Source organism: Bombyx mandarina, chromosome 13 (genome assembly GCF_030267445.1).
Source record: "Bombyx mandarina strain Sakado chromosome 13, ASM3026744v2".
Taxonomy (NCBI): Eukaryota; Metazoa; Arthropoda; class Insecta; order Lepidoptera; family Bombycidae; genus Bombyx; species Bombyx mandarina.
This window is the reverse complement of record NC_143220.1, coordinates 9,127,578-9,408,295: the sequence shown is the minus strand read 5'-3', so window position 1 is coordinate 9,408,295 and position 280,718 is coordinate 9,127,578. Positions and strand designations below refer to the sequence as shown.

Sequence of the window (280,718 nt, the reverse complement as noted above, 5' to 3'; positions counted from 1 at the left end):
GTTTCTATTTTAAACCATGTTGTATTTAGTAAAACAACTCTAGTAACATAGTTAAATTAATCGCATCAGCACAATAGAGTAAAACTTAGAGCTTTTAAGGAATAATCAATTGACTAATATTTTCTTGAATAAACGAACCTTTTAGTCTACAAGCCTATTATGTATTTCGTAAGAAAAGTTTAACTAGGATTTTGAGATTTTAATGTAAGTGAAATCTCACTGGCAAACGGTATGTTACTCGAAGTGAAACTGCTTTGATAAATATATATCCGATTAAGACGAGTGGGTAGGTAAAATTTAGAAGTTAAGCTTTGAGGAATATGAATATCTGCATAATTAAAATGTCACAAATTCGAATTCTATTCGAGTAAGCTGGAACACTGGTCACGCAAGCCTAGTGCCTAAAAATATATCTAGCACAGTTTTAAGAGAACCGCCATTGTGTCATGCAGTCACACCGTCTCTGGCGATCTAAGGCTAATTTAGATTTTTCTTTAAAACAATGTCTAAAAAGTTTTTATTTTTTTATTGCTTATTTGGATGGACGAGCTCACGGCCGGTCTGTTCAGTGGTTACCGGAGCCCATAGAGATCTACAACGTAAATGACGCCACCTACCAGCAAGAGGGGTCGTCGTACCCCCTGACGGGGGCACGGAACGGGCTTCGGGGCAAACCCCATTGCCCGGGCAGACGCTCCCTGCCACTCAGGGCAGGGGTGAAGTTGATGCAGGGAGAAGCTGGGAGAGGTACTGCTGTTCGCAGTGTGCACGGCTGGACTACATCCACAAAATGATATGTACATAAACATAATACGATGGGCTGGTCTGGTGACGGCTCGATGCCCGCGGAGGAGTCACCCCGGCGCCGGCTGCTGTCCTCTCTTTCCTAAATGCTAATTTTTTTTTCCCTTGCATCTAAGCCACCCTCCTCGACACCCGAGTTAAGGGTCTCCGTTTTTTAGTACAACGGCTACCCCATCCTCCAAAGCGAAATAGGTACCTACGTTGTCCCTCTACTCTACGGGCTCAGACTATCAACAGTTAGTACCTACGCTTATTAACATTTTCGTGGTTTTTAATTTTATTCTTTCATTGTGGAAGTGATTCATGGATATCTGCTACCATGTCAGGTTCAATATTTGTACGTAATTGAAATGATAAATTTTTATTAGCTTTTTATGAAGCATTACTTACTAAGTAATGCTAATACCTAAGTAATACTTAGGTGGTTGTCCAATTACAGCACTAGAGTGCATTATGCGGCATAATGCTCAACGTTGAATGTTCCAACTACAGCAACGCTTCGCACAATCGAGCACTCAAAACTACTGCCTGTCATCAGATATTTTATTAATGGCTCAATGAACTCATCTGTTTCATTATCATATATATTTTCAATAAATATATCACTTGATAATGAAATGATTGGTTTAAACTCTGAGCACTCGATAAATCATCGTCATCACTATCATCTGGATAAGATGATTCAATTAAAAAGTATATAATTTTCTTACTACTCATTTAAAAAAAATTACTCAAAACGTAAAAATTTTTTAATGAAATAATCAAAATCCAAATTACTTAAAATAACCGTAAATAGTTTTCACCAATTATTATTGTTTACCACATTATTTATACCACAGAACACTATTACTTCTAGCGAAGATTTATACATTAATGAGGTTGCTAACTCCATGTTTTTTTTTTTCAACACTGTACTTAGCACACTGCTGATGCATTTGAAAACTAATTCACGTTCCAATTAAGCTTCAACATAATTCGCCATTGTGTGCCACTGAGTCGCATTATGCTCTGTAATTGGAAAACTACCTTATGGCTCCTCTTCACCATCGGCCATGATGGGCCAACAAATGATCGTCCAGCATCGCCGCCATGATCGGGCAACTCTCCACACAATCGTGAACGGTCATTTACTGACTGTCTACTGATGCGTTAAGACGTCTAGGTATCGATGATGGAAATCGAGGAGATCGCGGCTGCGGCAATATTTTTAGTTAGCTCATATAGTCATTTAATTAATGTGCGCGAAAAAAGAATCAGTTCAAGATCGTTTTTGACAATTATATATTTTTCTGGATTTCTCCAGGATCCCGTCATCAGATCTTTATGATTACAGGAAGTCTACCCTTTCGAACAAAAAAAAGAAAAAAGAATTATCAGAATCGGTTCAAACATTTTCGAGAAATCGGTGAACATACTACATAGATAAAAAAATTATGATAGAATCGATAACTTCCTCTTTTGAGGTCGGTTAAAAAGCGTGATTTTGGTACCTTAAATAGCTCCCTAACATTCTTTTATTCAAAAATATTTTCAGTTTTTACGTAAATGAAGAGGCGGGGAAAATTTAGCATTATGCCAAAGTAGCTAATCCACGCGGACGAAGTCGCGGGCAAAAGTTAGTTTAATATAAATATATAAATTTAGTAATACCATATTAGCTTAATAGTGGAGATTATAATGCTTAATTTTTTTTTAGATAAATTCATAATTCATTCATAGCAATTCATTATGTGGTGCAAGATAATTTTACATTACATCTTACATTAAACAACTACAGCCGCTCGGCATTATTTGGCTGTCAGTTGGCTTATTCAAAGAGAGGAAATCATTGGCGTTTGAGGCGTTTTTTGTATCTTATGTGCAGTCGTCGTGGCCTAAAGGATAAGACGTCCGGTGCATTCGTATGTAGCGATGCACCGGTGTTCGAATCCCGCAGGCGGGTATCAATTTTTCTAATGAAATACGTACTCAACAAATGTTCACGATTGACTTCCACGGTGAAGGAATAACATCGTGTAATAAAAATGAAACCCGAAAAATTATAATTTGCGTAATTACTGGTGGTAGCACCTCTTGTGAGTCCGCACGGGTAGGTACCACCTCCCTGCCTATTTCTGCCGTGAAGCAGTAATGCGTTTCGGTTTGAAGGGTGGAGCAGCCGTTGTAACTATACTGGGACCTTAGAACTTACCTTAGAACTTATATCTCAAGGTGCGTGGCGCATTTACGTTTGTAGATGTCTATGGGCTCCAGTAGGTAACCACTTAACACCAGGTGGGCTGCGAGCTCGTCCACTCATTTAAGCAATAAAAAAAAAGATCACTGAGTCTCCAAATTGAGAAATCGTAGTGATTACTTGCTCAGAGGAAGAAATTACATTTTGTAGTGGTGATGCAATGAAATATCTATGAGCATCCCAACAGGTACTTATTAACTCCATGATCCCAACACATTTTTGAGAACACTAGATTGTTAGTTTTTCGAGTTATGCCCAGTATCGGAGTTAATTGGAACTAATGTCAAATTTGAGAAATTTTAATTTTATGCCTATTCAATGTTCATTAAACACAATGTTGTGTATTGTTCCAACCTCCGGATAGGGGTCAACGTGGACTGGAAGAATAAAATTGTACCTTGTACCGTAGGTTCCATGTAGAATGCTCTGCGGAATTGAGTGATTGAGGTTTATGAATTAGCATTCCCTGTGGTTTCGGAATAAAGATATGATACTGGGAACTTGCCCACTGAGTTTCTCGCCGGAACTTCTCAGTGAGTCGCGTCTCCGATCTGGTAGTAGATTCTGCGAAGCACTGCTCTTGGGCTAGGGCTAGTGTTAGCAACGCCCCCAGGCTTGGGCCCGAGAGTTCACCTACACGTTAGGTAGCGATGGCATAGCTCTCATGACTACCAGCTTAAGTAAGAAAAAAAGGGAGCAAATTTTACCCGATCTGTTTTGTTCGCTTAGAGATTTTTATGTTGTTGATGTGGTATTATTTGTGTTTGACGTTTCTTATTTTCGTTTTGAGTTGGCAAATGTCAATTTATCGGTGATACGTACCTACATTAAGAAATCCATTTAATTTAACTTTTTGAGTTGATTCTAGTACTTAGTAGGAATCATTCATAAGTTAAACATGAATTTAAAAGTATTATTGTTACTAACAATAACTACAACATACTATGAAGGAGCTGCGCAACCTCGAGCTAAAGGGGTAAATAAATCGAAATCTACAGGCCGCACCGGTTCTTGAGGTTTTATTAACAGTAGACGAGCTTACGCCCATCACTGCCGATAGAAACACACAAAAGGCATTTGCCTCCCCTGAGACACGAGGAAAGTCAATTATTTAGGATCTTACCTGTAACGTAGTGTAAAATTTCAGATTGAGGAGAAAGTGCAGCAGTTGACTGATATTACAGCAAAGAAGTCTGTAATTCCATTAAACATAAATAAGTTTAAGGAATATGTGAAGTCTCCTCCAAGGGATTATTCATTTGTAGTGATGTTCACTGCAATGGCACCTGCAAGAAGGTGTGCTATCTGTCAGCATGTTAACGACGAATATTTGTTGGTGGCCAACTCATTTAGATTCTCAGCTGCTTACAATAATAAATTATTCTTTGGTATTGTTGATTTTGATGAAGGCTCAGATATCTTCCAAATGGTAAGTTTAAAATTTATTACCTACACTTGAAATATGACAAGGGAATCAATTTGTTGTCTACTGGCTAACTAAAATCTTTTACTGTTCCAGTTACGGCTTAATACTGCACCTGTGATAATGCACTTCCCAGCTAAAGGCAAACCTAAGCCCGCTGACACAATGGACTTTGAGAGAGCTGGCATCCATGCTGAGGCCATTGCTAAGTGGATACAGGACAGAACTGATGTACAGGTTGGTGTAAAGATTACAAATTAATGTAATAAAAATAAAGCAAACACTATGACTATCTACAGTATATTATTTCTTTATTGAAGAACGATATATCATAGTGCTCAGGAAACACCAAGCAGGAATGTTTATTGGTATTTTGTTTTATCTATTGATATGTCAAATGGAACATGCAAACAAATTTCAGAATGCACTTGATGAATTTTTGAGCATAGTATTTCTAGATAGTATGGATGTAATTGGTACTGGTGGCTGGTGGTGCAATGGTAAAAGGAATGAAAGGATTATCTCAAACGTTTCTTCAGAGTAGTCCCTATATAAAACATGGTTGATGGGATGAAGATATTTAAATTAAACTATATATTGTCATAAACAAAATTTTGTAGATTTACACAAAAACTATAGTATGTACATATGTTTATTTCCAGATTCGAGTCTTCCGATCACCAAATTACTCAGCGGCTGTAGCTTTTTCAACTCTCTTCATCATATTGGCTGGTTTTCTTTATATCCGTAGAAACAACCTCGAGTTCCTCTACAATAAACAGTTATGGGCAGTCTGTGCTGTGTTCTTCTGCTTTGCAATGGTGTCTGGGCAGATGTGGAATCAAATTAGAGGCCCACCATTTTTCCATAGAACAAAAACTGGCCCGGTCTATATAAACGGGGGATCACACGGACAGTTTGTATTGGAGAGTTACATTGTTGCTATACTGAGTATCCTTTCAAAATTCTATAGTTTTATTATGTTCCTTTCAATATCAATGATTATGTGCACTCACAATTTTAAGCACTTCATCCTTCTGCATGATTCATAATTTAGTAGTACAAAGCAAGTGAGTCTAATAGTTTGGACGATTTCATCATTTCATAGAAAATGAAACAATCCAATATTGTCACTTGTGGAAAACTAGTTTCTAGTCTCAAATAGTTCACAAGCTCATATAAATCTTATTATAAATTTAGTCATCGACGAGATTGTAGGTCGAATTTCCAAGGCAGAAATGACCAGGACAGCAGTAACACCCCATGCACATACGCCATACCGACTTTTAAGATTTGAAATATTGACATGACAGTGTCTGTCTAGTCACTAAGTTATTTATCATTAACAATAGAGCTGTAATCTGTAATTCAATAATCAATCAATCAATCTGTAATAAATAAATATTCCTTAGCAAAATTATTAAGATGGGGCTGTGGTTGTGGGTATGATCCTAATGATTGAAGCAGCAGGTGGAGTTAAAAACCATGACCCAACACGAACCCTGGCCGAAGGGAAGCGTCGAAGGTTCCAGTCAGTTGTTGGTCTAATATTAGTCTGCGTGTTCTTCTCACTGCTTTTATCAGTATTCAGAGCAAAGACGCAAGGATATCCATATAGGTAAGTTATAGCTTTTGTATATTATTCGAAAGATTCAAGAGAGCAGTCGTATCCCTAGTAGCCTATCAATTAGGCAAGTTCTGCTCTATGTGGCTCAATCAGATATTCTAGTTGTACTTCAAATATATGCTGTAATGGGTATACACTACAATCTTTCCATTACGTATTCTATTACGTTTATAGAGTTAAATAGCAATTAAATAAGTAAGCATTTCATTTTTGTAAACGATTTTAGCTCTTCTTCTTTTTCTCCACCTAATCCCACTAGGTGGGGTCGACGCCCCAGCAGCTGCGGGACATCGTTTCGGCGTTGTTCCCGCAGGAGCGGGAGGGTTTTGTCCCTCCCGCTATGGGCGGGCCGTCTGACACCGTCGACGGCCAAGCTCCTGCTGAGGTGCCCCGTATTACCGAGGCAGACCTCCGGGTGGCCGTTGTCAAGATGACTGCGAAAGACACGGCCCCCGGCCCGGACGGAGTCCACGGCCGGGTATTGGCCTTGGCCCTCGGTGCCCTGAGGGACCGGCTCCTTGAGCTATATAATGGCTGCTTGGAGTCGGGACGGTTTCCGTCGCTCTGGCGGACGGGTAGACTTGTGTTGTTGAGGAAGGAGGGGCGCCCGGTGGATACAGCCGCCGGGTATCGTCCTATCGTGCTGCTGGACGAGGCGGGAAAATTGCTGGAACGTATTCTGGCTGCCCGCATCGTTCGGCACCTGGTCGGGGTGGGGCCTGACCTGTCGGCGGAGCAGTACGGCTTCCGGGAGGGCCGTTCGACCGTGGATGCAATTCTTCGCGTGCGGTCCCTCTCGGACGAGGCCGTTTCTCGGGGTGGGGTGGCGCTGGCGGTGTCTCTTGACATCGCCAACGCATTTAACACTCTGCCCTGGACCGTGATAGGGGGGGCACTGGAGAGGCATGGAGTGCCCCTCTACCTCCGCCGGCTGGTTGGGTCCTATTTGGGGGCCAGGTCGGTCGTATGTACCGGGTACGGTGGGACCCTTCATCGTTTTCCGGTCGTGCGTGGTGTTCCGCAGGGGTCGGTCCCGGCCCCCTCTTGTGGAATATCGGGTACGACTGGGTGCTGAGGGGCGCCCTCCTCCCGGGCCTCCGCGTTATTTGTTACGCGGACGACACGTTGGTCGTGGCCCGGGGGGATGATTTTAGGGAGTCTGCCCGTCTCGCCACAGCGGGAGTGGCCCTCGTCGTCGGAAGGATAAGGAGGCTGGGTCTCGACGTGGCGCTCAGTAAATCCGAGGCTCTGTGGTTTCACGGGCCGCGGAGGGCGCCACCAGTTGACACCCACATCGTGGTTGGAGGCGTCCGGATAGGGGTCGGGGTGCAGTTGAAGTACCTCGGCCTCGTGTTGGACAGCCGGTGGGCTTTTCGTGCTCACTTTGCGGAGCTGGTCCCCCGATTGATGGGGACGGCCGGTTCTTTGAGCCGGCTGCTCCCGAATATTGGGGGACCGGATCAGGTTGTGCGCCGTCTCTACGCGGGGGTGGTGCGATCGATGGCCCTGTACGGTGCACCTGTGTGGGCTGAGCCGCGCAACCGGGCCACTATGGCTCGGTTCCTGCGCCGGCCGCAGCGCACCGTTGCCATCAGGGTCATCCGCGGATATCGCACCGTCTCCTTCGAGGCGGCGTGTGTCTTGGCGGGGACGCCGCCATGGGAGCTGGAGGCGGAGTCGCTCGCTGCCGACTATCGGTGGCGCAGCGAGCTTCGTGCTCGGGGCGTGGCGCGTCTCCCCGAAAGTGAGCTGCGGGCGCGGAAGGCCCATTCTCGGCGGTCCGTGCTCGAGTCGTGGTCGAGGCGATTGGCCAACCCCACGTGGGGGCTACGGACCGTCGAGGCGGTTTACCCGGTCTTTGATGACTGGGTGAATCGTGGCGAAGGACGTCTCACCTTTCGTCTGGTGCAGGTGCTGACCGGGCACGGATGCTTCGGGAAGTACCTGCGCCGGATAGGGGCTGAGCCGACGACGAGGTGTCACCATTGTGGACACGACCTGGACACGGCGGAGCATACGCTCGCTGTCTGCCCCGCTTGGGAGGTGCAGCGCCGTGTCCTGGTCGCAAAGATAGGACCTGACTTGTCGCTGCCTGGCGTCGTGGCGTCGATGCTTGGCAGCGATGAGTCATGGAAGGCTATGCTCGACTTCTGCGAGTGCACCATCTCGCAGAAGGAGGCGGCGGGGCGAGTGAGGGAAAGCTCTCCTCACTACGCAGAAACCCGCCGCCGCCGAGCAGGGGGTCGGGACCGGGGTCGTATCCGTGACCTGGCCCCCTAAGAGCTAGGGGTCCCACCCGTTTTGTGCGGGGAGGGACCCAGACGTGGAGTGGCGTGCTCTGCACGCTCACCCGCAATAGGAAGCCGGGTGATGGTAGACCGCGTTCCCCCGACCGCTCTGGGGGAAGGTGTAACGCGGCGCCATCAAAGCGGGCTCTCGGCCCGCTGAACGAGGGAACCGGTGGTCGTGTCGCTGGCGGCCACCGGTCCGGCGTCCGTGGGACGGTGGGATGGATGTAATGTGCTCTGCGTCAACCCTGTCCTGCCGTTTCAATAGCCCCGACTGGGCTCCGGCCCGGTCCGAGGTAGGGCGCCGGTTGTGAGCGGCAGGAGTTTTTAGTGAGGTTCAACTCCCACATACCCCACCTGCCGCGCGGGTGGGGATCCGGCGATTTTCTCCTGTGGAAAAAAAAAAAAAAAAAAGGTGGGGTCGACACAATTATTTTTTCTTCTATTATTTTTCTCTTCTATCAGCCGTCATCAGAACACTCACTCCTCTCTCATATCGTCATTCACACACTCCATCCATGTCTTCTTCGGTCGACCTTTTTAAGCTATTGCATAGATTTTATCGCAGGCCTTGAGCGCGGCTTGAGAGCGGAATCATGAAATTCCGTAACGAAAAAAACCTTACACCCCTCACTCCGCCTACCATGTAGCTCGCGTTCAACACATTCACACGTTGCGCTTGTGTAGTGTTTGTGAATAAGCGCGTGGCGTGACGTCACACTGCATGCGCAGCATAAAAAGTCTGCCCATCTCTCTCTCGCGCGGTCTAGCTTATGAGTGTGAAGGGGACAGTTAAGGTTTTGCTTTTATTAATGTTTAATATAGCGTGGTCTTGTTTTATTATTGTTTTAATATTAAATTATCATTGTCTAATTATAATTGCATAAGTTGATAAAAAATGCTATGCAATAGCTTTACCGCGGCAGTTCCCGAGTGCCACACGTTTTTTTTCTTTTGTTATTGCTTAGATGGGTGGACGAACCCATACCCCACCTGATACTGGAGCCCATAGACATCCACAACGTAAATACGTCACCCACCTTGAGATATAAGTTCTAAGGTCTCAAGTATACTTACAGTTACAACGGCTTCCCCACCCTTCAAACCGAAACGCATTACTTCCCCCTCTACCTTGCACTACCATTTCCATACATCTCCTAGTCACATGCATCTTCTCTCTACGCATCACAAGTCCATACCGCGCTAACCGAATAAACGATTTAAGCTAAAGCTATTAATATTCATTTCATATTCACACAAGTGTTTTTAATTTAATATTTTGTTTCAGTTTCTTGTTCAAGTGAGTAAATTACTACGCAAGAGACCAACGTCGTCCCCTATTTATACTTTTAAAATATATCTCACAAGTAAATTTAATAAATGGAAGAGAACCTTTTTGATCTGAGTCATTGAGTTTAATGGCTATAGATTTTTTCAAGTGTGTGATTTTTGAAACTTATATTAATTACGTTGGTCAATAAAGTTATAAAGAAAAAGTTATTTGTTGTTTTTTTTGATGCTTTACTACCATCACAATGCAATCATGATTTCTGGTACAGAGGATTAATATGAATTCGAAATTTCAAGGTGAGCTAGGCAATCTACGGCGGCGTGACATTAACATAGGTGCTGCAGTAACCGTGTGTCATCTACCTGTTTACTTTAGTAAATATGCAACCCTATATTTAAAGCCGCTTTCAGACTACGCTATAATATAATAGCATATAGTATATAGCTCATAGCACAACAATATCGCACACCATACATTGATAAGGACACGTTCACACAGTACTGTACTATATATTATTGGCTAAGTATAGGCTGCTATACTTTATGGGATTATAGTATAGCATAGTCTGACAGCAAATTAAGACGCAAAGCTCTTATTTTATGATGGGTAGTGGCATTCACGGATTTCTATCAAACACAAACCCAAATATCGGAGCGAGTCCGCGCGAAGTTGGTATAGCCCCTCTAGGCTACCAACGATTAGGTAAGAGGAAAAAAATGTGAGAAAATGGTCCTTAACTTTTCCGTGTTATGGAAAATAAATACAAAGTAATTAAAAAAAAAAAAACATTGATTACACCAAAGTTTATCAGCCACATAAGGAAACTAAGTTTACTTATATTTATATCAAGGCCAGATTAAGTATCTATCTATGTACTTAATTTTGAAATGTACATATAAACATCCAACTTATATCATATTATAAATGTATATACACCATGTTAAAATACAAACAGCTAGGAAAATAGATTTAACAACATTTAGAAAACTTAAATTATAGATTTGTAGCTAAAGCCTCTGAAACGAATACTGTTTCACAAATTTGCTGAAAAAATGCATGTTTGTAACTTAGTGTTTACTTTACAGTACATAAGGGCAGACTGCAGTTCTCTTCCCTGGATAGTTCTTGAATGTTTTCTTATACCATTCATGGGCATGGATGCCTGTTTGTATCTAAAACAAATAGTATTATTATTAACAAAACTATAAAACAGTCTAAAATCAGCCAATTCTGCACGCAAACATCTCACAAAATGTGTCTACTGTGTTTGGTAAGCACTCTTCCAATTCACTTCTTGATAGGCATCTTTCAGATTTTTTTAAATAATTTCAAAATAAGTGTGCCACGGTTTTGAGTATTACTATTATGGGTAGCAACCCAATCAGGATTGGAAGGTGGGAAAACATTTATACAATTTAATTGTAACATTGTTCTTGTTTTTCACCTGCAGACATTAAAATAATAAAATACCCAATATCTAAAATCAATATCTTACCTGATTAGACAAAACCCATAAATAAATGCACACAAAAGTCTTTGTTGTTATTAAAAATACTAAAACAGTGTACATTATTATCTCACACATTCTATGGGGACTCGAAACATATTTAAACATTCTCCCATTAGGCACACCATGGTCTTCTGTAACAATTTTATTTGATTTTTTGTCTTTTCTGAGATATGCAAATATGATGTTTGTTTGATACTGTTCATACCAACACCAAAGGAAGATTAAGGTACAGGGTACAAATAAAATTGTAGTTTTTGTATCAATCCATGTCACTTTTTCTCTATTTTGACTTCCTGAAATAGAATATATTTTATTAAATTTTAGTTACTATTAAGGTCATAATATAATAGTGTTTTTTGTTTATTCTGTGTAAAGCCATCTTTATAAATTAAGTAGCATATATATTGAATATTTAACAACTCACTAGTTACTTATACATTTTTTTTTTATTGCCCTTGTAGGCAGACGACCATACGGCCCACCTGATGGTGAGTGGTTACCGTCGCCCATGGACTTCAGTAATGCCAGGGGCAGAGCCAAGCCGCTGCCTACCGCTAGATACATATAATACTATAAAAAAATATTTAAATTTTTTGTACAAAATTAACTATGCAAAATAAAATAAACTAAAATGGTTAAATAGAAAGATTTATATCAAATAATATTGCCATCCATACCACAAAACAGTGGTGCTTGTCCAACACACACAACTATACATGCAAAATAGTGTATGATTCCAGCAAAATAGTGGCTAATGTTCATTTTGCTGGACTTTGCAAATACTTGTAAATAATATGTCTCATATAGTCTCCGTAGGCATTGCAAGGTGAGAAGAGAGAGTGCCAAAAGAGCTGCTGTGACTGATACTGAAATAGAATACATTACATATTTAGTATGTAAATTTATTAAAAAAATCTTCTAGGAATATATTTCAGATCTAATTGAGAATTTATCCAGACAGTGCTATCCAAAATTTACTTTATTATCAAGCCATGAAACTTAAATACACTGTTTTAAATTAAAAAAATTTAAGTATAGATAATTGTGATTTTTACTTAAGTTCTGGGTATCCGAAAGTTTTAGTCAAATCCTGTGGTAGGATTTGTGTCAATTTTGAATCTTTGTGAATCTGCACCTAACGTAAACATTAAAATAAAAATAACTTACCAGGGGGTTGATCTTCGAGTAGAATGTAATTCAATACGGTAAAGAGATATTCGTTTACACTAAAGCCGAGAAAATAAACGAATATCATATAAAATAATGATAAAACACTGAAAATTGACGAAAATAAATAAAAATGTCTGTAGTAAGCTTTAGGTATTTCAATTATTTGTAAAAAGTTCGCTTCCGATCCTTGATAAGCGAAGGAACCATAGGAGAAACTTTTTTTTATGAAGGCAGGAACATAATCTCCGAATTTTTTTATTAAAACACCGGTACAAGTAACCGAGATAGCGAGATTGAGGAACACGAAGTCTAAAATGTTGGGCATTTCTACGGCTTAATATAAATTCACGCACTAACAAAAGACCAAGCGATTTCAATAAAAATGGAATATAACGGTATATGGAATCATTGCCTACTTTCTAATTACATCTAACTTGTTTGAAAACATTCAACTTTCAAGTTTCAACACAACAAACTCATATTTTTTGAAAGGCATTTTATGACATGGTAACGAAGACCTTTAGGTCAAGTCTTATTTTAAAATGATAATATGAAGTGAAATGAAGTTGATTATTATGAAAAATGGCATGAAATTAAATGAAATGAGACAAGGTGAGATGATATGAGATAAAATAAATGGGTTAAAATGGTGGCCATTTACTGAAACTTTTTCAAAAAGTCCACAACAAACAATTTTTTTAAAAGGGATTTTATGACCTGGTGACTAAGACCTTTAAGTCATGTCGTATTTTAATTTATATTCTTATTTTTATGAAAAATGATAATAATATGGAGTGAAATGAAATGAAGATGATTAATTTGAGACATATTAATAATTACAACTGGGATGAAATTAAGTCATCATCTCATGGTATGGGATGAAATATAGTCTTAGTAAAATGGTGGTCATTTACTGAGATTTTTTCAGTGGACTTTTTGGAGGATCCCAAGAAGTTACGTCCAGCGCTTTGTTTCATTTTTCCACATATGTACACTTTCACAAATATTAAACATTTAATAAACCATCGTTATTACACCTTTAAACCTGAAGAAACACTAAATAGACAAATTAAAACAAATCACACAACTTCAGTCCTTGCGTTTCCGCCAAAAAGTCCACAACAAGCTCATTTTTTTTTATGACCTGGTAACAGAGATCTTTAGGTCATATCTTATTTGGAAAATATTCATTACTTTGGGGACAACAAACTCAAGAGTACCACCTCCACAGACTACTTAGTGTATTATTATGCAGGCTACTAAGAAAAACCAATTCTCACTCATATATTGATCACTGAATTTGGCCCCTTTTTTTTGATTTATGGATTTTTTTTTAAATTAAATGTTCGTCGTTTGGTCGTTAATGTTCGAATGTAAAAATTGTTTGTTCGTCTTATATTTATTTATAATTAATTAAACAAATGTTCACCCTTAAGTTGGCCGACCTTACTAGATATCTTTATTTTTATCGCTCAGATTAATTAATTTTGATCAATTATCGTTTGTTCGACAACTGTTGGTGATTGCTCGATCATAAAAACAATTAAATTCCTAATTATTAATTATTTTATATTTAATAAGCAAACCATTACCTCACGCCTACGATTCTGAATAAAAACTAAGCCTTGTAATATATATCAATCAAGATACTTCTTGATAATAATAATTAAGTTAATATAGACGTAAATAAATATTTTTTTTAAATAAAATCCTGTTTATAGAGTACCTATTATATACTAAGTTTATTCTTCCATATTAAATGAATTTCTACTAAATGTCCCTGCAATATAATTCTTGAACTTATAAATAATTATGGTGGTATATATTATTGGTATATATTATTATTAAAGATGGTGGCTATTCGTTGTCTGAATTGCACTATCTAGAAGGCCGTTGGTCGGTTGCTTCAATGGTCACAGGCCGGCTAGCCGCCTGGACTATGCCTTTAGTCTAGATTGAACCATCCGTGCTTGTATGACATTGTGTCTAGGATAGGTAACACCATTAGTAATCAGTAACTCGCTTTGACGATGCCTTCGCTGTCCGATTACTATCCCCTTCCTTCTTAGCAGTTGATACCTTTTCTGCTAACAACAAGCAATAGCAACCTTTCTTCGGCCAATTGGGATTATCGGTTAGCAAACGAATTACCAAACCACTCGCAGACCCGCTTGCAACAATTACCACATAGCCACGCCGGCGCCGGTAAACATTTTTATTTAGTAGCAACGTACCTTACGTAAGGTTATTTTAGATTTCTTGCGTCCTCGTAAAGTTGCTAAGGCGTCGGGCTACTAGCGATTCCGCCATTTTAATACTTTGAGATTCTTGACGCAACAATTTCTCCGAACAATGTTAGTAAAACATAAAACGGTCTGCACGTAAAAATCACCTGGAAAACCTGCAAAGCGAAAGTCCAGTGAACTGTAAATAAATTTAGAGCTTCTTTGAGTCTACTTAAGAGAAGTTGCTTCTTGTTTATCTGAACCTGTCATAGGCAGTCTCCATTATACAGTTCAACGGCGCGGAAGAGACTTTTAACAAATGAAGTGTGCCAGCGTGCGCGTCGTTTGAAGGGTGTGTCGCATCGAATGTTCCACGCGGTTTCATCTTATTTGACGGCTTAAGTGCGACCCAGATTGGAGATCGCGTCACCGTGACGCTTGGGTATGAGTTTGAGGGGTTCGGTGTTTTTTAACACGCTTCTAGTTTGACCTGTATCTATTTAAAGTTTTATCATAATCTTTCAACGTAATCTTCATTTAAAACATTGCTGGAAAAGTGCGCCTGAAAGAAGGTATAAGTAATATTAATGATTGAAAACTTTAGATCTATTAATGAGATGCTCATGCTTTTTCTTTGTTTCTTTCTATCAGCCCACAGATGTCCACTGAAGGTGTGTCCTCCCCAAGCCTCGCCACAAAGATCGGTCCTGCGCTGCTTGCATCCAACAGATCCCCGCGAACCTCATTAGTTCGTCAGTTCATCTTGTGGGAGGCCTACCCACGCTACCTCTTCCGTCATGTTTTATTACTTGAAAATATTCGATCTCGAATTATTTAATATTAATTAAGAATACATAATATTTCCCTTGAAGATATAAAATAAGACAAATTGTCAATCGTTTCACATAACTAAAGGCGTGTTGAAAGTCTCCGAGAACAATGTAGGTATTCTTTTTTAGGTACTTCTCTCAAGAAACTTTTACGTGTGGACAGACACTATAATGCAATTCAATATTATATTTATATACATATGTTATATATTTGAAGGTATATAATTATGTATGTCAGTCTCTGGTACCTATAACACAGGGAATCCTGTTTTGGGGCGGGATGAACGTGCGTGATTTGTTCCCAGTTATTTATTGTTATTCATTCAATCGCCTGTTATTAGATTACGATGCTGATAATTGTCTTGTAATAATAAATAAACTGGACCAGTCCTGGTGTTCTGGACTGGAGACCGCGTACCGGTAAGCGCAGCGTTGGGCGTCACCTTGCCCGTTGGACCGATGACTTGCGGCGATATGCTGGGAAAGATTGGATGCGGAAGACGGAGGATCGTTCATTGTGGCGGACTATGGGAGAGGCCTACATTCAGTAGTGGAGAGATACAGGCTGATGATGCATAATAAATAAACAGTCTTGATATTTAGCGGCATGGTTATAACTATTTCAACCAATCTTGAGTTTGTTAATCAACCAGTCAAACCCAACTTTCTCTGCTGGTCGATGTTTGATTTTATTTTGATCCGACCGCTACCAAACCTTAGAGAATCACCCGCTAGACTAATCTGAAGATTTCCTAAAAAAAACATCGAATTGATTTGACCATTTCGAAGTCTATAAGAAACACACACAAACGCACATGATTAAACCTATAATTACATCTATGATATTACTTAATATGATATTACATAATATTGTCGTTGTCAAACCAAAATCAGCTATGTGCAAAAACTCTATTTTGAATTAACGATTAAAAACATTTTCGTATAAATAAAATTTTATATGAAAGTGAATTTTTAAGAACTATATCAAATGAAAGCTATAGATAAATATTAAAGCTATAGACATATAACAGATTTTTTTATACGGTAAACAGATAGGGCTGTGAACTATACAAAAAGGGCAAAAGGTAAAAATTTCAAAAAGTCAGATTTTGGTTTGACAATTACGATATATGATTTACATAAATAAGATGATTAAATTTATTAAATTGTTTCAAATATGTCCTATTTACGACTCCAAACAAAATACTATAATATTTTACGTCATAGTTTGTATATAGGTCACTTAAAATGTATGTGATTTCAGAACTACTTAGCAGATAACGATTCACTAAGATTCCCTAAAAAGAATTTAAATACATTCGATTGATTGATTTCATTTAAAAACTTAAATATTTCATATACATATAACTGTCTTACATTGTTTTATTGATGTATAGAGATTCCGGTGCTAGCTATAAAGCTGGCGATAGCCTCTTCTTCAAAAGGACTTACAAAATTATGGATAAGGTAATTAAGGTGGATCTTAGGACTTAAAGGCCCCTAATACCATTGCGTGGATTTCACACGTCGAACGTTCAAAACATTTTTGATCATCTCGTTGATTTATCTTTAAAGAGATCCTGATTTGATTGCTGTGGTACTTTTAGTAAGTTGAGATTACTAGTGGTTCGTTGGCTTCATGAGGATACTCATCCTACAGGGCTACTGGATAAGTTCAGATTCAGGTAGGAGAGGTAATGTTTGCTCAAGAGCAGTTGCTTCGCTAGTGAATCTGCCATCGAATCAGAATCGCGACCTGTTGAGAAAATATAGCAGTGAACTAAGCGGGTTCAAGGACAGGTACATCCAGACTTTGAAAACAGAAAGTATTTTTTATTTATTGCTTAGATGGGTGGACGAGCTCACTTCCCACAAGCCCATAGATATCTACAACGTAAATGCGCAACCCACCTTGAGATATAAGTTCTAAGGTCTCAGTATAGTTACAACGGCTGCCTCACCCCTCAAACCAACACGCATTTCTGTTTCACGGCAGAAATAGGCAGGGCGGTGGTACCTACCCGTGCGGTACCAGTAAAGATATTTAAACAGATCAGCAATTGTATCTGGATACTCTGGTACTGAAGTCTAATTGACTATTAAACCAATGCGATGTTTAAATTTTAAGCGGCCTACGTGTATTTTTATTCGCTAAAAGGTATTAAATTTAAATTTCCTAAAAAAATACCACATCCCAAATTAGCACAGCCACGTATTCGTTCGTAGATAGGCAAATTCAATTGGAGTGTCTTCGCCCATCGGCCACTTAGGTTCGGTCGTGTTCTATCTCCTCTATAGATCACTATCAAATGCTTGAATCGGGTGCCTTCATACGCCTAAGTTAATTTTAAGTCGCCCGGTACATTACTTAAGTGGAAACGGTGTGTACCAATTTGTAAAGTTGGTTAACTTATACAGAATTATTCAACTTTAAAAAATGCTTGAATTACTTAATTCAATTTTCGTTTATCACCTCTAAAAATCTTGGGCAGTGCTCTGAGGAATTGTTTGATGTAATCCCGTCATTACCTCTTTAGCATACCACAGAGTAGGTTTTGTTGTCACGTACCAATCAGCTTTGGCATGAGATTTCCTCCACAGTGTTTTTTGAGCGCTCTGACAGTTCCTTCTTTTCTTCTTCAAACGATGTTTGCGGAGAATACTCTGTGGTAGGTAGTGGCTTGGCTGTATCCATTTGCTGACATTAATGAGCGACGGTGACCACTCACCATCAGGTGAGCCGTATGCTCGTCATTCTACAATGGAATAAAAAAAAGATAGATACGCAACAGTTCATAAATTGGTATTAATTATAGTTATACCAATATTTATTTCAAAAGTAATATGTAAATTATAGAAGATTCAAGGGTTGTTTTAAAACATTAAAATCCAAATACAGTTTGTGATTTCATAGTTACCGACTTCCTTACGTGCATCTTCTTTAACAAAATAAAAAACCTAAAATCATCTTTTATGCCTTTCGGTATTTTTTAATTTCAAATGTATCAAAGCTTTATTTTTAAATCAATACAAACGAATAACGTGTTCTAGAAATTCTAATAACAACTACACAAACAAAGGAGCATTGTAAAATTGTATCACGAAATATGTAAAATGGCGGTAAGCCAGTGAAATGAATCCAGGACATTTTGTATTCAATCTTGATACATCGCCGTGTATTCAGATGCGTTATGCTTCAATAGAAACTGTAATCTGAATCTAGACGACATTCAATACGTTCGATACGAAATTCGCATTTGATTTTTCAACGGCGATTTTGAATGTAAATCAAACAGGAATAGGAATCATGAGAGGATGAAGATTCGATTAAAATTTGGCTTACAAAGTCCTGTCTTTTTGTTGTAGAAAAATTATTTTTCATTTTGCTTAAAGATGTTTTAAATTTAATATAGGATAGCAATGAATATTTTCTAATAACTCTTCCGTGTAGCTGAAGGCTACAAATAATAAATAGGTAACTCTATTATGCGGGACTCTGTGTGCATCTTGACAATGAGATCTATATCACTACCTGTTTTATAGCTTTAAGAGTTTCAGTAGTTTTGTTTTTATTGCTTTTTAATAAGACTCATTATAAGTTAATGATAATAGAAAGAACGTTGAGATAATGTGGTGCTCGCTCCAAGCGATTTAATTCTATTAGTGTTCTTCTATTTTGAAATATTGTTTTGTTCCGTTAAGAAAGCCAAAAAATACTATGTGTAATAAAACATTATACAATAATATTATATAACAGGTAAATCTGTTGAGCTTATACACAGATGTATTTTCTATTTTTACTAGAATTGCTGTTTTTCTGCTTTTTAAAAATATTTTATTTTTTATTTTTTTTATAACTAATTTGACGGCTTAATCTCACTTTTAATATTTATCATTAATTCATTTACATAACAGTTATTGTGGTTACAGACGAACAAGGATGCATGAACAATGCTTTGACATTTTAATTTCGTGCTAGTTACCGTGAAATTTTTTATAAAAAATATTTTTTACATAGGTATAAGTTTCTTGGCGCACAGAAAGAACTAATACAATTTTGAGGTCTGGCAGTTTGTTTGACTTGCGTTTTCATCCTCACGACAAGAGGATCGCAGGTGTTAGATAAGCGTCAATCAGCTTCTTTATTAAAGCTGGGGTAATTTTTTTTTTCAATGGCTTTGCGTAACTTGAATAGAATTTACTTCTTTTCTAAAGAAAGCTAATGTTTGAATTTTACAAAAATTATAAAAAAAATGGTGGACTTATTTATGTTGCCACAAATAAACTCATAAAATCAAAAGTGGTTTTAATTATATTTGCGGCTCGCGAAAAAGCAAGGAAATGCAAAAAAAAAAATTGATTTAGATTTTTTTCGTTCAATCAGTAAGACATAATGAAACGTGCAAGCTCCCATCGCTCATGTCATTAGTCAAACTTTACGAACGAGATGCCAACTATGAGCACTCTTAAACACACTTCACCTTATCTCAGCCTTCAAGGAAACCGAGAACACAAGCGTACGAAATCAATCTCATGTCCTTTGATCTCTCGCATGCGAGACGGGTTCCATTGCTCGTTTGATAGTTTGGTTTTAGTTACATTATTTTGTTTAGAGTACCATTATAGATATTATTAGTTTTATATCAACTCTAGAACGAGTAGATTAACGATTACTGTGTCAGCTTGTTGTGGCTTGAAGCGGCTTGTTTTCATGCAACGGAGCTAAGCTTTTTATAGTTAGTCACCTGGATTCTATACTAGTCTATATTAATATATAAATCTACAGTGGCTTTCCGGATGTTCCGTTATAACTACTGAACCATGCATCCGATTGACTTGAAACTTGGCATCCATGTAGAAAGTACATGTACTTAATGGATAGGATAATCTATACTAATATATAAATCTACAGTGGTTTTTACGGATGTATTGCTGTGTGTGTGTGTGTGCTTAATAAATAAATAAATAAATGAAACTCAGTGGGTTGTGTCTGTGGGTTAAGTTTCACGTCAAAATCATCGTCGCATTCGATGAATTCGTCCAGAATGGTGACGCTAATACTACCTTGCGGGTGACAGTGCCCTTGATCTCTACGGTGTCTAGTTACCATTTAGCTTATGTGATTTGAAATTATTTTGAAATTTTGACGTACCGATCCTATATAATGTCGGGAATTTTCTTTTCCTAAATATGGCAACACAGTAAATCATACTCTCTTTGACACGGTTTCTGCTTCAGGATAGTTCTGGATTTATTCTTGCAGTGATTGGATTACTCGGGATCGGCGGACCCAAGTAACTGTCTGGGTCCAGGACATAACATTTCCTTTTGAAAACTTTTGTAATTTGTTAGGAATTACCTGAGTTCGTACTGCTAGGAGCCGTGTGTGTTATTCGAACAAATATCAGAGTTTAATGTTTCTTAGAGAAGTAGGAAATATGTTGACAAAAACAATAAGAACTTGTTTCCGGAACATGTTTCTTATTTTTGTTTGTAATGTAGTTTGGTGGCTGGAAAATGATGTTATATAATTGAATTTGGTATTTCATGTCATGGACAGTTAATTTATTATTAAGACAATGTCGATCTGTTTTTATGCGTTGTGGACTAGGGCTTTTTTTATTTAAATTTCTTATAGGGTGGACGAGCTCACAGCCCACCTGGTGCTAAGTGGTTACTGGAGCCCATAGACATCTACAACGTAAATGTGCCACCCATCTTGAGATATAAGTTCTAAGGTCTCAGTATAGTTACAACGGCTGCCCCACCCTTCAAACCGAAACACATTACTGCTTCACGGCAGAAATAGGCGGGGTGGTGGTACCTACCCATGCGGACTCACAAGAGGACCTACCACCAGTAAAAATGGATACAGAATAAATGTTTATTCTTAATTCTTATTCTTAATTCTTATTCTATGTTATTATGTTAATTAAATGAAAATAAATTTCATTACAATTGAGGTGTTCAATTCAATCAATATATTAATTACCGTGCATTTTTAATGAATACATTTTAGATAGCGAAGTTTTATCCAATTTTATATTTTAAGACGTAGGTATAGATAGTTTGAAATAAAGCTCTTAATGAACAAGCAAGAACGAAACATTTTCGACCAGTTCTTGTTCCGCGGTTTCCCTTTCCTATTTTTTCCCAGTCCACCCCATAAATCATTGTCAGCGAGGCTCAGTTGCAGCGTTGTTCGTCTTCCCTAATACTGTACCCTTTTTTCCAGAAGGAACAGCCACGTAACTTAATTAATTTGACTGAAATGAACGTGGAATTACCTTGACGTTACGCCTAAATGAGGCTCTTTTTGTTCGGAATGGTATTTTAAACAGAAATGTTTTGTGTATTATCAGTTGAGTAGACGTTCTTACTGACGTATTCTTTGAGAACAAAAGGTCGTTTGAAATAGTCGTTTTTTCGGTATAAAATTTCTATTTTTTACATTACACCCCTGATTTTATAATTACGCTGAGTTAAAAATTACGTAGTTGAAATTTCAAATCATTTTGTATGTTTAATGTTTAAGCTAATACTGTATATTATTATATTATCCTAGTCTACCCTATTTAATTTACCTTTTAACATCTCCTACTATACGCTTTTTAGTTCGAAAATATCTTTTTTTTTAATCTTTTATATATATTTTCTTTCTTTCTTTTCGATTTCGATATCTTTCGTTCTCGATATGGTATTATTATTCTTGTCGGTTATTATCTATATATTAATACGTGAAGCAAAAACTTTGTATCCCTTTTTACGAAAATTGCGCGGACGGAGGAGTATGAAATTTTCCACACTAAATCATAATTACACATTACATTATTTCTACATATTACATAACATCAATACACATACATTAAATCAATAAAGAAAACATTACACACACTACATACCATGTATTTCACGCACACACGCATGCATACTATTTATTGTCAAACTTCTGTTCTTGACGTCTGTGGTCAAATTGAGAATAGATTAAATATTGTTTGTCTTTATTAATATTTTATAGTGTAGTCTTGGCGAAATTTGTGATTATAGAAGTATACAATACAATTTCGACTACTGCGGGACCTCTAGTTTCAATAATTTTCTGTTGTCGAAATTTAATTCAGTTGAACTCTTTCCGTTTATCCAAAGGGAAGAGGATTGACGAGTGCTTACGGTTGATTCAATGGACGTTTGCCCGCGTAAACTCAATGTTGATTATCAACTTAGAGAAAAACCGAAATTCATTTATTTAAAATCCCAATATTTTACCGCATTGGACACTCCAAATAAAGTTAGCAATTTTAATTTAAAAAAAAGCGGTTAACTACTTTTCTTCTGAGTCGAAGAATGCATTTTGATTTTCTTGTGTCATTAAAAAAAAACTCCAGTCTAATAAAATACACACGTCATCTGCAACCCTAAAACTTGGCACGACCGCAGAGGCGCAGTACCTTCAAAAAACGGCCCATATTTATATGCTCTTCAAAATTCCGCGCAGTATTTGTGTAGAACAGGGTGCCCGTATGGTGAGGTGTCTAAATTGAATATTTATACAGGAACCTGTCTGTTGCCAGGGCTGTCAGTTTTTAGTTTTTTAAATAGTTTTATTTGTTACTCACTAAATAACTAGTCAGGTCATAAGTATTGTCACACAATAAAAACTTTTCTTTTAGAATGCTGGCCACAAAAAAGTTTATTGAATTCGAATTTCGAATTGTTCATGAAAATAAAAATGTATAATTTTAGAATTTTACTCATTTTTAAATATGGAGTGGACGCTTAAAGAAGACCGTGTTGCAGTTATTGCGTTGCATCGTTGCGGTTACGCGCCAATTCAAATTTTCAACATACTGAAAATTTTGAATATAACCAAAAGATTCGTTTATCGTACCATCAAACGATACAATAAAGACTAGTGTAGATGACAGGTCAAGAAGTGGTCACCCGCGGTCTGTTAGGACTCCAGCAGTGATAAAAGCTGTGAAGGCGCGAATTCAAAGAAATCCCAAACGTAAGCAGAATCTGTTGGCCCTTCAGATGGGATTAAGCAGAACCACGGTGAAAAGGGTGTTAAATGAAGACTTAGGGCTCCGGGCATATCGAAGAAAAACAGGACATCGTCTGAATGCTCGTCTAATGGACCTGAGACTGAAGAGATACCGCGCTTTGTTGAAGCGGTACGCGGGAAAAAAATATCGGGAAATTCTTTTTTCGGATGAAAAAATTTTTACCGTAGAAGAGAGCTACAACAAACAAAATGATAAGGTGTACGCACACAGTAGTGAAGAAGCGAGCAACCGTATTCCGCGTGTCCAACGAGGTCATTTTCCATCCTCGCTCATGGTATGGTTGGGAGTTTCTTATTGGGGCTTAACAGAGGTACATTTTTGTGAGAAAGGTGTAAAAACGAATGCAGTTGTGTATCAAAATACAGTCCTGACGAACCTTGTGGAACCTGTTTCTCATACCATGTTCAATAACAGGCACTGGGTATTCCAACAAGATTTGGCGCCAGCTCATAGAGCGAAGAGCACACAAGACTGGCTGGCGGTGCGTGAAATCGACTTCATCCGGCACGAAGACTGGCCCTCCTCCAGTCCAGATTTGAATCCGTTAGATTACAAGATATGGCAACACTTGGAGGAAAAGGCGTGCTCAAAGCCTCATCCCAATTTGGAGTCACTCAAGACATCCTTGATTAAGGCAGCCGCCGATATTGACATGGACCTCGTTCGTGCTGCGATAGACGACTGGCCGCGCAGATTGAAGGCCTGTATTCAAAATCACGGAGGTCATTTTGAATAAACTTTAGTGTCATAAGAATCTATGTTTTGTTAAGTTCATTTTGGTATATGAATGGTTACATAATGAATAAACTTGTTTCAATTATTTTACATTAAACATGTGACAGAATTTATGACCTGACTAGGTAGAAAGAAAAAATTGAATGGTATCTTAAAATTAATAATTTGTTTTAATAAGTTATTATTGATAATATACTGTATTGTTTTGAATATATTTTTTAATACTAAGTGATTTTACGTCGTAATTGAGAAGGTAACTCCAATTTTTTCAATAGAACTGTCATTAGAATAAGGTAGTAAGTAACGTAATTGGATTGTAATTTTGAAAAGTTTTAAGGTAGGTTCGTAGGCGACTTAGACCTTCGCCCACTGGAATAAGAGCCATTTTAAACACCGCGGAATTTAAATAAATAAATGATTTCGTAAGTGCGTGTCCATTCAGCAAGATTTGTAACCGGTAGCCCTGTACGGGACCAAATGGAAATCTGCCAGGTGTTGCCATATTGTTTTGGCCAATATTGAATTTCGCTCAACTTATTTTACATTCGGAATTAGATGGGGCGCGTTATTCGCGCTACCGTCTGTATACATTTAAATTGAATAACTTTATCATCTAGCGGTAAACTGTTCCTAAACTATTCAGCTTAAATAATTTATGTTAACCATGCCGTGATTTTTTAATACGCTTTTATTAGTTTCAGACAATATAATTATGTATATAGGTATATAACGGAATCTTTGGACATGATTTTGACCCCCTTCAAAACGTCGGATTAACTCGAATTTTGGTATACTTATTAAGGACCGACGACAATTCAATTTAAAAATAAAATTGAAAACATTGAAATTCAATTAAAAAATGGAAAATAAATAATTGTTTAAAAAAACGAACAAAATACGCTTTTATAGAAAATCCAACAAAATAAAAAAATTGTGTGTGTGCAAGTTAGACATGTGTAAGTAATGCGAGTGATATTACTCCGGTAATATTACTCTACGATGTAATGCAACATCACACATTACGCGAAGAAAACAAACATCACACTATCACCCACAGAACACTATTACTTCTAGCGAAGCTATCACCCAACATGTTTCTTTCTTTGTCGTGTAATGTTGCTTGATACACGAACGGAACCGAGCGAGCGAGACAGACCGATCTACGCAAAATAAATGAGCAAGCGACACGGAATTATTCCTAGTGATTTTGAACCGTATGCCCTGGCCGCTAGGTACATTTTTATACCTATGGTACGTCTGAATTTTAATGTTTATATTTTTCATGCGGCCAGCCGGTAGTTCCCCGCAAGTAGTTACTTAATTTTTTATTCGCAACTTTTGTAAAATCGCTAGTCGCTCGTAATTTTTTAGTAATATTTCATATTAATTTTTGTGTTTGAATTACTTAAGCACTTGTTTGAAGATAGTTTTATTATTTATTTTAAAGCGTGTTTAATAAGTGAAAGAAATAATGGCGTCTAAATGAAAGTACAGTCCTCTTTGGATGCATTTTGAGGAGATCACGCCGAAACAATGCGTCTACTGCTCTCGTATATTAATTAACATTATCGTCGAGCTCAATTTGCAGTCTAAGTCGCCATATGAAAACCGTTCATCCCGCATAAATTATATTAAGTAAAAAATAAAATTACTATTATATTATTTATTAAGTAAGTCAATCTCTGTCAAGTAATATAACAGTGTATTACAATACAAAGTATGAACACATCACTTAGGTAATGATTCGGGTCTATAGATACAATGTATTCGTCACAGTATCTATTGAACGCACCGAGTAATGTTAAGAGTGATGTGTAATGTTTTCGAGTAATATCACCTGTCTGTAAAAGTGATGTCATATCACATTACATTGGGAAGTGATGTTTTGCGCAAGTCTAGTGCAAGTCACACACGGTAGAAGTGAAATTTATAAGAGATATAAAAGTAATCTCAAGGGTCAACCACTCCGCAGTGCAATGGAGCAGCCGCACCCGGGGAAACCGCCTGCATGATCTCGGTATTCCGACGCCAGGTAGGATGATTTAGCAAGAGAAATACGAGAACGTCTAATAACTGTGTAACATATCGTCACCGCGATTCAGGAATTGTTGAATTTACGTGCAGCGACATCTGTTGATAACAAACTAAATAGAAATAAAATAAACATAGCGCATAACGGAAGAAATTAAGATGGCGCGTAACCGAAAAACGTTACATACGTTTTTTCCTCCCTACGTCGATAAAGAAGTTTCACTTCAATAAAAGTGGGCGGTCACAGACTCAGCCAGAAGGGGTGGAATTTGCTAAGAGCTGCTCGAACGCTTCCAAAAAAGACCTAACAACTCAAGGGCAACTGCTTCACGAATGTATCTACGACCGGATCGGAATCGTGACTCTAAGATGTAATGGCTGCCCCACGCTTCAAGCCGAAACGCATTATTGCTTCACGGCAGAAATAGGCAGGGTGGTGGTACCTTCCCGTGCGGACTCACAAGAGGTCCTGCCACCAGTAAAAGCTTGTCCTAATGAAACTGAAAAAATAAATCTAATAGAAGAATGCCAATTTCAAAATTAATAGAACAACCAAAAATAGTGTATAAAATGTTGACTTGCAAAAAAGTATTAGAATAAATTTTGTGTCATCAAATTTGTCTGCGATTTTTATACGTGAGCTTTTTCACGTGACCTGAACTCACCTCGTCTTTTTTCTCATTCTGAATAATTGACAGTTTCAAATAAACTTTTTTGATTTATTTATTAGTTAAGTGTATTGACGAGTTCATGGCCCACCTGGTGTTAAGTGGTTACCGGAGCCCACAGACATCTACAACGTAAATGCGCCACCCACCTTGAGATATGAGTTCTAAGCTTAGTATAGTCATAGCGGCTGCCCCACCCTTCAAACCGAAACCCATTACTGCTTCACGGCAGAAATAGGCAGGGTACTTACCCGTGCGAGCTCACAAGAGGTCCTACCAGTAATTACGCAAATTATATTTTTGCGGGTTTGATTTTTATTACACGATGTTATTCCTTCACCGTGGAAGTCAATCGTGAACATTTGTTAAGTACGTATTTTATTACAAAAATTGGTATATGTCGGGGGGATTCGAACACCGGTGCATCGCTACATACGAATGCACCGGACGTCTTATCCTTTAGGCCACGACGACTTCAACGTAAATGCCGCCACCTACCTTGAGATATGAGTTCTAAGGTAATAAGGAAACAGTAAGTTTGAACTAAAACCGTTCGACTGTGCAGTCTTAAGCCCAGAATGTACATACATCACGTAAATTGTTTTTAGTATGCGAAACTTTGCACTTCCAGTACGTTTGGTGCGGTCAGTGTTGAAACTTCTCTGTGTTTAGGCTCACCAGGGCCGTCCTCTAGTGTACTAACTTCTAGTTTTTTAATCACATTATTTTTTTATCACACAATAATAAAAAAATATTTATTGCTTAGATGGGTGGACGAGCTCACAGCCTACCTAGTGTTAAGTGGCTACTGGAGCCCATAGATATCTGCAACGTAAATGCGCCACCCACCATGAGATATAAGTTCTAAGGTCTCAAGTATATAAGTAGTTACAAAGGCTGCCCCGCCCTTCAAACCGAAACGCATTACTGCTTTACGGCAGAAATAGGCAGGGATAGAGACACATATAGATAGGTAGGGTTACCTGCGTGGACTCACAAGAGGTTCTGCCACCAGTAAAAATTAATAAACTGAAGTACTTCATTTAGTAGACGTTGCCTGGTTTATTGCGTCTACGTAATCGCCGCATTGAGTAAAGAAGTATGTACAATTGATTGATTGAATGATTTCATTCTTACCGTCCATTAAGAAAACTGTTAAAGAACATCTGTGCAATAAAGCTTACTATAAAGTCAATGATTATCTAGAAGATTGCACAAAGTGGGAATGAGTTGCTCGCTCCGGGCATTTCAATATTGTAGTAATTGTTACGTTATAATAATCATTGAAAAAATTTCATATTAAAAAAATCTAATATTAAAAAAAAAAAAACATATTTAAAAAAAAGACATGCCCGCTGAGTTTCTTGCCAATTCTTCTCAGGACGGAGGCTAGTTCTTGTGAATTGGCGGTAGTTCTTTTGACGTTCAACAAGTATGTACTTTCATTTATGTTGAATAAAAAAATTTTTGATTTTGATTTTGATTAAAATAATTTTTTTATCGCCCTTGTAGGCAGACGAGCAAACGGCCCACCTGAAGGTGAGTGGTTATCGTCACCCATGGACTTTAGCGATGTCAGGGGCACAGCCATGCCACTGCCTACCGTAAAATTCGATTATATTGGTTCCGATTAAATTTAATATAATTAAGAGTTGTTGAGAGTGTAATACTGAATTTAATTTCCAAAAATACGAAAACAGATCATATTTTCATCCACCGCAGTTAATTAGCCTCCGGTAAGAGTCCGTATAATGCACAAGTTGAATACTAGCCAGTTATAGGTCCGCAGATTTGATTGAATGAAAATACCTATTGGGATTCCAAGTTACGAATAGAAAACTAAGAGGCTGATGCAGAAAACTGGAAACATAAACATCTGCGCGCCCAAATCCATCTCCCCATGTCAAAAACTCGACAATAATTTCCAACAGTTTCGTATGCTTTTATGTTTTGCGGCTTTTGTTTTACTTATTATTATAACCTGAGGTCGTTCGGTATTTGTACCGAGTTCCCTCCGAAAGCTGTTTGTTTTGAATTTCGATACGGGCGCTGGGATAGAAGATATTTTAGAGATATTTGTAATGGGAACTTTGCATGTTTAGGTAGGTTATAGTGTAAGTTTATAAGTAATTTCGTCACTTAATCTTTGCTAGTTGTTACAAATGACACCAAATGATTACTGTTCAGAAACTATCTATTTTCTTTTTTTTAGAGTGAAGGATTATTGCTTCATTTCCAGTTTCACCAGGACAGGTGGGCGAGCAAACGCTCAGCTAAGAGGGAAAAGATTTGCTAACAGCTGCCTAAGCGCCTTCGGAGGAGACCTAACCATTCAAGGACAGCTGCTTCGCTAATGAATCTACTACCGAAAACAATGTATAAAATAATTCAGAATTACATACACTCGTACTAAGAGAATCTCTCTCTAGATAATCTTGTCACCGTGAGTGAGTTAATTTTAAATTACCAACTTTATTAACTATTGACACCTTTAGAAACTTTAGATTTGTACAGTATATGTAGTGGTAGACTTTGTGTGTAATGTAGAGGATGACGGTAGAAAATATCATTCCATTATAAGTATGTAATTAAAAATATTAGTACCAGAGTTATCGATCGGTGACCGGGTGAACGAAGTAAGCGAATAAGTTGGGTCGATCGTTCTCAGAACAATTAAGGCAACAGGAAATAAAAATTGTTTCATGACATAGTCGCACTCTCAATCAGTTTTTAAATGGGGGTAGGACATATTATTAGTCCGCATGGGTAGGTACCATCACCCTGCCTATTTCTGCCGTGAAGCAGTAATTCGTTTCGGTTTGAAAGGTAGGGCAGCCGTTGTACTGTAAACCCTGAGGCCTTAGAACATATCTCAAGGTGGGTGGCGTATTTACGTTATAGATGTATATGGGCTCCAGTAACCACTTAACACCAGGTGGGCTGTGAGCTCGTCCACCCATCTAAGCAATAATTTTGAGTGAAAATTTCCCGTTAACACGGAGAGTATATAACAAACCACAGATTCTTAAAGTTGCTATTCAGTTCGAGTGCCTTCGTCAACTTTAGTTTTAAGTAAACATAATTAATCAATGGACTGGGGTTCGAGACTAGTGTTGCGAGTTGGTCGGCTGTTTGTGGACTGTCTCTTGAATTCTGAACTTAGGTCGTCAATCATGACTTGTCCCCTCTTTCTTTGTTCACAAGACCCCACCATGACGATTTTAACATGTTTAGTTTTAATTACTTTTAATTTTTAATAACAGAACGCGAAGGTCGCCATTAATTTTGAGATAGACAGAGTCTTATCACTATCATCACTACATAGTATAAAACAAAGTCAATTTCTCTGTCCCTATATCCCTATGTATGCTTAAATCTTTAAAGCTACACATCAGATTTTGATGCGGTTTTTTTTAATAGATAGAGTGATTGAAGAGAATGGTTTATATGTATAATAACATCCATTAAATAGTGGAGAAATCAATAATAAATTACAGTTTCCGAAGCGAAGAGAGGGCGGGTCGCTGGTCAAATTATATAACAATATAGCAATATTCCACCAACCAAAATTAAATGCATAATTTGATCATATCACAAATAGATACGACTGTGGTACTTAATCTCGTGGACTGATGACACGTCCTACAACCAGTGAATACGCAAATTTATAAATTTTGGCGACTGATTGATTTTCAAGATTTTCTTCTTAGTTTACTATCTAGTATACTAAGCTTTTTTGACTGAACATACGTGACTTTTCGTTGACTATATTTTTCTTTAGATGAATTAATACCTGCAGGATTTGAATGCTGGTAGGGTCTTATCATTCAATACGAGTATACTTAGCGTCTTGTGCTTTTAACGCTACAGTGACATCTGAATTTTTTGTTAACAACATATTTAATATAAGTAAAGAGCAGACGGTTAGCGTGGTATAGACATGTGATGCGTAGAGAGAAAATGCATATGACTAGGAGATGTACGGAAATGGTAGTGCAAGGTAGAGGGGGAAGAGATCGACCGAAGAAAACATGGATGGAGTGTGTGAATGGCGACCTGAGAGAGAGAGGAGTGAGTGTTGAGATGACGGCTGATAGAAGAGAATGAAAGAGAAAGATTAGCTGTGCCGACCTCACTTAGTGGGATAAGGTGGAGAAAAAGAAGAAGACATTTAATATAAGTATTTACACTGACGTTTATTTTTGCAGTGATATAGTTTGATGGATTTATTTATATTTGTAGGCAGATCAGGTTATATGTTGTACTGGTTGTTTGTTTGCATACAATTCGGGCTGAGGGCTGTTCGCTCTAGAACGTTTTTATGATTGTTTAGAGTACAATTTGGAGATACGTGGGTATATATCCGAATTCTATGAGTTATTAGTTTTCATTTCTTTATTAGCAATAATAAAACTTAAAAGGTTTAGTGAGGCCGCGACTTGGCTGTGCTCCTGATATTACTGACGTGAATGACCCACAGTGGACACTCACCATTAGGCTAACTGAAGCTCGTCTATCTCCTTTAAAAAATGTAGACAAAATCAGCTACTTGATTCTTGTAAGAAATACTAACTTATTACTTATAATATGTAACCTAATCTTTTCAACGCTATCAAACTCTATCAAAGAGAATATACGCATCTGTCTCGTCTTTGTGCAGTTAACTTAGTCTGGTTGGATTTGATTAATCTCGGACACCAAACAAAGCAGCCGTTTAGGCTTGTTTCCATCAACAGCTACATTTTAATAGAATATTTATTAAAAAACTAAAAGGCTATGATCTGTCACCAAATCAAAGGGATTTTTTATGGAACAAACGTTCAGTGTGCTTAATGCGAGTTTTTTAACGTTCTCGATAGCGTAAAAGTTAACTCAAATTTGCATGGAGTTGGAACGTTTGCTTACGTTTGCCGCTAGGGGCGCTGTTCCAACTGCATACAAATATGAGTTAACTTATACGCTATAGAGAACGTTAAAAAACTCGCACTAAGGTGGAATAATGGTAAAATAGGTGTTAAACCATTATCTTAAGCCATGTACAAACACTCACCTAATGTCCCAAGTCCCAAGGTCGATACGACATACACTTTGTGTTTTTTTATGTATAAATTTCGGTACTCACTCAAACTAAGGTGCAGAGTGACCCGACGGCACATCTTTAGCAAAAAATATATTATGTATGCGTGCCACTCCGACCTGCGCCTATTTAAAATGTATTATTGCCATTGAACATATGATAGACAAAAAGGGCAAATAAAATTAACTTCCAACCTTCCTTGCTTTCTAATACTTCAATCGTTTTGCAGATATTAAAAAATTAGACAATTGACGTACCACAACTTACGGTAAAGTAAGTGGTTTATTGTTATCTAACACCACTATCGAGTACCATACAGTGTTGTTTAACACACCTCTGTTAAATTGAACACTGAAAATAACTGACTTAACAATTATTTTCAACTTTTAGTTTGTTGTTCACGTAAGTCTTTAATGACTCTCTCTCTCTCTCTCTCGTCTCTGCTAAATTTTGGTACATTAACTTAATATGCAATAAAATTTAAATATATCAAGTAGACATTTTAAAATTATTTCATTAGATGTCACAATTAAATGTTATAAACTTTGATGTTAAGTGTTATTTCTAGTATATCTATTTGTTTTAGATACAGCGCCTTTTTGTTAACTCTTTACTTTATATCTCATCTAATTGTATTGGGTTCTTGAAGTATATTCTAATAAACCCAATAAAAAAAATGTAACAGTATAAATTTAACTGGATCACGAACCCAACTGTCTGGACTGCATTGTTTCACAAAGCTGATTTATCATTCGTTACTCGCTAACTACACGTTGACAATTAGAAGCATAAGGTTTTATGTACATCGAAAACTAAAGCTCAGTCAATCCGAAAGCGAAAAGACCATTTTTGCTTAACAAAATTTTTGAACATGTCACCTTTTAGATTTGATTTTGAGATCATTAATTCGAGCTAGTTTTGATGTTAATCTTTCGTTAAGAAATTAACAAGTCATGTTTCGTCTAAGATATTAACTGGAACGTTGTTTATGAATTATAGTTGTTAACAGTCAATTAATCGTCAGAACTTGTTGATAATCAATGGTTTATTAATCCGTCTGTCTCTGTTAAAAAGATATACAATAACAGAAGATTATCTCTCTAGTCTAAATCAATTATTTAAAACCTTTTTTATTTGTTGTTTGTTTTTATTTAATTTCAAATACACATTCAAATTAAATCAAATCAAATCAAAAAAGTTTTATTCAACATAAATGAAAGTACATACTTGTTGAACGTCAAAAGAACTACCGCCAATTCACAAGAACTAGCCTCCGTCCTGAGAAGAATTGGCAAGAAACTCAGCGGGCATGTCTTTTTTTTTTTGCTTGTAATATTAGATTTTTATTTTATTTTAAATATTAGTTTTTTTTAAATATTCATTTTTACAATAAGTAATTATAACATAACAATTATTTACAATATTGAAATGACTGATTGTGAATGACTGATGATGATTATTTTTTAATATTTAGAAAAGAAGCTCTTTATAAAGGTACGACGACATCATTAATTATATTAAAGATGTCAATCCTTACATTATTGTGAGTGTTTTCTTAGATAAATGTCTTAAATAAATCGTCATGTCATCAGCAAACTTGGCTTTCTTCAAACATCTTAAGTTACAGACGTACCGAGTTTTCTTTGTAAAACACAAACTGTAATGAATTGAACGTCTAAGGTACCCATGATGAACATCCGACATTAGGTAGAGGGTACATGGAAGGGGCGTGGCTGAAGGTATCCGATAGCTTGTAACTGCGTCCTTACTTCGAGTTACAACTATCGACATGATGGTGACTAAGCTCATCTTAATGTACGATTTTAAGTCATTATTATTCAATTGACATTATTTATGTCGTGAAACTGTAATGCATTTTTTTTTATTGCTGAGATGGGTGGACGACGGGCACACAGCCCACCTGGTGGGAAGTGGTTTCTGGAGCCCATAGACATCTACAACGTAAATGCGCCACTTACCTTGAGATATAAGTTCTAAGGTCTCTAGTATAGTTACAACGGCTGCCCCACCCTTCAAACCGAAACGCATTATTGCTTCACGGCAGAAATAGGCAGGATGGTGGTACCTACCCGCGCGGACTCACAAGAGGTCCTACCACCAGCATTTCGGTTTGAATGGTGTTATTGACTGTTGCGTTGAGGGTTGTGGGTTCGAACCCTGTGTGATGAACAGGTTTGCTTGTTCTTTATTTGGGTGTTTATTATCTATATTTGTATATATGGATGTATGTCAGTCTCTGGGTACCCATTACACAGGGATCTTGATTTAGAACCCGATGACTGTGCGTGGTTTGTTCCCAGTTATTGATTTTTATTATTCTTTTTTTTAATGAAAAGGCTTTTTTCTACCTCGACGCCAACGTGCTTATTAACAGGTTTTTATTAGCTTGACCTGTATCTATTTTTATGTAACCCATCTTTCGAAATAATTTTCACCCACTTCAATACGTCTGATTTTGATGAATTATAATTTGCATCTAGAATCGATTAAATTACAATAATTTTTAGACTTTGACCTAATATTGTGAAGAAGATCACAAAGTTAAATAAATAATTAGTTTAGGATTGCTACTGAAGCGTGTTTTTTAGTTTTTACAATTTAAATTTTTTTATTATTATGTAATGTATATTTTATTTGAACAACATTTTAGATGAAAATGTTGTTTACTCCTCTAAAATTAAAGTGCATTTTTAATACACGATACTTAAAAAATGTATGTGTAATGTTTAGATGTCTTGTCGTAAATATTGTACATGTATCTCTATAGTAAAGTACATGCTGCTCCGACGCTCAATGTACCATGGCTGACTGATGGCTCGATCGAATAACGAAATGGTATCCTCTATCACACGAAACCAGGGTTAGAGAATATTATCACGTACGATACGATAAATCGTGTACGGTGGAACAATTTTATCATATACTGTAAACGAAAATGACCCTACGTTATGTAGTTACTTTTTATTATAGTGAGGTCTCGTACTATTGTTGAAGTCGTTGCAACGATGATGACAGTTTTTATATATTTATGAAAAATATATTTTTTAAGTAGACTTTTGTTAATTTCGTTAATATTGTGAACGAATTCATGATCCGTTTAGTATTAAAGTTACCAGAGTTCAAAGACATCCCCACCGCTAAAAGGACGGTGATTTGGAAAGATGACTAATAAATAATAGACTTCAGCCCTGCAAATTTACCAAATTTAAAATTTTTAAGAATTTGGCATGGGTGCCGTCACAATAGCTAACGCTATGAAAGTTTCCGTGTTTTCATTGTGAGTTGGCATGTATCATAGTACCTATTATGTTACACTACTAGCATATCTATATATATAAAAATGAAACCCGTTTTCCGTTGTCACGACATAACATGAAAACGGCTTGACCGATTTGGCTAATTTTGGTCTTGAATTATTTGTTGAAGTCCAGAGAAGGTTTAAAAGGTTAGATAAATATAAAAATATTCGGAATTAAATAAAAATAACAATTTTGTTTTTCCATTGATGTGTCCCCCGTCGGACGGATTCCTTTTGTTTGTTTTAAGTTTATCTTAAACAAAAGTTTAGGTCTTTTATTTATCGATTGAGGCACTACGAAGTCTGCCGGGTCAGCTAGTTGTTCATAAAAGTAGAACGCATAATGGTTTCGTAGTGGAAGTAGTTGGGTGTGAACTCGCCTGAGGTCACAGTACACGCTGCCACTATGTGATAAAGCGAGTTTTTTAACGTTCTCTATACCGTAAAGGTTAACTCAAATTTGTATGCAGTAGGAACTTTTACCTATTTTTGCCGCTGGGGGGCGCTGTTTCAACTGCATACAAATTTCAGTTAACTTTTACGCTATGGAGAACGTTAAAAAACTCGCACTAAGCACACAGTACGAATATCGTTGGTACTCATACAGATCCGCTCTAACCCCACAAGTTACATAGAGTGCGTGGCGGAGGTATCTCCTTCGTAAGTGTAACGTTTTGTCATTTGACTATTGGAATTTTATTGGTAGTCTTGCTTAGTGAGAAAAACTTCGCTGGCTGGTTCTCATTTCGAATACATGACGCGTGTTATTGAGGGCTCATGATATTTTGGTACATTGACGTATTGGTATCGAATTCCCCCTTAAGACGTTTTTTGGTATTAAGTGATGATGACTTGTAGACTCAACGTGCATTTTTTTTTGCTTAGATGGGTGGAAGTGCTCATGGCCCACCTGGTGCTGAGTGGTTACCGGAGCCCATAGACATCTAAAACGTAAATGCCGCCACCCATCTTGAGACATGAGTTCTAATTTCTCACTTGTAACAGTACAACGGCTGTCCCGCCCTTCAAACCGAAACGCATTACTGCTTGATGGCAGAAATAGGCGGGGTGGTGGTACCTACCCGCGCGGACTCACAAGACGTCCTGCCACCAGTAATGCATGCATGCTGTATTTATTTTAAGACGATCCAGATTTAAAGAGTTGGGATCCTCATCAAAGTAACATTAATATTATAACTTAAGGGCCCAGTAATTCAGTTGATGAATAGAACATTTTTTTTTTTTTTTCCACAAGAGAAAATCGCCGGATGTGGGAGTTGAACCTCACTAAAAACTCCTGCCGCTCACAGCCGGCGCCCTACCCCGGACCGGGTGGGAACCCAGTCGGAGCTATTGAGACGGCGGGACAGGGTTTACACAGAGCATATTACATCCATCCCGCCGTCCCCCAGACGCCGGACCGGCGGCCGCCAGCGACACGACCGCCGGTTCCCTCGGTCGACGGGCCAAGAGCCCGCATTGATGGCGCCGCGCTACACCTTCCCCCGGAGCGGTCGGGGGAACGCGGCTTACCACGCTGCCCCACGCCTAGGCTCCTTCCCGCACAAAACGGGTGGAGCCCGAAGCTCTTAGGGGGCCGGGTTACGGACGAGACCCCGGTCCCGACCCCCTGCTCGGCGGCAGCGGATTTCTGCGTAGTGAGGAGAGCTTTGCCTCACTCGCCCCGCCGCCTCCTTCTGCGAGATGGTGCACTCACAGAAGTCGAGCATAGCCTTCCAGGACTCGTCACCGCCAAGCATCGACGCCACGACGCCAGGCAGCGACAAGTCCGGTCCTATCTTTGCGACCAGGACACGGCGCTGCACCTCCCAAGCGGGGCAGACAGCGAGCGTATGCTCCGCCGTGTCCAGGTCGTGTCCACAATGGTGGCACTCGACCACGATGATGAATAGAACATAAACATTTTTTTTTTCTATGGATGGACAGAGAAACTGTTATTCCATTGTAATAAAAAATTTCGAAGTAAGATATCTAAGATTTTAGCAAAACCACCTGACATTAGATGGGGCGTGACTAGTTTGTCCACATAAATAATACTATTTAAAAAAACGGAATTGTTTCTATGATTGTAATGAAAAATCCGTGACATTATAAATAAGATGCTCAGCGTATATAGACCAATTCAAAAGTCAAACTCTATTTCTGTTTCCTCTTTTTAAGTATGGTATTGGATTCTTGCGTTAACATTGTTGCTAGTATCAAGATTAAAAATATAATAATATTAAATACACTTATGTATGTATTTATTGCCCGTGTAGGCAGACGAGCATACGGCCCACTTGATGGTGAGTGTTTATTGTCGCCCATTGACTTCAGCAATGCCAGGGGCAGAGCCAAGCCGCTGCCTACCGTTAAGTGCTCTCCACAAGTCTCGTTTGAAGAAGGATATGTGATAGCGCTCGGGAAATACCGTGGAGGGGAGCTCATGCCAAAGCCGGATGGTACATGGCAAAAAGATCTCTGGAAGTGCACTGTGGATGAGCGCAGTGGCTCCAGGTGGTATAAAAAATGAGAATGCAATGAAGATGATGGAGTGAAATGAGATGTGTTTGTTTTATTTGAGACTGCTATCAATTTTGTGGAAAAAAAATGAAAAAAAAATAAGATGAAACAAAATCAATGCTCATTAAAATGGTGATTATTTACCGAGGCCTCAGTTGGCTTTTGAATGAAACCACGTCCGGAAGCTCTGTTTTATTTTCTTACTTTTGCGCACTTTCACAGATTCTAAACAGTTAATAAACTTCCGTTATTAGGTACATGTTTAAAACTGGTTAAACATCGAATTAACAATACTAGAGGTCCCGCAGTAGTCGAAATTCGACTATAATTAATTGGAATTGTAAGTTTGTACACTATTATGATTGTATTTTATACTTCTATAATCACAAATTTCGCCAAGACTACACTATATAAAATATTAACAAAGACAAACAATATTTAATCTATTCTCAATTTGACAACAGATGTCAAATACAAAAGTTTGACAATAAATAGTATGCATGCGTGTGTGTGTCAAATACATGGTATGTAGTGTGTGTAATGTTTTCTTTATTGATTTAATGTATCTTTTATGCATTATTTAAAAAAAATATTAGCATTGTGCACTTCTTCTCTATATTCACTATAAGTGTAAAAAATTTCATACTCCTCCGTCCGCGCAATTTTCGTAAAAAGGGATACAAAGTTTTTGCTTCACGTATTAATATATAGATAAAACAATTTATACAGCTTTGCTCATCGCGTTCCGCTTGAAAATTAAAAAAAAATTTTGTCTTTAAAATAATCGTACGTACAGCCAAGCGACTTCATGTAAGCGATGATTGTATATGTCCCATATGAGTAGTAAGTCAGCCGCTGGGAAGCGTCAGACGCGCCGACAAGGACAACGACATGACTTTCTCAATTAAGCACTCGTCCACCGCGCAATTTCATTTTTTCGCACTAATTTTACACCGACAGTTTAAATTTCATCACGGACTCCGACCTAAAAAACGATAAATTGAATAAAATTATTTTGAGCGGGAAACAAACAAAACATACGCCTACTTACCTATTATTTCAACTACTTTTTTTCTTAGATTTAGGCAAATTAATTAAGACTTTTTTGGCGGGAATGCGAACAAAATATATTTTTTAATCCCACTGTTTTACGGGGCCATTGTTTCATTAGAGTCGTACAATCTAATCCCATTGTATTGCGTTTTATTACAGCTACACATTAATAAACTAAATTTAATTAAGCTCCATTTAAGTTTTTATTTACTTAATTAGTTGTATGTACCAACGTAATGATCACTAATTCAGAACATTGGTGAAAGAGAAGAATAAGAATGATAAATATAACCTCAAATACAGAAAGGACAATGACATCTTAAAATAAAAATAAATAAAAATTTCAAGATAAAATAATGAGAAACTATAAAATTCAGATTATAATAACATAAATTAATATAAGTAACAACGTTATGAAAAAACTGAGAAAATTTGAGAAATATAAGTCAATCGATAAAATTTGACTTAATCAGATAATAATACGATACAGATAAAACAACTTAAAGATTGTCAATTAAAAAATGAAACTTTAAAAATGGAACGAACGAAACGAAAACCTCATACTATTCAGGAACCCACAATTCCAAACAGATATCTATAGTCTGATTAAAATAATCTAAATTCTATGGAAACTCGTATAGCCGTAGATGCTACCGGTAACCGAAATGCGGTAACAATGAACCCTCAGTTGAAATTTAATTAGTTCCAACATGACGAGAGTTCATGGAGAGTTTCTATTACATTCGCGAAAATCAATCTTGTACTGTTTGATTTAAGGATAATTTCCCTATGAACATAATTTTGGATGTAGACAAGACCACACCAATATCGTATAATAAGGTGCTAATAATAGTTTAGTCTTCGAGAAGATTGAAATCCGCTATTTGTTTCCGTGTCTTCAACATTGTGGTTTATGGGGTACCCTTTTTCAATTAATTAAGTTTGTTTCTCCACCTTATCCCACTAGGTACCGTATCCCACTCGGCACAGCGAATTTTTCTACTCCATTATCTTCTATCAGCCGTCATCTCAACAGACACTCCTCTCTCTCTCATATCGTCATTCACACACTCCGTCCATGTTTTCTTCGGTAGACCTCTTCCCCCTCTACCTTGCACTACCATTTCCATACGTCTCCTAGTCACATGTATATAGACATAATATGTAAATGCCTATAGACATCAAAACTTTTTTTTCTACCTATTCCATAGTAGATGAAGGGGCAATTCCAGCTAAGCCCGGAAGGGTAGGTGAGCTCACGGGCTCAACCTGAGAGAATTTGCTAACACTAGCCCTAGCAAGAGCAGTGCTTCGCAGAATTTACCACCCGATCGATATCGTGACCATCTGAGAAGATCCGGCGAGAAACTCAGCGGGCCGTGTCTTTGGGTTATGCCCTCTGCCAACACGCTTAATATTTATCGCTGAATATTTTAAATCTGTTATCTCTCTTGTATTTCATCAATAGCATTAAACCAATTCTACCAGAGTCCTCCAAGTAAGTACATATATTTAAACAAAATTAAATCTAAAATGCAAATTCTAGTTCTATGTTGCATTGGTACAACCAATTGCATAAATCCTTTCGTTAGTGATAGACAACATAGATGTGTTTTAATGGAATAGATTTGCCAATCGAAAATCCCAGTCAACAAAATGAGAATCACTAACAACCTTTGAGGTCATAGTCTCGATAATTGCAACGTATAGCGTTGGTTTCGGCCATTAAATCCGAATGTTTGGTTCCTTTAATGCAAAATATGCCTTCCTGTAACCATGCGGGTTTATAAAATAGAGCAATTTATTGAAATTTCTGCGAACATAACATTGCGTGCTTGTACGAGTGTCGTGGGTGTGACAATTTAAATCTCGTTCGTCAAAGGAAATCATTATCATGAAATTAACAATAGCAGATATTTTTAATGTCTGTTGTCAGCATCGTGCGTAGCTTTGGTATTGCGAATCTGTTGGAGTATTATTCAGGGGTCTTAGAAGCAAACATGTACTTTTTTATTGCTTAGATGGGTGGACGAGCTCACAACCCACCTGGTGTTAAGTGGTTACTGGAGCCCATAGACATCTACAATGTAAATGCGCCACCCACCTTGAGATATAAGTTCTAAGGTCTCAGTATAGTTACAACGGTTACCCCACCCTTCAAACCGAAACGCATTACTGCTTCACGGCAGAAATAGGCGGGGTGGTGGTACATACCCGTGCGGACTCACAAGAGGTCCTACCACCAGTGACCATTTAGTCCACTTTAATATTCATTCGATTAAAATTAACCCCATTATTTAAGGTTTCCATTAATTTCAAAACTTGCCCATGGAATTAAGATTATAGAAAAATGTAATTTAGCGATTATTTATTCTTACAATATAAAAAGTAGTTATTTTTATTCAATAGTAAATTAAATCTAATTCTTATAATTAATAATAGAGCTCCTGGTACGAAATTCCTTGTAAAATTGAAATAATTTTACAGTTTTAACTTTTAGGCCACGACTACTTTAGTTGAGATTATAGCACTATTTTTTTATGTTTGGGAGATTACTGGTGGCCCAGAGGTCTTTCCAGTTTCACCAGGGTAGATGTGCGAGCAAGGGCTCAGCCTAGAGGGGTGGGATTTGCTATTGCAGTTCATTTAAACTTGTTCAGGATAAAAAAGCGGGTGACATATATTGTTAGTCTCACTCTAACATAAACAATAGCTTTTCCAGTAACTATAAATCATTGTTAGTGGTTCCCGTTTATACGACGCGAGTAATCTACTAATGTGTTACTTGTCGGCTCTTCTACGACTCCCTTCTCTGCTATCGACGGATTAATGGGTTTCGACTATTCCTAGCTTCGTTTCTGGCTGGGCCGATCGCAATCGGACTATGGTAGAAACGCAAGGCCATTGAACTTTTGTGTACGGAGATAGGTGAAACATGTGTTTTGGTGCATTTTTCAGCGGTATTTGATTGGTAAAAGTTAAGAACATTCGAGATATTAGTTAATTAACAATAATGTATTTCAACCAAAATGCCACAAGTGTCGCAATTTTTTTATATTTTAATTTTCTAAGGGATAGAATTCATCTTCTTACTTCTCACTGCTGTAGGATATTGTCATTTATGAAGTCTATGAGAAGCGATGACCTTCAACATTAGGGGTCACATACACTCGCATTCAAATCGCATGACGGGAGAAAGCGGAAATGTTGTAACATGCATTTTAAACTTAAATCGCTTTTTACCATGTTATCTATATATTAATACGTGAAACTTTGTACCCCTTTTTATGAAAATTGCGGGCACGGAGAAGTATGAAATTTCCTATACTTATAGAGAATAGAGAGAAAATGTGCTGAATGCTAATATTTTTTTAAATTATGCATAAAAAACCCATTAAATCAATAAAAAAAGCATTACACACACTACTATGTATTTGACACTACATATATATAAAAATATACTCTTTGTTTACCTACTGTCAATTGTGAAACTTTTGTTATTGTTCAAAGTCTGTGGTCGAATTGAGAATAGATTAATATTGTTTGTCTTTAATATTATTTATCTATAGTGCAGTTTTGGCGAAATCTGTGATTATATTATCGAATTATAATGGTGTTTGATAATAGAATCATATTAATGTTTAAACTTACATTTTCAATTAATTATAGTCGAATTTCGACTACTACGGGATCACTAGTATTACTTAAATATGGCTGACGTGTAAAGTTGGGTTTTCAAGTTAAGACAATACCGCTTTCTTCCGTCGGTCGGTAAACCTACTGAAGAATTGTGCGGAAACTAAGAAGACTATCAACAACTGTTTATTGGACCAAAATATGTTGTTCCATTCACTGTATCCGGGTAGATATTCCCTGATTCTCACGCTAGCCGCTCAAACTGAACGGTGAGTGACGTGGAACCATAAAAATAAAAGTCACTAGACCTAGTATTCAATACGTGTCTAGACGTTTTTATTCGGTCGTATTTATACTTACAGAGCCCGAGTACTCAAAGCTATTAAATTAGATGTTATCTTATTACCCTGCTCTTGGTAATAGATGTTTTTATATGTTTATGACTCGCATTTTATTTATTGTATAGTATCCATCAGACAGACATCACAACTTCAAGACATGAGGCTTAAGTCTCGATTATGTAGTATAATGCCTGGCCCATAGTTCAAATCGGATTCATAATTGCATCCCGATTGCAATAGGCAGGGTGGTGGTACCCGTGCGGACTCACTGAACGTCCTACCACCAGTAATTACGCAAATTATAATTTTGCGGGTTTCATTTTTAGGAAGTCAATCGTGAACGTTTGTTAACTGCGTATTTTATTAGAAAAATTGGTACCCGCCGGCGGGATTCGAACACCGGTGCATCGCTACATACGAATGTACCGGACGTCTTATCCTTTAGGCCACGACAATTTCGAAAACACGACTAAGGCTTAACTGATGCCACTGACCATGGAAACCACGATGCGATGTACACGACCACCTCCAGATCTGTCCGTTGCTTCAGTCAATCGCTTTGAAATGAGAAACCTGTAGGGATGCATTGTTGTCTGCTATTTATATCACTCTGAAACAGAAGATCCTTCACTTTTTTTATTGCCCTTGTAGGCAGACGGGCGTACGGCCCACCTGATGGTAAGTGGTTACCGTCGCCATTGACTAGCAATGCCAGGGACAGAGCCAAGCCGCTGCCTACCCTTAAAAGTATTTTATCTGTTGTTTTTTTTTCTTTTTATTTATTGACTGTTTTTAAATAGATATCAACACGATATCTTAAATTTAGTTTCTAGTAAGGTTGTTTACATGATTTGTTTATTCTTATTATAGATATGAAATTTAAATTATGGCATCGCGGTTAAATCTATAGTAGGCTTACAAAGTTGAAGTACCAAAGACAAACGTATGTGCTTAAAAAGTATATTTACATGACAATAGTTCAGGAAGCTGAATGTACATCTTGATGTTAATCTACAAGTAAAATTCTGTGGATGTTTAAAATGAATTGAACTTCAGCGAGTATCAGAGACATTTTCTTTTTGTTTCAAGTAGAAGTTTCCTAACACCGCATAGCTAACAACTATCGAAGAGCATTCTTGTTGACGCATACAGAAAATATAATATGTACTAGTATTGCACAGCATCGCAAATTCTGAGCACGCGTTCGCAATCTATTCGACTACGTGTAGAATGCCGTCATAAAGCACAGGTGTTTACTAATAATGTCCTGATCGAGATCGTCTTGCCAAGCAAATAAGAATATACGGAAAAATATAACAGTTTTTGGAACGAAGTTCCCGATGCGGAGGGGTACCCTAACCGGGAAAAAACGTCCGTAACGTAAGATTTTTCTTAGTAATGCACACAGTGTACGACTTAACTTTGTAATAACGTACAAAAAATAACATATTTTTTTATCATTCATTGACCACGATCTCAGAGCGTTCGTTCGCGCAATACACTAACTGTTATGCAAACAACCATGAATGAAGTGTACCACAATAAGTTCGCACGCTACCGAATTACCGTGGGTTGTTGCGAAACCGCCAGTTTTATTTTCTTTATGCCTCGAATAGAACTTTAAATTAATATTTAATAATTAAGGAACTTCGTTCCTATCCGCCGTCCCACATTACACATCTTTTTAATATTTAACCTTAAAGCTTACTGATGGTAGGACCTCTTGTGAGTCCGCACGGGTAAGTACCACCGCTCTGCCTATTTCTACCGTGAAGCAGTAATGCGTTTCGGTTTGAAGGGTGGGGCAGCCGCTATAACTATACTGAGACCGAACTCATATCTTAAGGTGGGTAGCGGCATTTAGATTGTAGATGTCTATTAGATCCCGTAATCACTTAACACCAGTTGGGCTGAGAGCTCGGCCATCCATTTATGCAATAAAAAGTGAAACACTTAATTTAATGAAACTAACATAAATAAGGTAGTTTGAATATTACTATGTATTAGGTGAGACGTATTTTTTCTCATTAAAATTTAAGTATTATGCTAATTAAGTAGGGCGGTGGTACCAACCCGTGCCGGCTTACAAGACGTCCTACCACCAGTAATTACGCAAATTATAATATTTGCGGCTTTGATTTTTATTGCACGATATTATTCCTTCAATCGTGAACATTTGTCAAGTACTTATGTATTTCATTAGAAAAATTAGTACATTATACTACACAATTTGAATCTCTCTTTTTTTTTATTGCTTAGATGGGTGGACGAGCTCACAGCCCACCTGGTGTTAAGTGGTTACTGGAGCCCATAGACATCTACAACGTAAATGTGCCACCCACCTTGAGATATTAGTTCTAAGTTCTCAGTATAGTTACTAGGCAGCAGAAATAGGCGGGGTGGTGGTACCTACCCGTGCTTACTCACAAGAGGTCCTATCACCAGTAAGAATCGTCTTATCGTTTAGGCCACGACGACTTCAAAAATTTGGTGCTATACACCCCTTGTAAATCTGAAGCGCGTAACAAATGCATAATCATTAAGAATTAAAAACGCAACTCGACAATGCAAAGGGTTATTTACGCGCAGGTCGGTCTATCGTGTACTAGGCTCTCAGAAGCTGCAGGCGTTTAACAATTCAAGCTCTGTCCTCGACGCCTTTGTACGGACACAACGGACAACGAAGCCCGGCCGAGCCGTGTTTACTTTCAATTAGACGCTGCGCTTGTATCCTCCGCGTCATGATTTCCTGATACCGCTCTAAACGGATTTGCATATTGAAAGGGATTTTGAATTTAATATTTCCTGGTAATTTTTAAAGTTTATTTTTAACGTAGTTTATTTGATGGCGAATTAAAAATCTGGATTCAGGTTCAGAGTGATGCTAAAAATTTGAAATTCTTTTGACAGTTTTTGGAACTCACAGGCGTAGATTTTGATTACTACACTGCGTTATCAAACTACACGTTATATTGCATATTATTATATCCTTTCTTTTGGGGTACCCAGTGATAAAAGAGCGACTATGCTAGGGATTTTTTGCGGAAATAAAACGGTTTTTTTTGTTAATGAATTACCGTTGTAGTAATATTCATTACCCCAAAGAACCTATTTTTATAGATTAAGATGGGTGGAAGAGCTTACGGCCACCTGGTGTTAAGTGGTTACCGGAGCCCATAGACATCTACTACGTACATGCGCCACCCACCTTGAGATATAAGTTCTAAGTTCTCAGTATAGTTACAACGGCTGCCCCGCCCTTCAAACCGAAACGCATTACTGCTTCACGGCAGAAATAAGCAGGGTGGTGGTACCTACCCGTGCAGGCTCACAAGACGATCTAGCTACCACCACTAAATTTTGAATATTTCCACTGATACTTAAAACTACTTTAAAGCTTGACCATTTTTATAGTTTGACTATTTTATTATATTGATATGAGATTTTGTTTGTTTTTTTAAATTATATTATTTATGAAATTTCGAATATTTTTATAGCTACTTTTAATACAAAACAAGTATAGACTAGATGATAAAGCTAGTATAGGCCCTCGAGGTTGCTAGAATAGGTAGGAAAAAGTACTACTTATCTATACTAATATTATAAAGAGAAAAGATTTGTTTGTTTGTTTGTATTGAAAAGGCTCCAAAACTACTGAACCGATTTGAAAATTTCTTTCACTGTTTGGAAACTACAGTATTCCCGAGTGACATAGGCTATAATCTTTTTAATAACATCGCGCAGAAATATTCTTTACATCACGTGCCCTGCGAAAACTATTGATGATAGAATAAAATAACGTACTACGACTTAGTAAAATACATTATTATTTACAAAAAGTGTCGCTGCAGCATATGTCTACCTATTATAGTTATGCCGCAATAAGTGTTCTTTTATTTAAAAAAATAAAACAACGTCAAATATCGTTGAACTTTTTGTTAAAGACCCGAGCGGAGCCGGGGCGGGCCGCTTGTATATGATAATGATATTTGCAAAAATCCATGAAAATATTTAAAAAAGATAGTTTACTAGAACCTCTCTCATTTTCGAAATAGGTTAAAGCAGCAGGGAAAGATGCTGAAATTGTAGCAACCGAACTGACAAAGCGATTTTAATTAAAAAACGCGAAAAGGAAGGAAGAGAAAAAAAGCGGGAAACGAAATAAAGGCTATCTTCGATTGTAATGAATAGCACCGCTATTATTAAAATTAACGGATACGGTTTTCCTGGAGATGAATTAAAAAATGCAGATCCAAGGATAATTGGAACAGTTCATGGTTCGTAATTTGTCTTTCGTAAAAGTCCCTTTGATATGTCTTGGCCACGAATTTCTATATTAATTAAAACATACTAAAATATTAATGTTCGTCTCGCCGTGACGAAGCACGGGGGATACCTATGTCCACCCACCATGGACGTCTGTGGGCTGAACAATAGAAAATAGATAGACAATCTGAATTTATTAATAAGCAAAACTCGGCATTTTAAGCATGTAAAAACATATACTTTTCGTGGAATAAAGTTATATTTTTTTTATTGCTTAGATGGATATACGAGCTCACAGCCCGCCTGGTGTTAAGTGATTACTGGAGCCCATAGACATCTACAACGTAAATGCGCTACCCACCTTGAGATATAAGTTCTAAGATCTCAGTATAGTTACAACGGCTGCCCTACCCTTCAGACCGAAATGCATTACTGCTTCACGGTAGAAATAGGCAGGGCGGTGGTACCTACCCGTGCGGACTCAAGAGGTCCTACCACCAGTGAACTATAACTATTAAGTTCAGTATAGGTTCGAAAAAAAAAAAATACAATCTGTAAAATAGTATTTTTTGTTTGGCTGAGGCTTCGCTCAATGTAGGTGTCCGATATTAGCTGGTTAAAATAATAACAACTTCATTTTTAACGTATTGGATGGTTTGCGGTCAGTTCTATACATCCGTAAGTACTTTATAATAATATAATACAAGAAAAAAAAATACTTGTCATACTTACATCTATTACAGTAAACTATATTGTTATCTTCACGAAAACAATATTTTTTTGTACAGAAAACCACAGAGAGAACGCAATAAAATAAGTTTTCAAAGTTTTAATTTCTCCTTAAGCACTGTTATTCTTTTTTAAATGGCCGTGTTCTTTGCTTTTACATTTTGAAGATAATCTTTCGAACAATGTTTAGGAAGCTATTTTATTTCGCCCTACGAGGGTCAAGCTATGCGATAGTAGCGATAGGTTTTGCTCGATTTTTAGTAGACAAACGAAGTTAAGGCCTATCTTATGGGAAGTGCTGACGGACTCATGGACTTCATCAGTGCAAAGGGCATAAAGCTGGTGCGTATCATACATTATCCCCTTTTGAGGAACCTTGATAGCGATTTATATTATTGTGATCGAAGTGAGTCGATTTTTTATTTATTTATTGCTTAGATGGATGGACAAGCTCACAGCCCACCAGGTGTTAAGTGGTTACTGGAGCCCATAGACATCTATGACGTAAATGCGCCACACACCTCGAGATATAAGTTCTAAGGTCTCAGTATAGTTACAACGGCTGCTCCACCCTTCAAACCGAAACGCATTACTGCTTCACGGCAGAAATAGGCGGGGTGGTAGTACCTACCCGTGCGGACTCCCAAGAGGTCCTATCACCAGTAAGTCTTTCTGAATTACATAACTCTAGTCTAGTAATTGTAATTCATTAGTTGCACTTAGTAAATTTGAAAGTTCTAGTTAGTAAGGTAACTTGAAGGATGCACTGATTTCAAACTTATGATGAAAGTAACGAAAAATCATATTTTTTACCCTTATTTATTGGTGGAGTCTGAAGTTTAACTTGTATAGTATCAGTTTATTGCTATCTTCCACGTAAGACATAACTGTGAGTAAGTTTTGAAGGGTGCTCTCTAAGTACCTTTTCTAAAGAACATTTCGGTACAAGTTTTAATTGCGTTTTTGTGTTGTTTAATTTCAAACTGTTTTATTGTGGCATAAGTACCACATTATTTTTCTTTCGGATGCGTACAAGGATAAGATAGCTATAATAATTCATGGGTGCGTTTTGTTAATATTTGGTTTGTGTGTTCAAGCTTATGTTCACGATTGACTTTCACGGTGAAGGAACCGGCCATTAAATTGTTTCAAAAAATCCAGTATTACGAATCATGAAATCCGCTACAAAATTTAGAGAGGGAGAGATTCAAAGATAGAGAGAGAGAGAGAAATATTTTTTACTTTTCATTGCTTAAATCTGTGTCACAGCCTACTCGAAATAATATTTATGAAGTAGTGTCTATATTTGAACCTAGATTACCGCTTCGAGCGAAGTCCGCTTCCGTAACAGAAAGATTGACCTTTTTTTTAAACATATGCACTGAGCCATAAAACATACCCAGAAAATCTATAAATCAAACATTTTATCGTATTTTTTAAGACTCAAAAGCTTACTAAAATACTTGCAAAAAGTACTACCCGTCTTTATTTACTTTCGATTTTCTCGCATATACGAAATTGATACAGCAGATAAGTACATATCACGAGAGCAAACAAATAACAAACCGCTTACCGTTACAAGGGAACGCCATCAAAAAATAAAAGTGTGCGAAAGTGTTCGACAACACGTAAGGTAATGTAAGTTGAAGTAGTGAAACTGAAGATTATTTATTTAGTACACCCTGTATATAGTACAGGATCCCTGGTACACTTTTCATCATTTATTACTAACAAGCTGATTTTTCTTTTTTTTTTTATTGCTTAGATGTGTGGACGAGCTCACAGCCCACCTGGTGTTAAGTGGTTACTGGAGGCCATAGACATCTACAACGTGAATGCGCCACACACCTTGAGATATAGTTCTAAGTTCTCAGTATAGTCACAACGGCTGCCCCGCCCTTCAAACCGAAACGCATTACTGCTTCACGGCAGAAATAGGCGGGGCGGTGGTACCTACTCGTGCGGACTCACAAGAGGTCCTACCACCAGTAAGTAGCTTCCTTTTGATTAGACGCCCAACTTTTTTCCTTACAGTAACGTTGGCAAATTGTAGCTTACTAGGGGTAGCAAGGATAAAATAATAATATGTTGATTTCACGAATTTTAAAAATTTATTAATAACCGAATTTTTCTTTGTTAATTATCGAGATCATTATCTAAATAACGTGAAAAAATATTTGTCCTACAAAATATAAGGTTTTGTTAGGGAGTCCCCCCTCTCCAACAAGGGCGGATCCAGCTTTGGCGCCAGGAGGGGGTCACATAGTCGCGGGAAAGTTAAGAACTTATAATTTAATTTTGATAACAATAGATAATAAATAAATCATGATGTTCTTCAATTAGTCCAAGTTAGTTCAAGTCCTGGAACTAGCTCAGGGGGGGTCATGACCTCCATGACCCCCCCTGGATCCGCCGTTGTTCTCCAATATGTATCATAAACAAGGTCATGAAAAATAATTACTAATACAGCGGTTTCACTCACGTTAGATTCGTTTTGTAAATCACACTACATAGGTCTTTGGTCTGGAAGATATATCATTTTCAAATATGGCAGTAACTTTTTTAACTTAAATTTTACAAAATGATTATACCATTGCGGGTTTATAAAATAAGGATTGTGAGTCAACTGGGAGAGAGTAATGTAATTGTTGTTACAATGTTTCTTAAAAGGTAATTTATATTTTAGGTTTATTGTCAATCGGACAACGAAGGCCTAGCAGATCATATTAAAAAATGTGGTCGAGTCCTATTAAAAAAGGTGTTTCAGGTCGAACCCGTCGCTTGCGACGAAGGGCTCGACGAGCGAATTAACCCATAAACACAGCCCACAGAATTTCTCGCCGGATCTTCTCAGTGGGTCGTGTTTTCGATCCGGTTGTAGATTCTGCGAAGCACTGCTCTTACTAGGGCCAGTGTTAGCAACACTCCGGTTTGAGCCCCGTGACCTCACCTACACGTTAGGGCAAAGCTGATATAGCCTCTCAAGGCCATCAGCATAGGTAGGGAAAAAAAGTAAATATGATACTTATCTTGCAAATATCGTTAGCGAGATTCAGACATCAATCAACACTCATGTTTCAAATCAAATCTCTGGAATTCGTTGCCATCAGCGGTCTTCCCCAACAACTGCGACATTGGGTTATTCAAGAAAAGAGCATATTCTTACCTGAAGGGTAGGCAACGCACTGGCGTTGCTGGTGACCATGGGCGGCGGTGAGTCACTTACCATCAGGTGACCCGTCTTGCTCGTTTGCCTCTTAGCTGTTATAAAAAAAAAAATGTTTTCTATGATACCTACCCGTTACGTCACCGATTTAAAGTTTTAGCGTCACGCTTTTCAATCTCAAAACGGAGCTCCGCCTTTTCGAAGTCAGCAAACGTAGCTGGACGATCAGGTAAGCCGGTTTTGTTGACATTCGATTACAAACACACCGGGCCCTTTAACTGGAGCTTGAATAATTCACTACTCAATTGTGCTAGAAGCTGTTTTATTCAGCTTACGAAGCGGCTGTAATCGCTTTGTATATTCAAGCGGTGCGCTGGAAGCCCCTCATAGAATTTGCGTATTGTTTTTTTATTTTATTTTTATTGCGATGACAAATCGAAAGGGTTCATGTAACAAGATCATTTGGTTACGCTGAGAATTATTTACAGTGCTGTGTGGATTTCGATTGTAATCTACATCAATTTTTCTGAAAAAGCAAATAGAGACGTATTTAAAATCGATTATTTATTATTCGCTATAGGGTGGACTCCAAATAATCTATACATATGAATTGGAGTGTCTGTTTGTAATATTGAAATAACCGTTTTTTACTACATGCTATGAATATATATGCGGTACATACATCAATATAACATTTTTTACATTTTTGTCTGTCTGTCTGTTTTTTTTTTTTTTTTTATTGATTAGATGGGTGGACGAGCTCACAGCCCACCTGGTGTTAAGTGGTTACTGGAGCCCATAGACATCCACAACGTAAATGCGCCACCCACCTTGAGATATAAGTTCTAAGGTCTCAAGTAAGTTACAACGGCTGCCCCACCCTTCAAACCGAAACGCATTACTGCTTCACGGCAGAAATAGGCAGGGTGGTGGTACCCACCCGCACGGACTCAGAAGAGGTCCTACCACCAGTGATTACGCAAACTATAATTTTGCGGGTTTTGACTTTTATTACACGATGTTATTCCTTCACCGTGGAAATCAATCGTGAACATTTGTTGAGTACGTATTTCATTAGAAAAATTGGTACCCGCCTGAGATTCGAACACCGGGTGCATCGCTCAACACGAATGCACCGGACGTCTTATTCCTTAGGCCACGACGACTTCAAACGACTTAGGCTTGACTTTTTTTAGACTAGCTTCGCCCCGCGGCGTCACCCGCCGTACGACGGAACATAACATCGCGGGACTCAGCTATCTTTAATAAAATTTAATGTTTCCGAAGCAAAGCGAGGGCGGGTCGCTAGTACGAAATATAATCGTAACCGTAAAAATAATAATTTTGTATTAAATTTTTCGCATTTTCAGATATACTCATCATCTATCATTTCAAGATATTTAAATTTAAAATATATTACATTTTGGTTCTCTCTGAGAAATAGCTTAAAGCAAATCCAACATCATTTGTCTTGGCAACTCTTTTAACGAAACATTCTGTATGACATATAATATGGTAGTGTGTATTTGTGATGTAGGATTTCGAAATATATAAAGTATTTTGTTGTGTTAAGGCTTATTGAGTGCCCGCACAACTAGAAGCTATCAATCGACTTCAGACGCGAAGCGTGTTAGCTTGACTGTAAGTTATTAATTATAATTGACATTTCGACCTCATCTCTCAAAGTGGTGGTGGTATTATCACTCTTTTTAGACGTTAACACATCTTGTAAGCCCGTATGGGTAGGCAACACCACCCAGTATGAAGGGTGGGGCAGCCGTTGTACTATAAAACTCAGACTTAGATAGATCTCGTGTCTTAAAGTGGGTGGCCACATTTACGCTGTTGATGCCTATGTGTTCCGGTAGCCACTTAATACTTTAGTAGTCGTTGATGGTGGTGGTAAGGTCACCAGTGCCGGGCGGCACAATAACGAGTCCGTAATTGGATGGACAGTTTATTTCCAATCACAGATAGTATAGCAATATTTAGAAGGAGAAATTACGGAGTACAGAAGGCACAGATAAAGCGGTAGCAAGTTCAAACACAATAATACAAAATAGGTGAAAGCAATAAATCGTAACGAAGCAAAAGAGTACGCGTAAGTCGAGGAGTGACACAGTCTTAGCGTAGCGTTGATCAAACCCGACTGGCCGCGAGCGGCGGCCGAGTCTTGGCGCAGGCGACGACCAGTACGTACGCAGTTATACATAGTCGGGGTCTTTGCCGCATACTAGCGGTTGCGCCCGACTATGCTTGTGTAAATAATATAATTTTGAGTAGTGTTGTGAATGTATGATTGTTTAGCGTATTTGTGTACTGTATGAGAGTGTGTTATAGAATACGTAATTAAATATGATATAATATTAAATATTGCGTAGGTGTACAATGTAAATTAATAAATAATATGAACTAATATACATAAATATAGTAGAAACACCTACAAATACCAGGTGGAGCGTGAGCTCGTCTACCCATCGATAAGCAATAAAAAAAAGGTTGTTAGTTGTGACCAATCGAAAAGTAATGAAATTTTGTGAATCCAATAAATTCGTGATAAGAATCCAGAACAAATCCAATTGAGGTACTCATAGTTAAAATGCTTAGTGCTCAATTATTATTCCATAAGCAAATAATTAAATTAATGAGCAGTCATAAGGCTTCTTATTTGTGGATACCGTATAAACACGATCAAATCGGTTATAGATTTCGTAAAAGGATATTGTGCGTTGCCTAATTAATACTGTTATTATGAAACAAAGCCCGTCTAAATTCAAGGTACGAACTAAAACACTATAATAGAGCACAAAATGCACAAGGTGTTTCGGGAATCGGAATGTTCCGTGGTCGCTATTTGCATATTTGAGTTGGTCGGTTGATTCCGAACACAGCTGAGCCATTAGACGCTCGGATAACTACGAAATGTACGAATATATATATATACAATAGGGTATTCTGTTATTATTCCATGGAAAATTTAATTGATTCTAATATTCTGATGAGTTACAAAGCGAAGTAAATTATATCGTAACAACTATGGTTTCCGTCGCAGAGATATTTTCAATAATCATGTTCTAACGAATCGTTCGGGATTTATGGAGAGTCTATTGAGGTACTTCGGTTTTCTCTATATTTTGTACCGTACGCTCCATGCGTTCTGAGGAATTATTCGAGATGATCTCTTTATTTCCTTTTATTATCGCACCTCCCGCCAACGAAGAAAAGTTCATCCATACTATCTAGAACCACTGCGTTCAACCACGTTGGGTTTCCAGTGATATTTTTTGCTCCGCACCACTCGGCTCTGTAGGCACCAGCTTGCCTGTGGCCCTGAAATTGTTGATGTCCAAGAGCGACGGTAAGTACATATCATCAGGCAGGCCATATGCTGGCTGCAAAGGCAATTAAAACAATCGTTTTTAATTCGATTTTTTGGAACGAAATTCCTTATAGGACGATGCGGAGGGATACCCTAATCGGGAAAAAACATCCGTAACTTAAGATTTTTATTGTTTATGTATAGTTTTAGTATGATGGGTATACAGTGCTTAATGTATAGTCTACGTGATGACGGTTATTATTATTATTATTCATATAAATAGCTGTTTCTTTGTATATTATTATTATATATTTTTTATAAATCATTGTGAATAAAATAAGATTGATAACTTTGTAAGCTATTTTTTTTTTTTATCGATAAAAAAATAAAATGTATACCCGAATAATTATTTTCTTTATAACTCGATTAGAACTTAAAATTAATATTTTTATAATAAGGAACTTCGTTCCTATCCGGTATCCCACGACACCACACATTTTTATTTTTTGTTGAAGAATTCATAGGCAGATTTGTTTAACGACTTCGGTGATCATTTCACATCAGGTATAATCTCTAGCTTGTCTATATTTTGAGGAATACCTAATAAATACAGACACGTGATGGCTCTAATATGATATGATCGAACTAACGATTCAAAATATAAGCTAAATATTTATAGAATACCACTCCGTACTGTGGACAGAATGCAATACGTCAACGCTATGCATTTAATAAATCATGAAAATCGTACGTCGTTCTGTCATCGGGGGCCATGACAAATTGCGAGCGGCCCGCTCCCTCGATTGATGACGCCGCCCTATTGCCTCTTGATTGCTTTGTTATATGGTAAGCTTTATAAATTTGTAACTAATATTTTTGTATTACAGGAAAGTTAGAAAGAGAACGCACGGGAAGACAGTACCTACCAAATTAAGTTGTTAATGACAGTTAAAACTGTAAAGATAATGCGGTTTTTTTCACTTACTTATTCACTGGTAGCATAAGGGGCTACGCGAGGACAGGTAGGTGAGCTCACGGGTACAACCTGAGCAAAATTTGTTAAGACTAGCCCTAGCAAGAACAGTTCTTCTTAATCTACCACCGATTCAGAATCACGTTCCTCCGAAGAAGATCCGGTGAGAAACTCAGTGAGTTGTGTCTATGGGCTCTTTTTATTTTTTTATTCTATGCTGAGATTTTTATTCTATCTTGAGAGGCTATTTCAGTTTCTCCTTGATGTGTAGGTGAACTCACGGGGCTCGAACCGCAGTGTTGCTAACACTGGCCCTAGGAAGAGCAGTGCTTCGCAGAATCTGCCACCGGATCGGAAACGCGACCCACTGAAAAGATCCGGCGAGAAACTCAATAGGTTGTGTGTATGGGCTAGTTCACTCGTCGAGCTCTTCCTCATGATCGACAGGTTTGAAGAGGACGGTGACCGCAATGTGACAAAGTCGCATTACCTTCAGCTCTGTTCTCCGCATTCCTCTCCTTGTCTAGCCAAATTCGATGGAAGGATCTGCTAGTGCAGCTTTGGATGTTCGTTCAATCTACAATTCTACAAAATTTCTTGACAAACCAATGCCTTTTAGGTTATAGAGACTTTTCGTTGGCTTACCTCTCGCTTTTAATGCAACCGTGCATGGACTCACGAAAAGCGATAAAAGTACCATAACCAGTGGTTGTTAGTCGAGAATATTTATATGCTTGTTTTGCATAGTACCGATTGGTCCAAGAGCCGGTATCAAGATTAAATGTGTTGTTGTTTACAAGTCATGGCTTTGATATATGTATCAACTTGATTTAGTTGGAGATTCTAAGCATTAATAAATAAAATCGGTCTAAAATCAAATATCAATGCACAATGTTCAGTATATAGGGTACATAGGTAAGCGGTCGAAGTTGTATTAAATCAATGTTTGTTTTCAGATTCGAACAAATAAATTTGACAAATAAAAAATAATCGAATACTTGTTTTTGCTTCAATTCCATCAAAAATAGATGTAAAAGATTTCAATTATAAATCCCTATGAATTGTGTTACTAAAATTAATAGAATAAATACGTTTATCATCTAAGGACTTGAATTCAGTACAGCTAAATGGAAATTGTAATTCGTGGTCATCCGTGATCACGAAAACTGTACAGAATTCAAAACTGATTCTGTCAACAAATACTATCGGACTTTTTTTTTTTTTTTTTTATTGCTTAGATGGGTGGACGAGCTCACAGCCCACCTGTTGTTAAGTGGTTACTGGAGCCCATAGACATCTACAACGTAAATGCGCCACCCACCTTGAGATATAAGTTGTAAGGTCTCAGTATAGTTACAACGGCTGCCCCACCCTTCAAACCGAAACGCATTACTGCTTCACGGCAGAAATAGGCAAGGCGGTGGTACCTACCCGTGCGGACTCACAAGAGGTCCTACCACCAGTAATTACGCAAATTATAATTTTGCGGGTTTCAATTTTATTACACGATGTTATTCCTTCACCGTGGAAGTCAATCGTGAACATTTGCCGAGTACATATTTCATTAGAAAAATTGGTACCCGCCTGAGATTCGAACACCGGCGCATCGCTCAACACGAATGCACCGGACGTCTTATCCCTTAGGCCACGACGACTTCAAAGACTTCAAGGACTGGTAGCCGAGCTCACGGATTCAATCTGAGGGAATTTGCTAACACTAGCCCTAGCAAGAGCAGTGCTTCGCAGAATCTACTAACGGATCGGAATCGCGACCCACTGCGGAGATCCACTGGCGAGAAATTTAGTAGGCTGTGTCTATGGGTTAGGAGGTTGCTCGTGGAAATCTTGGTCGTGTTCGGTGAGTTTGACGAGGACGGTAACCGGTGCTTGTATAGCCTAAAAGCACCTAGGGTGTATTCTGCTAGAAATGTGTAGATAGGGTCAACGGCACCAAATCATACAAGGCCTTTCGCTTTCCCAGTAATCAAGCTAGTTTTGAAATTCCTTCTTGATCATGGAAATAGTTCTTGGATAAAAGTTTTGTATTCAATAATACAGTCAATCTCACTGATCTCAAAACCAAAGTTCTAAATTCTTGTCTTCTGTCTTGCTTATTATACGGGTGCCAAACATGGAAGTTCAGTAACAATATTAAAAAAACAAAATAGACACATGCCAAAAAGGAATAGGGCGTAGTATGCTATATTTAAAGAAAATACAGAAAATCCGTCACTTAAAAATCAGAAAAATTAGCAAAACAACTGATGTATTCGTTCAAGCCTTAACTTTAAAATGAAAATGGGCTAGACGTGTAGCACGCCTTCAGGACCAGAGATGGACAAAAAAGTAATACTATGGAAGGGCCCACTAGGAAAAAGAAAGAGGGGAAGACTATATACTAGATAGGAAGACGATTTAAAGAAAGTATCAACTATAAACTGGTTTAAAATTGCCCAATCTAGAGAAGATTGGCTATCCTTGGAGGAGGCCTCTACCCGAAGAAGGGTTCTTGCAAGTGAGAAATAATACCTAATATTATTCAACAAACATATTTATTAGTTAATTAATAGCATAGATCACATTGCGTTAATTTTTGTTTTTATTTCACTTGTATGAAGTAAAAGGCTTTTTTATTTTTTTAATACATTATAATATGTACTAAAGATTAGATCGATGATAATTTTACTTGCTTTATGTCGTAAGAATTTTCTACATTATCCCTTACGCGTAACACTAACTCATCGTCGCTCACACAGTAAACATAGATAGGAAACAATTACTGTAATGCGTCACACATCGAGCGAATCGAGAGGCAATGTATCAAGCAGGCACACTGCGTAAATCACCCGCCGATATCGAGTGCCATCCGACAGTGGAGTTCAAAGTTTTATACGTAAAGGGGCGTTTGGAAGTCACTTTTAAATGAGCTTGATTGAAGTTCATTGTATGTAACAGTCGGAATAATATTTTTTATATTTATAAATACGAGAATACTGTCTACTAACAAACCATTTTAAACATACTAAAATGATATTTATATGAATGAAATTATAGAAGTTTATGTGAGTAATTATTATTTCCTGAAATTATTATTAGACCTGTTTTGATTGTAAGCTACGTAATAAATGTAAGATAATTTTTTTTACCGCATTAGAGTTATAACCCTGTTGGTCGAACAATATAGATGTTTTTTTCCAAAATGAATGGTCCCGATTGCTGGCTAATGTTTTTTTTAATGTTTGATTTTTAACTTTTACCTAAGTCAGTCTTGTGACTGTCAAGTACTCAGGCTTAGTACTGTAAGTCCACTTAAAATATTAACAATGTGAAAGTGAATTTTTTTAGAGCCTTACGCTGTAGAAATAAATAACTGAAACAACTGATGTATACGCAGCACCAAAGATCTGTACGATGATTTAATGGAAACTATTTATTTTATTTGCCGCTTTTTAAATGCTAATATCAGGTGTTTCCCTTTTATTACGATTTAAAAAAATCATATTGTAAATCGTCTTTAAATTAGCACGAAACCGAAGCCCTCTTTTTAATCTTACCAAATGAACACCGAAAAGCTTTTTTACATTTTACATACATATGATTGAAAAAGGAGCTTCGTAAAATAATTTGAGAGCCATTGCCTTCAGAACAGCCGTTCGATCCGAGATAAAACATATCAATACGGTTTATTACATATCTAAATTTATTTATTTCTGTGAATTTTAAGCGTTCGGTTTTGTGGGGGCCGTAATTGTGCAATTATTCTTTTGTCGTATTTGTATTACGCGGTGTAGGTTTATGTGAAATCCAAAACGAAAATCACCTAGGGAAACTTGTTATATAAACCGTGATTGTTACGTTTGTACGTTACTACTAACATAAAGTAACATTGATGCGGTTATATTATTTCTTACCACCATAAATTAGACAGATAGTTTAACTAATGTTAAGCGGATTCCTAAGCCCAGAGATACCAGATTACAAATGCGTAATTATCTTGAGATAGGAGGTGAAATTCCTAACAGCATAAGGATAAGAGTCATTAATTTTTAATTTAGAATTCTTGATGGCCTCACGACAGAAAAGGGCAGATTAGTGTCATCAAACTGCCCAGTTACGGTACCTCAATATGCGTGAGTCAAACGGAGCCAAATTCAAATGGTGTCAAAATTAGCAGCGCACTCTTTAAATGATTGATTCAAATGTGTTTTATCTTCTTCTATGTTTCGTCGAAATCACCGCTTCAGAGCAACAGCTTCAGTGGTACTTTTTTTAAGTTTACTGTAATAATGAATGTTTTTTATATTTGATTGTGTACATTATTTTATTCGCATTAACAAATACTAACACAGACGAAATCGTTATCAATGTTAGTTGTCATGAAGATCCCCTCGTTGATGATAATACATATTTTATAATAGTGGTCTGCTTCTAAAACGGTTTTATCTCGCTTGAATATGGAACGGCTTTTTAAATTATTATTTTACAGAAGGTATACGAAGAGTACTTGTGGTATTAGCACTACGCTATCTCTTTCGCACTCCAATAAAGTGATGACGTCATCAATCATTATGTCCTTTATTAATTCATGTTATTTCTAAACGCTTCTAATCTTTCCTTAGCGACTTCTGAACGGACTCATAAAATTCTTTCTAATGAACTAATCAATTTTTTTTTTAATAAAACATGTATCTAGGCCGTCCCTCTTGTTAAATAAAGCAATCAACTTTAACGTTAAAAAACTTAATTCAAATTGTTTAAGCAATCAACGAAATAAGAGCAAACTATACTGAAAGAAATATTGTAAGTCAACTTTTATATCCTATAAAGACCACGACCCTCCAGAGGGAGTCCACCTTGTAAATCTGGTAGATATGTTGACTTAAAACAATTTCCTGCTATCAAAGTTGAACGGCTAGTTTTCGGTGTGCGTCACGTTCTTTAGCTCCCCAGAGTTGTTTGCTGTTAGTGAAGCTATAAGCGAATTTACTGCTAGTTTTTCTGGGTGATAAAATGACGCTTTTGAATTGTGTTCGATTTTGGAACGAAGTTCCTTATGAGACGATGCGGAGGGGTAGCTTTACTGGGAAAAGACGTCCGTAACGTAAGATTTTTATTAGTAACTAGCGACCCGCCCTCGCTTCGCTTCGGAAACACGAAAACACACATGAAACCAAAAATAAAAAATTAAAAAAAAAATTAAAAAAAGTAGCCTATGTTCATCAGGGACAATGTCGGCTTCGAATGGAAAAAGAATTTTTCAAATCGGTCCAGTAGTTTCGGAGCCTATTCGAAACAAACAAACAAACAAATCTTTCCTCTTTATAATATTAGTATAGATGCACATAGTGTACGACTTAACTTTGTAATAACGTACAAAAAATAACATATTTTTTTATTATTCATTGACCACGATCTCAGAGCGTTCGTTTGCGCAATACACTAACTCTTATGCAAACAACCGTGAATGAAGTGTACCACAATAAGTTCGCACGCTACCGAATGACCGTGGGTTGTTGCGAAACCTCCAGTTCTATTCTCTTTATACCTCGAATAGAACTTAAAATTAATATTTTTATACTAACGAACATCGTTCCTATCCGGTGTCCCACGACACCACACATCTTTTTTTTTTGTTTAACAATTTGAAATACGCTTTCTAGAGACTTTTGTGAATACAAACGGATAAGTTTGACTGGCCCTTTGAACATCACACAAAACTACATGTTCACTTTGTGGAGTCCATGGGCTATATTAAAACTGGGTGGTGTCCTCGTCTCAAAATATACTGCAATGCAACAGACAGTAATAGTGGTTTTTTTTCATTGAAATATGTGGCCCAACTGAAAACATGTGTGGTGCTCTGAGGAATTGTTTGAGATGATACCATCATCTCGCTTTTACCATCGCAACGCCTGCCACCGGAGTAGACTCCTTCCATACTACCTGGAGCCACTGCGTTTATCCACAGTGCGTTTTCAGAGATCTTTTTTACCACATACCATCCGGCTTTGAAATGAGCTCCTCTCCACGGTGTTTCCCGAGCGCTATGACATGTCTTTCTTCAAACGAGACTTGTGGAGAGTACCTAACGGTAGGCAGCAGCTTGGCTCTGCCCCTGGCATTGCTGAAGTCCATGAGCGACGGTAACCCTTACTATCGGGTGGGCCGTGTGCTAGTCTGCCTACAAGTTCAATAAAAAATCATCAGTGACTTCACTTTTATATTTTACAAGCACGAGGTACATTTTAGTGGCCCGCCAGTTCGGGACGTGCGGTCCCGGGGGACAGCGACTTCGGTGATCACGTCCCGGGTCCACATCCTACAGTTCTTGTTGCTTATCACTAAATAACACTTCAGTTAGTGTTATGTAATTCTAATACCAAACGCGATTCGAATATAGCTTACACAGAAGCAGACGTTGACTGAAAATTGAATGACACTTAAATCAGAAGTCATGCTGTTCGCGATCTGATTCAGATGTAATACGCTCACGCTCACGCTGACAACCTCGGTATTAAGTGAACACAAGAGTCCATCGCGACGTGAACGCCGACTTTGTAACGTGTTAATAATAGTGCTACGCGCTGGGATTCGAGATAAATAAAAATTCTACCGAAATACAAATTAACACTGTATTAACACTTAGAGCACTTACAGAACATTTTAAAATTCTTAATTCACTTCTTCCACTTCGCTTCAGGTGATCCGTTCGGTGTTTCGCTTCGAGTAGATCCGATTACTAATTGCCTTCGTGTCATCTCAGCAACGCTTTTAGGCGATACGACATCCCTAGAATTATCCAGAACATTCCTGAAAAGTCGTTTAGTTTCGATATGTGATTTTACTAGTTCTTTTCTGCTATTCGATGATAGATGGCGTTCCTCTTACCGACGTAACAATAGAGGAACTAGTAATAGGGGAACGCCATCTATTGTCAAATAGCGGATTCCACTAAACATAACCGTTCAACCGGTTGAAGTATACAAAGCGAAACTTTCAAAATTATATGGTTAACGATATATGTAAACAGGGCGACTGGTGGTACTACTATAATCCATTCCTATGATTTTCGTGTATACGAATGAGATTGAGATCAAATCACATATTGTATTTGACGAATATTGTCGACAGGTTGTGTTTTCTAAGCACGTGTATCAATATCTATCACACACATGCAAACATGCATATTACATTCGGCGCTGCTCTCCGTCTTTCGTCGTCACACACGAAAATCCAATTTCCGATGAGGACGTGAATATTTTCCGATAGTCTCCTTTGAATTTCTCACTACAATGTGTTATACATACGTAAATATGGGAACACGTTGAAGACGCGTGTACTGATGATGCGTTATATGCGTATTCGACTGGACCTCATGGTCATGCAACGCGTAATGCTGCGTGTTGTGACATAAGCCCAACGACAGGACGTAATGTAAAACCATCAACCGAACCATTAACGTATTTGTCACGAAGTTGTCTAATATGTGCTTCCCTTCTTTTGCCGCTAGGGGCGCTATTTCAACTCGATACAAATTTGAGTAAACTTTTTCACGATCGAGAAGTTAAAAAACTCGCACTAAGCACGCTGTTCTGATTTGAAAGGTTGAAGGATACGTTAGCCGTTGTAGAATAGACAGTAAAACTCACCGGATCTGCTCCGTGGGTCGCGAATTCGATCCGGTGGTGGATTCTGCGAAGCACTGCTATTGTTAGGGCTAGTGTTAGTATATTTTCTCAGGTTGAACCTGTGAGATCACCTACCTGTCCAGGCGTAGCTGCATTAGCCCCCTAGGTTACCAGCGAATAGGTAGGAAAAAATACAATAAATTTACATTATAAGTGTACCATATACATTGTAGAATTGACAAAATATTATGTACGTTATTTCCAAACAATATAAGATATACGATAGACTGCCCATAGCACTTACTATAATTGTTATGTCTCATATCAGTGATTGTAGTATTATATATACATAACAGTATGTAGAACGAAGCGTAAATAAATAAACTACATTGCGGCTTTGACTTTATGACCAAAGATGAGTAGTGCTACTTATATTGTAATGTTCCCTATACCCCCTGCGCGCTTAGCATGATAGTAATGAACACTATTCAACCAACACCAGGAGTAAATGTTAAATGAAAAAGAAAAAAAAAAAAATTAATCTAGAACCAGCGAAGTCATTTCAAGACAAGAAGAAATCTGCGAAAAATAAATTATTGCACCAATAGTTTGAAGTTCTGAGAATTCCTCAGATGTCACTTACATTAGAATTATGTAAAGTATTCTTATTCGCAAAAGAACATAAACATAATAATTTTCCCATTTCAAATTAATATATTATTATCTTTTATCATGAAACATTGCGATTTCATTATAAACTGAATTGCGGAATTTTAGCATGTAAAGCAGTTATAATAATAGAGACCCTTTAATTTAACCCAATGCGGATCGCACATACATTATTTAAAATTTATTACGACCAGATAATTAGGGACAAGGTAAGGTGAATATGGGTTGATGAGGTAAATATTCCTATTGTAGCTGTGAGCATTTGAAACTCCAACCTCACACGTCTCAGTTTGAGTGCGTTCACGTTTTGACGTCAATGAGCCTAACGGGAGCATTAAAAATGAATAGTAACGCGCTGGGGCTCGGGATAAATAAATGTTCCACTAAAATACCACTTAAAATTGTATTTATCACTTAGAACACTCGAAGAACACTTTAAAATTCTTAATTAACTCCTTCCGCTTTGCTTCAGGTGATCCGTTCGCTGTTTAGCTACGAGAAGTTCCCATTAGTAACTGTCGGATGTCACGAAGGCGTGACATCCCTGCAACGCTTTTATAGTCGATACGACATCCCTAGATCTATCGAGTACATTCTGGACAAGTCGAGTATTTTCGATGTGTGTTTCCGCTATCTGACAATGGATGGCGTTGTACTTCTCGAATTTACTAGTACCTTTCCGTTATTCGGCGATAGATAGCGTTACTATTACCGGCATTATTAATTGAAATCATAATTTTCTGTGTTAGTAATAATTAAAAATAAAAGGAAAGCTAAAAAGATAAGCTAAAAAAATTAAGGTATTCTATGGTACGTGTATTAAATTTCCCTTTCGGTTGAATTCCTAGAAATTGCTTTAGTTCAAAAATGTCTGCAAACGAACTACATGCGAAGATGATCGCTTTTTCAATTTAACTTATCTGTGCTTAGCTCTTCTCGGTGTGTTCTAAGCCTTTCTCATATATATTTTTTTATTATAATCAAAATAGTCTGTATTCTATTGTATTTTAATTTAAATGATAAATTTTTTTTATTTTTCTTAATGCAGGACACATATTTTTGATGTTGTTTATCAATAGTATAATAAGGATTTATCTTTTATATAATGGTTGAAGATCATGAAAATATAGTTGTATTTTCAAGGGATATGAAGATAAGGGCTCCTTTTTTTATATTGTAGGCAGAAGCGATACAACCTCTCTGGTGCTAAGTGGTTGCCGCCAGTCATGAACAGTCAAGCTGTCTATAAAATGTATTTTTATTTTATTATAAAAGGATAATGAACTCACTGTCCGCCTAGCGTTAAGTATAATAGTTATAGTAGTCCATAGACACTGGTGGTAGGACCTCTTGTGAGTCCGCGCGGGTAGGTACCACCACCTCGCCTATTTCTGCCGTGAAGCAGTAATGCGTTTCGGTTTGAAGGGTGGGGCAGCCGTTGTAACCATACTGAGACCTTAGAACTTACATCTCAAGGCGTGTGGCGGATTTACGTTGAAGATGTCTATGGGCTCCAGTAACCACTTAACACCAGGTGGACTGTGAGCTCGTCCACCCATCTAAGCAATAACAAAACATTGCAGCGAGAACGCCGTCACTAGTTATTGTTTTCTCTTTCTTTTAGTTACATATACAAAATTTTACAACAATAAAACCAACTTCAACAAAATAAATTGAGATTATCACAAAATTAAATGTTGTCGAACTCAATTAAATATGCATTAAGTACTAAGGAGAATTTAAAAACAGCTAGTTAAGTTTTTGATAAAATTTAATTAGGACTACAGGAGAAGCGCTAGTTTTCAAATAACAAAAAATAAATAAATCAAAATTACTTTAGCCAAGAAAAAAGTTTTGAGGATACACATAAAAATATTTATATAGTTGATTAATAAAATAAATATGGCTTATTAATTTGAAACATTGAATTTGTACTTGATAATCTAATTACCGAAATCGTTAAAGCAACTAAGTTAATATTGAATTCGATATCTATTTGTTTAATTATCAATCACATCGCTCGCTCTCATATTTATGTTTAAAGAAGCAAAATTGTTAAGAATTATTATTATATTACGTTGTGTACATAGTATTTATTATTATTTATATTATATATGATATTTGTCTATGTACATATATATATTTCACTGGATTGGTACACAGCACGTAATTCGTTTCCAAATGATTCTTGTCCACCTGATTGTTGTCTGGAAGAGATCGCTCTTATCGATAAGACCGCCAATTGTATTTTTTTTTTTTTTAATGTATCGTATTGTTTATTTATTTTTTTGGTGTACAATAAAAAATACTCTCTCTCTCTTTCTCTCTCTCTCTCTTTAATTTTGAAACGGTTACGGAATAAGTACAAATTCATTTCCGTTTGACGGTCGGATGATGTCGCCTGTTAGGGCCACTGCACACAGTCGGGTCACGTCGCTTTATCAAAGTAATTCACACCGCTCCATGGCTAACTCCATCTAACTTAAGGCGAAGTTGCTTGATTACGCGCGTGACACGACTGCATCACGCGTCCTTACATTGACGTTACAGAAATATCGAGATTATAGTCTAGCGGTATGACTCTTAACATCCAGGATCAAAACTGTATCTATAAATATGTTCACGGTTGAAATATTTGTTTGTTTGCTAGCAGGTATATGGTTAAGAATGATTGCATAATGGTGGGATTATGGTTTATATGGTGATATATCTAGCTTGACCCAAAGCGAATATCCTGAATTATATTGACAAGGTAAAGGGTTATTAGGATTGAAATATGACTGATGTACTCTTGAGGTGAGCAGTGAGAATGTTTCATGGTAGTAATAGGTAAGGAGTTAGCTTCATGTACTCTCTGTAAGAAGAGCATCGTGATATTATCGATGAGTTGAGGCAACGGGTAACAGGAGTACAGATGGCTGGAGTTAAGAAAATATGTTTATATTAATATCTGGAGTAGCTATAGATAAATGTAGGATCATTTGACAAAAACTGTAAAAAAAATCTTCCGTTTGAAGGGTATGTGATATATTCTTGGACTTAAGACGCAATATATAAGCATAGCGTGTTCTGCTTAAAATATAACTTTTTTTTTCCCTTGTAGGCAGACGAGCATACGGCCCACCTGATGGTGAGTGGTCACCGTCGCCCATGGACTTCAGCAATTCCAGGGGCAGAGCTAAGGCGCTGCCTACCGCTTAATACTCTCCACAAGCCTCGTTTGAAGAAGGACATGTCATAGCGCTCGGGAAACATCGTGGAGGGGAGCTCATTCCATAGCCGGATGGTACGTGGCAAAAAAGATCTCTGGAAACGCACTGTGGATGACCGCAGTGGCTTCAGGTAGTATGGATGAACTCTACTCCGGTGGCGGGCGGTGCGCTGGTAAAAACGAGATGCCGGTATCATCTCGAACAATTCCTCAGAGCACTCCCCATGGAACATACGATACAAAATACAGAGGGAACCGAAGTCTCTCCGCAGACTCAGGGGTTCCAAACTTAATTTACTATACCGTCAATGCAAATCGCTAATTATTTCAGCCGCACTTGTGGACTTGCCCTTAGTTTTAGATTCGTTTAACGCAGGTGAGTTTTTATTGATGTTAGCCGATACCATGCCACGAGGAAGCATATTTGATTAACTACGGTTGAAATCGTAGCCCGTCTTATCTGGCGATAAGTTGTTATTGGATTGTATAGACACCGTGATATGAATGACATCATTAGAGAAAAAAAAATAGTTTTGAAGAAGAGTTTTTTAATATTTCAAATCATGACACGTGTTGCTTTGTAGCATTTCAAGAGTTTTAGATTTTATTTTTGTTTTTATTGTCAGCGGGATTCGAACACCGGTGCATCGCTACATACGAATGCACTAGACATCTTATTATCCTTTAGGCCACGACGACTTCAGAGTTATGATGACATTACCCAGCATAATTATATTGTTTTATATGAATGCCACCATACCATTTAGAATAAAATATCATTGGAGAATCAATACGATTTAAATATAAAAATTAAATATCAGAAAGTCTCATAAATCTTTACTTTAAATGGTATTTTTAATAGGCAGCGACTTTGCTGTGCCAATTCTAAAGAAATCTGGCAACTGGGTCTTTGGTTTTTCCTTAGTTTTTTAACCTGCGAGACCTTATAGTTAAACCTGTTGTCTGTCTTTCAATATTAATTAAAATAGAAATGAAACTATTTGTTTTGCTGAAAAAAAAGTTATTAACACTGGCACTTGCTTAGTCTATGCGAAAATATATAATTTTAAAATATAGTAAATAATGAACCTTTCGTTTTTTTTATTGCTTAGATGGGTGGACGAGCTTACAGCCCACCTGGTGTTAAGTAGTTACTGGAGCCCATAGATATCTACAACGTAAATGCGCCACCCACCTTGAGATATGAGTTTTAAGGTCTCAGTATAGTTACAATGGTTGCCCCACCCTTCAAACCGAAACGCATTACTGCTTCACGGCTGAAATAGGGTGGTGGTATCTACTCGTGCGGACTCACAAAAGGTCTACCATCAGTCATTACGCAAATTATAATTTTGCGGGTTTAATTTTTATTACACGATGTTATTTTCCTTCACCGTGGAAGTCAAGTTAATAGAATATTTGTTAAGTACGTATTTCATTAGAAAAATTGGTACACGCCGGCGGGATTCGTACACCGGTGCACCGCTACATACGAATGCACCGGACGTCTTATCCTTTAGGCCACGACGACTTATAAAAACCTTAAAAAGGTACCTTTTTGTTTTAATATACTTTTATAACAAAATAAAAAATCGATTGTCTGTAAAGTCGGTTTACTGACGATAGTTGAACGTGACAACGTCATAAGAAAATACAGATGGAATGGTTTCATTTTTCAAAAAAAAATTTTAATTTTATTGTTTGATAGATATTTTGTACGGATATAGAGCAGGAGGTAAATGGAAATCACTATTGAATTGATCAAGTTACATTTATTTGTACGCATAAATACAATTATATCAATTTTTTTTTACAATGTACATAGTTTTTTTACAAGTATGAATGTGCTTTGAATTGTATTATCGTGTAGCAGCTGTCCACGCGGATGCATCGCTCACTCAAGTAGGAGAGAGACAGATGTCGAACGCTGCCGAACGCGGAGGCCGATTGTGCCTCTTTGTCGCTCGTTGCGCGCTCTCGCCTGCACTTCAAGCCTTAAATGGGATGCCTCAGAGCGAGGTAACGCCGCATGAGTCATGTTTTTTCGTGCGTGCAGCCAGCTCCATCGAATTATAAGACGTTGTCACGTCAAACTGCCCTAAATACTTTTGTAAGCCTTTGATTCGTAGATTAAATAAGACACAAACAAACAAGGATGATGTAACGAATGGCAATCAGGACTTACTTGCATTAATTACTTACAATGTATTTGCTCTACAACTCCCAATTGGATTGCGATTGAGCCATGTGAGTGTTTAATCGTAAACGCATGTGTGGTTTTAATTGACACATAAACACGTCTGGTATTAAGCAGTCACCGGAATCTATAGACACTACCTAAGTTTGACAGAATAACGATAGCTATTTGAATTGGATGAGCGAATGATTGCTTCTCGGTCAATGCAAAGCCAACTCACTGATTGATTCGGATCGCTAATCTATACTAATATATAAATCTACAGTGGTTTTAACGGATGTTCCGTTATAACTACTGAACCGTGCGTCCGATTAACTTGAAACTTGGTATCCATGTAGAAAATATATGTACTCAATGGATAGGCTAATATTTATATGAGTGTTGGACTCCCTACACCAGTTGCGGGGGCGTTAATTATGAGAATATTTGTAGTGTGTTTGAGAAATAATAATGTTAATTTTAAATGTCCAGCGAAGCGGACGGGTACAGCTAGTGTGGTATAATTACGGTTTAATGTCCCGTCTTTTTTGTTTTCATTATTATACTATTTTTGACCATGTGTTGTTGACCAATGACCACGGACACGAACGGTCAGTGTACGCGTTGTACGCGAATGTTAAAGTGGTTTTCATTTTGTCTAAGACTCGTGAAAACCGAAGATAATGATAGTAATAGTAATTTGCGGCTCATCCGACGTGTGTCAAAAAAAAGGAAAAAGTAGCGCCATACTGTCTCATCGTTTACTTGTTAATTCGTCGAACGCTGATATTGTCAGGTTTAATTAAAAGTTAATTTCGTGAACCTTTATGAAGTGCCAGCACCCATTTCACCTCAAGGAAAAGTCCCGCAATTAACTTTGTTTCGTAAGAATTAATGCATTTCTAAGGAGCATTATTTTTAATTACCCAAAAACACTTTATGGCGTAATCTCGTGTTTACATTATATTTATTTTTCAATGTCACGAATGTTACTTGTAGCTTTAAAGCTATGTGCTTTTACGGCTTACTTGCGAGAAGACCATTTCAAGAAATACCAAGAATAATCGAGACATGGAATGAGAGATATTTCCTCTAAAGGTCGTGTCTATTTTTAATTAGATTTGTGTGCAATTTATTATCTTGTGGTTCCGTTTTCAAGACTAAAATTAAATTATTGAAGAAAAGCGTATCTTCAAGACGGACGTATCTATTATATATTGTTACTAATTACAATGAGAAATGAAACGTTTCTGGGATCAGGGTATTGTGGGCCCGCAAGGGTGGTCGACACCCTTGTGCTTATCTTTATGGCTGTAGTCCCATTATCGACGTTTATAGACTCCGGGAACCAGTAGACATTATGCTGAGCTTGTTCAACCAAAAATTGTACAAGTACAGCCGATCGCACATATTATTCAGTTCCAATAATCTATATATTAATACGTAAAGCAAAAACTTTGTGCTCCTTTTTATGAAAATGGTGCTGACTGATGAGTATAAAAATTCCCACACTTATAGTTTGTATAGAGAACGAATGCAGTATGCTAATATTTATTTTAAATTATGCATAAAAAATACATTGAATCCATAAATAAAACATTACACACACTACCATGTATTTGACACAACACATACACATTATTATGATAATATATTATATAGATCGATTCATTATTATAATACTATGCTTTTATAATACATTTACATATTCATAATTCAAAGTTACATTTCCACTAGCATTTTAAAATTTGAACTCCAATAAGAAATTTGTAACTTTGTGCTCTGCTAGTGTAAAAAATGTTGAAAACTTCTGGTTCAAGCCAGTCCTGAGTTACCGGAGAGTAAATTTAAAAATGAAACTTCTTCAAAGCGAAGTCTTGGAAAGGATTGTAAATTAAACTAGGTAACGAAGAAAACAACGTAATTATGTATTAACGGGAGGTTTTCATTTTAAGGTAACGTCGCACTGAGTCATGTAAGATAATGAAGAGCGGGATGAGGCATTTGTTTTAAATCTTACAGTTGATCATAGCGGTCATTGGTTACGGGGGCGGCCTCATGCAACTTTTTGAAAACCACCCCAGTTTTAATATTTTTTCGCCCTTATCCGACATTATGTGTGATCGGCGCATGTCTTATCATTCTGCATAAGGATTGGGCATGAGTTTTACGATCAGTCGCCTGCTTGACGTCAACCCTTCTTGGGTTATATCTTGAGTAAGATATCCAATGCAACGTGCCGCGGAGAGAGATTTTTTCTATTTCTCTTTTAGGTGTCGTTTTTATTTCATTCGGCTCTATGATTTTCATTTAATTATTATAAGAATTTCCTCTAAATTTAAATTTTAAAATATCCAAAAGATAAAAAAAAATGCAATTACTTTTTAACCCAATCGAATTACGTAGTATGGATTTTTATACAGCTTTTTGTTCGTGTAAGATGCATAAGCGGTCTCCCAGACGTGGATTAGAGAAGCTCATAATTTCAGGTCGCATAGTGGGCAAGCGCGCCATGGGCAGAACACTAGCCAGATGGTCAGATCTAGTAAGAGAAGCAATTGGTGGTAGTCTGTACCATACGGTTCATGCCACCCATGATCGAACACAGTGGAGGAAAGTCACATGTGGTTGCGATCCTCAGCAGTCAGGGAACGATAGAAGAAGAAGATGCATTTGCGTTAGATTAGCAGTTTTTTTTCACGGAGAAAGTGTGTTTATTAATCGATCACTGGCCACAAATGGTTTGCATGAAGGATAATAGAGATCATTTTGAATATACTTCAGTTTGGTAGGACCTCTTGTGAGTACTGGTGGTAGGACCTCTTGTGAGTCCGCGCAGGTAGGTACCACCACCCTACCTATTTCTACCGTGAAGCAGTAATGCGTTTCGGTTTGAAGGGTGGGGCAGCCGTTGTAACTATACTGGAGACCTTAGAACTTATATCTCAAGGTGGGTGGCTCATTTATATTGTAGATGTCTATGGGTTCTAGTAACCACTTAACACCAGGTAGACTGTGAGCTCGTCCACCCATTTAAGCAACAAAAAAAAAGTTTATTAAAATGCTTTTATATTTGTTTAAAATTTTACGCATTCTGTATTGGTAAATGCTTCATGCAATCGATCTACTTGAAAAAGTTTATTATCTACGTTTTATTAAGACCACGTATTATTTTATTCATCGCATAGCTTAGCGTTTGATATTTATTGTTACAGTCTCCCATGACTAAGTAACAAGAACTTCCCGCATTAAGATAACACAAATTATTCTTTAGTAATTAGCTATCGGTTTTTAAAGTGTAGATGCTTTGTAGGAGCAGTTTCAGAAGAAAACTTTTGACCTGATGAATGTTAAGCTATTCTTACCATGTTTCTGTTTTCGTTATGTTAAAAAAAATCCATAGATGTAACAACGTTGGTCATGTTGTCCGTTATTGTATCTGGTACTTAAAATTAGACTTTACATTCATGAAAACTCTTTCTTCTTCTTCTTCTTTTTCTCCACCTTATCACACTAGGTGGGGTCGGCACAGCTAATTTTTCTCTTCCATTCTCTTCTATCAGCCGTCATCTCAACACTCATTCCTCTCTCTCTCATGTCGTCATTCACACAATCCAATCATGTCTTCTTCAGTCGACCTCTTCCCCATCTACCTTGCACTACCATTTCCATACATCTTCTAGTCACATGCATCTTCTCTCTACGCATCACATGTCCATACCACGCTAACCGTCCGCTCTTTAGTTTGTTGATTACCGGGGCTACTTTCATACTTCCTCTGATATTCTCATTCATGAAAGCTCTTTCTTATGCGTATATGTTCTACATATTGCAAATATTTTTAGGTACAAATTTTTTACTTTAATAATTTAAAAGCTTAGTTAGCAGAAATTATTACAGCTTATAATAAAATTAAGCAACTCGGAGCAATGAATATTTCAAATGTTTGAAAATTAAACACGAAATAACAATGTTCGTCAAATGTTCGTCAAAGTTATTCATGTTAATCGAAGCTCGACAGAGTGAGTGCACCGTAAAACAATTTAAGCCGTTCGCTTTAAGCTCAAATCTGTTTACTTTTGTCTTTTGTTAACAGTTTGTTTACACTTCACCTCTACGCGGTGTACCTTCGCTTTACACCGTCGCCCTTAGTTTAAGGTAAAGCCCTGGGTTGTATTGCAAGCGGATTAAAGTAAAAATAAAAAAAAAGTTAAAATAAAAAGTAAGTACTGTTACGAAAAATCTCAGTAAAATTAGTTTTTTTAATCTAAACTTTTATCTAATTTAGACTTAGATTCTTTATCAAGACATAGAATCGTTTTTAATTGGCCTAATTAAAGTTTGATATTAGGTCATAGCTCACACTTAAAATTATGCTTTTGTGCTTTCTTTATGGTTTGTGGCAATTCTTTTGTCAAAGTCTTGTAAGAGATGTTTGAGAAATAAAAAAGTTTTTTTTTTATTGCCCTTGTAGGCAGACGAGCGTACGGCTCACCTGGTGGTGAGTGGTTACCAGCGCCCATGGACTTCAGCAATGCCAGGGGTAGAGTGTAGCCACTGCCTACCGTTACGTACTCTCTACAAGCATCGTTTGAAGAAGGACACGTCATAGCGCTCGGTAAACACCGTGGAGGGGAACTCATTCCAAAGCCGGATTATATCTATGTTTCTCAAATTTGGTGTAGTTTTTTTGAAACTTCGTTATCTAAGTCAAATTATTCTGGAATTTATAATTCATAATAATAATAATAATAATTCATTTATTTGTATAGAATGCAGGTACAAGTATGGTCTTAGTATAAAATATATTCAATCGTACAACATTTTGCCTGTTGGCCTACAAATTTAAAGGAGAAACTTACAGCTTATTTAAACTAGGTATTAAGATAAATTTAAGAATGAGATCACAAAAAGTTTATTATAAAATTGAGATCTTAATAAGGAGAGTGTTATAATTCATTATTTAGGAAATCGGTAACAGAGTAATAACACTTCTTTAATAAAAGCGAAGACAGGAGTTGTTTAAATTTCCTTAAGGGCTGATCCTTTATGCTATTCGGCAAATTGTTGAATATAATAGGAGCCATACCAATAACGTTTTTTTTCAACAATGCCGTGTTAAATTGACCTGTATACAATAAATTCTTATATTTTGATCTCATTGCAGTGGTGCATGTCCTTGTATCATTCAATGTAGGAAATAAATGAATATTAGTTTCATCAACTATTATTTTTTTAATTTCAAGATGATGTTACCTGTTTTACTGTCGTTTGTATCAATTATTAAATATAATGTGACATTTATCATTTGCCGTGTTGGTACAACTATTTAAATAAAAAATAAAATAAAGCACATAAAAAAAAATGGCTTATTCAGTCCGCCGTCAATGAAGCCTCATCCGTATCGTTCGCCCAAACACCGAACTAAGTTAATTAGTGCCTTTGTTCGGCATTTGAATCGAGCTGACTTGTTTGAAGTTATTTTATAAAATTTTCTTTGAGTAATTCTTAAAATTAAATAAACCCGGAGATTTAAATCAGTTAACAACACAAAAGGAATTGCCCCCCGGCGGGATTGAAGTCTCGACTTACAGTTTACATGAAATTGAATTAATTTTGTGGTTCGTTCTACGAGAAATTGTTTTTAATGAAAATCGCGATAAAATTCGTGGGGAACATCGTAACACGGAAAAATAACAAGAAATAAAATGTTAGACGTAAAATAAAATGTTACCGCCGAAATACGCTAACCCTTTTAAGATTTCAACAGCATTCAGAATGCAATAGAAACATGCTATTCCGAATACAGCACTTTCAGCTCGGGATCGTATATAAATATTTACAAAAACCGATTCACAAGCACTACTATTGTTCATAAAATTGTTCTTGTCTTAGTTTGTTTAGGTAACGTGAACAAAAAAAAACCTTTATTAATAAGTATATTTATTTACTGGTGGTAGGAACTCTTGTGAGTCCGCCCGGGTAGGCTCCCCCAACCTGCCTATTTTTGCCGTGAAGCAATAATGCGTTTCGGTTTGAAGGTTGGGGCAGGCGTTGTAACTATACTTGAGACCTTAGAACTCATATCTCAAGGTGGGTAGCGCATTTACGTTGTAGATGTCTATGGGCTCCAGTAACCACTTAACACCAGGTGGGCTGTGAGCTCGTCGGCCCATCTGAGCAATAAAAAAAAAAGAAGTATGGCTTTTCTTAAGAACGATTAATTAGCGAAATGTATCATTTTCAAGTTACGACATAATATTTCTTTAATGGCTTCGTACATCTATACTAATCTATACTTATCTATACTAATATTATAAAGAGGAAAGTTTTGTTTGTTTGTTTGTTTCGAATAGGCTCCGAAACTACTGGACCGATTTGAAAAATTCTTTTTCCATTAGAAGCCGACGTTGTCCCTGATGAACATAGGCTACTTTTTTTTTTTTTTTTTGTTTCCTGTGTTTTTTAATGTTTCCGAAGCGAAGCGAGGGCGGGTCGCTAGTAATATTATAAAGAGGAAAGATTTGTTTGTTTGTTTGTTTCGAATAGGCTCCGAAACTCCGAAAAATTCTTTTTCCATTAGAAGCCGACATTGTCCCTGATGAACATAGGCTACTTTTTTTAATTATTTTTTTATTTTATTTTTTTGTTTCATGTTTGTTTTAATGTTTCCGAAGCGAAGCGAGGGCGGGTCGCTAGTATGAGATATATTCAAGACTCGTCAAGACTGGTCTTCAAAACTGGAAAATAAAATACATAAAATACAAGAACATACATTAAAACTGTTAAAATTACGTTAAGACTGTTGCGCCGACGGTCGTGGGTTAAATTTCCACAACGGGCAAATATTCGTGTGATGAACAGATTTATTTGCCCTTTGTATGGGTGTTTATTATCGAAATATGTATATACATACGTATACATATATCGGGGCAACCCTGCTATTTAGTAAACTAAGATGGTTAGAGGTAGATGTTAACTGTTATAAGTCCAACGCAAGTCAGCAAATGTTTATGACGGTATTCAGGAAAATTAATGACCTCACTATTCTACTATAAACAAGAGTTACTCTTGCCCCACAACATATTCCGACTCGAGCAGCCGAACGGAGCGGAGCTGCCTGTTGTTATCGCTGTACACTTGAAATGTAATAAATTGAATTTATTGGAAAAGTGAGTCTTAATTACTGTCACTATTGAAGGCAATTATTATGATGAAGAGAATGGCGTCAGCAGCGTTGACGTCATCATTTTAAAAACACCAGCCTATCCGTCATATAAAATATATTCGTGTATAAGTATGTATGTCAGTCTCTGGTGCCCGTAGCACATGGAATCTTAATTTGAGGTCGGATGACCGTGTGTGATTCCTTGTTAGTTTAAAAAAAAATGTACTACTTCTATGATGTATGAATAAAATCATGTGGTATCGCGTATTACATATACCGCTGTACAGCATAGTAGCACCTTCCTCATCTGTGGTAGGACGTGTTGTAAGCTAATTTCTCTTGGGAAGTAATGATGAAATCCAGTTTGAAGATTGGGATTAGAGGTCAATCTAATTGAGACTTTGATGTTGATATCTCAAGGTGTGTAGGGGCATTCTCATTGTGATATAGATTGCCGATCTTGCAAAAATTAAGACTTAACAAGATGAGATGCCGATCTTATTAAGAGTTAAGACCGAACCAAATTAATATCACATAGGACCCTTAAGCCAATTGGACATATCACTGGTCGTATTTATCGTATTTACTGGTGGTAGGACCTCTTGTGAGTCCGCACGGGTAGGTACCACCGCCCCGCCTATTTCTGCCGTGAAGCAATAATGCGTTTCGGTTTGAAGGGTAGGGCAGGCGTTGTAACTAAACTTGAGACCTTAGAACTTATATCTCAAGGTGGGTGGCGTATTTACGTCGTAGATATCTATGGGCTCCAGTAACCACTTAACACCAGGTGGGCTGTGAGCTCGTCTACACATCTAAGCAATAAAAAAAAAATTTTGAAATATTGTAAATTCTTGTTTCCATCGAGAACTACTAGTAGTCGCTCGTTCTATCTGAACGCATTACTACAAACGACTGCCTCGACGTTCAAATGCAATTGTTTATTTAAAACCGATTCAACCTCACTCGAATCTGATCGAATTAAACTTAAAATTCTTTGGGCTTTCTTAAGCATTGTGCAAGCTCAGAATTTGTAATTAAGACATGTGTGAAGAGATGTTTATGGGCTCCGGTGACCATTTAATACCAGGTGGGCCGTGAGCTCGTTCACCCACTTTAGAAATAAATCTATACTAATATTATAAAGAGGAAAGATTTGTTTGTTTGTTTCTATTGAATAGGCTCCGAAACTACTGAACCGATTTTAAAAATTCTTTCACTGTTTGGAAGCTACACTATCCCTCAGTGACATAGGTTATAATTATTATTTTTAATTAGGGATCCTTACTAAAACTCTAATAATGTAATGCAAGGTGTAAAAAAATTAACTTAAAATATTTTTTAGATCGCGTGCGCTGCGAAAACTATTGACGATATAATAAAGTCATCTATACTCTATACTAATATGTCGGCGCAAATATGACTATTTACCTACCTATTATAAAAATAATAATGATTCAATGTGATAATATTTTATAAAACTACAAGTTGAAATCGAACTTATGGTTAGCGTTCAAAGCGTGTATGTGAAAGTTATTGTGAACTATTTAAGCCTTCGTCAAACAGAACGCGTACTTAGCGCCGCGTACTCAAAGTCGCGCTCTTTTCATGTCACACCAATTGACTAGATGAGTCTAACGCTCCTTGACGCAACGCATTCGCCAAATCATAGTGCCTTTCGATAGCGGTGTGAAAATTTAAAAGTATTAAGAAATCGAGTGATTCAGATGTGGCATTGTATAAGCATGGGTATTTTCTAACTATTTATATCATTTTTTCGGGCATTATCTAGTATTTTAATACACATTCACTCGGACGCTAAAATAAAATTTGTAAAAAATTACAACGCCTGACGTCAAAGCGTGCTAACGCCGCGACAGAGCGCCGCGTACTTGTAGCGCTGGGTCTCTGTTTGACGGTATGTTACTATAGTAGTACAACACATCTCGGCGTCATAGCGCGGCGTCAGTTTACGCGTTCTGTTTGACGAAGGCTTTAATGCTGTTTGTTTAGAATTTGCGTTTGAAATCAACAAAAACGATCTAAGTTAGTACTGAAATGCTTGCAATTAATACAGGATGGTAAGATTGGAACGTGTGAAAAGAGTGTGGGACAGAACCTTAAGATGTGAGTGACAGAATACGGTAAGAAAGAGAAAAAAGAATGACAGAGGAAACGAAGATGGCGAAGGCGATTGAATCAGCAAGGCGTAAAAAATGTGTCAGTCAATTTTTATAATAGAGAAGATTTGAGAAGTGATTAATAAAAGTGTAACAATGGGATAAATTGATTTTATGCGCCAAAATTCCAATTCTACGTGAATTATTAAAATTTAAAATTATTTTATTAATATAAAATTAATATAAAAACATTAAAATTAAAGTAATTAGTATCCATGAATACGATTTGATCCAAGTTCTTTGATCGGGGTTTCATTTTGAACGATGGGCGTCAGTAATTACTTAGCATCAGATGCCTTGTGAGCCATCTAAGAGCTACTTATTTTTACTCCAGGTCAATGTAACACATTAAAAAATAAATGACGCGCAAGGTGAATGTTGGTATCTTTTTTGGGTCAGCGTGGGACCTCTGTGTTAGCTTTGCGTTACTGTTTTACAAAATACATAATTAGTTACAATAAAATAAACGATAAACAAGTATGTATGCTCAATTGATGATTTATTTCCATCAGCTTATGTATGCTCAACGTATGTTTTTTTTTTTCAGTCTGTTGACATTACGTAAAACGAATTATTTTCTTTGCGACTCTGAAATGATTCTGTAAAATAACGTCGGCTGATTTGAGCATAGCGACTCCCGCAACTCGAATGAAAGATAAAAAAAACCCCACATTTCCGTAACAAGTTCATAAATTTTAATGCCCATCACAGTCGGCGATCATACACGTCATATCCTTGCAACGTTGAGCGCATGAATAAAAGAGAGAAACCGTAAAGATACACACTCTCGCACTTGCCCATTTTTTCATTTGTACTCATAAAATAAAATGGACCTTAAAATATTGAACAGCCGTGGAATGCTCACGGGACGAAAAAAATGACTTTCATACTTAACGATTATCGTATCGCGTCGTATTGTTAAGAAAATAGTAATTATGAAATTTTATATTGTTTAATATAAAACATTTCCCTGCTGTAACTCGGCGAAAAATTCGTTCGTCTTTAATGCATGAGGTTATCTTCTCATTTTTATTGAAAATAAAATTAACAGTCGCAAAAAGTCGAATCATACCAAGAATTGCTTTTCGCAGACGTAAGTGTCGCCACCCACCTCGAGACATGAGCTGTAAAGCCTCAGTTTTAATAGTACAACAGCTGCCTCACTCTTCAAACCGAATCGCATTACTGCTTTACGGCAGAAATAGGCGGGGTGGTGGTACCTATCCTTGTGGACTCACATGACGTCTTACCACCAGTAATTACAAATTATAATTTTGCGGGTTTAATTTTTATTACCTGATGTTATTCCTTCAGCGTGGAAGTTAATCGTGAATAATTGTTAAGTACGTATTTCATTAGAAAAATTGGTACCCGCCTGGAAGATTCAAACACCGTTGCATCGCTCAACACGAATGCACCGGGCGTCTTATCCTTTAGGCCACGATGACTTAATAGGGCTTAGTAGGAATATATTGAATAGAGCAAGACTTTATATAATACTTGATATAAATTTATAATCTCGTATTATCCAGGGAAAAAATATAATAATATGTTGACTTTAAGTTAAACTACAAGATATTTTAGTTTGATTTTTCTATAACAGGCGATTTAAATTAATTTCCATTGACCTCGTCTAAAAAGTGAACATATAAACAAAAAATTACATAATACTTATAAAAAATCGTATCGTACGTTATAAATTGTACTTGTACTGCAGTAGAGGCCCGCTGCGTCTGGGATCTCAGAGCCAATTTGCTCGAATCGCGCTTCGCTAATGATCACCAACATTACACCAGCGTGACCCTGATAGCACACGAACGCTACTGCCAATATGTTTGTAAATGTATACGAGGCCTGAGAAAGTATTATTTAGACAGGCCTTTTTTATTGAGCATTATGAAGATCCCAGATAAGTTTTCAATATTTTCTTATGGCAGGGTTTAACTTGAGCACTGCTTGAAAAGGTTTGACCTATTTGTAATATGGAGCAAAGCAGTGATTCATTCCGTTTACAAGAGAAATATATCCTTTATTCTAATGAAAATTAAGCGCCTTAATCTATACTAATGTATAAATCTACAGTGGTTTTTACGGATGTTCCGTTATAACTACTGATCCATGCATCCGATTGACTTGTAACTTGGTATCCATGTAGAAAATACATGTACTTAATAGATAGGCTAATATTTTTAAGAGTGTTGGACTCCCTAATAATAATGAAAATAAATAATAATGTTAATTTTAAATGCCCAGCGAAGCGGGCGAGTCCGGCGAGTAACTAATGTAGCTGTGAGCTCTTTATGCAATTACTTCAGTGAAAAGTGAAAGCACCAGTAGTGGAAGTCTTTGATCATGCGTTGTTGAATAAAAAAAAAGAAAAAAGAAAGCCCTTTATTCCATGCAATTACATTTTTTTTAGTGTATTTAGTATATATATTATATGCATGGACCCCTCTCAGGCAAAGGCCTCCTCCAAAGATTTCCCTTTTGTTTTGTCTCTGGCCACATAAATCCAGTGTGGTCCAGCAACTTTTCTAATGTCGTCCTTCCAACGCGTGTACGGTCTTTCGACGCGCCGCTTGCCCTGTGGACCGTCCCATGCAGTTACTTTAGATGTCCATCTCCCATCCCCGAGTCGTGCTACGTCGCCAGCCCAGTTAAATTTCAATCTTTGAGCTTTTCGAGCAAGCGTTGTTGAATAAATATCTGTAATTTTAATACAAATGATGAAAGTTAACACCCCAAGCCTTTATTCAGACGATGTTAAAAATAAGAGATAATCTAATACGACGCTGGAAGTTTCAGCGAGAAGTCGGGCGCGAACTTCAAAGGAACCCGCTTCATTTACTTTACGTTTTTGAATAAATTGCATTCGAGCGTCTGCGGGAAGTTTCGTTGGCGTACGTTAGTTTGTATTGTGTTTATTTTAAGATAATTTTCTTTGAGAGGAACCGCGCGTATAAGCATCATAGTAGTAGGCTAACTGAATATGTAACTCAGTTAGTTTCTAAGGTTTTGGTGAGTCATGGACATAATTTAAAAAAAAAGACGTGTGGTGTCGTGGGACACCGGATAGGAACGAAGCTCCTTATTATAAAAATATTAGTTTTAAGTTCTATTCGAGGTATAAAGAAAATAATTATTCGGGTATACATTTTTCATTATGATTTTTTTATTGATAAAAATAAAATAAAACTACTTTACAAAGCTATCAACTTTATTTTAATCACAATGTTTTATAAAAAATATATACAGGGTGGCCCATAAGTCCTTTGATATGAAAAAAAAAAAATTAAAATAAAACTAATTACATTATGAATTAAATTTTTATTTACATAAAAAGCTTAAAAAACGGGAATTATTTTTTGAAAATAACATCTCCTAAATGTAATCCGTTGCGATCACGGCACTCTTGCAAACGACGTCTAAAATTGTCGATGACTGCGCGGCACGTCACTGCTGAAATGCTTGTCATTTCTCTGCGGATGTTTTCTTTTAGGGCCTCAATTGACCGCGGGTTTGTGTCGTATACTTTAGCCTTAAGGTAGCCCCACAAAAAAAAATCCATCGGGGTCAGATCTGGACTACGTGGAGGCCAGGAAATGTCTCCTCTCTTAGAGATAACTTTGCCAGGAAAAAGTTGACGGATAACGGGCATAGCAGTGTTAGAGGTGTGAGAAGTGGCCCCATCCTGTTGAAAGCACGTCCTGGCATTAAAGCCTGAAAAGTTTTGCAATTCTGGTATGAAAAACTCTTCGATCATAGCCACATATCGCTCCGACGTAACAGTAACTGCGCGCCCTCTGCCATCCTCAAAGAAGTAAGGCCCTAGGATACCATGGGCTGACATAGCGGCCCAAACAGTCACTTTCGGACTATGTAAGGGCTTCTGATGATTAAGTTTTGGATTGATGGGGCTCCAATAGCAGCAATTTTGTTTACTAACATGCCCGTTAAGATGGAAATGAGCCTCGTCAGAGAACATTATGTTATTGAAGGAAGTAAACCGATTCAACATTTCATTCGCATAATTTTGTCTTTGAATACCGTCAGTTTCCTTTAATTCTTGAACCAACTGAATTTTGTAAGGGTGCATATGTAAATCTTTCTTCAAAATCCGTTGTAACGATGTCCTGGATACGTTTAATGCTCTGGCGCGCTTACGAGTTGACTGTGTCGGATTTTCGCGAATAGACTGTGTCACTGTGTCTATGTTTTGTTCCGTACGTGACGTCCTTGGGCGACCCAACCGCGGTTTATCTAACGTCGAACCGGTCTCCTCGAACTTAGCAACCCAGTTCTTAATCGTTTGAAGAGTTGGAGTGTCGTCAAAGTTGTGTAAACCTTTGTGTTCTCGAAATTTACGCCGCGCAACGGTTGCCGAATTGTCGTTTTTATAAAACTCGCGCACACAAAACGCACGGTCCGCTCCGGTAAAACGCTCCATCGCGACTAAATTCCCAGAAACCGAAGTTACTCCCCCCGCTTCCCCTGCACCGCTCACGCGCGCCCTGTTCGTTTTATTCAAATTTTACTTTTCAAAGGACTTATGGGCCACCCTGTATAATGATAATGTACAAAGAAACAGCTACTTATATGAATATTAATTATAGCCGCCATCACGTAGACTATACATTAGACACTGTATAGCCATCATACTAAGACTATACATAAATAATAAAAATCTTACGTTACGGACGTTTTTTCCTGGTATGGGTACCCCTCCGCATCGTCCCATAAGGAACTTCGTTCCAAAAGTATTTTAAAACAAAGACATAGATAGCTCCTACCTCGTGAACTATTGCCACATTGAACATTGTGTAATAAAATAAAAATCGCATAACTAACAAATATTCATAATCACTATAGATAGGACGTATTGTGAGTCCTCCGTCAGAGCCAAAGCCTTCATAAAATTGTCGAACTGAATTGGTCATTTTAATCGTATCATTTACGTGAAGCACAAGATAGCTTTTCGTTCGACGTTCCGTAGTAGGTACATTACGCTGTTTACTTCGTTATCGAGTTAATGCTTTAGTAATTACAGCATGATTGATTAGTACGAGGCGAAGTTGTAATTAAATTAATTTTAATCTCGATTATCGTTAATTCAAAACGTTTGTTTGAAATTGTCGTGGGTTGTAGTGATAATTTTATTTTACAATTCAAACTTGTATCTCAAAACTCACATTGTAATTATTGGCTCTAGATATTTTGGTCACGTCTCCAGAACAGAGGACTGGATGGAGAAACTGATAGTTCAAGACCAGGTGGAAAGCAAGAGACCACGCGGCCGATCACCAACCCGCTGGCCTGTTTAATCAAGAAAGCAACTGAACCACCAGATCTGGAAGCGCATCGTCAGGAAGGACCCTCGAGAAGGTAGGCGACCTAATGAATGCTTCTATGTGTTCTTCGCCAGCGCCAACACGACCACTCTGACAAGAATGTCAGATTAAGAAGAAAAACCGCTTAGGATCAAGTGGATTATAAGTTCGATTTTATACTTCACTAATAACATTAAGGCCAGTGGTAGGGAAGCGGTCATGAGATTGATCTTCTACGTATTGGACAGAACTCTTCAAATCTTTGGTTCCAGAGACGCTGAAAACCGAAACAAGTGGAGGTGGATCGCGGAGGCTGCTTTGTGCATCATAAATCACGACCACTCCATTACGAGTGAACAACTAAGAAATATAATAATAAAACATTTCTAAAAAACCTCAATTATATTTCCAATTATGTTCCTCATGAATTATGAATCGATTTTCAATCATTCATTTGCATGCATTTAAATATGGATGCTAAGGCACGTAACGATAGGATCCATTTAGGAATTAGCATTCAGACCGACCGCATGTGAAAGAATGAAAACATTAGCGTCATTATTCATGTAAGGCTGGCAAACATTACTTTTAAAGCTCGTCATTAGTAACAATGAGATAGTGGTTGAAATATGCGTAATTCTGTTTATTCATGGCACAAAATAAATAAACAAATTTTGTTTGTTTTTTTAATTTAATGTTATTGATGAGTCTACGTCGTAGACTCCCTACTCCATATACTACGGCGTAGCGTAGTTGCGTCTGCATACCGCTACGTCATAAGCAAATACACGGCTGCATAGTCGATTACATACTGCATAATTATTATGATACTACATCGTAGCGTAATCTCCTTACCGCTACGCCATAAGCAAACACTGTTGTATAGTACTACGTCGTAGATTAGATAGGATCGTATGGTGCTACGACGTTGGTTACATTTAACCACCAATTACCGTTAATCGTGGACACCACCATTGGCAAGCATAAACCTGGCCACTGTCTACCACTTTAGATGGGCACTTCAGTACAATTACCGGCCTACATTATTTTATAGTTTGTTTACTCACTGCTTTCACATTCAAAATGGCCGATTTATTCTGTTCATTTATCGAAAATTTTTATCATGATTATCTATGTGTCTGTTAATCTGCGACTTTTTGGCGGAAACGCGAGAGTGAAGTTGTGTGATTTGTTTTATTTGGTCTATTTAGTGTTTCTTCAGGTTTATATGTGTAATAACGGTGGTTTATTAACTGTTTAATATCTGTGAAAGTGCACAAATATGGGAAAATGAAACAAAGCCGCTGGACGTAACTTCTCGGGATCCTCCAAAAAGCCCACTGAAAAAATCTCAGTAAATGACCACAATTTTACTAAGATTATATTTCATCCCATATCATCTCATCTCATTTCATTTAATTTCATCCCGGTTGATTAATGTCTCAAATTAATCATCTTCATTTCATTTTATTTTATTTTATTTCACTCCATATTATCATTTTTCATAACAATAAGATTAAATACTAAAATAAGACTTGACCTAAAGGTCTTAGTTACCAGGTCATAAAATTTCTTAAAAAAACTGTTAATCCCAAAAAACAAACATAAAATTCAAGTTGCATTATTATCATTCAAGAAATATAAATTTCTATGATAAATGTTCTCTTGTGACAGGTGTTATTCTCGGTCATATAGTGATTTATTGTTACAATCCACAGTACAATTATTTAAGAGTATAACAAGTTTTTTTCGACCTAATGATACATTATTAAAGTTTGCCAATGTTGTTTATTGATGACTGGCTGACCCGGCAGACTTCGTAGTGCCTCAATCGATAAATAAAAGACCTAAACTTTTGTATAAGATAAGCTTAAAACAAACAAAAGGAATTCGTCCGACGGGGGATACATCAAAGGAAAAACAAAATTGCTATTTTTATTTAATTCCGAGCATTTTCATATTTATCTACCTATTAAACCTTCTCTGGTAATTTCACAGTAATTCAAGACCAAAATTAACCAAATCGGTCCAGCCGTTCTCGAGTTTTAGTGAGACTAACGAACAGCAATACATTTACATAGTCAGGTCATAAATTCTGTCACATGTTTAATGTAAAATAATTGAAACAATTTTATTCATTATGTAACCATTCATATACCAAAATGAATTTAATAAAACATAGATTCTTATGACACTAAAGTTTATTCAAAACGACCTCCATGATTTTGAATACAGGCCTTCAATCTGCGCGGCCAGTCGTCTATCGCAGCACGAACGAGGTCTATGTCAATATCGGCGGCTGCCTTAATCAAGGATGTCTTGAGTGACTCCAAATTGGGATGAGGCTTTGAGCACGCCTATTCCTCTAAGTGTTGCCATATCTTGTAATCTAACGGATTCAAATCTGGACTGGAGGAGGGCCAGTCTTCGTGCCGGATGAAGTCGATTTCACGCGCCGCCAGCCAGTCTTGTGTGCTCTTCGCTCTATGAGCTGGCGCCGAATCTTGTTGGAATACCCAGTGCCTGTTATTGAACATGGTATGAGAAACAGGTTCCACAAGGTTCGTCAGGACTGTATTTTGATACACAACTGCATTCGTTTTTACACCTTTCTCACAAAAATGTACCTCTGTTAAGCCCCAATAAGAAACTCCCAACCATACCATGAGCGAGGATGGAAAGGACCTCGTTGGACACGCGGAATACGGTTGCTCGCTTCTTCACTACTGTGTGCGTACACCTTATCATTTTGTTTGTTGTAGCTCTCTTCTACGGTAAAAATTTTTTCATCCGAAAAAAGAATTTCCCGATATTTTTTTCCTGCGTACCGCTTCAACAAAGCGCGGCATCTCTTCAGTCTCAGGTCCATTAGACGAGCATTCAAACGATGTCCTGTTTTTCTTCGATATGCCCGAAGCCCTAAGTCTTCATTTAACACCCTTTTCACCGTGGTTCTGCTTAACCCCATCTGAAGGGCCAACAGTTTCTGCTTACGTTTGGGATTTCTTTGAATTCGCGCCTTCACAGCTTTTATCACTGCTGGAGTCCTAACAGACCGAGGGCGACCACTTCTTGACCTGTCATCTACACTAGAGTCTTCATTGTATCGTTTGATGGTACGATAAACGAATCTTTTGGTTATATTCAAATTTTTCAGTATGTTAAAAATTTCAATTGGTGCGTAACCGCAACGATGCAACGCAATAACTGCAACACGGTCTTCTTTAAGCGTCCACTCCATATTTAAAAATGAGTAAAATTCTAAAAGTATACATTTTTATTTTCATGAACAATTGGAAATTCGAATTCAATAAACGTTTTTGTGACCAGCATTCTAAAAGAAAAGTTTTTACTGTGTGACAATACTTATGACCTGACTAGTTATATAGATAGATTTTCGGTAAGGAATGAAGGCAGGAAGGTTGGAAAAGATCAAATATAATCTCAAACTTGATGTAAGGATCTATTAATTGGTCATAGTTACAGACATTTCGGAAATATAGTAAGACAATTGCATCGTGTTTTTACTGTATCTAACATGGTAGAAAACGATTTATATTTTAATAAAAAAAAAAATGCTTTGAAACTAATACATTAGATCGGTATATGTTTATTATGTAGCATAAAAATACCAGCAAAGCTTTATTTATTATTAGTAAAGCAAGTTCATTCTCTTTATGAACCCCTGGGCAATAATGTGAGTGTTGCCAAACACATAGTGTCAGTACTGTTTCCGAAGTAGAAACGGCAAAAGCTTCTACATGTTAGCTTTGTATACGACAACACTTTAGTTTCTATGATTCATTCATTTTGTCCTTTTCTCACACTTATGATCATATCATATGTTTCTAAACTTTTAAATTCAAAAGTCCAATAATTAACACTCAGGAGATAATAACGAGTTTCTGAAGGGTGTTTGTTTTAATATAATTAATAATAAAATGCAAATATTATTTTATTCGAAGGTCAGGTGGGAGGAATAATAAAATCAATACGATTTTTTTGTTATTCCTTCGAAGCTCTTATTTTCGGAATGGGTAAAATATCCTGATGCGAACAGAACCTTATCTTACCTTTATCGTAGATGGGCTTTGAGCTTGTCTACTGATCTAAGCAACACTGAACACCAGGTGATCCGTGAACTCATCTACCGACCTAAGCAATAAAAAAAATGGACTGATGCCTGAATGGATTTAACCATATTTTCAAGGGAAACTCACAAACATTCAAGCTCCGAAGAGCAACCTTCAAATCGTCGGTCCACCGAGAAGTATCGCCTGATCGCTGGAAGGTCTTCCCTTTGTCGATTGCCTTCAAACATTTTACATAAACTATCACTTTAACCAATAAATAAACGGAAGCCATAAATTGTTAATGTGAATTTCCATATTTTGGATATTTCGGTTGTGACGTAAGCAACTGTTTGCCATCCACTCGGTCCACTTCCCGAACGGGCGTGCTCGGATAATGGCGCGGTTATTTTGCAAGCTAACGAGCTCCGATGGTCAGGTATAGACAAATATTTACTCACTACAAGTCATAGAGCTACTAAGTGAACTCGATTCGAAATTAGATCGCGTAACATTTAGTATGTAATTTTTGGAACATCCGTTGCCGGATTATTGTATCACTTCAGTGGTCGTGAAGTTAGTGACGCTTACTATAATAACAAGAGTTCTGGGTTATTGGACCATGTTAGTATCTTTGTAAAAGTAATTTGGTACAGGTCGTACTTGCTTCGGCAGTACATATACTAAAATTGGAACGATACAGAGAAGATTAGCATGGCCCCTGCGCAAGGATGACACGCAAAATCGTGAAGCGTTCCACATTTTTCCATTATGAGGATGCAGAGGCTTTTGGATTTACTGCCCCAGTGGCTGGACCGTTGGAGAGTCTCATCCAACGCTCTCAATCCTGCTCAACTCCAGCCTGCAGTACTCCACCCCTGCCCTATTAGACAGGGAGATTCAGCCCGGGCAGAGGGGTTTCCTCGAGTCACGCTCCGCGCCCTCGGGGCGCGACGACCCCCACGGACGGTACATGTCTACTTTTAATTTGTGTTGTCTCATATTATTATGTATAGTACAGGAGAGAATCCTAGTTTGATAACCTTGAACGAAGTGTATTTTTTATTGATTTATATGTTTTAGTTTGGTACATTTTAGTTCTGCGATTTAGTCGGAGTACAAATCATTTGGCAACAAAAAATATCATTATGTTGTGAAGAATAGTAAATAAGGATCATGTAGTAAAAATTTAATAGTCAATCCTGATGGTGGGTGCATTGTGACTTTGAACAACTATGTGCCACCGTTCTGCCTATTTATCTAGATAGTTAGACAGTCATGGGTTCTGTTCAAAGGGTAGAAGAGCGGTTAGTTATATATAACAATCACTCCTCTTCTTCGACTTGCCCTACCCCACCATGTAGGGTCGGCGAAACATCTTCATATGTCATCTCTGTACTCAGACCCTTCTTTTACATTTCCTTTTTCACACAGTTCACCGAAGTCTTTTTAAGACACTCCCTTCTCTCTCATCGACTATCAACAATTACTACGATTTCCCTGGATATTTGTAACAGTTTGTCAGCTGTCGTGATCCTGTGTGCTGCTACCGCATTATCTGAGTTCACCTGTAATTGAAGTTTTCTATTCACAATTATCAGCTCTTTTCTGATATTCAATTAAGCGAACAAGCGGCAAGTTCAAATAAATATCTCGGTGAATTAAGTTCAAGATAAATAATATATGTATATTATTAAATTTTAAACAACAAACGTTACTTTGGTAGGGGTCTCCCGCGAATACCTGTATAATTATAACCACAAAACACGACGACAGATATTCTGTGTTAATAAATGTAAAACCTGTAATAGCGAAAATTTTGAATTAATTAATAATTTTAACAGGGAAATACGCTAAGTGTGCACTTAAAATTCTATTTTTGATTATTCGTTTAGTTTCATTCAGATACGCTAATTGGTTCTGACTGAGAGCCATGTAATTTGAACCATTGACGTTTGAGCTATTGACGAACCGAAATGAACGAATACTTCGCGGCCGGGTTGAGGGTTGTATAATTATTTTTTTTATTGCCTAGATGGGTGGAAGAGCTCACAACCCACCTTGTGTTAAGTGGTTACCGGAGCCTATAGACATCTACGACGTAAACGCCGCTACCCACCTTTAAATATGAGTTCTAAGGTTTCAGTATAGTTACAACGACTGCCCCACCCTTAGAAATAGGCAAAGTGCTGTGAACTCACATGAAATCGTTCAAAAAAGTTAAAATTTTTTAGGTCAGTGTTTAGAAATGTTGGTGCTCACTATGAGATAACGACCATTTGTAATTAAGCACGCATCGAATTTAATATTAAATATATTATGGCTGTTGCAAATGGCTGTTAAGCATTGATGAGCACGGTATTACGGTAAGCAGCAATTTGGCTGGGCATTAGGCACGTCCATGAGCGACGGTGACCACTCATTGTTAGGTGGACTGTATGCTCATCTCCCTGTATTGGTAATAATAAAACAAAAATACGCGGACATTATTAAAACCAGCCAAAGGGTATATGAAATTCAGATCTTAACTTAAGAAGATATGATCGTTCATAAATATATTTGAATGTGGAAGACTAATGAGTTTCCGAGATTTTCATTAGAAACGTTGATGTTAGCGAATCTGGCGGTGCTAATGTCGCATCGTCGTCGTCTCTTTCCTCCCAGACTGATGAGTTCGACGTACGAATGTAGGATTTACTTTTGAAAGACAAAGAGCCACAAATATCTGGATGTAATTTCAGATTACATAGATTGAAAGATAGGCACAAGTTTGACTAGTTAACTAATCGAACAAAAAAAAGTCATTATTAAACGAGTATTTATTGTGATTATTAGTCTACACTAATATTATAAAGAGGAAAGATTTGTTTGTTTGTTTGTTTCGAATAGGCTCCGAAACTACTGGACCGATTTGAAAAATTCTTTTTCCATTAGAAGCCGACATTGTCCCTGATGAACATAGGCTACTTTTTTTAAAAAAAAATTATTTTATTTTTTTGGTTTCATGTGTGTTTTAATGTTTCCGAAGCGAAGCGAGGGCGGGTCGCTAGTTTTAATAATAAAAGTCGTCAAAATTTCAAAATCGTATTTTTCAAATAAAAAATTCGTGTGATAAGCTTATTGGTTATCAAATTTGATTAGTGTACTATTTGAACAACAAAAAAAAAAAAACGTTATTATTAAAGAGTTTTTAATGTGATTATTAGTTTTAATAATAAAAGTCGTCAAAATTCCAAAATCGTATCTTTCAGATCGAAAATTTGTGTAATAAACTCATTGGCTATCAAATTAAATTCGACCGAAAGTCTTGGGAATAACAAACGAATAATTATAGCGGGCTTCTAGCTATACTAATATCATAAAGAGGAAATATTTGTTTGTTTGTTTGTATTGAATAGGCTCCGAAAGTACTGAACCGATTTGAAAAATTATTTCACTGTTTGAAAGTTACTCTATTCCCGAGTGACATAGGGTATAATCGTTTTTGAAAAAAAATAGGGATCCTTACTAAAACTCCAATAATGTAACCCAAGGTGTAAAAATATTACATTAAATATTCTTTACATCGCAGCATCGCGTGCCCTGCGAAATCTATTGATGATAGAATAAAATAATGTACTACGACTTTGTAGAACACATTATTGTTTACAAAAAGTGTTGAAACAGCATATGTCTAACTATTATAGTTATGGCGCAATAGGTGTTCTTATTTAAAAAAAAATTAAACAACGGTAAGTATTGTTGAAATTTTTGTTAAAGACCCGAGCGGAGCCGGAGCGGCCCTCTAGTATTTAGATAAAGATATGGTACATCTAAATAAACAAAGACAACTGTTTTAGCTAAGTACCATTTTTTAATAGGTTTAATGAGCAAATTTTTTGTTGTTGCTAGTGATGTTCTGAAGTTCTGTCAGATTATTTTCATAATAACTGTTTCACAAATGCAATAAAATGAATCTAAGTCAGTGTCAAGTGTCAGTTATTTGGGTTGAATTTTGATAATTGGGTTTTAAGAATTCTAAATTTGTTTGGTGTTGTAATTCTTTGTAGTAGTTTTTATTAGCTCTAGTTTTACTAATTTCATATTATTGTCTCTCAACTACTATTTTAATTTTTCTCTTCCATTCTCTTCTATCAGCCGTCATCTCAACACTTACTCCTCTCTCTCTCATATCGTCATTCACACATTCCATCCATGTCTTCTTCGGTCGACCTCTTCCCACTCTATAGCGAGCGGGCACTACAATTCAAATTGATTGCCCTTGTTTGGATCATTAAGTTTAAAGTTACTGCAGTTACGGTAAGCAGCGACTTAGCTGTCCCTCTAGTATTGCTGACGCCCATGGGCGCGGTAACCAATCTCCATCAGGTGGGCTGTATGCTCGTCTGCCTACAAAGGCAATTTAAGCATGTTTAAATATTACATTAAACATGCCATATCAATTCCTTCATGGCTTCATGTAAAAAGATGCTGAGCGAACATTGATTCGATTTTATTAAAGCGACATCTGCATGTCATTCGCGGATTTGAATCGTTAAGCGGTGGTTAGGTTTGTGCACCAACCAAACTTATTTCATTACGCCCTGGGTAATCACTGACAGATGCTGTTTCAATTACGATATTAGGAACTACTAGAATCCTAAATTTTACGACCCACGCCTACGCTGGTAGTCCATCGCTCATTTTGGTCAATGGACGAGTTTAAAGTATCGATTTGTTGTATCTATATATTAATACGTGAAGCAAAAACTTTGTATCCCTTTTTACGAAAATTGCGCGGACAGAGGAGTATGAAATTTACCACACTTATAGAGAATATAGAGAAGAAGTGCACAATGCTATTTTTTTTTTTAAATAATGCATAAAAGATACATTAAATCAATAATGAAAACATTACACACACTACATACCATGTATTTGACGCACACACGCATGCATCCCATTTATGGTCAAAGTTTTGTTCTTGACGTCTATTGTCAAATTGAGATTAAATATTGTTTGTCTTTGTTAATATTTTTTATAGTGTAATCTTGGCGAAATTTGTGATTATAGAAGTATAAAATACAATCATAATAGTGTACAAACTTACAATTCCAATTAATTCCAGTCGAATTTCGACTACTGCAGGACCTCTAGTGTAATTAATTTACATTTGTACAATGCTACAATTTTTACGATTTAAATGTGGTCAGATTTAAAAAAAACACAAGATTTTAGGTTAAAATTTCTCAAAATTAGCGTATGCCTTCTTTTCTGTCTCTGGAACTAGCTATAAAAAAAAAACATTGAATGTTTCGAATTGCTTTTCCTTTCAGAATGGAATCCCTCATTTCGTTCGCGTCTGAAGCATTCCCTTAACTAATTTATCCGGCTGTTCGGGCCGACGATTTTAGTGGTCCTATCAACTTTCCACCCCATAAACGTCCTACGGGACGCATTGATTGCCAGATCTCGACGAATTTGCATTTTATAATTAAAGAATCAGTCCTTTGGTGTTGCTAGACCTATCATTTTTTTAAGTAATCTAATATTTATTAAAAATTAAATTATTAATTGAATTTACTAAATTGTTTTCATAAAGTATGTTCTTCAAATTTGAATTATATTGTATATTTTTAAAACGTTACAACTTTGAAATATTCTTATATGTTCGAAAGTTGAACATTCACTAGAAATGATGAGTATTTTATCAGGTTTCATGTTATCATTACAACCACCAAAAGTATAGGATTACACGTCTCTTCCAATCAATCAGTCATCTTGGAAATTAATTTGGGCGACTATATTTAGTAGTGAACGTATGGTGGAAGCAGGTCAATATTCTTTTTTTTCATAGAATATTACGGAAATCATAGTAAACATAAAAATATTAACCATAACATTCCGCGAATCCATTAGTGAACATGTAAGAATATTTGACGTGTAAGAAAGTATATTTTTAGACAAATATTTTTCACGGTGTTTTCCGACTACTACATTTCCTTTTTCGGATAAACTTGGAAAGAGTCTTTGGAAGACAGCGGTATGGCAGTGTCCTGCCACATTCGTGTTTTAGTGAAGAAAATATTTCTGGCTCACTTATTTTATTTGAAACTTTTAGTTTGGACCTGTGATTTTTACGTTACTACAAATTACTGGGGATCTTTTTGAATTAAACTCAAAAACATATTTATATAACACTAGCTGACCCGGTAGATTTCGTAGTGCCTCAATCGATAAATAAAAGACTTAAACTTTTGTATAAAATAAACTTAAAACAAACAAAAGAATTCCGTTCGACGGGGGACACCTCAAAGGAAAAACAATATTGTTATTTTCATTTAATTCCGAGCGTTTTCATATTTATCTACCTTTTAAACCTTCTCTGGAGTTCCATAAATAATTCAAAACCAAAATTAACCAAATCGCTCTAGCCGTTCTCGAGTTTTAGCGAGACTAACGAACAGCAATTTATTTTTATATATATAGATACAGATAGATAAAATCTGTTAAAGTGCTTTGGCAGCCAGTGCCTGAGCTTAAACGAGTAATTCAACTCGAAGGGCAGTTAAGAGAAAAAAAAAACAAAATGTGTCACACGTGGTAGAAGTGAAACCTTCCAAAATTAAAATTATCCTAAACGTCTTAAGTATATGTAAAATTTTGTCATTAGTAAATAATTGTAAGGTAGCGCCCTCTGTGAATTGATATTTTAATTTCACGTATAATCCTAAATTAAAATTCACTACAAGAGCTTTCATACACATGTTAGTATTAAAAAATCTCACAGATGGCGCTGTATTAAATAGTATGTATATTTCTGTCTCATTCTTTGCTGGCTTCATCCTACACATTTTTGTATTTATGTCTCTTACCTGTCGTTTTTTCCGTTGCATCCGGTTTGAAATCGCAACGATTCTAAAGAAGTTTTCACTTCAAAAACCCGAATATATCTCCCAATGCGTGTTGGTGCTTTAAATTTTGAGACCAAAAATATTGAATGACTTTTTTTTTTATTTCTCGGTATTTAAAAGTTTCCGATCTGACAGCCCTTTTAGGTCCGTACAAGGAAACGGCCCGCGCACCGCCGTTTTTATTTACATCGCCGCGCGTCCTCTTACATTTTAATGGGCTTTTAGTGTTACTACTTCGTGACAGTGTTAACGATTTTGGGCTCAGCCTGCCGGGCGTTCGTTTTATTTTAAATGAAAATGAACTTTATTGACTGTTATCTTAAATTTGGTTGCGAATATTTTGATATTGATTTTGAAAATTATATTTTACAGTTCGAAAGATATGATTCGACTTCAAACAATAACAAGAGGCAGCATGGTGGTATCTTATATAAAATCAAAAGTTTGAATCTTTAAATATTCAACTAATGTTCTTTATTGTTTTGTTAACAAAAGCGAAAAACAATTGCGAAACTATATTTTTTACACCTTTCTTGACACCACAGATATATATCTCAATTGAATATTTAAACTTCGATACAGAATGGCCATATCGTAGGTAAGCTTCTCACGTTGCTTATAATTGTACAGAAAAAAGTTAAATGAATTAAGAACTATTGTTTCAATTGTTTTTCATTTACAATCGCTGTTCGTTCTGAGTGTATTGTAATATTTCATTGCCTGTACTTCTGAAGGCTTTCCTCTTTTGCCTTTTTCAAAACAATTGTTATTATTGCCACCTAATTTACACGGGTTCCAGTTTCAATGATAGGAATCAATACCAGAAATCACCGTGGCGTAAAAATACAATAATTACATTAAGAATCTTATTTGTTACTAGCGACCCGCCCTCGCTTCGCTTCGGAAACATAAAAACACACTAGAAACAAAACAAAAAAAAAAGTATCCTATGTTCATCAGGGACAATGTCGGCTTCTAATGGAAAAAGAATTTTTCAAATCGGTCCAGTAGTTTCGGAGCCTATTCGAAACAAACAAACAAATCTTTCCTTTTTATAATATTAGTATAGATTGGTAAAATTGTACGAAATGGCAATATTAGTACTTTCTTTACTGGCGGTAGGACGTCTTGTGAGTCCGCGGGTCGGTAGGTACGCCTATTTCTGCCGTGAAGCAGTAGTGCGTTTCGGTTCAAAGGTCAGGGAAGCCGTTGTAACTATACTGAGACCTTAGAACTCACATCTGAAGATGGGTGGCGGCATTTAAATTGTAGATGTATATGAGCTCCAGTAACCACTTAACACCAGGTGGGCTGTGAGCTCATCTAACCACTTAGGCAAAAAAAAATTGTCTACTGAAAACGCTATAGATGAATTGCATCAAATTAGTAAATGAAAAGTTTTGTTTTATTTACTTTGTGATGGCTATCGACTTCGATTACCACTTAGCATTAGATGGGGAGATCGCTTGTTCATCTTTCACACGGACAGTAAAACAAAACTTTTCCGTGCAACAAGACCTGTGTTGAATGCTTAGTATTTATCATTTGTTCAAATAAACGTCAAATGTCAAATTAGACATGGTATGGTCTGCGATTTCATCTGAATTTAATTCAGAATTAAATAACAGAAGACGTTGTTTGATTTGCAGCTAAACTAACATTCTTGTAAAAGCCGAGGGTATCTGACTGGGCGAAGGTTTTTTTATTGCCCTTGTAGGGAGATGAGCGTACGGCCCACCTGATGGTGAGTGGTTACCGTCGTGCATGGACTTCAGCAATGCCAGGGGCAGAGCCAAGCCGCTGCCTACCGGTAGCGCAGGGCTCATCGTTGTTGTCAACCCTGGCAGTATCTCCAGCCAGCGTTGCAGATTTTTCGATTGTGGATGATGGAAATTATAAATGACTTATGTCGTCGTGGCTTAAAGGATATGGCGCAGGCTGTACACGCGCTTAAGATGAAAATATGTAATTTTTATACTCACTACACTTAAAATACGCACTTAACAAACAGGTGCTTTCATACTATTTTCACAGTAACATCATTAAAATCCTAACCATAAATATCGAATCATAGGTTTCTTTAAGCTTTAAGCCCGAGATCGAACTTTAAAATTTATTAAACATAAAATTCTACGATTGAACACCAAAGGAGACTTATCGAGAATTAAAATAATAAAAATTCATGCGTATTGCACAATAAAACCCGCAAAATACATAATAAATCTTTGAAGTATTTCGCCAATGCATTATTCAAGTTAAGAGAATTTATCGCGACGTTCCGTGTGAACCGTCCTATATAATATTAAAAGAAGCACGGCCAGCGGTCTATCTTTACGTTGCACGAAACTCGACCCGCGGGAACACCGCAGTCTATTCATATGCATTCGTTTTAAATAATATACAATGATGTATGGTGCCGAATGTGGACGTTAGTGAACCTTTGACTCTCACAGCTCTCTGCTGCACGCTATAATAATTTTACGCCGGTAAGAGTAACGCCATCTATCGCCGAAAAGTTGAACGAATATCAAAGGATCTAGTAGCATCTAGAACGCTTGAGAAGTACAACGCCATCTATTGGCGGGAATAGCGGGAACACAATACTCGAAATTTGTGGAATATTCTCGACGATTCTCGGGATTTCGTCTCGACTATAAAAGCGTTACAGAGATGGCACGCAGTTAGTGAGTAATCGGAACTACTCGAAGCGAAACAGCGAAAGCGGAAGAAGCAGATTGAGAATTTTAAAGTGTTTGGTGAAGTGTTTTAAGTGTTCTAAGTGCTAATACAGTTTTAATTTATACTTCGGTGGAATTTTATTTATCCCGAACCCCAGCGCGTAACAATAATGTAGTTAGTATCTTTTAGTCTGTTGATGCACAGTAGAATTATCTTCTTATCCCTCCGAAATGTTTCCTATTTTCCCTCTTGTTTGACATGTGCAAATTAAATAATACAAAATTAAAAAAAAGAAACACTATTTATAAGTCAATTTTAAGTTACTTTTAATAGTAAATTCAATATTTAACGACATGAATTTTTTTTTAATTATATCATTTTTTTTAATATGCATTTTCTTATTTTATAAATCTCAAGAGATTTAATTTCATTAAATGTGTATTAGAAAATCTTGGTAATTAGTGACGTACTATATTTCTGTCAGGAAATACTGGTGGTAGGACCGCTTGGGAGTCCGCGCAGATAGGTACCACTACCCTGCCTATTTCTGCCGTGAAGCAGTAATGCGTTTCGGGTTGAAGGGTGGTGCAGCCGTTGTAACTATATTTGAGACCTTAGAACTTATATCTCAAGGTGGGTGGCGCATTTACGTCGTAGATGTCTATGGGCTCCAGTGACCACTTAACACCAGGTGGGCTGCAAGCTCGTTAATCCATCTATGCAATAAATAAATAAATCTTGGAATGGCAACACAGCTTTATTAAATTCATATAGAGACTCTGTTCTTAGCTTTTAAAGTCGATTGTGGCATTTTCTTCGATGATTACTTCAGGGCTTTGATAGCTTTTTAACTCAGCCAGACCACGAATTCGTTTAGCTATGTAATGTAGAAAATATGTTGGCAACTTCAGTCTGCTCAAGTTACGATGTACATTACGGTATTATGAACAATAATAATACCACCCAAATTATTCTTTTTCAGTCTTAATAACATACCGATAACTATTATAGTTGACGGAAAATAAATATCTCCTTCCTAGTTATTATTGATTAAACAAGTGCATTCATTCATACATTTTAATTTTATTATCTCCGTTTAATCTTGTAATAAATTCGGATCCCCCATGAAAGTCACCCTCGCTGCGGGTTAATGAGGTGGTGACTCGGTCATAGGGTCCTAATGGGGCCCATAAGGGAACTATAGATCAGACCGCGCTTGATTTAAACTGATAGCGTGATGCAGGGGCGTGAATTTGAACCCCGCGGATGGTATAACAGCGCTAGGGAATATTTTTAGGGTTACGAGACTCAAAAACTTTAGTTTTGGTTAGTTGTTTTTTTTTTATTGCTTAGGTTGGTGGACGAGCTCACAGCCCACCTGGTGTTAAGTGGTTACTGGAGCCCATAGACATTTACGACGTAAATGCGCCACCAACCTTGAGATATAAGTTCTAAGGTCTCAAGTATAGTTACAACAGCTACCCCATCCTTCAAACCGAAACGCATTGCTGCTTCACGGCAGGAATAGACGGGGTGGCGGTACCCGTGCGGCCTCACAAGTCACTATAAATTCAGATTACTCCTTATTTAGTTTTAAATTGTTGTCCTAAATATAGTTGTGGGATGCAGTTCGAAAGGAAATGGGTACGGAACTCAATTTTATTTTAACTTTTCGCACTTGCTTTCTTCAATAGTAAATAGGGTTGCGTTGATTAAATTTTGTGCGAACGAAAAAGAATTATGCTCTAAATTTATTGTTATTTGCATAGAACTTTAATAGTTTTTCGGAGTTATACTGACAGGCGAGCGAACGACTTAAGAGAAGTCATTGTGAATACAGTTTTTATGGTGCGATGTATTGTGAGTTCACACATGCAGCCATGCGTTTCAGTTTGAAAACTGAGACAGTCGTTAAAAATGCAATTGAGATTTCGTCCTCAGGTCTCAAGGGGTGGTTTTAGAATTCTCTCTGTTGTGTCTATAGTCTCCGATATCGCTTAAAACCAGATGTACCATGAGCTCGTCCGCTCATCTTAGCTCAAAACATCAAAAAAGCTAATAATAATTTCATAAAAGCAATTTTCATATTTCATTCTAACAATACTAGATGGTTTCAACTTAAATGCGCTTGAAGTTGCATCTCAATAGCTCTTTCGAAACTTTGTAGTTTCGGGGCTGAAAAGACGAAACTTTTCGCATTCCGAAAATCACGAAAAACAAATAAAGTTGACATGGAAATATCGACTTTATAGTTTCGGAAATAAGGCGCTTACTTGAATTCTATGAAACCCACTTAGCTTTGCCGTGCAGCCAAAAATTATTGTCGACGATTGTAGAGGCGTAGCGCCTGCTACGGCGTAGTCACTGCAGCGTAGCTAAGACGTAAACATCAGAACTATATGAACTTTCTTCGACAGTTTAGTTTGACTATTCCTAATTTAATAAGTAGTATTTAGTCTAGCGGTATTGCACGAATATTTTAATTAGTATTTAAGGGTTGAAAGCAGTCTTGAGACGTACGTAGGTTGAAGTTTCAAGTATCTTGAATGATGGTAATTCAAGACGGAACACATTACGGATTCGCAGTGAAAACTTCTAGGATGGCGATCATCATCATTATTCTTTCCTATTACCCTCTGCTGGGGTGTAGGGCTCGAATCAAATTTTTTCATTTATATCGGTCTTGGGCAGTCTGTTCTAAGTCCTCCCACGTCATGCCCAAGACCCCTAGCTCCTGCTCCACTGAGCGATACTAGAACCATTTTCGTGCCGTATAAAAATATATTGATTGGGTCGATTCAACTTGATAGTTTGCCAATGTTAACTTCCTAGTTAATTCTAAGACATGACTTAAATTGTATGACATTTAAAAATAACATAACTAAATTCGTATTGTTGAAATTTTATTTCGAACCTCCAAAATTAACCATGTACTCAGAGAAATAAGCCCGCATTTCAACCCAAGCCACTATAGTGCATCATTCACAGCTTATTCATTCATTAAACTCCCTCAAACTGAGTTTCCTATGACATGTGTTTCCCAACTTTCTTTAAACGTTTATCAGGAGGTTTACCGTCTAAATAAGCCTTATACTGACGATTTAAAGTTTAAATTCCAAAATCGAACAACGTTTGAAGCTTCAGCTTTCGGTGTTACGCGATAGTCCATATTACAGAGGGTTAAGGTTGTAAATTGGTGTGTTTTTGGGGGAAAATTGTATTTCGCGTCTGCGCTGTAGTGACTGCAGTTTGGGAGCACGCTGTGTTTAGAATAAGTCGTGTTGTGTGACAGTCGATAAGCGACCGTGAGAGAGGACGGTCGTGTCCAGCCCTCCGGTCCCGCGGCCACCGTCGTGTGTAGTTACGTTTCTAATATTTTAGTGACGATGTGTTAATGAAGTTTGTTTTAAAGGTAAGTTTTGATTTTAGAACCCATATTAATTTAGCATCCGATCACTTGGCACGTGTATAATACAGTTTATTTTAGAAATATTATGTTGATTTAATGAATTTTTTTTTCACGTGTAAATTATGTGATTGCTGATCAATTAAATAGGGCATAATGTTCTTTTGATTTCGTATTTTTAAATTAATATAGTTTATTTGGAATTATTTTAATAAGTCTTTCATGAGAATACAATTCTGTGACCATAAGCATTGTCAAATTTACTGTAAAAAATTTTTTTCACTCATGTTAATTTGATTGAAATTGATTGAAAATAGCGTATACGATTGCTATTTAGTTATTTTGAAGAAAAAAAAGTGTCCATCCATCCATTCCATCTCCATCCATCCATTCCTTTTTTGTGATACTTATCTTCTTTATGGCCGAATTCGGATAGATGTGGTCAAGGTTTGCTGGTTATCAAGCAGTTAGAAGGACCCGCTCAAGCCCCAAAAAACTTGCATCTTGAGACATGAGGTCGAAATTTCAATAAATATAATGTATGTACTCACCTGTAAGAGCATAATAAATCCTACCAATGTGTAGTTATAGACATATAAAATAACCATTAAAATGTTTAAAAAATTTAAATTCGACAACATAATCATTGGAAATACAGCGTATTTTAGTTGAAGTTCACGAAGACAGACTTCAAGAGGACAGACTTCTTTATTTTTAACAGATTGTGCACACGAAAAGTTATCCAAAAATCTTATCACCTTTAGCGACACGTTCGCACATAATACTTTTATATAAGTCGTTTGTCATGTATTATTTTGAAGCACAATTATGTATACAATATACTTCATCGTTTTTCCTGAACATAATAAATAAGAAAACTTTAAGATTAGACTAGAAGGAACCGGGAAAACAGGTTTGCTATAGTAAATGTTAAGTAATTAGTCATAGGAACGTATTTAACAAGTTGGAAATTTTGTTCTAAAAATCATGATTTCATTTCTAAGAAGCAATTATATTTTACAGTTCGAAAGATAAGATAATCGACTTCAAACAATAACAAGAGGCAGCATGGTGGTATCTTAAATAAAATCAAAAGTTTGAATCTTTAAATATTCAACTAATATTCTTTTCTGTTTAATTCACAAAAACGAAAAACAATCGCGAACTGTATTATTCTTTACACCTTTCTTGTCACCATAGATAGATAGCTCAATTGAATATTTAAACTTAGATACAGAATGGCAATTTCGTAGGTAAGCTTCTGATGTTGCTTATAATTGTACAGAAAAAAGTTAACTGAAGTAAGAAATATTATTTCAATTGTTTTTCATTTACAATCGCAGTTCGCTCTGAGTGAATTGTAAGATTTCATTGCCTGTACTTCTGAAGGCTTTCTCCTTTTGTCTTTTTCAAAACAATCGTTATTATTGCCACGTAACTTACACGTGTTCTGGTTTCAGGAATCAGTACCAAAAATTGAACACCGTGGCGTAAAAGTGAACAATAATTTCTTATTTGTTATTGTTGAATTGTACGAAATGGCAATACTAGTACTTTCTTTACTGGTGGTAGGACGTCTTGTGGATCTGCAGGTGTAGGTACTACCACCCTGCCTATTTCTGCCGTGAAGCAGTAATGCGTTTCGGTTTGAAGGGCGGGCCAGCCGTTGTACTGTTAAAAGTGAGACCTTGCAACTCATGTCTACAGTTGGATGGCGGCATTTACGTTGTAGATGTCCACGGGTTCCAGTAACAACTTAACATTAGGTGAGCCGTAAATTCGTCCACCCAAACAAGCAATAAAAAAATGTAACTGACTTTGTCGAAGTCTACATTTTCATTTATTTATTCCAAATAATTATCATATACAGTTTTTCAGTTACACCTTAATATGTATGTATGGAGTCGAAGCAATACTTCTTGTACGTCTTAGACACATAAACCACACGGCAGAAATAAGCAAAGCTACTTCTGAATCAGAGCTAAAAGTCGGAAATACGATTTTTCAAATAAAGCGTCTTCATTTGGCTCTATTTTATGAAATACATAATAATCTCTATACGACGGTGGTATGACATACTCTTATAGAGGCCAACGTCCAATTGTAAAGAAAACCCAATTTGTTTTTTGCAAAAACGAGTTCCGACCTTTCGCCTTTGACGTTGTATATTCTAAACAAATTTCCTTAACAAATAACGTATAATTCTTCATTGTCATCGAGAGTGGAATCTTACAAGTGTCAGGTTGCCGAGACGTGTTTTATCTCACACGCATTTGCGCTTTGTAAGGAAAATTTTACACGAAACGCGAATGGTGAAACTGCTTAACCGGATACACGTATTATTTTGGTTATAACATATTATTATAATATGTATAATGGAGTCGAAAATAGGGCTCAGAAAGTAAAAAAAAAAGAGACAGTATGTTCTTCGGATTTTCCACTAATACTTCTTTATACTTACCAACTTAAAGGATACTTTATATAGTGAAATTTCTTTGGGAGCAACATAAGGCATATTTCGAGGTCCACTTAGATTCTTTTACTGGTGATGATTGGAAGATAAATCCCGGATCCCATCAAAAAATCATTGTAGATGCCGCAGCCAAATTTTATGACATAAGGTTATTGTATCATTAATGTTTTAATTTGTTAAGTAATCTCAGAGAGACCCAAAAATACTATCAAAATTTTATACAGTGCATTTTTAGATTAGTAATTGTCACAAACGAAAGAAATATAATAGATAAAGTGTCTAGTAGATATTATAATAAATAGAATAATCAGATATAATAGAAAAATAGATAAAATATAAAATGATGAGATATGCTCTGAATCCGTACGGGCACTACCCTACTTATTGATACCGCTAAAGTGTGATAAGAAAACTTTGCGTATCTCAAGATGTGTGCCGCTTGTAATGCTCTCGTGTAAAAGAACACTGGTAACTACTTCGTATCAACTGGATTGTGAACTCGTCTACCCTATTCGAAGACGGTTAACAGAATAAAAAATATATTTTCACGAGAATATTCTAGAATTCAGGCTAAGTACAGTACCGCTTAAGATGGGAGCGTAGATAGGTCTGATTTTCAGCCATAGATAGGACTTGTTCAGGATCCGTGCCAAACTAGATCGGTGGACCTGTCGCTGTGTTGATGACACACGGTCATTTGAAATCTCTTAGGGTGGGAAACTTGATGTAGGTATTTTTAGAATTTTTAACTTTTTTTTGTTACATGTATTTTTGTATTGCTCAGCTGGATAGACGAGGTCGCGGCTTACCTGGTGTTAAGCAATTACTGGAGTCCATAGACGTCAATATTTATGCCATCTTGAGATGTGGTTCTAAATTCCAGTTTTACAGTACAGCGCGTTACTGCTTCACGACAGAAATGCGCAGGGTTACCTTAACTAATTCACTGTGGAAATAATTCGTGAACATTTGTTAAAAACGTATTTCATTAGAAAAATTAGTACCTGCCGGCGGGATTCGAACACCGGCTCAGTCGCATCGCTAGATACGCAGCGGCTTATCTTTTAGGCCACGATGACTTCGAATTCTATGACAGAATTACAATTTCTCCGTGGACATGCACGAAAAAATTGAAAGCCGATTTTGAAATATATTGACACCAATTTCCAATAGACTCATGGACCATTCAGAACGTTGTATAATTCGCGAATCATAACCAGGTGCTTACTTTAATCACATTCAATAAAGATTGAAATCCGTCTAGATTTTAAAGCTGAAATTAATAAAAGGCCTTTAGGGGCTTAGTGCACCATTACTTTTGATATACAACTGTATAATGATCACGCGATTATAATAAACATTAGATTTTCCAATTCCGCTATTAGTTCGCACGACCTGAATCGTGAATTAGTATTATGACGTTTATTGCAATAAATTTAGGTTTCATTTCTGGTAAATCGTGAACCGGAGTTAATTGACCTCATTACTAAATAATGTTTACTCGCGATTTAAGTCCGTATCGGTCGTTAGTTTAGTATATATAGGTCGAAGACGCATTTAATGGCATCTTATTTGAATAAAAAAAAAGGGTATTTTAGTACCTGATCTAGAGACCACTCCCGATGAAGGTCAAGGGGCGACCTGAGGGGGTAGAGGCCGCGTGGCGCGCTACGGAAAGAGTAACCGGTTGGCGGTGTATCGCGTCCCGACCCGGCAGGCTGGTTCTGATCCAGCGGGGTATTCCGGGACACCAGCGGCACCGTCTGGGCGGCCCGACGGGCTGCCGTACCGAGACGGCCGACGTTTCAGAGCCTTCGATTCGCCTCGAAGGCTCCGTCAGCCGGGCGTCCTTGGGGTGAGCTGCGCTGTCTGATTGCAGTGTTGACTGCGGTAACCCTCCTACCTCATCCGATTTTTGACCTCGGAGGGGATCGGATGCTTGGGCGAAGAGTGCAGGGTAGTTGTTTAGTGGGTAGGGCCCTAAAGTTCCTTGGGCCCGCGGTCTGCTCCCAACACCTTCCAGATCGTCAAGTCCCACATACCCCGCGCGCTCCCTAGGCACGGGGACCTCGTAGGAGGTTCGGCCCCTGGCCCGAAAAAAGAAGTAGCTGATCTAGACAGACGTGATTGATGTGAATTGATGTGAAGCGGTTACTGGGTAGCTATGAACATCGTGAATGCCATTGTCTACCGTTTCTTCACAACAGATATTGGTAGGATGATAGTATATATTTTATTAAATCACATCTTAATCTTTTTTACCACGTACCGTCCGACTTTTGAATGAGCTTTCCCTCTACGGTGTTTCCCGAGCGCTATGACATGTCCTTCTTCAAACGAGGCGTGTGGAGAGTACTTAACGGTTAGTAGCGGCTTGGTTCTGCCCCTGGAATTGCTGAGTTCCATGAGCGACGGTGACCACTCACCATCAGGAGGGCCCCGCAAGCTCGTCTACCTACAAATCAAATCAAAATTTTTTTATTCAACACTAGCTGACCCGGCAGACTTTGTAGTAGTGCCTCAATCGATAAATAAAAGACCTAAACTTTTGTATAAAATAAACTTGAAACAAACAAAAGGAATCCGTCCGACGGGGGACACATCAAAGGAAAAACAAAATTGTTATTTTTATTTAATTCTGAGCATTTTCATATTTATCTACCTTTTTAAACCTTCTCTGGACTTCCACAAATAATTCAAGACCAAAATTAACCAAACCGGTCCAGCCGTTCTCCAGTTTTAGCGAGACTAACGAACAGTAATTCATTTATATATTTATATAGATAAGGGCAATACACAAAAGAACGCTAGGTGAGAGGAATAAGTAGTATAGGTTTCATTGAGAGGCCACAATAAATTAGCAGTTACGTAAACTTCAAAAGATTTTCGCTCAATACCTTGCAGTGGGTGTATGAGCTCACAGCCTGAACTGCTCGAGAATGAGTCAACGCTAAGTCGTTTACGGAGTCTATTGTCGTGAAAACATGAATGACACCCACTTTGGTAGGTACATTAGATGTTTAGACAAGAGGATTTGAGGCTCGACACAAATACGTCCTACACGAGAACATCAGTTGCTTTCTATCGTTGGGCCACAAACGCTTCTGAATCTAACAATTCATTTAACATTACTCCATTAAATAATACGCGGTTAGTACTGAATTAGACAAAATCTTTAAATATTTATTTTCGAACTAGAATAATTAACTTAACATTTGTGACGTAATTAGTTCGATCTAGCGCCAAATATACGTATATGTGGGTGTTACGCCAGGGTTTTCACACATAAGGTATCTTACAATGAAAATACAATACAACTCTATAAAACTTTAACATTACTTGTTTTTTATAAAAAGCCACGTCTTAGTTCTTAGACGAATAGCCATTTTGTGATGGTTATAGCAACTACAACTACTACAATTTTATACAAACAAATGTAATTACTGCGAAACAATTCATAAAATAAAGCTTAATATTCACAATACATATTTTAGTGATTTTTACATGACTCTGACATTAATTTATTTTACATGAATTACTTTTAACTAATATAAACTATCATTATTATTATCCAGCCTAATAATAGATGGCACCAACAACATCATTTGCATAACAATAGTTACAATACTTAATTAAATTATTACTGTTAATTAAAATAAGAAGTTAACGAGCTCACAGCCCACCTGGTATTAAGTGGTTACTCCAGCCCATAGCGTAAATGTGCCACCCACATTGAGATATAAGTTCCAAGGTTTCAAGTATAGTAACAACGGCTGCCCCACCCTTCAAACCGGAACACATTACTGCTTCACGGCAGAAATAGGCAGGGCGGTGGTACTCGTACCTACCCGAGCGGACTTACAAGAGGTCCTACCACCAGTGAATATAGGGAAAAATTGATTTTTTGGAATAGGCTTTTACCCTGAGGCGGTCCACATTAGAAGATTAAATTGCACGAATTGTAGATTTATTATGTTTACTTAGTAATCTTATTAAATTCTATCTAATTATTGTGGAATCAAATAAATGAAATCGAGTAAAGGAATCAATTATTATTATTATATATCTGCCGTGTGTGTAGATAGGTGAATGTGAGTGGTGATTGGGGTGGGTTATAATCTCTTAACGCTTATTTAATCATTACAATAATATATTATGTTAATTTTATGCATAGTAACTAAAGTTTGCTTAAAAAAAGTTTACGATATGAAGTTTAAAATTTTTCTGCTAAACGTCATCATACAATAGGTGTTACACTTGTCGTTTCAATTAATGAGTATCTTCTAGCACCAAGTATCGAATAAAATGATTCTCAATCAGTACGAAAAGATAACGCCGGGCTATGGGAACTAATAAAGATTGAAAAGAATTCTAAAGCAGTTAGCGAGTGCCAAGGAGCTCGGTATAATCTCTGCTATGGGAATGCCGGCACGTTCAATTGTTTGACAGTCGAGTCTACTGACTACAAACAGTGGATTACGTAAAACGTTGGATTACAGATGGCTTAGCGGGGCGGTTTTGATGGTCTAGAATCCAAAACACATTCCATTTTGAAGGCATGATTTATTTTTATTTTTATTGATTCGGTGGGTGGACGAGCTCACGGCCTACCTGGTGTTAAGTGGTTATCGGAGCCCATAGACATTAACAAAGTAAATGCCGCCGCCCACCTTGAGACATGAGTTCAAGTCTCAGTTTTTACAGTACAACAGCTGCCCCACCCTTCAAACCGAAACGCATTACTGCTTCACGGCAGAAATAGGCGGGGCGGTGGTACCTACCCATGCGGACTCACAAGCGGTCCTACCACCAGTAATTATGCAAATTATAATTTTGCGGGTTTGATTTTTATTGCACGATGTTATTCCTTCACCGTGGAAGTCAATCGTGAACATTTGCTGAGTACGTATTTCATTAGAAAAATTGGTACCCGCCTGCGGGATTCGAACACCGGTGCATCGCTCGACACGAATGCACCGGACGTCTTATCCTTTAGGCCACGACGACTTCTAAACGTTATCCCTTACGTTTAGTTATCAATGTTTTGAAAAATATAAGCCTGATTTTTTCGCATTACTGTTTCGCGGCAGAAATGAGTTTCATAATAATTCCCGCCCGTACTACTTAAATCACGTTCCTTAATTACCCGTAGCAACAATTTCCCCACCACATACTCATCTTTTGTATTCACTCTGCCCCTTCTTAATTTCAAGAATGGTGGACATTATAGAAGCCAACACGGGTATATACCACCATTCTACATATTTCTTCTATGAAGCTGTGTTAGAAAGCTATTCATCATATCTCATGTCTGAAGGTGATATTCAGATTATGACGCCTGTGTGCTTCCTTAGAATTTTTAGAATATCACATAGCACGAATTTCATCAAACAAAATATGTACAGCAACTTATTATGTTAATCAAAGCGTCAATACGATAGATTTGTAAATCTACCTTCGATATGTTTGCGTTCGGAGACGAAACGATCGGACAAAGTTATTGATTAACATCCCGTTGGAGATAAAAAACAGTCTTGGTCCATTATTCGGAAGCTCCCGGCGGACTAAAGTAAATTAGAGAGCCAAACACAATACAAAAGATTTTCCTCTTTACAGCGGAAAAAAGACGCACTTAAAGGTATAAAAGCGTTGGATGAATTAAAAACAGAATTAACCTCTAAAAAGGTGGATTCGCAGTTCCCCTAGTTCATTGTTGGATATAAACAGGGTCGCCGGAGGATCTTAGTTACTGTTTATTTTTTTATTGCTTAGATGGGTGGACGAGCTCACAGCCCGCCTGGTGTTAAGTGGTTAATGGAGCCCATAGACATTTACAACGTAAATGCGCTACCCACCTTGAGATATAAGTTCTAAGGTCTCAAGTATAGTTACAACGGCTGCCCCATCCTTAAAACCGAAACGCATTACTGTTTCACGGCGGAAATAGGCAGGCTGGTGGTACCTACCTGCGCGGACTCTCAAGAGGTCCTACCACCAGTAATTATGCAAATATAATTTTGCCGGTTTGATTTTTATTACACGATGTTATTCCTTTACCGTGGAAGTCAATCGTGAACTTGGGCTGCCTTTACTGAAAATTTTTAGTTCATACTTAATAGCTACTTTTTTGGTGGCTTCTCCGCAGCCAGATACACAGGTGACGTGAATATTATCAATTTGCACAATTCTCTTGAACTTGTATCAGTAGTACGATTCTTTTCCGTGAATCACTGTTGCGTTTTATTTTAAAACTAGTGGACCCAGCGAACTTTGTTCCGCCACACGGTTTGTTTCAAACACATCAACCGGTCAACTTCAAAATTCTACTATAATTAACCATAGAATATATTATGTTTAGCTGTCAGTTGTCAGCCGTTCTTGAGTTATAAATAGTGTAACTAACACGACTTTCTTTTATATATATAGATGTAGCGTGTACAAAAAAAACGATCAAGTATTAGGTTTCTTCTTATCTCAAAGCGGATCTCTGCAACAATTCACTGGCTTGAGCACGATGATAATCTCTTGAATTTAGCATTCAGAAAAAAATATCCACGAATGCCCAATCAAATAAAAATCTAAATGGACAAACGGCTCCTGCAATATCCCGTATAATAGAACATCGGGCGATTCGAAAAGGCCCTTTGAAGAATAACTCCCCCATAATATTTGTTAGCGCTCGGCGTGTAACGACCCCTATTGTTAGGCTAATGCAAGGTATTGTTAGAAGCGACCGCTTAAAGTAATCTATACAATTTCCATTATCACGCCACGACGGACCTGCTGTGGAGCGTGTTCGAATACTAGGAGACCGTTGAAAATACAGCATATGCTTTATATCTCATGCTCTGTCGTGGATATTTTTGGGTACGGAGCCTATAGTCTAGAATGCGGTTTTACCTCGAGACCTGGTATCGAGATATTAAGTTACCGGACTGTTTTTACTGGTGGTAGGACCTCTTGTGAGTCCGCACGAGTATGTACCAACGCTCTGCCTGTTTCTGCCATGAAGCTGTAATGCGTTTCGGTTTGAAGGGTGGGGCAGCCGTTGTAACTATAATGAGACCCTAGAACTCATATCTCAAGGTGGGTGGCGCATTTACGTTGTGGATGTCTATGGGCTCCAGTAACCACTTAACACCAGGTGGGCTGTGAGCTGGTCCACCCATCTAAGCAATAAAAAATAAAAACTTAGCCAATAATATATAGTACAGTACAGTGTGAACATGTCCGTAACAATGTATGGTGTGCGATATTGTTGTTCTATGAGCTATGTACTATATGCTATTGTGTTATAGCGTAGTCTAAAAGCAGCTTTAGTTTCCTTTAGTTTTTGTACCACACCGGAAGTGCCTTGGAGAATTGTTTGAGATTACCTCGTCAGCTACTATGGCACTGCTATGCACCGAAGCAGAGTTTAATCGAGCGAAATGAACCCCCTTCTGATGCTTTCTGAATACTGTGATAGTAATAAGTTCTACCTTAAGCGAGGTTTGAAAATAGCAAATTTCCCTGCCACACATTGCTTATGAATGTCGATAGCCATTTATCATTAGATAGACAATCAAATCGGTGATACGCGGCTATAAAAGACATGTACTGTATGATAACTTGAAAGAAATATCTGAGAATAATAAAAACCTCAAATAATTTCGGCGATGAACGATCACACAACACGGTTTTTTATATATTATGTATTTCGTTCACATTCACTCATTCAACGCATGGACGGATCACTCAGATAAGGAAAATGATTGTTGTCGTAAATAATCAGATCTTTTTGTTCTTTTATGCTTTTTGATGTGTATTTTTACTAAGCGATCGGAATAATAATAACAATAAGTTTGTACAATATCAACTGGCACTGTCATGATACTTCTAAGGGATCATTTGTAAGAAAAGCTTTAAGAGCGAGTGTGTAGTCATCGTGGCCTGAAGAATAAAATGCACGGTGTATTCTATGTCAGACTACGCGAGGGCACAATCTCACGAGCAAGTACCAGTTACAAAGAGAAATACGTACTATCTTACGAGTCCATGTAAGACTTCCTCATGTGGGAAGGTTTGTTCAAAAGTAAAATCTGGTATATTCATGAATTTCAGTAATTACTAACGATAGGACAAAGTTGGACCCCGCACGTGTTGGTACTAGCCTACTTCTATCATAACGCAGTAATGAATTTTATTTATTTTTATATGCTGCTATACCATATGGCACTATAGTATAGCGTAGTCTGAAATCAGCTTCACACCTTTTTTTAGAAGGGATCACAAGCTATTTGTATAAAGAAAATACCACACCTATAACTTGAAGACTGATACATATTTTAGATTTACATGATCTTATCTTATATTTTCGACTAATTACTACAAATTTTCAATACTCTCAGCTGTATCCTGATCCATTAACGGTGCTTTTAGGCACCAACAGGCACCGGTCACCGTCCTCGTCGAACCCGTCGCTTGCGACGAAGGACTCGACGAGCGAATTAACCCATAGACACAGCCCACTGAGTTTCTCGCCGGATCTTCTCAGTGGGTCGCGTTTCCGATCTGGTGGTAGATTCTGCAAAGCACTGCTCTTGCTAGGGTCAGTGTTAGCAGCACTCCGGTTTGAGCCCCGTGAGCTCACCTACACACGCTAGGGTGAAGCTGAAATAGCCTCTCAAAGCTATCAGCATAGGTTAAAAAAATATGTATCCAGTATTTTTCCCATTTAATACAGTACTAGTTAAAGAATCAACGGTAAAAGTCCGGCCCTCTGTTTTAGAAAACACAATCACGATCCCCCTTTTACGTCATCAGAAACAAATATTATAGTAAATTTAGTTTGTGCCGTATAAAACTATTGTCCCTTTTTGTAATTTCGGTTAAAATTAACCCTTCGACAACCGCAACACGCGGCACGTGCAGCAGAAACACGATTTCTATATCAGGGTTAACCGTATAGTCGCGGTCTATCGCCACGGAGCAACGGCAAAATTCTAAGCCCCTACTAACGGTTTTTGTTTATACAAAACAATTCGAAATATTCTGACTGAACAGTTAGTTGTCATATATCACATATTATTTGTAAATTACTGAATCGTGCAAAAAAAAAAACGTTCGATTTGCTCTCCTATACATTCACTACATTTATTAATGGGTGTTGTTAATATCTGGTAGTGGCTAAGAGCAAATCGTAAATCGTAATATTTGATAATCTCTAATGACTACTAACTAATACTTTTCATGGTATCGATGTTACTAGTTCAGCGATAGAGTATCGTCAGCTTTCTTTAATTCGTCGTTGTCGTCTTTAGTTTCCGGATGACCATGTGGTTCATTTTTTAGATTAAAATCGGAAAGTCGACAGCGCTCAAACCGTTAGTGAGTCGTGCTTTCGTTCGTTTGTAGTTTTCACTTTTTTAACGTCATTAATGTTGTGAGCAGTTTGTGCGGTACCTTTGTTGAATTGCGGTGAAACTCGCTTTTTATAATCCGAATTTTATTATTTTTTACTACTTTTTATAATTTTATTATTTTTAATTTTTTGATTCGTCTCCATATCTACTAATCTACTAATATTATAAAGAGGAAAGATTTGTTTGTTTGTTTGTATTGAATAGGCTCCGAAACTACTGAACCGATTTGAAAAATTCTTTCACTGTTTGGAAGCTACACTATTCCCAAGTGATATAGGTCATAATCTTTTTTGAAAAAAATTAAGGATTCTTACTAAAAATCCAATAATGTAACCCAAGGTCTAACAAAATTACCTAAAATATTCTTTACATCGCGTGCCCTGCGAAAACGATTGATGATAGAATAAAATAATGTACTACGACTTTGTAGAACACATTATTATTTACAAATAGTGTCGCGACAGCATATGTCTAACTATTATAGTTATGTCGCAATACGTGCTCTTTTATTTAAAAAATAAAACAGCGTCAAATATCGTTGAAATTTTTGTTAAAGACCCGAGCGGAGCCGAAGCGGGCCGCTAGTTGATGATAAAGACACAAATGTAGTGGAAACAAAGTACTAATCAATAAATAATAAATAAATATTTATAATAAAGATTTTAGAATTCATTGTCAGCCATATATATGAATTAATGTGAAAAAAGGATTCCACATTTTTAAAATAAAATTTATTTGAAAGTAAAACTAATTGTCAGTCATACATAAATTACGTTTCAAATGGCTTATAGTCTAAAAGGGCAACTTCACCTGTAATTAATCAACAACTATAATTAAATTTAACTCTCTCTGTACTCCCTATCTAGTAAAACAATAAATATTTCTATTAAATTTTTTAATTATGCAAATTTATTTATTAAAGCGATGCAGTTAACAACAATATGCAAAGCAGCAGTTAAACGAAACTGCTAACTTTTAATTGTATTAACACAACGTACCTTAGTAGGGGTTATACGGTCTCTCGCAACGAATTTCAATTGTAATCAAATATGTCGACACGAGGGTTGCCACCGTCTGAGTAAACAAGATAAAGCGCCCAGAATGTGCGCGTGTAAGCCTGCTATACTTGTTCCTTTGACAACCTTAGCTGAACGTAAATGAGAAGTGAAATATTTTGGTCCACAAAGCGATAGGATGAGAAGTGAAGGCTTTTTGGTTTTAATTTTAATATTAGATTCGCCGTTTTCGAGTTATGTTTGATAGAAGTACTAGATGCGCATTTAATATCAATTTATCTATGATTTCGTTCTCTTTTATTGATATGTGTAAGCTAAAGGGCGGTAAGTATCGGAGAATAACAGATATTGTGATGTAAAAGTTACGCGTATTTATATTATTGTACAAATGTCAATATTGCGGCCACATTTAACGCTCACCACAGACTTTAACGCTCACCAACAAGAGTGGTTGGGGTCCAGAACCACTGACCTCCCGGGTCGGACTGCCTACGATTTCGCCTTGGCCTACGGCTTCTCCCAGCTGGTGACACAGCCCACCCGTGTCCAAGATATCGAGGGGCACGAGCCTTCTTTGTTGGACCTTCTGCTGACCACCGATCCAGCCGGATACAGTGTGGTGGTCGACGCTCCACTTGGATCGTCTGATCACTGCCTTATTCGTGCTGCCATACCACTCTCTCGTCCTGATCGTCGAACGACGACCGGGTATCTAAGAGTTTGGCGATATATGTCAGCAGATTGGGATGGATTGCGTGAATTTTACGCATCCTACCCATGGGGGCGGTTCTGCTTTTCCTCTGCTGATCCTGACGTCTGTGCGGACCGTCTTAAAGACGTGGTGCTCCAGCTGATGGAATTATTTATTCCCTCCTCTGAAGTTCCCGTTGGGGGTCGCGGCAGACCTTGGTATAACAATGCCAGCAGGGATGCTGCACACCTCGAGCGGTCCGCATACGTGGCATGGGATAATGCCAGGAGACGTCGGGATCCTAACATCTCAGGGGAAAGGCGGAAATATAACGCCGCTTCCAGGTCCTACAAGAAGGTAATTTCCAAGGCGAAGTCGGAGCACGTTGCTAGAGTTGGCGAGCGATTGAAGAGCTATCCCTCCGGGAGCCGTGCTTTTTGGTCGCTCGCCAAAGCTGCAGAAGGGAACTTTTGCAGGTTTAGTCTCCCACCACTGCGCAAGTCCGATGACAATCTGGCCCACAGCGCGAAAGAGAAGGCTGGTCAAACTCTTCGCCTCGAACTCGACTGTGGACGACGGGGGTGCCACACCACCGAACATCCCCCGGTGTGATAGCTCCCTGCCGGATATCTGCTTCACACAGTGTGCAGTCAGGCGGGACCTCCGACTCCTGGACGTCCATAAGTCGAGTGGGCCAGACGGCATCCCCGCAGTGGTTCTGAAAACGTGCGCCCCTGAGCTGACACCTGCGCTAACGCGTTTGTATCGTCTCTCTTATTGCACTAACAGGGTTCCGTCTTCATGGAAGACCGCCCACGTCCACCCTATCCCCAAGAAGGGTGACCGGTCGGACCCATCGAGCTACAGGCCTATCGCGATAACTTCCTTGCTTTCCAAGGTGATGGAGCGAATAATAAATACACAACTCCTGAAGTATATTGAAGATCGCCAGCTGATCAGTGACCGACAGTACGGTTTCCGTCACGGTCGCTCAGCCAGCGATCTTCTTGTATACCTTACTCACAGGTGGGCTGAAGCCTTGGAGAGCAAGGGCGAGGCTCTTGCTGTGAGCCTCGATATCGCGAAGGCCTTCGACAGGGTCTGGCATAGGGCACTTCTATCGAAGTTACCATCTTACGGAATCCCCGAGGGTCTCTGCAAGTAGATTGCTAGCTGTTTGGATGGGCGGAGCATCACGGTCGTTGTAGACGGTGACTGTTCTGATACCATGACCATTAACGCTGGCGTTCCACAAGGTTCGGTGCTCTCCCCCACGCTTTTCATCCTGTGTATCAATGACATGCTGTCTATTGATGGCATGCATTGCTATGCGGATGACAGCACGGGGGATGCGCGATATATCGGCCATCAGAGTCTCTCTCGAAGCGTGGTGCAAGAGAGACGATCAAAACTTGTGTCTGAAGTGGAGAACTCTCTGGGGCGAGTCTCCGAATGGGGTGAATTGAACTTGGTTCAATTCAACCCGATAAAGACACAAGTTTGCGCGTTCACTGCGAAGAAGGAACCCTTTGTCATGGCGCCGCAATTCCAAGGAGTATCCCTGCGACCTTCCGAGAGTATCGGGATACTTGGGGTCGACATTTCGAGCGATGTCCAGTTTCGGAGTCATTTGGAAGGCAAAGCTAAGTTGGCGTCCAAAATGCTGGGAGTCCTCAACAGAAGGAAGCGGTACTTCACGCCTGGACAAAGACTTTTGCTGTATAAAGCACAAGTCCGGCCTCGCATGGAGTACTGCTCCCATCTCTGGGCCGGGGCTCCCAAATACCAGCTTCTTCCATTTGACTCCATACAGAGGAGGGCCGTTCGGATTGTCGATAATCCCATTCTCTCGGATCGTTTGGAACCTCTGGGTCTGCGGAGGGACTTCGGTTCCCTCTGTATTTTGTACCGTATGTTCTATGGGGAGTGCTCTGAGGAATTGTTCGAGATGATACCAGCATCTCGTTTTTACCATCGCACCGCCCGCCACCGGAGTAGAGTTCATCCATACTACCTGGAGCCACTGCGGTCATCCACAGTGCGTTTCCAGAGGTCTTTTTTGCCACGTACCATCCGGCTATGGAATGAGCTCCCCTCCACGGTGTTTCCCAAGCGCTATGACATGTCCTTCTTCAAACGAGGCTTGTGGAGAGTATTAAGCGGTAGGCAGCGGCTTGGCTCTGCCCCTGACATTGCTGAAGTCCATAGGCGACGGTAACCACTCACCATCAGGTGGGCCGTATGCCCGTCTGCCTACAAAGGCAATTAAAAAAAAACATGAGTTCTGGTTCGAAGGGAGATTGCGTCTCGAGTTTTTTTTCCCTGCCTATGCTTATAGCCTTGAGAGGCTATTTTAGCTTCTCCTTGACGTGTAGGTAAGCCCACGGGGCTCAAACAGGGACTGTTGTTAACACTGGCTCTAGCAAGAGCAGTGCTTCGCAAAATCTACCACCGGATTGGAAACGCGACCCACTGAGAAGATCCGGCGAGAAACTCAGTGGGCTGTGTCTATGGGTTAATTTACTCATCGAGCCCTTCATGGCCAGTGACGGTTTTGAAGTGAACCGTGACCAGTGCTTGAGGTACCTAAAAGCACCGTTAATGGATCGGGAGGATCCGTAATGACGTGAGTGGAGTTAGGTGGAAGAACTCATGCTGTATGATGTTTCCGGGTGAGTCAGTATTCGATTTTGTAGAAGTCAGTTTTATAATCTTGTTTTTTTTTATTGCTCAGATAGGTGGACGAGCTCACAGCCCTCCTGGTGTTAAGTGGTTACTGGAGCCCATAGACATCCACAACGTAAATGCGCCACCCACCTTGAGATATAAGTTCTAAGGTCTCCAGTATAGTTACAACGGCTACCCCACCCTTCAAACCGAAACGCATTACTGCTTCACGGCAGAAATAGGCAGGGTGGTGGTACCCACCCGCGCGGACTCACAAGAGGTCCTACCACCAGTAATTACGCAAATTATAAATTATAATCGATGCACGGGCTCTGAATTTCATCGAACCTGTTTCTTATGTGTTTCTGGCAGCCGTAACACAAGAGAAAATCCTCGCTTGGACGCGTTAAATGCGGAAGTCAATTTATTTATCGGCTCCGGTAACCGCGGAAACAATTTGGATCGTTACGGAGGTAGAGTAGGGCGACATCTTTTCATTCAAATTTCCTGTTCGAATCCGAATTTTTTGTTTAAAATCATCGGCTTAGAATCCTTGAAAGGAAGGCGTTGGGTATATTCGTATCAAGGGAACGACTATATCTTTAAACTATATTCGGCGTTCGTAATGACAGACATATACTACTTTTCCAAGGACGTGATTAATAACGATTTGACTAATCGATAAAGGAATTATATATAGGAATATCGATCGATATCGATATACGAAGTAATCTCTATATATAAAAATGAATTGCTGTTCGTTAGTCTCGCTAAAACTCGAGAACGGCTGGACCGGTTTGGCTAATTTTGGTCTTGAATTATTTGTGGAGGTCCAGAGAAGGTTTAAAAGGTTAGATAAATATGAAAATGTGCGGAATAAAATAAAAATAACAATTTTGCTTTTCCTTTGATGTGTCCTCCGTCGGACGGATTCCTTTTGTTTGTTTTAAGTTTATTTTATACATTATCGATTGAGGCACTACCAAGTCTGCCGGGTCAGCTAGTTATAATAATAATAATAAATAACTGCTAACAACCAATCACGGTCAATCGGCCCCAAATTATGATTTCCTTTTTTATGGGTACAATAGATACTTATATACGTTTAAATATATACATAATAAACTCCCAGACAGAGAGCAAACAAATCTATTAATCACTCGAATGTTTGCTGTATATGGGAAGCGAACCCACGACCATGGTCGCAACAGTCAGGGCCGCTAAATACTGCAACACCGTCAGTCAGTCAGTAAATAGTGATGGTAGGGGAATAGGACGCGCGAATGAGTATCACCTGCCAAGTTTTAGCGCGCACTAGTCGAGTTTTCTGGTTTGAAGAGTGCGACAGCTGCTATACCACATAACTGGGCCTTTAATCTGGTAACCACTTAACACCATTTACTGGTGGTAGGACCTCTTGTGAGTCCGCGCAGGTAGGTACCACCACCCCGCCTATTTCTGCCGTGAAGCAGTAATGCGTTTCGGTTTGAAGGGTGGGGTAGCCGTTGTAACTATACTGAGACCGTAGAACTTATATCTCAAGGTGGGTGGCGCATTTACGTTGTAGATGTCTATGGGCTCCAGTAACTATTTAACACCAGGTGGGCTGTGAGCTCGTCCATCCATTTAAGCAATAAAAAAAAAACAACTCAATTCCAAATAGAATCTATACGAAAGCGTGCAATGAAAGCCCTCACACATGGCTGTTAGCGTTTCGTCTTGTTTCCAGTCGACGTCCATGAATATTAACAAGCGAACTATTTATAAGACATATCGACCTTCAGACAGCTGTCTAACTTAAGAGCACCGAATAAATAAATTAACTATCTCTATTGACAAGTCGATACACAGGGTGGTGTTCTTTCTGTTTTTTTTAATTATAATCTATAATTTTTTAACAAAGTTACTCATCAATGATAATACAAGATGGTGGTTTTTACCACCCTGCCTATTTCTGCCGCTAAGCTGTAATGCGTTTCGGTTTGAAGGGCGGTGCAGCCGTTGTATTGTTAAAAGTGAGACCTTACAACTGATGTCTCAAGACGGATGGCGGCTTTTACGTTGTAGATGTCTATGGGCTCCAGTTATCACTTAAAATCAGGTGAGCTCTGAGCTCCTAAAAACATCTAACCAATAAAAAAATAAAGAATTTAAAACAAATAAAACCTTACATGTGTAAGATAGTTTTGAATTTATCTGTGAAAAATTGTATGGTATATTTATTGGTATCATGTTTAAATAATACGTCATTAAACTAAATGTCAGAGCATGCATCTGTAAAACCGAAAATATATCCGGGCCTAAGCTACATACGGAGTATATTTGAGTATTTTTGGCGGCACACATTTGAACTGATTTAAGATGTCGTCCGACCTAGTATTGTGATCATTGAAAATATCTTTGTATTGTTACGCGCTGGGGTTCGGGATAAATAAAACTTCCACCAAAGTACAAATTAAAACTATATTAAATACTTATAACTTATATTGAGAACGCTTCACAATTTGTAATTCACTTCTTCCGCTTCGCTTCTGGTGATCCGTTGGCTGTTTCACTTCGAGTAGAGTCGATTACTAATTACTTCCGTGTCATCTCTGCAACGCTTTTTTAGTCGATACAACAACCTAGAATTATCGAGAACATTCTCGGGAAGGTCAGTCGTTTCGATATGTGTTTCTGCTATTTGATAATAGATGGCGTTGCGCTTCTCGGCCGTTCTCAATTTTATTAGTTCTTTTGATATTCGTTTCTGCTATTCGACGATAGACGGCGCTACTGTTACCCGCGTTACAGTATCTAAGGTTACTTTTTTTTAAGAAATCGGTAAACGACAAACACGTCAAAACATAAATACATTTGGATACAAATTACTTTGCAAATGCGAAAATAAGAACATTTCGAGGCCAGATGTTAGCGACGTGTTCTAATATACTAATGTTTCTTGTTGAACGAGAAATATTTTGCATTAAGAACTTGGTGTAAGGAATAAAATTGGAAACTCTGAGAAAACAACATTCGAGTTGATGTTTTAAGGTCGTTTGCGTAATTTTGATTGAGCATCCTTATTCCTTATTTTATCCTTATTTTATAGAGAAGCACAAATAAATGATTTAAAAAAAAATTGTTAACTAGAAATAAACCGCCAATCACATACGATTATCAAGCCACGCCAAGATTTTCACAGGATTGTACTAGGGAGAGAATCAGATAATATACAACTAAACGCGTTTTTACATGTACACGCTTATATAGAAGAAGAGTCAGTCAATAAAATCGTTCATCAGACAAATGTTTGCACGATGTGGCAATCGAACCCACGATTCGGGCATTAGTTAGGGGTTAGCGTCACCATCATCACCATCACCACTTCACCATCGAGTCAATCAAATAATCAGCCTACCCAATTATCTGTGGCTCTGCTCACGGTTAGCTGTAAGAAAACTTGGTAAGAAACTAAGCTTTTATTTATTTATTCCTTTATTGCAAATATGGATGTACGAGCTCACAGCACACCTGGTATTAAGTGGTTACCGGAGCCCCTAGACATCTACGACGTAAATGTCGCCAGCCACCTTGAGATACGAGTTCTAAGGCCTAAGTATAGTTACAACGGCTGTCCCAGCCTTCAAACCGAAACGCATTACTGCTTCACGGCAGAAATAGGCAGGGCCCTACCCGCGCGGACTCACAAGAGGTCCTACCACCAGTAAATAATAATAAGCTTGTCATTGTGGGTATAATATTTTATGTAAAACATATGTTTTATTTAGGCTGTTCTTGCTGTTCTAATTGAGGAGTAAAATGAAATTTATCTTCTTCTTCTTTTTCTCCACCTTATCCCACTAGGTGGGGTCGGCATAGCTAATTTATCTCTTCCATTCTCTTTTATCAGGCGTCATCTCAACACTCACTTCTCTCTCTCTCTCATATCGTCATTCACACACTCCATCCATGTCTTCTACGGTCGACCTCTTCCCTCTCTACCTTGCACTACCATTTCCATACATCTCCTAGTCACATGCGTGATAAGATAAAATGAAATTTATCTTATCTTTATATATTATCCTGTACCTTTCTACTACTGATAATAACACATTTACCTGTTTCATTTACTTCAAAAAGTATCCCTTTCTTATTATATCTTTATATATTATCCTGTACCTTTCTACTACTTATAATAATACACGTTTCATTTTTGGGTTTTCAAAACAATATTAATAGTTAATTACGATCCTAGCTATAGCGTAAGTTGAAGCTAAAGAATCGAATTTATAATAACGAGCGTATTGAACAGCAAACAAAACAATAAATCGAAGTACGGATCCGAAAGAAAATGCACATTAAAATTTTTCACGGTCCTAGGATTCTCACATACTTCACGAAGGAAATAAACCTTAATTGAGCAATCCCGTTGAAACGATACACGGTTTGCCTTCGAAACGGCGGAATGTACAATTGACACGCTATAACTTTAGTGTGTATATAAGCTTAAATATTTAGAGAACGGACTCGGAATATTTTCCTTCGAACGTAATAAAATAACTTAGGCTTAATACGGGCAAAGGTTAACATAGTTTCTCGAATATATTTTTGTTGTTTATAAAGTACTAGCGGCCCGCTCCGGCTCCGCTCGGGTCTTTAACAAAAATTTCAACGATATGTGACGTTGTTTTATTTTTTTAAATAAAATAACACTTATTGCAGCATAACTATAATAGTTAGACATATGCTGTCTGGACATTTTTTGTAAATAATAATGTGTTCTACAAAGTCGTAGTACATTATTTTATTCTATCATCAATAGTTTTCACAGGGCACGCGATGTAAAGAATGTTTTAGGTAATTTTTTTACATCTTGGGTTACATTATTGGAGTTTTAGTAAGGACATCTAATTTTTTCAAAAAAAAATTTTAGCCTATATCACTCGGGAATAGTGTAGCCTCCAAACAGTGAAAGAATTTTTCAAATCGGTTCAGTAATTTCGGAGCCTATTCAATACAAACAAACAAACAAATCTTTCCTCTTTATAATATTAGTAAAGATTCTACTAGCTAAATGCAAATGTCGAAATAATTTATTTGGTATTACAGTTCAGTATGTTTTGCGCTTTTCAGAACTCTTTGAAGAGCTAGGTTATTGTAGAGAAGGGAAAATAATTGCCGCTGGTCAAGTATTTATAGTTAATAAAAAATGATATTAAAGAAAATTAAATAAAAATTACTTACCCTTGATAAAAAATCCAATGCAAAAATAAAAAAACTTGTCAGGCATATATCACACACGGTTATCATGCACCAATTAGGATTTATATATACATACATTTAAAGAAAAACCTTTATTATTTAAAACCTTTAGTTTTTAAAAAATGATTTTTCTTCAGTGTCATCCTTGCGCGGGGGCCATTTTAATCTTCTATGTTTTTTTTAGGTTTTTCTTTAAATGCATACATATACGAGTACATATGCACTTCTAGTCGTTTAAATATATACACATAAACATACCTAATACGCTTTCTACTGGTGGTAGAACCTCTTGTGAGTCTTGTAAGTACCACCACTACCTATTTCTGCCGAGACTTGAAGCGTGGGGCAGCCGTTGTAACTATACTTGAGACCTTAGAACCTATATCTCAAGGTTGGAGGCGCATTTACGTTGTAGATGTCTATGAGCTCCAGTAACCACTTAACACCAGGTGGGCTGTGAGCTCGTCCACCCATCTAAGCAATAATAAAAATAAAGAGCATAAAAATCTGTTCGACACGGGAACGATTGCCCAAAGTAGAAATTGAACCGACTACTAGGGTAGTCTAGCAGTCAGGGATGCTGACTACGGCGCTACCACAGCCGCCCAGTTTTCATATTTTTTTCCACTAAAACTATGACACTCATACCGCTACATGACAAAATATATAGCTAATCTTTGTTTGAACGTCGGCTTCTATACGCAATTCAAACTAGGACCGTTAACACAAAATTCAACTCACATACCGAATAGAGTTCAACAGACCAATTAAAAGCACATATAACAAACTTGGAGGCATTGTCAACACACCGTTTACCTTAAATCGAAATAACTTATAAATACAAAACACTCACACACACATTGCTCTGAGCAAACGCGAGGTTGGAGGCGCATTTACGTTGTAGATGTCTATGGGCTTCAGTAACGACTTAACACCAGGTGGACTGTGAGCTCGTCCACCCATCTAAGCAATAAAAAAATAAAAAAATAAAGAGCATAAAAATCTCATCGACACGGGAACCAAAGTAGAAATCGAACCGACTACTAGGGTAGTCTAGCAGTCAGGGATGCTGACTACGGCGCTACCACAACCGCCCAGTTTTCATATTTTTTCCACTAAAACTATGGCACTCATACATGACAAAATATATAGCTAATCTTTGTTTGAACGTCGGCTTCTATACACTATTCAAACTACGACCACCGTTAATACAAAATTCAACTCACGTACCGAATAGAGTTCAACAGACCAATTAAAAGCACATATAACAAACTTAGAGGCATTGTCAACACACCGTTTACCCTTAATCGAAATAACTTATGAATACAAAACACTCACACACACATTGCTCTGAGCAAACGCGCCTCGTAACTTACAATACACAAACACGAACATTGTTATTTTACTCGGCAATGTACATTTAAAACTGTAAGTACATTCGCGTATCTCTCGAAAGCCTTGTACGTAATTCGGTGGATTATAAACGTCTACAAAAGTTATTATGAATCCAAACGTCATAATCCTGTAAGCCAATTTTGAATGACTAGACGCTGGATGTGTGAGCATCGTGAAACAACGCTTTGTACGGTGATTGTCAGCGTAGCGTGGATGAGCAAGTTGTAACTTAATGTGATATTTAAATGATAAATTCAAATTGCTGTCGGAATATCTATGGTGGTTAGATCGACTGTTAATTTTTAATGCGGGAAAAAAGGTAAGTATACACTTGTTAAAAAATCATCCCTTTGAATAGATTTCGTTATTCATCTTATTCAATGTCATATCAAAAATAATTTATTGTATAAACCATTAATGGTTAATTTTATTATTTTTATTTAAGCTAGTATAACTGGTACACATTTTTTTAGATAAACTTGTGAACTACTTGAATGTGGGATCCTCTTATCATGAAGATGAGAACCTAAGTCAAACAAACTGCCAAACCTCAAGATGCTCTTAGTTCGGTCTGTGTGAAATAAAGCATAAAAGTTTAGCAATCATTTTTATTGAAAAATACATAAGAAATTAGTTGTCGGTGACTACGAAAATTATAAAGAATTCGAAATATCGGAAATGATATAATAATGATAATAAGAACGCTAGATTAAACGCATTTACTTTTAATTATATCACCTATTGACTTCAGAGATCTCAAAGGCACAGCTTAACTGTTGTATACCCTTTAAGATACCCTTTAAGCGCTCGCTCCTGGCCTTTTCATTTTTCATTATTATTATTATTTTTTTAATTGTATTTTTTTGACTTGTTTTTCTTTTATTGTGAATATTTCTATTTATTTAAAAAAAAAGAAAATATTTGAGAAAAAACAAAAAAAGCCCGCTGAGTTTGTTTCGCCGGTTCCTCTCAGGACTGTGGCTTTTTTTTGGAACCGGTGGTAGAGTTAACATTGTTATTTGTATTTTGACATTCAACAAGTGTGTCATACTGACATCTAAGTTGAAATAAATGATTTTGAATTTTTGAATTTGAATTTATCTTTCCATTTTTTCAACTCCACAATTACTGTTCTTCGCTTTTTGTCTCTCTCTCAATAAACATTAGATCGAGAGTCATCTTTTCAAACTACCCTCCTGGGAACGAGTCATGTCACTCTTCTTGCCTCACAACCATTTGTAAGTTGGTTATTGTTGTGTTATATCTATATATTAATACGTGAAGCAAAAACTTTGTATCCCTTTTTACGAAAATTGCGCGGACGGAGGAGTATTTTCCACACTTATAGAGAATATAGAGAAGAAGTGCACAATGCTAATATTTTTTCAAAATAATGCATAAAAGATACATTAAATCAATAAAGAAAACATTACACAGACTACATGCCATGTATTTGACGCACACACGCATGCATACTATTTATTGTCAAACTTTTGTTCTTGGCGTCTGTTGTCAAATTGAGAATAGATTTAATATTGTTTGTCTTTGTTAATATTTTTATAGTGTAGTCTTGGCGAAATTTGTGATTATAGAAGTATAAAATACAATCATAGTAGTGTATAAACTTACAATTCCAATTAATTATAGTCGAATTTCGACTACTGCGGGACCTCTAGTATCTCGTAATTGCATATTGACAGAATAATATTTCTGTTAGCAAGCGTCGTGGTCTAAAGGATAAGACGCCCGGTGCATTCGTATTTAGCGATGCGAATGTGCCGGTGTTCGAATCCAGCAAGCACACAACAAGGTTTCTGATGAAACACGCACTTAACAAATGCTCACGAATGCCTTTTACGGTGAAGGAATAGTGTTGGAATTGAATAGTGAAATAATAACCGCTCTACTCATATCTGTTCATAAAATATTTATAACTGCTGATACCAAGCACCCCACGCTTTTTTTTTACAATAAAATCATTTTTTCTTGCACTATTTTTAATTCAAATTTATCAAAACTTATTTTCAATTTTTTAGTTGAATTTCAATTCTTTCTATAATTTTTTTAAATATTGAATTGTCATCTGTCCTTCATAAGTATGTCGAATTTCGAGTTAATCCGACGTTTTAAAGGGGTAACGTCTGAAGCTAATAAAAGCGTATTAAAAATCAAGCCCGCAAAATTTTTTATTTGTTTAATTACTGGTGGTGGGCGTCTCGTGAGCCTGCACGGGTAGGTAGCACCACCCTGCCTGTTCCTGCCCTGAAGCTCTGGTGACGATTTCATACCAGGTGGGCCGTGAGCACTATAGCAATAACAAAAGCCCTTTTTATTTTTGCCTTTGCCTTGAATTTTTTTTTTCTGATGCAACCTTTTTTGTGTATTCGAAAAACTCTGATCGCAACGGTTACGACGGTCAAACATCTGCGTTTCACCTGAACGTGCATGTCGAGCCTAATCGCGATTCATTAATTATTCATTCTGCAGCGACGAACGCCAAACGACGTTGGCTCTAGCATAGGGATGGCCAATGAAATGGCGAATTTTATCTTGCACTTCATGCTTAGAGTTCCGCCCGTCTATTATTAAGTGGTTACTGGATGTATGGACATCACAGCCTGACTTTCATTTACCATGAAAAAGTAAAAAATATCACACATTAAGGATCACAATCCACTGGATTCAAAAGGCGGTTAAAATAGTCTAGCACTATAACTGCCAACCTTAATCTAGACGTTATAATAAGGAAATCGGTGCCATTATATCAGAAATCGAATAGACTGTTATGTCAGAATTATTTACACGCTATGGGTGATTTTTAGTGAATTATCGTTCATTACGTGACTTGTAACAGGATAGATTTTGAATTGTTTTTTTTTAATATTCGAATTCCTTGTGATTTGTATTATGTATTATCCGAACTTACTGGTAGTAGGACTCTTGTACGGGTGGTAGGACCTTTTGTGAGTCTGCACGGGTAGGTACCACCGCCCTGCCTATTTCTGCCGTGCAGCAGTGATGCGTTTGGGTTTGAAGGGTAGGGCAGCCGTTGTAACTATACTGAGATTTTAGAACTTATATCTCAAGGTGGGTGGCGCATTAACGTTATAGATGTCTATGGGCTCCAGTAACCATTTAACACCACCACCCATCTAAGCTATAAAAAAAAAAGAATACTATTGCATATTTCCCGCAAAACAAGAACTAGTGTAGTAGTTATAGAAGAGAATTGCGACATCAATCTCATGCAATGGGGTTGACAGCACCAAATGGTTTAGGAGCTCTGGCACGAGAAGACATCGCTGTTCTGCCTATTCTATAACTATTTAAGCCGAAAGCTTGTTTGTTCATAAAAAGAAAGCTATGTGTACATATTTTTACGAAATCGAAAGTTTGATATTTGCATAATTTCTCTCAACTCCATGTAGAAGAAAACCGGTCGGATACTAGATAACCGCATTCTCACGGATCTTTTGGAAACTGGGTCTACACAGGGGCTTCGGGTATCTCTTGTACCGTATGTTCTATGAAAAGAGCTTTGAGGAATTGTTCTAAACGATCCCTCCATCTTCTTTTTATCATTGTACCTCCTACCACCAAAGAGGAGTCTCCTCCTCATGTCATTTCCTCGTTGCCGAGGGTCGTGACAATCATATTTCTACAGGATTTTACTCCTTCTAATGTCTCTCCAGAGTAGATCAGTACATCATAGATTAGTACATCTCTATAATCTGGAAGCTCTGGTAACATCCACAGTACTTCCCCTTCTTCAAGCGAGGCTTGGGGATAGTACTCTACGGTGGGCAACGGCTTGGTCGTGTACTTTAGCCTTGCTGACAGCCATGAGTGATGGTAACTATTCACGACGTGGTGGGCTGTATACTCTTATGCCTACGAAGACAAAAATAAAAGAAATAGACATTGAAATCATTCGCTTATTTCCTATAACTACAGGTACCGCAGTAGTCGAAATTCGACTGTAATTAATTGGAATTGTATAATAAGTTTTTACACTGTTATGATTGTATTTGATACTTCTATAATCACAAATTTCGCCAAGGCTACACTATAAAAAAATATTAATAAAGACAAACAATATTTATTCTATTCTCAATTTGACCACAGACGTCAAGAACAAAAGTTTGACAATAAATAGTAAGCGTGCGTGTGTGCGTCAAATACATGGCATGTAGTGTGTGTAATGTTTTCTTTATTGATTTAATGTATCTTTTATGCATTATTTTAAAAAAATATTAGCATTGTGCACTTCTTCTCTATACTCTATAAGTGTGGAAAAATTGATACTCCTCCGTCCGCGCAATTTTCGTAAAAAGGGATACAAAGTTTTTGCTTCACGTATTAATATATAGATGAGGTAAAACTATAAAGAAGTTCACATAGCAAAGACAGCCGACACCAACATGCGTGCAAATGGATTGTTCGACAAACATTTGCTCATCGATTATCGTGAATCCTACCTCGGTAACGTCAACACTTCACCCGATACGTTTTGTAATTTAACTAATGGACGTGTTTGTGCTGATGAAATTCTTCGAAACGATCATTCGTGGTAGGTGTCGCCTGTAAACATCACAAACCTTATTTTTATTGCTTAGATGGGTGGACGAGCTCACGACCCACCTGGTGTTAAAGTTACCGGAGTCCATAGACATCTACGACGTAAATTCCGCCACCCACCTCGAGGTATGAGTTCTTAGGTCCCAGTTTTTATAGTACAACGGCTCCCCGCCCTTTAAACCGAAACGCATTACTGCTTCACGGCAGAACATGCAGGGTGGTGGTATCTACCCGGGCGGACTCACAAGATGTGCTACCACTATTTTACAACTTACACCTAGTATACATCTTCTTCTTCTTCTCGCTTCTATTTCTTCAATACTGAGGGTCGTGACGACTTCCTCGCAATAAGAGTTTATTCCATTATCTCTATAATCCATCATCATCATCATATTCCATCATTCCACGCCATTTGATATATATAGAGCTATAATTTTCTACAACAACGTTATGTATTATTTTTCCATCGGTATGGCCCAGAATTTGTTTAAAAACAAACAAAAAATATTCCAAAAAATCTCCATTAGTGATTAAGAGCCACCTCTAAGCACAATAAGGCGTCGATAAGGCAAAACAATCTTTGAATATTATAGACGTTTAATCCGAGCCAGCGAAAGTAATCTAAAGAAAAATAACATTAGCAATTCAGATTACTCTCTATAGCGCCTTTATTAACTGTCAAACTGGAGTGGGCCAGTGCAAATTGACTTTTCAGAAGGGTCTCCAAACTCGATTTCAGTGATGAAGTTTCGTGTCATATTTTAGAAGGGACATTCAGGTGCCCTCAGGATCTAAGGTTGCGTACGAATTTCACATTTCTTATCCGATAATTATAATTGCAGTGTTTGTTGCGTTAATAGAGGGAACCTAAATAATTTTGAATAGTTCTTGATGTGAATGCCGCCTTCAGGAACTACGGATCAAATTGAAAAATATATACTAATAATTATTTTCAATTGCGAAGCAGCCATGCGTTTGGTTTATGGGGTGGGATAGACATAATAAAATACAAAGGAGACATGTACATGTCTCAAGGTGATTATGGTATTCACGTTGTGATGTCCAAGTGCTTTGGGAACTACTCATCAGCTATCTACGGAGTAAATATGCAGTAAAATTCACAGGTCTGCGTTTGGAGATCATCGATGCTGTTCAAGTGAAACTTGGAGGGTATTTTACGAAAAATAATTGGAATCACACTGGATTCGTCACGGACGGAGGTGTGAATAATACTAGTGAATCGAAATGTGTGAGAAACACAGTTAAAAATCAGCTGAGTCGTGGGATTCATGTTCCCAAGCAAACTATGCGTCCGCACCTGATTTCGGATAACATTGACTGTTCAAACACTCAAAACGTATTTATGATGTTTTACATTCAGTTTCCATCATAATTTTTAAGCTATTGCATAGGTTTTATCGCGAGCTTCGAGCGCGGCGACCGAATCAAGAAATTCCGTAACGAAAATAAAACCTAGCACTCTCCGCTCCACCTGCCATGTAGCTCGCGTTTAACACATTCACACGTTGCGCTTGTGTAGTGTTTGTGAATAAGCACGCGGCGTGACGTCGCACTGCATGCGCATCATGAACAGTCCACCCATCTCTCTCTCGCGCGGTCTAGCTTATGAGTGTGAAGGGAACAGTTAATGTTTTGCTTTTGCTCATGTTTATAAATATAGCGTGGTCTTATTTTTTATTGTTTTAATATTAAATTATTATTGTCTAATTATACTACGCAATAGCTTTACCGCGGCAGTCTCCGAGTGCCACACATATTTTTTTTATTGAGAAATACAGGTATCCTTACAACTTAAAGGTTGTAAGTGTTATAAAAAAACAAATATAGAATGTCTATAAGTTTCTAATTTCGACAAATTCAAGCCTTAAACAGGAGTATGTTAATAAAGCAGGGCTGAGTTAATTGGAACTCCTCGGATAATGGTGTGTTGTGAGTGAGATTGCGGTCTTATGTGCTCGTAAATTAAGAGAATGCGGTACACGAGTCTCAGGTTTGATGGTACGTTTTGTAATTTAAATGGCTCTAGATTTTAATTTAGCTTGTTTATTTGTTTTGTTTTATTTAAGTGGTTTCTTATCGGCGTGTTAAAATATATTTTTTTTTATTGCTTAGATTGGTGGACGAGCTCACAGCTCACCTGGTGTTAAGTGCTTACTGGAGCCCATAGACAACCACAACGTAAATGCGGCACCCACCTTGAGATATAAGTCCTAAGGTCTCAGTATTGGGTATTATTTGGGTAGGCTTAAACGACGGAGGAAAGATCTTCCACCGAGCGGGTGATATTTGCTCGGTAGACTGGTCCCAATGTTGTTATTCGGAACTTGTATATATGCAAACTTATCTTGAAAATGTCGTAAGCGAGATTCAGGCATCTGTCAAATATCTTGCGTTGTATGATGGCTACCCGCCACAGTTACAACGGCTGCCCCGCCCTTCAAACCGAAACACATTCCTGCTTGACGGCAGAAATAGGCAGAGCGGTGGTACCTACCCGTGTGGACTCACAAGAGTTCCTACCACCCGTAAAAATATTTTACACAACTGCAGTATTTTGAAGGTTAATTTAACAATGTATGAACAGACAAGTTTTTTTATTACCGTTATAGGCATACGGCCCACCTTATGATAAGTAGGTACCGTCACTCGTAGATGCAAATTTGACTTTTCAATAAATTATACTATCCTTTAGTTCTATTATAGTAAAGTATTCATTTTTTTATTGCTTAAACAGGTAAACGTGTTCACTGCCCCCACGATGTTAAGTTACTGGAGCCCATAGACATGGACAACATAATATCGCCATCTACATTGCGACATGAATTCTAAGACTCAGTTTCCTAGTACAACAATTGCCTTATCCTTCCAACCGAAACGCATTACTGCTTTGCGGTAGAAATAGGCAGGGTGGTGGTAACTACCCGAGCAGTCTAAAATATACATCACATATGTCAATTTAACGTTATTTCTTGAAATCAATACAAATCACTTCAAGTTTTAATGGTGGTAACCCTTGATGACGTCATTAGGGACGCCCCAAAATAGTGATCGATCGATTGATAGATAAGATACATTAATATGTACATTTTTGTTTAATGACTTCAGATGAGTGATGGATAAAATACTATCAGAACCGTCGTACCTACTCGAGAATATTAAAATAATGTTATATGTGTGATAATAATATAATTTCTAAAGTCTCAGTATAGTTACAACGGCTGCCCCACCCGACCAAGCTGAAACGCATTACTGCTTCACGGCAGAAACAGGCACAAGAGGTCCTACCATAAGAATAAATAAGACAACGCTATATTTATAAACATTAACAAAATCAAAACATTAACTGTCCCCTTCACACTCTAAGCTAGATCGCGCGAGAGAGAGATGGGCAGACTTTTCATGATGCGCATGCAGTGCGACGTCAGTGCGCTTATTCACAGACACTACAAAAGCGCAACGTGTGAATGTGTCGAACGCGAGCTACATGGGAGGCGGAGTGGGTGTGTTAGGTTTTATTTTCGTTACGAAATTTCTTGATCCGGTCGCCGCGCTCAAAGCCCGCGATAAAAGCTATGCAATAGCTTAAAAAAGCTTATAACAATGTATGGATGTATTTTTGGTACACTTTCACGCAAAAACTATTGTATGGATTTTGATGAAACTTTACAAGAATATAGCTTACTCATCAGAATAACATATGCTATAATTTACAAAGATATAGTGTAAATTACTCAAAATATAACGATAAGTGTCAAGGAATTAGGAAAAAGTCTGCCATCTGCGAGCTATATTTGCGTGCGCCGCAAAAACCGTTCGAGTTACACGTATGTAATGTAAAATGGAAATGTTTATCTCAAATAGTCTTACAAAAAAGCCCGTGACAGCATATATCTATCTTTTACTTGTAAGCCATTATCGCGAAAACAGTGAACCATGAATATAAGAAAAGAAAAGATTAGATTTTTTGTATGTTAAGTTCTTTTTTATTGTGTTTGTAACTGTCAGAATCAGATTTGTATAAAAGAAAGAATTGTATATGCATATAAGTATGTATGTCACTCTCTGGTACCCATTACATAGGGATCTTAATTTAGGACCGCATGATCGTGCGAAATTTATTCACAATTATTTATTATCTTTTTTCGGGTCCTAATCGGTCTAATATATATCTTTTATGTATCTATGTCTAGACACATTTTTTAAATTAATAATTCTGAAAAGTTTTCTCGTAAAAGTGGTAGTACTATATTCAATATCAACTTCAGAGCCAATTTCAATTTGAAAAGTTCTAAGGCGACGTGACACATTTAGTCTTTCATATCCTTATATAACATCTGTCAGAATATATTATAGTTAATTGTTTCAATGAAATATATTGAGGACTGTATCCCTTCAAGCTTACTTTATGGATCTTCAATAAAAAAGACACAACAGCTGGCTGCAAGAATACATACAGTTGATTTATTAAACTTCGGGTTGAAGCTATGAAGCCATCCGATCGTGCTTATAAATCATCTCGGGACAAAATGCAATTCGCCACAGTATGTACTGGGTCGGAGTTTTTGCATCATCTAGTTGAATTGCTGGCTTAGTTGAATTGTGAAGCTTAAATTTTAGAGATATTTTCCAAAATAATTTCTTTTTGTTTTTCCCGGCCGAGATTGTAAAGTTGGTCATTTTTTGTCTGACAGTACACATGACGTAAATCGTCATAGGAAATAAATGTCGACCTAAAATTGCAAATATCCATATTTTTCTTGTTGAATTTGACAAACTAATTTTGGGAATTGTTCTAATGTTATTAAAATCTACGCAACGATAAAAACAATATATATTATTAAATTTATTATTAAAACTTTAGTTGAGAGTCGGGAGACCAATAAAAGATTACATCCCATCTGCTTAACTTCAATCCGTGAAACAGTCACGTGATCGTGTCTATATGATAACCAATACTGTACTAAAGGTAGGTAATTGAAAGTTTAACTTTTAACGAATTTCTTAACGCAGTTGGTGACATTTACGTTTTGATATTTTGAATTGATGCCACCTTAGCTGATAGATCGATCCACTCGATTAGCTGAATATAATAATATGATTTATGGTAAATAAATGTTACTTTCTTTGGACAGTATGGTTCAACGGACATCAACGTACTTATTTTTGATACTAGTATGTGTTTATTATATACGGAATCGGGTATAAGACCTGAAATATTTATTTATATCATTCAAACACTAAATCCACTTATTTTCACTAAAGCTATTTTCTGTCTAACAAATACAATAATACTATACTACCTATATACTCGTAATGGGGACTCCATTGAGCGGTTGGTGTTGCAAGGGAAAGTCGAGGGCAAAAGATCTCGCGAACGATCTCCAACACGATGGACTGACCTCACTCATAAATAAACGATTGCTCTCACACTGCGAAACATCGTGCCACATGGCGTCGCATCGCGAGAGCATCGGTATCGCAGGATCCGACTGATGCATGACCACGACCACTCTGTCCAGAGTGTACGACTAGGAAGAAGAACATAGGTTCTTCTTCCTAGTATATAGTATATATAGAGTATATAGATACTCGATTTTAGGATAAATATTTGAACATAACATTTTTTTTTCATTATGATTCTTTAAAAAAATATAATCAAAAGTGACATTACATTATTTTACAATTTTAGAAGAAACAAAAAGTTCCTTACGTGTACTTTTCAATCGAATTGAAGGACAGGTTCTCAATTGCTTAATTGTACATGATATATTATGCTTTAATCCAAGTTTTTTTTAAAGTTTCGTATTTAGCTTTTTCTCTTTAGATGTATGTAGCCTCTAAAACTTAGATCAAAATTACCAAAAATATAAAAGATTCAATATGAAAACTTACATGTATACTTTTTGGGCCGTATAGGTTTTTCCTATTTCCATTATGTTATTGAGAGATTCATTTATGTCTACAAACTTACCTACTTAGCGTTTCAGGAGGATTTTTATCAATTCGGGGAAGGAATTTATTTATTTTTCAGAAAAAAATATTGGTGTCAATGGGCATCAACTGTTTCGTGGCACTGAACCTTCTTATCTACTTACCCCGTAGTCTACTATAATAACAATTTTATTGGTGTCCATGGGCATCAAGTATTTCATGGCACTGAACCTTCTTAGCTACTTACCCCGTAGTCTACTGTAATCATAGTCAGGTTCACGGGCGATTCGAATAGGATAAGTTCTTCAAATCGTTACGAATCTTCAATGCATATAAAGTTAGGGCCGTAATCCTGCGTGTTCCGCCCTTGAGTGCTTGTAATGACGTGGCGAAGGGTCCACGGTCATTTTACGTCCACAGATAAATGACTACGATCTGTTTTAGTGTAACATCACGGCTAGTGATGGGCTCGACATCCGGTTTATCATTAGGCGTTTTGAGTCGCATTTGTACACGTTTACGAGTTGTTTTTGAGCATGTACATAAGCTTGTATTTAAAAAAGTATTTGAGGTTCACATAATTTAACGGTTTTTTTTAGTTTGTTTTTATTTGTGTTGCTTTGTTGTTTAATTTTACGCGGGTGAAGAAGTTTAAGCCCGCTTCTTAATTTTTAGATGGGTGGACGAGCTCACGGCCCATTCGGGGTAAAGTGGTTACCGGTGTCCTTGAGGCATGAGTTCCACAGTAGAAATAGGCAAAGGTGGTGTTACTTACCTGTGCGATTACACACACTACCATGTATTTGACTCACACACATCTATATGCCCTTTACTTATTGTCAAACTGTTGTTATTGTTTAAAGTCTGCGGTCATATTGAGAATGGGTTAATATTGTTTATCTTTAATATTATTTGTCTATAGTGCAGTTTTAGCGAAATCTGTGATTACAGAAGTATATTGAAGTATTGACAGAGAAGTCTTTGACAATAGAACCTTAAAAATGTTCAAACTTATAATTTCAAATTAATTATAGTCGAATTTAGACTACTGCGGGACCACTAGTATTGTTTGATTCCCAATCAATTTCCAAATTTACAAACCATAATTAGCAAGGAAACTACAATCAAATTTCTATTCCGTTACCGTTTTTAGTGCGCTACGAGACGTAGCTAAACTGAATTAATCGTAGCGTATGACAACTATTTTCGTAGCATTGTCGTAGCGCTATCAGTTATACCCAGTACCATCAGCACGAAAAGCATACTAATATGTTACGAGCGTGTTCATCAAAATAATTACTACGAAAACCAATGCTCCAAATAACTTCTCCACTCGGGACATGTTAAGACAACATTTCCACGGATGCTCCCATCAAACTCGAAACACGGAATATTATTGTGTCGTACAAATATTTGTCGAGACAAACTGTATATAAGTGTGCCGTGTTGCCTTCGGGTTTGAACTTAGTTTCCGAATTATAATTTTAGATAAATATTAACGTGGAAAGGAGCGTGTGTGTGTTAAAACTATGTAATATATAATTGTTTTTGAAGTTATACTTCTTTAGGCGCGTTATGAAAAATTGATGAGAGTGAAAGTTTACGATGCGCGCGCACCGTGACACAAAATTAATAGAATGAAGTTGCCCACTAAATCGCTCATTACAATACGACCGACGTAACTTGGCGAGTCTGAATATAGCCACAGATGAACTTTCCGAACCGTACCGAGAATTACCGAATTTATACGATGTCAAGAAAAAGGATGTCCAATATGCGTGTTTGAGGATGTTGTTTAATCGATTTTTTTTCAAATTGATTAAAATTGAAATTAAAAAAAAGAAATAAATTTAATAAAAATAAAGTATAACTTCTTACGCGCGTACACCTTTTTTTGTATAATCGAAGCCATAGAAAAGCTACAGGCGCAATTACAGTCACTAGAAGTCTGACAACTGTGTTGCGTCTTTAGAAGTGACACTTCTAGCATCCACCTAAAGTCTTTCACCAAGTCTCTTACTGATTAGGTAATGTACGAGCGTTCAAATCCGTTCGATACTCGTTTGATTTTGCACAATCAAATGTACTAAGGTTGGCTGGATTATCAAAATTCAACCCTATTCACTGATACCATAAAGTTCAGATTCTTTTGTGTATTACCTTTTCTCTTCTTCTGTTTGGGTACTGATATACATTTTCTGGTCAATAAGGAGATAATACTGGTTGTAAAATTATTGTATTAATACAACAAAAGCTTCTGTAGCTATTAAATTAAGGAGGAAAATCGGTTGACAAACCACACAGAACTAGATTGAACTGTTTTTGTTTTCTCCTATTTCAATAAACAGGTATAGCTAAACGAAAAAATGTCATACTTAAATTTAATTTAAATTTTAGGTGTCAAAGACGATGTCCACAATTGGGCGCATAATAATTTAATATTGAGGGATGGAAAGCTATTTGGTTAATTCGAATTTTCGCTTAGTACCCGACTTTTATATTTTTAACTAGCTCACCCGGCAGACTTCGTAGTGCCTCAATCGATAAATAAAAGACCTTAAACTATTGTATAAATTAAACTTTAAAAAAAACAAACAAAATCCGCCCAACGGGGGACACATTAAAGGAAAAACAAAATTGTTATTTTTATTTAATTCCGAGCATTTTCATATTTATCTACGTTTTAAACCTTTTCTAGACTTCCACAAATAATTCAAGACCAAAATTAGAGAAATCGGTCCAGCCGTTCTCGAGTTTCTCGATATATAGATTAAAGGAGCGTTTTATTTGGTATCAACATCAGCAGTTATTGTTGAATCAAATATTTTTAATTGAAATTCAATTAATTTTACTCCATTGAACTAGCTGAAGAAGGTTTTTTGTTATGATATTTTTTCTAAATTTAAATGGCTCTCCTCTAAATTTACACCTCGTTATATTACTACCTAGTACACGCCAGCATACTAATATACGTCCCCTCACTTAACCATCCCGGAATAGTCCCAGTGGCTTCAACTAGAAGGAAGGCTCAAGTGATGTGCCGGTTTTTTCCGGTCCACACGGGAGGGGAAGCGTGGTCGCTACATGACAAGGCTGAAATACCGTATTTAAAGGGGGTTCAGTGTTTGAGACGTGACTTGTTTGAAATGAGAAATGAGAGTAAATTTTATTGTTTCTAGCTGCGTGCGAGAGTGCTCAAGGGACACTGTGCAGTCAAATTTCGACCAACAATACGAAACTGGCTTTTTTTATTGCTTATATGGGTGGACGAGCTCACAGCCCACCTGGTGTTAAGTGGTTACTGGAGCCCATGGACATCTACAACGTAAATGCGCCACCCACCTTGAGATATAAGTTCTAAGATCTCAGTATATGTAGTTACAACGGCTGCCCCACCCTTCAAGGCGAAAGGCATTACTGCTTCACGGCAGAAATAGGCAGGGCGGTGGTACCTACCCGCGCGGACTCACAAGAGGTCCTACCACCAGTAAGCTACGGCTTAATTCGTTTCGAATAATTAATTGTTTTACATATTTGTTTGATCCTTTATTAACCAAACTTATACTACAATGGTACAATAGACGAATCTAAAACATATTTAATACGGATATATAGTTATAAATGACTAGCGGCCCGCTCCGGCTCCGCTCGGGTCTTTAACAAACATGTCAAAGATATTTGACGTTGTTTTATTTTTTTTAAATAAAAGAACACTTATTGCGGCCTAACTATAATAGTTAGACATATGCTGTTGCGACACTTTTTGTAAACAATAATGTGTTCGTGTGTGTAATAGTACGTTATTTTATTCTATCATGAATAGTTTCCGCAGGGCACGCGATGTTAAAAATATTTTAGGTAATTTTTTTACATCTTGCGTTACATTATTGGAGTTTTAGCAAGGATCCCTAATTTTTTTCAAAAAAGATTATAGCCTATGTCACTTGGGATTAGGTTAGCTTCCAAACAATGAAAGATTTTTTAAATTCGGTTCAGTAGTTTCGGTGCCTTTTCAATACAAACAAATAAATCTTTCTTCTTTATAATATTGGTATAGATAATAACTAAACAGAGAATAAGTTAATAGAAGGCAGGGGAAAGTGAAGATATCTTTGACAGTTTTAAAATTGATAATTCTTAAATCGCACTGAGAACTACGAATAAATAATAATAGAGAATTATTTATTTTCTAAGAGAATTGCATTGGGCTATTCACTGACCCGCCGACCGGTAATTCTCGACTAAACGTCCAAGAGAAATAGTGACAAAAAGTTATAACTTGATCGTCGGATTCGTGTGTGAATGGAGAGTTTTATTAACACCTCTAAAGGTTTGTGTAGTTTGGTCTTATTTAATACTAGACGTGCTATAAGATTTCTTTCTGATCACATTTCAATTTATTTTTTTCAATGTTTCTTTTTACAATTACGACACAAAGACTGTGTCATCAAATCTACGTAAAGTGTTTCTTGTTACAAGCTTACAGTTTTAAACTTTTACATTCCGATGCCTCATTTTCAAAGAGTAACGAGTTTGATATCCGCTGATAATAAATTAAGTTAAGATTTTCATTCAAAAATCATTATTATCTATAATTTCTGAAGAAGAAAAATACATATCAAAGAATTACGACACCCGTTTTTTATGAGTAAAAAATATTTCTGTTCCATACAGGTTCAAAACAAGGAAAGATGTCTTTGTAGTCCTGAAGAAACCGACTTTGATGAGGAATGGCCTTGGATAAAGGAATGATGTCTTTTTTAAACCAAACCCTCAAATCTAAAACTTTTAATTAATCGGAGGTCAGTACATTGCGCGCCCTATGGTTGATTATTGAGTGTCAACTATTGTCATTACTTACAGACTACAAAATCTATGTCGATCTGAAAATGACTAGGTATCAACTTTACATAAAACAAAACGGCAAACTGTGATTGAAATGAACAAGTAATTCGCCTAAATACGATGTCACCCCAAATCCTTTTTTATTCTCATAAATTATTATACCTTCGGGAATAAAAGTCCTCGTTATTATTCCAAAGCAACATAGGAAGTAATCAGACGAGAATGAAATTGTCATCGCAAATAACATCAGCCGAATCTAATTTAAACATCTTCGTGTAGTCCCCGAATTCCCTTACTAATGTTTCATAAAACGTAACAGAATGTTTTTCGTTGGTAAAAAGAAATAAAAATATATCTCATTGCTGTATTTTATGTGACTAGTATTTAATCATTGTTTTTGAGCTCTTTACGTTTCTTTAACAATGGTAATCGTATTAATTTTTTATAGTTAAATTTGCAAAGGCTTACACATATATAAATTTAAAGAATGTAATGCACCAAAACTTTTGATTCGAAATTAATTATTACTGGAATGTATTTTAAGATCTAAGTACATTGTCTATTAAACGATTGAAATAGATTTTTAAATCAAGAGAGATGAAACTGAATTTTAAATTAAGTTTTACGAATGACTATAACCTTTCAGACAAGAAGGCACTATCGAAGCTATGAGGGCTATGAGGCCAAGACGATCCAGTTATAGCTTATTGTTCTATGACCATTTCCCACATCTGTGCGAAGCGTTCATTTAAAACTGTTCTGCAAGTGAATACCAACAAAAATATTTTGAAGATAAAAAAAAATACAAAAATATTTATTTAATGTAAAAAATAATAGTTTAGAATTATATAATGAGATATTTGTTCGTCTTCCTTTAGTACAGTAGATCAGGGGGAATATAAGCTAGTTAGAATAGGGACAAATCTGGAATGTCACAGTAATTTTGTTGAGCTGTTAGATTTAACTTTATTGAACTGAAAACTGACTTTTATTTAATTGAGGAATATTAAATAGGGAGTTTCATTTAGTCATCAAAGTTTTGTAACTCATTAAAGATATTAAAAAATTAATTACCTAAAGTTACCTACCTAACTAATAGCACCTAGCTAAATAGTAAATAGTGCCAGCCCTATCGAATAACTCTATTGTACCCATACGTAACTTGATTCACCCCAAAGCCAAGGAAAATCGGGTTTCTAGCTAGTTTTTTCAGTTTAAACCACCAGAACCATTGTAATCTCAATTTTACTGGTATTTTCCTAAGAAAAACCATTGAAAATTTGTATTGGATTTGGAAAGGGTCCCAATTTCCCCCAATCTAAGGTATAAAGCAACGTTCCAAAAACGCAAAACAGCCTGATTCAATTCAACCCTCAAACAGAGCACGCATTGAACGAAGTGTATTTTTTTAATTCAAAAAATATCACAAAATCCGATCCGAACCGGCTCCGTCTATGCAAATTTTATAATCTCATTTATTTTTCGGTGTACGTGTACCGTAGGCCGCTCACCCAGTCTTGGATCGAGTGTTCTACACGTGAATAAATTATGAAAACGCAACGTCACGAGATGATGTATTTAATGAAATATTACACAAACCGTAACATTTTGTTTGCGACTATTTAAGGTGGGCTTTTGTGAGGTGAATATAGGAATATTTATCATTTGGGCGACTGTAGATTGTCGTTTATTTTCTGAAGTTCGCAATTAGTCATCATTCTCCTGTCCTTCTCCCAGTCACCTGGGTTCGGCGCAACATGTTTTCTCCTTCCATACTTCTCTATCATATACCATTTCTTCGCTCACTCCCCTCCTACACTTATCGTCTTTCGCGCAATCCATCCATTTCTTCTTAGGTCTACCTCTTCCTCTATATCCTTCCACATTCATAGTTAACACTCTCTTATCAACCTCATTTTCATCTCGTCTCATCAAATGTCCATACCATCCCAAACGCGCAGTTCTCAGCTTCTCTGTTACAGGTGCCACTTTCAGACTTCGTCTAACATATTCATTCCGTATTCTATCCATTCTCGTTACTCCACACATCCATCGCAAGATTCGCATCTCTGCTGCATGCAATCGCCAAGTTCGCAATTAGTAGTAAATGGAATTCATTGTAGTTATTCTATGATGATCCGGTTCCGGTTGTCTTGTACACTAGACGTTTGCTAAACACTCCCGATAAACAAGTGAAAATCAGTGAGAAATAATAAGCCCACCTTTCAATAGTGCAACACCAAATATTTATGGAACGTGTGTTCATCGTTATGAATCATAGTGAACTTAAAAACACATTTAAAAAGTGATAAATCCTGTACTCAAAATCTAGTTAACATTGTTCGAGATCTGTCAAAGCGATAAATTGTGCTGCTACCCGCAACAGCGATACCAATTTTAAAAAAGAAAAAAAAAAAAAAAAACTTTACGTTCAGAAACTAGTTTCAAATTCCGCTCAACTTTACGTTTCGTTTCACATAAAAATGTCGTTGTCACCCGAGATGTCACTGCTTTTATCTAAAATGACGGAGCAATTGAACTTGCAAACTGCTACAATTACGGAAAATATAACTGCAGTCATATTACACCAAGTCGACGAAAAAATAAAACCGATCATAGAGGAGAACGAAAAACTGAAGCAGGAAGTTGAGACATTAAACAAAAAGATTCTTACCCTCGCGTCTATTACCAGGAAAAACAATATATTAATTCATGGCTTACCTGAAGAGAATGATGAAAAATTCGAAGATCTAAGTAACCTTGTAAAATCAACATTGCGCGGAATCGAAGTGGAAATTAAAACAGAAGATATTAACTTACTTCAGAGACTAGGGAAAAAAGGATCCAGAGATGGCAAAACTAGACCAATTTTGCTTGCTACCACGAGCCTACAGAAGAAAATCCAGATTTTGAAAAATAAAAAGAAATTGAAAGCTGACATATACATCACGCATGATCTACCAAAGGAAGTACTTCTAGCCAAGAAAGGAAATAAAAATAAAAATTCCGGCGACAGCAAAAAAGACACAGAAAAAAGGAAAAGATCTGAAACTCCAAGTCCTGGCAACCCAATTGCAACAAATACGAAGATGCACAAGATAGATGCTTTTCAATACTTACGACAGAGATCACACTCCTTTTCAGAAAAAAACACAAACAAAAACTAATACTCCATCAAGAACCGGAGGATTACAACCGACAACAACAAACAATCCAAGTCAACATTTATTTGAACTACAACTAAATATGTCACAGCTAAAACAACAAAATCAAATACTCCCAAGACGGCTGGTCACCGAGGGAGGATTAGACCATCACCCTCTAACAATAAAACAAAAATTAGATACTGCAACCCCAAATATTAGATCTACCCCAAGCCGATTGGTGGGGGATAGGAACCACAACCCCCCAATAACACAAGAAATCAATTGCGAAAACAGCTACACGAAATCAAAAATTTATATTGCATCCCTCAATGTACTTACACTGAAAAACGATGAAAGCCTTACAGAACTAGTATATGCGTTGAAACAGATTAAATGGGACATAGTCGGCCTGAGTGAGGTAAGGCGAATGGGAGAAAGAATTATTTCCCATCCAGACTTCCTTCTATATCATATAGGAACGACCCCAGGTCAGTATGGAGTTGGTTTTATTATAAAAAAATACCTCACAAACTATGTTGAGAGCTTTATAGGAGTATCAGAACGCATAGCACTGATGAATCTTAAGCTACCTGGGTACAAAGATCCATGGACCATCATACAAGTATACTCACCCACGGAACAATCCGATACAGTATCAATAGAGTCATTCTACCTAGACCTAAATAAAACAATCCAAGACTATGCTTACAAAAACCTTGTTGTGATAGGAGACTTCAATGGCCAAATTGGAGAACGACAACCAGAAGAAGACACAGTCTTGGGACCATTTGTGTATGGAAAAAAGGCCAGAAGCAGAAACGGAGAAAGACTTGTAAACTTTGCACAGGAGAATGGCTTGAGAATCTTAAACACAGTGTTCAAGAAGAAAGAAAGTAAGATGTGGACCTGGTCATCACCAGACGGGAAAACAAAAAACCAAATAGATTTTATAATGTCTAATAAAAGTAGATACTTCTCTAACATGAAAGTTATAAGCAATTTCAACTTCAATACAAACCATCGAATTATTCGAGCAGAACTAACGACAACCCCGCCAAAAAACTCAAGACCAAGAAACAATATGATGAACACAAAACCTACCAAATACCAAATATCCCAAATAGCCAACTCTGTAATGACAAAACTTATAGATTACAAAAAAGAGACAACAAACATGGAGGTGCAAGAAAAATACGACTGGTTAGAAGGAGCAATCAAAGCAGCTATTCAACAAGGGACTAATAACAAAGACCTATCTAACAAGTGGATGACTACCAAAACAATCAACCTTCTCAAACAAAGAGCTAACTTAATTAAAGAAAAAAATAGTAACGATAATCGAAAGCAAATAGCAAAACTCAGCAAAGAAATTAAAGAAAGTATTAGAAAAGATAGAACTCAAAAAAGAATGGAAACAATAGAGAGACACATTTTACAAACAGGAGGTATAAAAAAGGCACATAAGGAATTATCAAACAAAAAGGACTGGATCGTACAGATGAAAGATAGTAATAGCTTGAAGGAAAATCGAAGGCAAGGAATATTAGGAATTGCTAGATCTTACTACAAGAAATTATATGAAAACAACATAGAGGAAAAAGAAATAGAGTTGTTGGAAATCTCATCCGTGCCCAGCATCATACAGGATGAAATAGAATTCGCTATAGAAACTCAAAGAGACAATAAAGCTCCAGGACCCGACAGAATATTAACGAAGTACTAAAACAAGCGAAACAAACAATAACACCTATTCTCAAAGAAATCTTCAACGATATCATCAATACAGAAACGATTCCCCAGCAATGGACTAAATCCAATATAATCCTTCTGTACAAAAAAGGTGATCAGTACGATATTGGAAACTACCGACCCATAAGTTTAATGTCCAACCTGTACAAAATATTTGCAAAGATCTTGCTCAAGCGAATGGAGGGCAAACTCGACGAGCAACAGCCAATAGAACAAGCAGGTTTTAGAAGAAACTACTCAGTACTTGATCATATCCATGCTGTTAGGCAAATCATTGAAAAATATACAGAATATCAACTCATATACTATCTAGCATTTGTCGATTACACCAAAGCATTTGACTCATTAATACATGCAAACATCTGGGAGGCGTTAAGAGAACAAGGAATAGAACAAAAATATATAAGATTGATTAGAAATGTTTACAAAAACAGCTCGGCGTGCATTCAGCTAGAAAAGAAAGGAGATTCGTTTAAGATACAAAAAGGAGTAAGACAAGGAGATCCTCTCTCTCCAAAACTTTTCTCCTCTGTTTTGGAAATGATCTTCAGGAGCCTTGATTGGGAGAATCTGGGTTTAAATATAGACGGCCGCACACTAACACACTTAAGATTTGCCGATGACATTGTGTTATTCGCAAAAACACCGGGAGACCTAAATAGAATGTTAAACGAACTAGCCTCGGAGAATGAAAAAGTAGGACTAAAATTAAATCCCGAAAAAACAAAAGTAATGACCAACGGAACCAAAAGCAGCATAAATGTAGGCAAGTCAGAAATTACCTATGTCGAAGAATATATATACCTCGGACAGCTGATATCACCTAAAGATAATATAAACAAAGAGATCAAAAGAAGAATTGCAAACAGTTGGAAGAGGTATTGGGATCTAAGAGAAATAATGAAAGATAAAAACCTTCATATAGGAACAAAAGGCAAACTATTCAATGTTTGCATTCTACCAATTTTAATGTATGGAAGCCAAACATGGGCCTTAACAAAAAACATAACCAATAGAATTGCTATTTGCCAACGAGCAATGGAAAGAAGCATGATAGGAGTAAAAAGGAAGGATAAAATAAGAAACACTAACATTAGGAAAAATACTAAGACACAAGACGTAACTCTAAAAATAAAAAGGCTATAATGGAAGTGGGCGGGACACATGGTCAGAGGAAAAGAAAAATGGAGCAAAATAACTACACATTGGTACCCAAGGGAAGGCAAGAGGAAAAGAGGCAGGCAACAAAAAAGATGGGACGATGATATCAGGCAGGTTGCGGGCATAACATGGAGTAGAGTAGCCAGAGAGAGATCAGAATGGAGTAGGTTAGAGGAGGCCTTTGCCAACTGGCAAACGGACTTACAGAGAGTAAACAAGCACCAAATACACCAATTTTAATTTTCTAAAATACATATATATATACATATATCAGTATAAGTGCAGTAATATAAGAAACTTAATTTTATATCTGTTTTCCGAATAAAGGGCTCTATTATTATTATTATTATTTATATTCTATGATAACGAGAATGGAATCCGAAATGTCTGAATATCTCTTAGCAAATACCTCATTATCAAATACTATATCTATAGTACGAGTCGCTGAAGACAAAGCTTGTCCTAGTCTATTGGTAAATATTTATCATTATGATAAGGATTAATTATTTTTTTAATGCAAAGATCAAAAAGGTCAAAAATTTATACCGATCTGCGGGATTTGAACGTAGGCACAGTCGCTCGATACGAATGAACCGGGCGTCTTATCCTTTTGTCTACGATTACTTCAAATATAATTTAATACCATACAGAAAACTTAAATTCATTAGATACTTAACGAATATTAATGTTAACGGCTATGGTCTGTTTGAAGTGGTTTTTCAGGTTAACAATATTATTAAAAGTTTTTTTTTGAATTAGTTAAGCTCTTCTCTCTGTTTGATTAGTAAAACTGTATTTTAATGTAGTCTTAAGTTCTTCGATGTATTGTTCTAATAAGAAAATGTTAAGTAACAAAAAAAGGGGAATTCATTAAATTCTTTGTTTCATAATATTAAAACCTATTTTCAGTCTATTGAGCTTCATTTTATGTACTGATAAATTTTTTGTAATTATTTTATGTAATTTAATAAAAGCATATTTATTGTCATGTTTCGCTTCGGAATTATAATAAAGAATATCATGTCAAAGTTTCAACGGTAGGGGATTTTGTTGCAGCTTAAATTGCGAGAGTGAAATTTTAACAATAATGAATAAGTGGATTAGTAAGTGAAAATTCGATAGCACACAGCATATTCAAACAATATGTGATTTTGTAGAGTTTTATGGCTTCTATAGATTTTTTTAAAATTAGAACAGAATGATTTTGCTAGATCGTGATAAATAGGGTTCCGGGTAAGGTTGTGTGGGATTTTATTAGTGAACTATTTTTTTTTTTTTATTGCTTAGATGTGTGGACGAGCTCACAGCCCACCTGGTGTTAAGTGGTTACTGGAGCCCATAGACATCTACAACGTAAATGCGCCACACACCTTGAGTATAGTTCTATGGTCTCAGTATAGTCACAACGGCTGCCCCACCCTTCAAACCGAAACGCATTACTGCTTCGAGGCAGAATTAGGCAGGGCGGAGATACATACCCGTGCGGACTCACAAGAGGTTCTACCACCAGTCCTATAAGGACTGTAATTTTTATAAATCTGTCTTCAAATCAGGTCTCTAGGTGGTGGGTGCAGATTATGTCAATGGGCTGGCTTATTATGGAAGCTAATCTGTATTGATACGATATCTCAGTTCCGTATGTAGAGGTTTTTTTTGTCATTTATCCCATTTATTATTTCCATTGATCTTCAGTTTCAGTTTGTGGTAAGTATACATTCACTTATGACCATCATCATCATCATCATGAGCATCACCCTATAGCAGTCCACTGCTGAACATAGGGCTCTCCAATTGCCGCTACTAAGCACGACCCTCGGCTTCTCTCAACCAGCTCCTACCAGCCACCCCGCATATATCATCACTCCACCGAGCCTGATGAGGTCCTACATTGCGTTTGCCAATTTGCAGTTTCCACTCAAGAACACGTTTACTCCAAGGACTATCGGTTGTCTGGCTATTATGGCCAGTCCCTTGCCACTTCAGCTTACTAATCCGCTGTGCTATGTCGATATCTTTGATTGTCTGTCGGATCACTTCGTTCCAGATTCGATATTTATCACTGGTGATAGGACCTCTTGTGAGTCCGCACGGGTAGGTATCACCACCCTGCCTATTTCTGCCCTGAAGCAGTAATGCGTTTCGGTTTGAAGGGTGGAGCAGCCGTTGTAACTATACTTGAGACCTTAGAACTTATATCTCAAGGTGGGTGGCGCATTTAGGTTGTAGATGTCTATGGGCTCCAGTAACCACTTAACATCAGGTGGGTTGTGAGCTCGTCCACTCACTCATCTAAGCAATAAAAAAAAACAGAGAAACTCCCAGTATGAGCTCTCTCTCTCTCTTTCTCTCTGTAGCTTGCTGAGCGACTTTAAGCTTGTGGACCAGCCCAACCGTGAGTTAATAATTAAGTAGCACAAAACAAAACGAATAGTAAAAAATATCTAACTTTAACCAAAATTGAAAGCTACATATAATAATAAATCCAGAGAAATAGACATAGATAAAAGTTTGACAGATTTCACAGACAAAAATCTACTCCGTTTTAATAGCTATAAACGAAAATAATAAACTGTTTACAAATGTAAGCCCTTTTACTCAAATAAAATCCGTGTGAGGGCGATGTAAAAGCAAATAAACCTATCTAATAAAGTTGCAACACGTCTAAACGGCGTCCTTATCGCTAAATACATTCATTTAATCACATCAAAACCCCGACGAGTGTCATAAAACCGGGGACCGGTCAGTAAACTGATGTGACCAGACATTTTCGGTTCTCATGGAAAATACTGGAATTTGGCTTTCACTTCGCTCGTATAATTTACACATAAACGGGACTGTGATATGAGATTCAGGGGCATATTCCAGTTAGGTCTTGGCACCTAGGTTAGGTTGGTTACCGATTAAAAAAGCTTAGACTATATGGGGCTTACGTTTAAGGGTCTAAAAACGGTATAAATATAGTATTAAATATGAAACTTTTTATGTCCACCCTCGGAGTGTCGTAAAACATGGGAAAGGTGAATGAACTCTTGAATGCGAGAAATGTTGTTTACGAATCCATACATTTCTAGTTTTCTGTTATTTATGCTTGCTATTTTTAATTGTCTTAAATTTTGTCTTTCCTTGGATATTCACTCAATTATGTAAAATATAAGTCTTATAAGGTATAATAAAGATCACTAGTTAATGGAATTATGAGATGCAGAGACTACGCTGATCGTTCATCCACAAGTATATGACGGAGTAGGGACGTCCGCATTGTTTGTAAAAAGTGTGACGTCAGCACCGCTGACGTCGCGGTCATCACTTTCTTGACGAATGACTCGTTTGGGTTTCCGAAACAAAACTTCACGAGAACTTCACGAGAACTTCGTATATTGCACGAAAAGCATAACAACGTTACAGAGATATCCGTACAGTACAACGGCTCGGACACGAATCAATCAGTGCTAGACAGCACGGCCGTATTTATGGGGCTTCGTACCCGTGAGCGTGTTGACACGTTTTAAACACGTGAGCGTGTTTACACGTTTTTCAAACACGTGAGCGGGTTTACACGTTTTTCAAACACGTTTTAAAGTATTGAAATTACAATAAAAGGAACTGTTTAACATCAATTTCTTATCACAGAGTAATTAGTTGATGATCAGTAGGTAAATAGTCATATTTGCGCCGACACGGCCATACTGACAGGCGGTGCGCGCTCTGCACCAGCCGCCCATGTATGGTGTATCACCAGAGAGTTCTTGGAGTCCATCTGAAACAATGGAATGTCTGTTTCTGAGATTGGTATCTGTGTACCTTTTTATGTTACTTTGAAAGTAACTTATTTTGTGTAGTTTTATATTGTGACGTACACTGTGGTACTTATGTAGTGAACGTACACTGTGGTACTATGTAGTGGACGTACACTGTGGTACTTATGTAGTGGACGTACACCGTGGTACTTATGTAGTGGACGTACACCGTGGTACTTATGTAGTGGACGTATACCGTGGTACTTATGTAGTGGACGTACACCGTGGTACTTATGTAGTGGACGTACACCGTGGTACTTATGTAGTGGACGTACACCGTGGTACTTATGTAGTGGACGTACACCGTGGTACTTATGTAGTGGACGTACACCGTGGTACTTATGTAGTGGACGTACACCGTGGTACTTATGTAGTGGACGTACACCGTGGTACTTATGTAGTGGACGTACACCGTGGTACTTATGTAGTGGACGTACACCGTGGTACTTATGTAGTGGGCGTACACCGTGGTACTTATGTAGTGGGCGTACACTGTGGTATTTATGTAGTGGGCGTAATATTATTAATCAAAAATAAAAACTTATCCTTATGCCGATTGTTGATTTTGTTGTTCGACCATCCTGGTTTGTGAAGTAGATCGTAGAGGTTCATCGGCTGATGCTGGTGGGTAGTCTTCTTTCGCCGATACGGTTATCTTGTCTCCAGGTTGTTGCTCAGCGGAGGCGGCATGTGATCCCACTTGGGCGGTGCGCGCTCTGCACCAGCCTGGTTGATTCTCGTAGGTTTTCTTTGATTCCCATTGATCTGCAGGAATAAAAAGTTTCTCCGAGTAGCGCATCTGTTATACTTGCGTTACTTGTAACTATGTAAGTTTGAGACTATTAATGCGATTTTATTGTAGGGTTCTCGGAGGTTTTCGTAGATTTCTCGGAGGTTCTCGTAGATTTCTCGGAGGTTCTCGTAGATTTATTGAAGGTGGGATAAGAATGTGTAAGGTGTTGTTCGTTGTGTAAGGATATCATGGTCTTCAGATGAATTTTGTGGTGAAATTTTAGTAATCAAAAATAAAAACTTATCTTTTGTATTCATTGATCAGTTGATTGTTGATTCCGTCGCTCGACCATGCTGGTTTGTGAAGCAGACGGTACAGGCTTATCGGCTGATGCTGGAGGGTAGTCATTATCCGCCGATATGGTTATCTGGTCACCAGGTTGTTGCTGAGCGGAGGCGGCGTGTGATCCCGCTTCTGATGACGGAGTAGGGACGTCCGCATTGTTTGTAAAAAGTGTGACGTCAGCACCGCTGACGTCGCGGTCATCACTTTCTTGACGAATGACTCGTTTGGGTTTCCGAAACAAAACTTCACGAGAACTTCACGAGAACTTCGTATATTGCACGAAAAGCATAACAACGTTACAGAGATATCCGTACAGTACAACGGCTCGGACACGAATCAATCAGTGCTAGACAGCACGGCCGTATTTATGGGGCTTCGTACCCGTGAGCGTGTTGACACGTTTTAAACACGTGAGCGTGTTTACACGTTTTTCAAACACGTGAGCGGGTTTACACGTTTTTCAAACACGTTTTAAAGTATTGAAATTACAATAAAAGGAACTGTTTAACATCAATTTCTTATCACAGAGTAATTAGTTGATGATCAGTAGGTAAATAGTCATATTTGCGCCGACATATACATATATATTGATTTAAAGTTTTTTCTTGTTATTTATGTGTTCTAACCTACGTTCTAACACGTTCATAGTTGGCATTCCGTTTTAATAAGTACATTTTAGATGGTTTTTATCTTTTTTCTATACTGAATTTAAAAAAATTCAATCGATTTATTAGAGGTCCTAGGTTTGTCTTAGCCCACAACTCGTTTCACAATTAAACTAGAATGTTCTTCAAGATTGAGTTTACATTTAATTGTTATATGGTATTAATTTAAGTAAGCGGTCTGTATTAAATGTTTCAATTTCCTATTATTCTAATGTTAAAGACACAAAGTATTAGCGGAGAGTATTAAGCGGTAGTGCGCTGCCGGTCATGACATATGGCGCTGAAACGTGGACATTAACCGTAGGTTTGGTCCATAAGCTCAAAGTCGCTCAGCGTGCTATGGAAAGGTGTATGCTCGGAGTTTCTTTGATGGATCGAGTGAGAAATGATGAAATTCGTCAAAGAACCAAAGTAACCGACATAGTCCTAAAGGTTAGCAAGCTGAAGTGGCAATGGGCCGGACATACGTGTCGCAGAACCGATGGCCGATGGAGCAGACGTGTTCTGGACTGGAGACCGCGTACCGGTAAATGCAGCGTTGGGCGTGCCCCTGCCCGTTGTTCCGATTACTTGCGGCGATATGCTGGGAGAGATTGGATGCGGAAGGCGGAGGATCGTTCATTGTGGCGGACTATGGGAGAGGCCTACATCCAGCAGTGGAGAGATACAGGCTGATGATGATGATTAAGCGATAGGCAGCGGCTTGACTCTGCCCCTGGCATTGCTGAAGTCCATGGGCGACGGTAACCACTCACCATCAGGTGGGCCGTATGCTCGTCTGCCTACAAGGGCAATAAAAAAAAAGAAGTAAAGCAGTACCGTCAAAGCCCTTAATATCTTTTAAAATTAATATTAACAATTAAACAGTAAACAGTATTAATAAATTATATAAAACTAAACTCTCTTTTTACTGATTAATAGACTTCACTCCGTGGCACTGAATGACATTGAAGATATTTTTTTTAAACTTAATAATTTTAAGTAATTAATGGTTTTCTTTACATATGTACGTACACATAAGATACTGTTACGCGCTGAGATTCGAGATAAATAAAAATTCTATCGAACTACAAGTTAACACTGTATTTCACTTAGAACACTTAAAACACTTCACAAACACTAAAACTCTCAATTCGCCTCTTCCGCTTCGCTTCAGGTGATCCGTTCGCTGTTTCGCTTAGAGTAGATCCGATTACTAACTAACTGCGTGCCATCTCTGCAACGCCTTTTTAGTCGATGCGACATCCCTAGAATTGTCGAGAACATTCCTCACAAGTCGAGTGTTTTGTGTGTTTCCGCTATTTGACAATACATGGCGTTGTAGTTCTCGACACTTCTAGATGTAACTAGGTCCTTTGACATTCGTTTCGACTATTCGGCGATAGATGGCGTTACTCTTACCGGCATAACAACACTATTGCGAAAGAGACTTACAGTTCATGTCTCATGTTGGGTAATGGAAGTAATTTTAAGACATCTATGGGTTGCTTTAATATCGTTTAACACTAATCCATCGTGAGCTCATTGGTTAAGTAGGTACGGAAACTTAAATTTAAGTAAATAAAAATGTATCATTAAAGTTTTTCTCGACAATATCTTTGTCGCTTTCCGAGTGCCGACAAGTACAACTACAAAGATGCATAGCCGTGTCTGTAGATCGGCCAGGATGCGTTTGACAAGCTATTGTGGTTTGCCACAGTGGACTGCAGTCCATTGAAAATGTTTTACATTTTTTTAAATGAAGCAGTATCTCTATGATTTTAAGATTACATTGTTACAATTGTTATGTCATGAACCTTCTGCATTTACGTTGTAGATGTCTATGGGCTCCGTTAAGCACTTAACATCAGGTGGGCTGTGAGCTCGTCCACTCACTTAAGCAATAAAAAAAAACATATTGCATGATACACACAAGAAAGAATTTTGATATTTTTATGCTAGCAAATTGTTTGCTTACACTGAGGTCTATCAGTAGATAGCTTTATAGCTCACTTGATGTCAATAGACACACAAGAAGCCTATCATTTTCCTGTCGGACGAGTATTCAGATGCATTGGGTTTTCTGCCTGCAAACTGAACTAAACCGGTTCAAGACAGAAAAAGTCAAGTGGCCAAACCATGGAGGCAACACTAATAATGCTATAAGTTTTTCGTTTTCCATTTTCCTACACAATATTATTCTTACAGCATGGGGGAATTGCCCGAGGAGGAGACAGGGGAGTTGTTCGAGATGATTCCTACATCTCTTTTTTACCATTACATCGCTCACCATCGGAGCAGGGGTCTTCCATTTTTTCTGGATCAGCTGCTTTCAGACACAATACGTTTCCAGATCTTCCTCTACGATCTCTCTCGAGTACTAAGATCTAATTTTCTCTAAGCGAGGTTTGTCAAGAGTCCTCAGCAGCTTGGATATGATCCTGGCATCGCTGATGTCCATGAGCAACGGTGAATACTTACCATCAGATAGGCTATGCTCGTTCGCCTATAGTGGCAATAAAATCGGTACAGACGAGAGAATTTGAACCACGGACGGTTCATAATTAATAAATTATTTATACGTAACTAAATATTATGTCAGCTTGAATTAATTATTTGTAATTAGTTCAGCTCCGAAACTGAAACACCGATTATTTCAGATAATGTGTTACCGAACCCATATTGGTTTAATTCATTATTATTATTAGCATTAGTCAGTATCAAATGTTATGGTTAATGATTCGCCCTCTGGCAATATGTGTTCATTATACGGTGAATACAAGTGGAATTTTATCATTTTAATGTAAGTTATACGGACAAATGCTGTTTTTGATGGTAGATCTTGTTTCAAATACAATTTGAAACAAGTTGAACGGCCGTCTGGTGTAGTGGTAAGTGACATGGTCACTACACAAGGGGGTCGCGGGTTCGAATCCCGCCAAGGGAAGATATTTGTATGATAAATATAAATGTCTTTTCCAGGGTTATGGATGTATATGAAATATATGTATGTGTATAATAAAAATCTTACATTTATATCCGTTATCTGGTACCTGTAACACAAGTTCTTTACGAACTTATAACGGGACCAGTTAACATGGCGTGATTGTTAGTAAATATTTATTATATTATATTTATATTATTATTAAAAAAAAATACAATTCAGGTACCAGACTTCTACATATTAAAATTTGTGTTACTAAGCAGTCGTTTCGATTAATAGTAATCTATTCAACTTTATGATAACGGGTGAGTAGCGGTCGTGTGAATGCGAACCCTAAACATATGTGTGCATGTATTTAAGTAATGCACACTCTTCGTTCTGATGGCAGAATGTTTCTTTGACAATACAATAATAATAATAAGCCAAATTCCTATTATTTCTGTATGATTGGTAAGAACGGAACGTATGAAAAGAGTGTGGAACGGAGCGTTAAGAATTGAGTGAGAGAAATCGGAAAGAAAGTGAGAAGAGAATGACAGAGAAAAGAAAGATGTGAAGACAGTTAAAAAATGAGCAAGGCGTAAGAAAAATGTAAATTAATTTCTACAATATTATTATATTATAACAGAAGATTTTGGAACAGTGGAAGTTTTATTTTATGCCTTACGATCCTTATTCTATATTACCAAAAAAAAAAGGAAATACGTTATCAAATAAAAAATTACAAATATAAACTTATGTTATTGGAACGCCATTCGGGTATAGGCCTCCTCAAGCTTACCTCACTCTTCTCTATTCTTGGCTTTGTTTCTCCATTATTTTCCAGTTGTTGCTATTATTTCGTCGATCCATCTGCTCCTTAGCCAGCCTCTTTTTCTTTTTCCCATTGCCTCTTCCCATGTTGTGGTTTCTTTGACAATATAATCCTCCCTAAACTTCAATACAAAGATGAATTGTGATTGTCTTTCTTCAAACGAGGTCTGCGGCTTATACTGTGCGGTAGGCAACGCCTTGGCCAGGGTACGCATTGATGACGGCAATAATGATGAGCGACGCTAACCATTCACCATCAGACAGACCACATTGCAGTGCTGGCACAAGAATAATAATAAAAAAGTAGCAAGCACAAAATCCAATATGAAAAGCTTAATATTTATAATCCCATGATGTCTACGGTTACAGGTCATGTTTCGATCTAATATATCTAGTCCGCGCACGGAACACATCTCATCGGCACGAGTCTAATAAGATTTCAACGCCACAGTATAAAAATAATAGAGTAACCTCAGCGTGACTTTTGTACATAGAACGTGCTGCTCGTATACTGTGAGAATATTTCATTAGCCATACCAATACATATACTAGCTTTTGCCCGCGACTTCGTCCTCGTGGAATAGTTACTTTGGCATAACGCTAAATTTTACCCCCCACTTCATTTATGTAGAAAGTGAAAATATTTTGAAGCATTCTTTATTGGTGCTCCACTTGTATTGGTCTTACCGTGATGTTATATATTATATATAGCCTATCTGCTGCTAGTCAATAAATGGGCTATTTAACACTGAAAGAATTTTTCAAATCGGACCAGTATAGATCCTGAGATTAGCGCGTTCAAACAAACAAACTCTTCTGCTTTATAATATTAAGAATAGATGTACACGGAAGGTATATTGAAATTGTAAAATTAGGTGTTAAAGTAACTATTTAATAGTTTAAAAAAGGATCCTTCGCATCCAATCTATGTCCATTAGTTGTTTCAGATTATCATTTCTACGATGAACAGGTGGTCATGCAAACTACAATATTGGTATGTGGTCTTTATTTGAGAGTTCTTGTGCTTATCCAGACATCGGTTCTCCGATCATTCAAACATGCTTATTGCCACTTTAGATACTTATCTTTCGGTTAATTTGGTCTTTCGCGGTTTTTATATTTATAGCTTGGAATACAACAGCTACAGAATCAACAGTGAACTGTAAATAAATATAAATTTGAATACTGTTCCTCTTGTCTCTGACATTGTGAAATGATTACTTCAGTCTCCATTTTCAATCTATATAATTTTAAACAAAACACTAAAGAAGAAAAAAGGAGGCAATAAAAACGTTTTTCTCCAAATACAAAATATTTCAAAACATTTTTAGCAGAAATATTGTCTATAAATAAACTTAATATATCTGTCATAATCTCTGACGTGGACGAGATTAGTTTCTGAGTGCCTTACATAAAATATAATTCAGTTGAATCCGTTTATTTTATATTTAAATCATTGTAAATATTGAAATTTGAATATTTTAGACTTTGATTTATTATTTCTGTTATATTGGGTTCTATTTTCAAATATAAAGATTTGATGAAGATATAAATATTAGGTTGATTGATTGTCTATCACATTAGGTTTTTTTTAAAGTAAATAGAAAGTTAAAATTTTAAAAATTCAATGGAGGCTCAAAGTTAATTTTCGACATATTGTATAAATTTCTGTTATTAACATCACGAACTTTATAGGACCAGTGTTTAGTGTGTTTGACCATATTTATACACGTCGTACATATGCAACCGATTTCCGGTCGGAGTCAAATTTTCAAAAAAATGTTTAGTATTCCGATCTGGGCATCTCTTTTGAATATTGAATCGGCAGCTGCGAAGTGAAGATCATTTACTCAAAAATATTATAGATAATACAAAAATTAATAATGTATACAACACCGCAGTGATAAATAAATCGTCAACAGATTACGTGGGTGGTAACTAATTTATATTTTGCGGGGGCGTTAGTGGCATTTTCCCCCTGAATATATTGTTAGAAACTGAACTATCGATTATGACGTCAATGACAAAATATTTCCAATAATTATTACGTAAGTTTGGGCTTACACAATTTCAGCAGCATACATTTCGCTTGGTTCTGTCAAATCTCTAATGATATTAACTCTTTCATGTACCCTGCATTGGAAGGAATTCATCTCATAACTTAGTTATTTGATCACCCACCTTTAATATAGCTGATAAAAAATATATCTCCGAAGGTAACTTTATTAGGTTGAAAAAGACGTGTGCTAAAGTTATCCGGCTTCTAATAAGGCAGATGTCTTTCTCGTTTCGTGTTGATGAGAAAATGGTGTTAGATTGTGAAGCGGTACGAGAAAGGAAAGAAATGAACTGAGGGAAAAAAAATACAGAAATTTGCCTCTAATTTAATTATTCAATGGAAATACTTTCGTAATTTGTCTTTTTCTTATGTTTTATGAGTTTTTCTGGGGCTACACTAAGTGTTGAGTTTGGTAGGAGAGTTACTTTTATTCATTTGTCTATATCATAGACCTAGGTTTCATACTTCAGTGGTTTGTATCTTCCCTCATTACCCCTTCATACGTCATGTTCTTCCTGCAAAAATTTTACTTGTTTGATCCGCTCTCTCTAAACATACCTTCGGCCAGATCTATATAATTGCTGTAGATTGCATGTAATTGGAGGTAACAACGGTTAATAGAGACGTTAAAAATTACTTTAAACAAAGAAAGCTCGTAATTTTTTCAGTAAATAGTAAAGATTCCCCGACAGCAATCTTCAGGCGTAAGACACAATTATTATTTAGAAGCAGCCTCATTATTTCTTGGCCGAGAATTTCATCTCAGCGCCGTAGTTAGTTTGCGTCATTTTTCCAAGGTATTAGATGGAATTACTAGAGCTAGCTTCATGAGTCGAGGATGAAGGAGCTCATTAGTTTATTGGACCATTAAATATGTTAACTAGTTTTAACTTAAGTCAACTGTTGTGCAAGTTGCCGAACAATTTCAAAGATACTCCATAAGCATTAATATTATCATCCTTGATATTATGATGACTAAGCGTGATAGCGTGATATTGAAAAATACATATAGGGATGGTAGTTAGTGTTGTGATTTGCGCTGAGTTTAGTAAAGCATGTACGCGGAAAAAAAAGACGTTATTTCAATGTAATTAAGATATATTTACTACGTTAATAAGCAAAACAAAATGTACAGTTACATTTAATATTATTTCATACACTTACATGAGTTACTTATTAATATATGTGTATATAGCAATAACGTATAATATCCCCTAGCGCACATTGGTTTAACAAGAATTCAGCTTTATATCGGTGGTATTCTCACTGTCTCATAAAGCTTTCGCTCACAATGAAAAAAGCTCTCCACAGCTCCTGTCGATTAAAAAAATCTCTAATACAAAAGTAATGTCATTTCAACAATCATATAATATTTCAGCTGAACAAAATGATTTCTCAAAAATTTTCGAATGGACCGCAAAAATATTTTAGTCCGGAAATTACATTGTTGTGGTATTCGATTCCCGGGAAGCTTATTTCGTTACTCTTTACCAAATCAAACGGAGGTAGGACGCGGTCGGTGGAAAGGCATGCGGGATACTGATCGTCTTATCACATGTTGTTAATGACTTGGATTTTCTAATAACGTTTATAGATTTGAAGTCAACGTGGCCTAAAGGATAAGACGTCCAGTGCATTCGTGTTGAGCGATGCACCGATGTTCGGATCCCAGGCGGGTACCAATTCCAATACCAATTTTTATAATTAAATACGTATTTAACAAATGTTCACAATTGACTTCCACGGTGAAGGACTAACATCGTGTAATAAAAATCAAACCCGCAAAATTATAATTTGCATAATTACTGGTGGTCGGACCTCTTGTGAGTCCGCGCGGGTAGGTACTACCACCCTGCCCATTTCTGCCGTGAAGCAGTAATGCGTTTTGGTTTGAAGGGTGGGGCAGCCGTTGTAACTATACTGAGACTTTAGAACTCATATCTCAAGGTAAGTGGCGCATTTACGTTGTAGATGTCTATGGGCTCCGGTAACCACTTATCACCAGGTGGGCTGTGAGCTCGTCCACCCATCTATGCAATAAAAAAATATAATAATAGTGGTGTTATACGCGATGTCGCGGGTGTCCAACTGTGCGGCCCACCTGGTCAACAGACATGACGATTGAATTTCCACCCTGAAACATGACAGGGCCTCACCCTTTAAAGTGAAATGAAGCAACTTTTTGCAGCAGCTGTATTATACCAACCCGTGTATGTTAAAATTATTCTCAACTACAAGTTTTTTTTTCTACGACATTTTTTGCTCGCTGTGAATTCATTGTGAACTCACTGTCAACTGACTGTGAACTCACTGTCAACTCACTGTGAAGCCTGAATTATAGATTATACCGATGTTAAACACTGTGATGTTACAGTACTTTGAAGATATCAAGATAGGATCTTATGCCTACCTACCTTTTCCTACCTAATCTTCAGTAGCCTCGAAGAGTTATTCCGTCGTCTCCGGGCTCAGCCTAAAAGGGCTTACATCATCTGCCAAAACAAGAACAGTGCTTCGCTGAATCTACCACCGAATCGGAACCGCGATCCACTGAGAAAATCCGGCGAGAAACTCAGTGGGTTGGGTCTTTATCTCGACAATTTGTTATCTTGTTAAGTCTTCTCACTTTTCAGTGTCGACTTTGAATTCATAGCAACGAAACAACTCAAATATAAATATTTTGGTGAACATTCTATCTATCCAAGAAAAGGAAATTTATAAATTTGTTTACGTTGTAAAATTCAATGATTTACAGCAATAGCTGTAATACGAAGCGAGGCCACGTACAACGTACATTGGGTGCCGCAAATTCGAGATATTTATATTTAGTGCTTGCCGAATAACGCTATGAGAATTTTTGGAGTTCCGTTTTATCTATTATGAAACCTTCAAAGGCGAGTTTAAAAAAAAATTGCGTGTCATAAATATGATTCTAAACTCTTCTTCGATTTAATTTTTTGTTAATATAATTCATAATCTCTACCGTTAATCACTGTTCAAAGTCTTGGAAATATCGGGAACTTTAAAATGTAAACAAAAAAAATCGGTTGTCTGTAAAGTCAGCTTTCTGACGATAGTTGAACGTGACAACGTCATAAGAAAATACTGATGGAATGGTTTCATTTTTCAATTATCGCAATTATCGTTGCTATAAACAATTGACATCACATTCACTTTTCATTGAACTTCATACTTGACGATAACATGTAAATGTGTTATTGTATAGCAGCTGTCCACGCGGATGCATCGCTCACATCGCCTCAGAGCGAGGTAACGCCGCATGAGTCATGTTTTTTCGTGCGTGCAGCCAGCTCCATCGAACTATAAGACGTTGTCACGTCAAAATGAATGACTTTAATGACCTTGTTAATGACTTGAAAGAATACATCAATACTATTATATTATTGTGAACAGGCAATTACTTATTGATAATTCAATCAAATTGTTCAGTTTTCTTTGTCCGTTAAAAAGGGATATTAGTTAATTGTTTCCAGCGTGTACAGTATCGGTCTCGCAAAATACGGCCGATAAAATTGCGTAATACGTACGCAACGCAACTATATTGCTATAATAGTGATAATGTATCAATTGGCTAGATTGAATTGCGTGATTAATGACATAAGGATACTTTTATAATAGTCAAATTATAATAATTACCAGTCGTTGTTTTATTTACGACAACGAATTCATCACTGTCGTTTTTTGCTATAATAATCCATTAGTTATGTGAGCTTGACATATTTGGTAATATTGTAATATTGATACGAGTAATACCAGCTGTTCTCAGATAGCAAAACGAATATCGAAATAACTAGAAAGTCTTTAGAATGGTTCTAGAACATCGTTTTGTCGAGAATGTTCTGGAAAATTGTAGAGATAGTCGAAAAGACGTGACGTAGGCGAAGTGAAGGCAGTTTTATTCGAATAAAAACTACGAGCGGAACACCACAAGAGAGCGAAAAATTGAATGATTAAAACAGCAGTTTATAATAAATATCTTAATAATTGAATTGGGTTTTAATTTGTATTTCGGTGAAGCCTTTTATTTATGTTGAGCCCCAGTTCATACCGGCATGAGTATATCACTGAAAGTTTTAATATTACATACTTTATTTGTTCTACATATTTAATATTAATAAATAAATTAACTTAATGAAAACTACAGAGCCCACGTAGCAAGCGACCGGAGCCGAATTCCGTCGTATTTTTTTCCGCTCCTCGATATTATATTTGCGGCACGTACTGAGCTCTGAGTAGGCCCGACGAAAAATTCATAACGCAGTTATATTGCCTGCAGGGTTTATTGAAAAATAGTTACTTAGATTAACGTCTCGGCATCACGGTGGGAACAAAGTGATGGAATTCCGTAGGTCTTGTTTATTGGGCCGGTCGCTTCCAAAATGTAATTTCGAATGTGGAACTTATTAAAAATTGTTCCTCAATTCCTAAACGGATCTACGACGGGGAGTGAGCCAAAAAAAAATACGCTTTCGCTACAAAAGACAAAAACGTTGGAAGCGTCTGCTCTAAACGTTCCGTGTACTCAGTTTTTGTTCATTCCTGTAGACATCACGCTCCAGGCTTAAGCGATATGATGCGTATATAATTGAAACTTTATCTGCAATAAGGCATATACTGTTTTTCGTTTATTTCCGAACTTATTGCCATTTCTATAGCTTCTTTACTCACTATTTCTAATGAGAAAATTCATAAATTTTAGTTTAAAGACTAGCCTACCGGTTATTCCAAAATCTCTAAATTATCGAGCCTGATTTCTTGAAACTAATAGACCTCGATTAAATACAATTGAAACAGTTATTTAAAATTATAGATAGTTTCGTTACAAATCCAATAAATCTCATTGAGTTATTGGATCGTGAAATATGCGAAACATTACGAGATTCCGAGAAATCCATTCTGTGAGTTAATACAAAAAAGTTATGAATTAAGAAATTTTTAAAACATTTATGATTTCCTTGCTAATGGATAATCTAACAGGGATCCGTGGTTAAAGGACAGAAAGGAACCTTTAGTCCTGTCTAACCGTTTGTCACAAAAAAGTTCTTTAGGGTCTTCTTGTAAGAACTTCTCAATAGTCAGTCCATGAGTGATGAAATCCGAGAAGCCGTCTGCCAAAACTGGTGATGAAATTATACGTAATATGTTTGAAATTGGAGTACGCTTAAAATTTAATAAACTGTTATAAATTAGGGGTGCACACCATCAATGTAACTGTGGGGTGAAAAAAAATGAAGAGATCAAAGGCGTACGTGATTGCGCTGTACATCAATAATAAAAATAACGAATGATGGTCGGTGACCTGAATACATCGTTTGGAGAAATATTATGCCCTTCTAAAGTCAAAAGCAATTTTTTTTATTGCTCCTTTGGTATACGAGTATACAGCCCACCTGATAGTGAGTGGCTACCGTCGCCCATGGACGTCAGCAATGCCAGGGGCAGAGGTAAGCCGCTGCCTACCGTTAAGATCTCTCCACAAGCCTCGTTCGAAGAAGGACATGTCATAACGCTCGGGAAGCACCCTGTAGGGGAGCCCAATCCAAAGCCGGATGGTACGTGGCAAAAAAGATCGCTGGAAACACTCTGTAAATGACCGCAGTGACTCCAGGTAGTATGGATGAACTCTACTCTAGTGGTGAACGGTGTGATGGCAAAATGAGATGATGGTACATCTCAAACAATTCTCTAGACCACTCCCCATGGAACACACGGTACATAATACAGAGAGAATCAAAGTCTCTCCGGAGACCTAGAGATATCCAACGAGGCCACCTTAGAAGATAAACATTCTTGAGATTAATTTACACGAACTGAAAAGTGTGTTTTCATTTTAATAAGTATGTATGTAGATCTTTGAACGAGTTCACGATCTGGTACAGAGTAGAGATGGGACATCGTGATTTCAAGCCACCATCAACCTTGAGGAATGGGGACGTTCAATCGTTTTAAATAAAGGCTGACTCGTTCTTCAAACTGACACCTTTGCGGCAGAAATAGACAGAGCAATGGAACTACCCGCAATGTCTTACAAGACAGAGTAATCATACAGTATGCTTCCACGACTGCCTTCGTCCGGTTCCAGTACGTGAAAATTAATTGCAATCCGTTGCATTGTAACTATACTGAGATCTTAGAACTTATATCTCAAGGTGGGTGGCGCATTTACGTTGTAGATGTCTATGGGCTCCAGTTACCACTTAACATCAGGTGGGCTGTGAGCTCGTCCACCCATCTAAACAATAAAAAAATAATATAAATGACACAAAATATTAATAAATATATGTATACCTACGGAACCGTCATTTGTGTCAAGTCTGACACACATATCTTACTTTTTCTAATCTGTTTTCTCTTAAAAATGTTTTGACATTTTTTTGCTTTTGCATCACATCATATTAAATGAGAAATTGAATTATCTTGTTGTTCGGTTGAGGAATCTGTCTTTGAATGAGTAGTTCAGGTTTTTAGCGTAAATAATTAAATAAGCTTACGGAGCATTTGACGTTAAACGCCTATAGCAGCTTTAAAGCAGCTTTAGAACCGAAAGCCGCCTATACATTAGGACATCAAGTAGAGGTACTTACTATTCTTAAGCCAGAACGAAGGGTATCTTTGAATCGAGAATAAGCAGAAGACTAATCTGTGCTAGCTGATTTGCTCAGATTAATAATCCATTACGACTAATTCAAATTAAGCTTACTCAAAACTTTTATTTATTTTTATTTTATTTATTTAATATATTTTGTACACACAGCTGTTAGAAGAAACACGGCAATAAGGGTACAGAGTACAAGGGTACTACTTATTTCATGTTGAAATCTCTTCCAGTATTTTGAATAATTTTTTTATTGTTCCTATTTTCTTTGTTTCAGATAAAAACTTTCAAATGTGCAAGTGTAGAAATGTGACCATAAAACCGCGAACCAGCCCCAAGATGAAGCGGCGATCTCTGACGGCCCTCCGCGATGAGCACCCACCTAAGAAGTCCCGCAGCGACTTAGCGATCTACGCCATGGTCACCGCCACAGCTGTTCTCAGCTACGTCAACAGTTTACATGGCGACTTCGTGCATGACGACATCCCGGCTGTGGTCACGAATGGTGACGTCGTGGGCACGAACTCTTTGAAGCAGCTGTTTCTGGATGACTTCTGGGGCACGCCTATGGCTGACGTGAACAGTCATAAGTCATACAGGCCTTTGACTACTTTATCATTCAGGTGAGTCGTTTCTTTGTCTTTAATTCTTTTACGCAATTTTACTATTGCTAGTGGTCCCTCGGTATAATTAATTGAAATTATAAGTTTGAACATTATTATGGCTCTATTGTGAGTCCGCGCGGGTGGGTACCACCACTCTGCCTATGTCTGCCGTGAAGCAGTAATGCGTTTCGGTTTGAAGGGTGGGGCAGCCGTTGTAACTATACTGAGACCTTAGAACTTATATCTCAAGGTGGGTGGTGCATTTACGTTGTAGATGTCTATGGGCTCCAGTAACCACTTAAAACCAGGTGGGCCGTGAGCTCGTCCACCCATCTAAGCAATAAAAAAACTCAACAACAACGCAAACAAATAACAACAACAAAAATAAACAAGCTAATGATCATTTACTTTTACTCCAGTAACAGAAGGCTTTGCGAATGTTTACGCCGCAGAACACCTTCAAAAGTACAATTGAATTCCATAATTGCATCAATGCAATGTCTTTTTTAATTGACGTGTGGTAAAAGAGGGTAGAATGTTCGATTAAAGTGTGCTTAAAGTATGAAGGCTTCTAAAATAAGCTGAATAAATCGCACACGAAAAATAACGTTCGTGATTTTTACACGCGATGATTCAAAACGTAATAAATACACATCGTGGAAGTGCGAATTCGGCAATTCACGAGATAAGGGCTGTTCGGGCGGGGGAGGCTCACGTTATCGTAATTTATGGGCGGGCCTGCAGGTGGCGTCAGCTACGACCGTGCAACTATGTTTTAATGTTATACATACGTAATTTTTGCTTTGTCCGATTTTTTATTTAATGTAGTTTGGGCCGTGAGCTCGTTCACCCAAAGCAATTCCCAAGCAATAAAAAAAAAGTACATGTGTTATAAAAAAAATTTTACATTGTCGTAGACGGGACAGTAGATTACCTGGGTACTAAGTGGTTTTCGAAGCCCAAAAGTAACAAGCGCCATCATCTTGAGGTTGAAATTGAAGAAGTCGTACCCTTCTAGCCTTTAAACCAGAAATCGTGGTTATTCCATACCAGAAATCGAGATGATAACATTACCCGTACTCACGATATGCCCTACTGTCAGTAAAAGTAAATGGCTACCTAGACATTTCAAACATTTACATTCAAACAAAAATAAATCGTACATTATCAGTACATTCCGAAATGTTTATTATTTATAATGAGGGTGGTCGGACAAACGAGCGGGCTCCACGCATTGTGTCCAATCAATCATACAATGGAATGCTAATCTGCGGCGGAATCGATTCGGGGCCAAACACCGGCGCTTTGTTCTTTTGTCATAAGCACAATGGAGGGTAGCTGGATGTGAAATTATTAAAGGATATTGAGGGTATTCATCTGTTTTGTAGATTCGGAAGAAGTTCGGAGGAATTCTTTTTAATTTCGTGCCGTGCAGATTTTAGAAATATTCGAAGGCTATATGCGACGGGGTATGGCCACAGTTGGTCTTGGATCAGAAATGTTAGAGGTAGCACACTACGTGTAAAGAAGCACATCTATAAGGTAGTAGGATATCTTGTGAACTGTTACGGGTCGGTACCACCGCCCTGCCTTTTTCTGCCACGAAGCCGTAATGCATTCCAGCTTGAAGCACGAGAAAGCCGTTATACTATAGAACTGAGACTTAGAACTGTCTCAAGGTTGATGGCGGTCTATAAGTTCCGGTAACAGCTTAACCTCAGACGACACGAGAGCTCGTAAACTTGTATAAGCAATAAATATAACCGATAAAGGTAATAATAAAATGGCGATAGGTGTTTTACGTTAAGCATTCTGGCATCCTTACGGTACCCGTGAACCCTCACGACATATTTTCCGAAAAGGATCCTATTTTAAATCGCATAAGTACTTTGTGTTCAAACTGGAAACTTGTTTAAAGTTCCAGACGGCCCGCAGAACGAGCGTAACGTGTAAAGTTCAAGTTGAGACTGAAGACAAACATAGAAGCTCACCGCAAGCAATAATAGTCTTTAGAGTACTTTCTGTTTGAGGTTTAGTTTGGTGCTTAAAATAATGCTTATGAAATATAATGATACTAAACGTTATCTTTGAAGTTAATTATTATTACTGTAATTAAAAATTGTACTTACTTACACAAGCTCTTTCTGCCACTAATTGTACTAGTAAGACTGCAGTAGTAGATTTGTGTTGTATACTGTTGTGTACTGGTGGAAGGACCTCTTGTGATTCCGCACGGGTAGGTACCACCACCCTGCCTATTTTTGCCGTGAAGCAGTAATGCGTTTCGGTTTGAACGGTGCGGCAGTCGTTGTAACTATACCTTAGAACTTATATCTCAAGGTGGGTGGCGCATTTAAGTTGTAGATGTCTAAAGGCTTCAGTAACCTCTTAACACCAGGTGTTCTGCGTAGCATTTGTGCTTTCTAAAGGACAGAACGCATCGAATACTATTGAAATTACCATCTCATGTATCAAAATAGGTGGTTGGTCTTCACTATGGGATATTAATAGGCGCCCACACGTCGTTTTGGATCCTCCTGATCCAATAACGGTGCTTTTAGGTAACTCAAGGACCGGTTGTCGTTCTCGTCGAACCCGTCGTTTACGACGAAGAGCTCGGCGAATAAATTAACCCACAGACACAGCCCACTGAGTTTCTCGCCGGATCTTCTCAGTGGCTCGCGATTCCAATTTGATGGTAGATTCTGCGAAGCACTGCTCTTGCTAGGGTTAGTGTTAGCAACATCGTTAGATTTGAACCCCGTGATCTCACCTACTAATTCTGTGAATTTAATATAAACCCTCGAGGCTACAAGAATAGGTAGGAAAAAAAATAAGCGTCGGAACTATTTATCATCACATGTACTTTGAATAGCTGTATTCATAAGCTGTGTGCTTCCAGAGATCATTTAAGTCAGGCACCATCAAATCCTATATTGAGTGTCCATGGAGTTCTTCAAACTAGTTTTTACTGGTGGTAGGACCTATTGTGAGTCCACGCGGGTGGGTACCACCACCCTGTCTATTTCTGCCGTGAAGCAGTAATGCGTTTCGGTTTGAAGGGTGGGCCGTTGTAACTATACTTGACACCTTAGAATTTATATCTCAAGGTGGGTGGCGCATTTATATTGTGGATGTCTATGGGCTCCAGTAACCACGTGAGCTGTGAGCTCATCCACCCATCTAAGCAATAAAAAAAAAAAAACTATTATATAATTTCATATCTTGAAAATGTACGACCGTTACCACTTACTATCAGGCTGGCTATAAGCTAGTCTGATTTTTGTATGCAAAAAATGTCGTCTTTATATTTCGAAGTCGGCTAGAGAAGGCTTACCGACCTTTGATAGTTTCTTCGGAAATATAACACAAAATGTTAAACTCATCATTTCGGAACTAAAGCACCCGCTCCATAAAAAGCTAGTGTAAAGCTAAATCTTAACGATGCTATGACACTTTTCCACGTTGTAAACGAGTATTACTAGTTTAAAAACATATAAAGGAAGTGATTTGAACAGCCACGTTACACAGAATCCAGTGGGACATGGTCGTAAAACGAAATATTGAAGTTGTGATGAAGTTCGTATTGGCTCTTTGCGTGTGGGGTTGTTTTTACTTATTGCTTTTGAAATATCGTTTTAAATCTGCAGAGTATGTTTTTAATTTTTGCGAAGTTCGGTGAATGACCTGGGTTTTGTAAGTAATAATAGTTATTGAAGTAATTTAAAAGAAAAAGTTGTTCTTAAGGATGATTAATAAATGAGTACAATATTTTAGTTTTAAATTTTACTTAAGACGACTAATCTAAACTTATCTAGTGTGATTTGGGTTAAATATGAAGTAAGTGCCATTTTAATGGTTATTAGAGTACGCTAAACGTTATCTTAACATGACATAACAACATTTTATGAATTTTAGTATATAACAAAATATACATGTTGTAGTACAGTAGGCGGCGACTTGGCTCTGCCCCTGACATTGCTGAAGTCCATTGGCGACGGTAGCCACTCACCATCAGGTGAGCCGTATGCTCGTCTGTCCACAAGGGCTATAAAATGTTTAAAAAGAGTATATGTAACCTACAAAACCTTGATCTGTAATCTAGTTTTTACCATCGCACCGCCCGCCACCGGAGTAGAGTTCATCCATACTACCTGAAGCCACTGCGGTCATCCACAGTGCGTTTCCAGAGGTCTTTCTTGCCACGTACCATCCGGCTATGGAATGAGCTCCCCTCCATGGTGTTTCCCGAGCGCTATGACATGTCTTTCTTCAAACGAGGCTTGTGGATAGTATTAAGCGGTAGGCAGCGGCTTGGCTCTGCCCCTGGCATTGCTGAAGTCCATGGGCGACGGTAACCACTCACCATCAGGGGCCGTATGCTCGTCTGCCTAAAAGGGCAATAAAAAAAAATATACTTGAAGCTGTTCAAAGTTCATACATAAATGATATGGAGTACTTCAGAATGAATAAACAATAAAAAGCTTAATTGCGTTTCCTGTTAAATTTATAATAACATAAGATAATTTAAAGCCCCTAATGTTTTTTAAAAATAATATTAAAAATTCAACAGTAAACAATACTTTATAATGAACTAAATTGAACTCTCTTTTTACTCAATGACAGACTTCACTGAATTACTAATGATATTATGAACTAAAGAGCTTTAAATAATAAAGGTATAAAGGTTTTTATTTACATTCATATAAACAAGTAGTAGACACTATACGGAAATCTCAAAATTAAAACCAATTTTATGGTTTAGTCTCGCATTTATTATTGACTATAACCATATCATTATTTTCGCAATGTCGAAAATCATAATACATAATCTTTTGAGACAGTTTAAAATTCTGTAATAATCTGAATTGAACCTGTCATTATCATGTTTTTTTTTCTTAGATGGGTGTGCGAGCTCACAGCCCACCTGGTGTTAAGTGGTTACTGGATCCCATAGACATCTACTATTTCTGCCATAAATCAGTAATGCGTTTCGGTTTGAAGGGTGGGACAACCTTTGTAATATAATGAGACTTAGAACTCATGTCTCAAAGTGAATGGCGGCATTTACGTTATGTCTATGGAAACCCTGTCTATGGAATTGTCAAATAGCATTTTATTCTCACGGATGACGTTAAAAACTCGATTGCGTTCATCTAATAACTCAGCTAACCTTTGATTAAATAATCAAAGCCACTTTCGCACTACTGGAGGCTAGCTATACATAACGATGCATCGTTATAGCTACGCGCCACCACGCCTGATGTATCCCACTGCGCGATGCCAACACAACTAGTAATTCACATGTATTAATCGAATTGCTATATTAGTATCGATGTGACGGCGGGAACAATCGGGGATCAATTGGCCGGCTCCACGCTCGAGCAGTGCGTAATTACAGGGTTCAGTATCGTGTACGTCGTAGTAAAAGCGATGAGCTTTTAATATTTAATTTCGTTGTTCTTAGCTTCTGTGTGCGGACTAATGTTCTATGTATAATAGTGCATTTATTTATGACGTCATCTGAAGATTTGTAGTAATGGAACTACTATGCAAGTGTAGGATATTTTATAAAATGTTTTTCATATTTTTGAAGTTATAGTTCTTTAGGCGCGTTATGAAAAATAGATGAGAGTGAAATTTTACGAAGCGCGCGCACCGTGACACAAAATTAACAGAAATGAAGTTGCCCACTAAATCGCTCATTACAATACGACCGACGCAGTACGACCGACGTAACTTGGCGAGTCTGAATATAGCCGCAGGTGAACTTTCCGAACCGTACCGAGAACTACCGAATTTATACGATGTCAAGAAAAGGGATGTCCAATACGCGTGTTTGAGGATGTTGTTTAATCGATTTTTTTTTCAAATTGATTAAAATTGAAAAAAAAAAAAGAAATAAATTTAATAAAAATAAAGTATAAATTCTTACGCGCGTACATAAGTACATGCACCCTTTCTTTTCGCTATATGTCATAAAGTGTATGTTTATTATAAATATCCCCACGGACTTCCGCTGAGAAAAAATCGCATAGCAGGATATATAATATGTATATCGATGCTTGGAAGTTTAAGTTAAATGAAAAAAAAATGAAACGATTTCAATGAAATCGACCGATTACAGAATATTACAATTTTACGGATGAAATTTAATTACAAATTAACCTTTGCAATAAGATCTAGAACAAATAGCTAACATGTGTTTGAGTCAAACTTCAAGATTGCTAATGATATAAAAAAAAAACAGATATTTTCTTAGCTTTATACTGTCTGCATTCAGTACTTATGCTTTATGCAGGTGAGGGGAAAATAAAATGGCTTGCAGAGGCCCTTTCCAGTGACACAGTCTCTCTGTTGAGCCGAATGCAAATTTCATTTAGATTTAAAACAGATAGATAAAATAGGCAGATACTGGTGGCTTTACTGGTGGTAGGATCTCTTGTGAGTCCACACGGGTACCACCACCCTGCCTACTTCTGCCGTGAAGCAGTAATGCGTTTTGATATTAAGCGTGGGGCAGCCATTGTACTGCAAAAACGGAGACCTAAGAACTCATATCTCAAGGTAGGTGGCGGCATTTACGTTGTAGATGTCTATGGGCTCCAGTGACAACTTAGCACCAGGTCGGCTGTGAGCTCGTCCACCCATCTAAGCAATAAATCTCTATATATAAAAATGAATTGCTGTTCGTTAGTCTCATTAAAACTCGAGAACGGCTGAACCGATTTGGCTAATTTTGATCTTGAATTATAGGTGGAAGTACAGAGAAAGTTTAAAAGGTAGATAAATATGAAGATGCTCGGAATTAAATATAAATAACAATTTTGTTTTTCCTTTGATGTGTCCCCCGTCGGTCCGATTCCTTTTGTTTGTTTTAAGTTTATTTTAAACAAAAGTTTAGGTATTTTATTTATCGATTGAGGCACTACGAAGTCTGCCGGGTCAGCTAGTAAAAAAATAAAAAAGACACAAAACCGTAAAATAGCTGTAGGTGTAGCTTTGTGTGTGTTCGAACCCTAAGTCCAGTAACGAGGTAATAAAAGCAGTCAGCGATGCGTCTCATGAGGCTTAGCTACAACCCGCGCGGTCACCGTTAATTACTCCGGGACGCTTGTACTGGTTCTGCTCAGACAGCTATGTCTTTAGCGTCGTATGGCCAAGTTGAAATTTGTTACATCCATTTTGTTATAATATAATAAAATAATTACTAGAGGTAGGACGTCTTGTGAGTCCGCACGGGTAGGTACCACTACCCTGCCTATTTTTGCCGTGAAGCAGTAGTGCGTTTCGGTTTGAATGGTGGAGCAGCCGTTGGAATGTTAAAAGTGAGACCTTATAACTCATGTCTCGAGGTGGGTGGTGCATTTACGTTGTAAATTTTATGGGCTCCAGTAACCACTTAACACCAGGTGGGCTGTGAGCTCGGCCACCGATCTAAGCAATAAAAAAAGTCACCATGGCAACTTTGGTTAATCATATTACTGTTTTGAGAAACCTGTGTATCGACACCGAAATTATTATTGGAACGAAGTTCCTTATCGCGCGTTGTGAAAGGGGGCTAGACGGAAAAAATTCTTACGAAAAGTTGTCACGACACTTTTTGCTATAAATTCTTACGAAAAGTTGTCACGACACTTTTTAGATCCGTCATTCAACGTGTAGGCGCTTATCGCGTGACATTGCTCATATCCGATTGGTCCGCGTAATGAGTACAGTTTCTCGAGATAGCGTTTCAACAATAGTAATTTAGTTCATAGTATTGTCTTTTTCTTTTTCATAATACCGTAATTTATTATTATATCTTTAAAAAAAATTACAATTCCTTCACTAATTAATCGAAAGGAACTTCGTTTCATCCGGGTGTCCCTTGACACCTCTGAAGTTATTATAATTGATTATTTCTGATCCTGATCTCTTAATGATCGATCTTTGAAAATTAATTCTAATGCAATTGAGACATCTAATTGTAGGTCGAATTGAAGTACTGTTTTTTGAACTCGAACAACTACCTATCAACAGACAGAGTTCAGTTCTTTTTGTTAACGACGATACTAGAAGCGAAAAATACAAAAATGCACTCAGCAGTAAAATGTAATATGTTCACGAACAAAATTCTATAATTAAGTTAAAAAAATCGTAGTCCACAGAATTACAGTGAAAATAGTAACAGTGTCGCATTCAGTCGAAACATTTTAACGAAAACTCTAGCTTTCGCGATATAGGTCTTATATAACTTGGACTACATCCAGGACACTGAAATACACATTTTATCCTTGTAAATCCTTGAATAAAGCACGGTAGTTTGTTGTTCTCCATATTTGTATTTGAATACGAAAATGCTGGGAAAATTAAACGAACATACGATTTCTCTTATATACCTACTTGGGATTGAAATGCTAACCTATCTGAGTACTCGGAGGTTATTCCATAAATTATATTTTTTTTTTATTTTTTTTAAACCGGGTTTATTAGCGATTGCTCAGTAGCATCTGCCCACAACAATGATACTGAATGACAACCACAACCCGTCTGATAAGAGTGATACGACAAGGACGGAAGAACAAGCGCCACCTGGGCTGGAAAAATCCCTATACTCTTTACTGACACTTACTGTCTTATCAAACTCTATAAATATTAGTCTCCTCTTTACAGTGATGATTATGAGTATCACAATCTAATCTGCTTAGTTTCGGCTTAGAATATCCGTAAATCCAATGAAATTTAGAACGTGTGTTTTAATATCTGTGGTTTTAGGTCACTTCTTAGTATGATTTCTAAATCGGACTTTATGCCCTTTTTACAACAACAAGGAAGAATCGTGAGTAAATTTTGCTTTAAACAAACATTGTGGAAACAAAGGAAAGAGATTTATAAAAATAATTTGTAAGAACGCCAAATTCCAAAGAAAAACGAAATTAAACCATAAAAGACAATACAATTATATTAACTTGCACAATCCTCGGTGTAACGAGAGATTCACTGAAAATATCTCGTGAAAAAGGGACGAGGCGGTTTCTTGTTATTCGTCTCACGTCTAACTGTAACACAGAAAATTCCTCGACACGAAATCTGTGCGTCAAAAGCCGCAATGAAAACCGCTCTACAAGCGGAGCAAACGAAACCGCATTGTGTGACTTTACTGGGCTAAACATAACTTAGGACTGTCACGGACTCAGTAGGGGTCACGTGGGATGGAAATTAAAAAGTCATATTGAATTTAAGGAGTACCTAAATACACCTTTTTACGTTAAACGAAAATCAATCGGTCAAGGTAAGGGAGGTTAAAGTGTTTTATTATTTTTTATTGCGCCAGATCTCCCAGTTCACTTTATGTTCAGTGGTTAGGGAATCCTCTGGATATCACAAAGTCAATGCCGCCAACAACCTTCAGACGTAAGCTTGAAGTTTCAAAAGTATCATCAATCACCTGTCCCGCTCTTCAAATCGGAATGCATTGGTGCTTCTCAGAAATAGACGGGATAGTGGTGCCTACTTTGAGGCGTGGTTTTAATTACAGTATTGTTTTAATAACATAAAAAACAACGTCGGTTTTATACACATTTGTCACATTGCTGGTGAAATTCCCAACAAAGGCGTATTATTTTAGTTTCATTAACGAGTTTTATTGAATTAAGCTGTAGGTGCATCAATGCAGTTGCTCTCTCAGTTCAGATACCTTGGCCGTTGACTACTACAAATTAAGATACTACATACTGGTGGTAGGACCTCTTGTCAGTCCGCACGGATAGGTACCACCACCCCGCCTATTTCTGCCGTAAAGCATTAATGCGTTTCGGTTTGAAGGGTGGGGCAGCCGTTGTAACTATATTGAGACCTTATAACTTATATCTCAAGGTGGGTGGCGCATTTACGTTGTAGATGTCTATGGGCTCCAGTAACCACTTAACAACCAGGTGGGATGTGAGCTCGTCCACCCATCTAAAAAATTAAAAAAAAGATCATAGATAAGCTCAAATCCGTATAGAACTAATTTATCAAGAAATTCACGTACGACCAATTATAATTTATATTTTTTAAATTCATCTCCTGTTCCTAATACGACACTCTCAGTGGTATAACGCAAACGTTCTTGGGGGAAAATATTTTATTTAGTGGATCTCGTTGCCATCTGAGCGGGTCGGGCAGCCATAAAAATATTATAAACGTAAGTGCTACGCAGTCGGTCCTAGCAATGGCTAACTCTCCTACACCAGCAAAGAGAAATTTGGATCTAAACAAAACGGCTATAAGGTTTTATTTTGAGGAACATTATTTACTTTATTGGATTAGTAGTACCGGTCATTCTTTAACTTTGAGAAAACGCATGCTGCAATTACCGTTTCTTGGTATATTTTCGTAAGTGCTGGTTTTGTTCCGATCTAAAACAGTGCCAAATGCTTTTTGTAACAGAGTATGTTGCCACGGTTGCGTTTTCAAAGCATGACCAAAATTCTGGTCACTATGTGTTCAAGAGTCAAGCAAAAACTTCGTTTAGTCGAGAACATGCAATAGTCAGTACTGACGCCAAGATGTGTTTCACTAGAAATATAATACTTTATTGCTTTTTTTGTTTTTGATTTACTTATTGTTGCTACCATTACCTCCGTACAGTGTTACAGCTCGGATATTAAAGCAGCAGCAAGGTCGGTGAACATGGGCAGCCACGGCGAAAACCATATGGATTTTAATGACATTTTAGCTTTAATGTGTGTAACCATTTCTGTTTTTATTTCTCTTATACATAATATAATGGAAGCAGCAAATTCCAAATCGTAGTAGCAATGTTTTAACGTTCAAATTCTTTCGTACCAAGATAGAGTTCTTTGTTATTATTTAGAATTTTTCATCAAAACTGGGACATTACCAATAAATGACAACTATTTTCGTTTAACTCGTAATAATAAATTAAAATGTGAACATAATTTTTATCACAATTTATTCAAATTATTTAGTCAAAGGCGTTTGAAGAACGTGTGTTTCACGTATAAATTTCAGTCATGGTAACAAGTAATAAATATTTAATTGACAGTAATGTCATACACGAGCGATTGTGGTTCGCATGTTTCGTTGCAATTAGCATTGTGTTGCGTTTGCCCAAATATTTGAACGTCTCAGATATATAGTTTATGGAAGTGACTATTGTGAGAGCGAACCACAGGGCAAGAGTTAACACGTCATACATTACATGCGATAGAACCAATTGTAACCGTTACCATCAAATATATTAATATTATACTGGTTTTTGGAATAGAAGGATCGCGATTGGTTCAGAGGTTTTGTCGCTTGGCGAACTCAAGGGCTAAGCTCAGAGATGGTTTGCTACAGCGCGACTCCTTAGAAGATCAAGCGGCTCAAACGCAGCCTGACACCTACCTGGCATCTCACTTCTGCCACCGGATCAGAATCGCGACCTATTGAGAAGATCCGGCGTGAAGCTCACGGACTGATGCTATGGGCTACGGTCGACGAGTATGTCATCTATTTATGATGAAGAGTATCGTGTTTAAGAGTACATTGCATCATGAAGAAGCATTCCGAAGTCTCCCTATACCTACAGATGGGAGTTGATAGCGAGTGCCTATCTGCGTAACCGAAATCGAAGATAATGCGCTGGTAACTTAAGAACCTATTTACCGATTTAATTCCAAAATGTCTTTCCATAGTAAAAGCACGCGATCGAAAAATTATCTTTCATAATGGTTTTCTGATTCACGTATAAAAGACAATTAGTTATCACCTGACGCCTGTGATATTTGGTGTTGAAATAAAACTGGGGTCGGTCAGTGGCCACGGCCTCACAATGCAGATTAACGAAATACCACGGAAACTAAATAAAAATGTATTTTTTTCTAAACTTAAATTCTAAAATTATATGTTTTAAATGTGTTGAAGCCAATAGTTCCTGTTTCTATAGCGGAGACTATCCTTTATGCTTTCCACAGCCTCATCTAGTTTCAATAATTCCGTCTTAAAGATTTACGTCTTCAAATTCCGGTACCGCCTGGTACGACGGTAAATTATAATAAAATAAGAGAAATGTAATCACAGTCATTATGCTTTACAATGTTATTGCTTTGTTTATTTTTAGATGTTTCTTTTTCGTTTCGTTCGGGAGACTTTATGACTTATATTTTTTATTAGTATGTTATTTGAGATCAAAATAATGTGTTCTTTTGATCTGTTGGGTAACTTTTATTAACGCTTTTACAATTGTCTGGAATGGTATACGGAAGTAAGCTTAATAAGTAGCGAGGGGCTCCCACCAGAGACCCTTCTTTATTTCAAGTGAAAGTCGTGTTTTCTGATCTACTTTTAATTATCACCACAATCGAAGTAATAGCAGCTTCATTTTTGCAGCATTTTATTCGGATAAAGTTTTTTCATCTTTTGGTCTTTTGGCGGTAATATTAATAACGTCACAGATTATATCCCTACCAACATGTCGTGCGTTCCGGATCACGAATCGTAAAAAAGCACGTTCTTAAAGCCACAGTTGTGTAGTAAAATATAAGCAGTATTCGTTTCGGTTTGAAGGGTGGGGCAGCCATTGTAACTATACTGAGATCTTAGAACTTATATCTCAAGGTGGGTGGCGCATTTACGTTGTAGATGTCCATGGGCTCCAGTAACCACTTAGCACCAGGTGGGCTGTGAGGTCGTCCACCCATCTAAGCAATAAATAAAAAAAATTATATTAAAACTAGAGACTACTTTAGTATTTACGTAATCAGCACTTTTAATACTTTTGATGTCAGCCGTGATGTCAGTTTCAGAGATTTTTTATTGGGGAAACTTTCTTTTCTCTCCAAATGATCTATGATGTTTAGAATTTGATCCACAAAATGTACTAAGGTTGCTGTGTGAAAATCGAAAAACTTTAGGTTGGAGGTATATTTACAAGAGCATGCGTAACAGAAATAAAAAAATACTAGTATTTCTAAAACATTTAAATTGAATACATCAAATGAATAAAAGAACACAAATGGTCCCACACAATAACATATTCGCATCATAAATAAAATACCTAAACACATCCGTTAATTTATTATCCGAATTTATTTGCAAAACAATAATATTTATCACACACCCATCGTTATAATATTCATGTCGCGGCCACTTAACGTAATCCGCCATTAAGACAAATGCCCGGACATAACTCTCGGACGCTCGTAAAAGATGTCCGGAGGATAAAGAGCCGCAATTCGACCGGTCCGTTTGTGTTTTGAATAAATAATACACTTCTTACTGAACGTGGACGTCGTGGAACTGAAAAAAATATGATAGTGTAAACTTTATGCGGAAATTATATTTATGAGGTTGAGGTATTTCCGTTTAGGCCAATGCTTTTTTCTTTTTTTTTCCTACCTTAGCTGATAGCCTTGAGAGGCTATTTCAGCGGAACCTTAACTAGTAGGTGAGCTCACGGGGCTCAAACCTGACGACGTTGCTAACACGAACCCTAGCAAGACCCGTGCTTCGTAGTATCTACCACCGGATCGGAAACGCGACCCACTGAGAAGATCCGGCGAGAAACTCAGTGGGCGGTGTCTGAAGGTTAATTTACTCGTCGAGCCCTTCGTCGCAAGCGACGGGTTCGACGAGAACGGTGACCGGTGCATGAAGTACCTAAAAGAACCGTTAGTGGATCGGGAGGATCCGAAATGACGTGTTTGTGGCGACGTCGACTGCTTTCCATTCTTTCCGCCACGATTAAAGGGTTCTCGTGTCGTGCCGCTTTATCGAAGTGGGTCCAATGCATGAAAGGATACCTAATATTGTAGGTTCTTTCTTGTAACTGTTTAATTAAATTAATTAAAGTTGCTTAGAGCGTGTTCGAAACACTGGAAACATTTTAATTGGAACTTCCATACGAGCTCAAATCAGAAATAACTGGTGGTAGAACCTCTTGTGAGTCCGTACGGGTAGGTACCACCACCCTGCCTATTTCTGCAGTGAAGCAAGCGTATGAAGGGCGGGGCAGCCGTTGTAACTATACTGAGACCTTAGTACTCGTGTCTCAAGGTGGGTGGCGGCATTTACGTTGTAGATATCTTAGAGCTCCGGTAACCACTTAATACCAGGTAGCCTGTGAGCTCGTCCACCCATCTATGCAATAAAAAAAAGAGGAGATTCGCAGGAAAACTATGGTAACCGACATAGGCCAAAGGATTGTGACGTTGAAGTGGCAGTGGGTAGGACACATTGCTCGTTTCTACGATGGATGGCCGTTGGGGCCATAAAGTTCTTGAGTGGCGAAGCGTGCTGGAAGACGTAGCGTGGGTAGGCCTCCCACGAGATGGACCGACGAGCTATTAAGGCTCGCGGGGATCCGCTGAATGCAGGCAGGGTAGGACCAATCTTTGTGGCGAGGCTTGCGGGAGGCCTATGTCCAGCAGTGGACGCCTGTGGGCTGATAAGAGCGTGGACTGTATTTTTGTGCTAGCTTCAATAAAAAACTTGCTTTAGAGCGAAGGATTTATATTTCTTGATGTAAAGCACGTGCACCTACGACCAGAGTTTTTTGTACAACTGCAACTGACTGTGTTTCCATACTTATTAGTGCTTAGTGTGTTCCCACCTTTAAAATACAATTATATAAAATTTTATGCTTAGGATTGCCCTAAACAAAATTCACGTCCACATTTAATTGTTATATTTACAATATTGTTACGCGCTTGGGTTCGAGATAAGTAAATGTTCCAATAAAGTACAACTAAAAGCTGTATCCAACAATTATAGCACTCACAAACACTTTAAAATTCTCAGTTCGCTTCTTCCACTTCGCTTCGGGTGATTCGTTTGCTGTTTCGCTTCGAGTAGTTCCGATTACTGACTGACTGCGTGCCATCTCTGCAACACTTTTGTAGCCGAGACCACATCCTTAGAATTATCGAGAATATTCCACAAAAGTCGAGTATTGTGTATTTCCGCTATGTGATAATAGATGGCGTTGTAATTCTCTCGTTCTAGATGCTACTAGATCCTTCGATATTCGTTCGGCTATTCGGCGATAGATGGCACTACTCTTACCGGCGTAACAATATCAAATTATAAAAATGTGTGTGATTTTGTTGGAATTACAATAATATGATACCTACAAGCTATTTGTTCTCTTTTGGTCTACATGACAGCAGTCATATTGAGATACGAGAATGAATACTTAATAAGTTTATAATTATTTGTTGAAATAAACGTATATGTCGGCGATACGCCAGGGTTTTCACACGTAAGATTAATTACAACGAAAATATAATACAATTCTGTGATACCTTTTCGGTAGGCAGCGGCTCAGCTCTGCCCCTGGCATTGCTGAAGTCCATGGGCGACGGTAACCACTCACCATCAGGTGGGCCGTATGCTCGTCTGCCTAAAAGGCAATAAAAAAAAACGTTTTTAATTAGTGAAAACTACAAAAGGTCTTGTTTTTTACATAGTTAGCCATTAAATTTTTTATGATGTTTACAGCAACTACAACTTCTTTTATACAAAAAAATGAAATTACTGCGAAATAGTTCATGAAATGTAGCTTAATATTCCGAGTAAACATTTTACTGAATTTTACATGAATCGCAAATAATTTATTTTACATAAATTACATTTAACTAATATAAACAAACATTGTCATTATCCGGTCTGGTAATGGATGGCGCCAACAACATGATTTGCATAAATAATTACAATATTTGCTCAAATAATTCATGTTAATTTGTTACAGAATGTATTTTTAATATTTACTAGTAGTCCCCCAGTAGTCGAAATTCGACTATAATTAATTGAAATTATAAGTTTCAACATTATGAAGGTTCTATTGTCAAGGACTGTTATACTTCTATAATTACAGATTTCGCTAAGACTGCACTATAGACAAATTATAATATTAAAGACAAACAGTGTTAACCTATTTTCAATTTGACCACAGACTTTAAGCAATAACAAAAGTTTAACAATAAACAAAGAATATATAATATGTAAATGTGTGTGTGTCAAATGCATGGTAGCGTGTGTAATGATTTTTTATTGATAATAGACTACATTATTAAAGATTAATTTAAAAAAAAGTTAGCGTTCTACACTCCTCTATATTCTCTATAAGTGTAGGAAATTTCATACTCCTCCGTCCTTGCAATTTTCGTAAAAAAGGGGTACAGTAGAGTACAGTAGAGTTTTTGCTTCACGTATCATGTAGTACTTTGACAGTCATTTTTGTTTTTAAACAATAAACCAAAATCTTCTGAACATTTTCTCATCAAAACAGTGTCTGCTAAATATTAAGTATACTAGAACAACAGTTTCTTGTTACTAATCTATATATATATATAAAAGAAAGTCGTGTTAGTTACACTATTTATAACTCAAGAACGGCTGAACTGATTTGGCTGAAAATTTATCACGTTCCCGTGGGACGTGACATAAAACGTGGTATAAGAAAACGCAACTGATATGGAATAACAAAACGCAACTGACAGCTAAACGTAATGTCTAGTCTCGTAATCGTAGTCTATGGTTAATAAAGTAGAATTTTGAAATTGACCGGCTGATGTGTTTGTTTCGAGTTTCTATTAGCTTATTGGGCCGAGATAGGCAATCATTAAGAAAGCCATGCCGCGACCAACACGATCAAATCTTTCCCGAAGAAGCTGTAATGCAACTAGGATTCGAAACATTGCGAGTGAAAGGACTGAAGAAGAACAAGAAAATATAATAATAATAACAACTCAAATACATGGCCAATGAAGAATTATTAAAATATTGCTTTTTTTAATATACATTAAAATTATCCAAAAAAAAAATTGACTTAATTTTGTAATAACGTATAAATTAGTAATGCATACAATGTATGACTTAACTTTGTAATAACGTACAAAAAATAACATAAATTTTTATCATTCATTGACCACAATCTCAGGGCGTTCGTTTGCGCAATACACTAATTCTGCAAACAACCGTGAATGAAGTGTACCACAATAAGTTCGCACGTTACCGAATGACTGTGGGTTGTTGCGAAACCTTCAGTTTTATTTTCTTTATACCTCGAATAGAACTTAAAATTAATATTTTTATAATAAGCAACTTCGTTCCTATCCGGTGTCCCACGACACCACACATATTTTTTTTTGTTCTAAGCGAGGCTGTGCTGTGTGTGTTACTTCAAAAGCTAATAAGCTTAAACAAGTTTCATTTTTTTAATTATTTTATTGCCCCAGTAGGCAGACGAGCATACGGCCCACAGACGTAAGGAATTCCAAGGGCAGAACTAAGTCGCTGCCTACCGTTAAGAACTGTCCACAAGCCTCGTTTGACGAAGAACATGTCATAGCGCTTAGGAAACATTGTAGAGAGGAGCTCATTCCATAGCCAAAATTTTCGGAAAGAAATATTAATTAATGAAAATCTCGAGACCATATGCGTGTAACTTACAAATAGCCTTAAGGTTAATTTCAATAAATATTTCCTCTGCAACATCAAAGGCCGTACTTGACCAATATTCTTTGTGGTCACGTTAACGAGACCAAGGCAACGGAGGCCTGGGGGAGGGGGGTTGGGGAACACTTGTCATTATTTTAATGGAACCCGTCCCGCACCACCTTATTACTCTAATGACCTTTTCAAATATTCATAGTTGAACAGACCGTAAATTAATTAAAAAGTTTTTTTTTTAAATACGACATTACACATTTTGTCGTTTTTGCCACAAATCGGGTGTTATTATGAAACTTTGAAATTACAGGGTTTTTTTTAATCAACAAGTTAGACAATTTTTAATGACAACCTAATTTTTTTTAATACGTTAGCCAATATAAGGCGTGGGGATCGTGTAACTGATTGTTGAGTCTATTCTGTTGTTCTGAATGTCGTAATATGTACTCACGACCAAACCCTTCTGTTCTTAGCTATACAAATATCATTTTTGAAACTTTGACATTCAGATATTTGGCGACACTAAGAATTTGTAAGCTGCACGCTCCTATGGACTATAAATTAAATTAAAATAATATCAGAATAAGAAATCGAAAACAAGAAATCCAATTGAAATGTCCGCTGTAAGCTTTAAAAGCGACCAAAACACATGCGGCACCGTTGCCAAGCATTAGTACGACATTGCTTGATATACAGTCGGCGGGTCGGTTTTGCCAAGACGCTGTAGCTGGAAACATAAAACCGTTAAATGGGACTTCCCATTTTGCATCCGAAATAAAACGTATCAGGCGTTCTCTTAAATGAACTAGTGCTGTCGCAGCGGGAAATCCGCCTTGCATTTTATTTGGCAAGCCATTTGACGGTAATTTTTCAATGACGTTCTCGTGCGTAGCTGGTGGTATATGGAAGACTCGTGGTCGGATTTAACAATAGGTAATATAGGCTCTGAGTCTAGAGCGATTATATAATGTGGATGCCGAAACTCGGTCTCAGGCATAAGGTCCAAATCTGGTTAACTGTTCATCAATAAATACGCTATTAAATAAAACTGCCGTGAAGCAATAATGCGTTTCGGTTTGAAGGGTGGGGCAGCCGTTGTAAATATACTGAGACCTTAGAACTTATACCGCAAGGTCCAAGGTGTGTGGTGCATTGAAGATGTCTATGGGCTCCAGTAACCACTAAACACCAGGTGGACTGTGAGCTCGTCCACACACTAAGCAATAAAAAATAAAAAAATGCTGAAATTTTGTTTTTTACTAAACGATATTTGTGCATCTGCATAGTTGCTTCAGTTAAAACGCGGCGTCTCTCATCCTTTAGGTCAGGACAACTAGAACCCTCTGATATTTACCTAGCTTCTGAATTACTAACCTAATAGTGAATATCTTAAAGAGATACTCAAGTTAGTGCAGGTAGTGCAAGGTAGTGATTACTGTGGAAGTCGGTACTACCATTTTGTGTGTTGTCGTTTCTGTTTTTAAGTAATCTTACGTACCAGATTGAATGAGTGAGTTAAAGAGCTTATAATCACCAAAATGCCTAAATCAAGCGCCCATAACTGATATTAAAGTCTCATTGGAAACGCAACTTACTGGTGGTAGGACCTCTTGTGAGTCCGCGCGGGTAGGTACCACCACCCTGCCTATTTCTGCCGTGAAGCAGTAATGCGTTTCGGTTTGAAGGGCGGGGTAGCCGTTGTAACTATACTGAGACCTTAGAACTTACATCTCAAGGTGGGTGGCGCATTTACGTTATAGCTGTCTATGGGCTTCAGTAACCACTTAACACCAGGTGGGCTGTGAGCTCGTCCAACCATGTAAGCGATAAAAAAAAACGAAATGTCTTCACGTCGCGTTTGAAGAGTAGAAAAGGCGTCTACCGATGATTCGCACTCCGACGACCATCCATTATCAGTGAAAGGGAATCCGTGACGGTGTCGTGACGGAGTCGTTACCACGTCGTCTGCGTTCTTTTCACGCGCTTAATTAATGGTGGAGAAGCTCACGCGAAGGGTTTTTTAGATGCGTGGTTTAAGATATGAGAAATAGCGGTAAAGTGGATTGTAAAAGGTTATAGAAAGGTACGATTTTTTTTATTTTTTTTTTATTGACTTTGTATGCAGACGAGTATACGGCCCACTTGATGGTAAGTGGTTATCGTCGCCCATGAACTTCAGCAATGCCAGGAGCAGAGCCAAGCCGTTGCCTACCGCTTAATACTCTCCACAAGCCTCGTTTGAAGAAGAACATGTCATAGCGCTCGGGAAACACCGTAGAGGGGAGCTCATTCCATAGCTCATTCTATATTGGGCACGGACTAGTTATGATTTCAGATGTTTCCTAATATACGAGGTCAATTCCGCATAAAGTACTGGTGGTGAGATGTTTTGCGCATTTGCAAGATTAGGTAGTAAATAATATGTACTACTACTTTCTTACCGCTGCTGCCAGTAGACATTTGTTCGGGCTTGAAGAGTCAGATAGCTATCACGCAAGAGAAATGAGACCTCATGTCTCAAGTTAGACGACAACACTCAATACATATCGTACATAATACATATAGCATTCATATATGGGCTTTAGTGTCCACTGATTTGAACCGTGGGATAGTTCTAATTATCTAAGTATCCATCTATAAAAAAAAAGAAAATTCGATGTTTAAAAAATGTTGTTGGAATAGATAAATAGACAAATACAAAGAAAGGATGCAATATTTATCTAAAATGAGTTGAGGTATAAGTGAGATTGGTCGTTTTAGAAAATAGGCCAGAAAATATGATTTTGATGATATGCACATTCTGTTATGCATATCCGTATGCACATTTTCTGCCGTGAAGCAGTAATGCGTTTCGGTTTGAAGGGTGGGGCAGCCGTTGTAACTATACCTGAGACCTTGGAACTTGTGTTTCAAGGTGGGTGGGCATTTACGTCGTAGATGTCTATGGGCTCCAGTAACCACTTAATACCAGGTGGCCTGTGAGGTCGTTCACCTATCTAAACAATAAAAAAAAGTTATTTATACCTCGCTTGTTAATAACATAAAACATAATAGCATGGTTTCACTTCTGTACAAGGCAAACAAGTCAAACAAGATCCTCCGATAACTTAGACCGAATACTAAAAGACGCAGGATTTCCTTCGAGAAGGCATTTGTGTCATTCGGCGGCAGTCATAGCGAGTGTGCTTTGAATTTTGATACCGAACATTAGCCCCGATAATTGACTGGATTAAAATTCGTTTGGCGTGAATACTTGGATCGTTTGATGGTCTGAAGATCCATTCCATTCGTCGATGAGTCTTCATTACAGGGTTTATATGAGTAAGTACGTAAGCCATATTGTTTAGTACAGTGTGCTTAGTGCGAGTTTCTTAACGTTCTCGATAGCGTAAAAGTTACCTGTATGCAGCTGGAACAGTGCCTCTAGTGGCAAACATAGGCAAACGTTCCAAATCCATACAAACTTGAGTTAACTTTTACGCTATCGAAAACGTTAAAAAACTCGCACTAAGCACACAGTTGTCAAACCTTGCTTTGCGCATTTCCCAACAATTTTAATGGCTATTGATTTTATTAAAGTGACAAACGGTTCACACCTTAGGTGCCAATTTATGAGTCAATTCATTATGAAATATGTATATGTTGGCACACGTCAGGGATGGCTGAGCGGTAGGTTCCGTCATCACTCGTATTTGGTTGAACTCAGTTTATAAAAAGTCAATAAAACCTTTTGAATAATAATCATTGAAACTCAACACACACAACTTTCACAATGACAGGGTAAACCGACAGTTTCGTTCCACATACCGACAGACCGACTGACTGACTGACTGACTGTCAGAGACTCACTGACTGAGACGGACGGAATGACTGTCTGACACGGAATGCCACGACTCTGTCCACGTACCGCCATTTTATACTGTGGCGTTACGGAGTCTACCCTTCATTTTGTGATATTTATCAAAACAACATTTCATCATTTAAAATAATAATCAAAACCACCGTCTTAATATTACTAAAAGTCGTTATCCACGACATATATATTAAGCTTGTAAATATTAATTGGTTCAATTAAATGTTAGTAAGACGCTAAAGGTGTTTTTTTTTTCAAAGTCGAAACGACTACGTAAATCATTTATATATTTATTTATTTTCTTAGCATGAAATCTCCCTAAACCATTTCGCATAGCATGAAAAATACACACCGCTTCATTACAAACTTTTGCTTTGACATTCGCCGTTAATTAAAAACCAGTTTTAATGCGCACAATTTTAGATTTGAATTCGTTTGAAGGCAGCAATATAAATAGTTTCTCAAGTGCTGCTCTTCTAGCTGAAGCATAGAGAGAAATTTTTATGTAATGACCCCGGGGTCATTTCAGGCCTTCCTCATTATTTGAGGTTTCGCATCAAAGACTGTTTAAAAATTGTAGTGTGCGACTTCAAGGGTGCGCTCGTTAGTGGAGACATTACAAGAAAGAAAAACATTTTTGAGGAGAGTAAATTGTCAAGTCGTCAATGTGTTGTAGACTCCTAAATTTTTCAAGGTTCGTTAACCTATAAGGACTTGGTTTTTTACCCAGTATCCTAAATGAGTAGAAGCTTTCGGTCCATCTTATTAGAGCCAGTTGATATCACGAATTTACGCTATCACACACTTTAACATATTAATCAATTGGAAAAAACGTCTCTAAACGTCTAGAGGGTCTCTTCTTCGAGATATTGGTATTGAGGTGTACTATACACGTCATGTGTGGGACTACTGAAGCGATCCACTAAATAGGTCTTTTTTATTGCTTTAAATGGGTTAACCAGCTCACGGCCCACCTGGTATTAAGTGGTTACCTTAGCCCATAGACATCTACAACGTAAATGTCATCACACATATTGAGTTTTTTTTTTATGGCTTAGATGGGTGGACGAGCTCACAGCCCACCCGGTGTTAAGTGGTTACTGGAGCCCATAGACATCCACAACGTAAATGCGCCACCCACCTTGAGATATAAGTTCTAAGGTCTCAATTATAGTTATGATATGAGATATAAGTTCTTAGGTCTCAGTTTTTACAGTACAACGGCTGCTCCACCTTTGAAACCGAAACGCATTATGCGTCACGTCAGAAAAAGGCATACGACTTCTCGATAGCTTGCATTTTCGCCGGAGCATTCGAACAATATCCATTGCAATACCCGGAATAGATAGGAACGGTGACCGCGGTAAATAGATTTCCCGAAATGGGTGCTAGCTACTCTCTATCTAAAGATTTCAGGTGGAAATTGAGAAGCTTCGTAATTCGGCTGTCTCGCGCCTTAATCCGGGGCGCATGACTGCTTCGTGGAAGTAACATGTATACTCTATCCAAGTGGGCACCAGTAAGATCACGAGGAGATTAGAAGATGCGAAGAAGAGAGGGAGGGCACTTACTATAAATTTACTGGTTGGAGTTCGATCGAATTGCGATCAGCCATGTACAGTAAAAATATGTGCGGCACGCTACCAGCACTCTAGCGCGCCGCCAAGATGAAATATCTTCGAGATAAAAAAGAGCAATCAGTTGGCAGTGTATCGCGTCTCGACCCGGCAGGCTGGTTCTGGTCCAGCGGGGTATTCCAGGACACTAGTGGCCCCGTCTGGGCGGCCTGACGGGCTGCCGTACAGAGACGGCCGACGTTTCAGAGCCTTCGGTTTACCTCGAAGGCTCCGTCGGCCGGGCGTCCTTGGGGTGAGCTGCGCCGTCTGGTTGTAGTGTTGACCGCGGTAGCCCCCTTACTTCATTCGGGTTCTGACCTCGGAGGGGATCGGACGCTTGGGTGAAGAGTGCAGGGGAGTCGTTTAGTGGGTAGGAAAACATCCTTGAATAAAAAATTTATGAACTGCCATACTTCTTCCATAACACACTTTATCTATAGGATTCAGAAAATAAACGGGTAGCCCATGAGTAGTGGTTAACATTTATCAATATTACATTTCATTATTTTTGTTCGCGTGCCTCAAGCGTTATGAATATCCATATTTTTTCATAATAAACAGAGTTCATCGTGTCTTCTTCGTTGAAAGTGTCACACGCAGTACCGGTCGGTGCCGTCCTGTTGTTACGTTCGAACAGAGGCGGACTGAAGGAAGGGTTCGGTGAGAGGCGACCCCCCAAATAAATTTAATTAACTAAAACTACTTTTGCTTTGAACTCGCGTTTTTATTGTCGTATTATAATTCTCAATAAATTAAAACCAAAAGTCTGATCTTTTAGGTCAGGGTGGTTGAAATACAATCACACATCAGCTAATAACGAAAGCTTAGCTTGGCTGTCTTCCAGGCAACTGTTTTCCGGTTTTCTACAAAATAATTAAATTCATATGAATACCTGTACTATATTTGTGAGAGCGTATTAATTAATTAAATAATAATATATTATTATCATTGATTGAGTTAGTCGTAGCTTAAGTTTCAAATGTTATTTAGTTTTGTGCTTTTGGTGCAAACGGACAGATGGCTTGTAACATCTCTACGTCCATAAGGTACGGTAAACATTTACCATCAGGTGGGCTGTATGCTTATCTGCCTACAAGGTCAATAATAAGGTCACAACATTCAGGCGATTTACAACATACAACGAATACAACGTAGTATTTCAAATTACACAGATCTAGGTACGTGATCAAATTGCAAAGTGAAAAAAATGCTGAGGAGAAAATAAAGTAGGTCATCATATTTCGCGAATGAAACAAGTTTTTCAAATATTCAGTTGTTGGCAAAAAAATAAAATTGTATATAGAAAAAAAGTTATTCCAGACTTAGGGTTTTCCAACTACTCAATGATACGTTCTTTTTAACTACATAGTCTGGTCATAAATACTGTTACAATTAAAAATAAACAAAATATTACATTTGAATTTGGAATCTGTCATTTTTAATTGATTGCAGATTGAGTTTTCTCATTTTGGCGCCAATACATTGTACAATATTTTGCGATATTAAAATGGAGTGGGGTGATAAAGAGAACCGAATCCACTGTTTATTTTTAATTGTAACAGTATTTATGGCCAGACTAAGTATATTGTGAAAGTGATCGACTCATAAAAATTTCCAAAAGTCATATTATACCCTTTAGTTATTAATTTGCCTCCACATAAAGTGCACTATAAAATATCCTATATGATTTTCAGCTTTAAGTTAAGGCCGGTAGACGAAAACAAAAGTAATTTTCAGTTATTGTTATCTAAAAATATTATATTTTCCCTCTACGAATTAACTCCATAATTGACCTATAATCCCACCCTGGCGCCTGCATTTAACTGACATCTCTTGATTATGTGAGAGCACGCGAGTCTTAGAAACTCACGAATGCGAACCGAAATACACAATTTCCCTTTAGGTATTCTATTTAACTTAAATATTAATACGTGAAGCGAAAACTTTGTACCCCTTTTTACGAAAATTGCGCGGACGAAGGACTATGAAATTTCCCACACTAATAGACAATATAGCGAAGGAGTGCAGAATACTAATATTTTATTTAAATTAAAAATAATAATAAAAAACATTACACACACTACCATGTTTTTGACACACACACATATAAATACTCTTTGTTTACTGTCAAATTTTTGTTATTGCTTAGAGTCTGTGTGTCAAATTGAGAATAGGTTATTATAGTTTATCTTTAATATTATTTGTCTGTATTGTAGTCTTGGCGAAATCTGTGATAATAGAAGTAAAATCTTTGACAACAGAACCATAATAATGTTCAAAACTATAATTTACAATTAATTATAGTCGAATTTCGACTACTGCGGGACCACTAGGTTAACTTAAATACGTCAAACTACATTTTTGTTTCTGTCAAAGTATTGAGACATCATAGCGTTTCAATTTATTGATGTTTTCGAGCGAAGAATTACGTATAACATTTTGTGGACACGGTGGTTCGTCACAATATTAGTTTTTCGTCTGCTTGTTTACTTTGAAAGCGTTAGGGGATTGCTATGAGAGGTTGTGTGTACTGCAGTGTGTTTTTTTCGTGTTTTAAGATAATATTATGTTTAGTTTTTATTCCGATGTGTTATTTTAACGTGTCCGTGTAGTTGGTTCGAATTGCATGTAAATAAAGCCTGGTATGTTTTTTCGAGTGTTTTTTTTTTATTTCTTTATAAGTATAAGTGCGCCGCGGTCACGCAAGTAAATATAATTTTATAGACAATAAAGTACAGTTATGTATAGATTTTATAAACCATTTTTTTTCCGACAAGGGCCGAACCTCATGGATGAGATTTCCGTGCCTAAGTGGCTTAAGTGGAGCTATGTGGATCTTTACGATCCGCACGTGTGGCAGAGGACCGCGGACGCAAGGATGTTTTTAGTATCCTACTCACTAAACAAACCTTGCACTCTCTCATCCAACCTCAGATATCCATTCGGGGTCAGAGCCCGGTATTAGAGTAGGGAGTTTCTCGTGATCAAACTCGCGGCGATTATCGACAACCAATGACGCCGGTCTCCATGGTACGACAGCTTATCGGGTCCCCTGAGAGGCGCCGCTGGTGTTCCGGGATACGCCGCTGAGTCCGAACCATCCTACCGGCCTACCTAACGTTGAAAAAAGAAGGCTATTGTTCATGCAACATTTAATCTGTATATGTATGTGATATACATGATTATATATATGATCGATATTTAATTTTCGTTTATGTATGAGCGGTTTTATTAACTTAAAACTTCGTTCTGTTATAGATGGATATTGATGACAATTTGGCATAAATTATGTCGTGAGCTCCTTTACCTATCTTAAAACAATAAAATCACATTGAAAACTGGTGACTTACAGACGGCCAACCGCCAAAACCTATAGATATGAGCCATTTAAAATAAAATGAATGGTTCCTTTCACGGCTGCGCTTATCAATAAGCTTTGAATCTCGCAGCGTATAAACGTCTGAGTAAATTTAGTCTTTTTGGTGCCAAGGGAGGATGGGAAATAGAGTTCTAACCTCCGAGGGACTAACTGAAAGGATTCTTGTAGGGGACGTACTCAGTGGGGGTCGAGAGGGGTATTAAACTAAGGAGACGCGGTTTTGATATTAGATTTTCTAAAATACATTCTAATGCTACCAATAACTTTAACGATATTAATAAATCGCTAATAGGCAACCAACTGTGGATATGTAACGTTACTTACATGAAAATTTTAAATACCAAAACTCAAAATTTTGATCTCGGACTGTTGGCTTCTTCATTTAGATATTGTAACTATACTGAGACCTTAGAACTCATAACTCAAGGTGGGTGGCGGCATTTTCGTTGTAGATGTCTATGGACTCTGGTAACCATTTAACACAATGGGGGTTGTGAGTTGGTCCATTCATATATGCAATAAATAAAAACTAAGCCTTAATAGCATAACAAAATCAGTCCTTAGTTTGTGGAATCATCGCTGAACAAATACACAGGCCAAAAGTTATTGGTAATGTATCGTGAATCTGTCTTTTTTGAAGCTGCGTTACAATATCTCTGGTAATGATTACTTGCTGAGTACGTTCGGATTGTCGAATATTTACCAGGCAGCGGTCTCGAGCATAATAAATGGCATAAGTTGGCAAAGTGGGTTCTGATTCAACGATAGAAGCTTTGTTTTGAGACCCGCCGCTGTACAGGGGATCTATTATATTTATGTTTCGAGGGTCAAATTAATACGCTTTTATCAATAAAACACTTCAAATTTATTTGTTTTCATTGTACACTTGGGATCCGTTTAATACGCTAAAGTCGTTTTAAAGGTTTTAAATTCTAAATTTGTTTCTAGCTCATTTTAATTTAGAGGATTTTGTATTGTATATCATTTGTCATTGATATTCGGAGCCGTAGCCATTATTAAAATTACTTTTAAGGCTTCATCTCGGATTTTATATTGTTACTATGTTATTTCCGACGTTCCTAGAAAAAATGACGGTAGTCAATAATATTCACACACCGACGAATAGCACCTTTGTCGTCCGTGACCTCAACAACTTTTTTTTATTTTTATGCATAGATGGGTGGAAGAGCTCACAGTCCACCTGATGTTAAGTGGTAACCGGGGCCTATAGACATCTACAACGTAAATGCCACCACCCATCTTGAGATATGAGTTCTAAGGTCTCAGTATAGTTACAACGGCTGCCCCACCCTTCAAACCGAAACGCATTATTGCTTCACGGCAGAAATAGGTGGGTGGTGGTACCTACATGTGCGGACTCACAAGAGGTCCTACCACCAGTCGAAATTATTATATAATTTTGCAGATTTGATTTTTACTACAAAATGTTATTCCTTCACCGTAAAAGTCAATCCTGAACATTTGTTAAGTATGTATTTCATAAAAAAAAATGGTAACCCGCCTGCGAGATTCGAACATCGTTGCATCGTTAGATACGAATCCACCGGATGTCTTATCCTTTAGGCACGACTACTTATTATTCGAAAGATCGGGAATAAATAATGTAATGACAATAAATCATAGAAGTACGATCGTAGATTTAATTAATATTGCACACATATTTTTTTAAATTAAATGCATTAACCCCAATTTAGAACGAATAACAAAAACATGTCTCTCTCTTTATAATAAGTTATGGGTCATGGTTTCTTAATCTTTATATAAAAAAGTCATAGTAAATACAGTTAAGTAGAATTTTTATCTGTTTTTTTTACCGACCTATAATAATTATTTTTTAATTGGTTAGCTTATGACGATCTTTAGTATTATCAATAAATAATTTTGAAAATAGACCATTCTAAATATAATAATATTATAGATAATAAAATAAAAAAGATAATCGAGCTTGTTCATAAATCTATGCCAAAAATATAAAAAAAGTTGTTATTATACATAATGCTAATATTTTTTTCTATGCACGTAATGTAGTACAAAAATGACAACTAGCCGCACGGGGTCAACGGCCTTGAGGCAGCGCGGGGGTGTTAGGTACATTGCTAATGCAACGCTAGTGCTTGGGGGATCAAGAAATCTATGCTATATTGGCAATTATCTTGCAATTTATTCATACATTACTCAATAAGCTTATTGATTTCTTGTGTTTCAAGTTATTTTCCTTTGTGGCTTAGGGAGCGCAACGCTTAATTATATTTACAGCACAATACTGAATTAGTGGTCCCTTGATAGTCGAAATTCGACTATAATTAATTGAAATTATAGGTTTGTACACTATTATGATTCTATTATCAAAGACTTTTACTTCTTTAATCACAGATTTCGCCAAGATTAAACTTTAGACAAATATTATTAAAGACAAACAATATTTAATCTATTCTCAATTTGACCACAGACTATAAGCAATAAGAAAAGTTTGACAATAAACAAATAGTATGCATGCGTGTGTGTTTCAAGTACATGGTAGTGTGTGTAATGTTTGTTTTTAAATTGATTTAATGTATTTTTTATGCATAATTTAAAACCATATTATAATAACATTCTGCACTCCTTCTCTATATTCTCTATAAGAGTATAAAGTTTCATACTCCTCCGTCCGCGCAATTTTCGTAAAAAGGGATACAAAGTTTTTGCTTCACGTATTAATATTTCGTTATCAAAAATTCACAGTAAATTTATAAACAGAGGAATGAATGAATTCCGTTGGATGAATTTCGAACAAGAGAAACGAACCCAGGAATCCTATAATTATCGGAGCTATTGTTTCACTGTTCTATTGTGGCCCGATAATGTGAAATGAAATCATTTACAATGTTACGACGGGTATTTGATTGTTACGTGTAAGTGGAAATTTATTGGTTAATTAATACTTATCATCGTACTACGAGTATTCTCTTGTTTTGATGAAAATTAAATTTTGATTTGCTAGCAAAATCTGAAGCGTCAATGGCCTAATAGTTACGTTTAGTTTATTTTAGTTTAGTTACCTAGTATACGGTGTTGTTATGGTGACAGAAAGACGTATTAAGTAGATTTATAAATATACTATTTAGTAATATATAAATTTAATAAAATATATAAATAAGTCCTATTTTTTCTCATTCAGTCTTTACGAGTCGTATACATTATTAAAATGACTTTTATGGCTTAATATGGCGTTTAGACGGAAGTTAGAACAATTTTCCTCGTAGTCATCCGTGGCCATGAAAACTATGAAGTATTTGAAATGTCAAAAATCATAAAATAATAATTAAAACAGCAAGACAAAACCATAAAAATAATTTTAATTAACCTAATATCATTTTTCTTTTTTTATTTATCAACTGATATTCGTTTTTATTTATTTTGTGAAGTTTCCATTGATGAACCTTAGTGTTGTTACGAAAGTAAAAATGATATAAACCTTATTGTTTCAAAATTTACAATTTCGAAAAAATAATGAATATGCTATAGATAAAATGTTGTCGTAACAGTGAGAATGGTTGGACTCCGATCATTAGGCGAACATTAAGATATTTAGTACTGAGACTAACCAAGTGAAAGGCAATGAACATTCTAAATTGATTTATGGAAAAAAAAATTAGCAGTAAATATCCTTTGAGTAATCTAGAACAAAATTTTCAGTCAAATACTTTTTTTTTTTTTGGTCAGGAGGAAATCGCCGGACTTCCGCCCTCCACTGGGGACGGCGGGCGGAGCATGTCGGAGTCGAACCGACTAAAACCTCCTGTCGCTCAACAACCAACGTCCAAACCTCACATGAGACAGAACTCATGAAAAGGCAAAGGGGGGAAAGTGAAGTGTTTAGTGCGGAGCACATCTCTCCCATCACCCTCCCCCTCGGGACGCCGGACTGGCGGTCGTCGGCGCAACGACCACCAGCCCTCTCGGTCGGCAGGCTATCCGGAGCCCGCCTAGATGGCGCCGGTTAGAGTGAGCTATCCTACGGAATACCCCGCTGGGTCAGAACCAGCGTGGGTCGAGGATAGCCGGCCTTCCATCACCCGGATGCTCTTGCGTAAAACGCGTGCAGAGCAGCTTGCACGACGTCTTCTTAGGTCCCCCTCGCCGGTCCCCAGACCGACATATGAGGGGGACCCGAAACACTTAGAGGGCCAGGGCTTGGGCGAGATCCGCCTCCCTGGCCCCCGCTCGACGGCGGCGGGCTTGCGCGTCTCTAACGCGCCCCGCCGCCTCCTTCTGCGAGATGGTGCACTCGCAGAAGTCGAGCATCGCCTTCCACGACTCGTCGTCGCCGAGCATCGATGCCACAACACTCAGCAACGACAAGTCGTTTCCTATTTTTGCGACGAGGACACGGCGCCACCCCTCCCATGCGGGGCAGGCGACGAGCGTATGCTCTGCCGTGTCCAAGTCGCAATCACAATGGTGGCACTCTGCCGTCGGCTCGGCTCTGATCCGGTGCAGGAACTCACCGAAGCAACCATGCCCAGTGAGAACCTGCGTGAGCCGGAAAGTGAGGCGTCCTCTGTCACGATTCACCCAATCCACAAGGACTGGGCGAATCGCCTCGACGGTCCTACGACCAGCCGAAGGATCGGCCAGCCGCCTGGACCATGATTCCAGCACGGACCGCCGAGATTGGGCCCTCCGCGCTCTGACCACACTGGGGCTGGGACGCGCCACGCCCCGGGCACGAAGGTCAGCCCGCCACTGATAGTCAGCGGCGAGCGCCTCCGCTTCCAGAACCCAAGGCGGCGTCCCAGCCAGTACACACGCCGCCTCGAAGGAGATGGTGCGATAACCACGAATGACCCTGACCGCGATGCTGCGTTGCGGCTTTTGCAGCAGCCTCGCCACCCCCACGGCCAGGGACTGGCCCCACACGGGCGCCCCATATAGGGCCATTGATCGCACCACTCCTGTATAGAGACGGCGCGTCACCTGGTCAGGCCCCCCGATGTTGGGCAGAAGCCGGCTTAACGCGCCGGCCACCCCCAACAACCAGGTTCTGAAAGTGAGCACGGAAGGTCCAACGACTGTCCAGAATGAGGCCAAGATACTTCAGCTGCACCCCGACCCCAATACGGACGCCTCCAACCACGATATGGGCATCGACAGGTGGCACTCTCCGGGGCCTGTGAAACCACATGGCCTCGGATTTACTGAGCGCCACGTCGAGGCCCAATCTCCTGATTTTGCCGACGACATGCGCCACCCCAGCGGTGGCAAGATGGGCAGACTCAGCAAAACTCCCTCCCCGGGCCACGACCAACGTGTCGTCTGCGTAACAGATTACGCTTAGGCCCGGGAGGAGGGCACCCCTCAGCACCCAGTCATACCCGATATTCCACAAAAGAGGGCCGAGCACCGACCCCTGTGGAACACCGCGCACGACCGGGAACCGGTGCACGATCCCACCGTGTCCGGTACATGTGACCGATCTGTCTTCCAAGTAGGAACCCATCAGCCGGCGAAGGTAGGGGGGCACTCCGTGTCTTTCTAGCGCCGCCCCTATCACGGACCAGGGCAGGGTGTTAAATGCATTGGCGATATCGAGTGACACCGCCAAAGCCACCCCGCCCCTGGAGACGGCCTCCTCCGAGAGGGCCCGCACGCGAAGGATCGCGTCCACCGTTGAGTGGCCCTCTCGGAAGCCATACTGTTCCGCCGACAGATCGGGTCCCACCCCGACCAGATGCTGGATGATGCGGGCCGCCAGAATGCGTTCCAGTAGCTTGCCCACCTCATCCAGCAACACGATGGGACGGTACCCGGCGGCAGTATCCGCCGGGCGCCCCTCCTTTCTCAACAGCACGAGTCTGCCCGTCCTCCACGATGAAGGAAACCGTCCCGACTCGAGGCAAGAGTTGTAAAGCCTCAAGAGTCGGTCCCCTAGGGCACCAAGAGCCAAGGCCCAAACCCGGCCATGGACGCCGTCCGGGCCGGGTGCAGTGTCCTTCGCGCACATTTTGCGCACGGCCACACGGAGCTCCGCCCCCGTTATATGGGGCACCTCAGCAGGGACTTCACCGTCGTATTCCGGCGGCGCGTCCATAGCGGGAGCGACAAATCCCTCCCGCTCCTGCGGGAACAGCGCCGAGACGATGTCTCGCAGCTGCTGAGGCTGGAGACGCTCCGTGATCGGGGGGGCCCATGGGCGCATTTTATTGCGCACCATATGATAGGGCCGCCCCCACGGATCCTCATTCAGCGTCTCCAAGAGACCCTCCATGTGTCGGTCCTTGGCTCTTCTGATGGCCAGCTGCAGCGCTCTCTGCGCGACGCGAAATGCGCCGTGCAGCCGAGCCTCCACTGCCGCGAACGCAACCGGATCGTTGCGCCGTGGCAGGTGGCGGCGGCGATGCCTGGCGCACTCGCGCCTCGCCCGAACGCACTCCACGCGGAGTTGCGCGATTTCAGGCGACCACCAGTGCGCCTGGCGATTGGGAAGTCGAGGGCCGATCCGGGGCATCGACACATCACAGATGCGACGCATCGTGTCCCGGAACCACCCCGCCTCTCCCTCGACCTCGACTGGGTGTGGACGCATGGGCGCCCACGCCGCCACTGTAGAGGCTTCCATCAGGAGCTCCTTATTCAGGCGCTTCAATGCCCACCTAGGGAATGATCGAGACGCGTCACGGGGATGGCCCCCGCGGGCGTCCGCGACTGTGGAGCGGGCGGAGAGATCGAACCGAATATATCGGTGATCTCAGTCAAATACTTAATTCAATATTTCTTTTAAAGTCATTCCAGAAAACTAATCACTTTTCGTGAAACTTCATTCATGAACTAAAAATTAACGTCGATTTAATCCCAGGATAGGCTTTGAATAAGATGGCATGATACTCAACCACGAATCAGTATACCAGTCAAAGGGTAGGATAGAGTAGTCTTCTTCAAGACCTAAGGCTAAGTCTCTTCCATTCATACCTATATATCTTGCAGCTTTGGGCAATAGACACCCGTAGCTGTGACCAGACTACTTCGTAAACAAGGATGAAATTCCAATGTAGTTTCTACTTCTATTTTAAGGGGCGGGATGGGTGGTGCTTTGTTCTCCGTTTAACACGTGAACGGTAGGCAGTGGATTGGCTCTGCTCATGACATTGCTGATGTACATGACGTATGCTCGTCTGTCTACAGAGGGCAATAAAAAAAGAAAAAGTGCCGCGATTCTGGCTATTTCTGCCGCGAAATAGTCCAGATCCGTTCTGCCTCAAGAACTCGACAGCCGCTACAAAATACAGTTGACACTTCATATCAGGTGGACCATGATCTCGTTCGCCTATCTAAATAACAAAAAAATATGTTTCAATGTGTGGAGCATTACAATAGCTATAAATATTTTTTTTATTTTTTATTGTTTAGATGGGTAGAAGAGCTCACAGCCCACCTGGTGTTAAGTGGTTACTGGAGCCCATAGACATCGACAACCTAAATGCGCCACCCCACCCACCTTGAGATATAAGTTCTAAGGTCTCAAGTATAGTTACAAATATTACTATTCTGAGAATACTGGTTAGTGTTCGTTAATAACCACTCTCATTGACACCCTACTAACTTGACTATGGTGTATTTGCATAATATTCCTATGCATACTCGCTGGCGGGGACCAGGCTAATACGAATTGAGTGCTAAAACTATGCATAAATTAGTTGTACGTTTCTGTAAGATTAATGCCGGTAGTGATTGACTCCTGGTAAGACTACATAAGTAAAACTGACTTATCGTTCGAATTACAATCTTATAATCAGTACCATTAATATCAAAATAGTATTTTGATGTGGGTTTATGACGAAATAAAAGAACTTCCACCGAGCTGGTTAAATATTACTCGGTAGACTGACGTTGTGACGTTTTTTTTTTTCCTTTTTTTTCCTACCTATGCTGATAGCTTTGAGAGGCTATTTCAGCTTCGCCTTAACGTGTGTAGGTGAGTTCACGGGGCTCAAACCGGGAGTGTTGCTAACACTGGCCCTAGCAAGAGCAGTGCTTCGCAGAATCTACCGCCGGATCGGAAGCGCGACCCACTGAGAAGATTCGGCGAGAAACTCAGTGGAACGTTTTGTTCGGAACTTGTATCTATATATGCAAGCTTATATTGAAAATGTCGTGAGCGAGATTCAGGCATCTGTCAAATATCTTGTGTATTAAGATAGCTACCCACTCGCCACATTGTAATTTTTTCTTTACGTTGGTGGACAAGCTCCCGGCCCACCTGATTTTAAGTGGTTACCGGAGCCCATAGATATTTATAATTTAAATGCCGCCACCTTGAGATATAAATTATAAGGTCTCAGTTTTTACAGTACAACAGCTACCCCCCATCAAACCGAAACGCATTACTGCTGCATTCTTATTGAAAAATCGGAAACAATAAAGTTTAACATATTGACAGCGTATTATCTATGGCGCTTCGGTTTTAGACTGACTTTTTCATGCTATTAATGAATACCATAGATTCTTTTTTAACGCATAGACAAATGAGCAAGGTTACGGCCAACCTACTTATCAATGCCTATGGACATCAGAACCTAAATTCTGCTTTAGTTCGATGTGTTAATTAATGTATTATCCACTAAGCTTTTTTTTCCCTACCTAGATGAGGAGAGCCTTGAGAGGCTATTTCAGCGTAACCTTAACTAGTAGGTGAGCTCACGGGGCTCAAACCTGACGACGTTGCTCACACGAACCCTAGCAAGAGCCGTGCTTTGCTGAATCTACCACCGGATCGGAAACGCGACCCACTGAGAAGATCCGGCGAGAGACTCAGTGGGCTGTGTCTATGGGTTAATTTACTCGTCGAGCCCGTCGCTGGCGACGAAGGGTGACCGGTCCACTAAGCCACTAACTTGTCTAATATGAGCTCATCATAATTTACGTACACGTTTATAATGTACGCGCGATTTGCCCAGATTTATTTTAAAAAGTTACATACAGCGAGAACAAATTACTCCGACGCTTTTAGGAGCGAACGATTTCATTACAGCGTGTAATAGAGACGACCGCGACGCTACAGCTATTCCCGTAATAAATCATTGGAACAGCGCCGGTGATAGTTGCAAAGGGGCGTAATCCAGTGACTTTGTATTTTATGTATTTTATACGACATTACACCTCGTGACAAGAGGTCCAAGTGCTTTTTTTTTTTTTTTTTTTTTTTTTTTTTTTTATGTGCCTATCTGCGATCAGTCCTGGACTATGAGCAGATCCGTTGCGTGTGCCATCGCGTCGAAGAGGCTCCTCACCAGGAGACTCCTCATCAATCACCATCTGTCACCAACTCCCTGTATATCATGACGTTTCAGTCGTTTGATGTAACTGACTTTTGTCAACGCATTAGCTAGGGTATTTGGGTGGTTTTCCAGCCGAGTTCTGTACTTAGTCCCTGTCAACCTTATCTCTTCCTTAACAGTTCTCATGTTCATGGCTTCATGGATCTCAGTGTTTGTCACAAACCATGGTACGTTTGCTATGGTTCTTAAGATGCCATTCTGCATTCTTTGCATTATATTTAAACTGGAGTCGCATGCACTTCCCCACAGTTGTAATCCATACGTCCATATTGGCTTCAGGATCATTTTGTAGATTAGGAGCTTATTGTCAGTGGAAAGCTTCGAGTTACGTGCCATCAGCCAGTAAATGTTTTTGAACCGCATGTTTAGCTCATCTCGTTTTGATTGGATGTGTTTTTTCCATGTCAGTCTTTTGTCCAGGTGCATACCGAGGTATCTGACTGTATCACATTGTGGCAGGGTGATATCACACATTTTTACCGATGCGCAGCTTCCTTTCCTAAGCGTAAATGTTATGTGGACGGATTTTGTAGTATTAGCCTTTATTCGCCATTTCTGGAGCCATTCAGTCACTTTGTCAAGGTTGTTCTGCAAGGTAGCAGAGGCAACAGCTGGGTCCGTGCTGCTTGCAAGTAGTGCTGTGTCGTCCGCAAATGTAGCTGTGGTAACGCCTTGTGTTTCAGGAAGGTCAGCAGTATATATGGTGTACAAGACGGGTCCCAGCACAGTACCCTGTGGGACTCCCGCCATTATATCGTGAATATTTGATAGCTCTCCGTCTTCTCTCACCCGGAAAATTCTATCTATCAGGTATGATTTCATCAGTGGATAATAACTATGGGGTAGGAATGCCTTTATTTTGTATAGTAGGCCTTTATGCCACACCTTATCGAACGCAGCCTGGATGTCCAGAAACACGGCAGAGCAGTATTCTTTGTTTTCAAGGGATGATCGAATTTTTTCACAGACCCTATGCACTTGTTCTATGGTAGAGTGCTGTTGTCGAAAACCGAATTGATGTCTGGGTACAATTTTGTTTTCATTGAGTATGGGTAATATTCTACTCAAGAGAATCCTCTCAAACATCTTGGACAGCACAGGCAACAGGCTTATGGGTCTGTATGATGTGGGTTCTTCCGGGGGCTTTCCAGGCTTGTGAACCATTGTCACTATGGATACTTTCCATAATCTGGGAAAATGTTGCACTCTAAGCACACTATTGAAGAGAGTCACCAGGAAGACCAATGCCTTTTTGGGAAGCTCTGTGACAATTTCTTTGGTGATGAGGTCGAATCCAGGGGCTTTTTTATTTTGTAATTTAATTATGGTCCTTTTCAGCTCCTGTATCGTAACTGGCCTTGGTGGGGTGGAGAGTTGCAGGTCTTGCTGCAGTGTACTTTCAACTGCATTTTCAAACTCCACATTATTGCTATCATTCGGCTTGAAGATGTTGGCTAGATGTTTTCCAAACATGTTCGCTTTCTCTGTACTTGTCCTAGCCCATCCAGAAACAGTTTTAATGGGACATTTGTATTGTTGTGGTCTGACCAGTGCCTTTGTAAATTTCCAGAGTGAATGGTCCGTTGATTTTGTGGCCGTTAGGTTTTCCAGATTATTTTGTAGCGTGGCATTATTCACATCGTCTATTAGGGTTTTCAGTTCTCTAATAGCTCTGTTAAGTGCAGTCTTGTCGCTTTTGTTTCTAGTTTGATGCCATATTCTACGCAGTTTTCTTTTTTCTAAAATTTTGTGTTTTACTTCGAGAGGTACATTTCCAACCACTTGAGAATTTTTCCTTGGAATGGGTGTGTTAGTCCAGCAAGCCTTTTGGATGAGGTTAGTAATATATTGAGTTGCTTCATCTATTTCATCAGGTGTCTTCAACGATACTTTCAATTCGATATTGTTTTCAATATAATCTTTGAAGCCTTCCCAATCAGTGCGGTTGTTGTAGAGGGTATCAGGCTTGTCATAATGAATAATCGTCGTACTAATAGTTAAGAGAACAGGTGTGTGGTCAGAATTACTGTCTAGACAAGTCTCTGCCTTGAGATAATTTCTTGAGAGTCCCTTTACTATGAAGAAGTCTAATAAATCTGGTTTTTTATTTGTATCCGTAGGCCAGTAAGTTGGTTCTCCAGACGAGACAGTGCTGAGGCCGTTTTCTTCGAGACTTAGCTTTAGTTGTCTGCCTCTAGTTGTTGTTAGCCTTGAGCCCCAATATGTATTTTTGGCGTTCCAGTCTCCACCAGCCACAAATTTCCTCTCCAGTGTAGCGAAGTAATCTGTAAACTTTGTTGCGCTAATTGTATGTCTCGGTGGGCAGTATACCGCTGACAAATTCAATTGTCCACAGCGGGTTTCGACTGCAACCGTGGTAGCTTGGATATGGTTTGTCCTAAATTCTGGCAGCAGTTGATGTTTAATTGATTTTCTTATCACAACGGCTGTTCCCGCGTGGCCAGTTCCATCAGGATGATTAGTCACATAGATGTGGCATCCTTTGATGCTAATTTTGCTTTTACTTGTACAGTGAGCTTCAGAGACAAGTACAACATCAAGCTGGTTATTGTTCATCAACAGTTCCAATTCGGTCTTGCTCGATGAAAGACCATTAATATTCCAGGTACCCACCCTCAGTGCGGTCATTTTGATATTCTTTCGACTAGAGTAGCTATGAGACTCATGAGAGTGCTCATCTGTTGTAGGATTAATTCGAATTTCTCCGATTGTTTGATGAGTAATTCTTCTAATTTGTTATTCACGCTAATTGTAGTAGTTGGCTGGGTTTCTTCCTTTTTAAGTACATCCGAGTAGAGAAGTTTTTCTTGTGTTTTTTCGAGAGGTTGTGGTCGAATGTCTATTGGGACAGTCCTGATTGTCACTTGTGTTTTAGTTCTGGAGGTCCGATTCCTAGCCTGTTTAGAATTTCTTTGTAAACTTCACAACCTTTATAATTAGCCGGATGTGCGCCTTGGCAAAGGGCGCATTTTGCTGGTGTATTGCGGTCCTTCTTTGGGCAATCCGCGGTTTTATGCCCTTGGCCACACTTCACGCATCGGTATGGTCTCATGCAATAATTTTTAGAGTGACCATATTGCTGGCACCTTTGACATTGTGGCAACGTGGTTCTTTTTTTTGGATCTTCGATTATAACTGACTGATGGTATATATATTTAATGTCTTTCACTGCTTCGTTGTTCGCTCCTGGTTCGATATTAATAAAGAAAGTGGAGGTTGGTTTTTTGTCTGGTCCAAACTTAGAGTTTATAATTTCACCTTGGACTTTGTTTCCCGTCTTTTCAATTTCTTCTTTGATTGCACTGTGTGGAGTTGTATGGTGCAGGTGTTTGATGACTATTCTATAGCAGCGTTGGTCTTTTAAGTTGAAAGTATGCCCTATAAGGCCTTTTTTCCGGACTAAGGTGATGACGTTTTTGTATATTTCTGTGTCCACGCAGACTACTCTCAGTTGATTTCTATTGACAATCTTTAATGTAAAACAGTCTTTGTCTACTGTAGATTCCAACAATTCCACGAGTTTGTTGACATCTTCTACTCCATATAATATTATAGGAGGTGGCTTACTAGGTCGTTTCTCCATTGGCTCCTTCGTGTGTTCTTTGGAATCAAGGGGTAATTCGCTAAATCTATTGCTAGTTGTGATTTTTTCTGGTGAGGGTGACTGTAGTTTTTGTCTTTTTCTCTTTTGGTTTCTAATTCCAGGGATCCTTTGCCAGTCTGGTGGTTTTGGTACAAAAGTATCAGAACTACTGTCTTCTAATGCTGTGGTAGTTTCTAGCGGGGGAGTATTTCCCAGTGACGAGCATCTAGTTCTTGTGAACAGACTAGGATGAAAGGCCTGTTGAATATATCGTTTTCCAGTAGCATTCACTGGTACGGGAGCCTGGTTACCCACTCCTGCACAGTCTTCGGTAGCAGATTTCACACCATAAGGCCCGGGTACCTCATGGCGCCGGGGGTTAGCCGGATCGCATGACAAATCACATATTTCTTTTTCCATTATTCCATTAAAAAAAGGTGGGAGAGTAGTAGCAGGTGTTCCCCATGTACCTGCCCTCGGTTTTTTTTGAGGGTATTTAGTCACTCATGGCCTCCGATGGCCACATTGATGGGTTAATTGACCGCCGCCCATTACTCGGCGTTGACAAGTTTTATGGCCGACCTATTTAGATGTCCTGCATGTTTCGTCGTTTACGGCCAACCCTCCTCTTTTCTCATCCGGGCTTGGGACCGGCAATGGCAGAGTTAGGTCCAAGTGCTAACTGTATTATTTAAAGACCACACCCTTGAAACTGGAGCAAAATTTTACTTCATGGTAGAAATTTTTACTGGTGGTAGGACCTCTTATGAGTCAACACGGGTTGGTACCACTGCCTTACCTATTTCTGCCGTGAAGCGGTTAAAGCAATTATGCGTTTCGGTTTAAAGGGTGGGGCAGCCGTTGTAACTGTTTAGAACTAATAGCTCAAGGTGTGTGGCGCATTTACGTTGTAGATGTCTATGGGCTCTGGTAGTCACTTAACATCAGGTGGACTGTGAGCTCGTCCACCCATCTATGCAATAAAAAAATAAATAGGCAGAATTGTGGTACAATGTGATCCACTACCAATCTCTTTGGTTCATTAGGCTTTATATTAAATACAAATAATCTAGCAAATTTCGGAACTTTTTTAGGTCTTGATATGAATATTGGAAATGAGTTTCTTTCTTATGAATTTTAAATGATGATCTAAAAAAAAATTAGATGAAAATAGATCAGAATTAGAATGTTGTTTTCAAACGCTGTTTAAAATGAGTCCTAAATAATTAGCATCACACTTGGCTGTCTTTTGAGATTACTTATCCCGTAGTGTGTGTGATTTTTTTTGCAAGCGTATTTTCGCTTGATGATCTGAATTCCATCATTCGCCCTGCTACTTACGGTCGAAGTTTCAATTATTTTATAGTTAAACACTGAGCCAGAGCGGAGGATATCTTCGTGGTCCAAGAAAAAGATATGTGGTGTCGTGGGACACCGGATAGGAATGAAGTTCCTTGTTATAAAAATATTAATTTAAAGTTCTATTCGAGGTATAAAGAAAATAAAACTGGAAGTTTCGCAAGAACCCATGGTCATTCGGTAATGTGCGAACTTATTGTGGTACACTTCATTGACGGTTGTTTGCATAAGAGTTAGTGTATTGCGCAAACGAACGCTCTGAGTTTGTGGTCAATGAATGATAAAGAAATAAGTTATTTTTTGTACATTATTACAAAGTTGAGTCGTACACTGTGTGCATTAATAATAAAAATCTTACGTTACGGACGTTTTTTCCCGGTTAGGGTACACCTCCGCATCGGATAAGGAACTTCGTTCCAAAAATCTATAAAATGAAATAATGTGTTCCTGCAATCCGTCCCTGTAGCAGCCTCTCCACTTACATATTGCAGTGTTCTAGACGCAATAGATACACGCTAGATACAATTTCTCGGTCGATCGGCTGCAGCTCGCTTAGATTCAACGAGCTCTGTTCAGAGACTTCTAAAGTGTACCTCTGGGATTACTTTAGTAATTTTTTTTTTGATAGTGCAATTAATTAAGATTTATCGTAAATACTGGGTGCTTTAAGGGTATATAAAAAAATTGAAGTGTGTTTATTAAACACATTGATATTTGTGTAAATGAGAATACAAAAAAAATGGCTTCAAACTCAACAGTCGGTGGAGAGAAAGCTGTTGTCACTTTTTACATTTATCAAATATATAAAGCAGTTTATCTTTGATCAAAAACGTTTTAACAGGTCTACGGGCTTCGGTAAACAGGCCAGCTGTGAATTTAATGCAAAAAGGCAGGATCTTAGTGAGAACACGAACCTACTACTGCGTGCTTGCATTAATAGCACTAATAAATATATTCGAAGCTACAAATAAGAACTTTTTTTTTCACAACATCACGAGCCATCGGAGTTTCTTGCATTGTATATAAAAATTGATAATTTATTCACAGTGAGCTTATAACGAAAAAAGTACAATGTCATGTTTTAAATGTCGCCGAAGGAGTTTTGTATTTTAAATTAGGTATCCCCCTAATTTAAAATACCGTTCTAAAAAGTTTGTTTTTAAATTTATAGTGTACTCCTAAATAATTTCTTAGGCCACGACCATGTATTCATTTTTTTAAAGTATAAAATATGCATTAGCTATGAAAATTGTCTTCATATCCTCATCTGCATCGTAAAGGGATCCTAACAGAGTGTATGAAGGAGCTTTCCTTTTACATTCGAGGAAGCTACGTAAGTTTGATCTCTGACCTCTCTTTAATTACTCCACACACCTACTTAATTGCGAAGGTCCAATTTAAATAAAGAGACATTTACAAGATTTTTTTTTTTTGAAAAAATGAAACTAAAAGATGCTGCTACTGTTTTTTTTTTAAATAAATTTAAAAGCTGCCTTTGGTCACCGGTGACTTTGGTTACTGTTGCTAATGGACCTCAACATTGACAATGGTAAAGCAAAGTCAATACCTACCGATAAAGCTTCTGTTTATGCCTGATTTAAAAAACAAGGAGGTATTTAATGGAAATAGTCTGCCTATTCAATTGCCAATCAAAAAAGAATAAGTAAAGATTCAAAATTTTCAAGCTATTAGTTCCATCCGATTTCATATGGTCTGAGACGGAATATCCCAAGGGTCCGATTATCAAGCAATTATTTGCCCATCATCGAATGTCTTACCACGTTGATAGCCTGCACGGGTGGGTAGTCATTGCCTGTTTTTTTTTTCGCGTACTAATCATACGTTCCGATTTGTATAATGGTAAGTCAGGCATTGTGCTAATGGTTTGCTTTTCCACGGCTAGTTCACGTTAAGATGTCTATGGACGGCTTTTTTTTCTTCTTTTTTTTTCCTACCTAAGCTGATAGCCTTGAGAGGCTATGTCAGCGTAACCGGACGAGTAGGTGAGCTCACGGGGCTCAAACCAGGAATGTTGCTAACACTTGCCCCAGCGAGAGCAGTGCTTTACAGAATCTACCACCGGATCGGGAACGCTACCCATTGAGAAGATCCGGCGAGAAGCTCAGTGGGCTTATGGACGGTGCCTATATGGTAAACGCTTAAAATCAAATGAAGCGTGACCAAAATTGGGTTGATCAAAGCTGTAGAAAATCATCTAGATTTCTTATATTATATCCCAAATATAACTATGTTCCAACGGTTAAATTTACGTACACAAAACTATAAAACGTTCATCTGTTTTATCACCCGAGCGGTCGGCTAGAAGCGTTGCGGTGCAATTCCCCGACCGCAAATGGACCACAAAATTGTACTAGAGTTTGAACAATAGACGCTATTCTCGGTAGCCGAAGGCTTAATACCGCTTAATAGCCAATCGCAGACTGTTGACTTATTAAGCTATTTACTGTCACGACTTCAGCGCTGCATTGAGAGCTAAATGGAATTTAGTTTTCGTCTTCCAAGAAAATGTTTTACTAGGAAATGTTAGACTTGACAGGTCGGGATAGGACAGAGTACCTCGAGTGAAATCGATAATGTTTGTGGTTAAACCGGTAAATCGAAAGCTACTGACAATTTAGTTAGAGAATTTAGTTAGTTTTTTACTGCTCTTGCAAGGCTGACTAGCTCGCTGTTCGCTCGGATCAAGAGATAAGTGTAGCGTTAGGTACAACGCGAATACCACCATCCGTTTTGTGACGTGGAGTTCAAGTATTAATAATTGTAATGTAATTTTTTTTAAAACATTCCGAAGGTTATTTAATTCGTATGTTTGCAGATTACGATATCCTAAACTAACCGGTACTTATAGTAGCTTCAGAACTGAGCATTGTCCATTGATAACGTTACATCCATCACACATCGGGCATTTGTCAAAATAATCGGCGAGTGATTATTACAGAGAAACATACTCACAATTTACTAGTGGACTGTGTAAAATAATCATCAGATAAAACTAGATAAATAAATATATTATTTTGTCAAAATTGATAGATCTTTTGTGTGGCACTGCGCTATAGATTCATACATCTTTTCTTTTTCACGAACTCGTGTTAAGTGTTTACCGGAGCCCATAGACATCTAAAACGTAAATGCCGCCACCCACCTTGAGATATGAGTTCTAAGGTCTCAGTATAGTAACAACGGCTGCCTCGCCCTTCAAACCGAAACGCATTATTGCTTCACGGAAGAAATGGGCTGGGTTGCAAAACGCCCTACCATCTACCTACCATAAAGGCACGGCAGATGATTTGCAGTAGTTTTAGGAATTGCACACGTTTTGGTATCATATACAGTAGCCAATTCCTTGAGCAGAATTTTCACTACGAATCCAAGTATTAAATTCGCTCGAAATAAATTTCACAATGTGCGCCGCGTCTGACAATAACGGTGAATCATAAAAATAAAACCTAGATTTTTGGACGTTCAGTTATATGGCGTCCTGTGTCCACGATGATCTTTATTGTTCGTATGGCGACATTACAACGAAGTATTCTTTGTTCGGGTGTCGTGAACGCGATACCTGCCCGTTGAATGTGCTGTGTAGTTTATCTAATACTCGTTCATTTATATTATTGTTTACTAGCTGACCCGGCAGACTTTGTAGTGCCTCAATCGATAAATAAAATATCTAAACTTTTGTATAAAATAAACTTAAAACTAACAAAAGGAATCCGTCCGACGGGGGACACATCAAAGGAAAAACAAAATTGTTATTTTTATTTAATTCCGAGCATTTATATATTATTATATTTATCTACCTTTAAAACCTTCTCTGGACTTTCACAAATAATTCAAGATCAAAATTAGCCAAATCGGTCCAGCCGTTCTCGAGCTTTAGCGAGACTAACGAACAGCAATTCATTTTTATAGAGAGATATAGATTTACCTATTTTGCTCTCAACTTGTATTAGTATCTTTTATTTATCGCTGTTTTATAAAGACTGTCTCACTGTTCAAATCCGAAAGCATGAGTGAGTGATGGCAGAAATGGGCAGAATTATCGTAAATTAATAGATACTGGAGGTATTTAATTTTTATAAAACAAAGTATTTTTTTTCATATCTAAAGGCATCTATCAAAAATTTTCTGCGAAATTCGAAGGTCGGTATGTTTAATGAACATCAAGTCCTTATGAAATAACAAAAAAAGATGCGTGGTGTCGTGGGACACCGGATGGGAACGAAGTTCATTATTATAAAAATATTAATTTTAAGTTCTATTCGAGGTATAAAGAAAATAAAACTGGAGGTTTCGCAACAACCCACGGTCATTCGGTAACGTGCGAACTTATTGTGGTACACAATTAGTGTGATTAGTGAGTTAGTGTATAATATTGCGCAAACGAACGCTCTGAGATCGTGGTTAATGAATGATAAAAAAATATGTTATTTTTTGTAAGTCATTACAAAATTAAGTCGTACACTGTGTGCATTACTAATAAAGATCTTACGTTACGGACGTTTTTTCCCGGGTGCCCCTCCGCAACGTCCCATAAGGAATTTCGTTCTAAAAATAAACGTTTACAATACCGATATTTCGAATTCGTTCATCGTTTGATCTCCCAACTAGTGCAGTCGCGTAACAACAGAGACTAAGACGTGATTACTGTGGCTGTCGCTGTAAAATGATTGCGTCGTTTCGCCTGAGGAGTGATGCACTTCCTGATTCCGCAATCCGCCGCGCAGTGAGTCCCGAAGATCCCCACTACTTTTGTTTCCTTTTTAATGAGAAACGCTTTTCAGCTGCAACGTCCATTGTGTGTGTAATTAGGCGTGCACTTTGTTCTCTGTTCTTCGGGGGACAAGGTTTTTAATTTTTAGCATTCTCCACGATCGGTCGTTCTTTTGTTTCGGGTTGCATTTGCATTCTTGATTCGTTAAGATGTTTGTTGTGGGGCTCCGAATCAAGAACTTTTCAATGTGAAATTAGATTACGAATTTGTCTGGGCTGGTTTGGTGAATCGAATTGTAGCTGACCGGATAAGGATATCGAAACTTTTTTTATTGCATTTATCTAAAATCACATACAGTATATTGGTCGAGACACATAAAATATTAATAGCTTAACCTAACTTAACAAAATCAAGCTACAGCTTAACAGCCATACAGACGAAAAAACTGTACAAATTAAAAGTAAATTGTTGTCTTTTTATATTGACGGTACCGTTACGTGATCACGAGTGACTGGAATTATAAATTAAGTACAAATTTGAGCAATAGGTTATCGCGACAACGTGAATTTTTTGGTTTTTTACTTTTGTAATTGTCTGGTAAATATGAATAGTAATAAATATTATTCCAGTCCAATTCACTACATCAATTGGATTAAAACCTAATCAGAGGTCTGTCTGAGGAGAGTGTCTTCAAACCAAAAGTCTACATATTTGCCAACATTAAAACCTTTGCCAATATAAATATAAATTCGTTGTTTAATTCGTAATACGACAGTACGATGTATTATTTCTAAATACATTAAGTCTATCATTTATCAACACGGATAATATTCTAAAAGAGGACAGCGTTATATAAGAGTTCACCATGCGAGAATACAAATACTCTGTAATTTTACTCAAACCATTTGTCATGGCCTGACCGCTTTTGCTTGAGACACGGCAAACGAAATCTCGACTTATTTTTTTTGGGGAAATACTGTATACAAGTCTGTGTCAGTAATTTTACCAAAATTAATAGAATTTTTTTTATTGCTAAGGTGGGTGGACTAGCTCACAGCCCACCTGGTGTTAAGTGGTTACTGGAGCCCATAGACATCTAGACCATAAATGCGCCATCCAGCTTAAGATATAAGTTGTAAGGTCTCAGTATAGTTACAACGGCTGCCCACCCTTCAAACCGAAACGTATTACTGCTTCACGGCAGAAATAGGCAGGGTGGTGGTATCTTACCGTGCGGACTCACAAGAGGTCCTACCACCAGTTGAAATGAAGTGAGACAGTTAAAATTCATTTTCCTCACCCTAGTAGAATATGATGCCTGTAGAAGTAGTAAATAGTAATGTTTAAATGTGTGTAAAAGAACACACACACACACACAGAAATACATCACTGGGTATAGACATTGCGATAAGAATAATTATGTCTGGAATAAAATAATTTAGACCGCAGTATTGCAAATATGTCTAGCATTTGTGTAGATATGATATAACATCATAAGTAACCATTCAATTTTATTAAATTCTACTGATGATTAAATTGATATGAAGGAAATAATGAATTGATTTCCCGAGTATTGGCTGAACAAAGTTACGCATTACTCTCGTACAAAAGATGGCGGAGAGTGATTATATTAAGGCTGGCTTTGGTTGTTATTACGTAATAACGTACAGAGTAAATATTGTTCCATAAAAAGCTACACGTTTTGCTCGTAGTTAGTGGAATTAGCCAGATCAAATTGGTGAAATTCATATATTTGTAAATGAAGCTCTCTTGGCCCTTCATTAATTACATTTAAATTTCCCGCGCATTAGCTTCGACTATCACAATAGTATTATCTATGGTGGAAGCTATGTTCATTCTATAATTGGATTTGCTCTATGGCTTTGGACATTCAAAAATATAACGTGCTTTCTTAATAGATTAAAAAAACTTGCAGATTTAAAAAAGGGTGAATAAAGGGTGAAAAAAGGGAAATATTGAAGCAATATCTTTCAATGTTGTTTCTCTTTGCAGGTTCGAAAATAATTATAATAATTGTTGTGTAGAAATAAGTTAATAAAAAAAGAATAAAAAAAATCTCTTTGCAGAGCAACAACTTGGTTCTTTGTTTCATTAAAAAACACATTACATATTTAGCACTAGTCAAAACAAACGAAATGTAAATTCTACGAAAATTGTCTCAACAGTATCTTGTTAACTATAATTTGCAATTTTAGTTATCTTGTATAGAACAATACAATTCCATTGTTATTTAACTTCGGCAGCAATTACCCTTCGTCCGCCCAACATATTCCCGACGGTGTACAAAAGTGATTGTTATATCTGACAATCTATTGGACCTCAGAAATTTAATTGAAAAAGCAATCAGCGGTGACAACCGGTACATACTGCGACGCTGTGTCGCGACAACGTTCACTGCGAACCTAGTGAAGTTTTTAATTGGATTTTATGATTGTAGACTTTTCCCGGATATTTCTAGATTAAAAAACAACAAAAATATTTATTTATAGACATTTGGTTGGAAAAAAAAAACCTGTATATTCATTTTTATTGCTGGGTAAGAACTTGCGGATTATCTGGTATGCAATGATCGTTCAAAAGAATGGAAAACACATAAAGAACCCCGCTTTCCATTTCGAAAAATTAAGCTGAAATTAAAAACTTGTCTTGTTTTTGGTATAGATAAAATAACTTCGCGGTCCACTTCAGTCGGTTTTCAGAGTTTATAGACATTGTGAATATCTTCATTCATCTTGAGACATGTGTAAATAGCGGTTCCACCATAAAAATTCTAACGCACGACTGCTGTAAAAATACTATACTCGTCTGTAAGTGTGAATGATGGGGACATTAATAAATGCGGGCTCAGAACATACCCTAATTATATGTGTATTTACAAGAAACAATGTTTTTTTTTAAATGATTTATGGGCATAAAATATGATGAGTAAAATCGTTGATGGCAATAAATAACAGGCTAGGCACACTTTACTTCCTCCGTTGAAAGACTAAACCGATTTTCCTCAGTCAAACTTAATATAGAGAAATTAATTTGACGAAATAAATAAATAAAACCAAAAACGGCCATATTTGGAAAGACTTTGTCGGTAACTGGTGTTAGAGCATCTTGTAAACCCGCTCTCCTAAATACCACTATCATGCCTATTTCTGCGGTGAAGCAGTAATACGTTTCGGTTTGAAGGGTGGGGCAGCTGTTGTACTGTAAAACTAAGAATTAGTACTCAAATCTCAAGGTGGGTAGCGGCATTTACCTGAAATATTTCTGTGAGCCCCGGTAACCTCTAACACCAGGTGAGCTCGTCCACCGATCTAAGCAATAAAATAAGTAATTTGATAAATGTGACTACAACCATCTTGCAATAAAAATGTAGCCAAATATTTTCGAGACTGCGAGTTTTTTTTCTTCCGATAATTCAATCAGATCAAGATTCTATGCGTAGATATTTGTTAACGGTTCTTTTATTTCCCTTTGTTCAAAATATCAATAGCAACATTCCGTCCCAAAGCTAAATTCAAGTCGAAATACTAGCTATTTATCCCGGAGAGCGGTATCATTCGATTTGTTTTATACGTATTGGAAGGGCGAGGCTATAATGTCTGAATAAAGAAAGACCTCCGTCGGACTATCTACCCGAAACTTAGGGTATCGTGTGAACGGAATGTGCGAATCGTAAGCGTGGTTATTGATCCACAAATTAGAGGGTTACTGAAAGGGATGAAGGTAATAAATCTCCTTTTTTCGGCAGGGGAGAATAGTATTTGTTAATTCACTCGTGGTTAAGAGGTGCGAAAATTTGAGTTCAGTCATTGATTAAGTAATGGATTCGGAGAAGTTTACCATTAGAATTTAAATAGGTTATTTATCGTAATTAAAAATACAATTTAAAAAACAAAAGAAAGGACAATTTTAGACATACTGGTCTAATTGATTTTGCATTCTCTGTTGTTATTGCTAATGATAATTAGTGAGTTTCCAAATGTATGTATAATATAGTAAACATATTCAATAACAATATAAGGTAAATATGAATATCGTAAGCTCATCTGACAAATTGGAGGAGTAAAATTCGGAGAAGTGGGACTAAAACTCCCAAATGTTTTGGCTGCAAACTAAGTCGCTTTGTACGTAGGTTTTGGTAACACAATAGAAATAATATTGTCCATGGATTGTATTATATGTAAAACAAACATACATACTCAAAACACATGAATCAAATTCATACTTATATGAAATAACACTACAAGTTTTAACTGTAGGAACTATATTCCCTTAGCCTCTCCAGTTAAAAGAAAAGAAGTTAAAAAAAAATGTAGACAGAATTGTAACAAGGAAAATATAATATAAAACATTTCACAACAGGAATGTAAGAATACTGAAGAAATAATAATAAAAATGCATATATGATTAAAACTATAATTTGCGATTATAAAGGTTTTTATGATACTCATTTTGCATGTTGGAAAAGTAAATTTAAATTTCAGATCGAAAAAAAAATATAAAGTCGATACTTCACCTACAAACGTTATAAGCATATTAGTATTATGTATGTCTTTCGATATATTTGGTATATTATATTTCATATTATATGTAAACGGTATATATTTTATTTATTGTATGTATATATTTTCTATAATAATGTATTATCTATATTACACCGCAACATACCTGCTATATTTTTATATTTTCTAGAATTTATGTAAATTAAACGGTTGTCTGGAAGAGATCGCTTTTCGATCGATAATACTGCCTATTGTACAAATGTATGTGCTTTTTTTATTTATTTTTTAATGTAAATTGTGTTTTGGTGTACAATAAAGTGTATTCTCTCTCTCTCTCTCTCTCTCTTCGATGGCAATAACCAGACTGGGAAGTTTTATGACTTCTGATGAAGACCTTAACATTTGGTACTAATTCAAGCTTGATACTTATCCCTGCTCTCAAGAAAAACAGTAAAGTATCAAACTAACAAATTATCAATCGGACAATAAATTGATTGCATTTGGTTTTTTTTTCTTTTATACGACCCTGAAAACACAAAACCTCCACAAGGTCAGTTAGTCACAGCCAAATAAATGGAAAATGCTGCTCCTCAATACGTGAAGCGACTTTCCACTTTATGCAGAGTTTTCAGTGAGTACATTTCTCTACACGTATTTCAAAAGGAAACGACCTTCTGGTTCTTTCGGCTTTTAAATTGCCTATAAAGTGTGCCGTTCAAAAATATCCAAAAGTCATTATCGCGAACATTTATCATTCTAGACTTCAATGAAACCATTCCGCTGAGGGATTGCTCTTGTAGCCCGAAACGGTATTTACATCATGTATATATGTTACTCGTGCGTACTTATGTATTAAATGGGTCCCCAGGAAATCCCAAATTAATGTATGGTTAGGTTAGGTTATGCTTTAGGGCAGTGATTCTCAACCTTTTATTTGTTGCGGCACATATTTAACGATTTTAAAATTTGGCGGCACACATTAAACGATTTTAAAATTTGGCGGCACACAAAGAAAAAGATTTAAACTATTTACTTTCTAAAACACTGCATAAAACGTTTATAAAAAACCATTAAATATACGAAATAAACTAATATATGCTTTAATAATATTTAAACGTTTAAAAAGAGATTAATTACAAGCTAATAATTAAAAAAAAATTATTTGATATAATTTAATAATATTAACATCATTATATATTGGCAAAATTTGGCGGCACACTTTTGAAATTTCGCGGCACACAAAAGTGCCGCGGAACAGTGGTTGAGAATCACTGCTTTAGGGGATATAGATCCACCACGCTGCTTAAACAATTTTTTTTGGCTAGGTGGACGAGCTTACGGCCCACCTGGTGTTAAGTGCTTACTTAAATCTATAGACATCAACAACGTAAATGCCGCCAGCTACTCTGATATATAAGAAGATATATAAGAACTTATATCTCAAGGTGGGTGGCGCATTTACGTTGTAGATGTCTATGGATTTAAGTAAGCACTTAACACCAGGTGGGCTGTGAGCTCGTCCACTCATCTAAGCAATAAAAATAAATAAAAAAAAAGTGCTAAGGTCTCAGTATAGTAACAACGGCTGCTCCACCCTTTAAACCGAAACGCATTACTGCATTACGGCGCAAATAGGCAGGATGTTGGTACCTACCCGCGCGGACTCACAAGACGTCCTACCACCAGTAAACCTGATAAATAACCTTGTATTACTACGAAAATGTTAGTATTTAATAAATTGTATATTGTAAGTCGTGAAAGTATTTCAAATTACATAATTTTTTTATTAAACATTAAAAGTGAAAAGTTTGGCAATTTTTTAATTTAAAATTTTAATGAAATGAAATTAAAAATGTCTCAAGTCCACACTTAGCTGCCTTTCATTTCGTATGATCGGCGTTATTGCCGACCCGAGTGCTTCGAGTGACCGTCGCTTTTATTGCGAAACCAATATTCACCCGAACATCTATACTTGGGAACACTTTTACCTTTTTTTTGTCATCTTGTTACTACTTTCGTGTTCTAGATATTGAAAGTCTAGAAAACGATAGTTCGAGAATTCGTTTGATATATGCTTTTTAATAAAATTGTATGGAAATTTAGTCCTGGGTAATTGTACATGGAAATTTCTTACCGTTTCATTGTATGAAATGAGGAGATTTGCATGAAAACTACGGTAACTAAGATAGCCCAAAGGATTGCGACGTTGAAGTGACAGTAGGCAGGGTACATTGCTTGTAGAATGGATGGCCGTTGGGGCCAGAAAGTTCTTGAGTGGCAACCACGTACCGGAAGACGTAGCGTGGGTAGGCCTCCCACAAGATGAACCGACAACCTATTTAGGTTCGCGGGGATCCGCTGGATGCAGGCAGGGCAGGACCAATTTTTGTGGCGAGGCTTGGGGGAGGCCTATGTCCAGCAGTGGATGTCTGTGGGCTGATAGAGAGAGAGAGAGCATTTCATTAACAATATTGATTGGGCGTCCCCCTGCGCGGTGGACCGATGACATACGGTGATATGCTGGAGAAGATTAGATGCGGAAGGTGGACCGTTCGTTGTGGCAGACTACGGGAGAGGCTTACATCCAGCAGTGGAGAGATTCAGGCTGATGATGATTGATCTCAAATAAGCCAGTTGCTTTTTTACATTAGTGGTTTTGTGTCTTGAGTTTAGTTTACTCACTGCACCTCTGATTAGCTGGCTATACTTCAAAGTAAGAACAGCAGTTCTGGGCAGCTACGATCGCAATCACAAATCTACAGATACATCTATAGACACAATTTTTCAAATAACTTTTTGCTCTATTTGCGTGATTGCCTTCGAGGACCGCCTGGCTTTAAAAAAACTACTGATAAATCACTAATCAACCGTGAGAAGTATGGAGGCCTCAATTTTCTTGTACCACGGCTGCCACTCTTTCTAATTGCAACGTATGTCTGCTTCAAATTTTCGAAATTTGAAATTAATTTATGAAGATCTTTTGATTACAACAGAGGATGAAGCTTACCGAGCTAATTGGGATTAAAATGCTACTTATCAATTATTAATAAAGGACACTACACAAGCGCAACGTGTGAATGTGTTGAACGCCAGCTACATTGTAGGCGGAGTAAGGGGTGGAAGGTTTTTTGCGTTACGGAATTTCATGATTTCGGGCTCAAGGCCCGCAATAAAATCTATGCAATAGCTTAACAAGATAAATTTAGGTAATAGAAGTATATCGCAACATACCTGCTGTATCTTTTTCAGAATTTATGTAGATAAAAGTTGTCTGGAAGATATCGCTTTTAGCGATAAGACTGCCTATTGTACAATTATGACTTTTTTATGGTCTACGGACCGAACTAGGTCTACCGTGCGCAGTGGGCGCTCGAAGTATGTGGAACTGGACGGTTCGCAGATGGATGACCCAAGGATGGTATTCAGAGCCCTAATTTCCTTGTACTTTCGTCCAAGCATCGGAACCCGCCCCCCCGAGTTCAGGATCGGGTTTGGGGGGTAAAGGAGTTATCGCGGTCAATACTACAATCAGAATCGAAACCGCGATCCTTGGGCCCAGTAATAAGAGGCACAAACTATTGCTCCATCGAGTCAGACAGCTAAAAATGTAAAACAATGAGATTCCATTTGTCGGTCACATCGTCAATATTCAAGAGCTTTCATTGAATCGTAACGCACAGTGCATAATGAAATTCGATAGCTTTTGTAAAAGTCGTAATTAAAATCATCCACCCACTCCAACGAATATTGAAAAACAATCATCTAGCCTTTAGGTATATTATGTTTGAAATCAAAACCGTATAAATCAGTTTTAAGTTCACAAACACAAAAAACTCTGCTTCAACAAACACGCAACCTATCGAGCCACTGAATAACATGCCAACAGCTCTACGTTTCAAAAGCTCTCAGCCTGACAGATTGCCGTTTGATTGCCTCTAAATAGGCACCGAGAACATGGAAGCTATCCCCATTTTTTCTATCCTTCGCCGTGTTCCCATTAAGTTTTTTGCTATACGTTTTTTGCAATCTCCTGAATTAATTGGGTGTTCCTATCACGTGGTGGATCCTCTTTTGTCTGGACATGCGGCCGGCGTCTCAATCAATCAGCCCTGATTGGACGGCTCCCGCAGAATTGAATTTTTATTGGACAGACATTTTAATGAAGATATAGGTGTAGGGTGGTTTTAATAGGCGGTTCACCGGCTTTGAGGTGTTTACTAATTACGATAAAAAAAAGATTTTTGGAAATAATTATCTCTATGTGATTTAGATTCATCATCTATTCGATAAGTTAGGATACGAAAATACTGGTAGATAGTTGAAAGTGCACATATTAATTATCCATAGGATTATCTTACGCAATGGAACTTGCTGATCCTGAAAATGAGACTTTTGAAAGCTCTATAGCGTCACATACTACAGCAGTAAGTTAACATGTTTGTGGTAGGGTGAATCAGAATTTAAATTATGTTTTATATATGGAACTGTCAAATAAACTAATATATTTATTGTAGGAATATAATCTATATACGTGAGTGATGGCGCCAAGAGTTGGGACGGAGTGATTGGAATTTCAATTAGGCTATAATCATCTCTAAATGCATACGATAAATTAATAATAAAACGGCCAAATTCCAACGATAGGTACAATTACGATATATGAAGTAACTTTTTTTATTTCTTATATGAGTGGACGAGCTCACAGCCCACCTGGTGTGAAGTGGCTACTGGAGCCCATAGGCATCTGCAACGTAAATGCGCCACCCACTTTAAGATATAAGTTCTAAGGTCTCAGTATAGTTACAACGGCTGACCCACCCTTCAAACCGAAACGCATTACTGCTTCACGGAAGAATTAGGCAGGGTGGTGGTACCTAGCCGCGCGGGACACAAGAGGTCCTACTGAACATTATTTTTCTTAAACGATTAATAATCACGGCCTCAATTCTGAAAAGTTTTTAATAGACAAAAGCATAATTACGAGGTCGCATGTCGCGGCAGACAATCGTAACACGGCGTTGTCATTCGGCTAAATGATTTATAATTATACCTACGGCGGTCAGGTTGTTTTGTGTACGATACATTCGTGATTGTTCCGTAAACGGGCTACTATATTTAAAAAATAATTGTTGGAACTTTATAATTAAATGGTTTTATGTTTGAGCAATCAAAACAGAGCGTAATGCATTACACCGGGTGAATAGTTTATCGGAAATACACATATGCCGTGAATCTCGTCTCTGTCTCTCGTCTTGTACTGGTGGTAGGACGTCTTGGACTGGTGGTAGGACTTCTTGTGAGTCCGCACGGGTAGGTACCACCACCCCGCCTATTTCTGCCGTGAAACAGTAATGCGTTTCGGTTTGAAGGGTGGGGCAGCCGTTGTAACTATACTGAGACCTTAGAACTTATATCTCAAGGTGGATGGCGTATTTACGTCGTAGATGTCTATGGGCTCCAGTAACCACTTAACACCAGGTGGGCTGTGAGCTCGTCCACCCACCTAAGCAATAAATAAAAAACGAAAACAATGTATACATAAAATAATCTTGGTTTGTCGGATCAAATATAAATAAGTAGCCATCATTTTAGCTATTTCATTTGCAATATTTATTCAAGTTGCATACTAGAGCGACGGTAATTGGGGAAAGGCTTACCGCGTCACACGAGACAGTGCACACCACGCTGCTACAAAACCTTTTTAAAATACAATTTATCGTTGTCCATTTTAATAACACACTTTTACGAAATATTTTGTTTTATGTCCACGTAGATCTTTTGTTATTGGTTCTAAATTAACTTTATAGGTATTCGACAAAGGGAAGATCTTCCACCGAGCGGGTGATATTGCTCGGTAGATCGACGGTCCGAATGTTGTTGTTCGGAACTTGTATATATGCGAGCTTATCTTGAAAATGTCGTAAGCGAGATTCAGGCATCTGTCAAATATCTTGTGTTCTGTGATGGCTACCGCCACAACTTTCACGTAGAGGACAAAAATGCGGAGAACAACTCGATTTATTTAAATACATTTTCACAATGCTATCGTCTTTCTTGAATTACTCGCCGGTGTTACTGTTTTTAATTTCACTCACCCACTTAGTTTTCGCCGGATCTTCTCAGTGGGTCAGTTTTCCGATCTGGTGGTAAGTTCTGTGAAGCACTGCTCTTCTAGTGTTAGCAACATCCTCTGGTTGTCCCGTGAGCTCACCTACGCGCTTCTTTACGCTGGCATCCTCTCAAGGCTACCAGCTTAGGTAGGAAAAAAGTTTCACTCCAAGCCGTTAATAAGCCATGATTAATTTTGCAAAGTTTATATTATTCATGTAAATTAGTTCATCGTATTTCAATGTCTAAAGTGAGCCAATGATGATATTCTAAATTAATTTTTATTCACATCAAAATATCTCGGACAAGAAAAAGTACGTGAAAAAAATTAAGCACATAATGGCATAGTGGGTGCTGGGCCGTGAGTCGTGAAAAATGAAACGAAAATTCACGAGGCGAGCTTCGAGCTTTTGTAAAGTAAACCGCACGCGCGGGTCTAAATTACAAAGAAAAAACCTCGCTACTTTTGGGCTGTACCTACGTAATACCTACTTTTATATGAACGTGTCAAACGTATTACAAATTTACTGAGAAAAGCTGATAAGTCCCGGTTATTTTGATGATTTTTTGTGGGTAACAAGAAACCGAGCTTAAGTCGCTAATAAACTCAGTTGCTACGTATGAGAGAGAAGTGAGAAATCAAAGCTATTGTCTATACATATAAATAAAATTGGAATGTCTGTTTGTAATATTGAAATAACCGCTTTTTACTACATGCATATGAATATATACCGTACATACACCAAAATAACATTTTTTACAATTTTTGTCTCTGTCTGTTTGTTCCGGCTAATCTCTCGAACGGCTGGAACGATTTTGACGAGACATTCATTGTTTTTTTTTTTTCATTTTTGTTTTTTTTTCTTTTTCCTACCTATGCTGATAGCCTTGAGAGGTTATTTCAGCTTCACCCTAATGTGTGTATGTGAGCTCACGGGGCTCAAACCGGAGTGTTGCTAACACTGACCCTAGCAAGAGCAGTGCTTCGCAGAATGGTAGCTGATGATATAAGGAATAACTTAGGCTACTTTTTCTAAGACTAGCTTCGCCCCGCGGCGTCACCCGCATCGTAGCATCGCGGGACTCAGCTATCAATAATAAAATTTAATCTTTCCGAAGCAAAGCGAGGGCGGGTCGCTAGTAGTTAATAAAGTTGAAGAAGACAAAAAAGTGAAATTGTAACAAGTGCTTTTTTTGTTACTGTAGACCAGCCTTTCCCAAAGTGGGCGATAACGCCCCCTCGTGAGCGCTGCAGGCCTGAAGGGGGGCGGTAAGAGTCCCAGAAAAAAATTGGGGGCACTGTGTAGAAGCTTGGGAGGCGATTTGTAACTTCATCTAGGAGGACTCTTAGATACCGACTGAGCTCTCGCTATAGTGGTTTTTAAGTAGGTGAAAAAAAAGGGGGGCGCTAAAAAGTAATTTATTCTCAAAGTGGGCAGTAAACAAAATAAGTTTGGGAACCCTTGCTGTAGACCAATGAGCATTAAGTCGGTTTGATAATATTTAGTCACTAAAGCCAATTACAACGTGAATGCCGCTGTCTACACTGAGAGTTTTTTTATTACCCTTGTAGATAAACGCGCATACGGCCCAACTAATCGGTGAGTGGCTACCGTCGCCCATGGACTTCAGCAATGCCAGGGTCAGAGCCAAGCCGCTGCCTATCGCACAGGACGACAAATTCCTCTGACGGTGGTGTACAGATATATAAATGCTAGATATCACATCTAGCTTTTGGGTCTGTGGAGGGACTTCGGTTCCCTCTGTATTTTGTACCTTATGTTCCATGGGGAGTGCTCTGAGGAATTGTTCGAGATGATACCGGTTCGAGCGCTATGACATGTCCTTCTTTAAAAAAGGCTTGTGGAGAGTATTAGGCGGTAGGCAGCGGCTTGGCTCTGCACCTGGCATTGCTGAAATCCATGGGCGACGGTAACCACTCACCATCAGGTGGGCCGTATGCTCGTCTGCTATTAAGGACAATAAAAAAAATAAAAAAGCTCCGACAGTCGAGACAAACCAGTATTCCTTTTAAATACCGTTTACCTGGAGGACCATTGCAAAAACAATATTATATTAACACGTATGCCCGAAAAACATTACATTCCTGATTAAAAAAAAAAAAAAACATTAACCCATAATTACACAACAAGATATTATTATCGTGGGTGTGAAAATCCACTCAATATTCATTCGCTGACCGTGTTGATGTCGTGGAACGAAAACAAAGTCACCGGACCGTCATTATAATTATACCATAAATATAATATGAGCGGGTCAGTATACTTAAAACAAGTTGATGCCGGGCCCCGAACAAACAAAGTACGAAAGCAAAATTTAAGTAACGAGAACGACGAACAAACAAACAGTGGTCATTAATCATATAAGTGACCAACTGGGCTTTGTACACTTCATTATAATCATATGGGCCTGCTTGAAATTTTATCGAAATTCACTTTGTATATTAGGTGGTGATGAACGATGCTAATTCCTATTTTTTTATTGCTTAAATGGGTGTACGGGCTCACAGCCTACCTGGTGATAAGTGGTTACTGGAGCCTATAGACATCTAAAACGTAAATGCACCACCCACCTTGAGATTCTAAGAGATTCTGAGATTCTTGAAGTTCTAAGATCTCAAGTATAGTTACAACGGCTTCCCCACCCTACAAACCGAAACGCATTACTGCTTCACGGCAGAAATAGGCAGGGTGGTGGTACCTACCCGTGTGGACTCACAAGAGGTCCTACCACCAGTAATTACGCAAATTATAATTTTGCGGGTTTGATTTTTATACACGATGTTATTCCTTCACCGTGGAAGTCAATCGTGAACATTTGTTGAGTACGTATTTCATTAGAAAAATTGGTACCTGCCTGGGACTCGAACACTGGTGCATCGCTCAACACAAATTCATCGGAGGTCTTATCCTTTAGGCCACTAAGACTATAATTAGACCATAATTCGATGGATATCAAATCACTGGTGGAAAAATTGTAATAGAATAAATTGTGTAATCAAAGTAACAATCATGCTTAAATGATTCATGTAATCATTTTGCTTCGATGGGAGCAAACGATCATCTCAAAGAAACCAAATAAATTATTGACAAATGAATAAATGTTCAATTTCATGGGTTACCTGTTTTTATACAAGATTGATACAAACTACTATCTCGACAATTTTTCCCTGTAGTAAAGTTTGATGTTTTGAATCTACTGTTTTCCTTCCAAATGAAGATCCTTTAATGACCTCTACGACCCATAATAAGGGCCATTAGCGATATGAAACTATAAAAAAAAAACGAAAAGATATTTCCAATATAATTATCTGTTTAAATACTGTTTACTGGTGGTAGGACCTCTTGTGAGTCCGCACGGGTAGGTACCACCGCCCCGCCTATTTCTGCCGTGAAGCAGTAATGCGTTTCGGTTTGAAGGGTGGGGCAGCCGTTGTGATTACTGGTGGTAGGACCTCTTGTGAGTCCGCACGGGTAGGTACCACCGCCCCGCCTATTTCTGCCGTGAAGCAGTAATGCGTTTCGGTTTGAAGGGTGGGGCAGCCGTTGTGACTATACTGAGACCTTAGAACTATATCTCAAGGTGTGTGGCGCATTTACGTTGTAGATGTCTATGGGCTCAAGTAACCACTTAACATCAGGTGGGCTGTGAGCTCGTCCACACAGCTAAGCAATAAAAAAAAAAAAAAAAAAAAAAAAAATACAACATTTGTCCTTGAAAAGATTATATTCACATACAATTGAGACACCGGCCTCATGTCTCAAAACATGTACTCATGTACTTTTGACTTGAGTAGCTACTGCAGCGATAAATTCTAGCTTTTAATTTCAAAAGCTACATTAAGTCCTATATAATTTTAAGCTGAAGGAAAAAGCAAACACGGAATGTTATTGCTTGACATCAAAGACGTAATCCTTAATATATATTTATTACAGTCATAGAGAGATACAATCAGTTTTTATCGGCGGAGGTACAAGCTTAATCGTACAATACTTATTTTTATCATCTTATTTCTTTGGTTTCGTCGGGAAACGTCAAATGGAATTGATTCGATCTCTATTTCCGTGTAGGCTTCTAATATTGCTGATGCGAGCTATTTTAAGATCAAACTTAAGGAAGGTTGTTGGTATGAAGTTCCAGAAGAAGTTTAATGTTCTCGGGACGCGAATTTCCGTTTGTTATTGCTTTCGAGAGATACGGCCCAAGTGACGGTCAACGGTCATTGTCGTGCGTGAAATCCCAGGGACACAGCCAAATAACTGTCTACTGCGTTTTAAATTTCAAACGAACTCGACAAAGAGGTCGACGCGCAACCTAACCCATGCATCGGCTCGCTGAGTTTCTCGCCGGATCTTCTCAGCGGGTTACGATTCCGATCCGGTAGTAGATTCATTCGCGAAGAAGTTGCTCTTGAGTTGTTAGGTCTCCTTCAGAGGCGCTCGGGCAGCTGTTAGCAAATCCCACCCCTTCTGGCTGAGCCTTTGCTCGTCCACCTGTCCTGGTGAAACAGGAAAGGCCTCCGGGCCACCAGTAATCCTTCAATCATAAAAAAAGTAGTTTACAATGTTTTTACGTATTAAATAATGACATAGTTTAACTTAACAATGAAATAATTAAAACTACAACAGCTACTCATATACACAACATAAATTTTAGATCACAATGCATTTAAAAAGAATAAAATGCTTTTTATTTTTATTTATTGCTTAGATGGATGGACGAGCTCACAGCTCACCTGGTGTTAAGTGGTTACTGGAGCCCATAGACATCTACAACGTAAATGCGCCACCCACCTCGAGATATAAGTTCTAAGTTCTCAGTATAGTTACAACGGCTACCCCACCCTTCGAACCGAAACGCATTACTGCTTCACGGCGGAAATAGGCGGGGTGGTGGTACCTACCCGTGCGGACTCCCAAGAGGTCCTACCACCAGTGATTACGCAAATTATAATTTTGCGGGTTTGATTTTTATTACACGATGTTATTCCTTCACCGTGGAAATCAATCGTGAACATTTGTTGAGTACGTATTTCATTAGAAAAATTGGTACCCGCCTGCGGGATTCGAACACCGGTGCATCGCTACATACGAATGCACCGGACGTCTTATCCTTTAGGCCACAACGACTTCAATGCACTGCGTAAATTACTTTGAAACGTAATGGTAAATTCAACAGTATAAAGTTAATGTAGCCTCATATAAAACTACTCAGTAGTATAGTAGTAGTAGTAGTTAATTACTAATTATAGTAGTAGTTAAATGACAAAACGATATTCAATTTCATTCTGAAGCTCACGAAGGCGGAACAACAATTGATTATTTTTGTTCAATCATACGCGTACTTAAAAGAATTTCTCATAAACTGTTCAAATGATTATTCAATTTATTTCATTTTAATGCCATATTTACTTCTTTTTTTCATTTAAACTATCGCTCCACGAACGGAGAAAATTTATTTAATTGGAGAATCGGACCGCAGTCATATCAACATACTCGGCTGAATTGATTTAACTTGTCAATCGTTCAAATAGTTGGGAATTGAATGATACTACTCGCATTGTGCTGTCGATGGACTAGTTATAAAAATAATATTATGAAACCAGGTGAACCATGCCCTGTGTGTTCATCAAATACAATACTGAATTTCCAAGGGACTAATTAGTTCGACTACGTCATAGAATTGAAAAAAATGATCTTTTTATCCATTATAAAGAATAATGTAGGTTTTTTATTTGTTTTTTATTGCTAAGATGGGTGGACGAGCTCACACCTGGTGTTAAGTGGTAACTGGAGCTTATAGATATCTACGACGTAAATGCGCCACCCACCTTGAGATATAAGTTCTAAGATCTCAGTACAGTTACAACAGCTGCCCTACCCTTCAAACCGAAACGCATTACTGCTTCACGGCAGAAATAGGCAGGGCTTCCAACGTATTCTCACGTACTTCGCTCACATCGCTCGTAGAGACCCCGATAACTTAGAGAAGCTGATGGTAGTTGGTCAGGTTGACGAGAGAAGACTACGCAGACGCTCACTTACCCCTGGTCTGCTCTAATAAAGACACTCACTGGCCTGCTCTAATAAAGACGCTCACTGGCCTGCCAATCGCTAAGGCTATAAAGACCGCCGAAGACAGGATGAGGTAGGGAAGTATGGTGCATCGAGTGGTTAGCATTTCAAACTAGACACAGCCTTCGGCAATGAAGAGACTTACTTATAACAAGACTAGCTTTTGCCTGCGACTTCGTCCGCGTGGAATAGTTCAAAATAATGCTTTATTTTAAAACAAATTTGGTTAGCATAAAAAACATTATAGTGAGCTAACCTTAACATATAGACATATGCTGTCGCGGACTTTTTTATAGCTTTTAAAGGGGAACAATTTGTCGTAAATTATTTTAGCGAAACTTTAACGTAACGGTTCTGCAGCGCACGCAGCGGAAGCTCTCAAAAAGGAAAAAGACCCGATTTTGAAACATTCTTTATTGGTGCTCCGCTTGTATTGGTTTTTAGCGTGATGTTATATAACCTATAGCCTTTCTCAATAAATGGGCTATCGAACACTGAAAGAATTTTTCAAATCTGACTAGTAGTTCCTGAGATTAGCGCGTTCAAACAAACAAACTCTTCAGCTTTATAACATTATCTATATATTAATACGTGAAGCAAAAGCTTTGTACCCCTTTTTACGAAAATTGCGCGGACGGAGGAGTATGAAATTTCCCACACATACAGAGAATATAGAGAAGCAGTGCAAAATGCTAATATTTTTTAAAATAATGCTTAAAAGATACATTAAATCAATAAAGAAAACATTACACACACTACCATGTATTTGACACACACACGCATGCATAGGTAGGTACTATTTGTTTATTGTCAAACTTTTCTTATTGCATAAGGTCTATGGTCAAATTGAGAATAGATTAAATATTGTTTGTCTTATTTGTGTAAAGTGTAGTCTTGGCGAAATCTGTGATTAAAGAAGTATAATAAATAGTGTTTGACAATTGAACCATAATAATGTTCAAACTTATAATTTCAATTAATTATAGTCGAATTTCGACTACTGCTTGACCACTAGTAAGTATAGATACTTCATTTTGAATGTTTAAAGGCTTCGTCAAACAGAACGCGTACTTAGCGCTGCGTTTTGACGTCGCGCTCTTTACATGTCACACCAATTGACTAGATGAGCCCAACGCTCCTTGACGCAACGCATTCGCCAAATCATAGTGCTATAGTATAAAGACGTCGAGTGATTCATATGTGGCATTGTATAAGCATGGGTATTTTCTAATTATTTCTATAAATTTTTCGGGCATTATCCAGTATTTTAATACACATTCACTCGGACGCTAAAATAAAATTTGTAAAAAATTACAACGCCTGACGTCAAAGCGTCCTAACGCCGCGACAGAGCGTTGCGTACTTATAGCTCTGGGGCTCTGTTTTACGGTATGTTACCATAGTAGTACAACACATCTCGGCGTCATAGCGCGCCGTCAGTTTAGCGTTCTGACGCGCGCTAATTACGCGTTCTGTTTGACGAAGCCTTAGTTAACTAAGTATTACGTCTCCCTTGTTGTAGGCTAAACTACGCGTTAGCTGGCTTGCGGCCGTGGTGGTGGCACGCTTGCAATGTGGCTTTACACGCGGCGTGCTGCGCGCTGGTGGCCCGCGCGTGCGTCACCATAGCTCGCTTGCAACGTCCCTTTGCCGCGCTCGCCGCCCTGCTATTTGCCGTTCATCCTATTCATACCGAGGCGGTAAGAAGATTATTGTTTTTAAATACTTTTGGAACGAAGTTCCTTATGAGACGATGTGGAGGGGTACCCTAACCGGGAAAAAAACGTCCGTAACGTAAGATTTTGTAATGCACACAGTGTACGACTTAACTTTGTAATAACGTACAAAAAAAATATAATATTTTTTACTGGTGGTAGGACGTCTTGTTAGTCCGCCTGGGTAGGTACCACCACCCGGCCTATTTCTACCGTGAAGCAGTAATACGCTTCGGTTTGAAGGGCGGGGCAGCCGTTGTACTGTTAAAAGCGAGACCTTACAACTCATGTCTTAAGGTGGGTGGCGGCAATTATGTTGTAGATGTCTATGGGCTCCGGAAACCACTTGACATCAGGTGGGCCGTGAGCTTGTCCAAGCATCTAAGCAATAAAAAAGCAAAGACTGTATCGAAGGGTGAAAGGCTATTTGGTTTTTTCGTTTCGCTTAATACGCGATGTGTGTCCTTGTAATTATTTAATTTTTGTATTAGTATCCGTTTTATTTGTTATTAGTATCAACAGTTCGATGTTTTGTTTACTCCATTCAAAGAAGAAGTTTTTTGTTACGATATTTTTCCAAAATTTAAACTTTAAATGGTTTTCCGGTAAAGTTGCAAAATGGTCGCTTTAATCAAATGGGCTTTCACCCCTCGTCATGCTCTTACTTCTTGCTTCCTGTGTTGTGTTCCTCAGTGTTGAAGATCGTGACCTTTACGGAATTTTTTTATTCAGATTATGTTCCTCCATTCTTTCCTGTCCTCTACGCAGTGGATATTGATGTTGGAGTCCAAAGTCGGCTTAATCTGATCAGACAAACGCAGGGACACCACATTGACCTCTTTCCTTCCACTTTTCCGATGATGGGTAGCTTTTCGAGATTTTCACCCTTCTTCCTCGCAAATAAGAACTATAATCATATTATACTAATTCAATAAAACCTGTAAATAAGCTAAGTACACAATTCCACGCTAATATTTAATAGTAATTACGCTGTAAATTTTGTATTGCGGCCATTAACCGTGTTTGAAATTGTAAATTACCGTTTTTACAGCCCCTTATTTATTTACAATTGGTCGGTAGCGCTATATAAAAGTGTCTATAATGATTTGAGCACGACCTGTCGCTGTGCCAGTAGCTTTTGACATAAAAGGATCTCTTCATAGGATTGATGGACTGTACGTTCCATGGGGAGTGCTCTGAGGAATTGTTTGAGATGATACCATCATCTCGTTTTTACCGTCGTACCACCCGTCACTGGAGTAGAGTTCATCCATACTACCTCGAGCCACTGCGTTCATCAACAGTGCGTTTCCAGAGATCTTTTTTACCACGTATCATCCGGCTTTGGAACGAGCTCCCTCCCCTCCACGATGTTTCCCGAGCGCTATGACATATCCTTCTTCAAACGAGGCTTGTGGAGAGTACTTAACGGTAGGCAGCGGCTTGGGTCTGCCCATGGTATTGCTGAAGTCCATGGGCGACGGTAACCACTCACCATCAGATGGACCGTACACTCGTCTGCCTACAAGGCCAATAAAAAAAAAACCTTGATGATGTGACAGTGAGGTTTGATTCTAGATCGGAAAAGCTATGATAGAAATTAGGTATACAGAATCTGGGTACATTTTGTTGAATATGGACAGTTAAGAAAACCTTGCTTAGTTTTTACTGCCAACTTCGACAGGCTAAAAGCTTACAATTCGCTTGGTGATAAAACGTGAGATATTAACTCACTCCACTGAAGTAGTGGCTGTCGTATTCTTCAAAGGCATCCAAGATAGGAGGACCGCATTCTGTGGAAGGCATTAGGGAAGGCCTATGTCCAGCAGTGGGCAGATAAAGGCTGATGATGATGATGGTGATGATGATGATGATCCAAGATACGTGGTATTATCTATTACAAGTTCACAGAACGTCATTCTATCAGATATCAAGTAAATATCAAGACATGAAAGTATACGAAGAATTTTCACAGAGGATTGTTTGGATGAATATTGGAATGCTATTGATGGGATATTAATCGGAGTACTTTAGGATTAAGTTCAACATTTCAAAACCCGTTTGTTGACATTTCCTTGTCTTTCACAGGTAGCGGGAGTTGTGGGCAGAGCTGACGTATTGGCTTGTATATTTTTTTTGTCTTCACTACTTGTTTATCACAGGTAATATATACGCTTCACTGGGCATTTAAAATTAACATTATTATTTATTGTCATTATTATAAGCATAAGTTGATAAAAAATGCTTTGCAATAGCTTTACCGCGGCAGTCCCCGAGTGCCACACGTCTTTATACTTATTGTCATTATTATTAGTGAGTTCAACACTCATATAAATATTAGCCTATGCATTAGTTAGATGCATTTTCTACATTGATACCAAGTTTCAAGTCAATCGAATGCATAGTTCAGTAGTTATAACGGAAAAACCGTAAAAACCACTGTAGATTTATATATTAGTATAGATTACCATCATTCAAGTCGAAGTATCATTGGGAAATTACTTAATACCAGATAGCCTTACCCAGCTCATTTAATTAAAAAAAAAGTCCATTGTAAAAACGTAATAAGATTTCAGTACCCAAATCCTATTGAAATTCTCTTTTGTATTTTTTCTTTGAACAAGGCATTTGTTTAATCCGCTGAATAGTCTACAATGGAATGTATTCAAATATGTACATAGTGAAATAAAGACAAAAGAATACCAGTATAGTTTGCATAATACATTTTATCCAATAGTTATGCCTTTTATTTAACGCTGGGGAATCGGTTTACGTACCTGGTTGAAGGGGGGTAACAGACCAGGCTATCTTGAACTCCAGAGAAGAAGAGAAAGAGCAGCAGAAGACCAAGGTCCTCTTCTACAATTCCTCCTAGGAGACTACGCCTTGAGTAAAGCCCGTAAAGCACTTACCCCACACAACCGACTAATGACTTAATCCCATCGATCCAAAACTATGCCTGATATTTGTTTATTTGTCTGACTGTAATAACAAATGGTTAGGATAGTGAAGTGAGTTTGGGTGAATCTAGAAGTGTGCAAACGTTTGCTTGTACGATAAAATGGTGGTGATGCTATTTATTTTCGGTTTCTATCGTTAAAATAATAATAAATGCGCAATTTATTATCACATTGCAATCACCAATTCAAACTACAAAAAACGATGCCAAAATCAGCATAGGTGTTTTTTTTGTAATTCTCCAAGAAACAAGTACACAGACAGAAAAAAACTCGTGATTCAAAATCGATGTAACCTACATATCTTAAAATCGTATTTTTTTTTAATGCAAAGCACGTTTCTATTTATTTTAAAATGATGTACACGAATATTTTGTTTCGTTGTGTATTCGACTTGTTCATAACTGATATATGTATACTTTCTTGCAAATAAATGAGTCTTAGTAAGAAACATAATATTATGAAGAAAAACAATTTCTAATTTTAGAGTTTCTAGATTACTTTATATTATATTTCTAGATTATAGGATAGCTATTTCCAATAGTTATTACTGAAGCCGCACCTTTTTATATTATGCTAAAATCTGGCAAGACTGAAGACTAATAATACCTATAATATTATGTGGGTTCAGACTTCTATATTATTATATCAAGTCATTACGCAGAAAACGTATTTCTACATTAGATATGAATTTCTAACTAATATCATTCTGTTTACAGACCAGCAAATAACAAGAAGTATGTATGGCTGAGCGTGGTACTTGGCGCATTGAGTATGCTTGCCAAAGAAACAGGAGTCACGGTTCTAATGTTGAATCTTATTTACGACTTTTATAGATGTTGGCCACTTGTCAAAAGGTATTTATTTATAAATAAAAATAAATAATAACCACTGGGAACAAATCTCGTACAGCCGGTCGGATATCTAGCTCTATCTATTCTATATACATAAAAATGAATTGCTGTTCGTTAGTCTTCCTAAAACTCGAAAACGCTTGGCCGATTTGACTAATTTTTGGTCTTGAATTATTTGTGCAAGTCCAGAGAAGGTTTAAAATGTAGATAAATATGAAAATGCTCGGAATTAAATAAAAATAACATTTTTGTTTTTCCTCTGATATGTCCCCGGTCGGACGGATTCCTTTTGTTTGTTTTAAGTTTATTTTATACAAAAGTTTAGATCTTTTATTTATCGATTGAGGCACTACAAAGTCTGCTGGGTCAGCTAGTTACTAATAAATTAAATTACTAGTCAGCTATGATTAACTTCTTTGTATTTACTTTTAACAACATAATAAGCCATAGTAAATGCAACAAAATTAGGATTAAGATAACTTCAATACGTCCCGTTCTTCAAACAGTTCTAGTGTTCTAATACCGCCTATTGTACAAACGTATCTCTGCTTGTTGACTGTTTTCTGATGTTAATTGTGTTTTGGTGTCCAATAAAGTATATTCTCTCTCTCTCTCTGTACCGATCTATGCAAATTTACGAAGCTTTATGGCCACTTGATTTAACTGATTCGGGAGTGCAGTTAGCGCCTCTGACTGTTGCGCTTAGGGTCGTGGTTTCGATTCCCAAATCGGGCTAACATTCGTATGATGAACAGGTTTGCTTGCCCTTTGTCTGGGTGTTTATTATCTATACATTATATATGCAAATATAATATTTAAACGTATATAAGTATGTATGTCTCTGGTACCTATAATACAGGGAGTCCTAATGAGGTCGGATGACTATGCTTGATTTGTTCCCAGTTTTTAATTTCATTTACCTATCTTAAGGAAGTATGAATGTGTCTGAAAAATAATACATGTGTTTGCATTTACTGACGGTAAAATTAAATTAAAAAAAATTGAGAGTTAGGCTTAGTATACAGCTACACTGGGGGTTGTGAAGTTGCTAGGTTGAGGTTATGTTATGGAGCTTTTGCCACAAAAATGTGGTAATTGTTTAGAAATCCCAATCTAAACTTAAAAAAAAAAAAATTGATTCAACTATGGTTTCACAGATGTTTTCAAATAGGCATGGTTGGCTCATGATTTAAGAAGTAGTTTTACTACTATGTCGAATCAGCAAAAAAGTGTGGGACTCTTTAAGCTCACCAAAGAATTATGATAATTTTATTATTGCAACTTGTAAATTTAATGAAATGTTTTTTAATCACTCAGAGAAGATCTAGTGTTAAGTCGTAGTTAAGAACTGATCTTATATTATTGACTAGTTTAACAAATACCCTTGTTGTCGATCAAAACACAAACACATGAGAATCAAACAAAAAAGGGCTGCCTAAATTACAACAGAAGCATTAAATTTAATTTTACTTTTGTTGTGATATCTTTAAAATGTTCTCCTGGTTTTAATGTCAGAGTATCATAATAATATGGTCTATTAGATTTTGAATGACCGTCGATCTCATGGACATCGGTAATGGTAGGAACATAATTAAGTTACTGTTTAAAAAAAAAACCAAGTGGGAGCTAACTGTCGTTGGTTCGTTGCGCAAAAAGATCTCTTGATATGTATTATTTCATAGATTATTATTGTTGTTGTTGTTGTAAAAAAGCTTTGATAGTACCTAATAATAAAACTGCGATATTAAAATCACATTATCTTTTACAATTTCCCTCATAGAAAAACGGTAATGGAACGATCTTCCACTGAGCGAATCTAATTGCTCGGCAAACCAACGACCCGAATGATTTCAGAACTTGTATTTATATGTAAGGCTGAGCATGTTGTTAGTACGATTCAGTTGTTATGATTGTTTTTTTATTCCTTTATTTTTATTGCTAAGGTGAATGGACGATCTCACAGTCCATCTTGTATTGAGTGGTCACTGGGGCCCATAGACATCAAGCACGTTAGTGCCGCCACCCATCTTGAAACATGAGTTCAAAATCTCATTTTTAGAGTACAACGGCTGCACTCGGGTTGAAGGGTAGGGCAGCATCGCATTACTACTTCACGGCAGAAATAGGCAGGGTGGTTATACATACCCGTGCGGATCCACAGTCGTCCACCTACCGCCAGTTATTATGCATATTATAATTTTTATCAAATTGATTTTTATTACATGATGTTATTCCTTAATTGTGGAAGTAATTCGTGAATTTTTACTAAGGACGTATTTCATTAGAAAAATTGGTGTCAGCCTGCGACATTCGAATATCGGTACAGTAGATACGAATGCACCGTCTTATCCTTTAGGCCATTATGACATCTTCCTGTCCTCATACCACATTTTGGGGTCGGCGCAGCGTGTCTTCTTTTCATGCTGTATAGGGATTCAGCATGAGTTTTAGGGCCGGTTGCCCGTTTGACGGCTACCCTCCTTGGGTGATATCTTCAATAGTACCTATATCCATTGAAACTTGCCATAAGGATAGACTCTACAGTTTCTTAGTTTGTGTGTGTTTCTTTTACTTTATCCGGTTTTGGTTTTATGTTTCTCTTTTTGTCATTCATCATCATCTCAACCTGTCTACTGTCTACTGCTGAAAATAGGCCTCTCCAACTGATCTTCAGTGTGGCCGGTCCGTTGTTACCTTCATCCTACGTCACCCAGCGATTTTAACCGGGTCGTCGGTCCATCTGGTAGGTGGCCGTCCGACACTACGTTTGCCAGTATGTGGTCTCCAATCGAGTATCTTTCTGCCCCATTGGCCGTCCAATCTTGGCGCTATGTGACCTGCCCACTGCCACTTCAGCTTGCTAATCCTACGGGCTATGTCAGCAACTTTGGTTCTTCTACGGATCTCCTCATTTCTGATTCGATCTCGTAGAGAAATACCAAGCATAGCCCTCTCCATAGCTCGCTACGCTACACTAAGCTTTCTAAAAAAATCCCTTGTGAAGAACCACGTCTCGGAACCGTAAGTCATCACTGGTAACACACTGGCTGTAAACATTTATCTTAAGGCGTTGAGGGATTTTGGACGAGAATCATTATAATATCATTATAAATGCTTACACTAAACTCTAGGTTAAGTGGAAAAAACTTTTTCCTTTACTGTATTTTAATATTCTGTTATGATAGCTTTTTCGAATCTGAAGTCATTTTCCGCTTCCTTCGCCGCGCACCTGACCCGGACAGTGAAAAGGTTAACCACATCGTCAAACGTAATATAAATATTTTTAGCAGCGACCTTAAATGCGGCTTAACTGTAATGGAATTACAAAGGTCGTTGATTTTACACAACTCGTGAAAGGTGAACCGTGTCATTTGATCATATGGATTATCTCGATAGACGGTCTTGGTGAATTGACAATTATTGTTTAATTAAACACCGAGTTCTTGCTGTCACAATCAAAGAAATTGGTTTTTATTTGGCCGCTTTTATATTTATACAAGTTGTCTTTAAAATTACTGGCACCTTATCTTTGATGCGTTTAATAAAAATAATTTTAGCTGGTCCAATTTATTAGATAACGTAAGTAATGGTTAGACAATTTTAATTGCTTTCAACAGTATCATGGACCAGCTGGTTTTAAGTGATTGCTGAGGTATCTCTTCTCTTCTACATCGTTCCCTCACTACTGATGATCGCAATCACATTTGACTTGTCACGGGTGGCACGAACCGCACGGTATAGACTACCACCAACCGCTTTCTTAACCAGATGTGATCACCTGGCTGGTTTTCTGCCTACGGCGCGCTTGCCTTCTATGCGATACAAAATTATGAGCTTCTGTAATTCATGTCTGGGAGACCGCATGATGTGTCCGAAAAAGCTCATATCACGTTCTTGCTAGATGGCAGAGAGCCTTTTTTGGATGTTTAGCTCTATTAAAATGGACCCGTTAGTTCTCATGGCAGTCCAAGGTATTCGGAGTATCCTCCGCCACACCCACATTTCAAAGGCATCGACCTTTTTGCCATCGCCGCTTTCCATGCACCATGTCTCCGCTCCGTAGCGAAATATGGAAAATTCCAGTGCCTGCACTAAGCGCGCTTTGGTTTTAAAGCGAACGCTACAGTTTTTCTAGATCTTCTCGAGGTTGACCATCGCACTTTACGAGCACATACGGCCTGTGACCCATCCATACACAGTTTCATTCAATAATATTTATAACCTTGCTCGATAGCAGTCAATAATATTAGAATAGATTTTCTACAGAATCGCGACTGTGAAATTTGATCTTATAATCAAAGCTTTCACTAAGTATTCCCATAGATGTCTGGTGCACGAAAAATCTTCAATATTTCATTTCTCAACGCGTCTAGCGAGAAACTAGAGTCTGGAATGTTTTAAATCGAATATCGATTTTTTTTAAAGCAGCTCGCTCGCACCTGAATTTTGTCTAGTTGTGCCTTAAAAAAAACTAAGTGTTTTGGCTTGAAATGTTAGTTTGGCGTTTTCTTAATCCAATCCTACTTATTGATCGAGTTGTCAATTTTACTAATGTATTCACATTTCATGCCTTCGGTAAACGCCTAATATCAGGTAGATAGTGGGCTAATCTGCTGATAATAGCATTTTTAAATGATCGAAAACAATCTGATACCTGTAAAATAAAGAAATATATATTTAAAAGTTTAATCCCATTGACCTTAGAAGTGTAAAATGTACAGTTATTTGACGAGCAAACGCTATTCAGCTTATGTCTCGAACGTGCTCGAATGACTAAGTTTACAATCATGGGTATTATAAAACTTAAGGGCCGTCTGTGTTACTTTAATCTTATTTGAAAATAAATACAAAGACTGTGGAGTCGATATTCATAGTAAATTTTATTCAGTAAGAGCGAGTTTGGACTAAATATTTAGTAGAAGTGGCCTTACCTATTACTTAAAATGTCCCTTTTATTGTCTGTTTTGTATTCATGAGATGCTTAATGTTTTTATTGCCGTATGATATCCGTTTATGTTGATGGTAAGTGATTAGCGTCTCAATGTTAGTAGTACAGCTATAACGAACTTTCTCGTTTGAAGAGGTATTGAGACGGTTAAGGAAATCTCAAGATGAGGAGCTTATAGTTAATTTCAGGGCTTGATAATATGGTGGAAACAACCTTGGAGACGCACTGTACATTTCCTGAAAGGTTCGTGGTAGTCCGATGCAGTGCGATATCAGTATTTTTTACTGGTGGTAAGACCTCTTGTGAGTCCGCGCGGGTAGGTACCACCACCCTGCTTATTTCTGCCGTGAAGCAGTAATGCGTTTCGGTTTGAAGGGTGGGGCAGCCGCTGGCAGCCGTTGTAACTATTCTGAGACCTTAGAACTTATCTCAAGGTGGGTGACGCATTTACGTTGTAGATGTCTATGGGCTCCAGTAACCAGCAGGTGGGCTGTGAGCTCGTCTACCCATCTAAGCAATAAATAAACAAAAAATTATCAATTGTGAAATGTCTTTATAATCTGATCGATAAGCTTAAATGCCCGTTTATATCGTGCTGTCAAGGGGGTCAGAAAAGCGCATAAAACTACCTGGGCTATGCTATGAGCTTCTGTGCGTTATTATAATTTAAACTACTTTCTTGATTATTTAAGTTTAATATTTTCTGTCGTTTCGAACACTCCACAGTTTTCCTAGTTCCGATCGACTAAGGTGCTGTTTTCTTCGAATTAAAAACAATGCGCGGACTGATAATGTGTAAAATATTTAATAGCTTTTACGTGTCTTGGCTTAAACCCCTTAACAAGTTTTATTAGTTTGTGGTGGGAAAAATATAAGAAAATTCTTTTTCTCAGTCGTGTCACTCTTGACAGAGTGGTCGTGATCGTCATGTAGTGTTGGAGGGGGCAGATTTGATGTGTCTCACGATGTCGCGCTATCTCGCTAAGAAAATATTGTTGTAATAAAAATCAAACCCGCAAAATTATAATTTACATAACTACTGGTGGTAGGACGTCTTGTGAGTCCACACGGGTAGGTACCATCACACTGCCTATTTCTACCGTAAAACAGTAATGCGTTCCGGTTTGAAAGGTGGGGCAACCGTTGTAACTATACTGAAACCTTAGAACTCGTATCTTAAGGTGGGTGGCGGCATTTACGTTGCAGATGTCTATGGGCGCCGGTAACCACTTAGCACTAGATGGGCCGTGAGCTCGTTCACCCATATAAGCAATAAAAAAGTATATTTCATAAGAAAATAATGTTAAAAATCTTGAATTTTTAAATTGAAATAGGTTCAATTATATAGAAATACAATATCCCACTGTACTCTATACGTGTAGATTATTATGTCTTCCACATGAGAACCTGATTATTTTGTTTCGATAAGTGATTTCGTTGCTCTAAGCATTCGTTATAGATTTCGTTTATTTTTCAGGTCGATTTGCTCAATGAAATTCGAAAAGAAATGCACAGGTCTTTCAGTGCGGACCATTAAAGTTGTGGTGTCTTTGGCACTATTAGTGTGCTTCAGACTGGCACTATTGCAGGGAACGTGGCCAAGTTTTTCTCCTCAAGACAATCCAGCTGCTTTTCATCCCAGCTTCTTCGTCCGGTATGTTATCATGATGAAATTTCAGCGGAAAAACCCAAGTTTATTTAGTCTAAGACAGTATTGAGCATTTGAAGTTAATTGATATTTCCTTAAGTCTGACACGTTTTTGGTAAAAAAAAAATTTTTGACAGATTAATGACTTTTTGCTATCTGGCCGCCTTCAACTGGTGGCTGCTTCTTTGTCCGTGGACCTTGAGTCACGACTGGCAAATGGGTTCGGTTCCCCTCATCACCAGCGGATGGGATCCGAGGAACCTACTCACATGTGCCGCCTTTGGTGCTCTACTGCTTCTCTGCTACAGGTTTATTGCCGATTTGGAGGTAAGGAGTTTTCCTGCCAAGTGTCCTTCATTATTTATTTTTATATTACCTAAATTTACTTTCAGATCAAAAATCGTTTTAATTTTCTATTTTCATACCATGTATGTTAGAAAAAAAAAGATGCGTGGTGTCATGGGACACCGGATAGAAACGAAGTTCCTTATTATAAAATATTTATTGTAAGTTCTATTCGAGGTATAAAGAAAATAAAACTGGAAGTTTCGCAACAACCCACGGTCATTTGGTAACGTGCGACACTATTGTGGTACACTGCATTCATGGTTGTTTGCATAAGAGTTAGTATATTGCGCAAACGAATGCTCTGAGATCGTGGTCAATGAATGATAAAAAAATATGTTATTTTTTGTACGTTATTACAAAGTTAAGTCATACACTGTGTGCATTACTAATAAAAATCTTACGTTACGGACGTTTTTTCCCGGTTAAGGTACCCCTCCGCATCGTCCCATAAGGAACTTCGTTCCAAAAAAAATATTTATTCTTCTATAAATAGCATTTGAGTTTGGTCAACAAAATACCGAATATCAGCTTAACCTATAAGCTTAGCATTACTGGGAAGTGCATCCATGAATGTACTGACGTCATTATCTTCTTGTACCAGGTTCAAAGACACACTCCTGCAGTAGTAGGGATGCTGCTATTAGTGATACCGTTCGTGCCTGCCAGTAACCTGCTGGTGACCGTCGGCTTTGTGATCGCTGAGCGAGTTCTTTACATACCCAGGTATGTAGTATTATTATTCTTCTTCACCATTACGTGTGCCAATGTCCATAAGTCATTTTACTGCTTAATTTTCATTTTCGTGGCTGTGAAAATTACTTGCGAACCTAATGTCTCAGATTTACCATGGGCTTATTAACTCAGGTAGCCAACTAACATCAGCTAGGCCATGATGACATAAATGTCGAGTGCATTAAAAAAAACAACATTTTTTTGTGACAGTGTGGGTAGCGTGATCATCACGGCGTATGGAGTTCAACTGATTTGGTACTCCAAGCCTGGTACTAAAGCGGTCTTGGTCATCGGCCTCGCTGTGTTAGCGGCCAGCGGAGTAGCTAGAACTTATAGAAGAAACGCTGACTGGCGGGACAGAGCCACGTTGTTGAGGTATTAAATCGATTAGACTTTGAACTGTGTTTTTTTTTTTTTTTTTTTTTTTTTTTTCCTACCTATGCTGATAGCCTTGAGAGGCTATTTCAGCTTCACCCTAACGTTAGTAGGTGAGCTCGCGGGGCTCAACCGGAGAGTTGCTAACACTGACCCTAGCAAGAGCAGTGCTTCGCAGAATCTACCACCGGATCGGAAACGCGACCCACTGAGAAGATCCGGCGAGAAACTCAGTGGGCTGTGTCTATGGGTTAGTTCGCTCGTCGAGCCCTTCGTCGCAAGCGACGGGTTCGACGAGGACGGTGACCGGTGCTTGTGGTGCCTAAAAGCACCGTTAATGGATCAGGAGGATCCGTAATGACGTGCTTTGGGCGACGTCGACGGTTTACCATTCGGTCTACTGGGTCGGGTATGTAATTTCCAGCGGCTACGATGAGAGGGTTATCATGTCGTGCCGCCTTCTCAAAATGGCGCAGCGATGCCGACTGTAGATACTTACTAAATGAGTCGAGCTCCAGGTCATCGTGGAGATCCACATTCCTAAGGAACCAAGGCGCTCCGACGGCTATCCTGCAGAATCGTGATTGAATGACCTGAAGGGATTTCAAGTGGGTGCGGGCTGCGTGAGCGAACACTACGCTTGCATACGTCATGACGGGGCGTATACAAGTTTTGTAGAGAGTTACCTTATTACGGAGGGACAGTTTGCTTCGACTACAAAACATTGGATAGAGTCGTCCTAGAATAAACGCGGCGCGGTCGCGTACCGTTTTTATATGGGGACGGAATGTCATCCCTCTGTCGAGGGTGGCGCCTAGATATTTGACCTTCGAGACCCACGGTATGGGCTGGCCAAAGAGAGAGATGGGACTAACGGCGGAGGTGTTTGCGCGCCTACTACGGAGTGGGATGCTCGAAGTGATGTTCGGAGGGCGACCCCTTTTGAAGAGCACCGCTGCGCTTTTCGTGGGGTTGATGTCAATTCGCCACTTCCGGAACCACTGTCCCATGGTGGCTACTGCGATCTGGAGTCGCCGATGAAGCAGCGACATCTTCCTACACGAGTAGTAGATAGCCGTGTCATCGGCGAAGAGCGCTAGATGGGTCTCCGGAGACCGGGGTATATCATTGATATACAAACTAAATAATAACGGGGAGAGCGCGGAGCCTTGCGGGACTCCGGCGGTCAGTTGACGGGGACGAGAACGAGTTCCCTCTACTCGATATCGAAACGAACGGTTCGACAAGAAGTCTCGTATGATGAGCACGAGTCTGTCTGGCACTCCCATGTTGTACAGTTTGTAAATTAAACCGTTGTGCCAGACTTTGTCGAACGCCTTCGCGATGTCGAAGAAGAGGGCGCCGGTCGGGATTTGTTTACGCCTATTTAGTCCTATCAGAATGTGCTCCGTGAGGCGGTGCACTTGTTGTACGCACGAGTGTTTAGAGCGGACTCCGAACTGTTCGTCTATGAGAATTTTGTTCGCGGTAACAAAATCCCAGAGGCGTTTCCTAAGGAGCCGTTCGTAAATTTTTCCTATCGTCGAGAGGAGACTAATCGGACGGTAACTAGAAGTTTCGTTTGTCGGTTTGCCCGGCTTATGTATACCGATAACGTCCGCTTCTTTCCACACCGCGGGAAAGATGCAGTGCGTCATAGCGGCATTTAAAATTGTAGCCAACATTGCTAACAGTTGGACTGGCAAGAGTTTTAGCGCGCGGTTGTGGATGCCGTCGGAGCCGGGTGCCTTCCTAGGTTGGAGGTTGTGGATCGCGTCTCTAACTTCGTCAGTGGTAATGGGGGGTAACGCGTCCGAGGGCGGCAGGGAAGCTCTGCGCTCGACCTCCCTGTCGACTAACTCGGTGTGTTCGGGGTCCGCGTGTTGAGTGCTGGTGGTGCACTGCTCTTGCAGTGCATCGGCCAGCAGCTCAGCCTTGTCATCGTCATCGAATGCCGGTGGTTGGCCTGAAGGGCGTATGAGGGGAGGCATAGTAGCGGTAGTTTCGGATTTGAGAGTCCTAGCTAGTCGCCAGTATGCTTGGTGGGAGGGCGCGAGTTGTTCTAGATAACTATGCCAATTATCGTTACGCGCGTCGCTTAAGCGGGAGTGGACTTCGCGTTGTAGACGACGCATCTGAATCCGGTTTGAATGCGTGGGAAGACGATCGTAGGCCCGGATTGCTGCGTTCCTAACTCTTAAGAGATTCCTAAGATCGGGGGACAGTCTGATGCGGTGGAAGCTGTCCTCCACATCGACTTTTTTTGAAGATCTAATGATCGCGGAAGAGATGTGATCGGTAATGATGTTTATGGATTCGACGGTGTCCTCAGGGGGTGGATTCGAATCCGGGCCGCAAGGGAGGATTGGCGGAGCGGCGTCGGCTAGGCACGTGCTCAGCTTATTCCAATCCACCATGGTCCTCGTAACAGTGACTGGGCTGTGAGGGCGACCGAGCTGCATAACGACAGGTCGGTGGTCTGAGTCGAGCTCTGACATTGCTTCGATGGAACGCAAGCGCAGAGTTACGTTCCTAAGCAATGCCAGGTCTATAATGCTCGGACGGAGCGCGATGTTATACGGATAACATGTTGGAGTTGGGGGACCGACTATTTCAAAGGTGAGGTCGTCTATAAACGCGTCGAGACGCCTACCGTTAACGTTTGTACGATGGCAGTTCCACCTAGTGTGGTGGCAATTTAAATCGCCTGCCAGGATGACGGAGTCTCCCATGCCGAACAGTGACTCGATGTCACTGCTCAGGAGGGGCTTGTCCGGGGGCAGATAGACGGATGCGATGACGATCGGCTGGTGTCCCGTCAGCGAGATACGGCACACTGACGCCTCGATATGTAAGAGCGAGGGAGTATCGAGAGGGACAACGTGCAGGGCCCGTCTATAGTAAATGGCAGTCCCGCCTTTGGAGGCGGTGAGTCTGTCATTCCTAACCATGACGTAGTTCGCGACTTTCGGGTCGCGACGCGAGGGCTTCAGACAGGTCTCCTGCACTAACAAGATATCTATAAGATTGTCGCGGAGGAATTCGAAAATTTGATCGCGTTGCCGCGCGAGTCCGTTAGCATTGTAGAATGCTAACGTAAGGGAATACGGTTTTTCTCTACCTTTTTGCGCCATTGATTACCGGTAAAGATTTTATAACGTACGCGACACGGACTCGTAAACGTCCATGTGATCGAAAGCGGCCGCGAGCCGCTGTTCGGGGGTTACCGACCTACGGATAGCGTCAGCGAACGATCGCAGACGGTCGAAGTTCACCGCGGTGACGAAGTCGCGCACGAGCGCGAAGTCGTTGGCGGCAGAGGGTTGCGGGGGACGGAACGCGGGCGCGGGGCGAGGTGCGAGCAGGGGCTGGGGCGCGGGGCGTGTCGCGAGCGGGGGCGGGGGTGCGGTTTGCGTTCCCGCCTTCGTATACGGCAGCGGCTTTTTCCACGCTGAAACCGTGGGAACTGCAGCCGGCACGAAGGCAGGTTTCGGCACTGAGGGTGCCGAAGTCTTTGGGCCGACGGTTCGCGGAGCTGGGGGGGTTGAACGCTTGCGCGGAGCCCTAGGACATCCACGGTAGTTGGCGGGGTGCCCTTGCTTAAGGCATAGGACACAACTTGGGGGTTCGGTCGCGGTTTCCCTATCTCTAACGCAATCTAACGTAGCGTGATCGCTGAGGCACTTCACGCAGCGGGGACGCGCGTAGCAATTACGCGCCGAGTGGCCATATAGCTGGCATCTGTAGCACTGCCCGGGAGTGCCACGTTTATGGGGGGCTTCGATGGAGACCCCGGATAAGCCGCAAACTTTCGAGAGGCATGAGATTTTCTTTTTGGCCTCCGGGGTTGGCTCCAACGCGACGAGTATCATGTTGTAGGGCTGCTTGCCCCGCCCACTGTGCATCCGATGCACACTAACTATAGGGAGTGACTGAGCGATCAGGTCCTCCTTAATGTAGTCTATTTCGAGCTCCTTAGGGACTCCGCGTATTATTACGCGGAGCTCGCGGTCCTCCTGAAGAGCATAGGTGTGAAAACCTATGTTCTCCTTTCGGAGGTATGCTGAGAGGGCCCTATGGTCGCCCGGCGTTGCGACCTTGATCTGAATCCCATGTGCGACGTTACGCGCATGGGTGTAGTTAATTTATTTGCCTGAAGGGCCTGGGACACGCGATTCCACGCTGTCTTCTCTTGAAGTATCAGCGGGGGCGGGGCAGCTACTTTGGGAGCGGGCGCGGGCTTGGGACGCGGCGGTGGGGTTACGCGGCGCGCGGAGTCCGACTCCGGTGTCACGACTACCTGCAGGCGGGAGGCGGTCGCGGATTTAGTCTGTTTCGTCGTGGAGCTCCGGGACTCCACGGCGCGAGTACGCTTTTTGCCGCGCGTTACGGTTTGGAATCCATCCGAAGTTCCAGGCTGAGGGCTTGACGCGGATTCGAAATCCATCTCCGATTCGGTATCGGAGCCTGAACTCGAAACGATCGAGGTCGCGACGGACGAAGCGCGCGATGACGTAAACGACGCGGGCGCGGGGGTGGGGGTAGCGCTAGGCGCTTCGTGAGTCGCATCGTCGGAACGAGCGCTCGAACTTAACGCGGCGGCGGGGGGCGCGCGGCGTGCCTCCGAGGCACGGTTGAAATACGCGGCGACGGACGCGGGGGGGGAGGGATTGCCACGGGAGGCCCTATAAGCTAGGTACTCGGCCCTAATTGACGGGTACCTATCCCGGAGGAACCCGACAATATCCCTAACATCTTCTTGCTCCATTCTTCGTTCGGTCTTCTTGCCCGGGGGGGGCGGCCCCGGGACTTTTGTTGCACTCGCCGAAAGGCGAGGCCCCGGATAGGATTTGTAACCCCCCTGTGCTGCAGGACAGCAAGGAGCAGGGGGGGGAATGCCTATGCCGTGAAAACGGCAATCGGCGGGGAAAAGGAAAGGAACCCGCTCGGGCTGTATAGTGCTACAGCAGGCAGAATCGCGAGCGGGGGTCTAGTCTTGAAAAAGACTGTTGTTTTGGGAAGGGTTAGGAAATCGCTAGCCTGTGAGTGCCACAGGAAGCCTGATCGTAGCGATTGGTTTTGCCTTGAAAAAGGCAGTTGGTAAAGGGTGGGTTCGCGGTTACAACACTTTAGCGCACAAAAATGGACTCCGATACGCAGATCGCAAGCAACCAACGGATCGGAACGTCCGCACTACCGAATTGTAAGCACGATGTATTCACGGTCACTACACTGTCGAGCACAGCTGTGAGTTCAGAGACGCAGCTCGCAAGCGGGCCACGGATCGGAAAGCACGTCCGCGCACGACCGAGTCGTGAGCGAGAATGTTTGAACTGTAATAACGGACGAATATTAGAAATTTGTGTGGTAGTTTCAAATAGCCTATTATGGTATATTTTTGCTTGTGATCTTACATCATGTGTAATGGTGTAAGATCCAAACACCACCAACAGTGTTCCGGTTTTCAACCTTTTACTTTATATTTTAATTGTTCTGTCGCAAATCTGGCCATATTAGCCAAATTATAGTTTGCGTAATTACTGGTGGTAGGACCTCTTGTGAGTCCGCCCGGATTTACTTTGTGCACTTGTAGAGTTACTTTTCTAATATTTTTTTATTACTTAGATGATTGAACGAGCTCACAGTCCACCTGGTGTTAAGTGGTTACTGGAGCCTATATACATTTACAACGTAAATGCGCCACCCACCTTGAGATATAAGTTCTAAGGTCTCAGTATAATTACAACGGCTGCCCTTTCAAGCCGAAATGCATTACTGCTTCACTGCAGAAATAAGCGGGGTGATGATACCTACCTGTGCGGACTCACAAGAGGTCATACCACCAGTAATTATGCAAATTATTATTTTGTGCTTTGATTTTTATTACACGATGTTATTCCTTCACCGTGGAAGTCGATCGTGAACATTTGTTAAGTTCTTATTTCATTACCTCAATTCGTACCTGCCTGCGGGATTCGAACCCTGTTGCATCGCTTAATATGAATGCACCGGACGTCTTATCCTTTAGGCCACGACGGCTTCATTCAATTCATTCTAATGTTTATGAAAGTCTTAAGTAAGTTACATTATGAGTGATCATCCAATCATATGTCTAGTCTGTGTCGATCTTAACTTAAAAAGCCTTCTCAGACGCAGAATACACCTGTAGAATAACAACAAATCAAACATCATTCTGAACAGTTACTTAACGGCACGTATACGTTTTACGGTCGCCATTTTTGAACGTAAATTACGTTCTAAATGTGTTTTGTTTGCTCCAGAACGGATTTAGTGACTTTACCGCAGAACGCCAAACTGCACTACAACTTGGGAAACTTCCTTAGGGAGTCTGAGCAGCAAGAAAGCGCCATCAAACATTACAAAGAAGCTTTGAGGTAACAAATGTATTTACTTCGACGCGTGTATCAAAGCGTGGCGGCCGTGAACTAAGTTGTTGTGATTTATTTTATTTTATAGTGATGTTTAGGTGGTTTTTTATTATTATTATTTTTATTGATTAGATGGATGGACGAGATCACAGCCCACCTGGTGTTAAGTGGTTACTGGAGTGCATAGACATCTACAACGTAAATGCGCCACCCACCTTGTGATATAAGTTGTAAGATCTCAGTATAGTTACAACGGCTGCCCTACCCCTTCAGACCGAAACGCATTACTGCTTCACGGCAGAAATAGCCAGGGCGGTGGTACCTACCCGTGCGGACTCATAAGAGGTCCTACCACCAGGTTTTAGCGATTGATATAGACAGTATGTGGGCCCACAGCTCATCTTATGTTAAGTGGGTACAGAAGACCATAAACTTCACAACATCAATCCCACCAATCTTTTTAATAAAAAATAATAGTTTAACAATTGTACAAATGGTACAAGCATGGTATCAGTAGTTATAAATATTTTATGAACAGATATGAGTAGAAGGGTTATTTTGATAATATCCTGAAAAGCATCCCACGCTTTATTACAATAAGTTAATACAATATTACAATAATAACAATACAGCTTTATTACAATAATAAATAAGAAAAGCTACTGCCGAACCGCATTACTGCTTCTCGGCAGTAACAAGCAGGTTCGTGTACTCCTACGGGCTCGTAATAGTAAAACATAAAATGAATGTAAAGAAAAACCTTTATCATTTAAAACCATTATAAGTCGTTAGTTTTAAAAAAACGTGTTTTCTTTGACGGTATCACTCAACTGTTTGTCATTTAGTAAAGAAAGTAGTTCAGTTGTATATAGTATGGTATAATAATACTGTTTAAAATATTAATTTTAAAAGAGATTAAGGGCTTTTATATGTTGTTTTCTTACTATACAAGAGAAAACGCAATTAAGTCTTTTATTGTTCATTCCTTCTGAAATGTTTGTTGCACCATTATATTATAAATAAAATGAAAATATGATATAAAATATGAAAACATTAAGATTTGAATTTCCTGGAAAATCAAACTTTATATTAATATATGGTAAATACGTATAATATTTATATCTAAAGCTTGTTTTCATTGTTACCAAAGATTAATATTATTGGACGAATAATAGTATAAATTAATATATTTATCGTATCCAAAGTCATCATCAAATGGTCAAATAATTGTTACTTACAAATAATTGTTACATTTTACTGGTGGTAGGACCTCTTGTGAGTCCGCGCGGGTGGGTACCACCACCCTGCCTATTTCTGCCGTGAAGCAGTAATGCGTTGAAGGGCGGGGTAGCCGTCGTAACTTTACTGAGACCTTAGAACTTATATCTCAAGGTGTGTGGCGCATTTACGTTGTAGATGTCTATGGGCTCCAGTAACCACTTAACATCAGGTGGGCTGTGAGCTCGTCCACCCATCTAAGCAATAAAAAAAAAAAAAAAACTTAGTCTTGCTAAGTCCATCCCAGTTGAAACGACAGCTAAAACCTTCAACGCTACATACATGACATATGTATTATATAACTCTTAAGAAATGCAGTATCTAGTAACTGTTTTTAGGAACAACCACAGTTGAGCGATGATGAGTTTACTGGTGGTAGGACCTCTTGTGAGTCCGCACGGGTAGGTACCACCACCCCACCTATTTCTGCCGTGAAGCAGTAATGCGTTGAAGGGCGGGGCAGCCGTCGTAACTTTACTGAGACCTTAGAACTTATATCTCAAGGTGTGTGGCGCATTTACGTTGTAGATGTTTATGGGCTCCAGTAACCACTTAACACCAGGTGGGCTGTGAGCTCGTCCAAATACCTAGGCAATAAAAAAAAAAAGAAGAATAATTTTCAATAATTTATTATTGAATTTCCAATAAAAATAAACAAATCCCACTTCAAATTACATTTTCAATATAAATCGAAAATGTTCGCTCAAATTATAATATGCATTGAAGATAATGTTGACTCAAAGCTTAATATTGATAGTAACGTAATTAAAAGCTGTAAGCTCGTCAAAAGCTTCTGTTATACGTGATACACTTGTTACTCCGAAAATCACTTTGATATTATTTTCTGATAATTTATTAAAGATTTTAGATGTTATCTGTGAGATCGATACTTTGAAATTTCCTTTGATACAATATTAGATATCAACTGTAAGTCTGGTTACTGGTATACTATGGATAAGTGGTTAATGAAGCCTCAAGATACCACAAGGCTGCTGTCCATGAGGTCTACACTTGTGGTATCAGTTGTATTGTAGAGCTCTGCCCTTCATATTGCTGATCGAAGTTCTCTTCAGATTTGATAAAATGAAAACATGTTTAGCAACGTTGTAATTTGGAACTTGATGAAAAGTCATGCTAAAAGAGATACATATATGCATCCGTAGGATTTTACCTGCGAAAGAATGAGACAGAAAACTTTTAAAAGTTTTACTTCTATCACGTTTCTATCATCTATCATGTTTTTATTTAAAAAAAAAAAAAAAATTCAATTTGAATTTTATCCATTTGTATAATGAAATGAATTAGGATTAGATAGTTAATAAAAAACAGTAATTCTATCAAAATCACATTCATATAGGTTGTGGCCGACATATGCAAGTGCCCACAATAATATAGGAACCTTGGTCTCTGGGCTGGAGAATGCAGAACAACATTTCCTGCAAGCCATCAAGTTTAACAAGTACCATGTCAACGCGCACTACAACCTCGGGAAACTTTACAAGTAATTGATTGTATGGACTTCCTTTAAATACATATTTTTCAGGCGGAAAAGAAAGAGAAAAAAAGGGAAGGAAGAAATTCCAATTTGGAAATTCGGCACAAACTACTGTTTTCTATTATTTGTAAGGCAATAGTGCATAATGTGAAGAATGCTCATGATTTTTTCATAAGTACACTTAGTATATTAGATGCTAAATAAGTACCAGGGCTCATAGACACTAAGCACCGCATTTCTATTCAATAGTTGTTCTACTCTTCAAACTGGAGGGCATGTTTACTATTCAGTAGAAAAAGGCAGGATGGCAGTAACCACCAATGTGGAGCAGTAATACAGCCACCAGTATAATTGGCAGATTGTCTAAAATTTGCATAGAAATTAGTCTGCGTTAATCAATAAAAAATCTCAAGTAATTAAACATTCTCGTAACAGAAAAAGCGGTCGAGCATACCAAGCTACAGTGATGTTTGAGAAGTGTGTATGGCTTCAGCCTCGCTTCATTCAAGCTCACATAGAATTGCTTAGCTTGAAGCCAGAGTCGGAGAAGCACAGGATCCTTGCAAGGCTGGTGGAACTCGAACCTAATAACTGGGAACATTTCGTGCTATTCGGCAATTGGTGGAGAAATAACGGTATGTTTAAATTTGATTACTGCATTGGGTAGTTGGTACGAATACTAATAATATTATGGCTATTTCTAATAATGATCTTAATATTGGTAGAAATACATGAATTTTATATTCAACTAGCTGACCCGGCAAGCATTGTTTTGCCATAATATATAAGATTTCTAGGAAATTTCTAGTGTAGAAAAAAAAACTAACTTATTGTAAGTGTGTAAGGATGTGGTAAATGAACGAAAGAGGAATAACAAAACCTCATTCAACCACATAATGCCTCACTATAACAAAAAAAAATTGTCCAAACAATAAAAAAATAAATGTTAGAGGTGGACAACCCTTATCACTTATGGGTATGAAAAATAGATAAGTAGTAGCCGATTCTCAGACCGAACATGCTTATAAAACTTCATAAAAATCGGTCAAACCGTTTCAGAGGAGTATGCTAACTAACATTATGACACGAGAATTTTATATTATTATATAGCATGTACTTTAATAGCGAAATTTGCTGACTTCATCTTTTATTCCAAAGCGGATGAGAAACGCCCAAATTTAATGGCAATAAAGGCCCGAATTCAGGACAAATTTAGTTTTAAGCGGTTCCATGATAAGACGGCCGCTGTACTTGTACCGAGCAATGCGGCTTTGCAGGTGCTCAAATGCCGCAGATAGGTACCAATTCCAACGGATAATGGATACCCGCCATTCTATCCACAGTTACAGACATATAAATATACTAACTGTACCCGTCCGCTTCGCTGGGCATTTAAAATTAACATTATTATTTCTGACCCCCACAAAGATTCTCATCATTAACGCCTCAGCAACTGGTGTAGGGAGTCCAACACTCATATAAATATTAGCCTATCCATTAAGTACATGTATTTCCTACATGGATACCAAGTTTCTAGTCAATCGGATGCACGGTTCAGTAGTTATAACGGAACATCCGTAAAAACCACTGTAGATTTATATATTAGTATAGACTAGATTAACAGTCGACAGAAAATCTATCACAGCTTCTTGTGATCTTTAGAATGGAAATACGGATCAGTAGAAAATGTTAATGGCTGATCAAACAAAATTTATTTATCATTCAACGAACGAAACATTTATAAAAAACTCTGACATTCATTCGTTAAAAAAGAACTATTCAAATAAAAATCTTAATTTCGTACAGTAAATAAATTACAAATGAACAGAGCGAACTGAATGAAATAAACACCGGCCTCTACTTCAAAACGAACGTTGAATATTCCGATTAATTCCTCCTCTGTTTATTTGGGTATCATAATGAAACCTTCAAAAATTCACTTCATAAAAGAATTCTAATAAAGAATGATATCATATTCGATCTTTTTGCGATTTCGTTTTAAAAAGTTTTTCTATTGAAGAAACAATTTTTTCTCCCTTCATTACTTCTTTTCTTTTTCTTTGAATCCTTTTTTTTTGAGTTTCGAATTACAGGATTGGTGGGACCGGCTTCCAAGTTTTATCTGGAGGCGATGAGATTGAGTTTTCGAAGGCGTGACGTCGAGCTGCCAGTCAGGAGCGATCTAATATCGTTCAGATCGACCGCTTTGATGTACAGGTCGTTAGGACAGAAATCGAGAACACTACAGCTTTTGACAAGGTATTTTTTTCGTTGTCAATTAATTCGAAGATTATGGTTGATGACGAAACAGACGAAAGACGAAGAAAGTGAAAATTGAATGCGCAATCAATAAACATGTGTAACTTGGAAGGCAGTGTTTAAAATTTCGTTAGAAATCTATTGTTATGTAAAACAATTACAAACTCGTCTTAGAGTGAGTGACTTTCAAGCTGTGTTGACTAAGGGCTGCTGCCCAAGCACCACATAGGTTGTGTACTCATCTATTTCATTCGGGAAAATCAATTGGACTATGGATGTATCCAGTCATTTAATGTGTGTATGCTTGAATATCTGTAAAATAGTTCCTTCACAGTGAGTTAGTGTAGAACTATTTGATAGACCTGCACCAGACATTTATTTGAGACTAGCTTTTGCTCGCGACTTCGTCCGCTTGGAATAAAAAGTTCACAAATAATGCTTTATTTTAGAACAAATTTGGTTAGCATAAAAAACGTTACAGTGAGCCTTGTTGAACCTTGACATATGCTGTCGCGGACTTTTTTTAGATCTTGTAAAGGGGAACAATTCTGTTATACATAATTTTATCGAAACTTTAACCGTTTCTGCAGCGCACGCAGCGGAAGCTCTCAAAAGGGAAAAAAAGACGATTTTGAAACATTATTTACTGGCGCTCCGATTGTATTAGTCTTAGCGTGATGTTATATAGCCTATAGCATTTCTCAATAAATGGGCTATCGAACACTGAATTTTTTTTTAAATCGGACCAGTAGTTCCTGAGATTAGCGCGTTCAAACAAACACACTTTATAATATTAGTATAGATTACTAACGATCTTTGTCTTCCGATTAGATGGCATACTTGGCGTCGAGGTTGGCCTAGTGCCGCTGCAGCCCACATGTATCTAAGAGATTGGAGACTCAAAATGGAACTCGAAGGTCGAGTTCAAATTTATTCTAAAGCTGTCAATCCTACAGTAAGTATCTAATGCAATCAGATGTGCTTATTATGTGGTATTTTTATTGCCTTTGTATACAACGACCATACGGTCACCTGGTGAGTGGTCGCCGTCGCACAAGGAGGTTAACATTACTAGGGACACAGGCCAACTATTGGCTACTGAAACTGACCTCTGCTTGACTTATTGTTACATAATCGTATTCTGCATGTTCCATATCTCAATTATTTCATGGCTTACTGCTAATATAGGTTATTGGACTTCAAATTTGAAGATACTTGATGTGTCCGTCCAGTTTCCCCTAGCCACTATTGTACTACTGGACTTAATCTCTCGGTAGCTTCACTAAGTTAAGCTACTGTCTTTCCTCGTTATACCAGTTAAGCCAAAAATAAGCTATTACCATCCAGGTTGCGCAATCTTTGGTGAAACTCTAGTGACATTTAATGTTATGATATGAAAAACAGTTGATAGCGTTTTAACCAAGAGGATTAAGGAAATTTAATGCCAAAAAATGTTTAGTTATAGCATTTTGAAAGACAATGATATACAGAGTTAAATAAGAGTTTAAGTTTTTTGTCCTAGCACAGTGATAGCACCGGATTTAAAAGTTTTATTGGTAATAACATGTTAAGTATTGAATAGGTTGGTACTATGGTTGGATCAGATAGTTTTAAGCATGTGATTTTAGGTTCTGATGGGAAATCATTATCAACATGGGAAAAACCTTCTGAATGACGTATCTATAGCTCACTGTTTCTTACAGAAATCGACAAAGTGTTTCGACCACGCGCAACTGACAGTTGAAACTACTAAGGCTTACATTGATAAAGTACCCGAAATAGAAGAGACCGTTAAAATAGACGAAAAAAACAATTACAATAAAGTTGCGAAGAAAGGTGGAGATGTGAATTCGTGCGAGTGTAAAAAATGCGGGACCAAAAAACGCAATATATCTGTGCCATCGCAAATTAAAACGACACATAACAAATCAGAAACAGGACTGAAAGACAAGCAGTGCGTGAGGAAAGACGAGACAGTTAAAAATGACGCCATTCCCACTAATATGATAGGTACGACGATAACTGAACATTTCCTTATGAAGACTTTCTGAAGTGTATTTATACTAATGGAATTCGATGAGACGGATGGCTTAACTTAAATGGCAGATGTTAAACTTTGAGATACACTTTCAGATGACACCGATTTATATTTAGATACGATTTTAAGTTAAGGTTATTTACGTTGAATAATTTCTTTTTTTTTTGGTCGTGTAGATAAAAAATTGGATACTCTTTTTTTTAAAGATTTTTAAGAATCCATTCCTATGAATAAATAAATTTAATGTATTACTTAATACTCAGCTAATTATTGGAATCAAAGCGATTGTGGAACTCTAGTTAAAGATCTTGCTTAAGTTGTACAGAGGAAGTAAGAGCAGTTGATATTTCTGAGTTGGAAGGTCATGTCTTCTAACAATCTGTTAGTTTTTAATTAATGGTGCAGTAATGTATTAGTTTCCTCACAGATCATTCGTGTAGGTTCTGAAGCGTTATTAGCTTAATGCGTAAATCACTCAGCGTATGCTTACAGAGTACCTAATACTACTATATAATGTAACAGATTCCAATTAAAGTAAAAGGCGTCATACAAAGACTCGCACGGAGCATTAGCATCGAGTAATAAAATAAAACTTGCAAAATTGTATTATTTGTGTAACTTGTGGTGATGTATATTGTTAACCCATATGGCTATTGCAATCAAATTATGATATTTCCGTGGTAAAGCAGTTGAGTGCCTCTTTTTCAAAAGTGCGGCGATGATGGCTACAATATAACGAGGGTCAAACATCGCTTTTTCCCTAAGTATACTACCGTTTATTCCAGTAAAATGACTTATATAAATTATGACTATGAGTGACTAATATACATTAAGTCCTATTAGAATAAATAGAACAACGTACATATATTTTGAATAAATCAGTATTATTTCATAGTCTTTCTGAATATGATACAAGATTTAATGCCATTTAACTTTAACAGAGAATTATGCACGCCTTTAGTAGTAGTAAAATTCGAGATTTGTATTCATATTTGGATATATATGGTTTTCCAGAAAACACCACTTGCAGTACATAATTTGTTGAAACTCACCAGTTGACAATTTTATCTTTATAATGGTTGTTTAATGATCACCAAATGTCAATGAATTAAAACAAGTATTCTTCGGTCAAAATAGACAGATCAAGTTCATAACATTAATGTCATAGATAAAAAGCACTTAGTTATTTCTGCATTTTAGTGTAAGCCATCTGCGTCGACTCCAAATGCTAGAGCAGAATCGACTATGAACGTGTGATATAACAGTGTGTTTGCATTACGGTGTGGCAAATCAACGCTTGGATGTCTTATATTTTTTTAAGGTACATCTATAACACTAGCTATAGGCCGCCGACAATATGCAAATTAAGTTAAGGCTTCTTTGGGTTTAAATTATTCCATTTGAATACACACGTATTCAGACGTATTTGAATAACATTTTAAGCTATCCAAAACTTTACATTGGTAATCTCCGATTTTTTAGAAGATTGGAAGTTGGGTGAATAAAAGCTCACTGTCCTACACGTTTTTCTTTTATTGGTTAATGAATATTTATTATAACAGATTTAATGCCAGTATCTTTAATAACTGTTGCTTTTAGTTTTGGCTCTTTAGCCTAGGGTTGACGTTAAAGTAATCTAAGTTGAAAATCAATCATGATGATGATGAGATGTTTCTTCTGGATCCAAAGGTTGACCCTACCACCTCTTCTAGTGAAAACGTCTGGACCGATTTAAAATCGTCATTTTTAATAATACTGCCCTTCGAGTAACAATACATTACCAATAGGCGAATTGATAAAGAGATACTTAAATTCAATTTATTTGAGTGTCTAGTAATAAATATAATATTTCATTACCTACATAAATAATATTGATAAATTATTTATGGCTCTTGTAAATAAAAGTAATGTTTCAAATGGGATTACTTTGAACTCAAAGATGTTAGATAGCGTGACTAAATGGTACGTAGTAAAAACTTGTAACGAAGAAAAAATGAATATATATTTTTATCATGTCGTTTTGGGGTTTGGGTGGTTTTCATATGAAAATGCACGTGTTTGTACGCTGTTTTGATTAGGATGTTTGATTGCGTCGTCAAATTTGTATTGATTATAGATAAATTTAATTAATAAATAAATATCATTAAAAATATGTCTTACGGGATATTGTAAGGAAGTCGGAGATTTAATAGTAAAGATTATAAAAAGAAGAGTTCATAATAATCTTAATATCTGGAGTTTCTGAGGTCGGTAACATGGCTTAGTTATGGTTGTGTCGTCTGTCGGTTCTGAGATTATTATTTAACATATAAGCAGTGAATTTATACCCGAATATTTTTAGCTTATTTATCTGCTATTTACAAACAACAATACAAATTTGACAACGGAAAATATGTAACAAAAGCTAGGCCTTGTCATTAATATAATTATGTATGTATATGAAAGAAACAATAAGCTGCTTGTCATATTTATTTCATAATTTATGAAATTGTTCATCTAACTCGTTGCCAGAATTATTATGAACGCACTAAGCAAATTAATTGTAGGTACAGCTTGCAAAAAAGATGTATTGTTAGATAAAGATCGAAAGCTGAATGAAGGCTGCTTTGACATTCTGGGAGAAGAGGGTTATGTGCTGTATACAGTGTATTGCACTATACTACGTGCATTGAAGATCACGTGTCAGAGATTAGGAATCTGGCTAGCACAAGTTTTATCGATAAATTTTTATTGATAAGCGATGAAAAGATTTTGTATCTTAACTTTTATTTTTGATCTATTCTATATTATATACACAGGCTAAGCTTAAAATTGAGCATACTTCGAGTTAGGATATGTTTCCGAAACCTAATTTCTGGTAACGAGTTATAAGTGTTTCGAGTAACAAAAACAAAAGTTTGATAAGATGTACATAATATGAGTATTTTAAGTTAGTTTTTAAAAGCACGTAAAAGGGCTTTGAATGTACTGAAATTAAACAAGTGAATTATTAATTTTGGTGTTTTATTTGAGCCTCAGATAATTAATTACAAATAAATATCAAAGATTTACTTAGTATTCAATAATAATAAAGCTACCACAAGTTATGATATCAAGTAAACTTGAAATGTATCAGAGCTTTTTTTACTACCTTATTGTTGGTAGTCTATGGTGTTATTACAACTACTCAGGGACTGGTAGGTGAGTTCATGGGCTCAACCTGAGGAACTGACCTTAGCAAGGTCAGTGCTTCGCTGAATCTACGGTGACCGGTGTTTGAAGAGTCTAAAAGCACCGAGAGCTTATTCGAAGGATTCGTCAAGGCGTGTTTTGGGCGACGGCAGGTTTGCGATGCCTTATTGCCTGGGTCAGATATGTAATTAGCGTCGGTCACGATAAGATTTTTATGAATGGAGTATTAGACATAATTTTGCACATAAGCACCTTATAAGAAAAACTCGAAGAAGAAATTTTAGAAATCAATTTTCGAAAGTGAAAGTTACTTTCAAATTAGTAAAAATATCTATATGAAGACAAAAATATGGGAATCGTAAAAAAATGTCACACCAATAATAAAGACCATAAAATATTTTCTTAAGAATTCGAACATAATTAGATGGTGTTTACCGAAAACCCGTGTCATCACGATATGACCTTTCCCCACGTACACGTTGACTATCATAAGAATATAATATATAATTATATCATAATATAATTATAATATTCAAATATTATAATCTCACGACCAATCCGGTGGTAAGTGATTACCGGAGCCAATACACGTCATAACGTATCATCACACATCACATCAACATAACTCACATTGAATTTTGATTGAATTGATTGCATTGGATAATGGATACTCCTTTCTCATGATCATTCTGGAGCAGATAAAGTTCTGCTCCAAAATCATTTTTTAATAAAAAAAAAATTACTGCCTTTGTAGGCAGAGCATACGTCTACTGATGGTGAGTGGTTACCGTCGCCCATGGATGTCAACAATGCCAAATAAATTAATTAACAGGTAATCTTGTAATTATCCGGTCGAAGTCAGTATATCATTAAAGATAAACAGCATTCTTAGTCATATTTCATGTAAGGCAAAAGCAAAGATAAACACTTTCGAGAATTAAGTCTTACAACTACATAAAATATTTATTAGTGGTAGGACCTCTTGTGAGTCCGCACGGGTAGGTACCACCGCCCCGCCTATTTCTGCCGTGAAGCAGTAATGCGTTTCGGTTTGAAGGGTGGGGCAGCCGTTGTGACTATACTGAGACCTTAGAACTATATCTCAAGGTGTGTGGCGCATTTACGTTGTAGATGTCTATGGGCTCCAGTAACCACTTAACACCAGGTGGGCTGTGAGCTCGTCCACACATCTAAACAATAAAAAAAAAAATAAAAAAAAATATATTATCATTCAATTCACTCTATGAGTACAACACAACTACTACATATAAGTACGTAAGCTTTGGTAGTTGAAACGGAAATGTTCGTCCATTTGCATACAAATGGAGTTAACAGTTGAGTCGCCACCTTTACTTCACCATAATCGCTACGTTAATCCCTTAGATTGAATCTCACTACAATGAAACCCAGGAGCCTTCAACAAGTGGCTGCTACTAACAACACATATTTTTTCAAGTCGGAAAGATCTTAAGGCTCATGAAAATAAGGTTCAATTCAACTTGGTTGCTCGTTTTATATGCGTATGTTTACTTCAGCCAACTCTTACACAGCTGTTGGAGATACCGGATCAGTGATTTCAATGTGGAGTGCAGTTTTTAATTCAGTTTTGTATTTGCTTTATTAATGAATGTTTCAAGACTTGTTTTGAGTTATTTTTAATAGCGAATGGTAGTTATAATAATAATATAATGGTTGGGAATAGGTTAGAAAAAAATATGGATTTCTTTTTGCGTCTATAGTTATATTGTACCTATATATACATTACGACACAAAAAAGAGGAAGGGAAAAAAGCGCATGCCCAGCAGTGGACATCAAAGAGCTGAAGATGAATGAATGAATAAGGGTGAATAAGCTCACAGTTGACTTGGTGCTAAGGATTTCAGTAAGGATTTCGAGTGATTATTACTGGTGGTAGGACCTCTTGTGAGTCCGTATGGGTAGGTACCACCACCCCGCCTATTTCTGCTGCGAAGCAGCAATGCGTTTCGGTTTGAAGGGTGGGGTAGCCGTTTTAACTACACTGAGATCTTAGAACTTGGTGGGTGGCGCATTTACGTTGTAGATGTCTATGGGCTCCACCACACCACTTAACACCAGATGGGCTGTGAGCATGTCCACCCAAGTAGGCAATAAAAAAAATGATACATAATGTGAGTGACGATACTCATCTTGAGACATGAGTTCGAAATCTCAATTGTATTATACTGTCCCGTTCTAGACTGCTTCGTCATAGCAAACATAAGCAGAGTGGTACCATAAATAAATACGGAAATTTTTCAGATTCGATTTTTATTACATTTTTATTTCACCTTCTACGTAAATTAAGTCGCGGGTAGAATTTAGCGTTATCCCAAAGTAACTATTCCACGCAGACGAAGTTGCGGACAAAAGCTAGTATTGTATAAAATAATGAAATCATGTGATGAATGTATATGAGTTTATGTATATGAGTTCCGGCTACCACTTAACACCAGGTAAACAATAAAAAAATAATTTGTTACGGAAGTATTTCATTAGGAGTATTGGGGTATATCCCTGCGAGATTGAATAGCGGCTTAGTCGTATCGCTCGATATGAGCAACCCTACCTCCTTATCATTTAATTGCATATCATAAAGGCATAGTCGTTATTAAGTTAGCCAAAATTCAATAACAACAGAGATTTTAATTTAAATAGAAGAAAAGTGCTTATTTAGTATCTATAAAGAAAAAAATATAAAGAAAAAGCGGAGCCAGTAGAGAAAATTTCATTTAGATTTAGAAAATTTAAGGCTCATTTCACGATCGGGAAGATAGTAGATGAGTAGAAGGCGGTCTATTACATTAAAAATTTATCGTAAATCTCCTCCAGATACTGGTCGATAGGTGTTTAAAGAGTGCTTTTAGTTCTTATGTTTTACGTATTTTTTTCTGATATACAAGAAAAGGGAACACGCTGGCGTAGATAATACAACTTTTTTTTTTTTTTTTCCACAGGAGAAAATCGCCGGATCCCCACCCGCGCGACAGGTGGGGTATGTGGGAGTTGAACCTCACTAAAAACTCCTGCCGCTCACAACCGGCGCCCTACCTCGGACCGGGCCGGAGCCCAGTCGGGGCTATTGAAACGGCGGGACAGGGTTGACGCAGAGCACATTACATCCATCCCACCGTCCCACGGACGCCGGACCGGTGGCCGCCAGCGACACGACCACCGGTTCCCTCGTTCAGCGGGCCGAGAGCCCGCTTTGATGGCGCCGCGTTACACTTTCCCCCAGAGTGGTCGGGGGAACGCGGTCTACCATCACCCGGCTTCCTATTGCGGGTGAGCGTGCAAAGCACGCCACCCCACGTCTGGGTCTCTCCCCGCACAAAACGGGTGGGACCCCTAGCTCTTAGGGGGCCAGGTCACGGATACGACCCCGGTCCCGACCCCCTGCTCGGCGGCGGCGGGTTTCTGCGTAGTGAGGAGAGCTTTCCCTCACTCGCCCCGCCGCCTCCTTCTGCGAGATGGTGAACTCGCAGAAGTCGAGCATAGCCTTCCATGAGATAATACAACTTAGAGGATCTTGGCTTCTGAGATAAGATAACTCCATTAATCACGTACTTTTTTTTTGGTCAGGAGTGTTTGGGTCATACCACACTGGGTCAGAACCAGCGTGGGTCGAGGATAGCTGGTTTTCCATCACCCGGATACTCTTGCGTAAAGCGCGTGCAGAGCAGCTTGCACGTCGTCTTCTAAGGCCCCCCTCGCCGATCCCCAGACCGACATGTGAGGGGGACCAGAACGTATTTATAATAATAAAAAAAAAAAAAATACGCAGTCGGTAATGCAGCCAGATGTTTACTACCTAATTATCGAATTCTGTACTATAGTACTGTATCAATTATATTATATAAATAAAAAGTGAGCCGATAAATATCGTCTCAAACTACAATATTATACTACCATCACAATTCACGAACTCAAACTACTTTACGTTCGAATCTTCATTTACTCGGAACTTAAATAGCGCCTAAACAAGTTTTAGAGAATCGGAAAAATTCTACATTTAGATACTTCCGTTTCAGAAGACTAGACAAAAGACAATAATATAATCTGAAACTACATATTTATATAATAAAATTGGAGTTGTACGTGAAATGTGTAAAGCTGTCAATGGGTTAATAGACGATGAGAGGTTGGAGTGTCATCATAAGGATTATCTTAGTCTTTATTTTTATTTTTAGTAAAAACTATTTCAAAATTCGTAAAATATGAATTGTTTTAAACTAACATCCATCCTATGCCGCGAACCGGAATCCGTGAGGCCTGTAACATCAGAAAAAAAGGCATGGTGTTGTCTATTCCAATGAACACGCAATGTGTTCATAACTCAATACTATTAAGTTTCTGTTTGCGATAACTAGATTAACTAATCTATACTTCTATACTAACATTATAAAGAGGAAAGATTTGTTTGTTTTTTTGTATTGAATAGGCTCCGAAACTACTGAACCGATTTAAAAAAATATTTCACCATTTAGCTACACTACTACCGAATGACATAGGCTATAATCTTTTTTGAAAAAATTAGGGATCCTTACTAAAACTCCAATAATGTAACCCAAGGTGTAAAAAAATTACCTAAAAATATATTCTTTAAATCGCGTGCCTTGCGAAAATTTGTAGTACGACTTTGTAGAACACATTATTATTTACAAAAAGTGTCGCAACAACATATTATGTTTAACTATTATAGTTACGCCGCAATAGGTGTTCTTTTATTTAAGAAAATGAAACAACGTCAAATATTGTTAAAAATTTTGTTAAAGAGCCGAGCGGAGCCGGAGCGGGCCGCTAGTATATTATAATATGGAATATTTATTGAATAAAACGTTAAATAATCTGTAGACATTATTATGAAAAACAAAGAGAGTGAGTGGCGATTTCTTTTGAAACAAAATATCACAATATTAGCAACACAGCGAAGAAATAATTATTATCAACTAGCTGACCCGGCAGACTTCGTAGTGCCTCAATCGATAAATAAAAGACACATCAAGGGGACACCTCAAAGGAAAAACAAAATTGTTTGTTTTTATATAATTCCGAGCTTTTTTATATTTTCTCACCTTTTAAACATTCCCTGGACTTCCACGAATAATTTAAGACCAAAATTAGCCAAATCGGTCCAGCCGCTCTCGAGTTTTAGCGAGACAAATGAACAGCAATTCATTTTTATATATAGAGATAGATAATTACACATTCATCGGCTCCAAACTAGGATTCATGTTTCTGGAAATTCCATAACGAAATTCCTTATGGGACGATGCGGAGGGGTACCCTAACCGGGAAAAAACGTCCGTAACGTAAGATTTTTATTATTTATGTATAGTCTTAGTATTATGGCTATATTGTGTCTAATGTATAGTCTCCGTGATGACGGTTATTCTTATTATTCATATAAATAGCTGTTTCTTTGTATATTATTATATATTTTTTATAAATCATTTTGAATAAAATAAAGTTGATCACTTTGGGTTAATTTTTTTTATCAATAAAAAATGTATACCCGAATAATTATTTTCTTTATACCTCTCATAGAACTTAAAATTAATATTTTTATAATAAGAAACTTCGTTCCTATCTGGTGTCCCACGACACCACACATCTTTTTTGTTATTGAGGTGGAAGCAAACGTGTATAGGGCCGATCTGATGGTGAGTGATGATATTTGCTCGTGGATATCAGCAATAGCCTAGCCGCTGTCTATAATTTTTCCAATATGCAAAAAAACCCAAAACCAAGGATACAATTTTTTTAACACATACTGATATTCAGTGGTGTCCTAATTTTTACCGCATGGCAGAGTCACTCATCTCTAGATTTATATCAAATGGCTCGAAGGCTATATTAATTTCATCACCTCGATCTTTTAAGGGAGAAAGGTATTTTTCGCGAGAGAAAGGCTATTAACAAGAAATCAAGACGAACTTTCCCACATACTCACTTCCTCATCTATCTATATATATATAAAACTGAATTGCTGTTCGTTAGTCTACTCGAGAAGCGCTGGACCGATTTGGCTAATTTTGGTCTTGAATTATTTGTGGGAGTCCAGAGAAGGTTTAAATGGTAGATAAATATGAAAATGCTCGGAATTAAATAAAAATATAATAGCAATATTGTTTTTCCTTTGATGTGTCCCCCATCGGGCGAATTTGTTTTAAGTTTAATTTTATACAAAATTTTAGATCTTTTATTTATCGATTGAGGCACTACGAAGTCTACCAGGTCAGCTAGTTCTCCAATAAAATATTTTATCATTTACCACAAGCCCGAAATAGTAATCAGACTCCAGCATCTGCGGAATTTATCTCAGGTACGAGATAAGCGGGCTGAACTTACAGCTTAAGCCGCCTGCAGTTTAGCTACGAGTTATTCGTGCGACGGAGGGTAACGTACCTACGAAAGTTTTGGCGTGAGCGGATCGAAATGAACTTTGTTAAAATACTCGTGCAACTCACACGAAGTCGGTTTTCGTTATTTTCTCAATTCAGATTTGGCTTTCAAATATGAGAACATGATATAAGGTTACGCTGAAATAGTCTCTCAAGGCTATCAGCTTAGGTAGGAAAAAAGGGAAAAAAAAAAAGAGATGTGCCGAAGAGTTCAAGATCTGTGCGGTATTAAGTGATTATCTTATCCCATAAATACCTTGATTGCCGTCACCCAACCAAAGTTTGAATGAATAACACTCCTACCACTTAAACCAAAAAACGTGGCTGCTTCAGTACAGCAATAAGCAGCACAAACTTATCTGTGCGGGTACACAATACGCCCTACCACAAGTGCAATATGTAAAAATAAATAAATAAAATATGCCTATTTCTGCCGTGAAGCAGTAATGCGCTTCGGTTTGATGGGTGGGGCAGCCGTTGTAACTATACTGAGACCTTAGTACTCGAGTCTCAAGGTGGGTGGCGGCATTAACGTTTGGTAAGTTTTATTTTTTATCGTTGTCGTCGTGGCCTAAAGGATAAGACGACTGGTGCTTTCATATTGAGCGATGCTCCGGTGTTCGAATCCCGCAGGCGGGTACCAATTTTTCTCATGAAATACGTACTCAACAAACGTTCACGATTGACTTCCACGGTGACAGATCGTGTAATAAAAATCAAACCAGCAAAATTATAAATTGCGTAATTACTGTGTGTATTACCTCTTGTAAGTCCGCGCAGGTAGGTACCACCACCCTGCCTATTTCTGCCGTGAAGCAGTAATGTGTTTCGGTTTGAAAGGTGGGGCAGCCGTTGTAACTATACTGAGATCTTAGAACTCGTGTCTCAAGGTGGGTGGCGGCATTAACGTTTAGTAAGTTTTATTTTTTATCGTTTTCGTCGTGACCTAAAGGATAAGGATAAGACGACCGGTGCATTCGTGCTGAGCGATGCACTGGTGGTCAAATTCCGCGGGCGAGTACCAATTTTGCTAATGAAATACGTACTCAACAAACGTTCACGATTAAATTCCACGATGAAGGAATAACATCGTGTAATAAAAATCAAACCCGCAAAATCATAAATTGCGTAATTACTGATGGTAAGACCTCTTGTGAGTCCACGCGGGTAGGTACCACCACCCTGCCTATTTCTGCCGTGAAACAGTAATGCGTTTTTTTTTAAAGGGCGGAGCAGCCGTTGTAACTATACTGAGACCTTAGAACTTATATCTCAAGGTGGGTGGCGCGTTTACGTTGTAGATGTACATGGGCTCTAGTAACCACTTAACACCAGGTGGGCTGTGAGCTCGTCCACCCATCTACGCAAAAATAATAATAATAATAATAATCTATAGGCATACAAAGTGCAAACACACATTGGCCAACAATTCTCACAATTCACGAAGGCGTTTCAAACTGAAGTAATAATAGCGCATAACGGTAGAGCTATTAAACAGCTCACAAAACAAGCAAGTCACCGTTTCGCATCAAAGTTTAAATTGAACTAAATAGTTGGCACATGCCGGTGGAAATGACTAATTCCAGTTCACTGCAGCCTCACTTACTTCCACGTAATTAAAACTTAGATTATGTTTGGATGGCGTAAGATAAAAATGACGATTTAAATTTTCTTCATCAAAATGTTTATTCATCTTATACCTTTAAACGAGCAATTCTTGTATAATAATATAATATAATAATATATATAATCTGAATATCGGAAACGGCTCCAACGATTTTCATAGACTTTAGTATCCGGGGGATTTCGGGGGCGATAAATCGATCTAGCTACGATTTATTTTCAGAAAATGTTGTTTTATTTGTGTTTTCAATAATCAACTCGTCCCGACATCTATTGGCAAATAATAATACTATTTTTCTTAATTGAGGGCAACTAACCGCTTTAAAGACACAACAAGATGGCGTTATCAAAAAAAACATCCGGTCATCATCTAGTTGTATTTATTGGGTACGAATATAGCACAGAACATTACATGTAGCATATACGTTGATCTCACACTAAATGTAACACAATTACAAGTACTAACTGCATGCCTTTGTAAAATATTTCGGTATTAGAAATATCAGTATCTGCAAATGCTACTGAATCCATGGCGCGATGGATGGCTAACATATGAACAGATTTGTATAAAGCGTAGGGGATTTCAAAATTTCTGTTTTCACTCTGCATATAGCAGTACTCATCCATGTACACGGGATAGATACCGGCAATATTCTCTTAGTTTATTTATTTATGCACTGTTAGTAGCAAAGTTGGTAATTAATTGTTCCAAGCTATGATGGAGTATTTCTGTTTCACAGTATTCTTTGTTATTGGCTAGTAAAATAACTCCTGAAACATTGTGTTCAGCTAAATTGTCAAATATAAACAGAAACCTAGATATTTCCAAGATATTAAGATATTAGGACCAAACAAAGTCAACAGTTTCAACAAAGCAGTAATCTAACTCAGATCGAGATATGCAAGTAATCAGTTTTCATACGACTCATTCAGACCTGCAGCGATGCAAAATAGCATGTGTTTAGCACTGAAGTTCCCACGCTTGCTGGGGCACGTTTCAACCGTCTGTTTAATGTGGATCGAAGACAATTTGAAGAGGTCCTACCTTATAAATGGTTGAATTTATACTACATAATAATATAATATATACATTGAATGGATTTTATATGAGAGAAATAGCAAATCGGGAAATAAATCTACTTTCAAATATAATTCGAGTCTATCTATGGATTAGACACGATTTTATCCACTGGGTACCGGAAACACATAGGAAACAAGAATAACTACACTAAAACTGCAAATACCAAAGCTCCATAATTCAGATCTTATGAATCAAATTAAGATACCGAGTTTCATATAGAATCAAAACCAGATTAGACCAATATTTTGGACAACTGATTATTGTAGAACGATTCCTACCTGGCATATCGCTTTAACAACAGAAAAAACTGTTTACTGGTGGTAGGACCTCTTGTGAGTCCGTACGGGTAGGTACCCTACCACCCCGCCACCCCGCCTATTTCTGCCGTGAAGAAGTAATGCGTTTCGGTTTGAAGGGTGGGGTAGCCGTTGTAACTACACCTTAGAACTTATATCTCAAGGTGAGTGGCGCATTTACGTTGTAGATGTATATAGGCTCTAGTAACCACTTAACCAGTTGGGCTGTGAGCTTATCCAATCATCTAAGCAATAAATAAATAAAAAAAACATTGCAACCTTACTCAATATGAAGTGGACCATTTCTCTTAGCCGTATCCAACGTCGATGTTCCTCTCAGAACTAATTCCTTAAGGAATGGAAGCGATGCATCCGGGTGAGTGTAGGAACACAAAGGATGCTCGAACAATCGCCCTACGCAAACATTTCCCGTTTTATTCTGCGTGCCGAACGATGGCACGCCACGGAATTGAATGCAGATGCTCTGGCACGAAATTGTGGAACCTTCCGCGAGATGTAGATAGTTTTGGGTTTTATTTCAATATTCTCTAAGTGCTATATTTCCTTACTCACCCTCTAGCCGATCTGTATTTTATCATTTAATGATCTAAGCCTTACCTCCTTGATTGGAAAGACTAAATTCGTTTGTCTGGTGTTTTCAGATTGGTTTTATATGTTGGCTTTGAATGACAGTATTAGTGTTACTTTTGCAGTTCTTGTAGATGAGTAATTTTTCGAGGTTTTCTATTTCTTTCCAATTGCAACTAGATCACCCTTTTCTCAGATATTTTTACCCTATTCAACAGTACAGATATCTACTACCTGCTGCTTAAATCAAGAGTACCCGAAAGAAAGAAATAAACAGTCGGTTAAAGACTGACGCAGGTTACTGGAATTCCAAAACATTTTTAATGTATATTTTTCACAGTTTTAGAATTACAAATGAAACAAAAGCGACAACTAGTATATTGAAAATTAGCTTCCCTTAAACTGTTAACTAAAATATAATATAATCTTAATTGGAATCTAAGATAACATCGACGGTCGATCAAGAAATGATTCACGACACTATACCAAAGACACGGTACAAGTAAAACCTTCCGACAGACGTAGGCTAAGCGCGTTTTGTAAATCTCTACCGTCACGCTACTGCCTGCCTGTTACAGGATAAACGTTGAGAAATTAACGACTTCAGAACTATTATCGGAGTGTTCGATATTTTCTAGATGCAATTTATTCAGGGCTTAATCAAAACAAATATTCATCTATTATACTCTTTAGGCGAATCTAGTATGACCCTTCGAGGTCACTAGAATAGGTAGGAAAGAAAAGAAATATTTATTATAGTTTCGTAAGCAAATGTGAAATGTGCAAGTAACGCTATTATATTTTTGTAACAAATTTATTTCACGTAGCATTTTGAATGTTTATATGTTAACCTTTTTGTTTTAATAAATGGCTCCAATGCCTTAGGTATTGAATTTGACAATATGTTTACTTATGATGACATCTAAACAGTCAAGTTTTTTTTAAAATGTATATCGGTATCACTTGCAAGATGCTGGTTAGTTAATTAGGTATTACAGTATTTAGTAAAATGTATGCAGTATTGTAAATTCGGTATAGTTCAAAATGAGGCAAGGCTTTACGAAAAAACCTCTATTTTTGTCGAATACCGAAGCAGAATTCATTCCTACTAAACGAAATGACTACGCTGATTCACAATACGATTCATGAGAATATTTTTTATCGTGTACCAGATGAGGATATACCAGATGAGGAACACTTGCTCAGAGAATTTTCTATGGAGCATACTGTATAAAACACAGAAAGAAAGTATTTTTGTAAACGCAATAATTAAAATTTAGGACAGTCGTCCTGTGTGTCATTAACTGTGTTATACAATCTGAGGAAGCTGCCCACCGTTTGTAGGAACACACACAATCATGTTACATTCTTCGACTAAATTTTAATTTTAGTCGCAGTTGAGTTATGTCGAAGTTTCTAGAATCGAAGCACGTAAAACTAAAATGACAACGTTGCATGCTTACTGGCAATAACGACAGGGGGCGCCACTGTCTCTGAACAATCCGGAAACGAATTATTATAATAATTTCCGTTTTAAATACCCATTCAGTTTGAACGCTGCCTAGTTCGTGACGATTCTAAATCAGGTTTAGGACTTCAACATGGTGATTTAGAGCTTCGTAAAGTTTGGCTTTCTAAAATGTTTTTTTATTATTTTTTTATTGCGGAAATTGTTGATTGTTCGATTACTCAGCTGGCGGCATATCAAGGATGCGACTCGAATAGAAAGTTGAGGTTGAATTTTTTTATTCCAAACTGTGGTCACGTTTATAGGCTCCCGTTTCTACTGGTATTGCCGACGTCTATGAGCGACGGTGAAATCTTACCATCGGGTGGGCTATATGCTCGTCTGTCTAAAACAGTAATAAAAAAACACTACTTGAAGGGACGTGAGATTGTCAGCATCCAAAGGAATAAATAATACTTACATACCTACTAACATACATACGTCTGAAGCTAATAAAAGCGTATTAAAAAACAATTTGTTTTGTAACGATAATAATACATATTTGTTAATCAAAATTGCTATTACCATTATTTATACAAAGCCACAATATTGGTTCGCTGCGATATAAACACTTTTGATGTACTCAGAGGATTACAACATGAGTGCTAAGCTCATAATCTCTGACATAGCACAAACGGAAATAAATGTGAATATAACTGATGCTATTTCATTCTCATCTCATCTCCAGCCCTTTGATACCCACTGCTGGGCATAAGCCTCCCTTTTTTATGCCATTACGTTTAATCATCCACCATTCTCATTAATGTCTGCCCGCCGTTCTGGCCATCTCATTGGTTCACTGTGCCATGGGTCTTCCGCTACGGCCTAATCTTGGTCACCATTAGTCGCTGTCCTACTCCATCTATTACCATTAGCTTTGCTAAGTGCCCTTATCTTTTATTTTTTTTGGGCCCCGTGCTGATCCTCATACGAGGTCCCCACACCTAGGAGGCGTGCGGTGTTATGTGAGACTTGACGATCTGCAGATATTGGGAGCAGACCGCGGGCCCAAGGAGTTTTAGGGCCCTACCGCACTAAAGGACTCCCTTACGCCCGATGTCCGATCTCCGTCCGCAGTCAGAACTCGGTCAGAGTAGGAGGTTCCCGCGGTCAACTTACTAAGTGTCCAGCCCAACGCCATTTCAGATCTACTACACTCTTACCAACATCTGTAACGTTTTTTGGGCGTCTAATCTGGGTATTATGGACCCCGTCCATTAGATCGATGCCCAGAATAGCCCATTCGGTACGTGGCTTCACGACATGTCTCGGCACTGGTTATTAATCAAGGTATGGATTTTAGAGCGTTGTCCTGAGACATTGTGGGATTTTTTATTTTTATTTGCAGATGTCTTTCCTACTCTCCAAAAGCAGGATTTTTTATTTTTATTTGCAGATGTCTTTCCTACTCTCCAAAAGCAGCTCATCGTCATATTTAGTTTTATTAGTATAAATTCTCTTAATAGCTGATATAATACAAAACGGTTAAGTACCATTTTCTTCTGTATATTTGTTTACCGATTTTCTATCTATTGACTAGTTTTTATCATTTTTCGGAGTTCGTTTTTTTTTTTCAAAACATTAATATCAAACCAAATATGAACATGCGTTACAAAATGAACACTAGTTCATATCAAACAATTAGTTTTCATATTATATCCTATACATCAACAGTACTTTCTTTGTCATGAAATATTGCTGTAATTCAAATAATTCAATACCCGACCGACCACACTGCGAACATTCCTCATTAATTTTTACGATCTCTAACTGCTTGTAGTCTTCAGAATGTTGATGTTTGCGCTGCAGATCGGTAATTAAAAAACCTTCGGGCATCTATGGTACCTGTTAGAAATTTATTCATATAAGGAATTCGAAAGCCACAGATATCACAGTGAGAGTCTCAAATTAGACAAAGCAAAACATGACTATTGTATATTTAAATCTGATTTCAAGCTGTGACCAACTAACGCTAATGTCCCCTTTTTTGTAACGACAAATTATTCTCATATCATAATTTGATATATCACATCGTGGTCCGAAAGCCGTTCTAGCGAATTTTTTTATTTAATAGAACACTCGAGTGGTGGTTTATTCCTAATTCATTGGAATTAGAGTTGAGACTCGACCTCAAGTCACGACTCAACTCAACTCACGACACGAACAAAGACTCTGGACAGTCTGGACAGCCTGGACATGACACGAACAAAGGCACGGGTGGTTCTGCTTTGACAATGCAAAGAAGAGATCTTAATAATTTTTAGGGTCTTTGTTCGTGAGTTTTGTGTGAGTGAACGAGAATAATTTTTCGTTATAAAAAAAGGGGACATTAGCGTCGGTCGGTCGCAGCTTGAAATCAGATTTAAATATAAAATAGTCAAGTTTTGCTTTCTCAAACGAGATTCAACGAAAATTATAAATGTATTTTTTATTTTTTTCATAATTAAGGATGTGACAAGCTTACCAAGTAGCTTTTGTAAGTATAAATATTAGGGTGTGTGGATTTCTCTTCCCTATTACTGCCGCAAAGCTTTGCGTCTAAAATAGCCGTCATTCTAATATAGTTGGGACATTGACTTCAAGTTTTAGGGTAGTGTCTATGTATTCTCTAGAGGTGGAAGGACGCATGGAGCCTCCTCTTCCTATTTAATCGGGAAATACTATGACTGCTATTATCGATTAAGATTATAACAATGAGCATATTAGTAAAATTGGATTATTATAATCGATATGCACTGAATTTTCGGCATATTTACAGTATAGTAAGGTAACACACAGAAATAACGTAAGAGTAAAAGCATCCAATCTTCGCTTCACCCTCACTTCCCATCCTCATTGGTACTAGACAAATATAACAGAACACAGCATGCCAAAAGCCGCAGTAGTAGAATTCGGAACGAAAACTTAACGTTAAGTTCAATAAAAGTTAAACAGACTATTACAATTCGCAGCGAGTCACCCTCTGTCGGAATACTAGATGCATCATTAAGGGTGGTACGGGATTTTAAAGAGATCTTCGCTTCCATAGGGAAATGGAAATGCACTTAATGCATACATAATCAAATTATCTTGGAGGCGCGCTCCGACCGACCTGCACACCGCGCGGTAACGCATCAATATTCAATCGAACAAAGCGCTCTACTTGAAAATCGATATTGAAAATGATGTAATGATACTAGCGTTTGAAAACTTAAAAGGGGCTGTGTTTGGTTTTGCGGCTATGTATAAGATATCTATATCTATTGGTCATATAGCAAGCAAACCCTCTGACAACCTGGAGAGACTTATAGTGACGGGCAAAGTGGATGGAAGACGATCTCGGCTCACTGATCATTGTTAATAAAGATTATAAATGTAAGGAACGTAGAGACATTGTGAGCCTCTCTGTGGAACGGATTATTGAAATGGCCTGTGTAGAGCTTGAGCGATTCATTGTTGTAAGTGTGTACAGACCTCCTGATGCGTTATATGATTCTTTTGAAAATATTTTGGAAAATGTATTGCTAAAGCTTTCTGTCTCTAATAAACAAATTTTTGTATGTGGTGATTATAATATCAATCTTTTAGAAAACACAAATACCACTATTAGATTCAGAACATTGTTAAAGTCATATAACCTCCCAAACTTATTTCTAGAGCCTACTAGGACAACGACCACATCGGCAACATGTTTAGATAACATATTTACAAATGTAACACCGATTAACAGAAAAATTATTAATCAATTAACATCAGACCATAGTGGACAATTTGTGTCTTTTGAATCTATTATGAATTCTAAAGATAAAAATACTCTTGTGATTGTTCCTATTAATAAAAAACGAATTGAGAAGTTTAGAAATAATATTAAGCAAGAACATTCAGAAATTATTTATAACAAAAACCCAAATTTATCATACCAGAATATGTTTGAGAGAATTAATATGGTCTTTACTGATGTATTTATTCCTAAAACTGTAGCATTAAAAAACAAAACGGTGTTCAGCGAGTGGGCCACCACCGGAGTGTACAAAAGTAGAAAAAAATTGTATGATCTTTACTCTGAAAAAGCTTATAATAATGATGAAACATTTCATCAATATGTCAGGAATTATTCCAAACTATTTAGAAAAGTTTGTTTAGCGGCAAAATCTTTACATTTAAGTGATTTAATCAAAAATGCCCCTGACAAGATAAAGATGACTTGGAAAATCATTGGTAGAGAAAGTGGAAAAGTCAGAAATAGCCATCAAGAATTCTCGTTAAAAATAGACGATAAATTGGTAACTAGTCATGAAGATGTGGCTAATGCTTTTGAAAAGTTTTTCTCTGACATTCCAGTTTCAACTACCACATCTCTAAATTCATCCCCCACAGCAGCTGAAATATTATTGCATAACCATGTCAAGAAATGCAATGAAATTTTTAAATTTAAGAAAATTAATTCAAACAATATAATAAAAAGTTTTAATAGCCTTAATGTAAAAAATACAGCTGACTTGTGGGGAATATCAGTAAAGGTTTTGAAGTCTGTAATAGACATTATTGCTTCTCATCTTGTTAGTATTTTTAATGATTGTATTAAGTGTGGTGTATTTCCTGACTTAATGAAACATAGTAAAGTGATTCCTCTTTTTAAATCTGGTAGTACTGATGACCCCTCTAACTATAGACCTATTTCAGTACTCCCTACGTTGAGTAAAATCTTTGAAAAAATTATTTTGACACAACTTTTAGAACATTTTAATTCAAATAACCTGCTTCATAATAAACAATTCGGGTTTACAAGGGGTCGCTCTACAACTGATGCAGGTGCTTATCTAATCAAAAATATATTTCAATCTTGGGAGGAATCGCATGATTGTCTTGGAATTTTCTGTGACTTATCCAAAGCATTTGACTGTGTTGAACATGAAACATTGGTGAGGAAACTACATCACTATGGTATTAGGGATGGTGCATTGGAACTTATTACTTCCTATTTATCAGGAAGGATACAAACAGTAGATGTGAAAGGAAATAGATCTTCAGGCACCACGTTGAAAATGGGTGTACCTCAGGGTTCCATTTTGGGTCCTTTTTTATTTCTAATATATATAAACGATTTGCCTAGTTTTATTGAGTCCCGACATGAGGTCGTATTATTCGCAGATGATACATCTTTATTATTTAAAATTAAACGACAATTACAAGTCTATGACGAAGTGAATGATGCGATTTCGTGTGTGGTTCATTGGTTCCGTATCAATAACCTATTATTGAATAGTAAGAAAACGAAATGTATTAAATTTACTTTAAAATGTATTAAATCATCTTTAAATGTGAGACAAATAGATAGTAATGTAATTGTTTCTGAGGAATCATTGGAGCTTGTTGAGTCAACCGTATTTCTTGGTATAACAGTGGACTCCAAACTGCAGTGGGGACCTCATATTCATAAATTGGCGAGTAAGCTTAGCTCTGCAGCATACGCAGTAAAAAAAAATTAGAATGTTAACAAATGCGGACACGGCTCGTTTAGTTTACTTTAGTTACTTCCACAGTGTCATGTCCTATGGCATTTTGCTATGGGGCAATGCGGCCGATGTAGAAATGATATTTATTCTGCAGAAAAGAGCTATACGTGCTATTTATAACATGCACTCAAGGGAATCCCTGAGGGAAAAATTTAAAGAAATTAAAGTTCTCACTATGCCATCCCAGTACATCTTTGAAAATTTGATGTATGTTCGTAAACATATTGAGGAGTTTCCTAAGATGTCGGACATACATAATAGAAATACTAGGAACAAACACAAGCTTGTTGTGCCGATGAGTAGGTTACATAAGATACGAAATTCATTCGGGTGTTTGTCTGTGCGCCTGTACAACAAAATCCCACAAGATGTTCAGAACCTACATATACATAGATTTAAGAAAACTGTTAAAGAACATCTGTGCAATAAAGCTTACTATAAAGTCAATGATTATCTAGAAGATTGCACAAAGTGGGAATGAGTTGCTCGCTCCGGGAATTTCAATATTGTAAAATTGTTATGTTATAATTACTTATTGTAATATGAATATTTAAAAAAAAAAAAATTTAAAATAAAAATAAAAATCTAATATTTAAAAAAAAAAAAACATGCCCGCTGAGTTTCTTGCCAATTCTTCTCAGGACGGAGGCTAATTCTTGTGAATTGGCGGTAATTCTTTTGACGTTCAACAAGTATGTACTTTCATTTATGTTGAATAAAACTTTTTTGATTTGATTTTGATTTGATTTGATTTGATTTGATTTGATTTGATCCAGAGATCGGAGCCGAAAAAGATGGAGTGACCAAGTGTCCTAGTGACTGGACATGAGACTGAGCCGCGCACTTCACTGTGCTACTGACCGACATAAGTGGCTACAAATTACAAAAAAAGTCACAGGCGGGCGCATCACGATGCTCAGCAATGAGCGATCAACTGAAGAAGGAGGAGGATAAGATATCTGCAATGATGTGATTCTTCGGATCGAGATCTTTGTGATTTGGTTTCATAAGATCCCGTAATCAGAACCATCATGTTTGTGAGTCGTCTGCCAATTGAAGTAAAAATAATTGAGGTTCATCAATTATGATATTCAAACTTTTGAAATATATTTACGAACGATCATTTTTAAAAAGAGACATATTGAAATTACAAATTAAAGTGAATAAAAGTTGCAACAGTTGCTTAGGAGTTTTATGAAAACATCCTTGTTGCTATGAGGCAATGAAGCTACATCTACTGAACAGTTCCCTGAAAGACAACATTTTCATTATAAATAATAGTCTATAATCATACCACCTAATATGCGCCACTGAGTTCGATCTTCGATTATTCTTGTGACGAAAAGGGAGAAGAACTCAGGTAGACATATGAATCATCACGCTAACATTCTCAAGATAGGCTTGCTTAAAGACAAATTCCGAACAACAACATATGAAGTGTCGGTCTACTGAGCAATAAAGCCCACTAACTAGAAGATCTTCCTTTTGTTGTTTTCCCAATTCTCATACATCATCATCATCATCAGCCTTTATCTGCCCACTGCTGAACATAGGCTTTCCCCAATGCCTTCAATTTTCATACGCTTTTTGCTTATTGCTTCTCGTAAGTTTTTACCGGTGATAGGATCCCTTGTGAGTCTGCACGGGTAGGTACCACCACCCTGCCTATTTTTGCCGTGAAGCAGTAATGCGTTTCGGTTTGAAGGGTGGGGCAGCCGTTGTAACTATATTGAGACCTTAGAACTTATATCTCAAAGGTGGGTGGCGCATTTACGTTGTAGATGTCTATGGGCTCCAGTAACCACTTAACACCACCAGCAATTACGCAAATTATAATTTTTCGGGTTTGATTTTTATTACACGATGTTATTCCTTCACCGTGGAAGTCAATCGTGAACATTTGTTGAGTACGTATTTCATTAGAAAAATTGGTACCCGCCTGAGAATCGAACACCAGTGCATCTGTCAACACGAATGCACCGGACGTCTTATCCTTTAGGCCACGACGACTTCAAAACATCATAACAGAAAAACTTCTTCAGCTTTTTTTGAATCAGGTAAACTTAATTGAAGTTCAATTTAAAATATCGAATTGTTGATATAATTATACCAAATAAAACGGATCTTTAATTACAAAGATAAGTGTCGCGTAAGCCAAATGGCCTTTCATCCATTCATATGATCTAGTGTCCTGCTCGTTTGTCGTTTGTGTTCATGACAAATAACCTTACAAGACGGTGTAAGCCAAATTCAGTTCCACGTAACACTCTGTCGTACGGGAACAACCTGTCAGATACTAATGAGAAGTTGAAAACGCACGAACACCACTTTTCATTTTAACACTTTTAAAATGTGGACATTTCAGCGGTTCGTTCATACGTTACGACAAATTATTTTCTAAGTTCAACGATTGTTACAAAGTGCCATATGTGTTTCGTGTATTGAAGTTTGTTTTTGCATTACAATCGAGATTGCGATTGAATATTTTGAGAGTGTTGCTATTGGCGTTGCTATCAGATGTTTATAGCAATCTACACAGAATAAAAAGGAATGTAGAATTGGGATGGTAGCATATAAAAGAAAATTATTCCACTGTTGCAGTTTTACTCTCGTTTTCCAAATATTACAATAATTAAAAATTAATTACACATTTTTACGCCTTGCTATTTTAACTGTCTTCACCATCTTCCTTTTCTCTGTCATTCTGTCTGTCATTCTCTTCCCCCTTTCTTACCGTTTTCTCTCACTCACATCTTAACGCTCCGTTTCACACTCTTTGCATACGTCCGATTTTTACCAATCCTACATAATGCGAAATGTATGCGAATATACTGCACATACGGATTTTTATTTGCGCCGGTTTTCATAATAATTAATTATGTAGAATTGTTTTATTTGAACTTTTTCTAGTCTGAAGCAATTAAATCCATAGCAATTTAGAAGTGTAGGTATAAAACCAGTTTTACGCTATTTTTCCCTCCTATGCTGATAGCTTTGAAAGGCTATTTCAGCTTCTTTTTGACGTGTGGGTGAGCTCACGGGGCTCAAGCCGGGAGTGTTGCTAACACTGGCCCTAGCAAGAACAGTGCTTCGCAGAATCTACCACTGGATCAGTAACGCGACCCACTGAGAAGATCCAGCGAGAAACTTAGTGGGCTGTATCTATGGGTTAATTTACTTATCGAGCACTTCGTCGCAAGCGACGGGTTCGACGAGGGCGGTGACCGGTGCTTGTGGCACCTAAAAGCACCGTTAATGGATCGCGAGGATCCGTAATGACGTGCTTAGGGCGACGTCGACTGTTTGCCATTAGGTCTACAGGATCGGGTATGTAATTCGATTACGCTTTAACCTCGCGCCTCACGAGTAACCGTCATTCGTGACCACATAAACTGAAAAGTTTAAGAAACGTTGGAAATAATGTAATGACAACAAAAACGCATGATTAAATTAAAGTAGTTCTGATTTTGTCTACATCGACCGAGAACTGAAGGATACATTGTAAATATCAAAATTACTATATAGCCTATATTAACTTATTCTTAAAAATATAAACTTAGTGTTTTTCCTTGTTAGCAGTATCTCTTTTTGAAGTGAAAGCTTCTTTAGCATCATTGTGATTCGAAAGTCGATGAAACGAAAGAGCGACATTAAAAAGAGACAGACACATAAATTCATAAGATTTAACATGGGAGAAAATTAGATAGGAAGCATTATACAGTGTTTCTTATGTTCGTGGTTCTCTTTGTGTTCTGCTTTCGTACCTAATATTCGTAGCTAATACATTCTGAATAAATCTATTTAATATATACGAATAAAATGAAAAATAATTATCAAACTTTGTATCACTATGATCATTATTACTAAAACCTACAATTATCTTCTCCCGATATTTTACATTCATCTCATTATCTTCAAGGCAAAATTTTTGAAGGTTTCACTTCTACCACGTGTGAATGGCACATATGTTTTTATTTAAATCAGAAAGCTGATTTTCATCATGCCACGTGTTGGGGATGAGGGGTGGTAACCTTTTCATTTTCCTTAAGCGTTATTTTTTATTATTTTATACCTAAATAAATGTACGCAGTCCACGATATATCGCAGTCCATGGAAACGATAAATCTGACCATCTAAACGTACCCTAGGACTTTTATTTTAAAACTATCTCAGTCTCACCGCCACAATCACACGTGCGAATTATAATACACACGGAATATAATATGTTATTTTATAACGCAGACGCGAATTTCATAGTTGTCATAGTCTTTTTGAAATATCATGCCTCGCTTTGCGAACAATATTACTATCTACTAATATAACGAACTGCTTTTGTTTATATTACAGACTAGCTGACCCGCAGACTTCGTAGTGCCTCAATCGATAAATAAAAGACACATCAAGGGGACACATCAAAGGAAAAACCAAAATTGTTTGTTTTTATATAATTCCGAGCTTTTTTATATTTTCTCGCCTTTTAAACCTTCCCTGGACTTCCACCTATAATTCAAGACCAAAATTAGCCAAATCGGTCCAGCCGTTCTCGAGTTTTAGCTAGACTAACGAACAGCAATTCATTTTTATATATAGAGATAAAGATAATAGTCATAGAAAGTGAAATGAATATTCACTTATTTTATTTAATGCTTGGATGGGTGAACGAGCTCACGGCCCACCTGGTGATAAGTGGTTACCGGAGCCCTTGGACATCAACAACCTAAATGCCGCCACTACTTTGAGAACTAAGTTCTAAGTCTCAGTTTTACAGTACAACGACCCACCCTGACCTTCAAGCACCCTACTGCTTCACGGCAGAAATGGGTATGGTGGTGGTACGTACACGTATAGGGTCATTAGACGCTTACCATACTTATTATTTTCATTCTACTACTACTACTACTACACTTTGTATCGCGTATTGATACTATTGAAAATAAGAAATACAAATTTAAATGCTAATTCAGGGAACAACGTAGGTTAATATCATTTGTAGATTTTAATAAATTTCATTAAAATAGTCGAAAATAGTCGTGGTATGAACATTTAATGCGTAGAGAGAGGATGCATGTGACTAGGAGATGTATGGAAATGGTAGTGCAAGGTAGAGGGGGAAGAGGTCGACCGAAGAAGACATGGATGGACTGGGTGAATGACGAAATGAGAGAGAGAGAGAGAGGAGTGAGTGTTGAGATGACGGCTGATAGAGGAAAATGGAATAGAAAAATTCACTGAGACGACCCCACCTAGTAAGATAAGGTGGTGACAAATAAGGTCAAAAATAGTCGAAATTGTATAGTACAGTATTGGAAGTCGCGAGTTTAACTATTTAAGTAAAAGAAAGAGCTTTCAAATAGTAAGCTGTTGTGTTAAATGCGGGGTCCCGTCTTGATTTACACGTACGACCGAACTTTTCTAGTTTTTATTTGCTCCACACTTTAAAGTTTGAACGCGGTGAAATTTATATTTTGAACCGGGTTCAACTTTATAACTTCGTGTGTATTTAAAAGGTTCTGTCCATGTTTTAGTCAAGTTATGTGGAAGCGCTCAGAATGCCGATTCGGTTTGCAATCTAAAGTTATGTCGGTTATATTTTTAGGTTTACTATTTTAGGTACTATAATAAAATACTAGGTCCATAAACACTGCATTTAAATTATTTGAAACAAAATAGATATGTTGAGTTAGACTAATCGAGATGAGCTACATGATCTTCTGTCTCAACGTAGATGGCGATTTTTACATTCTGTTGTCTGTGAGCTCCAGGAACCACTTAACATCAGGCGGGCTGTACACTGTAGTCGTCGTCGTGGCCTAAAGGATAAGACGTCCGATGCATTCGTATGTAGCGATGCACCGGTGTTCGAATCTCAGGCGGGTACCAATTTTTCTAATGAAATACGTACTCAACAAACGTTCACGATTGACTTCCACGGTGAAGGAATAACATCATGTAATAAAAATCAAACCCGCAAAATTATAATTTGCGTAATTACTGGTGGTAGGACCTCTTGTGAGTCCGCACGGGTAGGCACCACCACCCTGCCTATTTCTGCCGTGAAGCAGTAATGCGTTTCGGTTTGAAGGGTGGGGCAGCCGTTGTAACTATACTGAAACCCATAACTCAAGGTGGGTGGCGGTATTTACGTTGTAGATGTCTATGCAATTAAAAAAAACTTGGTCACTAGAATAGACGAAACCGAATTCGCAGCTGATCTTGATTATCAAAACGTTATTCGTGATGAGTAAACAGCAATCACGATATTCGTTCTTCCCTGCATGCTGAAAAAGTCATAAAAATTACGACCTGACAAACTAAAGTAATAAAAAATCCGATAACTAAAAGTCGGCTACAGCGGCTGACAATCTAAATGCGTCATGATTTTTTTTTTTAAAAGTGAATTAAAAAATCGATCTCACTCAAAATAGGGACAGAGAAAAATCAGCGCGTCAAATTCGGCGAGAGGGCAAAAAATGGAAAAAAAAACATAAAAATTTGCATTTTTGATTACGTAAATCGTAACGAGAGAACGTGAGTTTTGACGATTCTACCTTAGCTCGCTAATTTTGTCATTTTTTCCCCTCCAGAGTTTCCGTAACTAAGTTACAATTTGACAACGACAGAAAGACGTCAGGCTCGGGACACATGTTCGTTGTAATTCGTAAAATTTAACGTTTAAGCAAACGTGAAATAAGTCGTTATTTTATTTTATTAATTACTTTTTATTTATTTTTATTAATTATTGCGCAGTCAGTTTATTTCTATTGCCATTCTCGGAATTACTTTCTCGGATTCACTAGTGATAGGACCTCTTGTGAGTCCGCGCGGGTAGGTACCACCGCCCTACCTATTTCTGCCGTGAAGCAGTAATGCGTTTCGGTCTGAGCCGTTGTAACTATACTGAGATCTTAGAACTTATATCTCAAGGTGGGTGGCGCATTTACGTTATAGATGTCTATGGGCTCCAGTAACCACTTAACACCACTGTGGACTGTGAGCTCATCCACCCATCTAAGCAATAAAAAATAAATAAATAAAGGCGAAGTAGGTGATGATGATGATGATGTAGGACTTGTAGTTAGAATGGAGAGACCAGAATGCCAAGACATCTGCTCTATGGCAAACCAGAGGGCCGTAGAAGTCGTGGCAGACATTAACTCCGATGGTTAGATGGCGTAGAACACGACCTCAAAGTTATCGGTGTCAGAACCTGGAAGGAGAAAGCCCTGAACAGAGCAGTCTGGAGAGACATACTGGACCAGGCTAAGGTCCACCCTGGGCTGTAAGGCCTAAGATGATGATGATTCTCGGAAGATGGGCATATGGTCCATCTGATGGTATACTCCCTCATGGACGTCAGCAATGGATGTCTCAGGGTAGGCTGCGAGTCTCCCATAGTGTTGACTGGATCTTCAGTGGGTGAGTTTTTATCGTTTTCAACCCTGGTCTTTACCAGCTTCAGTCCCCGATTCTTACATGTCCCGTGCGCCCCTTTAGGAGCGATAACCTCGTAGGAGAATCAGCCCGCCAGCCCAAAAAAGACGAAAAGAGACATGTCATAGCGCTTAGGAGCACAGTCGAGTAACGTATATTCCAATGCCGGATGGTACGTGGTAGAAAAATATTCCTGAAAATGCATTGATGATGAACTCTGCTGCGGTGATAGAAGGTGCGGTGGGAAAAACGGGACAGCGGGATCATCGGCTTGACTTCAGCAATGCCAGGGGCAGAGCCAAACCGCTGCCTACCGCTTAATACTCATAATATCATTATAGATCAATTTAGAAACTTGTTAACTGGATCTCTTGGCATATTCAAAATTTATTATTACTGTTATCATTTAGAGTATGACTTATACAATTGGTTTAATTGAAACCTCTCAATATGTT

The 280,718-nt window shown here is 38.0% G+C and overlaps 3 protein-coding genes, 1 non-coding gene and 1 pseudogene across 4 annotated transcripts; 3 read left to right on the top strand and 2 right to left on the bottom strand.

The window, feature by feature from the left end:
* Window positions 1-3,754: 3,754 nt before the first annotated feature.
* Window positions 3,755-9,878, top strand: Ostgamma (oligosaccharide transferase gamma subunit). Its single transcript, XM_028175793.2, has 6 exons — window positions 3,755-4,016; window positions 4,188-4,469; window positions 4,560-4,700; window positions 5,126-5,414; window positions 5,889-6,081; window positions 9,667-9,878. The coding sequence occupies exons 1-6, from the start codon at window positions 3,939-3,941 to the stop codon at window positions 9,680-9,682; spliced, it is 999 nt and encodes a 332-aa protein (XP_028031594.2). The 5' UTR covers window positions 3,755-3,938; the 3' UTR covers window positions 9,683-9,878.
* Window positions 9,879-12,843, bottom strand: LOC114244031 (polyprenal reductase). The gene is made up of 4 exons (XM_028175721.2): window positions 12,347-12,843; window positions 11,857-12,045; window positions 11,165-11,472; window positions 9,879-10,841 (listed from the first exon to the last, which is right to left on the bottom strand). The coding sequence occupies exons 1-4, from the start codon at window positions 12,672-12,674 to the stop codon at window positions 10,749-10,751; spliced, it is 918 nt and encodes a 305-aa protein (XP_028031522.2). The 5' UTR covers window positions 12,675-12,843; the 3' UTR covers window positions 9,879-10,748.
* A 75,548-nt stretch (window positions 12,844-88,391) lies between these two features.
* LOC114244094 (U6 spliceosomal RNA) lies at window positions 88,392-88,498 on the top strand. Its single transcript, XR_003624718.2, has one exon. It is a non-coding gene; the product is annotated as a U6 spliceosomal RNA (small nuclear RNA).
* A 12,084-nt stretch (window positions 88,499-100,582) lies between these two features.
* Window positions 100,583-255,641, top strand: LOC114244059 (protein O-mannosyl-transferase TMTC1). Its single transcript, XM_028175770.2, has 15 exons — window positions 100,583-100,716; window positions 163,260-163,605; window positions 227,135-227,312; window positions 229,416-229,489; window positions 231,004-231,141; window positions 237,564-237,740; window positions 237,872-238,061; window positions 238,684-238,805; window positions 239,025-239,189; window positions 245,471-245,584; window positions 248,214-248,357; window positions 248,787-248,986; window positions 250,445-250,610; window positions 251,442-251,565; window positions 252,314-255,641. Exons 2-15 carry the CDS (start codon window positions 163,274-163,276, stop codon window positions 252,659-252,661), a joined length of 2,472 nt encoding a protein of 823 aa, XP_028031571.2. The 5' UTR covers window positions 100,583-100,716; window positions 163,260-163,273; the 3' UTR covers window positions 252,662-255,641.
* LOC114244095 (U6 spliceosomal RNA) lies at window positions 122,323-122,423 on the bottom strand (annotated as a pseudogene).
* Window positions 255,642-280,718: the final 25,077 nt, after the last annotated feature.

What these genes read in the sequence shown, in the direction of transcription:
- Ostgamma (XM_028175793.2), top strand. Translation starts at nt 3,939, where the DNA reads ATGAATTTAAAAGTATTATTGTTACTAACAATAACTACAACATACTAT. An exon ending in CGCAACCTCGAGCTAAAGGG is followed by an intron (nt 4,017 to 4,187) that starts GTAAATAAATCG and finishes GTAAAATTTCAG; the next exon opens with ATTGAGGAGAAAGTGCAGCA. An exon ending in AGGACAGAACTGATGTACAG is followed by an intron (nt 4,701 to 5,125) that starts GTTGGTGTAAAG and finishes GTTTATTTCCAG; the next exon opens with ATTCGAGTCTTCCGATCACC.
- LOC114244059 (XM_028175770.2), top strand. Translation starts at nt 163,274, where the DNA reads ATGTGCAAGTGTAGAAATGTGACCATAAAACCGCGAACCAGCCCCAAG. An exon ending in TCACTACTTGTTTATCACAG is followed by an intron (nt 229,490 to 231,003) that starts GTAATATATACG and finishes TTCTGTTTACAG; the next exon opens with ACCAGCAAATAACAAGAAGT. An exon ending in CGAGTTCTTTACATACCCAG is followed by an intron (nt 238,806 to 239,024) that starts GTATGTAGTATT and finishes TTTTTGTGACAG; the next exon opens with TGTGGGTAGCGTGATCATCA.
- LOC114244031 (XM_028175721.2), bottom strand. Translation starts at nt 12,674, where the DNA reads ATGCCCAACATTTTAGACTTCGTGTTCCTCAATCTCGCTATCTCGGTT. An exon ending in ACTCGAAGATCAACCCCCTG is followed by an intron (nt 12,046 to 12,346) that starts GTAAGTTATTTT and finishes ATTCTATTTCAG; the next exon opens with TATCAGTCACAGCAGCTCTT. An exon ending in ACAAGCACCACTGTTTTGTG is followed by an intron (nt 11,473 to 11,856) that starts GTATGGATGGCA and finishes ATTCTATTTCAG; the next exon opens with GAAGTCAAAATAGAGAAAAA.